Here is a 288358-nt window from a genome sequence, read left to right as displayed (position 1 = left end):
TTATGCTGGAGAGGATGTGGTGAAAGGGGAACACTCCTCCATTGCTGGTGGAAGTGCCAACTGGTTTAGCCACTTTGGAAATCAGTATGGAGATTCCTCAGAAAAATGGGAATAAACCTACCACAAGACCCAGCGACTCCACTCTTAGGCATATATCCAAAAGATGCCCATTCATACAACAAAGATGTCTGTTCCACTATGTTCATAGCAGCATTATTTGTAATAGCCAGAACTTGGAAGCAACCTAGATGTCCCTCAACCGAAGAGTGGATAGAGAAAATGTGGTACATTTACACAATGGAGTACTATTCAGCAGAAAAAAAACAATGGAATCCTGAGATTTGCAGGCAAATGGATGACACTAGAAGAAACCATCCTGAGCGAGGTAACCCAGTTACAAAAAGAGAAACATGGCATGTACTCTCTCATATATGGATTTTAGACATAGATCTGGGGAGTGCCAACCTACAATCCCATGGCCAGGGAGTCTGGGAAACAGAACCTTCATTCAGTGGCTGTTGGAAGAAGATGCAGACTCCCACGGTTAAACACTGAGCTGAAATCAAGAAAGCCAGTAACAGAGAGGGAGGACTGATGACCAAAGTGATTAAGAGTGGGCTAGTTTAACCCCCAGAAACAGCTGACCTGACAAGGGTTAGCTCTTGAATCCCAGGCTGATGCCTGGGAATCCAGCATGGGACTGATCAAGACCCCCTGAATGTGGGTGTCAGTGAGGAGGCCTAGGTAATCTATTGAGCCTTGGGCAGTAGAACAGTATTTATTCCGGGTATACAAATGGACTTTGGACTCTCATCCAAAAATGTGAGATGCACTCTCACCCTGAAATCTTGGGGGAGGGTCTAGGCCCTGCCCTGGATGAAATGACAGACTATGGACACCCCCATGGAGGGCCTCACCCTTCCTAGGGAAATGAGGGGATACTGGGGGGGGGGCTGAGGGAAGGGCACGGGAGGAGGGGAGGGAATCGGAGAGGGACCCGGAACTGACTTGTGAAGCAACCTTGTTTCTAATTTAAATATATAAATAAATAATAAAATTAAAAAATATATTTTTTATCTTTTAAGATAATATAATTATAGCAAATCGCCTTTACCATTCCTCTCCCTATATCCTCCCAAATATCCTCCTTGCTGACTTTCAAATTCATGATCTTTTTAAAATTAATTGTTGTTATATATATACTTTTTAAAAAATATTACTTTTCTTCATTATTTGAATTTTCTACATGTACCCAAAGAATCATGATCATATCCACTCCTTATTCCCTTCCTTCATTCCCTGAAATCACCTACAATATGTTCCTCTTCTAGATTCTACAGCTTTGTGTGTGTGTGTGTGTGTGTGTGTGTGTGTGTGTGTGTGTCAGTGTGTGTGATAATCCACTAGGTCTAACTGGTATTGTCTAAATATGTATATATATGAGTAGAGATGATCACTGAGAAATATATCAACAGCCACACATACAAAAATGATTCTGCCTCTTCCAGCAGCTATCTATAGCCAATAGCTCCTCGGTAAGAGTTGTGGCCTGCAGAAAGCCATAAAACAAGGCATCTAGACTGGAATTTTTGTTAGATTGATCTTGTGTGAGTCTTTTACAGCTAGCCACAGCTGCCATGAGTTCATAAGGGTGATAAACATATCAACTCTAGAAGTCTGCACTTCATATCCCTTCATTCTATCATGTGGCTTTTGCATTCTTCCTCTTACTCTGAGATGTTTCTTGAGCCTTGTAAGCCAATACTTTTTATGTCTGTAGAAACTGAACCCTAGAGGTTTCAGAGATTTACAAAAATTCTCATGGTATTATAGGAAGAATTTTAGCCATGCTTACCTCTGTTTTTATAAATATGTCATATACTTGAAATATACTATCATATACTAGAATCATGCTTTGTTCAATTTGTTTTTTGTGCTATTTACATGGAATATTAAGTTAATTTATTAGGTGGTTGTCATGTACTTACATTGTATATTGTTACACATTAACTCCAACTGTAAATGATATCCTCTTATCTTAAGTTTAATGTAATTTCACATTTTTTAATTTTTATAATCATAATTCCATGTCTTAAATTTTATATTGATATGCAAAGAGTATACAATTTTTCCTTTTATTGCTTTAGAAATTTATGCATATTTATGTTTTGATCATGTCTCTCCCCTATCCTCGACTCCAGCTCATCTCCTCCTACCCTTCCTACATCACTATTTCCATCCATTTTAATACTTCCTTTTTTTAACCCTCTAAGTCCACCTAATGTTGTGTGTATATGCATGTATAGAGGGCCATCTGTTGGAATACAGATAGCTTTTCAGGAACCACATCCCTGAAGAAAACTGACTGTCCCTACCTAGCAACGATCAACTGTCAATAGTTCCTCACCTAGGGGTGGAACTTCATGACCAACTCTCCCCTTTATGCTGTGTCTTTTATCTAGCTAGAGCTTGTGTAGTCTGGTGAATGCAGTCATAGACACTGCTAGTTTATTTCTGAAATTTATTGTGTGTCCAGAAAGTATGGTTGTCTTATAGGAATTGTTAGTTAATGGGGTTACTTACACTCAAAAACATAGCAGGCTGTTGGTTGATCTTGGTTACCCTTCAGAACTTGGCAGTGAGACACTACTGCTGAAAACACTGCATATTAGAGTTAGGGAACACAGGGAAATTAAGCCCCTACTCACCTTAAAGTTTCATCTGTACTAGATAGTTATCACACTATTGGAAGGTACGAAGCACACTACCAGAAAAAATGAAAAATTAGCCATCAACCTTACCCAGAATATAAACCCCATGAGGTAGCATAATAACCAGCCTGGCAAGATATGCCCTTTGATACAATTGTGGTATGAATGTTATGGATGTAAGTAACTATTTTGGATTAGATCTAAAGCTTTCTACAACATGGAGTTAACTTGTGTCTGGCACTATTGACAGGGTCAACACCTGAAGGCTATGTAGTCATAGGTTCTAGGAGAGAATCTACTGTTATTATTTTACTAATGAACACAGAGGAGACACCATGTAGCCGCCAGAGGAGTAAGAGGTCCGGACCCTTTCTCCGGTAAGAGAAATACTTAGATTATCAATTATGGGTTAGATACTTAAGTCAGACATAGCCAGTAAGAAACCAAACAAATGGCCAACAGCTTTTTAATTAATATAGTGTCCTGTGAGTTATTTGCGGATTCATACGACACGGCAGGGCCCAGGCAACTGGCAAGGAAAAGACTACACTCAATATGTGGTTGTCAGGAGTAGGATTGAATTTCCACGTAGAATGACAAGAGCTTAAAAGAGATTTTAGAAACAAAAGAATGGAGAGAAGCACAGCTTCTTGATAGCAGCATATTTCTCAGGTGGGCTCTGTTTTGCTAGGGACAAGCAGAGACTCACATGGCGTGCTTAAGGGAGTCTTCCTGACTCAGCATAAGTGGAAAAAAACCCAGCAAGGTTCTTTTAAGAGAGGCTCTGCTAACAATTGAATGGTGTGCATGAGCATCTGGCATTGGCAGTGAACACATCTCCAAGCCGGCACCATGCTGCTGCATGTCAGCATAGACTGAGGCCATGAGCTAGAGTCAAACTTATGCTCACCATGTTGGAAAGCCAGCAAATGTTTCCACTTTAATTTTAGCAATGTTCTTTAGCCTATATAAGACACGTGGCCAGAAAAACATAAAGTTTTACAGTAAAATCAAATTCAGATGAAGAAAAATATAGGTAGACTTGGGAGAGTAAAAGAAACAAGATGTTGAAAAAATAAAAATAAAGTAGCTAAGTGTGGTGGCAAACACCTTTAATCCCAGCACTGAGGAGTAAAACATAAACAAAGAGTAGCTGGGTGTAGTGGAACATGCCTTTAGTCCCAGCACTCGAGAGGCAGAGGGTGGTAGATTTCCAAAGAGATACCCTGTCTCAGAGAAAAATAAATAAAATTAAAAGAAACAGAGTAATATAAGCCATGTAATAATGGAAAATACACAGAAAGTCTGAATACTGCATACTATTGTGTTTTTCAGTTGTTCTGTGGCTAAGGAAGGAACAACTGCTTAAATATACTTAATTATAAATGCTGCTGAATTAATACAACTTATTAATTTCAAAAATTCTTTGACTTCTAACTTTAAATATAAGGACCAGTTACTTGAGAAAAGAGTTTTTGTTGATGTTTCCACAGAAAATGGAAAGCTGTGGATTCCTTCCAGGCTTCTGTGGTTTGATGAACCAAGACCCCAGAAGCAGTGGGCCAGGTGTTCCAACAGTTAACACAGCTGAGATGATGCAGCCTTACAGACCACAAAAATAAGGACTTACACAGTTTTCTGTGTTTTGTCATGATCCCCATGGTATGGACAGCACCCCCCTATCAGCAGGAAGCAGTTTGGAATGAGCAACCTTCAAATTCCCAAATATTGTTTATAAATCTTTGTTTTCATATGAATGGGGTTGCTTATAATTGGTTATTGATCACAACCAATCTCTTTTTAAAGGTAAAAGGGGGATGGTGTGGAAATGAATACTTTGTATTGGTATGTTTTTTCATTTATTGATACAAATTCAAAGTCAATTTTGTGATATGTATATTTCTCCTCTTGATTAAGTATTGTGATTATACTGATCTTTTAAAACATAATGCATAATTAAATACAGATTATAGATAGTTACTTATAATAGTCAGAATTTATAGTTAGGTTAGTTAGGTTTTCTAGATACAATATATTAGAGATAGATAGTCTTCAAATCTTTCAAAGACCTTCAGAAAATGGCATTTAAAAATGGTTTAGGGTTTTTCTTGACAATGAGAAATGTCTGCTCATAGCAGCATCAATACGTCTGAGAGGAAGATGGGCATCGAAGAAATTCGTTATGGAGCTTGCTTTCAACATGGAAAGATTAGCCATTTGGACAAGAAATGCTCTTGCCTGGACTATTTGACTGTTACTGTGTACTCTGCACATGCAGGGACCCACAGGAAAGTGACTGCTGAACTGAAACAGTCCTACAGGGTTCCTGCTTCATGGAAGAATCTGCCAGACTTTCTGCAAGACAAAGAAAAATGAATGACAGACTGCCAATGCAGATGGACAGTTTGAAATTTCCTGCTTTGCTGAGAAGTCTTCTGGACACATTGTGGTCTATGGGCTGATGATGGATGCCCCAACATTACAGAGGAACTTCGGGTGACTGTCCAGGCAGCAAGATGTCGCTGTCAATCCTAGTGTTTACGTATTATCCTTTTGTGGTCTTTGAATGGAGTTGAAGTCAGATAGTTATAATCATAGTTTTCCTTAGTTATGATAAAAGATAAGTTATATATAAGACTTTAGACTCACAAAGATAGGATAGATGACATTTTCTTTAAATCTTACTAAATGTTAATAAACAAAATATTGTAACTATGTTCTTACTTGATAATTGTTCTGTTATATATAATTTGACTATGCTAAAGTTAAAACCTTTTTTTTTTATTTAGACAGAAAAGAGGAGATGATGGGGAAGTGCTGTGTATCTGTCAATAAAGCACTGTTGGCCAATAGGGAATCAAGATAGGTGGGACTAGGAGTTGAGGAGGATTCTGGGAAAGAGAGATACAGAGGAGACACTATGTAGCCACCAGAGGAGTAAGAGGTCCAGACCCTTTCTCCGGTTAGAGAAATACTTAGATTAACAATTATGGGTTAGATATTTAAGTCAGACATAGCCAGTAAGAAACCAAGCAAATGGCAAACAGCTTTATAATTAATATAGTATCCTATGAGTTATTTCGGGGTTAACATGACATGGCAGGGCCCAGGCAACTGACAAGGAAAAGACTACACTCTACAGTATTGGAAGATACTAAGCACACTACCAGAAAAATAGAAAAATTAGCCACCAATCTTTCCCAGATTATAAACCCCATGAAGTAGCATAATAACCAGCCTGGCAAGATATGCCCTTTGATACAATTGTGGTATGAATGTTATGGAAGTAACTACTTCCAGATTAGATCTAAAGCTTTCTATAACATGGAGTTAACTTGTGTCTGGCACTATTGACAGGGTCAACACCTGAAAGCTATGTAGTCATAGGTTTTAGGAGAGAATCTATAGTTATTATTTTGCTAAACAAACATGGTATTAAATAAACTCCTAAATATTTAATGTCATACCCATATACTATCTTATCACTCAACCCTAATCAGAGAAGTTTGTTTTTGCAGTAGATGATAATCCACATGGAGAACAATAGCTGGCCCACCTGCAGAGGACAAAAGGCTGTGTCCTACCCAAGATTCATGGATCACCATCAAAGAGGGGGCAGAAAGGTTGTAAGACCTAGGGATAGTCAATAGCTACATGGAAATAGTGTTTTCTGGACACAGAGGCTTATTCATTTTATTAATTGTTCATGATAGGAGTTGCTAGTATTTAAATGTAGATTTTTCTGACACCAAGTTTATCCTAAATTATCACTAAAATATTTTGTGAGTCAATGCAAACTGGAAGAAATTGAAATTCAGCTTTGGATTTTTTTCCTTGCTTAGAGGCAGAAATGGTGATTTTTTTTTGTTCTCATCTGTTGGACTGGAGTTCCCTGATTGGAATTCCATGATTTAATTTGAAATATTATTGATACTTGAGATTGAACACTTCAGTTGGGAGTGCCAGTTTTCTTATACAAAGTGGCACCTGTTAGGTGCCATACTCATAAAGACAACACTGATTGGACCCAATGGGCTACAAGGGAAAGTTAGTAGGGAGTTAGTATAATTAAAATACATACATGAAATTCTCAAAGAATTAATTTTAACAGCCATGTAGTCAATACATGGCAGCCCCAGGACCAGAAATCAGGCCATTTTTAACTCCTTGCAAAATCACTCCATCACTGCTATATCTAACTCCCACAATACTGCAGTGGTTGACAATTTTCTTCTACTTCAACATCTCTTTTGTAGCCCCCAGAGTGGATTACATGATGAAAAAACTTAATTTCAGAAAGAATTTATTCATTATCAATTTTAGACAACCCTTTATACATTTATTTCCTTATTATTTGCTTATTGAATGAAGATAACATTTGACAGTTTGCTCATTCAAAACCCATTATTGATACTACATCTTCTTTGCATAATACTGTTTACATTACCTGCAAAATAAATCAAACCATGAACAGAACTTTCTCTACACACTGTAATCAAGGTCACACATAGGGGAAGCATCATGCTATGAATAGATCCAGGATTGTCTAGGCCAACTGTGAGCCCTTCTCTTCATTCTCTATCATAAAAATGACATTGATTCATTTAAAAATATTAGGAGTCCACAAGACCCAATCCTCTGCATTAGCATTGTGATTTCAGTGGGAAGGTATACACAGGATAATTTTTAGATTTCAGTTATGGACAGCTTAGAGCTGTTTGGGAAAGACACATGGAAGAATCCAGTTCCAACAGGGACTTTACAGGCAGAAGCCAAGACATGTAGGAGGAAGCAGAAGAAATGCTACTGCGAATCCGATTTGTCTTTAGAACAAAGGGTCGGGTGATTAGAACAGACCTCTGAGAAAGAAAGGCACTGGTGTGACTCTGGGCAGGAACAGGCCTGCTGGGACTGGGTATCAGATGCTTCAGCACAGAGGGTTGTTCCAGGGAAAGACACACTGATGTAATCTCACTGGACTTGTCCTAATTGATATGTTTTCCTGAACAAAGTGTCACTGCATTCATTGTGTACAATTAAGTAGGAGAAACATTGTTCAAGTTTTGGTCTTTTGTCATGAGAATGGCATTCCCCTTTGAAGATGCATATTGTTATAATTCTCTCACCTAGACTGAAAGGAGGTGTGATGTATCATAGTATGAATAGTAAAGGTGGGAAAGGAGTACCTGACTTGCAAAGTAGAGACAATGGTGTCCTGAACTTACTCTGGAAGCCAATCCAAAGATACTTTAGGAGATACCTTAAACAGGAAACTATATAGAAAATAAATACTTAATTAATACTTTAATTAATAATGAATAACTATTTATATATAATTAAATTAGTACTAGATAATTTATTATCTCTTCACATAATAAATGAGTATATAACAATAATACCTTCTTTTGTATTAATAATATCTCTTCTTTCCTTCCTTCCTTCAAGACTCAGCCTTTCTCCACAAAGTATTTGCTGATGATGCCACTTGCATTAGTCCCTTTTCCCAGATTCCCAGCAAAAGCTTTGATTCCCATAGATTTACTCGGCCAACTGAGGAGACATTTAACTTTCTCTCTTAACACAATAGTGAAAACTGTTAGGATAGGCTGAATAACAGTTTTCAAAGATGTCTCCACAGTACCTAGATTCTGTAGCTCTCCTGTCTTGTACACACAGACATCCTAACAGGCAAAACATGTAAGGTACTTTCCTGAGCCTCTGTTAATAAGAGTCTCAATGCCTCGACTTATGAAAGTGTTCTAAGGCCCTGCATGGATTGCTCCAGTTACATTACTTCCTTGATAACATACATTCTTTTAAATAGCCCACACATATCAGGATACAGATGCAGCTCCACCTAGGCCTAAGTTTTCTCAAAACCAACTGCTACAGAGAACCCTATATATTCAAAGTAAGTTGTTGCCTAGTTTACCTTGCAAAGTCTATTCTCCTTGATGTGCCCTGCTGTATCAACCTCCTTCAAAAAGTTAGGATCCTGATAGAACTTTCTAGGAGAATGTATTTTTTCTTCCTTTTTTTTTAATTTAAGTTAGAAACAAGCTTGATTAACTTGTCAACTCAGCTTCTTCTCCCTTCCCTCCTCCCCTGCCTTCCTCACAGGTGCTCCCATCCCCCACCCAACCTCCTATCTGAGTCCCAGGGAGGGTGAAGCCCTTTATTTTTACAGTAATATATATATACTATAAAATATCTATAAATCAATGATAGCCCCTATAATGATCTGATATATGTACACAGTGTATAATGTTTAAATCAGATTAAGATATATATCTTCAAAAGTATTTATCATGAAAAAGGGCAGTTATTAATAAATATCTTGCAAAGCATTTCTAGTTTCTCCTTATCAGGAAACTCAACTCATGTTCATTCACCAATATGCATTATTTATTTATCACCAATAAATAAAATCATATCTAGCAATTTGGGTGAAATAGGTGTTCCTTATCATAAACTCACAAAATATGCAGGTCTATTTGAATCATTTTTTATCTTTTTTATTAATTTGAATGTTGTATATTACAAATTTTATAAATTATCTTTGTTTGGTTGGCAACTTAGAATTCCAGTATATAGTGCAAAATATATAGTACAAACATGACAGTATCTTGTATAATTCTTGTATACACATTGTATATTGTTTAAATCAATACATATCTGTATAATGTTTAAACCATGTTAAATATATCTATTGTATATTTATCAAGAGGGGGTATTTGTTAATCATTACTGTGACAGGAGAATATAAGCATGGTAACAAAACACACCAACTGTACAATTAAATAGAATTTTTGGAAAGTTGCTTCATCTCCTTTCTCAGTTTCCCTCCTGGTCTGCATGTCTGCATCTTGGCTGCCATTGGCTAGCTCTGTGAATGAGTCAGCTTCTGAGCGGAGTGCAGAGAGCATGGACCTCCAGGAGAGGCTTTTTTATTGCCTATTTTAAAATCACTGAACCTGTCTTTCTGGTATGTACTCGTCATTGTGACATCTCCCCTGTTATGGTCTTCTGATGCTTGTCCTATGATCTCTGTACCTCCTACATTCCAGGAATTTACTGGACACTTGGTAGCTACCTGCTGTTTTCCAGTGACCTTATGTGCTCTCAAAATATGCCATCACTGAGCAAAACAGTCTCAAGTATCATGAGAGGTTAGATAACAGCTTCCCCTGATCTCTTATGTGTAATCCTATTTCCTTTTGCTTTTCTTCCTAGTTTCTGAGACAGAGTCCCCATCAATTCTCTCAAATTTTCATTCTTCAAACTCCTCCACATAGAGCTACTTTATTAACTACTTATGTTTTTGTCTCTTGTATTACAATTCAGTAATACATTTTATTACATTCATTTTTATGAGTGTTTGCTTTTACCTACTTTACTCCTATGTCTTGCCACAGCAATTAGACTACTAAATAGAGAAACATTTTAAACTCTGGGATTGTAGGCCAGCATTGAAATACTGGATAGACTGAGTCAGGGAAGAAGAGTATTGCTAATGTGTATATCATTGGTGCAACAAAAAGTACCTACTACAGCCAGAAGGTAGAATCCTCTGCCTTCAAGTCCATGTCTATATTTAAAGTCTAAATACTCAGCTTCCCATGATTAAGACAGATATCTTTGATCTTAGAACACAAAATATCAGATGACAAGTTATTTTAGTACAGATACACAATTTTATAATGAAGTTTGACTACCTAACTCTTAGCCTTTTAGTTCTTGTTCTGTGCTTCTTCTACATTAGGTCAGTTTTCATAAGCAATTTTTTCTCTGTGTTTTTTAGTATTCAAGTACAGTCAGCCCTAAACACCAACTGAAAGCCCCTCTGTTTCTTCACAGCTAACAAAAATTTCTGTTATTTATCATTTCGGCAGGTCTCTGTGTGTGCACATATTTTCATGTGTGTGTGGTGTCATTGTGTCTGTGTGTGCATGTGCATATCCACATATAAATATCTATACACTATCAGTCAGTCGAGAACAAATTCAGACATAATATTCTGTAACCTGATTTTCCCCTCAGTAAAATAAGTGCAGATTGCACTGTGATGCAGTACCTACTATATTTTATTTGTTTTTATAGCCTCAATTTGACCACTATCTGTAGATTCATTAAATCAGATTCTTTAATTGCTTTCTATTTGCTATGTACAAGCTGTATCCTTGACTGCCTCCATCTGTTGTCAGCTCATTTCCCAATAAATATGCTATGAATATTATGATTCAAAATTCAATATATAAATTTGGTCAGTTTACTTCTCTTTATATATGAAATTCTGTCCCTTGAGCATCAAGTCTTTCTGGAACAGATCTCTACTCTTTGATATGTTTGGTATAATGATCTCTCATTACTGATATGGCTAAGTCTCAGAGATACCAAATTGATATTCACTACTGTCCTCAAAGTTGATGATTTGAAATTGGGTTGCTTTTTTCATGGAGATATGGAGATATGGAGACCGTAGCTTTTTTCTCATTTTAGTGTGACTTGATCCCATCAGAATATAAATCATTTACGTTTGTATCTCATTACTTTGCAGAGTTCATGGTGAACCAGTTTGCTCAGGTTTCTAGAACACTGTCTATTTCCCCTACCACACAGCAAAAAATGATAACCCATGAACGGATGGGGAAGTCCTGTGCATGTCAATAAAGCACTGTTGACCAATAGGGAAGCAAGATAGGTGGGACTAGGAGTTGAGGAGGATTCTGGGAAAGAGAGACACGGCAGACACAATGTAGCCCTTCAGAGAAGTAAGATGTCCAGACCCTTTTCTCCAGTAAGAGAAATAGTTAGATTAACAATTATGGGTTAGCCAGTAAGAAACAAGCAAACAGCCAACAGCTTCATAATTAATATAGCCTCCTATGTGTTATTTGTGGACTGCAACTATGGCAGAGCCCACGTGACTGTTGGGGAAAAACCAAAGGTGGTGGAGGAGGAAAACTACATTTTAATAGGAGACCTATTTGAATGAAACTGAGGCAGACATAGAACATTCAAACTATTTTTTGATAGATCCAACTTGCATGCTTGCCTCTCATTTTTATAGCAAGTTACAAACTGCCTATTCCTGGGGGGAGGTCAGGTAAAATGCCCAAGCTTGAAATTTGGTAAAGGAGAGAAAAAACTCATATAGGAAGATACCATGGAGGAAGTCCTGGGGTCTTGAGAAAGTGGAGGTGGGGGGCTGAAAGGGAGAAAAGAAAAGTTATCACAGAGACTGCTATGTATGTGTCCATTACAAGATAACAGGAAACTGGTGAGCACCTAGAGGAAGGCTCTTATGTTTACTGTCACAATATGCAAAACGCTCATATGTGCTGTGTTTCCAGGTTGTCTAATCTGGGATCCACTGGGCAGGGCAGTCCACCAGCCATCCTGTCTGAGTACTTTCTAGGAAAAGGCCAGTTCATTTGTGTACCATTAGATTTCCTAAATACACGTGAGCTGCTTGTACTGTCACCATTCTGTCAAGTTCCTGGTGTCTGAAGCACAAAATGTGTGGTAATATGTTATTTATGATTAAATAAAGATTTTTCTGAAGTATAAGAATGTAAAGCCAGTCACACTAGTTAGCTGTAGAAAGTAGGCAGTGGTAATATACTCCTTTCATTCCAAGACTCAGGAGACAGATTTAGACATATCTCTGTTATTTCAAGGTCACACTGTGCCACAAGAAATTGAGTCAGTCTGAAAAAGAAACAGCTCACACAAAGGAGATCCCAGCACTTGGGTTCCCATGCCTTTAATCCCAGGATTTATTTTTCCTTTATACATATCTGAACGCAATATTATCTCAACCTTTTCCTCTACCCCTGAGATGTGTTCACTGTCCCTGTCTCTGATAATATTTTCAATTGCGTTTATTAATTGTCCAACAATGAATGACTGCTCCATTTTCAGATTTGTTTTATTCTTTACAAGAGACACATTTCTGTGATTTTTTTTTTATTTTTGAGTTTTGAATCTCTGTCTTTTAAAAAAATTTTTAAATTAAAAACAACCTTATTTTATGTATCAATCCCAATTCCCTCTCCCTCCCGTCCTGCCATGCCCTCCAACAACAGCCCATCCCACCCCATCCACTCCCCAGGGACGGTTAAGGCCTTCCATGGGGAATCATCAAAGTCTGTCACATCATTTAGAGCAGGACCTATGCCCTTCCCCCCCCCCCCCCCGTGTCTAGGCTGAGAGACTAATCCTTCACAGGGAATGGGTTCCCAAAGTCCATTCGCCCACTAGGGATAAATACTTGTTCCACTGCGAGAGGCCCCATAGACTTCCCTGGCCTCCTAACTGAAACCCATGTTCAGGGGGCCTGGTTTGGTTCTTTGTTGGTTTCCCAGCTGGGTGACTGGGGTCCATGATCTCCCACTTGCTCAGGTTTGCTGTTTCTGTGGGTTTCCCCTTTGCGCCTCACACCTTTCTCTCTACAAGTGGATTCCAGGAGTTCTGCTCAGTGCTTAGCTATGGATTTCTGCTTCCGCTTCCATCAATTACTGGATGAAGGCTCTAGGGTAGCATTTAATGTAGTTATAAATCTCTAAATTGGGGAAGTGCATTTAAAGTAGCCTCTCCACTATTGCTTAGATTCTTAGTTGTGGTCATCCTTGTTGATCCCTGAATATTTCCCTAGTGTCAGGTTTCTCCTTAGACCTATAATGACTCCCTCTATTAAGGTATCTCTTTTCTTGATCCCCTTCTCTATTCTTCCCTCATGTTGTCTTCCCCCTTCCCTTTTCCCCTCCTATTTCTCTTACCTCCATCTTCCCTCCCCCTGTACACCCAATTTGCTCAGGAGATCTTATTCCTTTCCCCTTCTCCAGGGGAACATGTATGTCTCTCTTAGGGTCCTCCTTGTTTCCTAGCTTCTCTGGGGATGTGAATTATAGGCTGGTAATCATTTGCTCTATGTCTAATTTCCACTTATAAGCGAGGACATACCATGCTTGTCTTTCTGTGTCTGGGTTACTTCACTCAGGATGATTTTTTCTACTTCCATCAATTTGCCTCAAAATTTGAAGACATCATTTTTTTCTACTGAGTAGTACTCCATTGTGGAAATGTACCACATTTTCTTTATCCATTATTCAGTTATGGGGCATCTAGGTTGCTTCCAGTTTCTGGCTATTGCAAATATTACTGCTATAAACATAGTTGAACAGATGTCCTTGTGCTATGAGTGTGCATCCTGTCTTATTGGTCATTTGAATACATTTTGATGATTTTCTTATATAAGTCTTAAATAGAATCCTTCACTTCTTTCATCTGCTTATTTGAATTATGCAGCATTTTTCTGACATTTCAACTACCTAGTTATTTTTAGTTTTCAATATTGGAGAATTAGAAGCATGTGGAGGTGTTTTACTGGAGTGTTATTTTGTGGTTTGATGTTTCTCTTGTGTTGTGTGCATTGGCTTAACAGACCTATCTTTCAGGTTTCCCTGTTCATAGTCCACTTTTGTTTATTTTGTTTTATTTTATATGAGCCTTCTCAGTATGTGTTCTTCACATGGACTTATGCTATCTAGTGCTGTTTAGAGGGTAAAGTGATTGTACCAGATAGTATGATTTAACTGCACTGTCAATTTTAACTTGTATAGAAGACATGATGCTGTTCACTTGTGTCTTCATGAGGTTCAGTGATGTCAGTTAGGGTAGTATTTTTCATCAGGTGAAGGTGTCAATATTTCAGTAGTGAACTGAGAAAGAATGTGAAAGGGAGTGAAAGGAAATAAGATGAGAATGAGAAGTAAAATATATACATTAGAATTAGGATATCAATAGCAAAACTATTACAAGTATAGAAAAATATTGTAGATATAAAAAACAAATGACAGTCATAAGTGTCTTTTCTTATAAGAGTCAAACTAAAACACAACATAACAATCAAATCACAATTAGAATTAATTAATTATTTAAAGTAATAACATCAAATAAAAGGCATTCAATCTTCAGTCAGTGATTTGTCTTCACTGGGATGTTATTTCTTCTTTCCCTTTGACTATTTTTTGCAGTAGTCTTCACAGGTAGGAGAAGAGTTGCTAATATCAACCTTCCAAAATTTTAAGTTAATGTGTCCTTGTACAAGTGAAAATTTTCTGTCACTGAAATTCACTTTCTGCCAGAATTCCCTGAACTGGTACCTCCCTCCTGCAAGTTAAAACATTGTCTCTTTGGATTTAAGAACTTGTCTTTCTACAAACAGAGCACTGTGTGACTGAAGCTGAGGAAATACAGCCTACCTGCCTGGTTTTACCTTTGAGCAGCATCAGAATGTTATGCCAGCTACCATAGAAATACTTCCTGTCACTACAGTTAGCTTGCTCAGGCAATGACAAAGGAAGGAGAAATTTTTCACTGGAAAACATCTCCTGGATTCAGAATTAGACTCTAAAATTGTTTTATGCTACTCTCTTCATTGCCTACTCTGATCATTGCTATGGACTATAAATTGCAAAGAGCCTCCTTCTCATTTTAGAGTTTTAACAACTTAAAATAAATTATCATCCATAGAAACTGAAGCTCCCAAAAAAAATAAAGTACACTACGTTGATTCTACAAGGTTGGATGCCAGATTAAAACTTCCTTATGGAGGAGAGTTAGAGTTTCTCAGGTCTTGAACCAAAATTTCTTAGGCAATTTTCCGTCTATGTAATGATGACTTACTGTCCATATCTGTAGCTAAACTGTCATCTTTTGAACTATCAGACTAAAGCTTTGAAATGTATTAACTTAGTAGAAAACAGGCAGCTCAAGTTCTAAGAATGCCATCAGGTCATAGGGAAGTCTAGAGAAAGGAGCCTGACTGTGCTGTAACTTACCTGTCTGATGCCTTCATCAATGTCTCTGGCAGTATTTTGAGGTATACTTTTCCTTTGTTCTGTGGCTATAAACTGCTTATATAACTACACCCACGTTGGAACATGTGGTTTGAACTACCCTGACACAATGTTCCCAGTCATGTTCATATTGATTTGCCTCAGAATATACTGTCATTTATTCCCTTAGAGGTGACAACTGTTTGTACACTTGAACTAAATAGATGCAAGAATCTTTCTTCATGAAATAAAATATAGTCAAAGATTCTATCTGTGTTCCATAAGTTTTGTGAATCCAAAAGGTTTTCTTTGTGTTGTTTAACTGGTTCTTTGACAATTTCTTTTGTTTATGGTTTGTATTAAAAGTCCATACGACATATTATAATCATGGCTGTTCCTCTCCCATCTTGACCAGATCCTCCCTTCCCACCTGCCCTATGCCATTATTTTTCCTCTCTTTATGGAATAAAAAACATAATAAAACAAAGAAATAGATTTAAATTTTTTAAACCAGAAAAAGCACCAAAAATACACAACTATACTCACAAAAATAAACTCATAAAAACATAAAATCAGAAACCTTATTATAAAAGTAAAAGACCAGTAGAATTTTTAAAAAAGCCTAAGCAAAGCAGTATAAGGCAAAAACAAATCTACAAAAACACCATTGAGTTATTTGTGTTTGTTGGTCATTTACTGCTTGGCATTGAGCCTGCCTTTAAATGTAGTCTGTATTTCCAGTGAGACTCAACTGGACAAAATGTCAGGTAGAAAGTCCTTGTTGGTTAGGCATAGAAGATAGTGTTCACTTCCACTTTCAATTAAAACCTGTCTGGCTTGAACTTGAGCGGGCTGTGTGTCTGCTGCCACAGTCCTATTATGTCTGGATGACTATTTTCTTGGTGTCATCTTGTATTTCCTTTTTTGTTTGTTTATTTTTGTGTTTTTGAGACAGGACTTCCTTGTGTAGACCAAGCTAGCCTTGAGTTCATATATCTGCCTATCTTTGCCTGAAGAATGATGGGATTGAAGGCACTCAACAACATTCTGGGCAGTATGTTTATTTTTAAATCATCACAGATTCGAATTTCCTCTCTGTTAAGCTTAACTCTGAACACTGTACTTTGTTCTCACTATTGCTTGAAATCAATAAGTAGAACATTTATTCAGTTTGCTATCACCAAATATACTTCATTATTTAGGGAGAAAGAATTTGTGTTTCTTACCTAGATAATTATTAGGATCTGCTTTTTTTATTTGACTGTGGTAAATAAAAATGAGGATATGTTTTTCAACCCCAAACTTCATCGGGAATGTTTATGACAGTTTGATTATAAATAGTAAACTGATTGTTCATTCCTCCCAAGATAAAGAGGGGATTCCTTGTTGTTAGGGGTGTTTACTGCACTTATTTGTCAACTTACCTCTTTTCAGTAATATTAATATTTAAATTATACTTCTCAGTAGGCTGGGCTTTAAAAGACTAGTTTATCCTTGGGTGTTTATAATTGATCCCATCATATCCTACAATGGTCATTATAACTTCCCTAGATTCAAAGGAAATCATGCCAATATTTGCAGTCTGTCTGACAACACTGTGAGGAAACATCCTGATAAATTATGAATGAATTACTCATGGTGCCAGATGTTCATAGCAGTAATTCTTATATGAAAATACATCTGGCATATTCCAGAAATAAAAACTACCTTTTATCTATATCCATCTGGTGTTTTTGTCTCAGGTGTTCCCTCAACAACCACTTGGATAGAAATAGTAAAATAATAACAACTTTCATTTTCACACAAAGGTTTGGAATATTCATTTCAGGAAGAAAATAGTTTTCTTCTTGTTCTCTTACCAGAAATGCCTGATATACATAGTCAAGGTGACTCAGAAAAAGTAAAGTAACCTTGGAAAGGCAATTCACAAAGCAATCCCTACTATGTTTTGCATAAATCAACTACTATACTAATTCATGGCATTCAAACAAATTGAGTAAGTCAAATTCTTTGAACATTATACCTTAATCAGCCTGGTTACTTAATATATATATATGTACAAATATAATTTTAGTCATTTTTATGCAAAGAAGCATAGGTACATATGAATGCAGTTGTCCCCAGAAGCCAGAAGTCCTGTAGCTAGCAATACAGGCAACTATGAGTAATCTAATATGGGTTCAGCCTGATGAATTTTTAACAGAAGATCATATCTTATTCTGTGCTCAAGTGTCTCACAAATACTACTGGCTGGTCCTCTGAAAACTTGCTTATCTCTTATGGCCAAATACTGCCAGACAACACTTACTGGCTTACTATAAAGTCATTTTTTCTGTTCACACTTTAAGGTAAGCCCTATAAGCAATATTTCCCAAGTTTTCTCTTTGATAATTATGATGGCGAGAATTTTAATGTGACAGAGTCTAGGACCACCTAGAGGAAGAGTATCTGAGTATGCCTTTGAGGGGACAACTTTGTATGGGTGTGTGTGTTGGGAGGGGTGTGCATGTCACAGCTTTCATGAGGTGTTCAATGGACAATATTTGGGATTTGGTTCTTTTCTTTAAACCTGGGTTCCAGAAATCAAATTCAGGTCATCAGGCTTGTGTGACAATTACTTTTAACAATCTCCCTGGAGGATTACCTTTTTTTCTTTTCATTATGGTTTTAATTTTTAAAACAATCTTATTTTGCATATCAATCCCAGTTTCCTCTCCCTCCTATTCCTCCAACTCTTCCTAACCCTCTCTATCCTACCCCATTCACCCCTCACAGAGAATGAGGCCTTCCATGGGGATCATCAAAATCTGTCACATCATTTGGGGTAGAACTAAGGGCCTTATCCCTGTACCTAGGCTGAGCTAGGTACCCCTCCATAGGGAATAGGCTCTAAAAAGCCAGTTCATGCACTATGGATAAATACTGGTTCCATTGCTAGAGCCCATGCACACTGCCCAAGCCACCCAACTGTCATCCACATTCAGAGCCCTAGTTCATTCTTATGCAGGTTTCCCAACTGTCAGTCTGGAGTCAGTGAACTCCCACTTGCTCCAGTCACCTGTTTCCATGGGTGTCTCCAACATGGTCTTGACCCCTTAGCTCATATTAACACTCCTCCCTCTCTATGACTGGACTCCAGGAGTTTGGCTCAGTGCTTAGCTGTGGATCTCTCATCTGTTTCCATCAGTTACTGGATGAAGGTTTTATGATGAAAATTAAGGTAGTCATCAATCTGGTTATAGGAGAAATGCAGTTACGGTACGCTCTCCACTATTGCTTAGAATCTTAGCTGGGGTCATTCTTGTGGATTAGTGGGTATTTCCCTAGTGCCAAGTTTCTAGCTAAACTCATAATGGTGCTCTCTATCAAGGCATCTCTTTCCTTGCTGTCCTTCAATATGATAATCCACAGGGACAACAAGAGGGATCAGGAAGGTCTACCTGGAGGATTATCTTACTTACATCCATTGAAAAGGAAAGATCCATCCACTGTGGATGAGATCCTAAAATACATCTGATGAAGAAAATAAGCTCTCTTTCTGGATGTGGGTGAAGTTTGAAGAGCTGCTTTAAGCTCCTGCTGACTTCATTTTCTCACCATCACAACCTGCACCTTGAACTTGGAGCCAGAATAAATCCCTTCTCACTTAAGTTACTTTTGTAAGAATATTTTATTCCAGCAAAGACAAAAGCTACAGGTATGTTGGTCAATGTTATGTAGTCTCTTTTCAAGCAGGTCAATGAACCAAATGTGAGTAGCAGACAGATCCACGATGGTGTGTGTGTGTGTAGATAAATAATTCTTCTCTTAATCATAGGATTCATGGGCTTTTCTGTTATCTTAAGTATTTGCAATTAGCAATAATATTTGTCTTTTGCTATTAGCTAATGGGAAAACATGGTACAATCATTCTTATGTAAATTTAATGTTTATTGGGTATCCTTATTTCTACATAAGGAGGATCAAAGCCAGGTGGCATCCAAACTTTTCAGTCTTAAGTGAACTGTGAATCTACAGAATCTATAAAACAGAGCTACAAAAGACAGTACAGTGTCCCTGTGTGCTCAGTAAGCAAGCATTGATCTCTGGAGATAGATAGATGTGTGTGTGTGTGTGTGTGTGTGTGTGTGTGTGTGTGTGTGTATGTCTGTTTATGTATCTGTGTGTCTGTATGTACATTGTTACAAACTGAGAAGCTGTACCCAAACCATTGTGCAGAAAATCCTAACATAGAGAGCTCTGAACAAAGCCAGGAAGCTGACAATATGTTTGATCGTTACCAACATCGTTTTGAAGTGGAAATTTTTCTTTACCCATAGTGATATAAGCATTTGGACTATATGAATGTTATATATCTTTAAAAGATGGAACTATTTGATATCATAAAAATTAAAAAGTAGGTAAAACTTTGACCTTAAAAATCCTTCATCTATGTCTTCCCACTCTGTTTTTCTTTTTCTCCTCTTCATCATTGTTTGCCTGTAACACATTCCTGTTTTCCTCATTTGCCCTTATGGTTATTTTAAGCCTGTACCCAAAAGACAAACATTGTTTCCACACATGTGATTTTATTTCCTGTGTTGAATGAAAAATTTTAGTGTCTGAAAGCTATATGGCAGAGGGATTTGACATTATCAAGACCTCTCTCTGAAAGAAACAAATGAAACAGTCCCTCACTCAAAGAATATATGTTGGTATCCTTGTGTATCATTTATATAGGACTTGACTACTTTTCATGTAATAGCATGTCAATGTTTTGAAATGGCAGCCTTTTAATTTAAACATGAGTACTTCAGGAGCCTAGTGTCTAGGCTGTGTTTCCAGATTATCTTGGAGCAGGCATTTATAGCTCTTTTTCAATTGTGTGAATAACAAAAAATTAACATACTTAAATTCAACCTCCTTACAGGTTATGTTATGTATTTTCCTTGTTATTTTTTTCCCCTTGAACACATACTGGAGAGGAGTATTTTATAACCTCCATCTTTTAAATTATAGGAAGTTGGAAAACCTGTGTATCAAACATTTGGGGACTTTCCTGTTTTGTCTTTAAAGAAGCTATTACTGTGTAACAGTAAATAGTAATATTCAAGGAACAATGATATAACACAAAAACAGAATGCCCATCAAAGGACAGGCCCTGAGTATTTGACACAGCCCAGAAGTGAAATCTATGATTTTGAAATTCAAAGGGAAAAGAGATTATCACAAGATCTGCTGTACTAAGAAAGCTTCATAGAAATGGCAGATCACATTGAGTTTTGAAATAAGCAATTGCAATAGCAGAATACATTTTGAAGTAAGGAATTGTATAAGACAGAGAAGCAAAATGATCTTGAAAGGAGAAATTCTCAGAACCATTGATGTAGATAAACAAATTATCAAAGCAAGATATGAGAGCATGAATGATGGAAAATAATGAAGGGACTAATAATGAATTAATATTTATTAGCATGGAGCATAGGAAGAAGTATAATTTGTGTCCACACTTTCATTTCCTTCTGCAAGCATCTTGGTGTGGGTTTATTCAAGCAGAATTCATAGGCAATTGCATAAAGGATGGGAGTCACAACATAAATCAAAAATAAAGCAGAAAAATGGCATGAATGATGGAAAATAATGAAGGGACTAATAATGAATTAATATTTATTAGCATGGAGCATAGGAAGAAGTATAATTTGTGTCCACACTTTCATTTCCTTCTGCAAGCATCTTGGTGTGGGTTTATTCAAGCAGAATTCATAGGCAATTGCATAAAGGATGGGAGTCACAACATAAATCAAAAATAAAGCAGAAAAATGGCCTAGAAACATACATACTAAGAAAATAATTTATTATTTTGTGAATCAATATTTTTTCACTCTAAATTTCCTTTTCCAGTCTTTGGAGAGGTAACAAGTTAGGAATATACTGAACCTAGTAAGAAAAGAAAAAATTGCGTGTGGTAAATGGGAAGAAAATTAGTATTTTTTTCAGTACCTGAGGTAAGTCAGAAATGGTAAAAAAGGACAAGTTGGTTGACAAATTTTTTAACTTAATCTTTACTTCAAGTTATAGGAAGGTTAAGGAAAGTTTAATACTTAGACAAAAGTCATACAGTTATTAAAAGTCAAAGATATATTTTCAAATAAGCATCATTGATCTCTCAGCCCATGCCTCATTGTCAAATAGATATAAATAAATAAATCTATTATGGGAAACATTCATAGAAAATTCAATAAAATTCAGTGGAAAAAAAACAATAGAATCTTGAAATTTGCAGGCAAATGGATGGCACTAGAAGAAACCATCCTGAGAGAGGTAACCCAGTCACAAAAAGACAAACATCATATGTACTCACTCATATGGATTTTAGACATAGAGCAAAGGATTACCAGCCTACAATCCACACCGCCAGAGAAGCTAGGAAACAAGAAGAACCCTAAGAGAGACATACATGGTTCCCCTGAAAAGGGGAATAAGACTGGATCTCCTGAGTAGATAAGGAGCATAGGGGGGGAAGGAGAAGGAGCTGGGAGAAAGAGAGAGGGAGAAGAGGAGGGGAGAGGAAGACAAGGGGGAACAGGAAGGTTGAATCGGGAAAGAATAGAGGAGAGCAGCATGAGAGATACCATAATAGAGGGAGTCATTATATGTTTGAGGAGAGATCTGTCACTAGTGAAATTTCCAGAGATCTGCTAGGATGACACCAACTTAGAATCTAAGCAATAGTGGAGAGGCTTCATTAAATACCCTTCCCTGATAATAAGATTGATGACTACCTTATATGCATGCCATCCTAGAGCCTTCATCCGGTAGCTGTGGGAAGCAGAGGCAGACACCCACAGCTAAACAATGAACTGAACTCCTGGAACCCAGTGGCAGAGAGGGAAGAGTGAAGAGCAAAGTGGTCAAGATTGGGCTGGTGAAACCCACAGAAACAGCTGACCTGAACAAGGGGGAGCTCATGGACCCCAGACTGATGATTGAGAGGACAACATGGGACTTACCTAGACCCCCTGCATGTGAGTGTCAGGGAGGAGGCCTTGGCAATCTATGGGGCCTTGGGTAGTAAATCAGCATTTATCCCTGGCATATGAATGCACTTTGGGTGCCCATTCCACATGGAGGGATGCTTTCTCAGCCTGGACAGATGGCAGAGGGTCTAGGCCCTGCCTGGAATGATATGACAGACTTTGGAGATCCCCCATGGAGGGCCTTACCCTCCCTGGGGAGTGGAAGGGGGGATGGATTGTGGGGTTGGGGAGCTGCTGGGTGTGGAAAAGGAGGGGAGGGAGAGAGAGTTGGGACTGATATTTGAAGCAAGCTTGTTTAAAAGTTAAATAAAAAATAAATCTAGCAAAAAATAAAAGAGAATTCAATAAGTAAAATACTTGGTTAATGACTCATCTTTCAATTTGTGTTACTCCATAGCATATCATTCTGTCATTTGTTACCTTAAAATAACTCTTAATTACCTTTCTTTCTCATGATATTGGATTGACTGTGAATAGTCTTATGGTCCTTTTCCTGTATGGCATCAGGCTAGTCATACAGTCATCTGAAAAGTCTTTAGTGATATAACAATCAAGAGAGTTCACTCACAGAGTAGTAATTGAGTCTAGATACTACTTGGCATCTCCAAAAGGGAAGATGAATACAATAATTTGATTCTCTTCTATATGTCCATGTTATGTTACTTGGGATTCCAACAATCTAATAGCTGAATTGTAAGACAGAATCTTCTATTGGAAATAGGTTTAGGAAGATTTCTTAGGTTAACCTGTCTAGAAAATTTTCAAAGTTAGGATTAGGGTACTGAAGTATTTAATTATTTGATGAATTTATTTATATCTTGATTGAGGTTTCAGTATGCCCCCAAATAGTTGGGAGGGAACACTTTATATTCCTAATTTACTGAAAGGTAAATTTTCTGTTACGTCAACAAAATCCCTGATATTGAGTAATTGCTAAACAACAGAAGTCTAGGTGTTCTTTTGCTATGGAAGCAAGAATATGTGAGAACTTGATACTAGTCCTTGCTCAGCTTGTCAAGAACTCCTTATCGAATTGGGACTTGGTAATAGCATCGTATTCACAAGTCAGAGTAAGTGTGCTAAAGGTCTCTTCTTACAAAGCCATCAGTGTCAACATAGGCCCACACTCTTGTGATCAAATCTGACTTTGATCATTTCCTAATTACTCCATTTCCAAATACAAATAGAGTTATGGACTTAAATTTCCAACACATCAACTTGGGGTACATATTTAAGGCTAACAGTTCCCCCATTAGAACAAGACACCTTTTAGTCAGCATCGTGTATATAGTCTACCATTCATACTACAATGTTTGTTTTGTGAGAAAGCTACACTTTCCACAGCACTATACTTAGTTCTTGTGTTGGGTCCCATAAAAATGTCTCTCCTTCAGATTCCTCAGAAAAATGGGAATAAACCTACCACAAGACCTGGCAACTCCACTCTTAGGCATATATCCAAAAGATGCCGATTCATACAACAAGGATGTCTGTACCACTATGTTAATAGCAACATTATTTGTAATAGCCAGAACTTGGAAGCAACCTAGATGCCCCTCAACCGAAGAATGGATAGAGAAAATGTGGTACATTTACACAATGGAGTCCTATTCAGCAGAAAAAAAATGGAATCCTGAGATTTGCAGACAAATGGATGACACTAGAAGAAACCATCCTGAGCAAGGTAACTGAATCACAAAAAGAGAAACATGGCATGTACTCTCTCATATATGGATTTTAGACATAGATCTGGGGAGTGCCAACCTACAATCCCATGGCCAGAGTCTGGGAAACAGAACCTTCATTCAGTGGCTGATGAAAGAAGAGGTAGACTCCCACGGCTAAGCACTGAGCTGAACTCAAGAAAGCCAGTAACAGAGAGGGAGGACTGATGACCAAAGGGATTAAGACTGGGCTGGTTTAACCCCCAGAAACAGCTGACCTGACAAGGGTTAGCTCTTGAATCCAGCATGGGACTGATCAAGACCCCCTGAATGTGGGTGTCAGTGAGGAGGCCTAGGTAATCTATTGAGCCTTGGGCAGTAGATCAGTATTTATTCCGGGTATACAAATGGTTTGGACTCCCATCCAACAATGTGAGATGCACTCTCACCCTGAACTCTTGGGGGACGGTCTAGGCGCTGCCCTGGATGAAATGACAGACTATGGACACCCCCATGGAGGGCTTCACCCTCCCTGGGGAAATGAGGGGATATTGGGGACTTGGTGGAGGGCACGGGAGGAGGGGAGGGAAATGGAAAGGGACCTGGAATTGATATGTGAAGCAACCTTGTTTCTAATTTAAATTTTAAAAATTGCTTATCTGATCTTGGTTTAACTTTGGTAGGTAGTATATATCAAGAAGGTCACCTATTTCTTTTTAGATTTTTCCACTTGGGTGGTGTACAGGTTTTTAAAGTATGTCCCTTATGACTCTCTGGATTTCCTTGGTGTCTCATGTTATGTCCCCCCTTTGTCTTGACTTTTGTTAATTTGGATATTATCTCTCTGCCCTTTAGTTAATTTGCTTAAAGGTTTGTCAAACTTCCTTATTTTTTCAAAGAACCAGCTCTTTGTTTCACTGATCTTTGTATTTATTTTTGTTTCTATTTTATTGACTTCAGCCCTCTGTTTCTTGCCATCTGAAAAAAGTCTCTCCTTCATTTTGGATTACAAGCTGAGTTTTTAATCTTCCCTTGTTCTTCCCAGGTGAAATCACAGAATGTCTGGTCAAAGGTGTGCTTATAGTTTGTCTTTCCTTGACAACAGGATGTTTTTCCTAAGATGTGAATGCAACAGGCTGTTTAGCCTAGGATGTGGTCATTGCCTAACCTGCCTAAAAAACAGACTACTTAACTCAAGATATGGTTATTTGAAGCTTGAGAAGGTACCTGCATTTGCTTTCTCTTTGTATCTTGATAAGGAAGTCTTTTCCCTTCTCCTTCTCTTTTGATGGGTATTAAAAGACTTTGAACAATAAACAGGGTGATCCTGGTATTCACCAGGTTCCCCTGCAACTCTATTTCTTGCTTCTATACTATTCCTTTCCTTAGTCCACACTCCCTGTCTCAGGTACAAACCAGGACAGGTCGACTAGACCAGACAGATGATGCCCCAGAAATATGGGATACTACTCTTGTATTCAGGAAATGCTGTTGTGGCCATAAACTGAATGTACTCAAAATCATGTAAAATAAATGGTGCTCATCAGAAGTCTCTCCAGAATTTCCCTATGGCATCATAGTCAAAATAAGACAGGATGAAATCAGCTGACAAGAATCTTTTTTATTTCACAATCATTACTGTGCAGTAATTTCAAGTAATAATGTTTTATTTTGTCCCCCTCTGCAGAAACCTGCATCCTTCAGAGGGTGAAAAGTTCTATCTCACATTGACCTGTCTCAGGAACCAGTGCAGTTGCTGAAGAAGCAAGTTCACACTATTAATTAGTAATTCATTATTGCATGATTGCAAAGGAGCCTTATGACCCATCCAGTCTTAAAATGGGCACAATCATCAGTATTTCCATCTTCTCAAAATAGGAATAGCTTTTAGTCTAAAGTGCATGATTCCCCGGACTGCATTTCAAGGTGCTGCTTTTCTGTTATAATCTTTTTGAAAACCAAGTTTATAAACAACTATTTGTAACTGAACATGTTTACTTTCTCTATATTGAAATTAAAACACATAATTGGTATTTTTCATCTTTGCTATTGTCACAAATTTATTCAAGCCAGAAAAACGAAGCAGCAAAATCTTAAACATGCTGTATAAAAATGGGAACTTATTCTAAACATGGATTTTCATTTTTAGCAGAGTTCAGTGAAAGTATTTTATCATTACTGAGAAAATAATCGTAGTGGCATAGATTCTTAACACAGGAATAGAAGTACAATGGAAGACTATCAGATACTATAAGAAAAACAGGTTGCTTCATAACCGTGTGGGCTTGTGTTGCAATCAGAATGAACAGAACTTCTATGGTTGACTTTCAATATCAAATGCCATCATAAAAAACAGTGGAGATATGGCCATCTTTCCAGTAGTGTCTTCAAATTCCACAAGCAATACAAACCCCTCCAAACTTTCAAAAATAAAACAAAAATGAAAAGTACCATTAGTTATTCATAAATAGACACTTATAAGCAAAATTGAGGACATGAGTCTAGTTTTATTTATTTAACAAAATGCTCCATTGATCTCTGCCTTCAACACTACAGTGAAGTTATTCTTAAGCTATTAGTGCAATGGCTTTATTGCCTCATACCCCATTTGAAATATTTTGGTCCACTCTTCAAAGGTTTGTTCTCTTTTCTTGGCTTTGGGGACATCTCTGAGGTCTGTTTGTCTCCATTCACTTGGACGTTTAATGGTGCTTTTCAGTCTCACACTTGATTCCTTTCTTCAACTCTTCACAGTCCCTGTATTTTCCTTGTCATTTATGATAGTGGAGGCTCAATGATCTAAGGTATAGGATATCTCCATGCTATTTACCTGGTGTTTCTTCTACTGTGATGGCCTTGATATTTTATCTCTTAGATAAATTTCCTTTTTGCAGTGTTGCTTTATTTAATGAGTATTTTTCCTTTAAAATTTGGTAATTTTCTGTTCTTTTCTATCCTATTGCCTCATGACTTTTTCCACTGCATTTCTCTTAGTTGTTTCAACATGACATAAGTAAACACCACCAAAGTTTATCTTTTAACAGTAAACTCCATTCCATTGCATGATGTGTCTTGGGGTGTGGCAAGCCTGCCTGTATTCTTTCTGGCATTATTAAAGCAAATTTGAACTTTATTCCTCACAATTATGTTTCCTCATCTGAATATAATGATATGTATCCTGTGGTCTTATTTTGAGAATGAGCATTAAACAATATATAAAATGTTGTTAGCATAATGCATGGCAATACATAGTCAATAAATTCTATCTGCTCTTATTATAGGGATTAAACTGAATAAGAAAAGAAGTAAAGACCAATAAAACAGTAATTTGAGAAAAAAATGAAGACAGGGAAATAAAAGATTAACTGGACTCACTGGAAAATGGGGTAGAACAAAAGAATTCAATGGAAAATTTGATAGAATAAAGGGAATTGAAGAATTGTGAGAAAGGAAGCTTATAATGAGTGAGTGGGTTTTTGTTTATAGACTGTCACCTGCTCTATGTGGTGCTGGAGAGCACTGATGTTTGATGAACACATCCACGTTGTGGCCATAAGTTGGTAAAAGAGATGAATTTTAAGTAAAGATACTCAAAATTGATGTTAATAACAATTTATTAAATAGAATGGAATTTAATTTTTTTCATTCAGACTTTAAATGTTGCAACATACATTCCTTTAAAAGGAAGAGTGTTAATTAATCATCAGGTTCTTTAAAATACGTTCAGATATAACCAGGGCATTGATCAAGTGTGCTGAGTTAATGCAGGATAAAGGGTACCATACACAAGAATTGAGAAGTAATTAAATGGAAGATTGCATGGCTTCTTGTTCATCATTTTATTCTTATGAAACAAAGATCATGGGAGAGTGGGTCCTTCTACGCTAGAGCAGGGTTGAAACCCAAGATTCTGAAATCTTACCTATGTCCAGGTTTATAATGATAGTTGAAAATTGAAATGGATATATAATTACTGATTAATATTTTATCTATGTACAGAGATCCACAGCTAAGCACTTGTCTGAATTCCCAGAGTGCAGCTGAAGACATGGAAGAGTGATTGATGAGCCAAGGTGTCAAGACCAGTTTGGGGATACCCACAGAAACAGCTGATCTGAGCTAGTGGGAGCTCACTGGCTCAACTGACAGTGGAAGAACCCGCATAGGAACAAACTAGACCTTCTCAATGTGGGTGACAGTTGTGTGGCTTGGACAGTCCGTGGGGCCACTGGCAGTGGGACCAGGATTTATCCCTAGTGCTTGAATTGGCTTTTTGGAGCCAATTCTCTTTGGAGTGATACCTTGCTTAGCCTAGTTATAGAGGAGAGGGCCCTGGTCTTGCCTCAAAGTAAGGTGCCAGAATTCACTGACTCTACTTGGAAATGGGTGGGGTGTGGGGTGGGGGAAAGGAACGAGTAGCAGGAGGAGGGAGTGAGGGAGTGAGAACTGAGGTTGGTATATAAAATGAGAAAAGATTGTTTTTAAAATAAAAAATGACAAAAAAGAAAATTGTATTTAGCAAAAAGTTTTTTTAAGTATTTTATGTATGACTGCTTCACTGGCATGGATGATTCACTGCAACAGAAACTGTCTGGTCCACAGAGCCTAAGCTATAAACTCTGTGGTCCTCTTTAGAGAACAAGTGTTGATACATGCCTCGAGAGTCTAGAATTCTTTCAGCATATAGTGTTTTCCTAATGTATTCTACAATTTAGTCAGTGCCAAGAACTAAATAACCACATAGTATTTAGGTGAAAATACAGGGTGGAGATTACTTACCATGAATAATGGAATCCAGAAAGGAAGGTGAACACTAGGAAAATATGGAGTAGGAGAAATGAAATAAGTTCAGAAATAAGTACCAGAAGGTACTGAAGGGAAGAAGCTTATCTTGGGAAAACAAGTTATAAACATTGCAAAAGAGACCTAAGAGGTTTTATGGCCTCAAGCTGCATGAACAAACTTTCCATGTCAGCTTCTGTAGCAGTTAGTGTATTTGAAACCTCAGAGAACGCCAGAGATGTGAAAATGCAGTATTAAACCAGACAGCAATGATAAGTCTTTAATTAGAAAGAGAAGCATGGGTGCCTCAAGGAATAGGTACATGTCATTCAACCAGAAAGGTCTTGACAATTGCTAGACTATGTCACATGTATTCATATATCACAAACCAAAATGAATATATATGGAAACATTGATTATGAACACACTCCTTCATTTCCCAGTAAAATGTTTCTAAATACGTAAATGGAATACACATTAATCTTTTATATTTATGCACAGACTTACACACACACACACGTGTGTATGTGCATTTTTGAGGGTAGATTTTCTTTGGTCATTTTAATGTTGAGTCTTATAGTGTACATTGCTATTGATAATTACTTAGAATTTCTACTTCAAAAAAATAAGTCACTACTATTTAAGCTATAAAATAGGGGATTTTGAGATGACTCAGAAGTTAGGACCACGAGCTGACCTGACAGAGGACCATGGTTCAATTCCCATCATTCACATGGTGGCTCACAACTGTGTGCAACTCTATTTTTAGGTCTGTTAACCCAATTCTCTCTTCTGGCCTCCTCATACACTGGGTAAGTATATGATTTACAAACATACTTGCAAGCGAAATACATATACAATTTAAAATTTTCTTTAGACATATGATATTCCTTTCTTCACAATAATTGGTTCCCTCAGTAAGCTTGCATTTTTCTATTGTTGATGACATTCAAATAATACAGAATTATTTTAATTACAGTGTCAAATCTAAGCATTTTATTTATCATCTGTGATACAGACATACATTTGTCTATTTACCACATCATAGATGTCTGCCACTATTTTAATAATAATTAGTTATATGGAAAATTAAAATCTAAAGTTGGTCAATCTTACCTGGATAGTAACCTGTCAATTCTTATGTGAAACATCCGGGATATTTCAACAGAAAAATGTCAAATCTAAAATAAAAATACAACAAATGTTTTGTAATAATGCAGAAAGACTCCTGGTTGTTTCTTTCTTGGTGTCTATATAATTCTGGAAGTGAAAAATGCCATTACAATGTGATAATACATGATTAAAGGTGTTAAAATAAAATGGTGCTGCAGCATATCAGGAAAATTAAACAAAGGATGGAATATGTTCATTTTAAGGACAAGTTGGAGATGACACCTAAGGAAAAAAATGGCATTTGGTTTGCCTGTTAGCATAATAATATTAGAAAGTCCATTAGCAGATGAACGGTTGCTTTTCAAGCATCACTAGATTTTGACTGTCTTCAAGTCTAGGGGTGCACTGAGACTTATGCTGACAAAACAGTTCTTTACACATCTTTTCTTTACTTATTAAGACATTTCTTGAGCCACTGCTGTGTGCAAAGTATGTTCTCAAAAGCAAAGACATATAGCTCAGAATATTCTCTCAGGGAGAAAAACAGACAGTAGAGGGCTACATCAGAGATACACCAGGAACACTGGCAATACAGAGGTATCAGTTCTCTAAGAAAATAATATGGGCATTTGATTCCCAGCTTCATAACAATGGAAACATTTAAAATAATAAAAGTGACATTCACTCCAAGAAGGTTTGGCTCAGTGTTGGAGAGCTTGCCTTTTTTGTATGGGGCCATAGATTCAACTGCCAAGACTCAAATGAAGAAGACCATATTGATAATAAGTTTTTAAAAATATAATCTTGTAGGAAACAATGACTATAAATATATTATAATAAATAACTGGTAATTATAAGACCAACATGAAGTTAACTGAAAGAAACAGAAATAGTAAGACTCTTCGTATTCTTCAGTGAGATAATACTTCAGTGAGGAAGAGGAATTAGCTTAGCTAAGGATTATTTTTGAAGACTGAGATTACTGCCTTTATCCCATTCAGAAAGGAAACTGCTGCTGACCTCAAAGTCTCTTCCAGCACTGGCAGTCTGTAAGTTAATAACCACTGGGAATGTTAAAAAGAAACAATGCTGAGTTTCACTTGAGCTTTAGCAGCATTGAAGGGAAGATTTTTTTTTATCAGACATCAGCCTGATTGCATCAGAAACCTACCCAGGCAATAATACTTTTAAAAGTGATTTGACTCATACAATTAATACAATTTTTGATAATTTTGCCAAGCTTGTAAAAAGAACAATCATATTGTTATTGTTGTTCAGCAATCAGGAAAACAAAAAGTATTATTTTGCTTGTGTAAATTTAAGAGATATAGAATATTCGAATGCTGTATTTAGTAATATGTTTGTAGTTTCTAGTATGTCGTGATTGTTTGCATCTTTCTGGAACTGAACACCAATCTTCCTACTTATGAAAAACAAGTTCTCACTGTATGAGAAGGTGCTGAGAGAAATGCCAGTCTGTTGTGTTCAAGGAAGTGTGCTGGCAATAGGATGGTATCATATGGAGACAAATTCTAGGTGTAGAAACATTTCAGTCATCTAGGCCACGCTTGAGAGGGATGGCCATTGCTGAACACCTGCCAGAGTCTGTGTACTTGCTGAATTTTATGGTTGAACTTTAATTCATGGATTCAGACTTGGAACAAAACAAGTCATAGTCTCAGAGTAGCTTGGAGAAAGCACATGGAGCAAATGCTGTAGAGGATCAAGAAAGACACCTAAGATCCAGTTGTCACATGTAATATAGGGAAGACAGGAAATTTTAAAGAAATGTAATTTAAAGTTAATGATGTTTATGGGAATGAGAACAGAGGAAACCTTGAACATTGTGGTGGGGATGCATATTGCTACAAAAACTATGGAAATAGTCCTGGGATTCATTAAGTGTTTGAAGATGTGATTGCCAATTGATCCAGAAACCCCACTTCAGTCTAACTGCTACCACTAATCAATGAAGAAAATGTGATGTGCAAACAATGGACTATTAACAATGTGGATGAAATGTGAATGTTAAGGAAAATATTCAAGATACAAGATGACAATACTGTATGAACCTGTCTAATTTTTTGATGTTTGTTTGTTTGTTTGTTTCCTTGTTTTGGAACTGAAGTATCTTAGGCTTACCTCTAATTCACTATGTAGCTATGTCTGACTTTGATCTTGTGATTCTCCTATCCCCACATTGTTTCTATGTAACCCATTGAAGTTCTGCATTATATTGTAGTACTTCAGTAGCAAAGTTCCATAGACTGGGTATCTTTTTTTGTTTGTTTATTTTCATGATTCATAGGTATAAAATAGATTCAAAGAATAGGCCTTCAGCACCTTCTATAAATTACTTCTCATTAACTTGATTTAATTTATTTGAAACAGGGTTTCACTATGCTTCAGATCATCGTCTTAAACTCCTGGGATAATATAGCCCCCTTCCTCATCCACCTAAATAGTTGAGACTTCAGCTATATAACACATTTTGCTTCATTAAATTTATTTTAAATTACATTTCTATAACATCCAATCACATTACAATAAATTTGGCAATTCTAATTCACTTTTAATTTTAAGTTTCTATTCAAAAAGCAATTAAAAGTGAAAATATGATAATACTAGATGTTTTCATTTTTCTCTCTTTATTGAAAATGGATGTTTTGTACAATATATACTGATTATACTTTCCTTTCCCTCAACTCCTTCCAGTTCCTACTCACTTCCCTTCCCTTTTCTGTCTCTCATTGAAAACAAAAAAAAAATACAGGCTTCTATGAAATAACAAGCACGACAAAATAAAATATAGTAAAATGGAGAAAAGCTATCATACTGAAATTGGGCACAGCAACCCAACAGTAGGAAAAGAGTCCCAAAGACAGGTACAAGAATCAGAGACCCACAAATTCTCATAGTCAAATTCTCATCAAAACACTAGGCTAATAGCTAAAATATATTTGCAGAGGACCTAGTATAGACCAGTATAGGCCCTGTACTTGCTGCTTCAGTCTTAGTGAAAGTCATATGCACCTTGCTTAGTTGATTCACAGAGTTCATTCTCCTAGTTTTCTCCATTCACTCTGACCCTTATACTCTTTCTGCCTCCTCTTACATGGGTCCCTGAGTTCTGAGGGGAGAGATATGATTGAGACATATCATTTAGACACTCTGTCCATATAATATGTGTCTGTGTGTCTCTGTATCTGTTTCCATCTGTTGCCAGAGGAAAATTCTTTGATGATGCCTGGACAAGGCACTGATGCATGAGTATACCAGGTTATAATTAGGAATCATTCTATTGTTACTTATTTTTTCAGACCAGCAGTGTTTGGTTTTATCCTAGGTCTCCAAGCTATCTAGTCTCTGGTTCTTGGTTACCAAAACAGTGTCAGTCATAGGTTTCCTCTTGTGGACTGGGCCTTAAGTCAAATCAGATTTTGGTTAGCTACTCCCACAAGCCCTAGTATATTTGACAGGCAGGACAGGTTGGAGGTCAAAGGTTTGTGGCTGGTCTGGTGTCCACATTTCTCTTTCTGTAGCTTGCAGCGTACCTTCCCACACGAAAAACATACTAAAACATAGAGGTGAAGGCTCCATGTAGGCACCAGCTCAGTTTCTCTGTGTTCAGTGAGTTCTTTGGTTGCTGTCCTTGGCAATTGGGCCCTGAAATTGGTATGCAGAGAGCAATGCTTTACTGTAACAACACCCTGGGAACTTGTTCTGAATTGTTTGGGAAATTCCATAGGACCCACTCAGTTAAAAACTAATAGTCCCACCACTGGAAACCTTAAATGGTGGCAAGAGATGGATACTTGAGACACTGTAACCCCACATTACTAGGTGTCTTCATTGTGATTCCCTTAATAGATTTCAGGAAGTTTCCCCTGCACTAGGATTCCTCATCACCCCCAAATGCTTTGCAATGCCAGCCATCTCTTGCTGCACTTTTGCTCCATCCCATCGCTCCTCCACCTTACACCCTATTATTATTTTAGACCAGCAGACCCCAGTCTGCCTGTAAAATCCATTCTCTTTCCGCCTCTCAGGGAGATCTATGCATCTTCCTTATAGCCCTCCTTTTACCTATCCTCTCTACACGTTGTAGCTTGGTTATCATTTATTTAACACCTAATATCCAACTATAATTGAAAGCATACCAATTTTATTTTTTCAAGGTCTAGGTTACCTAGCGCAGGATGATTTGTCTAGTTCCATCTATTTGCCTGAGAATTTCATGATGTCGTTTTTATTTTTATAAACTTGTGCAATACTCCACTGTGTAAATATACCACATTTTCTTTATCTATTCTTCTGTTGAACAGCTTTTAGATTATTTCCATTTTCTGGCTATTATGAATAAAGCCATAATGAACATGGTTGAGCAAGTTTAGTTTGGTAGAAGAGAACATCCTTTGGGTATATGCTAAAGTGTGGTATACCTGGATCTTGAAGTAGATTGATTCCCAACATTATGAGGAACCACTATATTCATTTACACCATGGCTGTACAAGTTTTCCTGCCTACCAGGAAAGGAGGAGTGTTCTCCTTGATCTATATCATCCCCAGCATGAGCTAGTTCTTGTGTTATTGATCTTAATTTTTCTGACAGGTTAAGATGGAATCCCAAAGTAGTTTTGATTTGCATTTCCTTGATGGCTAAGGATGTTGAAGATTTAAGTGTTTCTCTGAGTTTCCTCTATTGAGAATTCTGCTTAGATCTGTACCCCATTTTTATTATAAAGTTTCATTAAAATTAGAAACAATTGTTTGTACATATCAATCTCAGTTCCCTCTCCATCCCATCCTCCTATGCTCCTCACTGACCCCCAATCCAAACAGCCATCCATTTCCCAGGGAGAGTGAGACCTTCCATGGGAGATCATCAAAGTCTGTCACATCATTCAGGGCAGGGCCTAGGCCCTACCCCCGTATCTATGCTGAGAGATTATCCCTCCATGGGGAATGAGCTCCCAAAGTCCATTCATGCACTAGGATAAATATTGTTTCCACTGCCAGAGGCTCTTCAGACTGCCCAGGCCTTCTAACTGACTCCCACATTCAGGGCTCCTGGTCGGTCCTATGCTGGTTCCACAGATATCAGACTGGGGTCTGTGAATTCCCACTTGCTCAGTTCATCTGTTTTTGTGCATTTCCCCCAGCATGGTCTTGACCCCTCTCCTCATCACTCCTCCTTCTTTACCACTGAATTCCAGGAGTTCAACTCAGTGCTTAGGTGTGTGTATCTGCTTCTGCTTCCATCAGCTACTTGATGAAGGCTCTAGGATACCATTTAAGGAAGTCTTCAATCTCATCTTAGGAGAAGGGCTTTCAAGGTAGCCTCTATACTATGGCTTAGATTCTTAGTTGGGGTCATTCTTGTGGATCTCTGGACTTTTCACTAGTGCCAGATTTCTCTTTAAATCTATAATGGCTCCCTCTATTAAAGCATCTCCTTTCTTTCTCTCCTCTATTCTTCCCCCAACTCAATCTTCCTGATCCCTAATGTTCTCCTCCCCCTTCTTCTTCTCTCCTCCCATTGCTCTAGTTCCCCTCCCACCATGTTCCTAATTTGTTTAGGAGATCTTCCTCTTTCCCCTACTCTGAGAAACCTTGCTTCCTAGCTTCTCTTGAGGTGTGGATTACAGACTGGCAATTCTTTGCTCTATATCTAATACCTGTATAGGAGTGAGTACATACCATTCTTGTCTTTCTGTGAATGGGTTACCTCACTCAGGATAGTTTCTTCTAATGCCATCCATTTGACTGTGAATCTCAAGATTTCATTTTTTTTTCTAAGAAGAATTCCATTGTTTAAAAGTACCATGTTTTCTTTATCCATTCTTAGATTGAGGGGCATCTAGGTTGCTTCCAGGTTCTGGCTATTACAAATAATGTTACTATGAATATAGATGAACAGATATCTTTGTGGTATGAGTGTGCATCCTTTGGGTATATACCTAAGGGTCCAATTCTGGATCTTAAGCTGATTTCCACTTTCCAGAGAAAATACCATACTGATTTCCAAAGTGACTGTTTTTTTTTTCAGTTCTATGAGGTGCCATTTATTAATAGTTGATCTCACTAGTGCCTGTGTTATAGGTGTTTCGTTTAGGAAGTCATCTCCTATACCAATCCATTTCAGGAGATTCTCCACTTTCTCTTATGTCATGTTCAGTATATCTGATTTTATTTTGAGGTCTTTGATCTACTTGAACTAGAATTTTGTGCAAGGTAATAAGTATGACTCTATTTGGATTCTTTGACCTGAATACATCAATTGACCTGCAACATTTGTTGAAGATACTGTATTTTTTTCAGTGTATATTTCTGAATCCATTGAAAAATGTTTCTGAAATCAGGAATTGTGATGCCCCCAGTAGCTCTTATTTTTCAGGATTGTTTGAGCTTATCCTGTCTTTTGGTTTTCACTTCTTTTTTTGTATAGTGTTGATAATTGTTTTTTCAATATCTGTGAAGAATTGTTTTGGAATTTTGATGAGGATTGTGTTGAATCTGTAGATTGATTTTTCAAGGATGGCAATGTTTACTGTGTTAATCCTAACAATGTATGAGCTTGGAAAAACTTTTTGTCTTCTGATTTTTTTTTTCTTCAAAGACTATAAGTTCTTGTCATACAAGTCTTTCACCTGCTTGGTTGGAGTTAAACTATGACATTTTATATAACTTGTGGCTATTGTGAAAGGTGTTGTTTCCCTGATACCTTTCCCAGTTCTTTGTCCATTTGTTTTTAGGAGGGCTACTGAAATTTTGTAGTTAATATTGTATCCAGCTAGTTTACTGAAAGTATTCATCTGCTGTTAAGAGTTTCCTGGTGGATTTTTAAGGTTAACTTATACTATCATCTGCAAAAAAAGACACTTTGACTTCTTCCTTTCTAAGTTGTATCCCCTTGATCTCCTTCAGTTGTCTTATTGTTCTAGTTAGACTTCATGTTAATAGGTATAGAGAAGGTGGATAGTCAAGTCTTGTTCATGATTTTAGTGCAATAGCTTTGAGTTTCTCTTTGTTTAATTTGACAATGACTTTAGGCTTCCTATATACTGCTTTATTATGATTGTATAGGTCTCTTTTATCCCTGATCTCTCCAGGGCTTTTTATCAGCAAGCAGTGTTGGATTTTGTAAGAGGTTTTTTCAGCATCTAATTAGATGATTATATGCTTTCTTTTTCTTTTAGTTTGTTTATATATATTATATATGGTGGATTACATTTACTGTTTTTATATAAAGAATCATCCTGCATTTCTAGGATGAAGCCTACTTGATCATGGTGGGTGATATTTCTATGTTATTTTGGATTCAGTTTGCAAATATTTCACTAAGTACATTTACATATATGCTCATCAGGGTAATTGGTCTATAATTCTCTTTCTGTGTTGAGTGGTTATGTGGTTTTGTATCAGAGTAACTGGGGCCTTATAAAATGAATTGGACAATGTTCCTTCTGTTTGTATTTTGTGAAAAAATTGGCTTTTAACCTTTGAAAATATGGTAGAAATCTGTGCTTAAAACCATCTGTCCTTGGGATTTAAAAAAAATTGTGGTTAGAAGTCTTTTAATGACTGCCTCTATTTCAATAGGTGTTTTACATATATTTAAAATATTTATATGATCTTGATTTAACTTTTTTAAGTGGATCCTATCAAGAAAATTATTCATTTCTTTTAGATTTTCCATTTGATGGAGTGCAGATTTTTAAAGATTGTCCTAATGATTTTCTGAATTTCCATGGGGTCTGTTTTTATGCCCCTGTTTTATATCTGCCTTTTAAAAAAATTAGATTATCTATCAATCCTTCACTGAGTTTAGATTAGGGTTAATCTATCTTATTTACTTTCTCAAAGAACCAAGTGTTTGCTTCATTGATTGTTTTTAGTGTTCAATTTATTTCTATTTTTATTGATTTTAGCCCTCCATTTGCGTATTTCTTACCTTCTACTCCTCTTGGGTATGCTTATTTCTTTTTTATTAGAGCTTCAGGTGTGCTGTTAAGTGGCTGGTAAGAATTCTCTCCATTTTTACATGAAAGCACTTAGTTTTATGAATTTTCCATTTAGCAACACTTTCAGGTAACCCGTAAGTTTCAATATGCTGTGTAATCATTTTTATTGAATTCTAGAATTTCTGTCTTTATTTGTCTTGACCCATTTTTTATTTATTAGAGAACTGTTTGATCTCTAAATATTTCTAAGCTTTCTCTTGTTTCTGTTCCAGTTGTTAACCACCTTTAATCAATGGTGGTCTGATGGGATGCAGATTATTCTAATGTTCTTGTTTCTGCTGAGACTTGCGTTGTGTCCAAGTTTGTGGTAAATTTGGAGAAAGCTCCATGAGTGCTGAGAAAATGTGTATTATTTTGTGTTGGGGTACAATGTCATGTAGATATCTGTGAGATTGATTTTGTTAATTAAGTGTGCACTCCAGTGTTTCTCTGTTTAATTTTTGTATGGATGACCTGACTGATGGTGAGAGTGGAGTATTGAAGTATCAAATTATGAATGTGTGAATATCATCATTGATTAATGTTGATTGGAAGTCTATATTGTTAGATATTAGAATATCTATACCAACTTGCTTCTTAAGTCCATTTGCTTGGAAAAATCTTTTTCCAACCCATTATTCTGAGATAGTATCAGTCTGTGATGTTAAGGTATGTTTCTTGTATGCAGAAGAATAAAAGATCCTATTTTCATATCCATTCTGTTAATCTGTGTCTTTTTATTATGTGATTGAGAATATTGATATGGTGAGATATTAATGAACAATATTTCTTTTTTTGAATAATTTTTTATTTATTTTTAAATTTAAATTAGAAACAAGGTTGCTTCACAAGTCAGTTCCAGGTCTCTCTCCCTTTCCCTCCCCTCCTCCTGTGCCCTCCCTCAACCCCCCCAATATACCCTCATTTCCCCAGGGAGGATGAGGCCCTCCTTGGGGGTGTCCATAGACTGTAATTTCATCCAAGGCAGGGCCTAGACCCTCCCCCAAGAGTTCAGGATGAGAATGCATCTCACATTGTTGGACGGGAGTCCAAACTCCAATTGTAAACTCGGGATAAATACTGATCTACTGCCCAAGGCTCAATAGATTACCTAGGCCTCCTCCCTGACACCCCCATTCAGGGGGTCTTGATCAGTCCCATGCTGGATTCCAAGGCTGATGCCTGGGATTCAAGAGTTAACCCTTGTCAGGTCAGCTGTTTCTGGGGGTTAAACCAGCCCAGTCTTAATCCCTTTGGTCATCAGTCCTCCCTCTCTGTTACTGGCTTTCTTGAGTTCAGCTCAGTGCTGAGCCATGGGCATCTGCGGCTTCTACCACTAGCCAATGAATGAAGGTTCTGTTTCCCAGATTCTCTGGCCATGGATTGTAGGCTGGCACTCCCCAGATCTATGTCTAAAATCCATATATGAGAGAGTACATCGTGTTTCTCTTTTTGTGACTGTGTTACCTCACTCAGGATGGTTTATTCTAGTGTCATCCATTTGCCTGCAAATCTCAGGATTCCATTGTTTTTTCTGCTGAATAATATTCCAATGTGTAAATGTACCACATTTTCTATATCCACTCTTGGTTGAGAGGCATCTAGGTTGCTTCCAAGTCTGGCTATTACACATAATGCTGCTATGAACATAGTAGAGCAGACGTCCTTGTTTTATGAATGGGCATCTTTTGGATATATATCTAAGAGTGAGTTGCTGGGTCTTGTGGTAGGTTTATTCCCATTTTTCTGAGGAATATCCATACTGATTTCCAAAGTGGCTGAACAAGTTGGCACTCCCACCAGCAATGCAGGAGTGTTCCCCTTTTACCACATCCTCTACAGCATAAATTGTTGTTGGGGTTTTTGATTTTAGCCATTCTGACAGGAGTGAGATGGTATCTCAGAGTTGTTTTGATTTGCATTTCTCGGATGGCTAATGATGTTAAGCACTTTCATAAGTACCTCTCAGCCATTTTAAACCCCTCTATTGAAAATTCTCTATTTAGTTCTGCAGCCCACTTTTTAATTGGATCCATTGGTGTTTTGGAGACTTGCTTCTTGAATTCTTCGTAAATTTTGGAGATCACCCCTCTGTCAGATGTGGGATTAGTGAATATTTTTTCCCATTCTGTGGGTTGCCTTTTTGTCTTGCTGACTTGTGTCCTTTGCCTTACATATGCTTCTCAGTTTCAGGAGGTCCCATTTATTAATTGTTGATCTCACTGTCTGCGCTACTGGTGTTATGTGCAGGAAGCTGTCTCCTGTACCAATTCGTTCAAGGGTACCACCCACTTTCTCTTCTAAGAGGTTCAGTGTGGCTGGATTTATGTTGAGGTCTTTGATCCATTTGGACTTAAGTTTTGTACATGGCGATAAACATGGATTGATCCGCAGTCTTCTATATGCCATCCTCCAGTTATGCCAACACCATTTGTTGAAGAAGCTTTCTTATTTCCATTGTATATTTTTAGCTTCTTTGCCAAAGATCAGATATTCATACGTGTGTGGGTTAATATCAGGGTTTTCAATTCGATTCCATTGGTCTACCTGTCTATTTTTGTGCCAATACCAAGCTGTTTTCAGGACTATAGCTCTATAATAGAGCTTGAAGTCAGGGATGGTGATGCCTCCAGGCATGCCTTGTTGAACAGGGTTGTTTTGGCTATCCTGGGTCTTTTGTTTTTCTATACAAAATTTATTATTTTTTCTTTCAAGGTCTGTGCAGAATTGTGCTGGGATTTTAATGGGGATTGCATTGAATCTGTAGATTGCTTTTGGCAGGATTGCCATTTTTCTTACATTGATCCTACCTATCAAAGAGCGTGGCAGATCTTTCCATTTTCTGAGGGCTTCTTTAATTTCTTTCTTTAAAGATTCAAAGTTTTTGCGATACAGGTCTTACACTTGTTTGGTTAGCGTTACCCCAAGGTATTTTATGCTGTTTGTGGCAATTGTAAAGGATTGTGTTTCTCTGATTTCTTTCTCAGCCCTTTTATCATCTGTGTATAGTAGGGCTACTGATTTTCTTTAGTTGATCTTGTAGCCTGCCAATTTGCTGAAGGTGTTAATCAGCTGTAAGAGTTCCCTGGTCGAGTTCTTTGGGTCATTTATGTAAACTATTATCTGCAAATAGTGAAAGTTTGACCTCTTCCTTCCCATTTTGTATCCCCTTGATCCCCGTTTGTTGTGGTATGGCTCTGGCTAGCACTTCAAGTACAATGTTGAAAAGGTATGGAGAGAGTGGACAGCCTTGTTTTGTTCCTGTTTTTAGTAGAATTGTGTTGAGTTTGTGTCCATTTAGTTTGATGTTGACTGTTGGTTTGCTGTATATAGCTTTTATTATGTTTAGGTATGTTCCTGTTATCCCAGATCTCTCCAAGACCTTTATCATGAAGGGGTATTGGATTTTGTCAAAGGCTTTTTCAGCAACTAGTGACATGATCATGTGGATTTCTTTTTCAGTTTATTTATATGGTGGATTACATTGATGGATTTTCATATGTCGAACCATCCCTGCATCCCTGGGATGAGACCTACTTGATCGTGGGGAATGATTGTTTTGATGTGTTCTTGGATCTGATTTGCCTGTATTTTATTGAGTATTTTTGCATCAATGTTCATGAGGGATATTGGTCTGAAGTTCTCTTTCTTAGTTGTATCTTTGTGTGGCTTGGGAATCAAGGTTATTGAACCTCGTAGAAAGAGTTTGGCAAAGACTCTCTGCTTCTATTTGCGTGGAATACTTTGAGAAGAATTACTATAAGCTGTTCTTTGAATTTCTGGTAGAATTCTGGACTGAGGCCATCTGGACCTGGGATTTTTTTTGGTTGGGAGACTTTTGATGAGTGCTTCTATTTCCATAGGGGTTATAGGTCTATTTAAATTGCTTATCTGTTCTTGATTTAATTTTGGCAAGTGATAGCTATCCAGGAATTCGTCCATTTCCTTTAAATTTTCAAATTTTGTGGAGTACAGGTTTTCAAAGTATGACCTGATGATTCTCTGAATTTCCTCAGAGTCCGTTGTTATGTACCCCTTTTCATTTCTGATTTTATTAATTTGCATGTTCACACTCTGCTGTTTGGTAAGTTTGGACAAAGGTTGTTCTATCTTGTTGATTTCCTCAAAGAACCAACTCTTCGTTGCATTGATTCTTTGTATTGTTTTACTAGTTTCTATTTCATTGATTTCAGGCCTCAATTTGATTATTTCCTGGTGTCTACTCCTCCTGGGGGAGTTTGCTTCTTTGTGTTCTAGAGCTTTCAGCTGTGCTGTTAATTCTCTAGTATAACTATTCTCCAGTTTCTTCATGTGGGCACTTAGTGCTATGAACTTCCCCTGTAGCACTGCTTTCAAAGTGTTCCTTAGGTTTGAGTATGTTGTGTCTTCATTCTCATTGAATTCGAGGAAGTCTTAAATTTCTTGTTTTATTTCTTCTTTGACCCAGGAATGGTGCAGTTGTGCATTATTCAATTTCCATGAGTTTGTAGGTTTTCTGCAATTTGTGTTGTTGAATTCTAATTTTAAAGCATGTTAGTCTGATAAGATCCATGGAGTTATTCCAATTTTTTGAAGCTGCTGAGGTTTGATATGTTGCCAAGTATGTGGTCGATTTTTGAGAAGGTTCCATGTGGTGGTGAGAGGAAAGTATATTCTTTTTTATATGGATGAAACGTTCTATAGATGTCTGTTAATCCCAGTTGGGTCATTACTTCTATTAGGCCCTTTGCTTCTTTGTTGAGTTTCTGTCTGGTATTCCTGTCTAGTGGTGAGAGTGGTGTGTTGAAATCTCCCACTATAAGTGTGTGGGGCTTTATATGTGATTTAAGTTTTAGTAATGTTTCTTTTACGAATGCAGATGTCTTTGTATTTGGGGCATAGATGTTCAGGATAGACACTTCATCTTGGTGGATTTCGCCTGTGATGAGTATGTAATGACCTCCTTCATCTCTTTTGATTGATTTTATTTTAAAGTCTAGTTTGTTAGATATTAGTATTGCTACCCCTGCTTGTTTCTTGGGTCCATTCGATTGGAAAAAAATTTCCCAACCTTTAACTCTCAGGTAATGTCTGTCTTTGAGGGTGAGGTGTGTTTCTTAATGAACAATACTTCTAATTTCACTTATTTTGTTGTTGTTGGTGGTGGTGGTAGTGGTGATGGTTGTGTGTGGACAGGTGATGCTCCAGTGTTTGGTTTTTGCTAGTGTGAGATTAATTACTTCCTGTGTTTTGATGGGTGTAGATAACCTCCTTGTGTCGGAATTTTCTTTCTAATAACTTCTTTAGGGCAGGATTTATAAATATGTATTGTTTAAATTTCTCTTTATAATAGACTATCTCATTTTCTCCACCTACGATGATTGAAAATTTTGCTGAGCATAGTAGACTGGTCTGACATCTGTGGTTTCTTAGAGTCTGCAGAGCATGAGTCTAGCCCCTTTTGGCTTTTAGAGACTGAGTAACAAGTCAGGTATAATTCTAATAGTTTTACCTTTATACATTACTTGGTCTTTTGGTTTTGCAACTTTTAATAATCTTTCTTTGTTCTGTATATTTAATGTTTTGATTATTATGTTGTAAGGAAACTTTCTTTTCTGGTCCAACTTATTTGGTGTTTTCTATGCTTCTTGTATCTTTATAGGCACCTGGTGCTTTAGGTTATGAAATTTTTCTTCTATGATTTTGTTGAAATTATTTTCTGAGCCTTTGAACTTGGATTCTTCTCCTTCCTCTATTCCTATTATTCTAGATGTTTTCTATCAGGATATTTTTAGATTTATCATTTTCTTTGTCCACTGTATCTATTTTTTTAATCATCCACGTCTGAGATTCTCACTTATGTCTCTTGTATTCCGTTGGTTCTCTCTTCCATCTCTTCAATTCTGCTTGCATCTGTAGCTCCTGTTCATTTGCCTAATTTTCTATTTCCAGAATTTCCTCATTTTGTGTTTTCTTTCCGTTTTTGGGTGTTGACCAGTTTTATTCACTTCCCTCAACTGTTTGGGTTGGGAGGGCTTTTAAAAAGGATTTACTCATTTCCTCAATTTTTTGCTTGTCTTTTCTCAATTTCTTTAAGGTATTTATTCATTACTTTAAGGACCTCTATTGTCTTCATAAATTTTGGTTAAAGATCTATTCTTGTGCTTCATTTGTGTTGGAACATTCTGGACTTCATGTAATGGGATCTGGGATCTGGTGGTGACATATTGCCCTGGCTGTTATTGATTGTGTTCTTAATCTGAGGTCTAGGCAATTGCATCTGTGGTGATTATAGATCTTGGTGCTAATTTCTCGGTCTATCTTTGTAGGAAAATGTTGTGTTCTTTGGTTTCTTTTTCTTCTCTGATCAGAGGGTTTCTGCCCAATTTGGGGGCAGGAGTTCTGAAGACCTGTTTGGCCTCTGATACAGCAGGTAGTCTCTACCTATTTAAATATTCTAGAAAGTATTGATAGTAGTAAATTCTAGTTATATGTACTAATGATTATTCGAATAACAAATTAGAAAAACCAGGTACACATAAATAAGCAGTATTAAGTGATCCAACTTTGAAAATCCACATGCCCAAAATATCTTAACCTCTAATTGTCCCAACAAAATACAAATTATAAAAAGAAGATATTAAAATCTTACCAGGCAAGTTGTAAAAATTGATATATATTCATCAAGATTATCTTTTAAGCAGTTTGACTCAGAAATATGTATTTGAGTAATTATAAAATTATACATACTTTACTTAGGTTTTTTTATTTTAAGATTATCCTTGGTAAGGAAATATTTTCTGCATTTGTTTGAAGCATTTTTAATAACTAAATTCATGTTTATTTGAGTTAATTCATGAATAATTTCATTTCAATCCTTCTTAAGAGATTATAAGCTACTTAGAGAGGATTAAGCAAATATAGTGAAATCTTGAGAGGCAATTTTGTGCTACAGAATGAAAAAAAATCATCTCTGTGGTTGTAATAAGCTGAATCTTAATTCCATCAGGATGATTAACTAGCTATACAAATTTTGGAATTGATTTTATTCTTCCAACTCTCCACTTCCTTCTATGTAAAATTGAGATAATAATTCTTATCTTTCTAGGTTATGCTATGACTTCAAGCAGCAATACTTTCAAAGTTCTCAATTCATAATAAAAGATCTTTAATAGTTACTCCTCCTTGGATTCTTTAATCTAAATATTTTATCTGAGCCCTTTCCAAACAGGAACTTTCCCAGCAAAATATGTGAATAGCTTAAGAAAATTGATTCATATCTTGCATTTAAAATTAAATTTCCCTTGGCATTCTGTGACTTAATCTTCTATACATAAATGTATCTAATGCATCATTCCTGAAAAGTAAATTGCCAAACTAAAAAATTATATTGATATTATTGAAATTTGAAATATTTGGAAGATTATGCTTGCATAAAATTATTAACAAAACTTGTGTCATATTTTACTACTGATTAAGGTCTTTTATGCAAAGCTTTTGAAGAAGATATGAATATATTAATAACATTACACATCTTAAAAATTGAGACAGATTATGTTATGAAACCCTGTGCAGATGAAAAGCATTTCAGAGAACTTAATCATTGGTTCAGTTTCTCAAAATCTGAACAACAATTGGTCAAAATGAAGGGGTCATACGTAGACTTGGGTAATTCATGGGCTAAAAGCTATGGAAGCTAGAAGATCCATTAATACTAATTTTTGTATTACTTTTCTAGTCTACAACTGTGACAAAGATGAGTCAGTGGGTTTCCATAGAGATTCAGTGTTTTGTATTTCTTGAGGTTTTAAAGAGTCAATGCATATTGTAAAAAGGGTCAACACATATTGTGAAACAAGAAAAGCAGCCAAGAGATTGATGGAAAGGAATAGGAAAATGGAAAAGAAGACTGGAATAAAGGTTGAAAGAAAGGAAAGGGAACAAAGTCGAAGTGAGAAGAGTGGAAAAGAGAAGAGGCGGGGAGAAGAGGGAAAGAAGGACTGAGCAGGTTGTAAAAGATGCAAGAGTAGTCAAGGAAAGACAGATGCCTCCACTGTCATCTTGCACTTAGATTCAGAGATGTTATTACTATGTGCTGGAAAATGCTACTCCCCACAATGGGCAATGGCAATGAAGTGTGTGGTAGCCTTAGCAACCAAAATCATTCAATATTTAAAATTGTCATAACCTGCCATATTGCTGGATTTCTTTCATTTCTGGACAGATGTGTTTCTCCATTTTGGCTTTCACTTCATCCTTTTTCATGAAAGTACTGGCTGCTTCTGATAAACTAATTTTCAGATAGATGTTCTACAGGACTGATGATATGACAAAGTATTTAAATTATTTTTTGTCTAATCATGATTTTAAAGTTAACAATATCTTATTTATAAGTATATAAATATAAATTTTTAGCAGAAATTTAAATCCCAACCTCATTAGAACACTAAATTCCAGCTTTTGCTAGTGAAATCTTTAATGAATACTTAGATTATCAAAAGGTGACTTGAATTATTAAAACACAGTCATTGGAACATCTGCCCATATTTAACAGGCTGCTTAAGTACACAGACTTTTAAAGTTGGTTTGTTAAGTATTTATGTTGGAGCTATTTGGGCAATCAATGATTTATTTAATAATATCCATTTCTTACATACTAATGGCATACACTTCTATAGTGTATGGAAATTAATATAATTTTTATAGTACTCACTTAATACAAAAAGCTTATAAACACAATCAAATTTTAGTTATATAATAAAGGTAAAATTTTTTGTTCACTCTGTTTATGGTTACATATTTAAATACAGACCCCGCATTGCAATACACTGATAATCCTTTGTAGTTTTAAATTCAAGGATATTTCCTTCATTTCATGTCCACAAAATCAGCTCAGAATGGCTCATAGGGGCTTACATAGACTAAAGAGGCAGTCACCCAGCCTGCATAGATCTGTGACTTTTCCTCTACATGTATGTTATTTTTATTTAGCTTGGGGTTTTTATAGGACTCCTAACAGTGGGAGTGGGGAGTATCTCTGACTCTCTCATCTACTCTTGGGACCCTTTTCCTCCTACTGTGTTTCCTCATCTACTAACGATTTGATGCTTTATGCTTAGTCTTATTGCATCTGGTTATGTCATGTTTGGTTGCTATCCATGTTTGGTCTGCTCCTTTATGAAGGGAAACTGAGGAGCAGGGGATCTGCGGGAGAGAGAATGTGGGAGCAAAACTGACAGGAGTAGAGAGAGAAGCGACTACAGTTGGGATTTATTATATGAAAGAATAAAATTTTAAAATTCCCCCTCCAAATTTGCTTATCTATTAAAATTCTTCACTGCGGAAATTTGCTGGTGGCATTCTTGGCATGACATTAATGATGTTATTGTATTGCTAAGTGGGTTGACCAGTTGGTCATAAAGTCTATCACATTTGGATTGTTTTGAGTTTGTTGGTTACAAGGCTTCTATACTACTTTATGAACTGGTACCTGGTCTTTCATTAGTAGGCCTAAAATGAATGTTTGTCTTTTCTTGTACTTATCAATCACTAATGACATGTATGTGTATTTTTTAAATCAATTATTATCATGGGCTATCATGTGTCTGAGTCATTCACCACTTGTGGCTGTTGAGCTCTTATGGTGTGGTTACTCTAAATTGAGACCTCTTGTACATACAGAAAATAGATTCTGGATATCCAGTATTTGTTACACACAAAAGGATATAAAATTATAATAATTTGTGTATCATGATTACATGTTTTAAATTATAATATTTTGGAGCATGTAGAATTAAACAAAATAATGTGACTTTTTTAAAAAAGAAAATGTCACAACAGCCTGCAAAGTGGGAGACTGTCCAATTACAGGGATCAAAAATGTATAAGAAAATCTCCAGGAAAGTAACAAGAAAAGAAGCAGAGTTTGAAACTCATGTTTCAGAAAAGAGGAAACCCAAATGAGAAAAGATGCTTAGTGTACTAGATTGAATGTAATTGATTCTCATGGTCTGGTAGGAAGTGTCACGATTTGGAAGTGTGGCTTTATTGCAGTGGCTATAATCTTGTTGGAGGAAATGTGTCACTGTCGGGGCAGGTTTTGAGGTATGCTCAGGATACCACCCAGTGTATAGTTGACTTCCTGTTGCATGCAAGATATAGGAATCTCAGCTACTTCTCCAACACTACATCTGCCTGCATGCTGCCATACTCCCCACCATGATGATGATGGACTGAACTTCTGAAACTGTTAGTGAGCCATCCCAATTAAGTGTTTTCCTTCATAAGAATTGCCATGGCCATGGTATCTCTTAATAGCAGTAAAAAACATAAAACACTTAGTCTCTTTAATCACCTGATAATATAAAATTCACATATCTTATGATTAAGTGCTATAATCCCAAATGGAGTGCTTTTTAAGAGTATACAGAGTTCAGACAAGTTTTTGAGCAAATCTCATGAGCATAACTTGACAAAAGCAGCTTGACCAGTGATTCTCAACCATCCTAAAGCTGTGACCCTTTAATACAGTTCCTTGTTTTGTGGTGACCCCTAATCAAAAATTATTTAGTTGCTACTTCATACTGTAGTTTTGCTACTGTTATGAATCATAATGCAAATGTCTGACATGCAAGATATCTGATATGCAGCTCCAAGGGAGTCATAACCCACAAGTTGAGAAGAGCTGACCTAGGCACAAAGAAGGCACACTCTGTGATTAAACTGAATAAAGTATAAAATAAAGCCACAGATGGTTTGGAACATTGGGATAGGAAGTAACTCTCCTCCCCATGCGTGTTTTGGAGGGATTATTGAGTTATGAACCTTAAGGGATACTGGTTTTTGCCGGTATTTTTATGTTTCTATCTTCCCAAAAAGAAAGTACCAACTTCAGATGAATTCATTGACAACGTCTAATAAATTCCTGTAAGAAATACAGACCTCAGGCATGTTCTTCTAGAAAAAAGGGGGTGGTATTGAAGGCAGAATAAACTTTAATCCAAATCTAAGAAAGAACAATAGTTGGTTATTAATCCATTTTATTAAGATGCTCCAAGTTATTAAACCAACCTTGTCTGCCTCACACATGGGTTATGTGTCATGTTTCATACATGAATGCCCAGGGAAGACCCTTACAAAGAAAAACCAGAAATAGAGCATAAGTTCTTGTTCAAAAATTGTCAGCAAAGATGAGCATGTTGACATGTCTTCAATCGCAGTACTTGGAAGGCAGAAGCAGGCAGATCTCTATGAGTTCATGGTCAGCCTGGTCTACAGAGTAAGTTCCAGGACAGCCAAGTCTACACAAAGAAACCCTGTTTCAAAAAAACAAAAAAAGTATAAGAACACTTTTGGAAAGGCAAACATGTACACCAAAGGCATGTATGAGATTCTGAAAGGTATGATTGGAGTATATGAATCTCCAATGAGTTCTTGTTCAGGAAGAAGTCAGGAGGACACAAAACTGGTTTCTGTGCCACTTACATTCCTTTAAACCCACTTAAATGCTAGAAATGTCTGGTAACCAGTGAGAAAGTGTTTACAGTGCTGTTACCAAAGATATCAATAGTTGCAGAGTTAAGAGAATCCTTTAACTTTACACAGAGCACTGCTCAGTAAATTATCTATTTAATCTCATCTAGATGTCACAAATCTAAATGATATGCTCTCTTCTCAGAAGACTAAATCTTTCATGACCTTTCTCTTCTTCTTACCCTAACCTAGTTGTGTTCCTACAATCACCTACATGAATGAGATTATGAGCCATGTTCAAACACATTGCTCCTCCCTTCTCACTTCACATGAAAATTTAGTTATAAGCAAGGTGCAGTGGTACATTCTTTCATTCAAGAACTAGGGAGGCAGAGACAGCAAATCTAAGTTCAATGCCACCCTGGTCTACAGAACACTTCCAGGACAGCCAGAGCTACAAAGTGAAACCTTTATCAAAGAAATAATAACATAAATCTTACCTGGAAACACCAAAAGAAAGAAAAGAAAAGCAAAAAACATACTCAGTAGGACTTGAGTTATTTAACCTTTATGTCATACTGTTTACAGAAAGAAACCAGGAACTTCTCAATTGACATAATTTTGCCAGGGTTACATGGTGTTCCAAATGAGATTTCAACCTTGGATATGAGTTCTATACCAATATTCTTTCCATTAAAATTAACTTGTAACATTCAACTGAATTTATTCTTTGATTGTTATAGATTTTTCTTATATATTTCACTTTCAATGAAAATCAATTGACAAAAAAGTAACGTGTTGGAGTAGAAATCTTTGTCACTACTGAAAAGAATTAGAGGGAGGCAAAGAATGGGAAGACTACAGACTTCTGTGGTAGCAAGCATGCCTGTTTCTAGCTCTTCCTATGAAAACAGCTCTATGAAGGTCAATGTTACTATGCAAACATAGATATTGTCATGTTGAGTGTGTTGAATATTTGCCAAACTTCCGTAACCATAATTTTATTCCATATAAAGACTGATAAACTAGACCATAAAGTCTCAATGTTTCATCAGTTATGTATATATTTTAAACCAATTCATAGAAGATATTTTGATATCTTTCCTATAAGAGAATAAAATAAAACTTCAATTCAATATGAAATTTTTGGTTTGCAATAGGTCACATAATTCTCTTTATAGCAATTGACTTGTCTTCAGTGTTATCATTATAATCCAGGAGTTCCAGCTACAACCTTCAAGCCTGCTTTAGAATCTACTAATTTTATCTCATGTCTTAGTGAAATAGTGCATTCTTCAGTGAGTGGTGTATAGGAAAGACAAGAAGACTGTCTGGCAGTTGTTCTTACACCAGTAACTTGATTGGGCTATTCAGGGTCAGCTTCTAAGTCCTCTACATTGGTTAACTCAATTTATTTCATACTTCACTTCTTCTATGAACATCATGCAAATTAGGCACAGGTTAGTTCTCTCTACTTCAACCATTCTCTGACTCATTCTAGTGTGCTTTAGTTTCAATTCTGCTTTCATGCTTTCAAGTTGCTTTTCTCAAAGATTCTCAATTAACATTGCTTTTCTTTGATCTGATTTTATAGAGTTAATTATTCACAGTTAATCTATTATAAAAAAATATTTGGCATGCAGCCAATGATTACAGCAGCATCTTAACTAATGGTATGAATAAGGTTATTTTAATACTTTGAGAGTTTGTTAGTAATGCATCTCAACCACCCAAACTGTTGCTTTACCAAATGAAAGAACTGCTGTTCAGTCTAAATTGTTTGGAGTTCTTCCCTCTGCCAGAAGTGGTCTTCCTTCAGATATCTATGTGTTCCTCTCCTTTCTGCTCTCTGAATTTCCTTGCTCCACCTTGTGCAAAGTGGCAAAGATGCCTGCTAACCATCCTGCCCCTCACACCTTGCTCTGTCTTTCTCTATTGCACTTACAGCCATTTGTTTTCCATGTATGGTTATCTATGGTCAGTGTCTCTCATGTAGTTTCAAGTTCTATGAAAGCAAGGTCAGCAGAATGTCAGCTGAGGAGATTTTTACTAAGAATGAATGAGTAATGTTACTATGGAGTATAGAATAAACAACTTTATGTCCTTTAATTTAAGGTGTGAAGAAATCAATTCATTCAATATGCTTTGAGTAATAGCAACAATAATTACAAATATCATTATTATTGGTTCCATTTTTATAAACCTAGACTTTGACATAAATATTTATTCAAGTTTTCAGTTCAAATGATGAGTGTTTTGAATAATTACACAGAGTGCTCATGGTCAGCAAGCTAACAAGAAGAGGAAAACTTTTCTGGCAATAATAATATCAGAGTTTTGCATAAACTTACTCAGAGTTGCACTCAATTTGCTATGTATCTGTCTCTTTCTTTCATCCTCTGTCTTATTTGCAACTGAAAATTATTATTACAAATTGTATGTATATGTATAATTATTTACAAAACTGCTATAAGGTGGATTATAGACTGGTGTGAGTTTTCTAGAGTTTCCGTGTTAAGGAGGGATGGAGCTAAAAAGAGGCAAACACACAAAGGGAGAGAAAAAGAGAGAGAAAACCAAAAATAAGAGCTTTTTACATAAATCATATAAGCTATATTAGCTCTTCATTTGTTTATCCAGGCCACAAGATTATTGAAAGTCTGTCTTGTCCATTTAGCCCACCAAATCACAGATGAATCATCCCTGGGTCTTTGTACAAATTGCCTTTTTCCTATGAAATTGTTAGACATTGGATTGGTATTCATCCCACTCCCTAAGAGACCTCCGAGGACATAGGACTTCACATTCTGTAACAGTGATACCTGTAACAGACACAGAGCATCTTGGTGAGACTACCGATAGTGGTTTAACACAATGACTCTTTTCTCAGTTCAGAAGCTTCTCGTATATCATCATCTTCATATAGCACTTGTGCCAGCTCTAATTTATTTTCCTGTGATAACCCAGAACAAGCATGAGAGACAATTAATTTTGCAAATGTAGTAGCTAAACACAACAATTACTTTAAAAGAAATTAAATTTAACATAGAAGGCATAAATGTTTAAGCCTTACTTTATTCTTAGCTGATTATTATGCTATTTTGCCTGTTATCTATGCCTTATTTTTAGGTTTATTCTTCTGCTGTTTGAAAAACAGGGACAAAAGAAATTTTAAAGAAGCAAAATGATGTACATGGAGTTCACTATATCCAAGTGTGCTGACATCTCGTTAGCAGTTTAAAATAGAACACAGTGGAAGTATTTATAACACGAAGCAGTTACCATTAAAAATTGGGCCAATTTTCCCTGAAGGAAGTCAACTGTTAAATATGCACCAGATAGCAGTGTTTACCTCTAGCACTTCCTTAGGCCTCAATTTATTTCCTAAGAAAAGGTTTCCACAGTGGCCCACTATTCTTTTTTCTCATTCTGTTTTGTTCTTTGTAGAGATGATACTCGGTGTTTTTAATTATTTATTTTATTTTTCAAGATCTTATTGTAATCATACAATTTCCACCTTCTCATTCTGCCCTCTATACCCTTCCACATATTCTTCATGCATTCATGGCCTCTTTTTTCATATATATATATATGAGATATCTTTTTCATGCATATATGTGTGTATGTACATTCTGAAAGAAAAACTTATTAATCTTACTAGCATGTATGTTTTTAGGGATGACCATTTGGCATTTGATAACCAACTGGTATGCCCTTTCCTGTGGAATACAAATTTTCCAGACAGCATTCCTTAGTTGCCTGTAGTTCTTTGTGTAGCGTTGAGGTCTCCTGAGCTTTTCCACTTCCACTTTAGTGTGTCCATTGCAGTAGTCCTTGCTTAGCTCATGGTTAGGCTGTCATGTTGATGAGACTTTACAGGTGAAGATTCTGTCATTACTTGGAGACAAAATGCCACAGCAAATTCCTGGATCCTCTGTCTGTTACATTTTTTTTGCCCTGTCTTCCGCAGTGTTTCATGAAGCTTTAAGTGTGGGCATGTTTTGCAGATCTATCTATTGGGACTGGGCATAACAACTCAATATTTTGATTGGCTCTGCTTTTCTTTAATGGTCTGTCAGTTGAAAAGAGAAGTTTCCTCAATAAAGGTAATGACTATGTTTATTAATGATCACCAGATTTAATTTGAGTGAAAACATATATCAATTTTTATGTTTTTTGATGTATTGATTATCTAGGCTAATCAATAAAATAATGAGTTTCAACAAGGCATATACAGTTTGTTTTCACTCATTCCCCTTCCTTTCTGCCTTTCCCTATCATTTCCCAGTAATTGCTTCCCTTTCTTGCCCCATGATTCAGTTTTATGTTTCCATATTACACATTTCCATTACCCCATTTTTGTATATATTCCTTTAATATCTCTTTGACTGATTTCTCCTTTATATTTTTCAGCCTAAAATCTCTCTCCCTCTCTCTCTCCCTCTCTCTCTCTCTCTCTCTCTCTCTCTCTCTCACACACACACACACACACACACATGCTGTGGCAGGTCAAATTTAGGCTCCTCAGCTGGGAATGTTCCCCAAATTCAGGCTTTAAGGGCACTTCAGTTTTTAACAAAAGATTTTTCAAGATGATACCTGACTGCTGACCCCAACCCCTAGTCATACATCAATTCAAGTATGTCAGTTATGTAATTGTTGAAGGACAACAGTACTAATTTCATTGATGGGTCAAAGATCATAGGCACTGTTTCATATTATTTTCTGAGTTGTTTGTTTAAGTTTGGATGAAAACTGATAGGTAATCACTTGATAGCTATTTTTTCCTATAACCTTGCCCTGTTTGTGGGTGGTAAATAATTATCATCCTATCAGATTAATGAAATAGTAAAATAAAGAGAGGTGTAAATTCTACATATCTAGTGAGTGACTCCTAGAATGTAGAAAATTTATTCTAAGATTGGCAATCAAAGACAGGAATATAAAGCAGTATATATCATCAATCTTTATATATGGAATGTCTGAGAGAGTCCTTTGGAGACATTTATGAAAAGAGCTGCATGGAGTGAAAATGGGCTCAGAATAGACATTAGAATAATAAATGCCTTCTCAAAGTAGTACTCTCAATTACTCCAAGGTACAATGAAAACCATTTGATAGTATAGACAGAAGAAGTAGGCATTATTCATGGCTCTAAGCTATGAATAATTATCTACATGTGGGCAGTAACACCTATAGTAAGAATGCAATTTATTCCTATTAGGTCTCAAACCTGGAACAAAGAGCTAAGGTACCTATTTACATTTCAAAGTGGACCTGACCACCAGGTTCTTCCAGCATACCTCAGTTCTACCGATTACAGGTTATGGCTGGTATGCCCCAGCCACTACCCTAAATGTCTCCGTTCCAGCAGCTGGGCTACCCTTCCCCAAGCTGCACTTCTCTGTCTAATTTATCCATTTTGGTTACCTGGTCTTTCTGTCTACTCTCCTGGCCAATCTCGGGCCCAGGCTTCCACTCTTGGTTGGCTCCTCTTCTCTCTCCCCTACATGGCCCGGTTCAGTCTATTCATGTGCACGCTGGACTCTCCCAGATGTCCATGCTTCTTGTTAAGCTCTCCCTTTTATCTACAATAAACTCTCCTGCCATATCTAGAAGAACTCACGTCCTTTCCTTTTTCATTTCTTTTTCTCATTCAATTCCAACCTCAGACTTAGTTTCCAAAGATTCGGATTTAGAATGCATAGAGCAATAGAAAGAACACAGTGAGTTTTTGAAAACAGACATAATGATAACTAGGTAATTAACCACAAATTACTGAACTAGCCTTCATTATGTACCCAACCTCTCCACAGTTTGGTTTCATCATCTCATGAATATTAACATCCATATAAAATTTGTGGGGTTGGTGGTGATGTCATTAATTATTAAGGAAGGTTTCTTAATGGTTTTTAAAGATATTATGCAAAGTCATGCAAGGCAGTTTCATGTAAATACCTAGTACAGAGCAGACTTTGCGTGTATTTCCCATCCTCTATCCTCCTATTTGTTCTCCTGTTTGTTCTCTAGAGATATTCAGCTTTACTTTGAAGTCATCCACACATATATGATTTTGTGTATCTTTAAATTCAAGGCCTTTAAAGTGACAGAAAACATGATATTTTCTTTCTGTGACTCATTTATTTAATATGATTGTGTCCTTGTGCAGGGAAAGTTTTGTCAATTACTAATGTTCACTCACACTTAGCAAAAACAGTCACTGCAACTAAGGAGCAACTTGAGAAAAAAATTAAAAGGAATGTTTTGATTTAGAGAAAGAAGATTTTTAGCTTGTGGCTACACTTGGGATACAAGATTATTGATTTCCAGGAGCTGAAGAGATGGCTCAGTTATGAAGAGCATTGACTGCTTTTCCAGAGGACGAGGTTTGATTCCTAGCACACACTATCTGTCACTTCAGTTCCAAAGAACTGGACTCCTTTTCCTGGCCTCTATAGGCAATAGACACAAAAGAGGTGCTCAGACATATATTGGGGCAAAAGGTTCATACACATCACATAAAACAGAATATAACTTACTTACAAATACAGTAAGCAAGTTGTACGACCACTCTGGGTGCTGGAACTGGGGAAAAGAATGAATAGAACTTACATTAAGCCCATGAGTAATTTTGGAAACAGAAGCTAATGCAAATGTCAGTTTCTGTACTTGAAAGTCCACTTTCTTTTGGCTTTCCCCTGTCCTTTCCAGACCATATGAAGTAGAATTTCCCAAAGCTTACAGTCAGCAAGGTCAGCTATTTCTACCTCAAGTCATTTTGCATCAATTCTTATATTAGATAATTGGGATCATACCTGGCTCTCATGACCTATCACCCCATGAAAGGCTTCAACCACAGAGTTGTAACTTCCTTTTGTCAGCATCTTTAGTGGATACCAAGAAAGAGTTCTGGGAATATAAAGTTCCAGAATAGTTCTTCATGCCAACCGACCTGGTCAGTCTCAGGTATGAGAGAGAGAGAGAGATTGGCGTCCTTTTAAATTATGTCAGGACCTGGCAGTTGTTTACATGGAGTCGACAAAAGGAAGGCAAAAGATCAAAGAACATGGTAAGTGTTTATTAGATGTGATTTACTTCTCAGTAATGTGCCATTAATGTGGCAGGACTTGAAAACAAGAAGTCTTCCAGGAGAAATTTTTTTTGTAGAGATGTAATTAGTTGATCGGACTTTGCAATGCTCCTTTCCCAGAGAAGCAGTTGTCAGCTAAGTGCTTCCAACATGGCCCTGGCTGTAATTATTATTCAAGTTCATGAGGCAAAGTCATCTTCACTTAGGAATTCTACTATTCACCACTGAAAACATTCATGGGCAAGACTTTGCTACATTAGTATATCCTGGGAGTTAGTCTCAGAATTAAGAAGAAAATGCAAATAGGGAATTGAGAGTAACATGTAAAAAGTTAAAGAAAAAAAGAAAAAGAAAATGCAGCCAGCAATTATTTTAGATGTTTATTTTCAGAAGTAAATTTTCTTCCTTTAAGTCAAATTTGGCTTACGGTTCTTTTTCAATTTAATTTTTGTTAGTGGGATGAAAACTGTTAAGTTAAATGTTCAGGCATAAGCAAGTCATTATTCCATAGTGAACTACAGTGAGCTCCTGGTTGTCATGGTAATGTGAATGCCCATATGAAGGCGGTATTGTGGACATCAAATTTCTATTAAAGTAGCATGCACATTTGCATGAAAGCTTGCCCAGACCATTGTAGCTGGGTTTGCTCTCCTCTGCCACATTCCAAAACGATGCCAAGTGATTTCATATTCTGGGATGAGTTTGTCAGAGTTCACTGCATCTATTATTGATCTGTCTCAGGTGGAAGTTGAACTGCATTCAAAGGGTAACATATACAAATAGAGAGCTATGTAGTTAACCTTGCCAATTACTATCAGCCTGAACTCTCCATCTTCCCACAAGTGACTTACTTTCCTTACCTTTAATATTTCATCTCTGAAAATATTACTTAAATAATCTCTCCCTAGGTTTTTAATGATCCATTGCTCTTGAAGACACTAGGTTCTAGGGAACTAGGGACATGCCTTTGCTGGAAAGTGCTTGCTGTACAGAATGAGGACCTGAGTTTATATAAACATCATGCACGTAAAAGGCAGGTGTAGTGATGCACACTTGTAATACAAGTCCTGAAGTAGGAGAGGCCCTGGGCCTTGGTGAACACCCTGTCCAGCCAAAAAGCAATCTCAGTTTCAGTGTGAAGCTCTGTCTTAAAAATTGCAATGGCTTCTATTCACACTTGCATACAGATTCCACACATAAGAACGTGTACACATGTACACACATAAACAAGATACAGGATTTTAATTTTTACCTGTTTTGGCTTTGCTCACACATCTTACACTCAGGATACCTTTTGTTCCCTTTAACTTAAAACTTTTATTTTAATTGATGTGTTTTTTTTGTTTGATAAAAATACATGTAAGTAAGTTTGGTGTCACACACCTGCAGATGCATATAAGTGGCATAAAGTTAGACCCTTCAGAAAATGAAGACCTAGGTATGTAGCAGGACTCTCAATAGTTTTCATGATGAGTATACCATGTGATAGAATGGAAGCAGAAGAAAAAAATGGTACTTCTATTCCAACAGCATACAGTTGGGTGGGATTTTAAACTTCTCTAAGAGGTAATTTTGGAGTATTATAGGCAATTTAAATTCAAAAACTTGGATATGTTTCAAGGAGTGGCTCTTAAAATATTTAAATTGATAAGGCTATGGGACATTTTACGTTTATGAAGTGCTTTATGCTATTAATATGTGATCTTAAAAATCTAAATAAAGCTGCCTTCCAGTGCCTGGGGACTGCTACAGAGCCTCCCATCCGGGAGGGAGCCACACACCCCAGATACCTGTCCTTCTCTTCCACCAACAGGACCAGGGGACCAGGTAAACCAGGCCCTACATCCGGGCCTGCCTTCCAGTGCCTGGGGACTGCCTGGGGTCTGGTACAGAGCCCCCCCTCCCAACGGGAGCTACGGACCCCAGATTGCTGCTTTTCTCTGCTACCAACTGGACCACCATCCAGTTATGCCAGCACCATTTGTTGAAGATGCTTTCTTTTTTCCATTGTATATTTTTAGCTTCTTTGCCAAAGATCAGATGTTCATATATGTGTGGGTTAATATCAGGGTGTTCAATTCAATTCCATTGGTCTACTTGTCAATTTTTGTGCCAATACCAAGCTATTTTCAGGACTACAGCTCTATAATAGAGCTTGAAGTCAGGGATGGTGATGCCTCCAGATGTTGCTTTGTTGAGCAGGGTTGTCTTGGCTATCCTGGGTCTTTTGTTTTGCCATATAAAGTTGAGAATTGTTCTTTCAAGGTTTGTGAAGAATTGTGCTGCTATTTTAATGGGGATTGCATTGAATCTGTAGATTGCTTTTGGCAGGATTGCCATTTTTACTACATTGATCCTACCTATCCAAGAGCATGGGAAATCTTTCCATTTTCTGGTGTCTTCTTTGATTTCTTTCTTTAAAGACTCAAAATTCTTGCAATACAGTTCTTTCACTTGTTTGGTTAGTGTTACCCCAAGGTATTTTATGTTGTTTGCGGCAATTGTAAAGGGTGATGTTTCTCTGATTTCTTTCTCAGCCCTTTTATCATCTGTGTATAGTAGGGCTACTGATTTTCTTGGCTTGATCTTGTATCCTCCCATTTTGCTGAGGTGTTAATCAGCTATAAGAGTTCCCTGGTAGAGTTCTTTGGGTCGCTTATATAAACTATCATATCATCTACAAATAGTGAATGTTTTACCTCTTCCTTTCCAGTTTGTATCCCTTTGATCTTTTGTTCTTATTGCTCTAGCTAGAACTTCGAGTACAATATTGAAGAGGTATGGAGGAGGGGACAGCCTTGTCTTGTTCCTGATTTTAGCAGAATCGCCTTGAGTTTCTGTCCATTTAGTTTGACATTGGCTGTTAGTTTGCTGTATGTAGCTTTTATTATGTTTAGGTATGTTCCTGTTATCTCAGATCTCTCCAAGACCTTTACCATGAAGTGGTGTTGGATATTGTCAAAGGAATTTTCTGCATCTAGTGAAATGATCATGTGATTTTTGTTCCTCAGCTTGTTTATATGGTAGATTACATTGACGGATTTTTGTATGTTGAACCATCCCTACATCCCTGGAATGAAGCCTACTTGATCATGGTGGATAAGTTTTGTGATGTGTTCTTGATCCAATTTGCCAGATTTTTATTGAGTATTTTTGCATCAATGTTCACAAGGGAAATTGGTCTGAAGTTCTCTTTCTTAGTTGTGTCTTTTGGTGGCTTGGCTATCAATGTTTTTGAAGCCTCGTAAAAAGAGTTTTGCTAAGACCCTTCTGCTTCTATTGCATGGAATACTTTGAGGAGAATATGTATAAGCTATTCTTTGGATTTCTGGTAGAATTCTGCACTGAGGCCATCTGGACTAGGTCGTTTTTTGGTTGGGAGTCTTTTTATGACTGCTTCTATTTCCTTAGGTGTTATAGGTCTATTTAAATTGCTTATCTCTTCTTGATTTAATTTTGGCAGGTGTTTTCTATCAAGGAAGTCTTCCATTTCCTTTAAATTTCAAATTTTTGGAGTATAGGTTTTCAAAGTATGACCTGATGATTCTTTGGATTTCCTCGGAGTCCATTGTTTGGTGAGTTTGGATAAAGGTTTGTCTATCTTGTTGATTTTCTCAAAAAACCAACCTTTTGTTACATTGATTCTTTGTATTGTTTTCCTAGTTTCTGTTTATTGATTTCAGCCCTCAATTTGATTATTTCTTGGCATCTTCTTCTCCTGAGTGAGTTTGCTTCTTTGTGTTCTAGAGCTTTCAGCTGTGGGTAACTATTCTCCAGTTTCTTCATGTGGGCATTTAGTGCTATGAAATTTCCTCTTAGCACTGCTTTCAAAGTGTCCCATAAGTTTGGATATGTTGTGTCTTCATTCTCATTGAATTCTAGGAAATCTTTAATTTCTTTTTTTTATTTCTTCTTTGACCCAGGCATGATGCAGTAGCGCATTATTCAATTTCCATGAGTTTGTAGGGTTCTTGCAGTTTGTGTTGTTGTTGAACTCTAACTTTAAAACATGGTGGTCTGATAAGATACATGGAGTTATTACAACTTTTTTGTACCTGTTGAGGTTTGCTATGTTGCCAAATACGTGGTCAATTTTTGAGAAGGTTCCATGTGGCATTGAGAAGAAGTTATATTCTTTTGTGTTTGGATGGAATGTTCTATATATGTCTGTCAAACCCAATTGGGTTATAACCTCTATTAGTTCCTTTGTTTCTTTGTTAAGTTTCTGTCTTGTAGTCCTGTCTAGTGGTGACAATGGGGTGTTGAAGTCTCCCACTAGTAGTGTGTGAGCTTTTATATGTGGTTTGAGTTTTAGTAATGTTTCTCTTACAAAAAATTTTTGTTTGTTCCTCTGGTACATTTGTTGAAAATATCCAAGTTATTGACTCCAAGTTAAGCATTTCCCATAAATTACTGATAAAATATCCTACTAGAAGTAGTCTAGTTTCTAAGTTAGTTCACTTGCTCAGATTCAAAGTGTAAAAGGAGTACCCCTGCATAGGGTAAACCACTATGCAATAGAATTAGCAGGCTGATGACTTGCTTTGCTTTCAGCTGCATAAGTAGGAAGTCGTCTAATCAACTGAGGTGAAAGCCAAGCAGGATGATTGTAAAATTAATTACTGGTATTTTAAATTGAATTAAATTTACATTAATGCTGGTAATTTGGGAACATTATTTTATGCCTTGCTGGCATTGGTTTAGTAGTGAAATCAGTTATATAAATACTTCAGTCTTCATAATTTCACTGCCTTGGTGATGGAGACTTGGCATTAAACAATAGATAAACTGTGTTCTACAAGCTCAGTTACCCTCTGTCAGGATAATTTGAACTGTGTGGTCAAGATGAAACTCATGACTAGCACCTTTATGGGACCAAGAATAGGTGACTAGACTGGCTCTAGATCATAGAAGAGAACCTATTACTATTATTCTATTAAGTAGTTATAATAGTTGATCTACTTCTAATGGGGTTGGGGAGATGGCTCAGATGTTAAGAGCACTTGTTCTGGCAGAGGTCCCAGATCTGACTCACAGCATCTATACTGTAGCTCATAACCATCTGTAACTATAGTTACATGGGATCTGAACCTCATTTCTAACCTCAGATGATACCAGGTATACATGTGGTACATTTACATATATATGTAGTAAATATACACATACATATAGGCAAAACACTCATACACTTAAAATGAGTTAAAAATCAGTTTTTAAAAAAACATAACCTCTACTGGTTTATCATTGTATTCACAGGATAGTGAATCACTCAGTCTTCATAATAAAATACTTTTTTGGCAGTAAAGCATTAACACAGAGAACCACAGTGGGCAAAAATGCTGAGAATAAGAAACTGAAGGATGTTCAGACATACATAGGGCATTTATAACATTCCCTGTCCCCACAAGACTCAGAGATCATTGTGCAAGAGGAGACAGAAAGATGTAAGAGACAGAGGCAATGGATTATGCAAATAAACAGTATTTTCTGATTGCAACTGGGTAGTTCCATATATGAACTCAGTAATTATGGCAACATGCACCAGAGCTGTCCAAGTTTCAGCCAGGTAAAATCCAGCATTGAGAATGAAAGTGGGCATAAAGTAGCACCCATACCTCAGGAGCTACTGATAATTGATAGTTTCTGAGAAAAGTAGAATCACTTTTCTTTAAGGGAGTAACCTCTGATAGGTAGAACCACACTCCAATGGATGGCCACACATCCATTGTTTGGTCAAATATTCAAGATTATCTTGTCAGCACAAATTAGAGTTTCTGTGCTTAAAATCACAGAAGAGGATACACAGTTGGGTGGGCAGGAAATGGGAACTTCTAGGATCTGTGGGAATGGGCAAATATGCCCAAAATACATTGTAGAAAATTCTCAATGAGCTAATATAAAAGACCTGTGATAGTCTAAGTGTGAGACAATAAGAACATATGATATAGAAAAGGATAAATTTAAACTGAAGAACAATTCAAAGGAACTTGGTAACTGTTTCTGCAAACGATAAATCAAAATGAAGTACCAAGGAGCAATGATGGATATCAGATAGGACAGTAAGTGTGGACAAGCCAGGCATGGTGTGTGTGCTATAGAGAGGGCAACTCAGGTGACTGAACCAGGAATGTTGTGTGGCCCTTGCCTGAACAGCATAGGAAGAGTTCATAGGACAGTAAATGTGGACAAGCCAGGCATGGTGTGTGTGCTATAGAGAGGGCAACTCAGGTGACTGAACCAGGAATGTTGTGTGGCCCTTGCCTGAACAGCATAGGAAGAGTTCATCCCCTAATCAAAATCAAGAATGTAAGTTCTGATTTCAACTTTCAGATTTTCCATTTAAAACACTGCTTCCTACCAGTTTTCAGTGTTCTTGCATTTAAAACAGAACTGCAACATTTGCTACAAATATGTATCATATTATTAGTGTTTATTATATTGTATTGCTTTATAATGTATTGTTTCATATTGTTAATGTTTCATAAATTCTGGGTTATGACTTTTTCATTATAAAATTATGAACAGGCAGCATCTTTATTTTTATTTCACACACACACACACACACACACACACACACACACATATATATATACATATATACATATACATATATATATATTTTTTTTACAGCATATATGTGGAGGTCAGAGAACATTTTAGAGGAGTCAATTCTTTCCTTCCATCATGTGATTCCCGGTATCAAACTCCTGTTTGTAGGCTCAGTGGAAAGCACCTTTATCAGCTAACCCATCTCACTGGCCAATTATCCAGCAATTTTATAAGAATGGTTTGGAGCAAAATGTAACATGAAGAAATAAAAGACCCAGAGACAGATATTGGGGCTCAAGCTGAAGATCAGGGAAACAATGTAGTCAGCCACCAGCTCTCACATCTACATCAGTCTAAAAGGGCTAATCCACATAGGATCTCTTCACCAAGTCTCAACCTGCTGCCTTTCCTCAATGTGTCTGAAGAACAAAGACCTCCTACTGACTACTTGCTTCTATCTTTTATACCCCTCTAGTGCTGGGATTAAAGATGTGAACTGTAGCCGGGCGGTGGTGGCACACGCCTTTAATCCCAGCACTCGGGAGGCAGAGGCAAGTGGATCTCTGTGAGTTCAAGGCCAGGCTAGACCAACAGCCTCCAAAACAATACAAAGAAACCCTGTCTTGTAAAAAAAAACAAAAAACAAAAAAAAAAAACCAAAGCTGTGAACTGTAATTTTCTTTTAGACTGATTCGATCTGTGTAAATATGGGTGGCTCATACCTGAGGTTAAAGGTGTGTATCACCACCTCCTAGCTTCTACTGCTGGAATTAAAGGTGTGCATCACCACGGCATGATCTCTATAGCTTGAGGCTGACTTTGCTTTCTGAATCCTCAGTCAAGCTTCAATAAATCATAAATAATAAATTGCTACAGGAAAAATGTAGATACAGAGAAAGAATGGTAATTTTCATAGTAGTTTTCTACCAGTGATAATGTGTATTTGTGTTTGTGTTAGAGAAGTGGTAAGCTACTATCTAAAATACTTTTCTACAGATTGTGGTAAATACATATGTAAAATGCATCATTGGATGATAATACATGCAAGTATTTTATATAGATCATCACAAAGCAAAGGAATAAGGATCATAGCAGAATCAGGGGGAGATGATATGAAGGAAAAGCTGATTAATGCTGTAAAATACAGCAGAGAGCAAAAATGAAATTGGTTGTGGTCATCATCAGCTTGTGAAAAAAACAAAGGTGACCTAAAAAGCATGGGTTTAGCATAGTATTTTTTACCAAAAGCAATACAGTAATAGTGCTTCATAATGCTTTGTTATTGATGCTTATTACGAAGTTAAATGCAAAAGGAAATACAAGATGATTTCTTAGGGAGTGCCATCAACAATAAAATGGAGCTCCAGTTCTTTCTTACTTCTGTAGAAGATAAATGGATATAAAATAGATATGGCTATATTTTATTTATGTTTAATTTTTTCCTATTTAAAATATTACAAACAGTGTTGGGAATTTCCTTGGTAGAAAGTAAAATAGATATAATTATATGTACCACACTTAACTTTTTTCTAATTGGAAAATTACTAAATGTGTTGGAAGAAATAAAAATTTAGGAAAAAATTTTCCCCTGTCACATAGGGAAAGGCCCTTTGGATTGAGTTGGTGGGGTGAGTCTGGAGATAAACTTTATGACTTCTCCAGCTGGTGTCTGAAAATTGCAACCACAGCAGTGACTCCAAGTCTGCAGTTCAAGGTGACAGATTCCATTCCATCCACTTTGGCATAAAACATCTGATTTTACTGAAGGTCCTTCAAGCTGCTCAAACAACTGTCCCCAAGAATCTAATGGAAGAGACATTGAAAAAGAAAGGAGAGACAATCTGATATTGGCAGGTGGACAGAGAAATTTTATGCTTCCTTCTCTTGATCCTGAGAGGAAAGGGAAGGCCTTACTTCTTAGGCCTGGATCAGTGTACTCCCTGCCCAAAGTTCTCTGGTCTTTTCTATATCCTCCAGTCCTGTTTCTTTTCAGTGTCACTTGTCCCAATTCCTAGGTTACTCAATGCTATTATGATGTGTCATTTGCTGTGTGGCTTATGAACAATAGAAATTTATTCTTCACTGCTATGGAAACCAGAACTGTGGGATCCGGGTACTATCAAGATAGTAAGAGCTGTTTATGCCGGACCCCCTGAATGTGAGAGTCAGTGAGGAGGCCAGGGCTACCTATGGGGTCCTGAGCAGTGGATCAGTGTTTATCCCTCGAATACTAACAGACATCCTGTGTCCATAACACAAAGAGGATTGATCTCTCTGCCTGGACTCTTAGGGAAGTGCCTGTACCCTACCCTAAGTAAAATGATAGAATCTAGATATCCCCTATGCGGAAGGAATTGGCAATAGGGTGGAAGGATGGTGGGATAGTGAGGGGGTGCAGGAGGAGGAGAGGGAGAGGGAACTGGGATTGACATGTAAAACAAGCTATTTAAAATTAAAATTAAAAATAAAAAATAATAGTAATTAAAAAAAGAGCTGTTTCTGGATGCCAGCAACTCTTTATGTCCTCACATACCCTGAAGATATAACCAGCTACTTGGTTAGGGAGGTCCAAACCTTACTGTTTAATTAATTCCAAAATTCTCAACATCCAAATGCCATCAAATTCGGATTAGGTTTCAGTATTTCAATTTGGGATGAACACAAGCCTTAGCATATCTTACTATTTTCCTGATTTTCCCTGTAATTATTCTAATTTTCCTACAGAGATAAAATGTACTAATTATCCCCCCATTAATTTAATTTTTTTATAAAATTATCACCACTAGAAGTTGAGTTTCTGACATCTTGCTCTGTAGTGGGAGTCATGCCTCTGTCTAAGAGTCCATGTAGTATGGATGGAATCTAATAAGAAAGTGCCACAGGTTCTCCATTCGGCAGATGAAGGTCTATGGAGAAATACAGAACAGATTCAGCTACATGTTCTATATGCACTGTACCTGGCATGATTCTCAACCTGAGCTGGGCATTAGAATTACCTGGGGAAACTTGCACAATGTCTGAAACCATCTCAGTTAGGCTAGAACTTTTTTCATGGGTCCTCTATAACATTTGTTCAACTCTTTTGTTGTTGTTGCTGCTGTTTTGTTTTAAGTTGTTCAACTGATCTCTGTTATTGTTCAAGTCTGGAAAACACAACCATGGATACCATGCTTTGTTGTCACTTAAGTTACATGTAAATCATATGAAGACCATATTGAAATGCAGATTGTGCATTGTGCTACTCTAACTGATGCCTAGAGATGTGAATGATGTTATTCAGGGATCACATTTCAAATAACAAGGACCTACAATACTGAATAATAATCTATTTAGTAGGTCATCTGATCTATAGTCATATGCAATGGAGCACTATATAGTCAAACCAAAGCTAAATGTTGCTATTTTCATATGAGCATATATTGAAATAGAAAGAGCACATATGTCTGTAATTTGCTTCCTCTAACATAAATTTCGATTAACTAAATGAATGGCAACCATTGATTCCCTGTGGTCCCTTAACATGGAGGCTGTTTTGTACATTTTCTGTGGAGTTAAAACATACAATACTGAAAGATTTCTGGACTAAGAAACTAGAAACTCAGGTTCTGGTCATAGATCTGAAAATATTCCATAATTTTCTTCTAATATTTCCCTTATTTTACAACATCTGTATGTACAGAAATGTTTCAAAACACATCCTAACATATGTCATAAAGAAGACTAAGAGATAACTAGCAACACAGGATAAAAAGTACATGGAAGCATAAACAAACAAGAGACTTGAGTTATTGCAAGTTTGACCACTAATTGAGTGTTAAGTTTAGTGGGCATTTAGGGAAAGGTGGGAAATGTTTCTGTAGAGTGTATATTATATTTAACACATATTGCATAATTTGTTCCTCTGTATTTAATCATCATGCCAATTTCAAAACATATAGTTAATAACAAGAATTGTAAATAAGCTAGTTAAGAAGTTGTGAGAAATCGAATAAGCTAGCAACTCAGTTCCCAAGCCTACTACATAATAGAGCCAAGCCTCCATCTCTACCCAGAGTCCTTCGTCCGTTCCAGGACACAAGCTTAAGTAAAGAGTCAAAGACAACTTTAAGAATATAAAGGAAGACGGTGCTGGTGGTGCACATATTTAATCCCAGCACTCGGAGGCAGAGGCAGGTGGATCTCTGTGAGTTCGAGCCCAGCCTGGTCTACATAGCAAGTTCCAGGACAGTCTTCAAAAACTACAGATATAAAGGCAAACTGTACCACGAGCACAAAGGATATCAAGAATAGCAAGACTGAAGGTCTGTATAAACCTAGTACTCTTCCCTTGAATTACTGTGATCTGGGATGCCCTTCTGTATGCTGCAAATATGCGTTACTTTTATTGCTTGATGAATAAAGCTGTTTTGACCAATGACCAGGCAGAATAGAGCCAGGCAGGAAATCCAAACAAAGAGGCAGAGAGAAATAAGGTCGAGTCAGAGAGAAACCATGTAGCCAGAGGGGAAAAAAAGATGGGAGGTAACAAGCCAGCAGCCTCGTGGTAAAATATAGAATATAGAAATGGGTTATTCTAATACTGAGAGCTAGCCAGTAATATGCCTAAACCATTGTCCAAACAATTATAGTTAATATTAATCCACAGAATGATTATTTAATAAGTGGCTGCGGGACCAGCAGGTTGGGGAGAAACTGCCCCAATGGGACCACATGAGATAGAGAAAAACTTCCAACTACATTACTGTAATTTCATACACTTATCAATATCATTTACAAATGGGGAATGTGTCACTGCTATATTTAACAAAACATTGAAAGTAATAGACTTGGGCTTTTACTAAATGAGCCTTGAACTGACACCAGATTTGGTAAAAATCATATTCTAAGTGTTTGATAAATCTTATGAAACAATATCTCTCCTGGTCATGTGGTAGCTATACAAGTTAGGGAATGTGATATCAATGTGTGATTCTAAACTAAGAAAATAGGTTTTAAAAAACTTTTTTAAAACTAAAAAAAAAGAGTATAGATGTAATGTTGGCAAAATCTCTCCCTCAGTTTCATTGTGACAACGGAGTAAGAAGAGATGAGCTAATGGTGACAGAAGGCTTTTTAAAACTTTTTACTTTCAAAGTCTGTGACTTGATTAAGCCATTTCAAGTTGAACAGATATAATGATGACACATCTATATATTTACTATGAAATAAATTTCTTTATTATTTATCTATTTTTTGCAGTATTTGGTGCTCAAACACAGTGATGCCAGAGGTCACACCTCTTAGTTATATCCACAGCCTCCAATTTCTCTATTATTCATATTGGAAATTATTTAAAAGCTTACTATAGGCATATTTTAAAAACTTTTATAAACTTATTCATATGCTTTATTTATTATATAATGTGTTGAACATATTGTTAACCATTATCTAATTGCATAATTGTTAACTTGCAGAGACTTATAAGTAATTCTAGGTTTTTTGTTTGCTTGTTTGTTTGAGAAGGCTCTTCCTATTTTTCCCAGACTAACCTTAAATCCTCAAGCTCAAGAAATCAAAATAGTTTGAATTATTGACATTCACTCTTTCACTTTGCCAGAAATATTGCTTTAAAGTTTCTAAAATTATATTTACCAAGGATTCTTGTTTGAGTCACAAAACATAAGAACTTCACAATTTAAAAAGCAACAAGATAATTTGAGAGTTTTTATATGGATATTGATTAATTTACATGTAGAGTAGAATTTTTAAAATGTCTTAAGACAGAAACCACCTTATTTCCATAACCATGGTCTACGTAGGAAGACATAAGCAGAAATAAATGCCTTCCACCTGATGAGATGATCTTTTGCTGAAACATCATTAGAAGCATCACTTGTTTTGTGGTGACTGTCAAGGTATATGCAGAGAGAAATGGGACAAAATGAAGCTTGGGTTAGCTGCATTCTATCTCTTTCACATATGAAGACAGCAAGAGAAAAGCTTGGTAGCCAGTTTAACTGCAAAAATTCAGGGATTTTGCCAAATAAATCTCCTTCCTTAAAAGATACTAAGTGTGTAAAGCTTGGATTTTCTGATGCATCCAGCAATTGAATCATGCTCTGGTTGATTTTTTATGTCAACTTGACATAAATTAGAGTCAGTAAAAGCTTTCTGAATTCACAATGACCAAACATTAGTTCACAATCAAGATAATGGCAGGTCATTTCTGGCAGGCCTCAGCTGTGGTTCATTGTGTAGCTCCCTGTCACTGTTGTTCTAAATACACACACCCACACTTTGCACTGTGTATGCCTTGATGATTCACGATACCACCCAATAATACACGAGACATATCAGCTTAGATTCTCCATTGTTTATGTCATGAGTTGCAGTGATTTTACTTCATCAGCACTTCTGTGCTCTCATTAAAACAAAATGGATTAATTACAGAAAATAAAGACATATAATGCTTTGATAATTTCCAACCATCAATTCTCAGCATCTGTCAAGTTATTATAAATTGAAACTACAATTTTGTTGTTTTTTAAAGATTTAGTGTGTGTGTGTGTGTTTGTGGTGTGTATGTGTGTGTGTGTGTGTGTGTGTGTGTGTGTGTATGCACACGTGAGAATGTGCCAGTGCCAGCAGATGCCAGAACAGGACACTTGATCTCTTGGAGCTGGAGGTACAGGTAGCTGTAAGACAAACTTAAATCAATGTTTAATTTTTAAAGATCCCAGGTTTGGTTCATAGCACCTACGTGGCAGATCAAAACCACCTATAATTCCAGTTCCAGAAGACCCAGTGTCTTATTTCGTGGTCCTTCATGCTCCTCTATGCATATGGTGCACATAAACACACACAACCACATAAGCATACACATGAATAAATTAATCTTGAAAAATTGCTGTTGAATTACTTGAGTTTCATTAAAAAGAAAGAGATCAGGGAGGGGTATGTGAGAAGATTAGGAGGGAGTATAGGGAAGAAAGAAATGTAATTTTCTTATAATCTCAAAAGGAAACTTATAGGGAAAATATTAAATGGATTTAGACTTGGTATTGGGAATATCCAACAATTTATGACAAGATTGCAAACATTTTCCTGCCATTTTTTACTATGTACATATTTATGCAAAATGCATAACACTAAAATTTTAGGGACCCAGTCTTTCCTTCAGCTATGGTGCTTGTTTCTTAGGGCCACATGACAACATCCTCATTCCAGGCAGTAAGGAAGGATAGATGGGATTTAATGAAAAACAAAAAAACTACACTATGACACTTCAGATTATGTTACACAGAAAAGCTTTTCACTCACAGCCATGGATAGCTCCAAGGCATGTATGGAATGGGTTTTCTCCTCTGCATGGTCTTTGCTTGCCTAAAAATTTCAGTAATTTGTAAGAAAAGAATACTTCTCACATAAACATCACTGTCATAGTGTTAATTAATAAGCTAACAATAAATCACTAGCCTAGCTCCTGACTTTAAATATAGTAAGTTATAAATATTTTTTTCAAAATAAATTAGACTCATGCCTCCTGGTATTTAAGTGATTGAAAAATCTTATACGACTCTTGGCTGCAAGCCATATGAATATTAAATGACAACTTTTTTAAAAAGTTATTTCTATTTTGGAGCTATTTTCTTTGAATCATTCTTGGGCAATAATTAGGAAACAGAATCAATTTCCTGTTGTCCATAAATTCAATGTGTTGCAAAGGCATTATATCTGCAGTATAAAGATAACTATTCCCACTTCTCATTCTAGACAGGAAACATACTGAGCTCATAAAAGATAGTTTAAATACGCTGATACTGTGTTTTTCTCATTTATCAAATAGTCCAAATTCATTCTTATTGTTCTATATTTTGGTATAGGGGCATTCAGTTTGAAGCAAATATCTTCGGCATTGAGGGAATTAAAATACGTTTTATGTCAGCAATGGAAAATTAAATATTCATTTCCATTTTCTGAGAAAGTTAATGATTAACAGTTAATGATGAATCTATAACGCAAAGGATGAGCACCTAGTCTCCAGTTGGGCAACAGTAGTGATACTGAAGGTGGCGCATCAGCAAAAAGTTCAGGTTAGTGATTGATTTTAAAAGACTCTAGTAACCGTTAGTGGGGGGGGGTTGGAAGTGTGCTTTGGAAGGAAGCAATAGAACCTTGAAGGAAAGATGAATAAACTTGAAAGAAAATCCAAGGAGATATCTCAGGAAAACGTTTACTTCACCAGCCAAAGGACCTGAATTCATTCACAGTACTATCATAAAAAGCAGGCCATGCTATACTGGACACTAATACTGATGAGCTAGTTGAGACAAATTGTTGAGCCTCAGATCTCAGATGCATACATTTTCTCAAAAACACACATGGAAAATTCCTGAGAAACCACACTCAAGGTTGAATGCTACACCCCGTATATGTATATATACCTATACATACTCACACATGCATAAATACACGAAGTCAAAGGAAAGTGAAATAAAATTATTATCTAAGGATAGAAACACTCATGACATGCAGCACTGGGCTTTTACATTGTTATATTCAGTACATGTGTAGTAAGAATGTTTATTGTTATATTGTTATGGAGATTTCAAAACAAGCCCAGAAGGTTCCAACAGATTTTCCTAGTTTTTCTTTTTTGTCTTCCTTTCTTCCTTCCTATATTTTTTCCTTCCTTCCTTCCTTCCTTCCTTCCTTCCTTCCTTCCTTTCTTTCTTTCTTTTTTTGAGAAGGGTCTATGTCACCCATGTTGGCTAGCCATGGAGATCCACATGTCTTTACCTCTCAAGTGTAAGGATTAGAGGTGTGAGCCACCATGCCATGGCCACCCTTTTACATATTTTTTAAAAGTGTAATGAGTTTCACTGTGGCATTTTATAGGTATATCTTTATGTTTTATCCTTATTTCCACTCCCAGAATGTTCTCCTATATCCCTCCCCCCTTTCTTGCTGGACCCCTTCCTCTCTCCATGCGGTCCCTCCTTCTGTTTCCGCATCATGTATGTTCCATCACCCTTTGCTGCTCTTGCCTCACCTTCCAGTAGACTGCTTGCTACTCTGTTATAGACTCCTTTCTACCTTCATGCCATTTGTGGTGTGAAGTGTGTGTGCATGTGTGTTTATGTGTATGTGTGTGTGTGTGTGTGAAGACACTGATATACAAGTATGTGTGCTTAATTTTGTAATTATTTATGTGAAAGGATGATATCTACCTTCCTGAGTTTAGCTGATGTTGCTCAACATAACGATCTCTATTTCCATCTATTTTTCCTACAGATGTGAAAATTCCAATGTTTTCTAGAACTGAAACAAATTCCATTATGAATACATGCCATATTTTGTTTGTCCATTCAGCTTGTTTTGTTGATGATCTCCACTCCAGGAAACCAAAAATAGGGCTACTTTCCCCATATACTTTGCCTGATCAGGGCCTCTTCCTAAATTGTACTTTTCAGCTCATCAGTTTCTACAGCTCTCTCTTAGGGCTATTCCTCACCTTACATAGTACTAGGATAAATTCATCCTCCTTGACTGATGTTTTTCTTCTGTTTTCTGGGACCTCACTTAGCTCATTTTTAAAAACAAGTCCTTCATCACATGGCTTACATCCACAGTCTTCATACAGAATGATAAAAGGGGATTCTTCTCCATTGATGGCCCATCCCTTAGGAGATATCTGTCAAATCTCATGAAAATATACAAGTAGATTTGAGGCTTAGAGGACTTTAGGCTTGTCCTGGGGCTGAGACTGACAGATTCTTGTCACTTGAGCAGCCCTGCTTACCTATTGGATGAGACTTTTGCTTTCCTTCCAGTCTGGAAGCCATGAGTGAAGTGTGTCTGCATTGCTTCTTTATTTTCATATATTTTAACTGGTCATGCCTACCCTTTTGACTCTCTAAAGCTCTGCTTTTTCTCATTTTGGCATTGAATCTATTTTTTCTTACTTGGACCCCCTTTCTCTGCCAGAGGGAGCTTCTTGTGAGCCATCTTTCTTTGAAACCATTTATTTATTTATTTTGAAAACAAGTACTACTCTGTTGAATTCCCAGTCTTCAAATGTCTCTAACTATAATGATAATAAAATAAAGATGAATTAACTTTCAAATATATTAATTGCAAAAATTTTAAGATTATTTGTTTGACTTCAACATGTTCTCCCAGTGTGGAGAGTATAAAGCAGTATTTCCAGTGGACCAAAGTTGCCCTAAATAAAATGAGGCCCCAGAGTTAAGGTAGCATTTTGTATTATATTATGCCGTGTGAGGTTCTCAGGAAAAAAACTTAATTTTTGTTTTTTAATAATTTTTAATTTAGAAACAACCTTACTTTGCATATCAATCTCCCCTGTTTCCTCTCCCTCCCATTGTCCCATGCCTGCACTGACTCCCCAAACCCACCCCCTACCAACTCCCCAAGGATAGTGAGGTCTTCCATGAGGGATCATCAAAGTTTGCCACATCATTTGGGGAAGGGTCTAGGCCATCCTCCATATGTTGGGACTGAAATAGTATCCCTCCATAGGAAATGGGCATCCAACATCCATTTATGCACTAGGGATAAATACTGGTTCCACTGTTAGAGGTCCCATAGACTACCCAGGCCTCCTAACTGGCACTTACATTAAGAGGGCTTGGTCCAACAGTGGTTTCCCAGCTTTATGACTAGGGTCCATGTGTTCTCACTAGGTCAAGACAGCTGTTTCTGTAGGTTTCTCCAGCATGGTCTTGACTGCTTTGTTCATTCCCCCTCCCTCTCTACAACTGGATTCTAGGAGTATGGCTCAGTGCTTTGCTGTGTGTGTCTGCTTCTGCTTCCATCAGCTACTGGATGAAGGCTCTAGGATGGCAATTAAGGTAGTCATCAACCTCATTATAGGGGAAGGACATCAAAGGCAGCCTCTCCAGGGTTGCCTAGATTCTCAGTTGGGGTTATCTTTGTGGATCTCTGAGCATTTCCGTAGTGCCAGATTTCTGTTTAAACTTATATTGGCTCCCTCTATTAAGGTATATCTTTTCTTGCTCAACTCTATTCCTCCCCTGACTCAGTCTTCCTGATCCCTCTTGTTCTCCTTCCCCCTCCTCTTCTCCCCTTCTCTTTTTCCTATTTCTTCCCCCTATCTCCCCATGCTCCCAATTTGCTCAGGAGTTCTTGTCCCTTTCTCCTTTCTGGGGGACCATGTATTTCTTAGAGTCCTCCTTGTTTCCTAGTTTCTCTGGTGGTATGTATTATAGGCTGGTAGTCCTTTGTTCTATGTCTAATATCCATATATTAGTGAGTGCATGCCATTCTTATCTTTCTGTGACTGGGTTTCTCCACTCAGGATGGTTTCTTCCAGTTCCATCAATTTGCCTGCCAATTACAAGATTTCATTGTTTTCTTTCCACTGAGTAATACTCAATTGTGTAAATGAACCACATTTTCTCCATCTATTCTTTGGTTGAGGGGCATCTAGGTTTCTTCCAGAATCTTCAACAAATGGTGCTGGCACAACTGGATGCTGATATGTAGAAGATTGCAGATAGATCCATGTCTATCACCATGCACAAAACTTAAATCCAAATGCATCAAAGATCTCAACATAAATCCAGCCACACTGAACCTCTTAGAAGAGAAAGTGGGAGGTACCCTTAAATGAATGGGTACAGGAGACTGCTTCCTGATCATAATACCAGTAGCACAGACACTGAGACCAACAATTAATAAAAGGGACCTCTTGAAAGTGAGAAGCTCCTGTAAGGCAAAGGACACACTCAACAAGACTAAATGGCAGCTCACAGAATGGGAAAAGATAATCCCCAACTCCCATCTGACAGAGAGTTGATTTCTAAAATACACAAAGAAGTTAGTCACCAAAACATAAATCCAATTAAAAATTGGGTTAAAAACTAAATAGACAATTCTCAATAGAGGAATCTAAAATGGCTGAAAGACACTTAAGACAGTGTTCAACATTGTTAGCCATCAGCGAAATGCAACTCAAAACAACTATGAGGTACCATCTTATACAGGCCAGAATGACTAAAATCAAAAACACCAATGACAGTCTATGCTGGAGAAGATGTGGAGAAAGGGGAACAAACCTCCATTGCTGGTGGGAGTGCAAAATTATGTGGCAAATTTGGAAATCAGTATGGCAGTTTCTCAGGCAAATGGGAATCAGTCTACCTCAAGATGCAGCAATTCCTCTTTGGCATATAGCCAAAGGATGCACATTCATACAACAGAGACATATGTTTAACTATGTCCATAGCAGCATTGTTTGTAAGATTTGTTTTTATAAACTCTTCAAATAAAAGGCCCTTTTGGGGACCAGGCAGTGGTGGTGCATGCCTTTAATCCCAGCACTCAGGAAGCAGAGGCAGAGGCAGGCAGATCTCTGTGAGTTCAAGATCAGCCTGGTCTACGAGAGCTAGTTCCAGGACAGCCTCCAAAGCCACAGAGAAACCCTGTATCTAAAGACAAAAAAAGGCCCTTTGGTATCTTATTTTGTCTTTTGGAACTTAATTATTAAGCAACAGAACTCTTCTTGGTTGCCTGAGGTAAGTACCTAGCTTGGGCAAAGCCTGGTGGCCCACACCTCTAATCAAAGTACATCAGATATTGAATCAGGGTCTCTGGGTTACTTTGAGCTATATAGTGAGTTCTAGTCTAGCCTATCTCAATCAAAATAGAAAGAAGTAAGGAGAGAGGGAGAGAGAAGATGAGAAGAAAGGGAAGGAAGGGAGGATAGAGGAAGATAAGAAGAGGTAGAAGAGTTTCCTACAGGAGTAGAGCAAAAATCCAGGGATATTAACAGTTACTCTTATGGTAAAATTAAGAGCCATGAAAAATTATTCACAGGATACAGAACCACCTTGAGAAAGGAATGCAACTATGCTCAAACTAAGCACTTCTATCCAGCTTTGTTTACACTTTCTGATGGGAATAACTGTTGGGATGCTGCTTTGGTTGGCTTCATTCCATGTTCATGTTCAGGAGCCAATATACCTTGTCCTTTTAGTTGATAAATTTTCATGAGAGTCCCAACATCTAAGGAGACAAAAACGCACATGGACCAAATTTAGATAATGAAATCATGAAACTAATTTTGTTTTAGTTTATATTCTTTACCATTACAGCAAACCATAGACAGAGTAGCTGAAAGAACAGAAATGTATTTAGTGCACTACTGAAGGTTAGTATATGCAACATCTTGGTGCCAGTAATTTAGATTACTGGCATATATTCCCTTCCTAGCTGGCAGATAGTAGATTCTGTTTCATGTGGACTTAAGGTCACAGAATTCAAACCCATTATTGCTCTTTCAAGGTTAAACAACAGAATGTTTGGCCTAAGGTATGGCTATTGTGTGTGTTACCTTAGCAAGATATCTGGCCTAAAGTGTAGCTAATGAATGTCTCACATTGACAAGAAGGTATTTGATTTAGGATGTTGTTAGTTGATGTTTTGGATATTGAGAAGATAATTATGCTTGCTTGTTCTTTGTATTTTGGTAAGGAAGTCTTTTCCCTTCTTTTGATTAGGGTATTTAAGAGCTTTGAATAATAAGCAAGGCTGATCCTAGTACTCACTAGATGCCCTTCCAACTCTATCTCTTTCTTGTCTATTTCTTCCCTCAATCTACACTTCCCTTCTCAGGTATGGACTGGACAGGTTGGCAGAACCTGAGAGATATCCCTTCAACATGGGTTACTCTAAGATTCCAGTTGTATCCTCATGTGATTAGGCTAGTAAGACAGGGAGTGTGGGTATAGGAGCACTTGGAAACTCTCTAGTTACTTCTTATAAGGGCACTAGTTCCATCAAGAGGATCTCATTATCATCATGACTTCATTTAAACTTGATTGCAGCAAACAGACCTTATCTTATAGCAACATCATATGGGAATTAAGATTTTCATGCTGAATTAAAAGGAGGACACACTCAGTCCATATAATCAGGCTTTCAGATAGCAGAATCACACAGAAGTTACCCCTGCTGTGTTTTCACTTGACTTTTAATCCATAAGACTGTGAAATAAAAGTAAAACAAAAATAAGGTAGTTGTTACAAGCCTCTTTTGTAGCATTATTTAACAATAACATATAGAGTAATTTAAAAGACAGTGTATAGGGGCATTTTCCTATCACTCTGTGAAACAACATTTTTCATTAAAAGCAAATGAGTTCTCCAAATTAATTTAAATAAGTTTTAATTCTGGATTTTCATGGACTTGCAAGAGAAGTGGAGCATGAACTGTAAACATATGGACACAATTTTCAGATGCAAAATGTCACAAAAAGCCTTAAGTCCATGTCAGTAGATGCTTTACATGGGTAAACATTAAAGAAACCAAGCAGTGGTTTAAAGTGTGCATGAAGACTTTCAGCAATTGGATAGGGGGGTGATTGATAGGGGATGTGCTTGTGCAAATAAAGCCTTTCTAAAGCTCAGAGAATGGAGCTTGTCACTAGCTAACCATAGAGGTCTGTAGGTCCATTCTGTGACCTTCAGACAGGCGTTATTTGTACAAACAAGACATTACCACCGGGGGTGGGGAATTAAGGTAAGATTAAACACATAGAACTGGACAGAAGTTACTCTGTGTGCAACTGGAGGAGAAAAGCACTCATCAGTATTTCCCAGCTACAAATCCTTTGACATGCAGCAGTGACCTGCCTGTAAAATATGTTTGTATAACAGTGGTACAAATGTTATGGGCATAACCAACCACTTTTTGATTCCATGAGATGGAACTTACGCCTGGCATTGTTAATGTGGCAAGAACCTGAGAGCAGATAACACATGGGCCTAGGAGAAATATTTACACTATTATTCTGGTAAGGGAAAATACCAATAAAATCTCTCCTAATGGCATACCTTATATCAATGAATCCCTCAGCCCTCATCAAAGAAGATTTTTTTGGAGTGGGGTTAGATTGGAATTAACATAGAAACCCACAGTGAACAATATTTGAAGAGTGACAGTCTTTGGAGCACTTAGTCCTAAATGGGATCTTTTCATCAAAAGTCCTCCCCACAAGGCTCAGGGATCTAGGTGAAAGAGGAGGCAGAAAGATTGTAAGATATGATAGATGACTCAAAGGAAAATATCTTCCAGACACAACATGATTCATGCTCATATGACCTCATTCAGTTTTCACCAAGGCCCTTCCCTCAAGGCTCAGTGACATAGGTGGAAAAAGAAGCAGAAATATAGTAAGAACCAGATGTGATGGACCCTTCTAGGGAAATGGTGTATTACAAACACAGCAGGATTGATGCTCACATGAACTCACAAAGATTATAACAGGACTCACAAGGCCTGCACAGGCTCAAGCCATATATTCCAGCACTAAGTGGCAGGTTGGACACAGGTTCCCTCCTTCCCTGATCAAGAAACTATATGGAATTTATATCTAAGGCAAAAAAAAAAAACAATTTCTTCCAATTGGAGTCTCAGTGGGTATATTACATTCTTCAGGAAAAAAATCTCTTGCCCAGTAGTAGCTGAACAGCACATATGAACTCAACGGTGTTTGGTAAATACTCTGTCTCATTTTGTTTTGTTAGGGCATTTTTTTGTCATATTGGTCTATTGATTGCTTATTTTTTTACTACATGAATGTTTCTTGCTTTTGCGGAGTTTCTGTTGTTTGTCTTACTTTTGATAGTTTGTTTTAAAGAGAGAGAAATAAATGTTGGGTGGTTAGAGAAGTGAGGATGATCTATGAGATTTGGGGGAGAGGGGAAACAAATAAAATGTATTAAAATTTTTTCAATGATAATAAAATAAGGCATCTGTATTGGGTAATTTTATGTCAAATTGAAACAAGCTACAGTCATCAGAGGAGCCTCAGATGAGAACATGCTTCTGTAAGATCCAGGAGCATGGAAGTTTTTAAATTAGTGATTCATGGGAGAGGTCTCAGCCCACTGTAGGTGGTGCCATCCCTGGGATTCTGGTCTTAGGTTCTATAATAAATCGGAATGAACAAGTCATGAGGATCAAGCCAGTCAGCAGCACTCCATCTTGGCCACTGCATCACTCCTGTCTCCATTTTCCTGCTGTGTTTGAGTTCCTGCTTGATTCCTTTAATGATAAACTGTGATGTGGAAAGTAAGAATGTAAGCCGAATAAACTCTTTTTACCAAGTGGCTTTTGTCATGGTATTTCATTACAGCAATGAAACCCTAAGACAGTGTTCCTCTCTTCCCCCAAAAAAGTAGCCAACATGAAGATGAAATTATGAACTCTGAACAAAACTAATACATGTGTTTAAAACTTCCATGAACACATGGGGAGGCAGATTTGGTAAGATATTCTGCAAGTGTCAGGAAACTAAGAGTGAGCTGTTTTCTCATTTATGATTTTGAACTGGAAGACTGGCTGAGTTAACTTATAAATAAAACCAGCAGAGGGACTGAAGCAATAGAATAAAAGCATGCCAAAGCATTGCCCCAGCTAGTATCTGGTTTTAAGTTGTATGAGAAAATAAAACAGATGTTTTGAAAGTTGGTTTAGGGAACCAAGCATGGGAAGATGATTTTAGTAGAGATTTGAATCAGAAACAGTGATAAAAACCATATATGCAACCAGTTCCTTGATGTCATATGTGTTCAGATATATGTAGACAGTGTTAGGAACATGAACCAAGTGTGAGTCCAGCAAAGAATATAATAGAATTCTACATAATCAGTTCCAGTATGGAGAATCACAATTAGAATACACATGTAAGTGTGTGTGATGGGCTTGTTAAACTTTCTATAGTGTAGATAAACATCAGGTGGGTAACAGGAATATATCTAACAAACACTTTAGCCTCTCAGTGTCTGATCAGTAGTTTAGCCTTAAGAGGGGTATTAGTTATTTCTTGTGCCTGTGATGAAATATAGGAAAAAAATTAGAAAAGGCAGAGTTTCTCTTGCCTTACAGGTAAGATGTACAATCAAGCCTTCATGGCCCAAAAGGCATGGGATAAGAATTGCTCTAACTGTGCTACTGAGAACATGATGCATTTGATCACATTCTATCCAGCCTGGAAGCAGACAGAAATGGATTTTACTGCTTATCTTACTCTCTGCTTTTTTTTTTACCACTTCCAGGACCCCAACTCAAGAGATGGTGCCACCCACATTCAGAGTGTCTTCTCTCCATAGTTAAAACTGTCCCTCAAATATGCCAGAACTGTGGCTCTTAGTTTATTCAAATCCAGTCAAGATGACAAGTATTCCAAGCTCATCCTTTGCCAACTTGGCATAAAAACATTGTGTTTTATCCATGTAAACTACAACAAAGGAGTAGCTATGATTTTTGTTCTTTGAAAACTTAAAATACATAATTGAAGCACTTTGTGATGACCTGGAAAATAGAGTATATCTGTTTTGCTATAATTTATTTGTTGTTGTTGTTGTTGTTGTTTTGTTTTGTTTGTTTTTATTTTTTCAAGACAGGATTTCTTTGTATAGCCCTAGCTGTCCTGGCCCTATCTCTGTAGATCAGGTTGGCCTAGAACAGAGATCTGCCTGCCTCTGCCCCCCAAGTGCTGGGATTAAAAGTGTGCACAGCATCACCTAGCTGCTATAATATCTTATATAACATATGCATAAGGAGGTTTACAAATATAATACTTAATTGTGTGCACCAGTGGACGGAAAGGATTTTTATATAGTCATGGATTTGCTATTATACCTCATATTTCCTATTACACTTTCTTTTGTTTTTAGAGAGGATCTCACTATGTAGTTCTAGATGGCTCAGAACTCACTATGCAGACCATGTTTGCCTCAAACTCATCAAGGTCCACCTGCCTCTACCTCTCAAATGCTGAGACCAAAGAGGTGTGTCCCCATTCCTGTAACTATTGAGGATATTGGCCTTACATATTTTAATTCCTAAGATAAAAAATGAACTAATTTAATCAACTGGGAAAACTACATTTGTTGAGCATTATAAAAATAAAACAGTTTCCACTTTTGACTAAGGACATTGAGTGTAAATTTACCTCCAACATGTTATAATTTGTCTTTATAGTTTTAGGCAATGTCAAAAATTTCAAATTATGTCGGATAGAGGTAGCACATGCCTTTAATCCCAGCACTTGGACTTGGGAGGCAGATGCAGGCAGATCTCCATGGGTTTGCAGACAGTCTGATTTGCAAAGTGAGTTCCAGGACAGACATGACTGTTACACAGAGAAACCCTGTCTTGAAATATCAAATAAACAAAATTTTCAAACTATGAAGAACCACAACACTCTTGTCTGAGCTGAATCTGCCATCTTTGGGAGTTTTCATAAAACATATCATGCAAGTATAGGTTACTTAGGTCATTGTTGTGCATAGATATGCATACTTCTATCTATATAGTTGCAATATACAACTCTACATTTTTGAAGAATAATGTAATATTTTATAAATGGAGATTTGCCACAAGGGCTTTTTATTGAAAACAACTGGGACTAGGAAGTTAACTCATTGGTAGATCAATTGCCTAGCATGTAATAATCACTAAGTGTGTTCTATATCCAGGAAAACACACATACACACACACACACACACACACACAGAGAGAGAGAGAGAGAGAGAGAGAGAGAGAGAGAGAGAGAGAGAGAGAGAGAGAGAGAGAGAATAAAGAATGAAATGTGTATCAGATTGTCAGTGTTTGAGTTTGGGCTTCATAATTTTCCCCTCCAACAATTGATAAAAAAAAGCTATCCAAGTCTTACTTTCTTGAGTAAAAAAAATGGGGATAACAATACTTACCCTTCATCAGCCACACTATCTACCTAGTTATATTGTTTGCCATGATCTAACTAATAAATAAGAGTACGAAAGGAGAGTGGCCACTGTGAAAGAACTTGCAGCTGTAACAGTGAAAGTAACACTGGAAGTCATTTTAGTAGTATTAACAGGAACATGCATTGTGTTCCCCTGGTGCATGAGGCATTTTTAAAAGACAGGTGTCTAACCTAATTTAGTCTTTACAGAAATCCTACATGGTCTTTAGAGAAATAAAATGAGATTGGGAAAAAGAGGCATGAGGACAACCTATTGTCATGGAACTGAAGAAGTAGGGAAAGACCACATCTAGGCAGACTACTGAGGACATGGACTTCACTGAATTTGTGAGCACATTTTGTCAAAAGGGATTAAATGGGAGAGTAATGGGTTATAAAGATAAGCCAAAAGCTGCTTAAAAGCAGGTTAGGGAAGTTTCCTAGATAAGAGGAGCCTGAATTTGAGATAAGACCGATGGTAATGTTTTTATTTTAATTAAATGCTTTCATGTTTGGGACTTTACCTTTATCCACCGCTGAAATAAATGTGTTCTTTTGTTTTATTTACCTTTTTAATAGTGTTTAAGGGAAAATTATAATATACTACATCATAGTGTGGCTATAGTAAATGTTTTTACATTGCTACTGTCTTTGTCAATAATTTTAATTTGGAGTCTGTTTAAGTATTATATTATTTGGTTAAATTCTTATTCATACTATATATCAGAATGTTGTGCTCACTTAGGCAGCACATATACAATATATCAGAATGATATAAAAATAGCATAGTCCTTACTCTCTGAGAATAAGGGACAGAGAGACAAAAATAGGATTAGAAGAGGACAACAAAGGAAAAGATGAGGAGGTAAGGATGGTGATGATCAGTCATCCTCCTGGCTATCTTTTGCTAATTCTTTGTCCAGATCCTTAGTGGCTTAGCTGGTGATGTTTCTTGGGCAATTCTTTGGCCTGGAATATTAAAGAAAAATTAATGAGAGTTCCCTGGAGAGATTACTGATGTATGTCTGAACTGAAGAATGAAGGGAAAGGCAGCTGAAGAGCAAATTGTAAAAGATATTTGGAGACAGTAGGCAGGAACAGGGTTTTACTTAGATTAGTGGTTCTCAGCCGTCCTAAGGATGTCACCTGTAGATGGATGTTTCTGTCCAGCCCAGTCCTACTGCCCTTTAGTACCAAATAAACAGACATAGACTTATATTAATTAAAAACTGTTTGACTGATGGCTCAGGCCAGCTCTCTCTTAATTATTAACCCATTTGTATTAAACTATGCATTGCCACGAGGTTGTGGCTTACCTATAATCTTCTGGCATGTTACCCCTATGGCAGCTACATGGCACCTCCCTGGCAACTCCCTGCATTTCTCCTCCCAGCATTGTCCTAGTCTTGTAGCCCCACCTACACTACCTGCCTGGCTATATCCTGCTTGTCCATTAGTGAAAACAGCTTTATTCATCAACCATTAAGAGAAACATATATTCACAGCATACATGTGGGGACACCAGACCTTGAGCAGAGACCCACTTCCCCATCAGCCTGGGAGTAGGCAGCTATAAGACAATGTTTACTAAAAACATGTTTACTAAAAACAATACAATGCCCAGGGCAATAAGTTACTGAAAAGGGCTGGCCCATGGGAACCGCCCTGACCTCGACCTTTTCCAAAGACTAACCCACTCTTCAGACACACCCAAGTCAGGTTTCTGGTGTCAGAGTAGAACCAGCCAGGGGTAAGGAGGGAGCAGAAGCTTCTCTGGAGGGAGGCCTTTCTTGGGAAGTTTTTTTGAGCCCTTTTGGGGCCTGCTTAAAGTTTTCTTTCCATCGTTGAATGAGTCTCTGTATTGTCAATCCCTGACACCCTCCGCACGTTCTCGGACACAGGCTGTGCAGCGGGCACGGCACATACAGAAGGACATCTCCCATCAGTCACCCTTTAGTAAAGTTCCTCATATGATAGTGATCCACTGACCATAACATTATTTATGTTTTTATTTCATAACTGTAATTTTACTACTCTTATGAAGGGTAAAATACATATCCAAAAGGCAGGATATCTGATATGTGACTCCTGTGAAAGCACCATTTGATACTCAGAAGGATCACAACCCACAGGTTGAGATCCACTGTCTTAGAAGAATGAAATTGAATTATTTTTTCTATCACCTCACTTAGAATGTGTTTATGCAGGGCCAATGAGATGACTCAGTAGGTAAAGGTGACTACCAACCTAAGTTTTCCAAGATCTATATTGTAGAAGGAGACATCTGACTCCCAAAAGTTGTCCTTTGAACTCCACAGGCTAACATAAGAAAAGAGTAAACGCAATGCAATTTTAAGAAAATTTATATGAACATGTTTCATGCGTTACTGGGGAAGCAAAAAGCACTCAAACAGAAATGTGAGACTTAGAGTCAGGCACAGGGTCAACTTAGAGTTAGCCTTTTAGTTATGAGATGCTCCTTCTTTGTGTTGGGCAACTGGAGAAGATGCAAGTATTCTGAGATAACATGAACACATAGGAGTCTATGCACTGGAGAGACAAACATAACATGAACACATAGGAGTCTATGCACTGGAGAGACAAACCAGAACGGATTGAAAGGAAGTCAGGATGACCAAGATAGATTCACTGCCTGTATGCTGAACAATAAATAAGATTTTATATGGCATGTCACTAACATAAAAGATATTGTGCCTGTAGTTAATAGAACCTTATTTAAATTATATGTGAAGTAGACCTTAGTCTACTACAGACAGCCATAGTAACAAGACTCTAGCTCAAGTTAATTAAAATAACTCATATGTATTTGACCTAATAGTTATCTGAGCAAAATCCCAAAAGGACTTTGTGGATTGTGACCTTAGGAAAAATATTTTAAATTTATAAACCAAGTTAAATGATTACATAACATCTTGCCTTAGAACTGCGAGTTTTGCTGGACATGGTGGTAAAACACCTTTAATCCCAGCACCAGGACAGCAGAACCAAGCAGATCTCTGAGTTCTAGACTGGCAAAGTTAATAGAGTGAGTTCCTGGACAGCCAGGGCTACACAAAATGAACAACAACAACAAAAATGTCTTTCATGTATTCTACTCAGTCTGTTTGATTAACAAATGTGGGATTTCTATAGCCATGATATGTATTTTTCTCAAAGGGAACAACTCTAGTTTATGCTCAAGATGCTAAAAGTACATAAGTCAGAAGACAAATGCTTGACAAATTAAAAAGAAAGGAAGAAGAAGGGAAAAATAGAAAGGAGGGGATTTTTATGTGAAAACTAAGGAATTTATATAACACTGGCACTTGCTAGCAATAAAACAGAGAGGTCTTATCAGTGGCAAGAAAACCAAAAGGTAATTGACTGTCTATGTGTCAAATAGCATTCCAGAAAAACACCTATAATGCAGATACCTCCATCTAGAAGAAAAGATGGATGAGAAGGATGAGGATGAAGAGGACAGTAATAATAAGTAACTAAGGTCATACAGGAAGCTGGCTACCAGAATTTGAATTCATGTCTATTTGATCCTAACCTTCTGTGGCTTTTGATATGTACACTTACCTAAACTGCAATTATTGCCATCTTTAAACCACTGTTGCCTAGAAAAGATTTAGAATGTGGGTGAACTTGAACACTTGGTGAGCACTCTATACATTTAAAGGTCTCATAGTAATTCTGAGTTAGAAGTCTACACTTACAACAAAAGACATAACTCCCTTGGAATCAAGTAGTCTTTGAATCCATGGAAATTTTGTCTGTTTATCCTTTTGATAAAAATCAACTCTGGCACTCTTGCTGTTACAATTCTTATGCTGCTCAGAGAAAGCCAGCTGGAACCAGCTGAAGCAAAACAGGACATCATCTTATAAAGAAACATGAGTACCATGAGTTCAAAAGAAAAAATAAGATTGAGTCCTAGTAAGAAAAATCTCTGACATAATGTTATGAGACACAGAACCTCCAAAGAGGCCACTCAGTTCGTTTTCTGTTTTTTAAAATTATTTTTATTTAAATTAAAATCAATCTTATTTCACATATCAATCCCAGTTCCCTCTCCCTCCTATCCTCCCTTTTCCCCCACCAAATCTCCATCCTACCCCCCCCCCATCCACTCCTCAGGAAGGGTGAAGCCTCCCATGGGGGATCATGTAAGTCTGTCACATCATTTGAGACAGTACCTAGACCCTCCCCCATGTATCTAGGGTGAAAGAGTATCCCTCCATAGGGAATGGGCTCCGGAAGCCCATTCATGCACAAGGGTTCCACTGCCTGAAGCCCCATAGACTGCCCAACTCCCCCATTGACATCCACAATCAGGGGGCCTGGTTCCCCAGCTATCAGTATATGGTTCGCGAGCTCCCATTTGCTCAAGTCAGCTATTTGTGTGGGTTTCCCCAGCATAGTCTAGATAGCTTTGTTCATCACTTCTCCCTCTTTACAACTGGATTCGAGGAGTTGGGTTCAGTGTCAATCTCTGTTTCTGCTCCTATCAACTACTGAATGAAGGCTCTATGACAGCATTTAAGGTAGTCATCAATCACATCTAGGGGAAGGGCGTTTAAGGTAGCCTCTCCACATTTTCTGTTGGCCATCTACTGCTGAACATGCAGACCATCATTAAGAGTACTAGTTTGTTTCCCCATGAGAAAACTAAATCTTCATTTTCAAGTGATTATCCATTAGAAATAGCTTCTGGGTTTTGGATAGGGGCATGTGTACACATATTTTAGCTCTAAGAACCTATCTGCTGTGGTTCTTGTTCATGCTACTTCAATCTCTGTTAGTTCATAAGTATGTCTGTCCTGTTGTATTTACAGGGTCTTGTTTATTTAGTCTGTTCCATGCCCTCTGGTTCTTCTTCTTCTTCTGCCTCCTCTTCCTCAGGGTTTTTTGAGTCCTCAGGGGAGAAATTTGATAAGACAGTTCTTTAAAGTCTTGAGTTTTGTGAAGTGTTTCGCCCTCTACATAGCATCTGGCTGTGGGTCTCTGTATTTGCTCCCATCTTCTGCAGAAGGAAGCTTCCCTGATGATGTGTCTGAAGAAGGTACTAATCTATGAGTATAGCACAATGCCAGTGAAAATCTTTTTACTAATAAGTTCCTTTAGAAGAACAGTAACATTTGGTTTTAGTCTAGGTCTCTGGGCTACCTAGTCTCAGACTCTTGGTCACCCAGACAGCAACAAGTATAGATCTCAGCTCACAAAGTGGGCCTTAAGTCAAATCAGGTATTGGTGACTATTCTCACAAGCTTTGTGACACCATTATATTGGTGTATCTTGCAGTCATACCACCTTTATAAATCATAGGTTTATATATAGCTGGGTTGGTATTTACATGTATTCTTGGCTAGCATGAAGGTTACTTCATAGCATGTATTTAGTCAGACTTAAATTTTGCTCAAATTTTAGGAAATGGACAGACTCTATGCAACTAATCTGTTGTTCAATTTGCTAAGAAATTCTATTATGAAACAATTTGAGCTCAATTTCTTCCAATGATACCCTTATTTGGTCAGAATTTCTACTCTACATTCTTAAATCTATTAGCATGTCAATATGTAGTCATCCAGAACATTGAACAGCATTTTTTAATTTTAACTTCTTAGGACTAACTTTTTTCAGCTGACCATTTTGCTTACATTTGGAAAAATTGAATCATAAACAAATTCCTCAATTTCTGGAATATGCCACTCTAAATTATTACTGGGTTGGTTTGTGACAAAACTTTTCCTGGGTAGACATATATCTACTTACCCTAGGTAGGGAAGCCACAATAGACCACAGTACAGATGCCACCAAAGTCCTGTTTGGTGAACCAATGAGCTTTACTGGAGTTACTTACAAGAAGTTACTTATAGGAGTAGGAATGACTCAAAACAGTTACACCACCAAAGGTCACCCCAGCATACAAGACAGCTACAAAGCCAGGAACCTAGAGTATACTGCACATCCTGCAGGCACCCAACAGATTGGAGCATGTCCTTTCCAGGTGCCTCACTGAGTCTAAATCTCTTCCAGGCAGCTTGGATACTTTTGTTTCTTGTAGACAACTGGTCTCCGTCTTCTTTGCAGCTCAGCTTGCTTCTATCTGAAAAGAACTCTCAGCTTTTATTATTTAATTTGGCAGGGAGGGGCCTGGTGAATCTTGGAAAAGTTATTTTGAGTTATTTACCTCCCTGCTAAAGGAGCTTCCTGCAGGAGGGAATATGTTAATCTAGGAGGAGGAAGCTTTTACATATCATGGCTAGAAATCTGTGTTATTATTTTAGATGCTTAAAATGAAATTTGAGATCTGGGGAGTGCCAGCCTACAATCCTATGGCCAGAGAGTCTGGGAAACAGAAACTTCATTTAGTGGCTGATCAAAGAAGAGGCAGACTCCCTTGGTTAAGTACTGAGCTGAACTCAAGAAAGCCAGTAGCAGAGAGGGAGGACTGATGATCAAAGGGATTAAGACTGGGCTGGTTTAACCCCCAGAAACAGCTGACCAGACAAAGGTTAACTCTTGAATCCCAGGCATCAGCCTGGGAATCCACCATGGGACTGATCAAGACCCCCTGAATGTGGGTGTCAGTGAGGAGGCCTAGGTAATCTATTGAGCCTTGGGCAGCAGATCAGTACCCATCCCAAGTATACACACAGACTTTGGACTCCCATAGAAAAATGTGAGGTGCACTCTCACCCTGAACTCTTGGGGAAGGGTCTAGGCCCTGCCCTATATGAAAAGACAGACTATGGACACCCCCATGGAGGGCCTCACCCTCCCTGGGGGAATGAGGGGGATAACGGGGGAGGGGTTGGGGGGAGGACGCGGGAGGAGGGGAGGGAAAGGGACCTGGAACTGACTTGTGAAGCAACCTTGTTTCTTATCTAAATTTAAACTGGAAAAAAAAATGAAATTTGAAGCCAAGTTTTCCATGATATACTAGAAGTTAAGATGACTCATAGTTGCAGTTCTTCCCATGGGCATGGAAACATGCATGCATGGCAGCACATAACATTTCAAAGACTATCAAAAGTACTCTCGAGGAGTCAAATTAGATAAGTTACTTATCTAGCACAATTTCAGTTCTAAATAAATCTCCAACATTTGGTTAGATGATGTTTCCAAGGTGTATGATTCACATCTAGATAAAGCCCTTCTCTGTTTATAATTTTATGTCTCCATTGTTATACACAGGAACAATAGCTGCTTGTATGATAAATGGGAATAAATGTCAGAGTGATTTAGATATGAGGGTTAAATTACTACCAAAGTTGTTTTAAGTGGATTTAACTGATTTAACTTCAGTGCAACATTATTCACAATGACCAAGATTGATGAATGTGTCAGGGTGTGTGTGTGTGTGTGTGTGTGTGTGTGTGTGTGTGTGTGTGTGATACCTAAAGGAATCTTATTCAGTTTAAATTGGAGATTTTTCCATTTTGAAACATCAATGAGCATGGAGATCACTGTGTTTAATTAAATAAGCTTCTCTGTGAATACACTCATATGAGACATGTAAAATAGTTGTCTGTGTTGGGATTTCTATTGCTGCATTGAAACACCATGACCAAAAGATAGCTATTTAGCTTACACTTCCATATCACTGTTCATCATCAAAGGAACTCAAAGAAGGCAGGAGCCTGGAGGCAGGAGATGAAGCAGAGGACATGAAGGGTTGTGGCTTAATAACGGCTTGCTCAACCTGCTTTCTTATATAACCCAGTACCACCAGCCCAAGGTTGACAACCCTGCACTGCACAGGGCCCACTTTCTTCAATCACTAATGAAGAAAATGCCCTACAGTAGGATTTTATGAAGGCGTTTTCTCAGTTGAGTTTCCATCCTTTCAGATAACTCTAGCTGATGTAAAGTTTACATAAAAAATACCAGCAAAATAGTCAAACTTATAGAAGCAGAGAATAGAATGGTGATTGCCAGGAATGATGTGGGGAAACTGTAATGAATAAATTGGTATAAAGTTCCTGTTACACAAAACAAATAAGTCATAGAGATTCACTACACAATATAATGTTAAAAATGCTATAGAGTGATCTTAACATGTGTTACGAGTGGTTTTTAAGAACAAAGAAAAAGGACAGAAAGAAACTTGGATTTGATGGTTATCTGTTACTTAATTTTGGTGTTTTTGTGAGTCTCACATGTTCAAATTCATATCAAATTGTATATATTAAACACTGGTAGTTTTATGTACCACCAATACATCAATACATTTGTTAAAAGATTGAAGTGTTGATTTGTTTAAAGGGAAATGATAGTATGTAATACATTTGCTTGATATGAATAAAATTAATTTTAAATTGTTCTGTTGAGCTCAGGACTGACTTCACCAATGTAAACATGATACAGACACTAATTATTTTTACAATACCCAAACAGAGGAGACTGCTGGTCTTTATGAGAAGTGTACTGCTTCAATGTGTTTATCATTTAGGAAATTGTTTTGATCTTAAGAGCAGTTGGGCCTGTTTGGAAACAACAATGAGCTATGTGTGTGGACCATATGGAAAATCTGAAGTGTTTCTTCCCTTTATCTTTGTTTTGCTTAGATGAATGACAGTCTTAGAAAATGAAAATGCTAGAAAATAATTCAAGTAGTTCTGAGCTGTCAACTAGGGCTTAATGAAGCATTTATTAATGTTTTCTACTTGCGTTTCATATATTGTTCATGCTCAGTGTTGAAAGAGGACCTAGGCTGTCTTCTGATACATAGGTACTTGCTATCAGATCTTATCTTTGTAACAGGAGTGTCTCTTAGCAATTAGGCAGCCAGGAAAAGGCCAGCCTTCAATAAAAATAACCCTAGCTTATGAAATTTCTACCAGAATAAAAACTTTCCAAACTATCCACAAATATGAGCAATGTATGAACAATGATCTTGACAAGCTTAGTGGTGCATATGGTACAGATGTGCAATCTCAGCATCCTGGAAGCTGAGGCCGGATGATGAAGAATTTGAAGTTAACCTCCATTGCATAGTGAGATCCTGTCCCAGTTCTCTCTTCACCTTAAAAATCTGTCTTACAGAAACAGAAAATAGAAAAATGGCTAGTAGAGGCAAGGCAGGCAGATGGGAGAGAGGACCGATGTTTCAATTATACTGGCACAGTAAACTTACTCTGCATGATGACCCTAGTTACTTATAACAAATTGAATGCTTCAAATAGCTAGAGGAACTGGTGTGTGTGTGTGTGTGTGTGTGTGTGTGTGGATAGGCATTGAACCTAAAGGCCTCGCACATGTAGACAAGTAATTCTTATGCTCCCAGCCCCATGATTGATTTGTAATTTCTACTCTCAAATATGACAACTTGATGAGTTGATGCGTATGTTATTAAGTTTGAGTCAGTCGTCTTGAAAAATACCACAAGCATAGAAGAAACATATGTAATTACTATTAAAAGCTACAGGAAATGGAAATATGTTTTGAAAAGCTACATGATAGATAAAGGAATACTAACAACATAACATGGCGCAAATAGCATAACATGACATAAATAATTGTACTTTTAAGTGGTGCAGTATCAAAAATGTTAGAAAATTCTTGGGATTTCTGGAGCTCCAACAGAAGAGCTTTGTTAAAATTAGGAAGATGTAATCTGCAGTTTTCATAGAGAGAAGCCCCTCTGTTAACTTTGCAAATTATCAAAGAATAGAATGTTACAAGTTGGCAATTCCTGGATCCAAGCCAATGTTTCTTAAGTAATACGTGTATGATGAGAGCAAGCTGGTAGCATATTGCTGTTAAAATTGAAAAATAATATTTTAATCAGAAAATTCAAGTATTTTAGGACTGGAAGAGAAAAATCTGTTGTTTTTTCATTTTCTTAGAGTTTTTCTTAAAATGCTGTTGTTGTTTTGAAAGTATAATCACTGTATACAAGTATGTCATTTGATTCATTACCAAAGTATGTACACTTGCTAGTAATCAAAACATTGCCTTTCAGCAGGATGTACTATGATATTGCTGATATCAGAACTTAGGTGGCTGAAGCAGAAAGAATATGACTTTGAGACCAGTGAGTGAAACCATTCTCTCTCTCTCTCTCTCTCTCTCTCTCTCTCTCTCTCTCTCTCTCTCTCTCTCTCTCTCTCTCTCTCTCTCTCTCTGTCTCTCTCTCTCTCTGTCTCTCTCTCTCTCTCTGTCTCTCTCTCTCCCTGGCTCTGCTTTCTCTCTCTCTCTCTCTCTCTCTCTCTCTCTCTCTCTCTCTCTCTCTCTCTCTCTCTCTCTCTCTCTCTCTCTCTCTGTGTGTGTGTGTGTGTGTGTGTGTGTGTGTGTGTGTGTGTGTGTGTTGTTCTTTGATGCACGCACTATAACTTCAGGGCACTTTATCATTATCTGTGATATTTGTGAAGAATTTTCTTGGCCTACATGCCAATAATACCATTCTTTTTTTATAGGTTCTGTAACCTTTGAATGAGGAGTGTGCCTCCTAGAGTAAACCTAGAAAAGTGAGAAATTTGGAAGCCTGGACTAATCTTTCTGGCTTGGACACCCAAGAATGCAATCACATAGAAACCATTCCATTCCTTCTCATTGCAATAAGATCTAATTTCTTCAAAACAGTTAACAGATTCCAAGAAGATAAATCCAAAGTTGTTTCTTGGTTGAGTCCTCTCCACATTCACATGATCTCTGTTATGAAGGTTATGTATATTTGTCTTGCCAACTACTCCAAGGTCATCTCCAATGTGTGAGGTCTAACAGTGTCTGGACATCGACATCTCAGATATTTTCACTCTCATTTAGAATGACATCAGAGAAGTTCACTTGGGTAAAACTTGGGACACTGACATATTATGTTTCAGTTCTTTTCCCAAAGTTTGATGGCTGTGTGCCTTTACGCAGAGTATTGAATCTCATTAAGTGTAAAATATCATACCCACTATCACAGTAACTTCTTTCTGTGTCTATACTTTTGAAGCTGACTGATCTTTCTTATTGATATATTGGCTCTTCAAATGCAGTCCAAAAGGTAGCTAGGTTCCATAGCAAATACTTCTGGACATCATTTTGGATTCATGAAATAGTCTTGTATACTGTCCTTCTACCACCACTTCATGCTTGTTCCATAATGAGTAATGGTTACAAAACAAACATGAAGTGGTGGTAGTTACTCATTTCCCCAGTGTGTAGTTATTGGAGGATCCTGAAGTTGATCTAAAGCAAAGCCAGAATGAGACAGAAGAATTTGTCATCTTTGTCATCCCAGATAATTGTTGCCCCTCAAGGATTATTACAAATGGTTCTTGGAGATGGGCAAGTTGGGTGTCCCAGAATGACCTCTGGCCCTTTTGTTCCTATGAAGTCAACTTTTATTTCAGATGGAGGCTATTTTTAATTAATTGTCCTAATGTCTTAGAGACACTATCTGTTATATTGGTAATCAAGATATATTGTTTCCTTTGTACTTCCATTATCTTCTATCTATGCAATTTTGTTGGAAGAAAAAGTAAATTTGTTAAGAATGATTTGTTCTTTGCAAATGTAATTTGGTTATTCTGTCAGATTCCATTTTTAGTTGTTGTTGAGGAGCAAAAACATGGCATCATCATTAAAATGAAATGAAGAGATCATACTGAAAACATTTCTATAAAGTTCTCAGTGACACTTTGATTTCAATTAGAACAGACATAATCATTCTTGAATAGTATAAAAATTTCATTTTAATTATTTCTTTTATTTTTTGAGGTCATAATATAAATACACAATTCCCCCCTCCTTTTCTATCTTCTAAATCCTCCCATATGGCCCTCTTTGTTCTTTTTCAAATTCATAGCATCTTATCTGGCCTACAACCTCTCCTGAGTCCCCTCTCTCTGACCCTTCCCAACCCACTCACCCACCTTCATATTAAATTGATGACGTGTTTTTTGATTATTATTTTAACTTATATGCCAGTGTTTCGATTCTTCCTTGGTCTTTCTGTGAGACTGTGGTACAGCAACTCTTTACCATTCTGTAGAGAGGTTCTTATTAGCAGTCCATTATTCAGTTGTGTTAGAAGCTTAGAAAGCAGATAAATATTTGAATAACAATTTTTCACTGTTCAAAATAAGCTTAATAAGCACAGTGTGAACACTAAACATTCAGCTTCCTTAACAGATCTGTCATGGTAAACAGAAGAAATCTACCCTTTCTCCCAGAGGTCCTTCTCAAAGACATGCCTCTAGGGAATTCAATAATCCAGGGTATGTCTTTATTACAATGATTATGTCTTATTTCAGTGACTGAAATCTGGACCAGTCCTGAGAACATTACAGTTACCTATATTTGAATATTTATTTTCTCAGAATGAGTAATCTTAGAGAAGTTAAGGAAATTATTTTTCAGAGCTGCTGATGAAATTCCAGTCAATTACATTAGCAAAATCTACTCTGAACAGAAAGTTGACTTCTGACCTATGTTATCTGTTCATGAATTAACCAGAGAACAACACTTAACAGAGAGCCACCTCATTTTACAGGGGCCAATCATATCTCTTCTACGGATATGCCCCATGTAGGACCTTTTATAGGTCATTTCTGAGTATATTTGTTCTACATGATGGCAGTTTAGGTTAGATACCCTATAGAACAGCATGATACTATGGTTCTTTCAAATAAAGTAATCTAAGGGTCAAGAAAATGTTAATGTGCATACCAATACTTCTTGCATTATGCTATTTTTAAAAGCACACCAATTTGAGCTTCTAGAATGAATATAATCTAAAAAGTTGAGTGTTTAGTAAAAATAAATCTCTCTGAATAAACTATGAAGACAGAAACAAAGTTTGAATTTGTTTAGCTGAGAATGATTAATGATTTGGACTTTACTTCTTACTTGTTTTGATGCTATGACCTTTGATTTAAATTGTTATTTTTCTAAAAATTCAGTTTTCCTCAAAGTCACATCACTATTTTCCTTGAGAATAAAATAATGCCCCCAGGAAATGTCTCTACCAAAGAGATATCATTAAGATAATGTCGTTTATGCAATTGACAGTGCTAGCATTTTGCTAACTAAGAAAAAAGTCAAAAGTGATGAAAATGGCTGTAATCAAGCATAATATTACACAAAAATTCTAAATGCATGATCACATATTTGTTTTTGCAAACTCAGTTGCAAAATCAATCATATGTCTAGATATAACTGTAGTTTCATATGTAGTAAATTAAATTACTAAACATACATATTTGCATTTGTATATTGCATTATTATATATAGCTCATAATATATTTATTATTAAATAATATATAAGTATGCTATTTTATGCACATAAACAGACTACATATATGAATTAAGATATTGTTGATGCAAAATCATAAGTTATGTTTCTTTAAAAATCCAAGTTGATAAACTTTTATATGGAAACACTCCTGAAATGTCACCACAGTTAAGGTCATGAATATATCTGTCCCTATCAAAAGACTATTTGATTCCTTTGAAATCCCTCCTTTGTCCTTTGCTATCCAACCTCATTCCATCCAGGGAACATTATTGAGATATTTTCTGTAAATTTCATTTTGCAATAATTAAAACAATGGAACACACACACATTCTTTTGTGCCTGGAGCTTTTTCATTAAGAATATTTTAAGTTTCATATATGTAGGTGTCAAGAGTCCATTCCTTTATATGACTAAATCATACCTTATTGTGTAAATGCACTCCAGGTTATTCAATACCAATCATTTTTCATTTATGACTATGTGGAAACTTTTTATCCTTATCCATTTTGGCAGTATTCAGTAGTTGTTCATTATAGTTTTAATTTACTTTGTCTTAATATCTGTGATATTTGCCAAATATTGCTTACTGTTCATCTTCCCCAAAACATTTATGTATTTTTAAATTACACTATTTTTCTTTAGCATATTTCTTTTTGAGTGAGAGTCTTACACTACATATTTTTGGAAGTCTACTAAATCTATGCCATCATCTCATTGAGACAGGATCAAGACACCTTTCCTCCCCCCCATCCCTGTGTCTAGGCTGGGCAAGGTATCTCTCCATATAGAATTGGCTCCACTAAGTCAGTTTGTGCATTAGTGTTAGTTAGACCTTGAACCACTACCAGTGGCCTCATATATTGTCCCAGTGAAACCACTGTTAACTATATTAAGGGAGCCTAGTTTGGTCTTACACAGGTTTCCATTTGTCAGACCCTAGTTGTGATCTCTCCCTGGCGTGGGCCAGCTGATTATGTGAGTTTCCCCCGTCATGGTCTTGACTCCATTGTTCATATTATTGGCCCTCCCTCACTTCGATTGTTCTCCAGGAGCTTGGACCATTGGTTACAGACTCACATCTTAAATGTGGATGCTTGCTTAGCCTAGACATTCTCACGCAGCAATGACTTGGGCTCCTGCAGAATTCATTATACTTATTTTCCAATTTTCATGGGATACGTGTCCATTATCTTCTCTTGTTGAACATCTTGGACATAATTTTGAAAGTTAATTCAGGAGGGATGTAAACTATATCCATTGTTTTAACATTGCATCTGGTATCCATTCAAATGTTTACCTGAATTACTATAGACAGAGTTTTGTCCCGCCTGGTCCTGCAGCTCTTTAGCATCAAATAAACACAGAGATTTATATTAATTATAAACTGTTTAGCTTATGACTCAGGCTTCTTATTGGATAGCTCTCTTTTAATTATTAACCCATTTCTATTAATCTATGTATTGTCACGGGGCTGTGGCTTACCTGTAATTCATTATGTTCCTCCTTCAGTGGTTACATGACATCTCCCTGATGACTTCTTTCTTCCTTTCTCTCCCCATAATTTCCTCATCTGGTTAGCCCCACCTACCCTTCCTGCCTGGCTACTGGCCATTCAGTGTTTTATTCATCAACCAATAAGAGAAACATATATACAGAAGGACGTTCCCCCATCAGATTAGTAAGGGTGTGCCTGCTGCATGGTGCTCCCATGGGCCATACTTCATTTGCGCTGAGAATTATCCAGTGCACTACAGTATGTGCTTCACATTTTCCCAGAATTATACAACCTCCCCAGTGACACACTCCTCTAGCTGTCATCACTGAAATCATATCCTGCTGATGGCTCTGGGTCCACATTCCATCCACATCAATAAGATGAGTATTCGTTATCTGACATTATCAATCCCTCTGAGTATTGTCTTCAATATTGGGTTCTTAGAAAGCTTTTTTCTAGTCTTGATGTTCTCAGAAAATTTATGTTCCTCTGCTATATATCTACCATGAATTTTCTTACTGTAATTTAAATGGTTTTAAATTTTACATTTATTTGTGCACTTGTCTTGAAAAACATAGTTTCTATAGTTTTGGTCATTTTTTTTACCTTTGTAGGTATAGAGTCCTTGTGCATTTTGTCTAGCTAAGAAGACAGGTATTAATGATTTCTAAACTGAGAAGTGCTACAAAGGAGAAAATAAAAGCAGTCTTTAATCTGAGACCTGGAAGATAAGTAACAGCTGGAAAAGAGTGTTTGAAAAGTAGGATGTAGAGCTAAATAGAAAATTCTCAATAGAGGAATCTAAAATGGCTGAAAGACATTTAAGAAAGTGCTCAACATCCTTAGCCATCAGGGAAATGCAACTCCAAACAACTCTGAGATACCATCTTACACTGGTCAGAATGGATAAAATGAAAAACACCAATGACAGTCTATGCTGGAAAGGATGTGGAGAAATAGTAACACTCCTGTGATGCTGGTGGGAGTGCAAAATTGTATGACAACTTTGGAAATTAATATGGTCATTTCTCCAGAAAATGGGAATCAGTCTACCACAAGGTCCAGCAATTCCTCTCCTGGGCATAAACCCAAAGAATGCACATTCATAAAACAAGGACATATGTTCAGCCATGTTCATAGCAGCATTGTTTGTAATAGCTAGAACCTGGAAGCAACCTAGATGACCCTCAACTGAAGAATGGATAGAGAAAATGTGGTACATTACAAAATGGAGTACTACTCAGAGGGGGAAAAAACCCAATGGAATCTTGAAATTTTCAGGCAAATGAATGGAACTAGAAGAAACCATCCTGAGTGAGGTAACCCAGTCACAAAAAGACAAACATAGTATGTACTCACTCATATATGGAGTTTAGATATAGAGAAAAGGGTTACCAGCCTACAGCCCATACTGCCAGAGACACTAGGAAACAAGGAGGACCCCAAGAGGGGGAAGGGGACAAGAACCCCTGAGCAAATTGGGAGCACAGGGGGGGACACGGAGGAGGGGAGTGGGCAGGGGAGAGTTAGTTATTAGAGTAATCACCTTATTTTCTAGTAGACTAAGATACATATAAATGTTATAATATATATATATAAATGTTATATGATCTATAAAACTTTAGAACCAGCAAACATATTACTTATCATGTAAATCACCTCTCTATTTCTTTTTTGTTATTGTTTTGTCTTTTAGACAGGGGCTCGAATAATCCAGGCTGGCCTCAAGTTCACCATAAAGCCAACATTGACCATGAATTCTTGATTTTCCTGTCTCTGCCTCCTGAATCTGACTGTTGGTATATTCATGCTGGAATATACATGAGCACCACACTACTCGAAGTTTGTAGTCATTTACTGTTGTTTGTTTGAGATGGGTCTCACGGGCCTCAAAGCTATGGTAATTTTCTTGCTTCTAGAGTGCTGGGATTACAGATATGGACCACAACGCCCAGTTCTATCCACTAATCTCATGTACACAAAAGTTTAGTTATGGGAAAATTAATTTATCTGTCCAAGGTAATAAAAACTGCAGTTGCAGATCAAGGATTCCACGGAACACAGTCTCCAATTCTTAGTGTATACTTCAGTCTTATAAATCAAGACTGTCAGCTACATGTTCATATTTATAAATAATTTCCAACTTCATAGCTTGATTTTTTTGTTTCTGCAGAAAGCAAAAAAGTGAAAAATAATCAATACCAGTGAGATGGGAAAAATATAATTTGGTGATCAATAAAAAAGCAATGACAGATTTGACTTTTCGTTGTGAATATTCTGGCTGTCATATTACTCCTATGTGTCCCCTGCATATTTTGGACTCATATTCCATTAGCGAACTGAATAGTGAATATCAGCACTCAAAATTATCATAGAACTGTATATTTTTCTTATCTAAATTAAGTTTGTGTGAGTAGGGCTGTTGGAAGATATTTTAGCATGACCCCATACTATCTGAAAGAATTTCATCTTCTTTCTCTTTCTCTCTCTCTCTGTACACACACACACACACACACACACACACACACACACACACACACACACAGGAGTTTAATTTATCCTGGCTGGGATAGCTATAATCCAAGGATGACCTTAGATTTTATTTTTTAACTCCCAAATCCTGGGATATTCTATCATTTTGAAAGCACTTGCTAAGAAGCAAATATTCACATTTAACAAAAACTTAACCTATTTATGCTATTGTTTTAATTTGGTGTTAAAATCAATCATTAAGTACTAGGAAAAATGCAAATTAGTAGAATTTTAAATTTATGTATAATAGATAGGAATAATATTAGCTGCAGCTGATGAGAAGAGGGGCAGCTCTCCCACTCTTACAACCTTAGGGTCAGCTCTCCCACTCTTACAACCTTAGGGTCAGCTCTCCCATCTGAGGTGGGGGTGGAGGTGTGGGGGTTCGGGGGTGTGGGGGTTTGTGTATCTCTCCCCTACCCATGTGGCCACATGAGATATGCCTTATTCAATTCAAAACTCACTTCCACAGCAATAGATATACAACAGCTAGGAGTCATAATTCAAATTCATGGAAAAATATTTGAATCTTACAACCACCATTTCTTTACTATTGCTATATGAAATTAATGAAATAAATTTAGATATATGGCAATACCAGACAATAAGGTAAGTGTTAGATATATAAGATTTGGATACAGTCTTTGATATACTGGTAAACTAAAGTGTGATGTAAACGCTAGAAAGTTAGTATGGTTGTTTGTCTCTTTTTTGTCATCAATCTATGGTTTCACAATGAAGTTATAAATGTTGAAAAACAGACCAAGTTACTATAGCAGTAAAAATATCCCATAAACACAGTTTTACTACATCAAGGTGATAGCTTTGTCTCCTGTCATATTGTAGTCCACCAGGCCATGCAAGTAGTCCACCAGCCCTTTCTAAGACTTTGCTGTAGGCAGTCAGTCATTTGGGAATCTGTTTTTCTGTGTCTTTGGAAATGTGACTCCTCTTCCATTTGTAGATCATCGACATAGTTTCTTTTTCCAGTCTGTGGGAGGACATATGAAGAGGAAAGTAAGATGAAGTAATTCCTCCTTGAATGTCTGTAATTACAAAGCTTTCTATATCATTTCTACTATTACATATCCAATCAAATTGCTCCCACCTCCAAGGCTGGTTGAAAAATGTGGAATTTGGTGGGGTAGTAATAAACTCAGGTAAGCCTCTGGTATTCTACTAGATAGTTGACTAGGGAGCATGAGTAACCACAGAGAGTTTTATGTTTCTGTCAGTTTGTACTTCTAAGTATACAGGTGTCTGTGCTTTTCTTCTTCTGTCCCAAATACTCTTATGTCTTCTTCAATGACGCGCACATAAAAATTCATTTAATTACCACCTCAGTTGAAAAACACAAATGGAGCCGGGCGTTGGTGGCACACGCCTTTAATCCCAGCACTCGGGAGGCAGAGGAAGGCGGATCTCTGTGATCTTGAGGCCAGCCTGGTCTACAAGAGCTAGTTTGAGGATAGCCTCCAAAGCCACAGAGAAACCTTGTCTTGAAAAACCACAAAAAAAAGAAAAAGAAAAAAATGAAGTTAAATATAGTCTTTTCCATCAAGCTTGGAAGTCATTCTTTATGATCTAGGGTCAACCAGACACAAGTTACAAGGGTACTCTGGCCCTGATAATTACTATAGGAGTACTGGATTAAATGCAATGAAAGTACCCATGTTAGAAATGTAAAAAAGTGTAATCACACAGGAGATTGTGGACCACATTAGATATTCAACTCTTGTGAATATGTGTAACCTTGCTGGTGGGAGTAGCTCATCTGGTTTAACCAAGCTTTACTTCCTCTCCTGGTGTTTCCATCAATTCCTACTCACCCACTCCCCAGCTTTGCCTACATGCACTTGCCTTTCTTGCTGTTTGCAAAAGGGTCAGTACTCTCCTAACTTAATGCTGTATTTATTATAACAACATTTTGGATAAACTTGTAAACAGCACCCAGCGCAGCCAAATATATAACATTTCAAATATTTTGTTCTGTGTCATAATGTTTTCAATATCATGAAGCATCACTCTCTAGCCTGCCTCTATCTCCCCAGCACCTAGTATGCTGAATTAATAGCGTTGAGACACATGGTCCTCTAATTGAAGTATGTGAGTCCTAGGTTTCAGGAATGCACAGTCATCATCACTTTAGTACCGTGGCTTTCTGCTGATTATTACATAAGTGCCTGATTTCCAGGGACAAATTTCTTTACATCATTTCGAACATAATTCATTGTGGTTGATTCTCTTCCCCACTGTTACTCTGTTCACAACTCTCCAACACCTTCCCTTTTCTTCTATAGGTTTTTGCTCTATATTGCCCTCTTCCACTTCCATATATCATGTGTTTTATTGTCTTTTCATTCCTTCTCTTAAAGTCTCTTTTTTTTCTTGCTATATGACCCCTTATCTAGTTTCATTGTCTTTAATAAGAATATCTGCTACTGTCTAGGTACACATATTTAACATTTAGAAACTGAGATCTTTATATGAAGGGCAGCATATAGTATTTGTCTTTCAAAGTCTAGATAACACTCCTTAATATAACATAGTATAGTTCCATATAGTCCATATATTTTCCTGAAAATTTCATGATGTTGCCTTTTCTTTTTCTTATTGTTTTTTTTGGGGGGGTTTCATGATAGGGTTCCTCTGTGGCCCTGGCTGTCCTGGAAGTTGCTTTGTATACTAGGCTGGCCTCAAACTCACAGAGATACACCTACCAGTGCTTCTTGAATGCTGGAATTAAAGACATGTGCCACCACTGCCTGGAATGTTTCTTTTCGTTATTATAGAACAATACTACTTTGTGTATGTGTGCTGAGTTTTTATTATCTATTGATGGATATCCAGGCTGCTTTTAGGGTCTTATATTTACGGTAATAATATATATGTACAAAACCACAAGCTTAGATACAGTACCCTGAATAAAGCAGATGAGCATATAGTTGGGGCAGATATGACTCACTTTAATATCCTATTTATTAGTTATTTTATCATAATACCTTTTAATCCATGTTTCAAGGATACTCCTAGCCTGTGGAAATGTCAGTTTTCATGTTTGCTTGTCTACTCCATCACTTTATTTCCCAACTTGTAACCTAACAAGTTCTAAATTAAATCCTTTGACGTACTCTGAATAACTAGAGTACAATTCAATGAGTTTGTATTTAGGGAACACTCCAACTTTGCTTTATGTTTGAGGTAGTTGCACATTTGTTTATAGCTTATTTTAATCACTAAGTATACATCAGACTCTCAGTACAGAAGAAAAAATCTTGCTCTCAAAATATTTGCATCCTAAGAAGGGAAACTACCTAGAAATTACATCAGGAAATACAGTCAAATTAAGTGCTTAGAGGACACAGCATCACAACAGACATGGATTCATGAGGAGGCTTCTGATCCTACTGCGTGAGGGCCCTGAGGGTTTCTATGAGGAAAAGATACTTTATCAGTATTTAAAAATTCAACAAACATCATCAAATTGATTTATCATGAAGGAAGAATAGCATGGATGGATATGTGAGAAAACAGGATATGTTTGGAGGATAGAAGAAACTAAAGAGGCAGTATGGACAGAAATATATCATTGTGAAAGAATTATTGGAATAAAATTTTAGTAAGACTTTTTTCCTGACTTTCATTTCTTTTACTCAAAGCAATTTATGAGTATCTACTCACATTCCCAGCTGTGAGCTAGACTCTAGGGTAAACAGAATAGAATATAAATAGTCATAGTGCCTATCTTTGGGGGAACTTATAACTTGGGAAGGAAATGAACATTAATCAAAGACACTCATCAACAAGTATATTAACTTATGGCATCAGGCTATGGAAAGGCCCAGGACATGAGGAAGTTTGCTGACCTCAAAGAGCTAAAAGGGAGCTGCAGTTTTCGTCATAAATCTAATGGAAACTATGATGCTATCCAGGGCCTTTTCACATTGTCCTATTGTTTGAGGCAACATCTTTGTACATATATAGACTATATTGAACTCAAACTTGTCATCCTTCTTGCCTACTGAGATGACAAGTATCTATCACATACCTGGGCAAATTGTGATAATGTTATGATTCTAAAAATCTTATCATTTAACATGGGTTGTAATGATTTCGGCTTCATAGTTCCATGATATTTTCAGAAAGTGACACTTAGAAAGTAAAAGGATACTGGATCATCTTACCTTCTAAGCATTTCAAAGTTGTCCAAGTGTGCAACCAGAAATGTGGAATTAGGTGCTATGAATATTTTGTGGCTTTTGGAAATTTTCTGTTTGGAACATTAAAAAATAGCATTCCATAAGCATTCAGGAATTTTTCAGTCAATAGATGTGTTTAGGAGAAACAATACACCAAACAGGACAAATGTACTATGAACAATAGACCCAGCTGTCTTCTGAGAATATGCACTATATTGGCAACATTAAGGCCAATTGGCACATCTCTACACATCTGGAACAACTGTGAAGACTGCCAGCCACAGTCATACTTGTGGTCTAAAGCAACAGAACTGAGAACACATGGAACTTCTTGCTCAATAATGATGAAATGGTGAAGAGGGAGAAGCAGGAATATTTGACTCTGTGAATATACTACTTAGTGCTGTGGCATCATGGATCAATGGTTATTGTTCACATGCCTCAGTTTGCTCATGTGCTAATTGAAGATGGAGAATGTTCCCCCAATTTTATGGAAGACACTTTGGGATGATATTTTAAAGGATCAGAAATGTATTGAGAAATAACCAAAAGAAAAAGAAATTTTAGTTTCTACTCATGTTGAAGATGATCAATATTTGTAGATGGTATGTTTGTTGTTGGATTTGAAAAGTTTCTCTAATTGCAGAATGTTTTGGTTAGTCTGTATTAGCAATTAAGATTATTCATTTTCTTATTTTGTAACAACTCAATGGGTGTATTATTGTGGCACAAATATTTATAGGTTTTATATACGTAAATTGATGTTTAGTTCTTAATTATACATTGAAACAATAATCATTTTGTTAATTGTATTGGTTTATGAACTCCAGGAAGTTTGCACAAGTCTTTGCTAAAAGGCAATTCCAACAAAAATGTGTTATTATTCAGTTTTAGTCAAGTCTTTTTGACTGAATTTTCCCCCTTGGAATTGGTTAACTTGCCTTCACATTGTAAGACTTGTTTTTCTGCATAGCATCCGGTCCTCTAGGGCATGAGAGCCTCTCCAACATCTCTGTTCCTTCAGGAGCTGCCATAGCCTTGTGAGTGCACAGGGACATTCCTGAGAGACTGAGTCACATGGTGGTCTGCACTTGTTTTGTATAGAAATGACAGTGAGTCACTGTCTGGAACTCGTCCCCACTCTTCAAAAGACTCCAGGCTACTTTTCTCTGGTTCTTTAATGGGTGACCTTCCTTGCCAAGGGCCTTGGGGATAAGGTAAGGTTTCCTACATTTTTATCCTGTCAGTTGCTCAAAGGTCATGGATTTTCTATCAGTTGCACAGCAACTGGAATGGGCTTTTCCTTGTTTCTCCATTTTTTTGTTTCTTGGAAAAACACACAGACCATCTTCCTTTTGAGTTTTAATACTACTGTTCCTTGGCAATCAGACATTTGTTAACAAAGGCAGTAAACTTAAGAATTCTTTTCTGCTCTATCAATCATACTTCTAACATGTAATTTGTGGGTTCCTAAAAGAAATGCTGTTTAGAAGTGCTACGTTTTTATTCCTTAAAGTGGATTTCTTCAAAAGTCAAAATATAAGGCTAGCATCTTCAGTCCAAGGAGAAAGAGAAAAAAAAAAGGAAAAAGAAAATTAACATCAATTAATTTAAGTGCAATAATAGCAGACTGAGTAACAGCTGCCCCTAAAACAACTGGTATCTATTCCTGGAGCCCTCAAATGTTATTTTAGAAAGAAAAAATGCTTTTGCAGTTATGATTTAATTAAAGATCTTGACATGAGAACATTATATAGTTGAGTTCTAGATACAATCACAATGTGTCTTTAGAGCACAGAGACTAATGGCAGTTGAGTGAAAGGAGAATACAATGAACATGGAGGCACAGACAAGGGCCAGACATGCACAAGTCGAAGTTTACTGCTAGCTACTAGAAGCCGGAGTGATAAGGAGCAGATCTTCTCTGACACCTCAGTCAATAGTCCTGTCAACATCTTGGTCTTGACTGGGTAGCCCTGACTTCAGATCTCTGAACTTCAGAAGTATTTGGGAACACATTTTGACAGTTTGAAATGGAAAGTTCTGCAGTAATTTGTAGCAATGACAGCAGGAAAATGAATGCCATAGTCCACTTGTCACAGATGCCTCATTTAACTTGTAGGAAAGGTGACAACCACATGGAGGTGTATACTTTTCTATTCACCCTTACGTGGTTGTTAATTATCAAGATGAGCAAAGACTTTCTTACTTTACTTTCTTACTTTACACATGTTACACTTGATAAAATGGAGTTTAAGAAAGGCATAGGGTGAACGATGCTATGAATAATGTGAATCATTCATCCATTTAATAAACATTTAAAAAATCCATTTAGTATGTCAAGATTTGTGCCAAGACCTGTATTAAAACTGAGTAAGACAGGGTATTTATTTTTAGCAAGCCTAGTTTATTAGTAGAGATAAAAACTTACATGACTAAAACTAATGTTGTGGAAAATACACAATGTATTGTGAATGCACCAAGGTCACACATCTAAATGAATCTGTGTGTTCATAGATGCTGTTGAATCAAAGCTGTATGCTCCTTTGCCTAGACAGAAAGCAGTAGTACGGCCCGATGAATAAACTTAACCCATTTTCCCATGTAGTCCTCCACTGAGGACATTAAGCAGTGGCTACTGAGTTTACCAAGGAGGATATAATAACTCAAGAACATCTGTAAAGACAGGTTTGCTAGGACACATCTGCAATCTCAACACTCAGGAAGCTCAGTCAGGAAGATTGAAGCAAAATAGAGGTCTTTCAGAGCCACATAGTAAGACTATATTTCAAAAGCCAAAGGAAAAAAAAGTCAAACAAACATAGAAATCTCTAGTCATGAAACATTTTATGACTGTCATGCTGGAAGTATGTCAGTCAAAAATCAAAGGTATTTATCACTTGAGTTTTTCTAATGAAATCTTTAACTGGAAAAATGTGATTTTCATCATATTTAAGACACACTGATGACTGATGGAGCTATAGAACTCCCTTTTCATTATTACATGAATGCACGTGTGTGTGTGTGTGTGTGTGTGTGTCTGTCTGTCTGTCTGTCTGTCTGCCTGTGTGTGTGTGTGTGTGTGTGCTTCTGTGTGTCTGTGAAGGACTGAGGTTGCTGTCTTTCTTGATTGCTCCCAACTGCTTTTATTTTCAAAGCCAAACTTTGTCTAACTTTATTAAACATACCTTTCACAAATAATTATGTTTTTTCAGGCTATACATGGGCAGACAAACATTAACAGTATTTAAGCACTTTCAAACTCCCTTCTTTGGTGGACTATCAAAATCATAAAGACACTATAAAATCCAATGGAATCAATAATTGATATCTGAACAGAAGTTCAGAACGAAGGCAGAAATTTCAGCTAAGCCTGTTCAGCAACTTTTCAGAAGTTTCGAAGTTACTCTGGACTTTCAGGGAAGGAAATGTAAGAAGAACTGCCAATCTGAAAAACCATAGTCTTTTAGAAAAGGAACTGCTATTTTTTGAGGAATATCATTTAAATAATGTCCCTGCAAAACTCTATCACTTAACACACTTGTAAAAACAATTTTAGGGGGTCAGGTCCAAACAGGTATCTTGTTTAATGACAAAGAGTGAGGAGGATTTGAAAACAAACTTTTAGTTTTCCTACATCACAAAGTATTTTGTGCTAAGGTCGTCAGATATATGAGCATCAGAGAATCCCCTCCTGGGAGACAAGAAGAAGCCTTGAAAACAAAGGGAATGAGACATTGCCCTCATTATCACTACAGCTTGGTAGACATTTTGTTAGCAACATGTTTCCAACCCTGCAAGCAATGAAGTGTGTTCTGTGTGTTAACAACATTGCTTAAGACAAACCAGCAAATCAAAATACTACATTTATATAAAACTTGATAATAATAGTATTTCAAACTCTACAGTCAGCAGAAGCACACAGTTACCAAAATTTCAGACAGTTCCCTTGGCACCTCAAGACACTAGGCTTTCTGTGATGTTCATCTTTTGTATCTCCATTTTCTACAGGGCTGTTCCCATCCTTGCCAATATCAGCTTCCCTCTTTTCCCTTGGGACACCTTCTATCTCTTCTCTGCAGTGGCCTTTTCAGGCTTAGGCTCTGGATTTGGAAGAGCAAGTTTAGTAGATAATCTCAATGATCGCCCAGACTCAGTTTTCACTTGGGGACTTTGTCTCCTCTAGCATTCTCTGCACACTTTTTTTTTGGGCATGGTTGTAGAAACAGTTAAGTGTTGACTTAGAGGATGCAGTGGCCTCTGGCATTGAACATTCTCACTTCGTCAAGACACTACTCTTGCATCATATTGTTTAAAGAAAGGGTTGCTCATTGAACTAGAGCTCACTGCTCACTGGGCTAAACACAGTGGCCAGTAAACCTGAGGGATATTCCTGCCTCTGCCTCCCCAGTGTTGGGATTACAAATCTAGGTTCCATTTGTAGTTTTTTACAAAGATGTTGGAGTTGGAACTCAAGTATTCATGCTTTGGCAAACATGTTACTGACAGCTATTTCTCCAGTCCTTCATAATCTTTGAGCAAAGTCTTTGCTAGTTCTAGATATGCACCAGCTACTTGCATTGAATTTTCTGGCTTAGAGACATTTTTATTGCAAAAATGATCAATGAGTGTTCTCATGTAACACATTGGTAATTCTGCCCTATGGGGATGGCTTGCTGTTGTACTATTTGTTTCATTGCAAGTTAATAAAGTACTTTGATTCTATAGTCTCAAAGTAAAAGAAGTGAATTGCCATCAGCTTTTGTATGCAGCATTCTCTTGCTTACAAGTTGAGTACTGGCTACTCTGTTTCTATAATTAATATAAGTAAAAGCCTGCTTTGGCTTTTGTTTCTTAATCTCTAGAGAAGGCAAATCTCCATAAAGTGTTCCTACGAGAAATATAAAGGTCTGAAATTTAGCAGGAGAATGTTTACATTTGCATGGTCTTCCAAAAATTATGTCTTTTATTTTTTTGTCCTTGTTATGCTTTTTTTTTCTTCTTAAAGTAACTGGGCTTTTATGAAACTAACCTTTCAAACTGATGTGGTCTTTTCAGCACATTCCACAGACATGACTACTTTGACTATTTTATAAATCTGGCCCCACTTAATGAAGGTGAGTGCCAGAAGCACCCCTGGTCTTTCTTCAGTGGTGACACTCCTGGGGGTTTCCACGCGTGGTTTTGCTGCTTCTTTAGCTATAACATTGCCAATAAGATTCAGTATTGCTACACATAATCTGGTCCCAAACTCTAGTTGGAGAGGTTTCCTTGATTCACTCATGCTTGAGACTGGTTATTATATTAAAATGAGATGACAGAAAGAAACGTGGTGGAAGTCAAGTAGGACTTGATATGGATTTATTCTAGCTTTTCAAATTGAAGTTGGAAATCATACAGTTCCTTAAATTAACACAGATAAGGATATTGCATGAAGTAAAGACAGCATGAGTTTATTAAATTTTAGTTTCAACTATATTCCATGGTCAGTGTAATAAAATGAATTTTATTTTTAAAGTCTTGGAAGTCACATGATTTGGTTAAGCATGTTGAATGCATTTCTGTCACCTGTTGAGTATGTCAATAAAGTCCCCGAACGATTATGTTCAAAGGATTAACTGTCTAATTAACTATGCCCATTGCAGGCTCTTTACTTTCCATGGACTTCTGGTGTAAGTTTGAGAGGTTTTCTTTTTACAAAGTTGATTTTGCAATTAGGCAGCATAAAGCTCACATTCCTAGAGGGAATCCGAGCCTCTCTGAAACTCCTGAAAATGACGTCAGCATTAACGCTTTGCCAGCCGGGTTTGTGTTAAGCAGTCTAGAAAGCTTTATCTCTAGATGGGATGGGGCGGGGCAGCTGATAGAGAAGGGAGAGGCAAAGGGAGACAGGCTTATAACTGTGAGGTGGTGTTTGTTTGTAGGTAGGGCCACTTACCCGTGACTGGCGGGATAGAGGACGCTACTACACAAAAGGCTACTTCCGGCTCAAATTTCCAAGTTTCTTTCTTTCGACTGAACTTTTTTGGGGGGGGGGGGGTGGAGAGGAGGGAAGGGGACACAACCGTTCTTAAGGAAGTAGGTGTGCGTGCGTCTGGATGCAGAGAGCGTCCCAGCATTTCCGATTCTCATTCACACGCCTGGGGGCGGGGTGCTGGTCTGCAGCTGGCCAGGCGGGGCTGGAGGCTGCCGGGGACGCCCCCACCTTCCCACCCGGGACGTCCTGAGCCGCCGCCACAACAACGGGCTCGCGAGACAAAGGAGTCGGCCCGGGGCGGCGCGCGGGGCCAGGGGGGCGCGGGGAGGCGAGGGTGCGGCGCGGGTGGGAGCCTGGGCGGAGACCTCCTGCCCGGCCTCCGGACTCGGTCCAGCCTTTGACCCTCGGTCCCCCGCGGCCCCCCCTGCAGGTCGCTCCCCGGGAACCGCTGCCCCGGCCTCAACTCGCCCCTTTCAGCCCTCCGCACCGAGCGGGAGCGCAGCACCCCGGCGCCGGCGGCATGGCGGTGTCCTGGAGGAGTTGGCTGGCCAACGAAGGGGTTAAACACCTCTGCCTGGTAGGATGGCGGGCCGGGCTGGCTTGGCGCTCTGTCTGTCCTGCTGCGAGTGTGATTCATTCTCGGAGTGTGCGCGGGTGGGATGAGAGAAGTGGAAGTTTGAGGGATTTGGTTTCAGACTTCCTCACCTAATCGCTACTTTAAGCATTACCCGAGAGAACTCCTTCCTGCTGCACGCGGGGGAACTTCACTACAGAGTGATGGGGAGCCTATGTGGAGGAAGGGGGAGCTCACAGGGCTTTTCATTAGCTTCTCAAAGGCTTACCTACCTCCTTTGCTCTTCCGATTGTTCAGGTTCCCTTAGGCTATGCCAATGCCACTGACTTCAGTGTCAGTTTGTACTGAGCTTGGGAAAGTAAGGTGTCTGCAGATCATTCAGGGATGTATTTGCCATCAACCTTTATTTCAGGTGCAGGGGCTGAGTAAGGTCAGGTGAGGGTCCTCAGAGTGGCTTTTCAACTTTCTGCTTGAGCGTGCTCTTGGTGAATGCTGAGGTTGCATGAGTCCAGTGAGTGGCTTCAATGGGATCATATTTCTTTTGTAACTTTTTGTTTTCTCTCTCTTTGACTGGTATAGCTTATTTGGCTGTCCCTAAATGTCCTGCTTTTCTGGAAAACCTTCCTGCTGTACAATCAAGGGCCAGAATACTACTACATCCACCAGATGTTGGGCGTAAGTGAAACTGGGGTGACTGGTGGAGTGGGTTAAAGACAGCAGACTGCTACAGAATTTTGTCAATCCATCCGTTTCTCAGAGTAGTATTTGCTGTAAATGTAAGAAACATGTTTCTTAGAAGCGGTCAAGCTTCTTGATTTATCATCAGCTTCTTTAAGGACCAATGATATATCTGCTAAAGTGAGGTGAATGAACCTGTTAGACCAGGCTATTAGTTCCTGAACAAAGTTGCTGCTTTTTTGAAAGTTGCACCAGAGAGCCCTGAAGGGTTTGCTTTTCCAGGAGGACCAGCTGATGACAGGCTGTTAGTGTACACTTATCAAGGCTTTCTGCCTGACTGCAAGTCTGTCCAGAGGATTTCAGCACTGTTTTCTTTTACTGACAGTTCTCACAAACTGAGTTGTTATTTATTTCTGGGTAGGTTTTGGCTGGATGCCTTAGGTTATTGGCTGGGTATGGTTCTGGTCTGAGGACCAATTCATACCAACCTCTGCTCTGTTCTATTTTATGTTGGTATTTCTCTTGGTTGACAGGAGTGTAGAAATACTGAGGGATACAGAGGTATTGTGATGTTTTAAGTCATCTTCAGGGAAATGGTAGGTGTAAAAAAACATGGTGATATTTCTAGAAATCAGTCTACATTGCTTTAAAACACAGATGGAAGATAGCACTTGCCCCTCATGAATTCCTGAGTTCAAATGCCCATTATGCATATGAAAAATAAGGAGTGTCAACAAGCTTCTGTAACCCCAGAGTTGTGGGAAGTGGACCCTGCAGGCTGCTGAGACTAGCTAGCCTAGCTCCAGGTCAGTGAGAGACTCTGTCTCAAGGGAATGAGAGTGATAGAACCAGACACTAGGTGTCCTCATGCATGGGTTCATGTACTCAAACACAGAAGTTTACAGAAACCACACTCACTCCCATACTTAAATACACACATATGCTAAAAAGGAAAAAAAAAGCACAAAGGGAAATGGTTTTGATAATAGCAGTTAAGTGTACAAATTGGTGTCATTTATCTGTAAAATGCAGTAGCAAAGTTATGCTGGTGTCATAAACTAGGAGCCACTGAATACAGGAAGGTGTAGCTACCGAGAAGCACTAATTATTAGTAATTGTGTGAAATGTCTACTTTATATTTAAGTCAGTTACTTATGAAAATTCATTTACATATAATGTATCCAGGAAGCTACTCTACCTGTTTTAGGTGTAAGGAAATATGTATCAGCGTTGGCTGTGTGGCTTACTCAGATGGCTGTGGTGGTGGTGGTGGTGTCAGTATTACAGTATTTTCTGACTTCTCAGCTTTTCTCTCATGCTACTCATTTTTATAAAGCTCTACCCTGGTGTAGATACTTACACCATTGAGTAATATTTCTTATCGGTGCTGTTCAATAGGAACATAATGCAAAACAAAGCAAAAAACCAACAAAAATTAATTGAAAAATATATTTAACTCAATAAATACAAAGTAACATTTCTTTGACAAATATCCATTATTAAAAAAACTCAGAGTAATATTTGACAGTTTATCTTGCCAGATATTTGGAATAGCATATGTATTCTGTTCTCATTTACATTATAACGTTATATTCACTCACTAAAATGTTATAAGAGATACTAGACTATTATTTAGATTTTACAAAACTCATGCAGAATTACATACATAAATATTCTACACATACATAAAGTTTTTCTAATAACACACGAGTATCAGCTTTAAAATCTAAATGTATGAATTAGGTGCCTGTGGTATATACCTGTAGTGCCTACATGCTCAGCTACTTCTGAAACTGTGTCAGTGGACTGCTTGAACTCTAGGTAGCCTGGTAATAAGACCCTGTTACAAGAATAAAAGTTAATAAAATTAATGAACAACAACAACAAATCAGTCCCTTGATAATCCTAGGCAAAGTTAGCATACCAAATCACCAGATGCAGCAAGTGGCTTGTTTTGGGCATTTCAAGTAAAGACCTTGGAGGTAGAATAGTCTTGTTTTGATAGTCAGGTGACTTTAGTATTCTGCTTAAACAGCTATTCAACAAACTAGCTCAGTCACATATGCTTCTGGGATCAATGAGATGACTCAGCATGTAGAGTGATTGCTGTCAAACTTGATGAACTAAGTCAATCCCCAGAACTCACATGGTGGAAGGAGTGTGCTAGCTTTCCTAAGCTAGCCTCTACTTTACACACACACACACACACACACACACACACACACACACACACACACGCACACACACACCATAAATGTAAAGATTAAACAAAGCAGAACAAAACAAACAAAAAAATCCCACTGTATCTGATTTTGGTGACTTTATAGTTCCTTCTGTATTGTAGGAAGATAACATTGACTGGGAAGTTGTGGGATGGTCCAATAGGTCTGGACCATAAAATAGTTCTCAGAGTTCTGCTTCATGATCTGAACTTATTGTTGGGACCTTGTCAGAATTACAGGAAAGCTGATTCTCAAATGTGGAGTGTTTGTTTTAATGGCCATGTGATTAGTTTTAGAACACATTTAAAGGTTGAGAAACTTTTAGCAGAGAAAATTAGATCTGAAGCACGGAAAGATTAACTAAAGATGAGATGAATATGTTTTGATAGGATTTCTTATGATTATTTGTTCCCAAACTGGTCTGATACAGACAGAGAGGTAACATGGTCACAGCTGGTTTATGCTCAAGTTAATGTGCTAATCAGGTCATGCAGTCCTTAGGAGATGTTAGATGCTGTGTGTTTTGGAATTTTAACATTGGTCAAGACCAAAAACAAAAAACAGAACAAAACAAAAAAACCCATACCGAACCAAAGCCAGAAGAAATATCCAAACAAATAAAATCAAGTAATAATTTCATTCCATCTCCCATAGCAACTTTTAAAATAAAGGATATTTTTGAATATTTAAGGTGATATCTGTTTCCACTTATCTAAGGAATGTAAAATATGGTTACTTTTTTTTAAGCCGCATTAGTGAATACCAATGTGTTGTGAGCTCACCCTGAGAAAATTAATTTTCTGCTATTTCGTATTGGTATAGTCATTGTTCGTAGTGTTAGATTTCATAAACACAATTTCTTTCCAATACATCATGTATTAAAACACACACACCACCACCACCACCAACAAGATAAACCTGGGCCTTCTGATGTAGCTGAGTGGTACATTGCTTGCCTGATATATACAATGCCCTGAGTTCTATCACTTGCAAAGGGTGTTTTTTAATTAGTATAAATATTAGAGGTTTTCAATTTTTTGTTTTGTAGCTGAAAAACTGAATTACAGAGACTCCTTCACTTGCTAGTCATTCTGTTGGATCGTAGCCCAGTGTTTCTAGCTGGTGAATTTTCATTCTTGATTTTTTAAATTTTATTTAGCTGACAAATATGAACTGAATGTATTTATTTCTCTAACATATTGTTTTGAGATATGTATGTGTGTGGAATGGCTGGATAAGATAATTATCATACATTATCTTATCATTTTTGAGGTCGGAAAAGAAACCTTTCTTTGCAATGTTCAAGAATATGTTGTTTAGCTGCTATAGTCACCATAATGTCTAATTTATCTCTTGAACTTCCTGAAATCTTCAGTAACTTCCAAATAACTGAGAATTTGGGACCACAGCTTTTCCCACTGCCCTTATCCTGGGAATGACCATTCTGCTCTTTGCTTCTGTGAACTTAGCTTTTCTAGATTCCATGTGTAAGTGAGATCAGGTGATGTTTGTCCTCCTGTTTCACACCTGTTTCACTTAATGCATTAATCTCCAGGCTCACCCATCATGTTACGCAAGTGAAAGGATTTGCCACTTATTTTGTTTAAACACCGAATACTGGTTCATTGTGTATGTTCCACTTTTTTTAAATGTAATTAGCGATGACAGAACTTGACCTATGGATTTTTGTGCTCATCTGCATTGAAGCACAGTAATATCAGGGTGGACCATGTGGCACTGCCATTTTGGTGAGTTAGTACCAATCAGATATTAGCCATTTTGTACAGTTCAGCCTGGAACAACTGCTACCATTTGTTGATCACGCACATTGTTCCAGGTACAGTCCTTGGCTCATTTGTTTTTTAAACTTATTTATTCCTTATATTTAATTGTTTTTTTCCAACAGTCATGAAAGATGGGGCTTTCAACACAATGAAATTTGAAAAACTTGGCTTCACCATAGTTAGATAAAGTTCTACAGATCACTGTAGCTAACACATGTCAGAGTCTAATCTGAACCCTCATCGATGTGACAGTGAAAACCACATTCTGCTCACTTGTTCTGTTGTGCAGGGCTTTCAGATAGATTGTGTTACAACATGGAATACTCTTGTACTTTTGGAGGCACAATGTATGTGTGTGTGTAGGGGGAGGGCACACCCATTCTCTGGCACATGTGTAGAAGACAATTTGTAGGAATGGTGTCTTTTCTGCTATTGTCTGCATGCATCTGAGGAACAAAACTGATGCTATTAGGTTTGGCAGTGAGGTCTGTACTTACTGAGCTATATTGGAGGCCTGTGTTCTCTGTCCTTAACTGGGGATCATCTGCATCCTCTCACAATAGTCTTGAATACGATCATTTGGGTGTTCGTTTATATATTTATTATTATACTTTTTTTCTTGGTTTTTCTTTTTTCTTTTTTCTTCTTTTTTTTGGTTTTTCGAGACAGGGTTTCTCTGTGGCTTTGGAGGCTGTCCTGGAACTCGCTTGGTAGACCAGGCTGGTCTCGAACTCACAGTGATCCTCCTGCCTCTGTCTCCCGAGTGCTGGGATTAAAGGCGTGCGCCACCAACGCCCGGCTTTTTCTTGGTTTTTCGAGACAGGGTTTCTCTGTATTGTTTTGGAGTTTGTCCTGTAACTTGCTCTGTAGACCAGGCTGGCTTCGAACTCACAGAGATCTGCCTGCCTCGGCCTCCCATGTGCTGGGATTAAAGGCATGCGTCACCAACGCTTGGCTATTATACCTTTATTTGTCAATAAGTACTTGATCAAAAGTAAAGACAAGACTTTTATATTATTCTGAAAGTATTTCGAAACTTACTTATTTTATTTTGTGAATGAGTGATTTGCCTGCCCGTATGTCTATGTACCACTTGCATGCCTAGTGCCCACAAAGGTCAGAAGTCAGCATTGGATCTCCTGGGACTAGAGTACTAGAAGGTTCTAGAATCAAACCTGGGAATTTTGGAAGAGTAACAAGTGCTCTGGATCACTGAGCCATCTCTCCAATCCAGCTACCTTCATTTTGATTAATGTTCTTCTGTAATCCTTATAGCTGCTTCATGTCCTTGGAAATCAGATACATGAACTTTCCATGAGCAATAGTATCAGTATTTCATTTTGATAGTTTAGATTGCATTGAATGTGACCTCAGGGAACTGACTTTTTGAATTCTGAGGGACTATTTAGTTTGGCATGCATCTGAGGCTGCTAATAGTTGTAGTGACTGTGACAATGGTAGTCATGGAGGCTAAAGAAGCTTTCCAAAGAAAATTAATCAGTGTGGGGAAATGTGAGGGAAGACAGTAGTACTGTGATGTATCACACAGACCAAAGGATTTGTTATGATCTGTTAATCTCACGGATAGACTTAACTCTTTCTTTGTGTACTCAGAGAAAAGCTGAATGTGGACAGCCAATCTTACTTGTGATCTGTGTTTCTTTCATGTCCATCATGCTAACTACAGTGTTAGGCATAGAAATAATTCTTTTAAATTGTAAGGCTAATTCTGGAGAGGAAGATCAAAGATCACTTTAATTTCTTATTGCAAAGACCAAGTGATTTTGATTTCTATGGTGATGAGTTTGAATCATGGTTCAGGCGTATTGGGGGGGTTGTGAGGACAGACTTTCCTTGGGTAGCCTTGGCTATCGTGAGACTCTTTCACTGTAGATCAGGCTGTCCTTGAACTCAGGGATCAGGTTCAGGCATTTGTATGCATTATGATTTGGACAAACTAATGTTCTGAGACAGTCTAGTGATGAAAATGAAGTTGAAGTCTTAAAGATTGCATGAGAAAAAGCAATGCATGTTTCAGGTACCTAAATTCTTAGAAAATAAGTATTGCTATAAACACTATATAATGTTATCTAGTATTATGGGTAGTAACACTGTAGATACCATTAAATAGTAATGTTGAGGATTATTTATGTTTATAAGGATACTTGTTAAGTGCAGTTCAATAAGTTGGGAAGGGTTTTGCTGAGCACATAGCACATGGTTGTAGGCCAGGTTTGTTTGTCCCTTGCTCCATTATTTTAGTGGCTATAGGATACTTAGTAGATGCTCAATGATGAGGCTGCTCATTTGAAATATTCAAGTCAGAATCATTTGATTGACCTCTGGGTTCTTCCCTGCTTCTTTTTGAGAAAAGAAAGCATGTGTTGCTTTTTGTCTTTGTCACAAGCTTGTAGGTGCTTGGCTGATGGTTGGGTAGAATTTCTGTTTGAGGCAGAAGACTTTTTTTTCATTAGAAAGTCATTAAGAAGACCTATTACTATTATTAACTGAATCTTTGGCTTTTTAACAAACAAGAAAAATAGGAATTATTTCATGATGTTCTGATTCTTTAAATAAAGTTAAAGTAACAGAAATGTTTATGAAAGCTTTTCATGGATTTGAAATTGGCCTATATTCCTTCTGTATTTGTTTCAAAGTCCTGAATCTTCTTCTAGGCAGGTCCTATTTGTAAGAGGAAGCAAAAGAATAGAATTAAAACATGAAGCTCATTGTGTTATTTTTAGAAGCATGAAATATGTCAATTTCCTTCTTTCCTGTATTCTCTTCCATTACAACCTTATATAGCAATTCATGTTACTGTGTGGTACTCAGGAAAGCACCAATATATTCTAGTCACATCCGTGTTACACTGAGGATTATGACATGGAAGTCAGGTGTTTTGGGGGAACTGAAGGCAGCACTGATGTGAAAGATGTTATATACAGTTTGTGTTCCTTAACATCCAATAGGTTCTAAGGGTATTGCCAGAGTGCCATGCCATGACTCTTAAAGATCATTAAGAAATATTTGCAGACAGGAATAAGAGAAGGCCTTTCCTTCCAGAAGAAAAAATGCAGTTAACTTTCAATGTCAAATACACCTTACAAATGCGAAAGTCACTACTGAAATGTGATTTCGAATGTCTGTGCCATGTTTTAGGTTATGAAACTTGTTTAATAATAAGTTGCAAAAAATGTATTTAGAAATATCATGTCAACTGCAAAGTGGCTTTCTTATAATTAGTCTTAATACGAACTCTAGAAATGGATAGTAAGTAGTTCAGAAAAACACACTGCATATATATAAAAGAATATGATTGAGCATCCAAATGGCATCTACAAGTAGATATAGAAAGTTGATTGAGTTCTGTACACCTAATTCCTAGAAAAATAGCATATAGAAAGAAAGCAACTTAATAATTTCATACTGCTTGGGTTTTTACCTACTGGCCTGAAGGAAGATTTAATGGCAGAATTTATTATTATTGTTATTATTATTATTAAAATACCATTAAGATTATTTATGCATGTGATAAAACCAGAATGAAATGAATTATGGAAAGAGTTTTATGTCTCTGAGATTAAAAATAGATTTTAAAATTCAAATTTGTTTAAAAAATAATTTGAGATGATGCCTTCTTTTGACCAGATTCCTTTCTCACGTGATAGGATTTTCAGTTTTGTGACTTCAAATTGCAAGTGGCCACATTTAATGATCTTGGAAAGCTATTTCAGTTGGAGGGAAACAGACTGGCAGTCGCTCATGCAGGTTTCATGTTTCCCACCCTGTGCTTTTATGTCTCCTTGTATGCCTGGCTCCTTGGTATGCTTCACCTATAATACACCTTCTTTTAAACATGCCATCCGTGATTTCAGGAATGATGGTGCCCTAAGGAGAGAGGGTTTTTATATGAAATATGAAAACAGAAGATAGCAATTGTGGTTACAGATGAGTTAGGATGATGAAGCTGATTTTTTCCTTCCCCGCTGATATGATATTCCTTGGTCACGTTACCTTAGAAGTTATATGGGGATTTTGAATTTTGTCATGTACTTTGGTTTTGAGCAACGTCAGTTTTGAATTCCATTTTCAAAGTACATTGAATTAGACAAAGTGAAAAATATCTTTTTTCCCCCTCTAATAGCTCATAATGTCTAAGGGGAACACCTGGCAAACATCAGTTGTCTGTAATTGTGGATTTCAACTGGCAACAAATGACTCTCAAACTATAAGAATGTAACATTTCAATAGCAAGTTTCATTCTATATTCCAGAGAAGGTGTTTGCTTCTGGGGGTTGTCTGTATTTCATTTGTTAATTCTCATTCTGCTTTTCTTTAAGGTTGAAAATGGGCTTAGAGTATAGAAATTTTCACTCAAATAACTGTTCAGTTGTTTTAATTCTGCAGGTCTTCTCAAATGTAAGAGAGAAAATGAAATTCCTTGAAGAGTTTAGTTCTTCGTTCAGACTGAATTCACGTCTTTAAAAAGTTTGCTTGAATAAAACTGTTCTATTCTACTTGAATATGTCAAATGTAAGGAGAAAAATGAATTTTAAAGGAAGATTTTAGAATTTGTTGAAGTCTTTTTGACATCCATTCTAATTTCTATTGAAAGCAAGTATCTGCCATTAAACTTTTCTGAGCATGATTCGACTCTTAGTTCAAATGTCAAATATAAAAATAGTACAGACATCAGGAGTATCAATTATAATGGTATGATATTATACAAATAACATAAATTTTATGGGCATTGATCAAGTTGTGCTCCTCAAATTGTACTTTATATAATTTATTAAAAATGCAGGATCTGGTTCCTGTACTTCAAGCTGAAAATATTGTTCTCTGCTTTTTGGCTTTTAATTTTAGAAAGAATGTTGGGAGATTTTTAAATGGTTTAATGATGAGGGATGAGGCAATGGTTTGGGATGGTTGCTTTTGATGAAAAGTAGCTGTGCGGTCACTGTGCATGCAGTGATTGTGGTCAAAGGTGGTGTCGGTGTTGCATGGGCCTATCTGAGCGTTCAAGTCAACCATTCTCAGCAAGGTCAGCTCTACTACTTGCCATTCCCAGGTCGCAGATCACTTATGTTGACGGAAAAGGAAATAGCAGTGTCGTGTAACCAAATTCTCTAACTCTTGAAGCCTTGCTGTACCTTATAAAACAGTAAAGACTTGGGGGGGGGCATAAACATCGAGTGCAAAGATCTGGTAAGAAGAGATGATTCGTTTCCGCAAAAGTCTCCCAGTCAAAGAAGTGAAGCCACTTTGTGGGTTCACTGTGTGCATTCTTGTTCCTTGAAGGCAACTGAAGGCAGTTTTTAATGATCTTTAATTTCTTCAGTTCTTAAAGCCGGTGACCTCAATTGAGCCCACAGGTGTTACTTGTGCTGCCCATTTTATTGCTCTGCAGCTGGCGATCTCTTCTTTCAACAACACTGTCTGTGGAAGTCCATGGGCATGCTTATATGCAACCCTGAATTCCATTCTTGTTGAACATTAACTTTCCCAGACAGACATGGTCTAGAAGTGAATCACTGTTGCCCTAGGGGACTGGAATTTGAAAGACAAGCTAGACATAACCTGACAGAAGTATTAAGTTTTGGTATTGTTTTCTTCTGTGTAAAGAAAGAGGCTTTAGGTTCTCATATAATAGCTGTATGTTTCATTGACTTGTAATAAACTTGCACTGAAAATTAAATGATCTTCATTTTTAGAAGGAATTGAAAGAAGTACACTAGCATGTCACAGGAAGGATTTAAGCTGACACTAAGGAAATCTGGATGCAGAATAGGATAGGCCCTAGCTGTCTGGTTATATTTTTATTTTTATGAAGAAACAGTTCATCAGACTTTTCTATTATTCATTTGGTGTGCATGCCTGAATAGCTTATTTGTGAATGTGCATGTGTGTGAACACTTTTGCTCACGTACAGAAGCCAGAGATTGAAGTCAAGGGGTCTTCCTCTATTGCTCTCCACCATAGTTTTTGAGAGAAGGTTTCTCACTGAAGCTTGTCAGTGATTGATTGGTTAATATGTCTGGTTAACAAACAACCCCTGCCTGTCTCTTCACCCTGGCACTAGGTTACAGACAGGAATCACTACACTTGGCTTTTATCAAGACCCTGGGCAGGGAACTTTTAGGTCTTTGTGTTTGTGTGTCAGGCACTTTACTGACTTATTCTCCATCAGCTTTTCCTCTGGAAATGATCACTTGTTTTGGAGACTTTCTTTCTCCTTAGCACTCTTTAAACTGAGAATATGAGTCAGCTGGAGTTAAAAATTATGGACTAGTTTGAAGTGTTTAGGGCACCTTGAGGACAGAAGTCTGTTAGGATTGTTTAGACTCAGTTATTGTTTATTACAGTCTTAAGGATTTCCACTTTCATTGGTATTATAAGAAGTGATGAATGGAGAGTGTAAGGTTTTTGTTGTTGTTTTTATTTGTGTGTGTGTGTGTGTGTGTGTGTGTGTGTGTGTGTGTGTGTAAGGATTTATCTGTGTAACAGTCCTGGCTGTCCTGGCATCTGCATGGATGAGGCTGGCCTCCAACTCAGAGAGGTCTGCCTGCCTCTGCCTCTCAAGTGCTGTCATGAAAGATGTGCACCAACACCACCTGCGAGTGTAAATTTTTTAACAGTTGGTTACTACGAACTATTTTCTAGTTGTTCATAGCATTTCAGTTATTACTGATTTTGTTATCAAATTCATTACTGTTTAATGTGAGTTTTAAGTAGCTCCTAACTGACATTCCATTTTTATTTTCCCATCTGTCACCTCTTCCTCCTTGCCATCCTCCCATTTTCTCCACTCTCCTTCCTCCTTTCCCTTCTCCCATCTTAGCTTCTTCATTCCACCATCCCCTCTCCCCCCTTCTTTTTCTTCCTTTGCTTTCTAGTTCTTTAATGAAATTTATGGACTCACACACACTAAGCAAGTCCTTCACTACTCAGTTAACTCTTGTTTTTTTAGTGTGTGTGTGTGTGTGTATTGCATACATGTTGTGGGTATACCTCTTCATGTGTGCATGTATGGGAACCACAGGGAACACTGATTGTCTTCTGTATCACCCTCAACTGTGTTATTTTTTTGAGGCAGGATTTCTCACTGAGTCTGTAGAACACCCATTGGCTTGGTTGGCTAGCCATTGAGCCTCTAGGATTTACTTATCTCTTCGTCCCAGTGTTGGAATTGTAGGCACACACTGCCATATTTTTTAATGGGTTCTAAGGGTATGAGTTCAGCTCCTAATAATCATGCAACAAGCATTTTACTGACTGAGCCATTTCCCAACTTCTCTATCAAGGGTTTCCTTCTTGAATGATGTTTTGCTGCCATGGAATATGCATTGTGTTCTAAATTCATGTCCTTATGATGACTTATTAATTATACAAATAAAATAATGAAGCTACTTGCATTAAGAATAAAGAATTGATTTATAGGCATAAGAACCATAGTGTCTAAAACATTTGTGATTATAAAAAAGAAAATAACAAATATGTACAAGAATTTGGAACATTATATAAAAACTTTTTCATGGGGTTGTCTTTTATCTCTATTTTTGTTTTGATGATCACATCTTATTTTGCCTTTAATTATTCAAACCATTTTTTCCGGTGAGTGCTTATTAAAGATAAATGTATGAATGACCATGCATTTTGAGATCACCAAGAATATGAGGCTTTTGCCACTTAACCTTAACCTCCTTGGTAACTTAGGGAGATGTGAAGAATCAAAGATAAAGCAATCTGACATAGAAATTAAATGGTTGTTGACATGAAAATGAGTCACTGAGAAATGCGCTAGGCTTGTCAGAGTATCTAAAAAAGGGAGAAAAGATATAGAGTATAGAATGAAGTGTTTGCTCTAATAGGTTCTTGTAGAAAAAGTAAGCCTTGAACTGGAGTTAGAAGGCTTTTAACAGTTTGATTGTTTGTCATGGAGGCTGCATAAGGTCAACTTGAATCACAGATAGGCAACAAGTAATGTGAGCTGTGGATAGAGAACCGGGATTTGTAGTGATAATGTGGACTAATTTAAGCAAAGCATCTGGGAGCTAATCTGAGCCACATATGAAAATATAGCCACATGGCCTTATGATATCATCAATTTGGCTTGTCAAAACCTATTTATAATATAAGTTAAGACCAAAAATGCTTTGACCAACTGACCTCTGTAGACTCAGGAAAGAGTTCTAGTTGCTCTCAGATCTTTCCTCAAATTAGGCTTTTTTTCAGTTATAGAGTAAGTCTGTGCTGCTGGAAACTGGAGAAAAGGACTGGCTATTTTTGGGTGATAAGATAGAACAGTTCTGAATTCTAAGCCTAGATTTGAACTAGATTTCTTAGGTAATCACTTTCTGTACCCCCCTTTTTTTTCTAGTGGTGGAATGTTGAAGGACCATTCTTTCATTTGGCATCTAATGGTTGCTTACAACTTTCTTTGAATTCGTTAGATGCAGATGAGTGCAAAGAAGCTCACCTTCACAATTGTAATGGGGGCCCTACTCTACAGAGCTGAAGATGTGAAATCAGAGGGCACGGGTGTTGGAGGAACTGCATCATGATTGTGGAGGGCTAGAAATGCCTGTTTCTAGGGACCACCGCACTTAGTTCTGTGTCGTTCACTTATACTACATATTCCTTTGTGATGTGTGTACTATTGTTTCTTCCCTTTTCAATTTCCAGGTGAGAAAAAATGAGATTGGGATAGAATAACACGACCTAAGTTCATGCAGCTTGTAAAGGGGCTTCAAACAAATTTACTGGCTTCAGAATGTACAAAAATAGGGACCGCACAAAACTAGTTGTGTGTCTTGAAAGTACCACCACAGAGATTTTGTTGTTTTATTTCTGAATGTGTATGTGTGTGTGTTTGTGTGTGTGTATGTGTGTGTGTGTATGTGTATGTTTGGTGTAATGTATGTACTTATGTCTGGCATATACACATTTGTGTAGTATAGGCATATGTGTGTTTGATATGAATATGTGTGGTTTATGAGTGTGTATATATGTATGTGTGTGTGTGTTTGTGTGTGTGTGTGTGTGCATATGTCAGCCGGTATATATACACACCAATGCAAATGTGAAAGACAGAGGACAATGTGAGCAGTCCTTCCCAGCCTTATTCCCTTGAGAAAGATTTCTCATTGTGCTTGGGTCTAGGCTGGCACCAGTTAAGCCTCCATTCTTCTGACTTGATCCCCAGAGTGTTGGGGTAATAGACATGTGGCCTTTTCTGGCTTTCTATGAGGGCTCCAGAGGTTTGAATTTAGCAAACACTCTTACCCACTGAGCCATCTCTAGCCTCGCACCCATCCTTTCTTACAGAAACCCAGAATTTTACAAAGGGAAATAAAGAAATGCTTATTTTTAAATAGCCCATCAGCTCATAGCGTGGTTCTACCCACAGTCAGATTTGGGAATGTCTCGTAAGACTTACAAGTAATGATAGGAAAATGGATGGGTGGAGTAGAAACTATGAGCAGATAAAAGTGTAAGGAGGCATTGTGGTTTTAAGGTGTCTGAATTCACATTCTCCTGTGCAGTGTGATGTGTATTAGGAAAGTGACAGTGTGTGGAGGGCATTGCATTTCCCATCCTTGCTTTTGTAAAGTGTTGGTTTACTTAAGTACAAACAGGAAGGTAGCCAATGACCTTCTAGTCTATGATAGACCTGTGGCTTTAAAATATGTTAGAATTAGGCATTGTATATGCTTTCACTTGGTTTAATTAAAATAGGTTCCAGTGAAAGAAGACTCAACTAAAATTAACTTTACAGGGTAAATAGTGACATATATCTTGACAAATATAAATACGGAATCACAATGCAAATGTGCTTTATAAACTCTTTGGTATTTTTATTTTTTATTGTTCATGGAAATGGCTGATTGTTGACTCACAAGAGAAAGCTACACAGTGACTAGTTTTATGAGCTTACTGTTAATACTCCCAAGACCTTTTCAGATGCCTCAGTAACAGATTTGCATAGTCCTTTGTTTGTAGAATGTCATGTTTCTCTATGTGTAGAAAATTCACAGTTGAGAGAAAAATGTTCATTTGGAAATTAATTCATCAGAAATGGTACCTGGTGTGTTCTTAGCTAATTCATAGAATTAAAAAAAAGTCTTAATTGGTTGCCAAAAATTTGGATAAAGAAGCAAACCCCATGAATGTGTAGCTTTTAGTTTAGGGTAAGTTGAGAGGGAAAATAGAATGTTGGATTAATACCTATATAATTTAGTGAGCTGTGGCACGAGCAAATTCTGTACCTGCTCCCTCTTTCTCATTATTTTTTCTTTCTTTTGTAGAAAAAAAAAGGGTCATGGCTTCATAGCAACTCATGGGAATCAAACTTATACATCATGAACTCAAGGACAATTGTCCTTGAGTATAATTGTCCTATAATTTGAAGTCTTAGAATGACAGATGCCATCAGAGTAAGGAATATGGTGATCTTCAGTGATGCTCTGTGTCTCTTTTATGGATTCTTTAATAGAGGTGCTTTAGGAAGTGTATTAGATGATAAGCAACTCTTAAAAATTGTTTCAAGTGTTAAAGAAGCCTCCAATTATGTTCAACAAGAAAAACATACTATTGGACCAGGAAATCATACCCTTTTCAAGTCCCTTTATCTTCTGTTTTAGATATCCCTTTCAGGAAATTGTTACCCAGTGCAGATATGTGGGTGGGAGTTACCAGGAAACAGATATCATCTCCTCATAAGAAAATATAAAGGGTTGACAGTGGAGCAGACTGCTGTCTCTGGAGGAATTCAAACAGGATGTTTCCTTTTGGTTGGAGATTCTCAGAGAAGAGATAGATCTTAGGCTAGATGGTAGGAGATGAGGTCCTTTATGTTTTATGGTTTTGAAATTTTATGTGCTACAACAATGGATGGTGACAGTTCAGTGATGGGGGAGACTTCTTGTACATTCTTAATGTCATCTCTATAGATATCACCATAAAGGGTCTTCAAAACAACAGAAGCAAACCCTAAAAGTCCCTGAAGGAATTAATCATCATGCAGCAAAGATACCTGCACATCCATGTATAGATGCACAGTTACAGTAACCAATTGTGGGTTTAGGTTAATGCCCATCAACAGGTGACTAGATAGCATGTATACACAGATGTTAAGTCATCAAAACCAAAATCATTTCATCTGCAGGAAACTGGGTGGAACTGGAGATCCTTCTGTTAAACAAAGTAAGACAGACCCACCGAGAAAAATAATGTTTCTGTCATATATATGGAACATAGATTTTCAAAATACAGAAATATGTAACAGATGCAACTAATGATGAGGAATAGGGTCAATGTGAGTTGAGGGCAGATAAGACGGTAAAGAGGACATTTTGAAAGGACATTATTATTTGTATGTATTCAAGTGTCACCATGAAACTCTTTGCTTAGTGCAATCAATACATGTTGATAAACATAGAGTATGGGAGGAAATTTTAGATTAACAAACACACAGATTGCCAAGGGAACATAAGCTTGTGGAAAGGAGTAAGCAAGAATGATTCACTAAAAAGCAATATATTGAGAGGTGCACCTCATCACCAACTAGTGTGATAATGTATCTTCAAAAGCTCTGTCATTTGTAATCAATTACTAGAAATCTCCCCTATTAAAATGGTTAGATAGACAAAGTTTGTATGCAAGACCTTACCTTAGGTGTTTTAATCTGTCTATCGTTAGAAATGTTAATTATCCAATAATGTGTAAATGCCCAAAGAAAAGTGTATAAGCCACTATAATACACATAAGCAATGGAGTATTACAGCAATTAAGATTAATATAACTGAGGGACATTTACTATCGTGGATAAAATGACATGTCTAAGAATGTTGGCTGTTTAACTAGATACAGCCTTTTGAATTTGAATTATATTATGTGTTTATTTTGAAATTTTAGTATAATTACTTCATTTCCCCCTCTCATTTCCTCCATCTACTTTTAGGAATAAGAATTAATTTTTTCCTACTTATTGAGTAAAGGGAATTGAAATCGACAATTCAAAAGACTGTTTACTGAAGATACACAACTCAATTAGTAATGTGTATATATTGTGAAATAATCACTTAAGTCAAGCTAATTAAAACATCTGTCAATTCAATAAAAGAATAATAATTTTAGTAAAGTTAGTAGCAACATAAATTGCCTGACAAATCCTGGTTAATATTGATTCCCTTCTCTGGGTAACTCAGACATAATTGGCTTATAATGTTGCCCTTGGGTTAACAAAATTTCATTTTTGTTAATATACTAAGCTCTCTCCCCTTAGTTCCTTCTAGTCCTTTTCATTGACAGTAGTCAATACCAGTGCCTTTAATGACTGTTTCTCAGCCTAAAATGAACTTACTCTGTGCTACATATGGTTTGAATGTATGCAGCTTCTCCCCTTTCACCTCTACAGTGATGGTTTTAAGAGTTGAGGCCTTTAGTTGAAGAAGTAAATATGCCAGAAGATAGAGTCTGTGATAGAGAGTAGTGTACCTATGTAAGGAGAAAGAAGACATGACTATGGGGAAGTTGTCCTTACCTGGCACCAAATCTGCCTTAATCGTGCATTTTGACATTGTTCTTCATAGAGTTTATAGCTGTCATACAGCATCAATAATGTATTAAGTCACTTTGAACTGACTTTGGGATAAGGTCAAATTCTAACCCAGGCATGCTAATGCATGAGATTGATTATTCACTAAGTTTGGTGTGGTAGGAACTTGAATTAAAAGGTTAGTCTGTACTATATAATCCTAAATAAGCCTGGACTGTATAGACACTCTAAAACAACAAAACAAGAAGAGTAAAAGAAAGCAAGAACAGTTTTGTTTAACCCAGTCTGTATAGTCCTGCATGATTTCTCCCACATGATCCTCCAGTTTCATGTTGTCCAGCCCGCTGTTGTAACACAAATCTATTGACCAACAGTAAAAACAACATGATGTATATGTGTGTATTGGCATGTAAATGCATGTAACCACAGAAGCCAAAAGAGGGTATTGGGTCCATTGAAACTGGAGTTATATGAGGTTGTGAGCTGCTCACTGTGGATGGTAGGAGCTAAACTCAGGTCCTCAACAAGAGTAGTGTTTACTCTTAACCACTGAGCCACCTCTCCAGTCTCAGTATAGGCCAGGTTTAGTTAGTCTTACATACATGGTACTCCCATTTGCCATGCCCCACTATTTATGCTGTTCATGTAAGATGTGTTTCATTTCTAGGTTGCTTTGATATCCAGACAAAACTACAGAGCTCTGTTTAATAAAGAAAGGCTGAGTGATCTACCATTTATATCTTTTTCTGTCACGTATGCGCATACTGTATATTTCTCATTTATGGCAGTTGTTACTGTTAAAGTACACTTTTTCTTATCTGGCTATTTGATCAATATCTGCTTTCCCTGATAAAATATAAGCATCTGAAAAGCACTTTCTGTTTTAGTATGTATCACAGTAAATATGTGATGAATGAATAATGCAAATTGAATGTATTACATGTGCTGTAGAAATATAGAAAAGAACAATTAGAGAAATTATTTGTTATACAGTGTCACTAAAATACTATTTTATATCGTGCCTGCATTTTAAATCATGTTTTTGCATTCCCAAAAGCTCTAAAATCTAGGATAATTCCATTACCATGTTATATTATTTTCATTATATTTGCATTATTTAATTTCATATAGCTAATATAACATAACATTAGTTTAGATTAGCTTTATAGGCAGTTAAGCAGCTAGAGATAGAGAGGAAGGAGCAGATTTAAGCTGCAGAGCCCTGTGTTTGGAAATTCAGACACTCGTACCTAGATGTTATATTGTGTGGTTTTATAAATGTGCAGTGTTAGTTTGTCCATCTTTAACAACATGCCATAAAGAGGATGCCTTCAAAAGCATCTGTTTGTTTCTTATTGCTCTTGTGTCTGGGAATCCAAGAAGCAGCTGCCAGTGTGTTCACTGAGATTGTGAAGGCAGTCTTTGTGCTTTGTGGATGGCCGCTTTCAAGGTGCAATTGAACATCATGATGAAAATCAATAGATATAAACAGACACACAGACATGGAGCATTAACTAGTTGTTCCTTCTTTAGGGGTTCTAATTCTTTCGAGGGCGGTGTGGGGGGCTTGATGTTTTTTAAGCTGTTACTTTCCAATATGCTGAAGAATTTCACCTTGAGGACAATGCTTCAACAAATAAACTGGGGGGGGGAGCGCAGATCAAGCAGTGCATCACAAGAATTTAAAGTGAATTTATAATCTTAAAGTGACAACACACCAGGTATTCAAAGTTAGTTGTGTTTTAGGAACCTTGGGACAAACCTTGAGCCAAAAAATCACACTGCCCTCTAGTGACAGCTAGGTTCCCCAGCTCACATTTCAGGAAGTGGAGGCTTTCGGAGCCCATGACAGAGTAGTAACTATATAGAATGGATGGGCTTAGCAAATGTTACTCAGGGAGTAAGGAGGTGAAATGTTTTCCTATAATGTCATTTTTTAAATGTTCTTTTTCTCTCTTTTCCTTACTGTCTCCACTGTTTCTGAATGTGTGAGTTTTGTGCCCTGTGGACTGAGGGGAATATTTTAGGTTTTTTTCCTTTCTTTTTTTTTTTTTTTCTGAAAAAGAACAACAAAGCATATTCAGGAAACATGTGAGGAAATGAATCACTGGTAAAATTTCCAATTGGATTTTGCATCATAAGAAAGGAAAATAATTCCAAAATAAACTCTGTGCTCCCCAAAGGACATTTAAAGTCACTTTGATTTGAATTACTGTGTAGGTGAATGCAAACATAATAATTAAACATTTCCAGGCGTGCACTGATTAGTAATGAGGAAGGATATGAATTTTTTAAATAAAGTATCGAACCCCAAAGGAAACAGAGATAATTTATTTCTATTTTTAAATTTTTGGACTTTTGTGATGAACTAGATATTAGTTTGCATATTTCAAGTTGTTACTGTCTTGGTACATTAATATTGCAGATAAAATAGCATCTAGATCCTTTGGATTAAAATTTTCCTACCATATGATATGCTGATGCCAGATTAAAATAAATATAACAATTCTCTGAAGGCTCAGATAAACAACAACCCCATCACTCTGAAATGATAATGACTTTTCTGAATGAAGCGAGAAAATTGTATTTAATATCTTCAATAGACAGTCCAGAGAAAATGATGTCTCTGTGTCCACTCAAGTATAGTCACTGAACTGAGTCCGTAAGCTATCCTAACACCTATTCTGAAATAGTCTGGTGGACATAGTACTTACTTTTATCTTTCAAGGAAAATTATTGCTTCTTTGACAAACACTGCTTATTATCTCATCCCCCTTTGGGAGCAATATTTCATATGTTGACATCAACACTAGCTTTGCAGAGTTGCTATTTTGCTAAGTGTTAATTTGGAACTCTCTGAGGCAGACACATTCAAAACAAGGGACACATCTGCTTTATATATTTTTTTTAGTATTCTTAAAGGAGGTTCATTTGTTGTCTTCTTCTGGACAAATGTGTAGATGGGACCCCATCTTTTCTTCTTGTGGATAGTACTACTTGAAAGGTTCAGGCATTCTACTGGCTTGCCCTGTTACCTGGCAGAATGCACTCAGGCATGCAGGTGCAAAGGACCCCATTAAAAGACAGACCCGCCCACTTCCCACTTACTCTTCCGTCTCTTCACACTTGCTTCCCTCTTCTCTCTAACCTCTCTTCACTCTTACTCTTCACCTCTTGTTCTCTGCTTTCCCTCCAAGCTTCCTCTCTTGCCCTTTGTCCCCCTCCTCCCTTCATCCCTCTCTCTTCTTCCCATCTCCCTCTCCCGCCCTGTAATAAACTATGGTTAATGTACTGTCTATGGCTTGTGCTCCATTGTGCAGGTCTGCTTCCATCTCGCGCCTCTTTCTAATTTTTAAACTTTTACAAAAGAACAACCTTCTACTTAATAGGGGTGATGCTCTTGCCAGAGTATGATTTACACCATTATCTGAGAACTATTTCATCAACTCCAAAGAGTGCTGAGTTTCCAAATATGTGTTATACAATTTGACTGTGATTAAGTTGTATGAATGAGACAGAAGTTATTTTGTGCTGGAAATCCATTAGTGATGCAGAAAATAAATAATGTTTCTATTATGAATGTCAGCACATTATTAAGTTCTTGTTATGTGGCAGGTAATGAATTACTTTCCTCTATATATAATTTATTTTGTCTATTTTATTTTGCTATGTTTTGTTGCAGCTGTTAATGTTGGGAGTGGTGTTGAAACAGGAATTCATCATGTAGCCCAGGCTGGCTTGAAACTTGTTATGTGTCCCTTACTTTCTTCAGCTCACTACGGTCTTACTTCTTTTGGGCCGTGGACATTCCACACCATTCCTAGCTTCTTATTTATTTTCAATGCACAGAATATAATCATTGTTGATCCTCTCAGTTCCCCACACAGTGTGATATTTTAGGCATGGTGCTAATTTGTTTTTATTTTCACTAACACTCTAATGTAAATCCACGGGTGCTCTTACAACTGCAAATGATTTCCATCTGTACACTTGTGTACCCCTTATCATGGACATGTACTTTCCTCTTCATATCTTTCAAGAGATTCCTGTTGTTATGAAGCTTGGATTCCTTGTTTCACTGCGATTGAAACAAAATACTTATGTCTCATATACCTACTTAATGTATTTTTAAAGGTTAATTTTGAGCTTTTAATATTTTGAGATGTACTTACTGGTGTAGAATGTTTATATATGCTCACCACTGCAGTATGTCAGTATGTACACACACACACACACACACACACACACACACACACACTCACCCTCTTGAAAATTCATACTTTATTTGCAATATTTAAGTCCTTAGCCATTCAAAAAATAATTATTTGGAGTAGAGATATATTCTCCCACTTTTCTCATGTGTAACAAATTTTCTTTTCATCAAATGTGCTCTTCCTTTGGCACTAATCACGCTTGCAGTTTGTATCAGTTCATATCAGATGCCATACATCAGTAAATTTGTATCTGATCTTCGTTTTGTTCCTTTGGTGATTTATCTAGCAACAAAAATAAAACTCCAAATTAGTGCAATTTTGGAATAAATCCCTTTGTACAGAGGTCAAATCCTTCTTTCTTTGTTAGTTTTTTATCTTTTGTGATTTAGCTTTTGTGCACACATTTTTAAGTTAGTCAGGTTTCAATAAAAAAAACACTATTGGGGTTTTGATCGACACTTCATTGAGTTCATAAATCAACTTGTAAAAGATTAGCATCTGCATTTACCTTAGTCTTCCCATGAAGAACACAGTATACATACATCCACTCCCATCTTCTTTTACGTCTTTTTATTGTTTGCTCTCATATGCAGTTCTTACACTTTTATGTTAAGTTTATTCCACAGTAATTAAAAAATCATTGGTCATGTAAAATAGAGTATTAAAATTTGAATATATTTTTTTTGCTTACCAAAATACTTATGCTATAGCAAAGCAGCTAACCTTTTGAAATACTAAATGAATGGCCTGCCACTGCAGATCAATTGCTTATATTTTATATTAAATAATTGTGATGCTTTATCTTTGTAACAAATTTGTCACTAATTGCTAAACATTTGCTTATTTTTATTATATACATATATTTTACCTATAGAATGTGGATGTACTGCATATGTCCTCCATGCCCACTAAGTCCACAGGAAGGCTCCAGGTCCCTTAGAACTGGAGTTATGCATGGTTGTGAGCAAACATGTGGGTGCTGGGAACTGAGCCTGGATCGAGTCCTCTGAAAGAGCAGCAAGTGCTCTTAACTGCTGAGCAATATCTCCATCCTCTATTTTGTATTTTATTTGGCAGGATTTTAGTGTTATTTTTGCATTTTTTATAAAAAGTATATCTTTGGTAATACATAGGTACTATATTTACATAACTTCTACCCTTCCTCTCCCCTCTCCAACTACTTCTGTGTTCCCTACTCACTTACCATTTTATTACTTCTGCAATTATTGTTTTTTATACACTTCCAACCTATGTTCATTTGGAGTTCTTTAATATGCACACGTGTTAGGGCAGGCCATTTGGGATTGGATTACCTATTGGATTACCAATATTGGAGGTTCTTCCCCAGAGAAGACTAATTCTTTCTCTCTCTGCAGCCATTGAATAGCTAGCTCTTCATCTACGGGTGGGGACTTGGGAGGTTTCCTCAACTATGTTGGCATGTCAACTTTTGTGCTCATTATTTATGTTTTATTTATGCATTCGTGATAACCGAGATTTCACGTGAGCAGAATACTTTTCATGTCTAGAAGACACTTTCTGAAAGCAGGCATCCTGGTCCACTGCCTCGTACAATCTTAACATCTCCACTTTCTGTGATGTCCCCTGAACCTTAGGTGTATTATAGTTGTATCAGTTGTAGTTGGGTACCCCAGATTACATACTGTCTGCATTTTTACCATTACGGATCTCTGCAAACACCATATTTCCATCTTCTGCACAAATAAGCTTCTTTGACAAGGGGTGAGAGCTACTTGTTCTACTTTTGAATCTTTTAGGCTTAGAACCTTTGCTTGCTAATTCTTTTCATCACAGGCATACCAGCTTCAAGATTGGTTAATTTAAAAATTTTAAGTAATGTATTTAAATATTTTTGTTGCTAAGATCTGTTAATTACACTGTAAATAAAATGAACTTTATGTTTCCCATATTTTTAAATGCATACTGCTTGTGTCCCATCCTTTGATGTTTTTAATAATTTTTTGATAGCCAGTTAATAAACAATGTGATTAAGTATCTCATAAAAGTCTGCACTTGATATTTATCCCTTTAATACTTTATTTCTCAGTCAAAGGTAGTATCTCCTATAGAATAAGTTGATCTTATTTATTTACTTATTTAACTTAAAAAATGCTGCTTAAACAGTGAATAATACCCTGGTGAGTGTTTACTTGTAATTGTGTGTCAGTTTTGTACTGCTGTTTTACATCCTGCAGAGTGACTTAAATGACACAGATTTATTATAACATAGTTCTGTAGGTCAGAAGTCTAGTAGCACTCAGTTCATTCTTTACCCTGAAATTCAAAGGGCTGAAGGGAAAGTATCTCCTAGTTGAGAGGATCTGTGTAGAATTGCTTCTAAGTTACTGAAGGTGTTTCCATGTGGTTAGATGACATTCACCTCAGAAGTTTAGGATAGTCTCTATATTTTATGTTTTATAATAATAATAATACTTCAGTCTATAAAGACAATATGGTAAGTAATATAAATATTGACAAGTTTCAGGAATTAAGTCATGGTCACATATTTGTGCATGCATATATGGTGAGGAGGATTGAGTAGTTTACCTATTTATTTGATATTATAAAATATTAACAATATAATCATAGTAACTCAGTTACTGCCCAGTCTAGTAACTTAATAAGCATGAATGTACAAAAAATTCAGCTCTTCCCTGAGGCAGTACAGCAGAGAGTTTGAGAATAAGAGAAGGTGGAATGGTTACATTCTTTGATAATTCCTCTCTTCATACCTCCACTAAAAACTGTGTGCTAGCTTACTCGTGTATCCGTCTCCTCCAAGTGTGTGCCCAGTACTGGCAGTTGTCAGAAGAGTACCTTGGATTCCCTAGAACTGAAGTTATGAGTGACTGTGCATCGCCATGTCACTGCTAGGAGCTGACTCTGGCTTCTTTGTGAGAGGAGCTCTGAGCCACCTAGCCATTTTTCCAGACTTCTCTTTTCATTTCTAAGAAAAATTGAAGTTCGACAAAGATGTGAGTAATGTAAAAAATGTAACATATTTTGGGGAATTCTTTATTTTTTCTTCTATCTTTCTCTTTGTCTTCTTTCTTACTTTGTTTTCTTTTCTTTCTTCCTCTGTCTAAAGCAGAGGAAATACATTAAATATTAGAAAGAGTAACCTTCATGGAGTAGAAAATTTCTTATATTTTACCAGGATTTTGTGACTATGTTCTTTACAAGATGCTGCCCTTTTCTGTCATTGCAGATGAATAATGCAAACATTAGAAAATAGAAATGACTTTTCCGTACCTGGGAAGAATTAGTAGTCGCTTTAAAATTCTAAAAAAATAATTGTTTTCAAGGCCCGTGACTTGCAAAATGTGCTCTGCTGAATTCTGGGAGTTACAATTAGAGAGTTCCAACATTGAACCTATGTATGCTCCTGAAGTTTGTAGCTTTTTAAAAAATGTATTTATTCTTTCTTTATATGTGTACATATGTTACTGCATTTCATGTAGATAGAGAGATGATATATCTTCTGATAATAGTGGGCTTTCATTAACTATTCAAAATTATTTTCTGTGAACTCACCAATGTAAACTTACTTTAAGAAATACATACGTTATGAATAAAGATGCCATGAAGTATTGCCACCTAATAGTAAGATGGCTATTGATGCATGGTTTATGTGTAGAGTGTATTAAAATTTTCTTTTATGGAGCACTGCCATCATGATAGGCTTGAGAATGAAATTCTGTAAATACCAGACCTTGCTTCTGAGAAACATGGGTGTGCAGAAACAGTAGATAGAAACAAGTCACTGATACAATACTGGAGTTGAAAGCCAAGTATAAGGAGAGTGATTGATGTAAAGATATTATTTCTATTTCTGAATGGCTTTATAAGAATCAAGGCAATGCAGGGAAACTTCAAGTGTGATGCCTACTCAGACACAAATCCATTCAGGAGTGTACCAACTGAAGAGGAGGTGGCATTGGCTAGGACTACACTTGTAAATCAGAATCCAAGAACTTCGTGAAGCACACCGGCTTGGTAGGAAATGAAATTCAGGATCTTGACTTGGCTAATGATTTGTACTGGCAACGGAGACATGATGTATGTGGCTCATGGGAACTATTGGAGCTAACTTATTACATTTCATGGTTTTCCTCCTATAGTCTTTGATGCCTTTACTTTCTTTGTCATTTTTTAATATGAGATGGAAAGACATAGTCTGGGTACAGATTTTACCTCCTCTAATTTCTGTAGTTTTGGGCAAACTACTTGACTTCTTCAGATTCTTTAATATATCATCTGTAAAATGCATGGAATAATTACTTGCAAAGTTTTGAGACATCTTTGTTCATTGGCGTACATATGGTACATCAGATGATCAGACAGTGGTCCCAGCTGCTGTTTTGTATACTGTGCCAGCTTTAAAGAGGTGAGGTTGTTGTCCCTTCTTGGCTTATGTGTATTTTGAATAATTACTTTCATATTTCTTATGAAAATTAAGTTTGGAAGTTACCTTTGGTCATTCGTTTAGGGATACACATTCACTTGTTATAATTTAATGATTGCCTTAATTTCTTACCTCATAAGCTACACAGCTTACTTATGTAGCATAAGATTGTGGTCTTCAACTCAGGTTTCATTGTTAGAATCATCTGGAAAAATTGTAGAAAAGGTATCCAGATACTACCCCAAGCCATGAAGCTCTGATTTCCTGGCTGATTGGCTCTTATTTTGTAATAGCTCATCATATATGAAGTGACAAGTCTACCTTATAGAGCTGATCTGAGGTAAAATTCTGTTTGCAACTGGTGCAAAGCTATCTTAAAGCCCTGTAGAAAGGTTGTACTCATAGGGATGCCAGCAATACTAAGAGAAACAGGAGAAAAAAAAAGGAAGTCAAAGACAACAATATGTCAAGACTTGAACAGATCAGGTGAAAAAGTGTGTTGGAAATCCCAGCTGCATCATTTAGTCCATTTTAAGGAATATGTCTTCTCTAGTACTCCAGAATTTGTACGTAAGCCTTCTCTAATGATAAAGAACAGGGACAAAGACCATCTTCTGAATGGAAGGCACTATTAGGAAGGAAATTATCTAGGGAAGTTTTCTAAAGCCACTTACTTCTAATCTTCATTGATCAGTCAATAAAGTATTTATTGTGTGCTGTTTGTTTCTGTGCTTTTTTAAAAATCAGACTAAAGAGATAGTTTGTGCAATGGTTAATAGACAGAGCCCTTAGGTTGGTATTTTGGTTCTGTAACTTCCATATCAGTTTTGGTTACCGTTGTCTAAAATCTTAATAACAGAATGACACATCGTTCTCCCATATGAAACAGATATTATTAATAGTCATTACATCCTAAAGTTTCAGGGGAGGGTTCATGTTAATAAATGCAAAGTAACCAAATTGTGCATTATCAGTAAAGATAGATAACTGTGTTTACTGGCATCTATGGAATCTATTCTATATAATTCTTCATTTATTCTAGCATGAGGAAATATTTTAACATGATCAAATGGAAATGGATTTCCTCAAAAGCTAAAGCACAAACACACTAGAAAAAACAAAAACATCCTGTATATTTAAATCAAGAATCACTGTTTTACTGGATGTGGTCTTATTTAAATTGGTAATGTGCAACAACATTCTGAACCTAGAATGTTAGTCAATTGAGCCACACACAGAAAAGAACTATCAAGTTGTTCTTATATTTGGAATCTAAGAGTAGTTGAATTCACAGAGTCAGAGGGTAGAATAATGATTATTAGGGTGTGCAGTGGTGGACTGGGGAGGGAAGATATTAGTTGAAGATTATTAGTAGATGGGAGGAACAAGCTTTGATGGCCAGTTGAGCGATGTGGTGATTATAAGTTAGTAATGTATTATGTGTCTCACAATACCAAAAAGAGTGGAATTTTAGTGACCTCAGTACAAGGAACTGGTAAGTGTTGATGCAAAGCAGGCAATGATGCATCTTTCTTAGGGTGATTCGGCCATCTTACATTGTGTGTTCATATAAATATTTCACATTATGCTTAATGATTATGTAAGTACAGTATTTGACATTGAAAAATAAAAGAAGAAAGAGTGTTGAAAACATGACAGGACAGTACAAAAGTAACGGGAGTGCTTGTCACACTGGGTGCTTGTCACACTGGGTCATGTCGTTGGCAGGCTAGGGGAATACTCAAGGGGAACATAGTTTAAGGTGAAGCTACAAGAGGTATGGAGTTACTGGGGTGAAGAGGTTGGAGACAACTGTGTGTGAATTAGTAGGCTGTGTAGAAATGGAGAGCGTCTCAGAGAGAGGGGAGAATACCAATAAGGGTCCTTTTAGAACTCTCCTGAGCTTACCAGTGAATACAGATTCCTGTGACACCTGATAGTGTAGTTGCAGAACACATAGCGCTGAGACCACAGGCTTCTTAAAGCTAGGACAGTATGAAAAATTGACCAATAAAAGAAAAACTATATTTAAGTGATTATATCATTAGCAAAAAGAAGAAAAATCAGTTTTATGGCTATTGAGAGCAGAAAGAAGTTGTCCCTGCCTCTAGGGGGTTTAGTGAGATGAAAGGGACCCTCCAGATTCTTGGAGGAGTTGGCATTTGTCAAGGTCCTTAGAGAGCAGGGCAAGACCTGCAACTGCAGGCCAAGGCTGCTTTTCACTTGGGCTTGACTCTGTTTTGACCCTTGTCTTGTTTGTTCAGGTAGGATTGTGTCTTAGCAGGGCCTCTGCATCTGTCCTGAACCTCAACTGCAGTCTTATCCTTTTACCCATGTGCCGGACACTCCTGGCTTATCTTCGAGGATCACAGAAGGTATGAAAAAAATGTTTATGAATTTCTGTGGGAAAATCAAGTGTAACGATCACGTTACTTTGTTGTTTTTTATGAACTGATTTTATTTAGACGTTTTCTTCTCAGCTGTGGTAAAACGACACATTACTTTTAAAAGTGATCAGAAAGATATTATACAAATCTAGTCCAGGACATGCAGACTTAACATCCACCATGCATTCAGGTGCTAGTTTCAGTACTTCACAACTCTCTCGTGTCTCCTCACAACTCTGCAATCAGATATTGCTGATCTATTTTAAGTTTGAGAAGCTGAGGTGTAGAGAGTATGGCTTGACCAAGATCAGAAATGAGTAAGTGACAGAGCCAAAGTTAATTCCACTTCTGAGCTCTTTTCTACTGTATCAGACCTCACTGGGGTCTAATTTTTCACTTAACAAAATTCAAGTGAGCAAACCAGAGTCCTCTGGCCTTTGGGTATTGCATGGAATGATTGCTAGTACATGCAATTTTTCATTGCTTAATAACACTTGCGACTCCTTTTGAGCTATGAAAGAGGTTTAAATCAGTGCCTTTAGTGAATAGTGATTCTTATCTATAGTGTTTGCTGTTGCAAAATGAGAGAGGGAAGAAACAAATTCTTTGTCATTTTTTAAGAACTCAGCTACAATTTTTTTAGTCTTCTGCATATGTGTGAGCATGCATATGTTTGCATGCATGTGTTGATTCTTCACTCCAAAACTCAGGGATGCACTGACAGAGAAGTATGTTCTCAGAGGTTGTTTCAGAGATCTGTGAAGTACAATGTTGTTTTCCTCAAGCAAAACATGTCAGTTTTTTTTCCAGGTAATTGTATTTGGAAAGGCTTTGAACTTAGTGCAGATATTTATGGAAATAACATTCCCTAGCTTGCCAATATTCTTAAATGCTAGGGTTTGATCCCTCTGGCCACTGGCTTGACATGAAGAAAGGAATATAAGTGGCAGGAAGTAAAAGTTCCCGCCTAGATTTCTCAGTAGGTAATACCCTTGGAGTATTGCTGCCCAGTATGAAGCACAGTTATTCAAAGATTCTTGGTAATTATTTTTCTACAAGACCGAGAAGGTATTTTAAAACCACAGATGTGATTGGTCTAACTTAAAAATAACCTTATTTTTGCAACACAAAGGAAAGCGTATGTTCTATCAAATTTAAACATTTGAAAATATGACAGGTTATCAGAGAGTGTCACCTAACTGTTCTCTGACAGAACAACTGCTGATGGAAGCTGGGGACAAACGCTAACACAAGCATTAGAATACAGTGATGTTTGCCTCGAACAACGTAAGATTACAGTGGAGTTTCGAATATTTTTATCTAATAGCATGCCTTTCAGTTTTTTCAAATCAATAGCATACCTTCTCACATTCATTTGAATAGCTTCAGTGAATAATTTTGTCATAATTCTCAGTTTTGACTAGTAGACTTGTGTTGTATTTACAAATTTTTCATGATATTAGCAATGATGTAAAAGAAAAAAAAGGTGTACATATTTTGACTGGTTGTATTCATTCATTTTTTATTTAGGTTCCAAGCAGGAGAACAAGAAGATTATTGGATAAAAGTAAGACGTTCCACATAACCTGTGGTATAACTATCTGTGTTTTTTCAGGTAAGAAAGCTGAGAAGTATGACTTTATTAAAATTGAACATTTTACCAGTGGAGAATATTTGATTTTCTTCTGTATGTTTTCACCGACAATGAGCTTACTGGTGATTTTCTAATTATATATGTTAGTCACTGTTTTGTGAATTGGGAGGACAGCGGACCTGGAAGTTTATTATGGCACTTTGCATTATGAAGTCCAGATGCTGGACCCAAGGTTATAGTGATTTTCTTGTAATAGATTTATAAGGTTTAAAATAAGAAAACAAAGCATTTCTAAGTTTAAAAGTAATATTGTATGAACTAATGTGAATGAAAATTAGAATGTGAGATTTCCATTTAAAAATACGATTCTAGATCAAGATATATTTGGCAAGATTTTTTTTGTATTGATAATTGGGTCAAAGAATAGATTTTAAATATGTGTAATTTTATCTTGACTTATTTCACATTAGCCAATGTAAAGCAAGAAGCTTCTCAGAGTTGATTCAATATAAGTTTTAATCTTGAACATTTATACACAATATGCTATGGGTTTGGGCATGTTTATAGTGACATGTACCTACCAATACAGTATCATATTGAATATTTCCACTGTTCTAAACATACTCAGTATTCTGCCAATTTATCTTTCTCTTTTCTCTGACACTATCCTTTTCCTGTTTATTTAGTGTTTCTTCTTTTCTTGTTTTCTTTTTCTTTTTTTTTTCCTGATTTTCCTTGTTCACTAGATCATAAAATTTTCAGTTCCAGTATTTTTTTATCACTTAATGGCTACTATCATTTCAGGGTTGTCTGTTTTTTTTTTCACTGTCCAGATAAATTACAGTTCATTATTTTTATTCACCTATATCCTGGTTGCTTCCAACCTTTGTCACTTATGGATTAAGTTGCTGTAAATTATTCTGTCTGTGTCTCTGTCTTTGCCTCCCTCTCCTTCTCTTCTTCCCTTCCTCTGTCTCTGGATCAGTCTCTGTCTCCTGCATATATGTCATATGTCATATATGTCGATTGTATATAGGGTTTTAAGTACTTTAACCAAGTGTGAGAAGAAGACAAGTTGAATTTTTTCATCCAAAGAGGCCATCCCACCATAAGTGAAACAGAGTTATTTAAAAAAAATTTTATTAATTTATTTTTTACATTCCAATCCCAGTTCAGTTTGTTCTAGATTTCAACCATTCTTTTATGTACATGATTCACATGATTTCAGTTCATGAAACAATTGTGAAACATTTTCCTATGCTCATTTATCATTTACATATCTCCTTTTGTGAGGTATCTGTTAAGACTTTTGACTCATCTTTTTTTTTAAATTTTTTTTTGTTTTTTCGAGACAGGTTTTCTATGTATTGTTTTGGAGGCTGTCCTGGAACTCGCTCTGTAGTCCAGGCTGGCCTCGAACTCATGAAGATCCGCCTGCCTCTGCCTCCTGAGTGCTGGGATTAAAGGCGTGTGCCACCAATGCCCGGCTTGACTCATCTTTTAATCAGGTAAATTTTTTTAAATTATTGTTTTAAGTAGTTCACACCATTAATTCCAGCATTTGGGAGTCAGAAATGAGCTGCTTTCTGAGTTGGAGGCTAAGCTGGTCTACACAGAGAGTTCAGGACATCCAGGGCTCTGCAGAAAATCCCTGTCTTGAAAAAAACAAAACAAAGCCAAACAAACAAAAAAGAGTTTCTTCTCAGACCTTTGTATTTTAAAAACGGTTTTGCCCTGTCTACAGCATGCGTTCTCATTCTTTGAATCTTGCCTGGAAGAATAAATTGAATTTTAATGCTGTCTGGCTTATCAGTCATTTTTCGTAGATTGTTTCTTTGTATAGTCGAAATAATAATTTATTGATTCTATGTAATTTCCATAAAATATTAGACATTCCTCACAGAATCAGATAAGGCTACAAATTATATGGAAGCGAGAAGAAGAAAGCCAAATAGACTGAATAGCCAAACAGTTGTGAACAACAAGAACAGAGATATAGGCATCATGCTCTCTAACTTCAATTGTTATTCAATGTATTATAAAAGTATAGTGACCAAAGAGCATCATGCAGGGCCAGACAGATAAATTGGGTTCCCAGTACCCACACTGGGAGTGTCACAACTACCTGTAACTCTAGACCCAGGGGTTCCAACAGTCTTTTCTGGTTTCTGCAGGCACATGTACACATGTGGTATATGTATACATAGACACAAATGTGCACATAAATATGAATTTTCAAAAAGATAATATAAATTAGCATATAAAAAGACATATAGAGTCTTCCAAATGACTCAGTGGCTAAAAGCATGTTCCATATAGGCCGCTTAACCTGGGTTTGACCAGAACCCACACAAAGAGCCAGATGCAGTGGTATATGGGTTAGTCATCCCAGAACATTTATTGCTCGATCAGAGACAGGAGAATCGCTGGAAGATCACGAGGCTGGCTAGATAGCTAGCCAAGATTTTACAGTGCAATAGAAAGAAAAGAGACCTTGCCTCAACAAGGTGGGAGGTAAGATCAGACTCTTGAAAGTTGTTCTTGGACCTCCACATATATGCTATGGCATGCGTGTGCACAGACAGGAAAATTTGTTACTTAATTAAAAAAAAAGACTCATGGACAAAAGAGACAGAATAATGTACCCAGAAATAATCATGCCCCTACAGTCAAGTGATTGTCTACATAGGTGCCAAAACTGTAGTGTGTAAACAGGAACTTTGCCATTAAATTGTGCTTAGTGTACTGGGTCTTCACATAACTCTTACTCCAAATAAAAATCAACTCAAAAAGAGTTCAAAGACTTCAAATTTAGATAGAAAGGCATGGGCATTAGAAAGATGGTCCAGCATTTAAGAGTGCCGCCCAATTATGAGGACTGAAGTTCAGATACACACTTGGTAGCTCACAAAAGCCAGTAACTCCAGCTCCAAGAGATCTAGAACCATCTTACGGCCTCCATGTTCAGTTGCTCATACACAGTTATACATCTGATTATGCAGATACACATTAATGAGGACAAATAAATTAAACTCTTTAAAAAGAAGTGTAACCCTGAAACCGAGGGAGAAAATAAAGCAAGGGGACATTTCAAGGCATCAGTGTGTGTTGAGTTTTTTATGTACTTAATATTCAGTTGTTCCAGAGCCATTTGTTGAAAACCACTTTTTTTTCAATTTATTATCTCTTCTCCATGTAAAAACAACAGCTGAATTATAGATCCTCCGTTCCATTGTTCCACTTGTGTGTTTTTCTGCCAGTAACACACTCACCTCAGTACTGTAACTTCACAGTAGTTTGTGAATCTTTCTGCTTTTAACGCAACCCTTTCTTCCTGCCCAACTTTATTGCCTGACTTATAAGCCCTAAAAACAAACTTCTAGGATATTTGGAATTCTGCGTCTCTGTTGCCTTTGTTGGTCTTTGTGAGTAATCCATAGTTTTTGGTGTTTCTGTATTTTATCATCTAAGTTTCAGGGATTGTAATCTTTTCTAGTTTCCAGGCCATGTTTTCATTTGAACCTATAAACTTCATATTTTGTTTTCAATTGGAATGGTCATGTCTTTCTTTTCTTTCTCCATAATTTTACAAATAAATTTAAGACTAGTAGATGGGACATAGGGCCAAAGCTATAGGAGTTTCTTTAGTTAATGCATTATAACAGAATGTTAATTTATACCTCGCTTAAACACAGAAACAGATTGGGGAAGGAGGTGGTATGGTGGCCTCATTGAATAGATCATTTGCTCCCTGCTTGCCTCTCTTGAGATAATTTTCTTCCCTGACTATGACAAAATTTACTTGTCTCAAACCCCTTGTAATCTCCTGATGCATGCATCTTTTATATGCTCTCAGAGTTAGGTGGGCACTGTGTTGGCAGTGCCATTATAGGTGAAGTATTTGCCAAGGAGTGATCACTGTTTTCCCTAGTTTTTCTTCCATGGTGTGCCTCTCCACACTTTACTGTTAAGCTTAAAGAATTGTCTGTTGATTGTGAAATAAAACCAGCTGGTTAAAAGGTAGGTTGAGGTTTGGGGATAGATGACAGTGAAGTATATAAGATAGAGAAGGCTGGAGCAATAGGGAAGATGAGGGATGTGCAGCACAAAGATATCCAGGAACCAATTAAGTAAAGGAATGAGTGAGCATATTGGTAGACACAGAATGATAGAATGTAAGAGATGGGGGGGGCAAGTAGAGGAAGAGAGATAGAAGTCATTGAATGTGAATCTTCTCTGGATCATACCCTAAATTACTGCAGTTATTTTATTCTACCTTTTACATTTTTGGTTAACTACATTCGGGTGATTTTTATTTTGTGTTTTAGAATAATTTCAATCTAACATTTCATTGCTTAGATAACCTTTGGAGTTTGATCCTTAAGTCCTTTATTGTTGATGGAGAACTGTTGGCTTCTAGCCAAAGAACATTGTGGAAAGCCCACTGACTTCTGCCTCGTGTGGTTCCATAGGTGTGCATGTGGCTGCCCACTTGATGAATGCCCTCAACTTCTCAGTGAACTATAGTGAAGATTTCCTTGAACTGAATGCAGCAAGATACCAAAATGAGGTGGGTGGTCCCTGCCTTTCCATTTTCCTTTCACTTGTCATTAGATAAGTAATGAGGGTCTGTGATTTTTACAGAAAATTTGTACCTTGCTGCTCCTTTGAGTGCTTTTAAAATGCGGTTGTCAGGGTGAGTTTTATTCCCTTTCAATAGAAATTGCAGGTAATTACTATTCTATAGTTTCTCCTGCTGAAAATGGGAGTTTGCAGTGTCTGCTTTTTATATCCTGCAATGTTCAGAAGGCTGCCACTCAGATCTACGTTCTGACTCCCGACAGCTTTTGTCTAATTCCTCTCATTTAGCTGAGAGTGTCGACGGTGCCAATCTCAGGTAAAAATACTTCAGTGACTCACTTAGTGTGCTGGGGGGAAAAGGACACAGCTGTAGGTTGATTATTTGTGGATACTAAGTAATGCATTTATTTGACTGAGAATGTTAGTGTGTTTTTATGATTCCTCTGTTTCCATGCAGTAGGTGACCAAGAGTTGGATTTCCTAGCATATGATATCTGACTTAGGGATGCTGCTCTTTCCTATGATCTCTCTTTTGTTCATGAGGCTGTATGTGCTGAGCCCGAGCCAGATTCACAGTACATGTCTAGCCCCAGTTAGGACTCTGTTGCTCGGTATTTTCACATGATCTTCAGATAGTCATTGCTCCCCAAAGTCATGACTGCAACCAAGCCGATTGCTCTGTCTCCCAGCCCTTTAATGATGAATGACAGTGACTTAACCTCTCAGTAAATGTTCCTCTCATTCCAGACTATTTTTCTCTTCCATCAACCATTAGGGATTTCACAACCAACACTGCTGTCATCATTTGTTTGATCGTCTTCTTAAAAGGAAACAAATGACAAAACAATAACAAATAACAAAGCAAGTTGTAAAACTGAATACCTCCAATGACTTTTGATAAATCTCTTGCCTCTAGGATCACCTGTAAACATCAATATGATTTGATTAGTGTGAACAGGGCAGGGGCATTGCTATTTTTAAAAGGATCACCAGGTGATTGATGCTGCATAAAGCACTGAGATTCACTGGACAATCTTGCCTCCTAGCTTATCAAGTGATAGCTCTCCACATGTCATGATTTCGTGCTCAGTTCTGTTTTTCTCGCCTCTCCACTTCCTCTCCCTAAGCTATCCTCTAGCCTTTCCCACATGGCCAGGGGTTACTTGTTTCCAGTCCCACTACAGTTTCATTCGCATGGCATCTCCTCTTATGCTCCTCTTTCTATATTAGTTTCCTATTTTCGTTCTGGAACAATTTATTTATTATCAGTTTGTGTGCATTGGTGTTTTGCCTGCATATATGTCTGTGTGAAGGTGTCTGATCCTTTGCAAATGGAGCTACAGATAGCTGTGAGCCACTAAAAGGGTGCTGAGAACCCGCGTCCTCTAGAAGAGATCTTAACCACCGATCATCTCTCCAGTACCTAGTTTTCCTGTATTCATATTATCTATTAACGCTTAGTTGTTCAATATTCACCTCTCTTTGAGATTTAGTCTTTGTGTGTGTGTGGGGGGGGGTGGGACAGGATTTCTGCGTGTAGCTCTGGTTGTCCTGGAACTCAATTTGTAGATTAGGCTGATCTCCCACTCACAGGGATCTACCTGCCTTTGACTTCCTGAGTGCTGGGATTAAAGGCATGGGCCACCGTGACCAGTCTGTGTTTTTATAATTAAAAGTTGCTTTTTGTTGAGTATTGGACAAAAGGTATTTAAAAGTTACCTTAGTTGTTGAGTCAGAACGATAATGAATTTCTAAACTTACAATCTTCTGGGCAACATAATGAGACCATAATATATATTTAATTTTGTATTATAACTTAAGCTATTGAGTCTTAAAGTCATTGAAGAATAAACATTACAGACAGCCTGTAATCACATCAGTGGTTAGGCCTTCTACCTTACCCAGATCTTTCCTTTTCTCAGGTGGGAAGACTTCTCTGGTTTTGCTTTTTATAATGCAAAAATGTCACCAGACTTTACTCACGCTTGTAGAGTGGTTCGCTAATTCTTAATATATGGAAAGTTCTTGCATAGGTTTATGCCTTTAGAATTTTATTTTCCAATCACATGTTTTATTCTTTTCTTTTCTCAGGATCCTAGAAAGCTTCTCTTCACAACTGGTAAGTTATTATTCATTGTTTTCCTTAGATTCCCAAACATAGTTCTTTGGATATAAGCATAGTCCAATTACACAACAATTGATACACCGTAAATTATAACATTCTATAAGTGATTTTGATAATTTAGCTATGAAGATGCAGTGCCAGCTGAGGGATGAAGGCAGAAAGTTTGGAGCACAAATAAATAAGGAGTAAAAGGAATCAGCCACATTGGTTGGATGTACATTCGCTGGCAAGTTCTTTGAAAGAAAAGATAACCCTCATGCCTCCTTAAGTCCTGCTTTGAACTGAGGCTGTGGCTGGTGCTATGAAAGGTAATGTATATGTCCTGAGTACCCGCTCTCAAAGTTTAGTGGGGAAGCACCAGACCATTGGTGTCAGTGCAGTTCTGATAATGGAGTTGTCTTAAACTGACAAGCAAGATAAAATCTTAAAAGCCATAATCAAGAAAGTCATTGAAATAACATGGGTTCGGCCTGTATTACATTTTCCATACGTGATTTATTGTTTGTTTTTTTTTTAAGAATATTCACTGGAGGTCATTCAGACTGGGCATTAGTATACAATTATGTATTGTAAAGATCGCTAATTAATCATCTTCAAATGAGTAGATATAAATAAGTAAGAAAACCAATAATGTTTCTCAAAAAATAAATACAAATATATGTTTGGCTTTATCATTGGAGAGGCTCAAATTCTTTCAGATAAATAGGTATAGTTCATGTAAGCAAGTTTATGCGACTGGGCTATGTTTTTTTCTCTATTTCAGAATTTGTGTCCAAAAGTGGATAATGAATTAGCTTAGTTGCCAGGCAAGAGTGTGTTACAGGCCATTCAATGTTTCAGAAATGATTCAGTGTTTATCACTTAAAGTTCCCTACCTATAATTTCTGATCTGCCGGGATCTACCACTGAACCGAGAGTTTTAATTAGACCAGCTTCGTTTTATATCAAACATCTAATGATACACTTTAAATATCCACCAATAATTAACTGAACACAAAAGCCACTTTTTTATCTCCTTAATTTGATGAATTAATAAACACAACACAGCCAAGTTTTGCCTGTCTACTTGCATTACGTAGGCATTTCTTTAAAGTAGTCTCACTGTGTACTTTTTCAGTCATTCTAATTACAACAGGTCTTGTTTATCTTTACCTATTGTATATCTTTCTTAATTGTTATCTAAATGAAATAATGTAATTGATAAACTTTAACCAGCAGGCAGTTTTGTGGTATCAAGTCCAGAGCTTGCACATTCTAGGCAAACAGTCTTTGACTGAGCTCCATACTCCATCTGAACTCTATGGACCCAATCAATTTCAGAGTCAGATTTCTGCACATCTGTGTTCTTTGCTGCATTACTCACAGCAGCTAAGAAATCAAACCAGCCAGCATGAACAGCTAAAAAATAATGTGATACATACATGTGACTGAATTTTATTCATCTTTGAAGAAAAATAAAATCATGACATCTATAGAAAATATGAGGAACTGAAAGTTATTTTAAGCAAAATAAGCCAGAGAAAGTCTGTTTTATCTGACAACCAAATCCCAGTTTAATTTGTGTGTGTGTGTGTGTGTGTGTGTGTGTGTGTGTGTGTGTGTGTGTGTTTGGAGGGGTGCACATGTACTTCATGAAATCAACAGGAAATCATGGAAGGAGGGTTGGAATCCTAAGTGGTGGAAAGGAAAAAAGAGGGTAATACAAAGGGCTTGACATGAAAGCAGAAGTGAGCAGCTGTGTGAGGCTTAGGGACCTGAGGAGGAGAACAAAGGGGAACAAAGGGGCAGATTCAACAGGAACAAAGTGTGAGTGCAGATGTCATAATGAAACCCAATATGTTGCACACTGGGTTTAAAAACTGTAAAAAATAATTTGGGTGCCCAGAAAAAAGCAGCAACAAATTTTAGTTAAAAAGATAATATACCAAAAGTATGAAAGATCATTGAATTTATGCTCTGTAGTTTTCCGATGAGATTCAGCCAACTATGACTTTGCCGGAGAAATCATTACAAGACCATGATGTCAGGATATTTTGACCATTTGTTGGGTGCTCATGGACTTCCCTTTTATCTTCCAATGACAGGAGTCAAGCCTGCTATGTCCTCTCCCTCTCTTTCCAAGTTTTCTCTGCATATTTGCCATGTTCTGCTTTATGCAGGAAATTCTCTAGGCTGCGTGAGGAAGTTGAGTTCAGTGCATTTCTGATTACAACTCCACTGAGATGCTCTCTTCCACTAACATGACTCGTGACTCGTTACTTTTGAGTAACAGCAGTGTATCTTAAGGAAATGGGAAACTGTGGCTCTACTCCAAACTCACCCATTTTTAGGTTTCCTTCCATTAAGATGGTTTGTAGACAGATATTCACTGGCCAACTGTGGCAGACCCAGAATAACACAGATAACCTTCCCACGTAAATAATTAATGAAAACATAATGACATTATTGGGGAAGTCCATCTGATTACAAATTTTATAGTATGTAACAATCATGGATTCTAACACTTATATGGTTTTTAAGGCTCAAGTAGAAGTTTTTTGTTGTTGTTTGTTTTTCAAATCTTTCCACACTTGATTAATATTCACTGAATCACACAAACATGGACAACACACTATTTGATTGGCTTTAGTATGTGTATATATTAGTTTTTACCAAGCTCAAGACTTCAAATATTTTCATTGCCCTTTGAGTGACTTGCTGTTTTTTATAACTAAAAGATAACCATGAAAATTCTAGACTTTTACATAAAAATTAATCAGCACATTTCTCTAGTTTATTAGGTGAAAAAACTTGACCTCTTTTACTCAGTCTAATAATTGGCAGGGTTAATCTATGTTGATGTTTAATGCATCAATAATTCCTATTTTACTGCTTATTAATTTTCCAGATATGTATTATAATACATTTCTCCACTTACCTGTGGATGCTAATGTATCTATATTCCATGAGTATTAAAAACAGCCATGGACATTTTCAGAAGAGTATATGGGTAGGTATATGAGTAGCTACTTGGAAGAAGCCAATCAATAGGGATGTTGATTTTAAATCGTCTATTGTCTGTCCTTCAGTGTGATGTGGATTGATTTCTTCCCTTGTGGATGGGAAGCGATCTTTACCTAGAGGGAATGGAAAAGGTGCTGTGAAATGGATACTATAGGAAGAAAGTACACAGAAGACATGCTCTGAATTAGGAACATCAGGCGAGGGCATGATTCCTGATGGTGCTAAGTCCATGTATTCAGAAAAGGACTCATCTTAAAGTGCCAAAGATTAAATCCCTTGTTTTTTTGTGGCTCTTTAAAGTGATGCTTGTTTCTACCATAGAGTGTATTCTGATATCATTATTGTCTAGTTGTTGTAATAACATAGTAAGTGGTCTATTACATTTTAGCTTAGATATTATATATCAGCTATTCATTCTAGACATGGTGTACGATTTAATGCTAAATTTGTACCTATAAAATATTAATTTGAACATGTCTGCAGCTTTCATTTTTTATCAAATGAAATTTATACTATATCAGTTCATTGAAATTATATTTTGTAAACATTATTTGTGTGTGAGGAGTGTAGATTGGAGTAAAACTTGTGGGAGTTGTTTTCTTCTTTCACTGCGTGAATTATGGGCATGAAGCATAAATTTTCAGGCTTGGTGGCAAGCACCTTTACCTGATGGCTATCTCACAGACCCTCTAATGTTTTTGATATGAAGAGAAAATATATCTATAATCATTCTTCAAATACAAGCACAGTTAGGGCACTTTATAGAAGATGGTGAAGCCAGACTCCAAGAGCCAGAAGGCCCAAACATTTGTTTCAAGAACGTGTCTTCTATATATAATGGGAAAGCTACACCCATTAAACCTCAGTAATTGTATTGCCTAAGCAAGATTCACATAATGACATACCAATGTGTGTGAGGGAAATCTTATTTCCAGATGAAGAGCTATAGTCAATTCATGGCAGCTTTAATTAAACATAATTTTCCTTAAAAGTATTATCCTCCAGGGCTGGAGAGATGGCTCAGAGGTCAAGAGGACTGCTCTTCCAGAGGTCCTGAGTTCAATTCCCAGAAACCACATTGTGACTCACAACCATCTATAATGCGATTTGCTGCCCTCTTCCGGCCTGCAGGTATACATGCAGCCAGAACATTGTATACAACAACAGCAACAACAAAAGTATCATCCCCCAAAGACTCAGGGATCACTGCTGAAAAAGGGTTAAAAACTGCATAAGAGTTAGAAGAGGTGGACAACTGCAAGAAATAAGTGTCTTCTGGGTTCAGCATGGCCGCTGCACAGATGAACTCACAGCAGTTGTAACAGCATGGTCAAGACACAAGCAAGCCTAAAATAGGCCAAATCCTAGCGTGCAGGGGAGAGTTAGGCATGAAATTCCATCCCTAGCCAAGTAGATATTGGCAATTCTTTGCTTCTGGGAAAGGAAGGATCAATTATCTGTAAAAGTATAGTCCCTGATAAATCGACCACATTCCACTAGAAAACGACAGGTCTAAGAATATTTGGGTAGTCCAAATTGTCCTTGTTGGGGAAAGGCTAATAAAAAATGAGTGGACACAAAATTAGGTGGGAGAGGAAACAATGAGTCTGGAAGTGTAGGGGTGGAGAGTGAATATGATAAAAACCCACCATACAAAATTCTCAAAGAACTAATAAAAAATTATTTCAAGTAGTGAAATCCAGAAACATTATTTGACAGTGATACAGAAGGGAGGTGCTAGTTCCATACAAGGAAAGACAGAGTACTGTGGTGGAAGTCATAGAAACTAACTGCTCTAGCATTAATTAATCTCATTTGGTAGAGTTTGGATGTGCAAGTATGCATTCACCATTATGAGTGGAGCATTAGGCAATGCAAGAATGGACTCTTCTACTAATGGAATAAAAGGATGCCTTGTCTGAAGTGCATTGAGACTATGCTGATTTTCTTAACAGCTTGTGTAAGGGGGTATATACACAGAGAAACACAATTTGAATTTGCTTTCTACCGAGAAGCGTACTATACATTAGACTTCAAAGACAATTCTTGATCTTTCTTCCCAGTATGAATAAAGTTAAAATGAACTTGTAAATACTTTACAGTTCCGGGTCTGACGGGTGTCTGCATGGTGGTTGTACTGTTCCTCATGGTTACAGCTTCTACCTATGCAATAAGGTAAGAGTCAGAGTGACCATTTTGTTTTCATCTGTCCATGTTGTCTAGCTTTCCTTTATAATCATTTCGGTACAAATAGTGTCAGAAGTGGGATGTTTCGAAATATGCAGAATGCAGAAATCATCAGAAAAATGACTGAAGAATTTGATGAGGACAGTGGTAACTAAATCTCCTTGTTCCTGAATTTTTGATTCTAATTTTTGAATTGACTCTGCTAATTTGGAAAGTTCCACCTGGTTAGACTCAATCTTAGCCATAAATGCAGTAGACATTGAATTAAATGTGCCCCAAAGATTGTTCTGATCAAATTCCAAATTATCTGTTTTGGTAACTAAATTACCTTTTTCCTGAAATTTTGACTCTAATTTTCGAATCATTTGTACATGTTTCTTCCATGTGATTACATGTATTTACACAATAATCACAAGCATGGCACACATATACATATGAAAAATATCATAATTGTCTTTTACTGGGGTTCGGATTGGTAGCACTCACCTCGGGAGCCGAGCCAGGCGGCCACTGGCCACAGAGGCTTGGGCTTCCAATCCCACCGCTCCCACCAGATATTGATGATAGTCAATGCTATAGGGAAAACAATATATTTATTTACCAGAGAGAGAGTCACACAAGCTAGGAATTAGAAGCGTGGCTGGCTTCCAAGAGAAAAAGGGGGACGTTTTCCTTTCACTTCCTTTTATATCTACCTGTGCTAATTTACTTGTCCCTGCCCTCATGGGCGGATAGCTTTGTGGGGTTCACTCCTACAAAATAGGAAAAGTCTTGGATGACTAAAATATTGAGACTGTGCAGTTAGTTAGTGGGTTATTGTGGATTGTCACACTTGAAGTAGAAACATTTCTATATTTCATTTCCATGTTTTTAAAATTACATTTTGTTAGACATAAGGAATAATATTTCTATTGAATACCAAGGGAAGTGGAATTCTTGAGGAACTTTCATATTACACATAATTGGATATGGGATTGAGTTTGAGCACATGCCCACAGGAATATGTGCTTTAAAAATATTTTACAGCTGATTGCCTAAAGATAGTTTTTGTTTTTTCCTATACCTGATAATAGTTTTTGATTTTTACTATACGTAAAATATTTACTATACGTAAAGTATTTTACTATACTGATGGTCGTTTTTTTACTATTATGTAAAATAGTGTTATAAATAAAGCCACTGGAACAAAATTGATGCATGCTAAAATGTTTAGAAACACTCTAATTCACATTGAATTTTTTGATGGGGCTCGGCGATGACCCATTTGGGAAAGTGCTTGCCACACAGCATGAGGCTTTGAGTGCAGACGCATATTATCAATGTACAAATCAGGCATACTACATATCTACAATCCCAGTATTGGGGTGGAGGTAACTGGAGACAGATGGTTAACTGGGGCTTTCTGGATAGACAAGTGTGTGCATGGGTATATATATATATATACACTTGTATTCACACACACGTGCACATGCACACACACATGCACACACACACACGTACCAAAAATAAACAAACAAACAAACAAATTAATTAATTAGCTTGAAAAGAGTTAAATAAGTATCAGTAGCACTTTCATGTGTCTTTTCTGGGTGAGCACATAAAATTTCAGAATAGACGTTTATCACATACCACATTGAAATTTTTGCTTTGATAAAGCAAAATAGAAAAAACCCAACAGTTCTTATAGCTTAAAAATTTTTATTATTGCATTGACTGAAATATGAATATTAATGAACAAATGAATGTGTATAGAGTTTAAATATAATTTGAAAGTAATGTTTCAAATGATTCTGTTTTTATACTTCTGTACACATCCACTCATAATCTCCCTCACCGCCCAAGCTTCACAGAAGTTTAGTTCTGCCGCTCTGTGACTTATTCTTAAAGACAAAGTCTCTTGCTGTTGTTTACTATATGACATCCCAGCAAGACTACTGTGCTTCACATGAATGTTTTAAGTAGTTTTCATGTTAGCATATCTTGTTTTTCTCTGTCACCGTATTCGTATATATTATTTTCTAAAACTCATTCATGTTGAGTTTTGGGGTTAACTTAAGGTTTTAAATGCCAAATTCTGAAACAGGTGCCATATCTGTATGTTTATATACATTTTCAACTCTGCCCTAAGGACATATTTGTAGATGTAAAATAATCAATTACAAAGGTGAGTGTATTTTAAAGCTTCCTATGGAAACTAAATTATAAAGTATAGGTTTGTAAAAATAGGCAGTTCTTCCCTATGTTTTGGTCTGAAATTGATAAACTTACTTTTAGGCAGCATTAGACAATTACTGATAGAATTAACAATTATGGAGTTTTTGACCTAGAGCCAAAAGCAGGTTAGATATGCACAACATTCATATTATAAAGATTTTGGTGTTGTTGTTTGTGAAAGCAAATGCTAAAGTTAAGTAAATGGAAAATAATTAGCAATTATTAAAGTGGATTATGAGAAGTTGTTAGGGTATATATTAGAGTCATTCAAAGAGCTCTTACAAATGTCTACCCTCTACATCTAATATTTAATTAGTAAATATTTGCCATAAACTGATGAATAAAATAAACCCATGTGCCTCTCACATATATTCAACAAATGATGCTTATTATTTTATTTTCTGTCCTATCGAAGAATAGCACTATCTTACTAGGGTTTCTATTGCTGTGAGTAAACGTATGACTAAAAGCACTTTGGGGAGAAAAGGGTTTGTTTCAGCTCACAATTCTCAGGTTTCACAGTCCATTGCCACAGAAAGTGAGGGCAGGTATTCAAGGCCCGAACTTGGAGGCAGGTATGGAAACAGTGGCTGTGGAGAAGTACTGCTCACTAGCCTCCTCCTCATTTCCTCAGCACGCTTTCTTGTACAACTTACTACTACTCTCTTAAGGGGGACACCACCCACAGTGGGTTCGGCTTCTCTGCATCAATCATGAATCAATAAATATCCCCACAGAGTTTCCTACAGGCAATCTGAAGGAGCCCTTTTCTCAACTGAGGTTCGTTTTCCCAATAACTCTAGCTTGTATCAAGTTGAAAGAAATTAGCTAGAACAACTGGCCCTCTTGTCCAGTTGACATACTAATATATTACTTTCCTTTATTGCTTATCCTCAAGGTCTCATCTTAAGGTCAATTTCTCATAAAACATGGTTTCAATTTTAAAATTCACAGTTTCTAAAAATTTAGTCTCTAAAGTGACCAAAGTCCCTTTCCATCCCAAAATCTCTTTATTGTTTACTCATACAAAATAAAAAATGAGTTACTTCCTGTTTCAAAATGAAGACCCTAGGCACTGTTCAAATCAGAGCAAAGCAACACCAACGTTTAACAGTGTAAAGCTCTGTGTCAGACTTCTTGGACCCATGATCTTCTGGGCTCCAAAGGCCTCGGCAGCTCCACCTCTATGGTTCTGCCATCCATAGTTCATGCAGCCTATCTTATAGTCTCAGGCTAACTTCCACACCTGCTGTAGTCCTTGGTGGTCTCCCCATGCTTCTAGCATCTCTAAAATGCTGGAATCTTATCTGCTCCTGAGCTGTACATTATCCAGATTCCTTTCTTGGGGTCTAGCCTCAGCTCCTTTCCATGATTCCTTCAATTCTGGAGCTTTTACTCCAACTGAGTCTGTTCCTTCAACAATGGCTTCTCCAGGCCTCTAACAGTGCCAAGACTCAGCTGTTCTCCATAACCCCTTCATGCTTCCAAAATCAGTACCATCTAGGAACCTTACATATTCCCAAATCCAGCTGCGATTTGGAAATTGGCCATCTGTGGACCATGGCTTCTAAGTTCTGACCTGGAGGAAATATTTCCCAGGGGATTTATTTCCAGTAATGGTGGTCTCTTCTTAATCAATCCAATTTTACACCCCAGCTGACCAAAACCATGTATTCTTTGTCTCAAATATTGAATATCCCAAATAGAGTCTTTAAGGAACTCTCAAACATCCCTCTAAAACTTTATAAGCCAGGCCAACGTAATCTGCACTGTTTTTAGCAGTAAAAGTTCGCACAGTAGCTTATTACACTCTGAATATTCATATTTTTTTCTAACCCAACATTCCATGTGTTTCCAAAACTACCTCCATCCTTACCCCAGAACATGCTCAGCTATTTCACAGAAATACCCCATTCCTGGTACCAATTTCTGTCTTAGAAAGGCTTTCTATTGCTGTGATGAAACAACATGACCAAAAAGTGTTTTGCAGAAAAAAGGATTTATTTTAATTTGCAATTCCACATCAAATCTGTTGTCAATGAATGTCAGGCAGAAACTCAGGGTAGAAAGCTGGATTCAGTAACCAAAGTAGAAAGAGGAATGCTGAGATTTTAGTGATAATTTAATTTCTTTCCATTGAGTTTTCCTTTAACTTTTTCCAAAACATCCTTTGAAAACAAAACATTATTTATTTGTTTGTTTTATTTTGTTTTGTTTTTTTGTATTGTTTTGTTTTTTCGAGACAGGGTTTCCCTGTATTGTTTTGGAGGTTATCCTGGAGCTCACTCTGTAGACCAGGCTAGCCTCGAATTCACAGAGATCCGCCTGACTCTGCCTCCTGAGTTCTGGGATTAAAGGCGTGCATCCCCAACACCTGGGTCATAACATTATTTATATTGGAAATTACTTGGCAGTTTAAAATTTTTTATATGAACTGAAATTGTGGGGCTAGCCTTTGATTCCAGAATTCAGGAGTCAGAGACAGGTGGATCTCTGTGAGTTCGAAGCCACGCTGGTATGCATAGTGAGTTCCAGAGTTACATAGACTGTTTCAAAAAAAAAAAAAGCCAAATAAGAAAATGCTACTAAAAAGGACAGAAAAGTTCTAAATCAGACTACACCATGGTATTTATTGAAACTAAGAAGCATATGTAATTTTCAAACAGTTATTACTCATGAGTTTTGTTAGTAAATCTTGTGTAGTGATTAATACCATTTCACTAGATGAGTCTTAGACAATTGACATTTTAGTGTTCTTCTGATATGATACATATTTTCAAAGTGTGTTTTTCTTTTTTGTTTGTTTTTGAATGTTTAAGTGTATGTTCCTTTAATGTGACACATGTAAAGCCTGACTGAAACAAACTGATTTGTTTTTACAGAGTTTCTAATTATGATATCTTCTGGTATACTCACAACCTCTTCTTTGTCTTCTACATGCTGCTGCTGTTGCACGTTTCAGGGTAAGTAAAACAATTTGTACCTACAATCTTTGTTCTCACCTCATGTACAACAGAAAGGAAGCATTTGTGGGAAGGTTGATTATGTGCATGAGAATGCAGCTCAATGCTCGTCAAGGAATGCCTTCAGTTCAAATCAGCACTCCACCTACAAGGAGCTGATATCGGGGACTTAGAATTATATTTTAGTTTAATCTCTGTCTTCTAGTCTAGATAATTTTCAGATGTGATAAATGGTATCGGGTAGGAGTATAACTGGCATACTCCCATTTTCTCATGTCTACATTTTTTCCAGGGAAAGAGAGTTCAGAGAAACAGGCTGATTGTTTTTTCTTTGGATTTCTTTATAAGTAATTGTCAAGGTATTAGGCAGTTTATATAAATTATTCAGTAATTTTTGGGTACATGTTAAAGATAATCATTCCCTCCTCTCCTTAGTTCTGGAGGTCATTGGTAATGACAAGGATATTAATCAGCTTTATGCCAATTGGGTTGGATAGTTTTCCTTGGTACCCCAGTTCTAGAACATAGAGAAGTAAGAAATCAGAAATATGGCCACTCGAATCAATCATGAGCCCTGACTGGTGATTCATGCTCATAAGGTAGAGGCTTTGATACATGGAACTGGGAACTGTTCATTTCCCATGATGGATGCACATTCTGTGGAGCCTTAGGTTGCAACAAATCACTGGCTACGGTGACTTTGCTTTCATTTTCTTCTGGAAAGCAGCTGTCCTTATACCATGAGCTCTCTTCTTTAAGTGGCTGATTTGCTAGTCTAGAATGGTGGTCACAGATGAGACATCGAATCACCATATTCTTGGTACCCGGAATCTAGAGTAAAATTATTCACTGCATACAACAAGAAAAATATAAATTTGACTTGTTTCAAATATCCTCTGATATTAAATTCTCAGGATTTTATAAGATAATATTTTGAAGGCTGTAAGTGGGAAACCAAGTTTGAGAAACATTCAGTCGCTTGCCAAAATCTACTTCATTAATATAAACTTGATTCAGACACGGGCAAGATTTTTTTTTACTGCAACACATTCCACCTGTATATTTTTGAGATCATACACTTATCAGAATTTGATGTTATATTGTAATATTTCTTTAAAGTTTATCTGGCCTTATTCAGGACTATAATCTATTTGTCATTTTCTCTTTCTTGTTTAGTTCCCTGTCTCCCTGCTTTCTTCCTTCTTTTCTTTCTATTTGGAAAGAAAAAAAAGTGATCATTTACTACTATAACCAATTATTCATTTTTGCCTTTATGTTTTATTAAGTAAAAATTTTAATGATTCAGGAGTTCAAAAATTTCTTAGTTTAAAGCAAGGTTATATTAAGAATTTTTAGCACTTTTTTTCGAAAAAGATTTATTTAAATTCGTTCTGTTTGTAGGACAAATATCACACGTCCATGACAGTTTTAGTTCATGTATATCCAATAGAATAGCTACATAAGAATTAAATAAATCTGTTTTATAACTGGGTTAATAATGAGATGAAAGTAATTGTTATAATGCTGAAATATTATTGTACATATCCACAATAAAATAAGCATTGTATATTACATGTGTTTTTCATTAAACTTTAATTTTTACAAAAATATATACTGTTTTTGATATGAAGAAACTAGCAGCTGGTTAATTTCCAACTTTTTCAAACATTTTTGGTTTCTTTTAAATTCATTAGTGCACACATGTATGTAAGTTATTTTAAATTATGTATTGTGACATTTCTAGGAATTCAAACAAAGTTTTACTCTTGAAATCCCTACAGTATATCATCCTCCAGTCTTTTGCTAATAGAAAGGATATGGAGTTGTTTGAAGAAAGATTCATGCATGCTTGTTAAAATTTCTATTTAGCAGAGAACAATCTCTATTTGCTGGGCACCCATGCTCTGTCCATCAGTGTATTAAATACTTAAGGTAAAGAAGAACAACCTACCAGAGGATCTCAGTCTCCCAGGAGATAATTGATTTGAGATTAAAGAAAAAGTCAATAAAGAGCTGCAGGCTGAATCTTCAAACTACAAACATAATTTATTTACAGGAATATTAGCAATTCAGGGAATAGATGAATCCATGTTGACTAGAAATTTTAGAAAAGACTTGGCTTCAAAGATGAGGTGATTTGATTTTTTTTCGCCGCTTTTTCTGCTTACATAGATTTTACAGGAAAAGTTGATTACTTCATGTGATTTTTGTAAGGCTTTGTTTAATCATAGAATTTCAAATACATTTTGATCTAGCTTTTTTCCCTAGTGCCAAACAGCTTTCTTCTTTAAAATTTTGCTTCCTATTTAAATGATACAGTAATAGTTTATGTTTATAATGATATGAGTTCTGATACATGAATATGTTCTTGGTTGATGAAGTCAAGTTTTCCAGTGTCTCTCATAAATTAACCTCAAATGTACTTTTGGCTCCTGAATTTCTGTGTTCCCTAAAGTGTAAATGCCTAATTCTGAAAATGCCCGTTTTGATGTGTCAAAGCTCAAATTCCCACCTAGTTTCTTATTTTTAGATACTAAATTCATTTCTCTATAACTTAAATCCAGGGATTTATAGGTCTATACACATCATTATTCTTAACTTTTTTTCATTGGACCTGTTATCAGTTAATATTGACTGAATGCTAATCTTGTGTGTGTGTGTGTGTTGCTGGGTTTAACCCAAGAACTTCAAACATCTGCCACCGAGCTGCACCACTAGCCCACTAATACTTACTTTATCGAAATTTCCCAACAAACTTGCAGTTACTCGTTTCTCCTTTCACTGCTTGTCAGTGAAAACAGTGGCACAACCTAGGGCCAGTCTGTTCACTCAGTAGGTAACTGCACTTGTTGCCAATTCTGACAGCCTGAGTTTGAACTCCAGAACCCACAGTGTGGAAGAAAAATACTGATTCCTGTCAGTTGTTTCCCAATTTCCTCATGATACATGTGTGTGCATGTATATGTGTAAGTACACATGTGCATATAGGTATATGCATACACATATACACACAAGAAAATAAATGAAATCTGAAAGAAAGAAAAAATTCAGACCTCGGGGATTAGAATGTAGCAAAATAAGAAACAATGAGATGCCATTGTAAAGCCTCTTGAACTAAGTTCCCTGTGAGCTTTTCATGTGGTTATGTTTACAGAGAGATTTAAAAGCAAACAGCTTTAGGGTTTAATGGGTATGTATAACTTGTTTTCATGGATGCAACAAGCTTTTGATGCTTGTTATTTTCATTTACTGTTTCTCCATGAACCATGACGTCTGTTTTATCTAGTCTTATCCAGATCAAACATGATCCCTGTGTTGTTCTTTTAAGCTTGAAGATGTATTGCAAGGAAGCTATTTTTACAGCTTTTATTCCAGCAAAAATTTCTAAGTGGCAGTACGATTGCCTAACAGGAATCAAGCTTGTCCAATTCAAATAACAGCAAGAAGCTTGCACATGCTTCCCTCCACTGCACAGACACAGCATTTGTTTGGAGAATGAAATATTTTTCCCTACTTCTTAGTAAGGAGTTTATTTTAAATATGAGATATCCTGAAATAGATCACACATGGACTACTTTTTATAAAAGGCTGTTTAAGCCAACAAGAAAAGGAAACAATTGCTTCTCTTTACCCCATTCCATCCCCTGACTCAATCTCTTCTTATCCCTGTTTTTTATCAAATTTAACATAGTGGGCTGTTGAAGTATCAAACCAATTTAGATACCCACCCTCCTGGCTGCATCAGTCTTAACCGGACCCAAGATCAGGACATTTCCTCACCAGAATACATCTCAGAACATTTTCATGGACCTTTGCCTAAAGGATTTTCAAAACTAGAAGATCGTAACCAGAAAACACTTGTGAAGATTTGCCTGGAAGAGCCCAGGTTCCAAGCTCATTTTCCACAGGTCAGACTCATTCTGTGTCTAAGATCTGCCAAGTCTGTGGTTTCACGTGATTGACATTGCACTAAAACATGTCTCTGAACCTGTATTTTCAGTTACCATGGTGAATTTGTTGAAATCTCACTACGATATTCTCGGCACTGTGTCAAATTGTTGTGTATGCATGGTTTCTTTAAGTATCCACAATTAAAGTTTGAGTCGATTACTCAGTTATTTGTTGAAGAAGTTGGACTTCAACATGTCTCCTGACTAAAGCTTGTTAACAAGTGGTGGGAGCAGCAGTTTGTATATCCAGGCCTTTAACTCAAGTGCTGCTCTTGAAAAGTTCTTCACTGATTCCACAAATATTTCAGTAACTACTACCGCCTCACACACACAGACACACATCCCATGTCTACCCTTGTGGCTGAGGGAGCTGCCAACATCTAAGTGAGGCCCACTATTCTGCATATGAAATGGAGGAAGGGACAGACTTAGGAAGTTCTGCCTTAAATAGAGAAGATTGAGAAGTAACAAAGTTAGAATGAATTTCTAGATAACTTTGGAGTCGGCCGGCCAGCTTTCTGAATGTCGTATAATGATTAGTATTAAACATGGCATGTTCCATTTTACTGATTTGGGACTTAATCACCTATGAGTGACTGACTGGAAATTGCAAGTTCGTTGCATTGCAGAAATTACCCTGCTCTGCTTACTCTTCAGAGTGTCAACGTTCACTGTTACAGTCTGCAGAGCAGTAGCAAACTGTTTACCCTGAGTGAGCAATGTCTGGAGCAACTGTGTAAATAAGGTTTCTATAAGGGGTCATTAAAAAAATACTGAAGGTCCATGGAATAAGACACCTGTAAAACTATAATCAAGAGCCAGAGACAGGCCGTAGGATAGCAAGTACAAAAGCATCTTGTACTTACACAATGAAGCTCTTTCTCAGATAAACAAAGCAAACATATCTGTTTGTTAAGGTTGAAAGCTTTAAAGAGATGGGGCCTATATTCTGTAGTTATAGGGGAAAGATTGTTCTTATAGCTACCTCATTTCCCATTCAAAACTGCCAGTTTTATATAAATGTAATTACATCATATTATGTAAAAGGTATAATAGGAACATGCAGATGTATTTACATTTAACATTGTGTATGTAAATCCTATGTGCATCTATACACCTATGTTATATTCTTTAAATATCTAGGGCAGTGTGGATTTTTTTGTTTTTTGTTTGTAATAATACTCAGATAAATATGATGCTTTTGCTTGCCTTTTGTTTGAATGAATTGCTCAGAGCGTCAGCTGTGTTTTACTCATTCTTACCAATATCTTATTGTTTAAAATATAAATTGATATATCATTACTCAGTTGTTGATACAGTCATGCATTTCTTGACACATACTTATAACAATTTCCCTTAGACCTGGATTTGGATTTCTGGACCTTTGTGCCTATATTGTGCTGAGAGACTTTACCGCTGCATCCGGAGCAACAAACCTGTCACCATCATCTCAGTAATCAGTCATCCCTCTGATGTCATGGAACTCAGAATGGTCAAAGAAAACTTTAAAGCAAGACCAGGCCAGGTGAGCCAGTGGTTAGTGGCTTTGCAGATATTCTTTTTCCTAAGGTAACTTTTGAAAATTAGTAGACAGATATATTGAAATAGCTGTGTTTCTCTTTTGATCATTTAAAATATTATCTGTTTGTTGCTTTTTTTAGTATATTATTCTACATTGTCCCAGTGTATCAGCATTAGAAAACCACCCATTTACTCTCACGATGGTAAGACATGTATTTCTTGAATTTTAAAAAAATTTATACTGCAGAGCATCTTTGCATATATGTACGTATGTACACATGGGCATATATGTTTGTTTATCTGTGTGTGTATGCCTGTCTGTGTACATACATATGTGTGTCTATTTATACATGTATATATGTCTGAATATATGTGTGTATATGTGCATTACATGTGTGTATGGGTTCTACTTCATTCTAAAACTTATTGGAGAATCATAGTTTTCTTCATGTCTTAGTAAGCTATCTTTCCCCCCCAAAAGAGCTATAGTTTTCTGCTCAGAAATGTTGTGACTTTTTGTTTTCCATTATTACCTGATTTCTAACTATTCAATACATATCATTCTTATGTTAAAGCTCATTGGTTTAAAGCACTGAAAATTCTTAGTTTCATTTTTCCATGTGTGAGTTATAGGCTCTGGGGTGTTAATAACTGTTTGAGTGCTTGTTTCACATGCATGAAATCCTGGCATGTTCCCTCCTTAGAACCTTGTGCACTGCACGTGCTTATACATGCCTGTAGTCTCAGAGACTGGAGAATAGTATATTCAAGGTCATCTATGGCAACACATAAAAATGGCATGGGATTTCATCTCCCATAAATATTTTGTGGTATTCTAGGTATGGCGTGTGCTTAGAAATCAGGGGTGTCCTGTTTTCTTTAGAGAGCTGGAATAAAGTAGGGTGATGTGGAAACATTAAAAAATACAGGCATTGGTAAGAAAAGGTGAAATGCAGTAACTTAAAAGTGAAATGCTATGGTAAGAAAAGGTGAAATGCAGTAACTTAAAAGTGAAATGCTAGTAACTCCAGAGATGAGGAAGATAAACTTAGAGAAATACATTTGGATAAATAATATAGATGTCCAATGATACTATCATTAATTATGATTAACCTACAATAGTATAATCCTATAACATTTCAACCTAATATATGTTAAAATTTTGCATCATATACATATAAAAAATTACAAAAGACATGAAAATATGTATTTTATTTACATTATTATGTATTTGACCATGTGCATCTGCATTGTCCTCACCTACTTGATCCTCAGCCCTCCATCTTAAACTCTTTCAAGCCACATGTAGGTAATTTTATGTTCTATGTAAAGTCTAGCATCCACAAGTGAGAGAAAGAACCAGTGTACCTCTCTTATGCATCTGAGTTACTTTATTGAATCTGCTGAGCTCCTGTTGGTCTTCTCACTGTGTAGTATAGGTAGGGCTCAAGCTTATAATCTTACTCTGCTCCCAGAGCATGAGGTGTATAGGCCTGAATCAACTTAAGCAATGTAAATTTTCCATAATTCATAAATATCACATGAAAAAGAAGGATTTCTAATTTCTCACTTCTAAATCACTTTCTTCATAATTTGATGTAGATAATTCCAGATATTTTGTTATCTCCTCCTGTCAGTAGCTCATTTCACTAAACACTATATCCTGAATAATTTCTCATTCTACTACATTTGTATATGCCTGATTCTTTTCAGTGGCTACATGGTTAGAAAATACGGTTTGTTTAATATTCCTTTTAATGACTGATATTTAGTTTTCTTTCATGAGTATGATAAAGAATGAAGACCACATATTAAATGTATACAAAAAGTTAATTTGGACACATCAGGGAAGCAGGAAGAAAAAAAAGGATAATACCAAATATTTATGCTTGGGGGTTGAGGTTTTGGAAGTGACTCTTAGATTAAATGTATTAGATTGAAAATCCACAACCTACGGGTGTGTTATTTTCCCCCTTTGGAACATTTGGCTCTCAGTATTCTGTTGTGATCAAATCAGTTTCTAATAATAGATTTGTGGGGTTTGAGTGAGCTGTGAGAACAGCATAGATAATAGTGATGGAAGTACAGAAGACATCAGCCGTGCATATTACCATTGTGAGGTTCATTTCCAGTTTGAGTTTATTTGATAGCTTATCGACAGATAATCGAGACAAGGAGTTTATACTTAAAGAATAAAAGAAACAAAAAGCATCTCTCTAATTGTTACAATAAAACCAGGGGCCTTATATTCAAAGGATCTTTCCAAAGAAGACAACGACACTTTTGCTTCATTCATTTCAAATTTTTTGTTCTGTCTATATGGATCAAACTAGTCTCATAATCATCAAAGTGAAGTAGTTTGTCTTCTAGTGAGATAAAGAGTAAGATTAATGTCTGTCAGAAAGATGGCAGCACTAGGCAAGTACAGAGATGGAGTCATATTTACTTTGACTCTAATGATGGGAAGTTATTCTGAATACTCTTTTGTCTGTTGCTATGTGGACATTGACTTGTGTGAAAGAGGAAGCATTTGTCACGAGGAAATAGTTATGATACAGACAACCACATGGAGTGTTGGAACCCTGAGGACACAGTTCTTATCAGAAACCAGGGTGCTGTGTCTCACCTATTAGTTCTCTGGGGACTACCAGGTTCCAGAAATATGTCTGATTAAAAAAATTTGCTGTAAAATTGCATCTAAATCAGGTTTGCTTCTGACAGTTTTTTTTTAATCATTTTTTATTTTAATTTTAAATAGCTTGTTTCACATGTCAATCCCAGTTCCCTCTCCCTCCCCTCCTCCCGCACTCCCCTTCCACCCTCCCTCCCACCCTATTGCCAAATCCCTCCACATAGGGGATGTCTAGAGTCTATCATTTCACTCTTGGTAGGGTCAAGGCACTCCCCTAAGAGTCCAGGCTGAGAGAGCATCTCTCTTTGTGCCATAGGCACATGAAGACAGATTGTATACCAGGGATAGACACTGATCCACAGCTCAGAGCCCCATAGGTTGCCCAGGCCTTCTCACTGACACTCACATTTGGGGGGTCCAGATCAGTCCCATTCTGGCCTCCCCACTGTCGGTCTGGGGTCCAAGAGCACTCCCCTGTTCAGATCAGCCGTCTCTGCTGGTTTTGCCAGCCCATTCCTTGCCAATTTGCTCATCACTCCTCTCTCTCTGTCACTGGGTTCCTTGGGTTCAGTTCAGTGCTTAGTTGTGTGTTTGCCTCTGCTTCCATCAGTCCCAGGATGAAGGCTCCCGGATAGTTATAGACATCAAGTTCATTATCAGGAATGGGCATTCGAGGTGGTCCTTCCACTATTGCTTAGCTTGCCAATTGATGTTATACCTTTAGATCACTCGAGGTCACTCTGGTGCCTGATCTGTCTTCGATCCTATGATTCCCTCTTCCCCCTATTTTACCCCCACCCCCTCAACTTCCTGTTCCCCCATGACCAACTCCCTTCCTCTTTACCTCCTCTACTCTTCCCAGGTCCCACTACCCCCCTCGCCCTGTTCCCCATCCATTCAGAGGATCTTGTCTCCATCCTCTTCTCTTGGGTACTATGCATATATGCATATCTTTTAGGTTCTTTCCTGTTTCCCAGACTCTCTATCTGTGGAAGTGCAGACTGGCACTATCCTGATCCATATTTAAAATCCATATATGAGTGAGTACATACCATGTTTGTCTTTTTGCGACTGGGTTACCTCACTCAGGATGGTTTCTTCCAGTGCTATCCATTTCCCTGCGAATTTCAAGATTCCATTGTTTTTTTCTGCTGAGTAATACTCCATTGTGTAAATGTACCACATTTTCTCTATCCACTCTTCAGTTGAGGGGCATCTAGGTTGCTTCCAGGTTCTGGCTATTACAAACAATGCTGCTATGAACATAGTGGAGCAGATGCCCTTGTTGTATGAACCTGCCTCATTTGGATAAATGCCTAAGAGTGGAATTGCTGGGCCTAGTGGTAGATTAATTCCCATTTTCCTGAGGAATCTCCATACTGATTTCCAAAGAGGCTGTATGAGTCGGCATTCCCACCAGCAATGGAGGAGTGATCCTCTCTCTCCACATCCTCTCCAGCATAAATTGTCTTCGGTGTTTTTGATTCTAGCCATTCTGACAGGAGTAAGATGGTATCTCAGAGTTGTTTTGATTTGCATTTCCCTGATGGCTAAGGATGTTGAGCACTTTCTTAAGTGTCTCTTGGCCATTTTAGCCTCCTCTACTGAGAATTCTCTATTTAGCTCTGTACCCCACCTTTCAAGTGGATCCTTTGGTGTTTTGGAGACTTGTTTCTTGAGTTCTTTGTAAATTTTGGAGATTAGCCCTCTGTCAGATGTAGGGTTAGTGAATATCTTTTCCCATTCTGTGGCCTGCCTTTTTGTCTTTTTGATTGTGTCCTTTGCCTTACAAAAGCTTTTTAGTTTCAGAAGGTCCCATTTGTTAATTGTTGATCTCAGTGCCTGTGCCACTGGTGTTATGTTTAGGAAGTGGTCTCCTGTACCAACTCGTTGAAGAGTATCTCCCACTTTCTCTTCTAAAAGTTTCAGTGTGGCTGGATGTATGTTGAGATCTTTGATCCATTTGGACTTAAGTTTTGTACAAGGCGATAAACATGGATCTATCTGCAGTCTTCTGCATACCATTACCCAGTTATGCCAGCACCATTTGTTGAAGATGCTTTCTTTTTTCCACTGTACAGTTTTAGCTTCTTTGTCAAAAATCAGGTGTTCATAGGTGTGTGGGTTAAAATTAGGGCTTTCGATTCGGTTCCATTGGTCTACCTGCCTATTTGTTTGCCAATACCAAGCTGTTTTCAGGACTATAGCTCTATAATAGAGCTTGAAATCAGGTATGGTGATGCCTCCTGAAGTTCCTTTATTGTATAGGGATGTTTTGGCTATCCTGGGCCTTTTGTTTTTCCATATAAAGTTGATTAATGATCTTTCCAGGTCCTTGAAGAATTGTGATGGAATTTTGATAGGGATTGCATTGAATCTATAGACTGCTTTTGGCAAGATTGCCATTTTTATTATGTTGATCCTACCAATCCAAGAGCATGGGAGATCTTTCCATTTTCTGGTATCTTCTTTGATTTCTTTCTTCAAAGACACAAAGTTTTTGATATACAGGTCTTTCACTTCCTTGGTTAACATTATCCCCAGATATTTGATGCTGTTTTTGGCTATTGTAAAAGGTGATGTTTCTCTGATTTCTTTCTCAGTCACTTCATCATCTGTATATAATAGGGCCACTGATTTTTTTGAGTTTACCTTGTATCCTGCCACTTTGCTGAAGCTGTTTATCAGCTCTAGGAGTAACCTTGCGGAGTTTTTTGGGTCACATATGTAAACTATCATATCATCTGCAAATAATGAAAGCTTGACTTCTTCTTTTCCTATTTGTATCCCCTTTATCTCCTTTTGTTGTCTTATTGCTGTAGCTAGAACTTCAAGTACAATATTGAAGAGATATGGAGAGAGTGGACAGCCTTGTCTTGTTCCTGATTTTAGAGGAATTGCTTTGAGTTTCTCTCCATTTAGTTTGATGTTAGCTGTTGGTTTACTGTATATTGCTTTTATTATGTTCAGGTACGTTCCTGTTATCCCTGATCTCTCTAGGACCTTTATCATGAAGGGGTGCTGGATTTTGTCAAAGGCTTTTTCAGCATCTAGTGAGATGATCATGTGGTTTTTCTTTCGCAGATTGTTAATATGGTGGATTACATTGATAGATTTTCTAATGTTAAACCATCCCTGCATTCCTGGAATGAAGCCTACTTGATCATGGTGGATGATTTTTCTGATGTGTTCTTGAATCCGGTTTGCAAGTATTTTATTGAGTATTTTTGCATCAATGATCATGAGGGAAATTGGTCTATAGTTCTCTTTCTTAGTTGTGTCTTTGTGTGGCTTGGGTATCAAGGTAATTGTAGCCTCGTAGAAAGAGTTTGGCAGTGAGCCTCCTGCTTCTATAGTGTGGAATACTTTGACGAGTATTGGAATGAGCTCTTCTTTGAATTTCTGGTAGCTTCTGACAGTTTTAAGACATATTTTCATTTCTCAGCTTGCATTCATCCATTAAACACAAAGCTTATCAATAATGAGCATAGAAGTTGAAAAGGGAGAAAATACACAAGTAATTTTAGGCGATCGATCGGGTCATTAGAAATTTCCTTCAGAAATTCTTACTTTTGTGTGAAAGTTTACTTTTAAAATTGTTTCCTTGACATCATATTAAACAGAGAATATTGGATATGAGAAAGAAAGGCATTTATTGAATGCCAACTACAGAGTTAGGAGTGCCTTTCCATAACAAAATATTTTGTAGCATGTTCTAAATGGAGAAAATAGCGTGACGTACCATTACCCATTGATCAGCTTCAAAAAAAAAAACCATAAAAGGCACTTTACCATTAGAATTTATACTTTCAGTAAAAAACTTTTATGTTTTCTCAAAAATGACAAAACTAGAATTTTCACCTGCCATACAAAGAATGGAGGCTCCTTTCAAGCCAAAATGAGAAACACACAAGACAGCAGGGTGTAATAACCTGGGAGACTTTTAGCTTGCACTTGACCTTGAGTGAGATGTATTTTCAAATATAATTCAGATCATCAGGACATTCATAATTACCGGGTTGTTCTTATTAATTAAAATAAAAGTGTACTTTTGAAGCTTTCGCTTTTTATTTGTTTATTTATTTTAACATCCTGACTGCAGTTTCCTCTTCCTTTTCTCCTCTCAGTCCTGTCTTCCACCACCCCATATCCATTCCTCTTCAGTTTCTCTTGCTAAAAGTACAGGCCTCCCATGGATATCAAGTTTCAGTGCAACTAGTCACCTCTATCTCTCCAGCAAAGCAATCTATTCTGGAAACCTCAGTCCTTTGAACCATTTAGAAAAGAAAGAAGAAAAACAGCTGGAACAACAACACAGAATTCAATATGTGGGAGCATACTTACAACTAATTAGACTTCCCTATTCCATCACCATTAACCATAAAGGGGGGAAAAACCAGCAAACATAATGTTCAGCATGCTATGAAATTCAAATAATTTAGGGTGAGCATAGAGGTAACAGAAGGGGTGGAGACTGAAGGAAATGTAGGAGAAACAAGATAAAATAAAGGAAATAGAATATTAAGGAGAGAGGGAAGAAGAGAAGATAAAAAATGTAATAGTACAATAATAATAGCTTTTGTAAAGGTAATTAGATAAATGCAAAGAAAAGTAGTAAAGCACTAAAGTGAAAACCAAGAGAGATTTTACATGCGGTTAGTTTGCTGGGATTGTGCTCAGGATAGCATCCAGTAAGGCTTGATGGACAAGAAGGCATCCAGTACTCACCATTGTGGTAGAATAAAAGAAGAGACCTCAACATTGCTAACTAGTGTTGTTCAGACGAATTGTTATTTCACAGTTGTCCTGTTTTGAAGTCAGGGGCCCAAAACTTTGTATCTCCTAGGCCTGTTCCTGAATTTGAGATGCCTCCAGGACACGAAAAGTAGACATGGATGAGTTTGAAACTTTTTGAGTGATAATCAGTTACGGAAAGAGTCTCAATACAGAGCCATCTCCATAACTGGGAAAGTTACTGAGTGTTTGGATTGTGAACTTTGAGAAGCAGTAAAAGGAAGTCGAACGATCTGGGCAGCATAACATGTCAATCACAAATTTCATCTCAAAATAATATTCTTTTGCAAAGTAATTACCTCTTTAGAATCTGAAATTAAACATATAAGTCTCATTTATTAATATATTTAAGCTTCAACATCTGTACAACTTACATTTGAAGGATAAAAAATAAAAATTGAAGGGACCAACATCATTGTAGAATATAGTTGATAACAAAAGCTATAACTAGAACTCAAATTTCATGATTTTTCCCCCTTAGACCGTTGTTGACTTAACACCTATACAGAATTTTATACTTTGTCCTGAGTTACTCAGTGAATCCTGGCAAGTGTTTCCCAGCTGTGTTCTGTAACAATCAAATGATTAGATTTTTCTGTGTGTGCCAAAACTCATATTACAGTTGCATTTTTTCTAATTTAAAAAACAAAATTTAAATTTAAAAAGTCAAGACTTAAGAAAGTATGAGATGTTATACTAACTACAAAATGTAGCATCTCTTCATTTTTTTCCTTTGGTAGATGTTATGTCCCTTGATTATTTTTTATGAATTCTCAGTTGTAGAAATAATGTACAATCTCCTTTTTCATCATTTTCTCATTGATGCATATGGTAATACCTCCCTGTCTATTCACTACTGTTTGTTTCAGAAACAAACATGCTTTTCTGACATCTGCAATTTAAGTTGTATGATTCATTATTTTTTAAACTTGACTAACCTGATTTCACATTTATTTCAATGAATCAGAATCTAACAGCAGAGCTTCTCTTTTTGTCTGCACTTTCAAATAGCTATTCCATCATTTTTTTATGTTTCATGTTTTTCATCTCTCAGCTTCTATGGGAACTTTTTTATTTAAAGAAAATAAAGCAAAATGTTATAATTATAATTATTTTATAATCATTAAATTTTCTGGCATTAATGTAACTGGTTAACACTGTGTCAACCAGTTTGATTGTTAGTCTTACTGTCTTCTACATAGCTCTTAAGACTTGCCTTGTTTTGGTGTTTAACAGATCTTTTGCTTTAGATACTGAGATGGAGGAGAAGGTAGATTGCCAGGAACAATGTGTAATTATGTATTCTAGGCATATTTGTGAAAACCACAGACAGTGGTTAGTAACCAAGGAACGTAACAAAATGTTTGAGTATTTTTGAGAATTAAATATCCTCTAACTCCTGTACCTTTGATGTCTTTCAGGAGAAAAATGTTTCCTCAGAGGCTAATGATAGCCTCTGTGATAAATGTGAGCTTAATAATCCTCCATGTAGAACAAATAGACTGGCTAAATTAATTTGATTTATTCAGTCAATAGTTATTGGTGTTTTGTTTTGTTTTTTGTTGTTGTTGGTTTTTTGTTTGCTTGTTTACTTTTTTTTCGATCTTTTCCAGACAGTGCTTCTCTGTGTAGCCTTAGGTGTCCTGGAACTCTTTCTGTAGAGAGATACTCACTCAGTTTTTGACTCTGCTCTCTCACTGCTGCTCCCATGTTTCAGCTCAGATTTTCCTTCCTTTCTCTGTTACTTATCCTCAGAGTTGCCCACAGCAGCACTCCCTGATGCCAAGATGCACCACGCCCTCTTACTGTTAAACACAGTGACCATTTCCCAGTGCTTAATGCTCTTTAGAATTCAGCATCTTTTCATGATGCTCATCATTTTATTGAAACACTTTTAAAAGTTTTCATTTTTTTTCCAGTATATCAATTTACCTAGCTTCCCTCCTCATCCTTTGACTGCTTTGATTCTGTCTTGGTTCTTTTATTCCCCTTGTCATTCCCATGAGCTCTAAATATCAAGATGCACTGTTGTCAATTCCCAGAATCCCTACTACAGCTGCACATATTTCTCCTGTGTTTCCAGCTCTGAAATTTTGGTTCACATCTCTAAGTGTTTCCCAGACTTTTAAGGCTTTGCACTTTTCTCTGATAAAGCATCCACTGGAGGGTCAGATTAGAGAAATGATTTGCTATGATTTTTTAATTATTAATTAAATTTAGTCATTTATTTTACATCCTGATCTCTGTTTCTCTCCCTCCTTTCCTACCATTCCCTCTCCCCACCCGCCCTCTACCCACTCCGCTCCATAATACATTCCTCCTTTATTTCTGTTCCAAAAGGTGTAGGCATCCAATAGGTATATGGCTTACTTTTGAGCAGATGCTGTTTGCTATATTAAGAGTAGTCGAAGGAGCTAGAGTAGAAACTGGAAGAGCATTTAGGAGTCTGTTCCAGTCATGTAGTGGAAGTATGATAATGGCTTTGACCAAGGTGAGAGGGGCCAGATTCTGAATCCATTTTGAAGCCCGATTTATCAGGGATTGTTTTTGTCCAGAGACTAGATTTTAAATGTGAAGAAATCAAGCTTCATACCTAAGTTTCTTCCTAAACAATTAGAGTTCTATTAACTAAAATAGACAAGCTTGTACTGGGGTCTAGGTTGTGATGGGAATTTAAAAAACTCAGTTTCAATCATGATATTTGGACATTACATGAAGTATGCTTGCATTACTTATTCAGTAAATGAATACAAGAAACACACCTCAGCCTCAAAGACAGATGCTACCTCAGAGTTAAGCTTTGGGAAAAGATTTTCCAATCACTTAGTCCCAAGAAACAAGCAGTGATAGCAATCCTAATACCTAACAAACTAGACTTTAAACTGAAATCAATCAAAAGAGATTCTTCACAGGAGATATTCACCAAGATGAAGTTTCAATTCTGAACATCTATGCCCCAAATTCAAAGCCATCCACATTTGTAAAATAAACAGTACTAAAACTCAAATCACATATAAAGCCTCACAAATTTATAGTGGGAGACTTCAACACCCCACTCTCAGCACTGGACAGGAATACCAGACAGAAACTTAACAAAGAAGCAAAGGGGCTAATAGAAGTTATGACCCAGTTGGGATTAACAGACATCTATAGAACATTCCATCCAAATAAAAAAGAATATAACTTCTTCTCACCACACATGGAACCTTCTCAAAATTGACCACATACTTGGTAACATAGCAAACCTCAACAGGTACAAAAAATGAAATAACTCCATGTATCTTATCAGACAACCATGCTTTTAATTTAGAGTTCAACAACAACACAAACTGCAGGAACCCTACAAACTCATGGAAATTGAATACTAGCCAATTGCACAACTCCTTGGTCAAAGACACAACATACCCAAATTTATGGGACACTTTGAAAGCAGTGCTAAGATGAAAGTTCATATCACTAAGTGCCCACATGAAGAAACTGGAGAATAGTTACACTAGAGAATTAACAGCACAATTGAAAGTTCTATAACACAAAGAAGCAAACTCACCCAGGAGGAGTAGACTCCAGGAAATATTCAAATTGAGGGCTGAGATCAATAAAGCAGAAACTAGGAAAACAATACAAAGAATCAATGTAACAAAGAATTGGTTCTTTGAGAAAATCAACAAGATAGAAAAACCTTTATCCAAACTCACCAAATGGCAGAATGTGAACATGGAAATTAACAAAATCAGAAATGAAAAGGGGGACATAACAACGGACACTGAGGAAATCCAGAGAATCATCAGGTCATACTTTGAAAACCTGAACTCCACAAAATTCGAAAATTAAATGGAAATGGACAACTTTTTGGATAGATATCACCTGCCAAAATTAAACCAAGAAGAGATAGCAATGTAAATAGACCTATAACAACTAAGAAAATAGAAGCAGTCATCAAAAGTCTCCCATCCAAAAATACTGCTTGCTTCCAATGGGCCAGAAGTACCAGACCCAGAACCTTGTGTGTTTACCTCTGCTAGCAGTAGGGTTTGTGGAATGATACTTGCCTTAGTTTTTTCTCTTGGTGAGGTAAATATTGGAAGAGATAGATTACAAAGAAATATAAATAATTATTTTTAAACTTCTTTGGACTCGAGCTCTTGCTTCCTGCCCCTAGAGCTAAGATTCTCCCATGATTTTATTAAATTTTGTTAATAATTTTTTCCCAGCCAAATCACATTTTCCCCTAATTCTCTTCTCTCCTGAAAACCTCCTATCTCTCCCACCCATCCATTCCTCTTTTCTCTTTGGAAAAAGTCAGGTCTCCCATGGATATTAGCCAGCCATGGCATGTAAGCTTGCAGTAAGACTAGGCGCCACGTCTCCTATTAAGTCTGGATGAGGCAGCACAGTAGGAGGAAAGTGTCCCAAAAAACAGGAAACACATCAGAATCAGCCCTGCTCTCACTGGTAGGAACTCCACAAGAAGATCAAGCACAATTGTACATATGTGCAGATGGCCTAGGTTGGTCCCATGTAAACTCTCTGGTTGATGGTTCAGTATTTATGAGGCCCTATGAACCCATGTTAGTTGGTTCTGTGAGGTTTTCTGTGGTGTCCTTGGCCGTTCTGACTCCCATAATCCTTCATCCCTCTCTTCCACAGGATTCCCTGGGGTCTTTCTAATACTTGGCTGTGGTACTCTGCAGCTCTTTCTAGCAGTAGCAGGATGAAGCCTGCCAATGACAATTGGGCTAGGCAACAATCTAAATATGGCAGAATATAATTAGGAGTCATTTTTTTATTTTGCCAGTCATGTTTGTTTCTGTCCTAGGTCTCTGGGATGCCAAGCCTCTAGGTCCTGGTCCTCCAGACAATTTCAGAGTGGGCTCCCTCTCATGATACTGGTCTCAAACTCAACCTGTCATGGTTTGGCCAATCCCATAATTTCTCTGCCACCTTTACCCCAGCATATCTTGTAACCAGGGCAAATTGTAGATCAAAGGTTATGTGTTTAAGTTGGGATCCCAATCCCTCTACTTGAAGTCTTGCTTGGTTACAGGGGATGGCCAGTTCAGGTTCCATAATTCCCATTGCTAGGAGTCTTAGATAAATTCACCCTCATAGATTGCTGTGAGTTTCCATTGCACTATGTTTTTTGCTCATCCCAGAGATGCCCTGATTCCCGTTGTCTTTCCCAGTACCTTTTATCTTCCCTACACCTGATTCCATCTCTTCCCATGCCTAAACACTATCCAGACCCCACTATGCACCGGTGATGTCTCTTCTATTTCCTGTTCACAGTGAGATCCATGTGCCCACCCTCCTCAAGCCGTCCTTGTTAATCTCTTTGGGTCTGTGGATTGTAGCATGCTTGTGCTTTACTTTTGACTAATTTACACCTATAAATGGCTACATACCATGTATGTGTTTCTGTGTCTGGGTTGCCTCACTCAGGATGGTCTTTTCTAGATCCATCTGTTTGCCTGTAGATTTCACCATGTCATTATGTCATTGGTATTAACAGAGGAGTAATACTGCATTATATAAATGTACCACATTCTCTTGTCCATTCTTTGGTTGAGGGACATCTAGGTCGTTTTCAATTTCTGGCTTTTTACAAATAAAACTGTTGTGAACATAGTTGCACAAGTGTCCTTGTGGTATAGTAGAGCATCCTTTGGTTTGATGCCCAGGAGTGGAATAGCTGGGTCTTGAGATATGTCAATTTCCAATTTTCTGAGAAGCCCCCATATTGATTTCCAAAGCGACTCTACAAATTTGTACTCCCATTGCTCCACATCCTCTCCAGCAAGAGCTCTCAGTGTTTGATCTTATCCATTCTGACAGGTGGAAGACAAAATCAAAGAGTCATTTTGATTTGCCTTTCCATGCTGCCTAAAGATGTTGAACATTTAAGTGCTTCTCAGCATTTGAGGTTTCTCTTGAAAATTTTCTGTTTAGATCTGTACCCCATTTCTAAAAATTGGATTATTTGGATTTTTGATGTCTAGCTTCTTGAGTTCTTCATAAATTTTGGAGATAAGCCCCTATGAGACATGGTATTGGTGAAGATCTTTTCCCATACTGTAAGCTGTGATTTTATCCTATTGATAGTGTCCTTTGCATTCCAGAAGCTTTTCAAATACTGACGTCTCATACAGTAATTGTTGTTCTTAGTACCTACATGACTGGTGTTTTGTTCAGAAAGTTGTCCTTTCTGAACATGCTATTTCCCACTTTCTCTTCTGTGAGTTTCAGTGTATCTGGTTTTCTGTTGAGGTCTTTGGTACACTTCGACTTGAGTTTCGTTCAGGATGATTGACCTAGATCTGTTTGCATTCTTGTAACATTCAGGTTATAGACCAATTACACCACACCATTTGTTGAAGATGTTTTCTTTTTTATTGTGTATGACTGGCTTCTTTATCAAAAACATGTATCCATAGGTATGTTAATTTATGTCTGAGTCTTCAGTTCTGTTCTATTGATCAACCTGTCTGTTTTTATGCCAATACGCTGGGGTTTTTATTACTATTGCTCTGCAATACAGCTTGAAATCAGAGATGTGGATACCTCCAGAAGTTCTCTTCTTGTACAAGATTCTTTTAGCTATTTTGGGTTTTTGTTTTCCTATATGAAGTTGAGTATTGTTCCTCCAAGTTCTGTAAAGAATTGTGTTTACATTTTGGTGGGAATTGCTTTGAATTTGTAGGTTGCTTTTGGTAACATGACCATTTTTCCTATTTAATCCTATCAGTCATTGAACATGTTAAATGTTTCCGTATTCTTATAGCTTCTTCTGTTTCTTTTCTCAGAGATTTAAAATTCTTGCCATATAGGTTTTCACTTGCTTGGTTAGACATACTCCAAGGTATTTTATATTATTTGTGGCTATTGTATATAGGGTATGGATTTCCTAATTCTTTTTTTTTTTTTTTTTTTTTTTTTGGTGTTTCGAGGCAGGGTTTCTCTGTATTGTTTTGGAGGCTGTCGGTCCAGCCTGGCCTCGAACTCATAGAGATTCACCTGCCTCTGCCTCCTGAGTGCTGGGATTAAAGCCGTGTGCCACCACCGCCCGGCTGGATTTCCTAATTCTTTCTTTGCCCATTTATCATTTGTAGATAAGAAGACTACTGTTTTTTTTTGTTTTTTTTTTTTTAGTTAATCTTGTATCCTGCCACTTTGCTTGAGGTGTTTATTAGCTGTAACAGTTCCCTGATAGAATTTGGGTGGGGGGTCACTTATGTATACTACCCTATCATGTGCAAATAGCAAAACTTTTACTTCTTCCTTTCCAATTTGTATCCCCTTGATTCCTTTTAGGTATCATGTTGCTAAGCTAAAACTTTAAGTACTATATTGAATACATGTGGAGAAAGTTGATAGCCTTGTCTTGTCTTTTTTTTAGTGCAGTTGCTTTAAGTTTTTCCTTATTTAGTTTGATGTAGGCTATTGACTTGCTGTTGTCAGCTATTTTGCCTTTACTATGTTTAGGTACACACGGTGTATCCTTTATTCTCTTGATGCTCTAAGACTTTTATTAGGAAAGGTTGTTGCATTTCTCAAAAGCCCTTTCAGGAATGTGAGGAATGTGATGAATTTCTTTCTTCCATCTTTTGTATTACATTGGTAATGCTTACATCTGAAGTTTCTGTTCACTTATCCAGATTTCACATTTCCAGAATTCTCTGTGTTTTCTTCATTGCCTCCATTTCCATTTTCAGGTCTTGAATAGTTTCCTTGACCTGTTTGCTTTTGCTTGATTTTCTTGGCATTCTTTAGGGAATTTATTGATTTCCTTCATTACTTTTCCTTCATTACTTTTTTCATGTTTTTGTTTGCTCTTTAATGACCCGTATCATATTTCAGCTGTGTTTACATGTTCAGGTCTTGTACTTGTTGGATAGCTGGACTCTAGTGGTTCCATATTCCCCTTCTTGTTGATTTTGTTCTTATACTGACACTTAGGCATCTTTGTTTGGGATGTATATACGTTTAGGTATTTACTCCTAGCTTTGTCTTTGTTGGATGCTGTTCCTTCTTTTTTGTTTCCTCTCTCGTCTTCTGTCCTAAGTCGTAAGGTGTTGTGGTGACTATGGAGTCTCATGTTTTTTTAATTGTTGTTTTTTATTTGTTTAGTTGTTGTTCTGTTTTGTTTTCCTAGCATGCAAGTCTACTGGTGTTTTGGGTGCCAATGTAGCCTCTGTGTTTCCAAGAACCTGTGTGGCCTCTGAGGTTCCAGTACATACTTGATCTCTGGGACTCCTAGTATGGTATGGCCTCCAGTACACCAGAAGTTTTCTGCAGAGTTTGTAGGCTGGGATATGGAGTCCAGGGTAGTAGGTGCTGTTGGTGGATATTGAATGGACTTTAAGGAACCTTAGTGGTCTGCAGGCAGTATCTTACCTTGGGTAAAGCAGAAGTCTTTCTCTAGAAGTTGTGGGCCAGAATATGGAAACCAGGGAAGCAGGTGCATCCTGGGGTTGTAGGGTGGACCTTAGGGAATGTTAGCAGGCTGGGCAGGGTGTTTTAACTTGGCCTCTGATAAAGCATCTGGACATGGGGGCTGGGATCTCCAATGTTTTGATGAAAGACAAACTTGATTCTCATGATGCTGCCTTCTTATATATAGTGGAATTTAATTTCATATATTTTCTCATTCATTTCCTAAAGCACCATCTCACCACATTCTGCATTTCAAAAATTTGTCATATATATTCTAATTGTACATATCACTCATTTTACTTATAATTATAGTTTGTATTTTTGTTATCTTAAGCTGGTTATTTTAATATTTGTTTTCTTTTTACAATTGCTTAGATTTATTTATTTTATGTGTATGAGTATTTTGCCAGTATGTATGTTTGTGCACTACATGAGTGCCTGGTGTCATGCAAGATTCAGTTGGGGGTATTAGGGCCCCTGAATCTAGAGTTACCGATGGTGTGAGCCATCATGTAAGTGCTAGGAACTGAACCCAGATTCTCTGAATGAGCAATAAAAAAGAATACAGAGAAACCATGTCTCCTAAAAAAAACAAAAAAAAATTTTAACCACTGGGCCATCTCTGCAGTCCCCATTTTGTACTGTAAGGAACTTTCAAGGCCGAGCTCTGGGAATCCAGTTGAAGAGAGGGAGGAGGGAATGTATGTATGTATGTATGTATGTATGTATGTATATATGTATATGTATATATGCATGCAGGGGAGGTCAAGATCATGAGACAGCTGAAACAAGCTCCTGGAAACTCATGAACTCTAAACCGACAGCAGTGGAGACTTTGGGGGACAGAGCTAGGCCCTCTGTATATGGAAGACATTTATGATGCTTGTACTTACTGAGGGGCCCCTGGCAGTAGGACCACAACACAAACCTGGTATGTGAGCTGTTGCATTGGAACTGATTCACTATGGTAGGATGCCATGCTGAGACTTAATGTATGGGAGAGTGGCTTGGCCCTGTCCCTTCCTGTTGTGCCAGACTTTGTTACTCCTCATGGGAGCCCTTACCAGTGAGGAGCAGTGGACTAAGGTGGGGTAATGGGGAAGCAAGGGAGGGCACGAAGAGGGGTGGATGGAGAACTGTGGTTAGAATGTAAAATGAAATGTAAAAGAATAAATAAATTATTTAGAAAAGTAAAATGTAAATAAAATTCCATACTATTTCTCTAGGAATTTTATATTTGATAACGAGTTTAACTTTTCCAAATATATAGGTACACACTATTTACTTTTTTCTATTTATCTTCAAGTAAACAATAACATTTTATATTTATGAAAATGTGTAGCATTGCCAGGCATTGGTGGTGCATGCCTTTAATCCTAGCACTCAGGAGAGATAGGCAGGAGGATCTCAAAGAATTGCAGGAATCAGCAGCAGAGTGGAAAAGAAGTTATTATAAATGAGCAGAGTGTGAGAAGATGGGGGACAGGAAAAAATAAGAATTTGACAGTTGGTTTTGTTGAATTAAAATGGATGAAATCGAATCAGTCAATTCAGTGATGGAAACAGTGAAACAAGTATTTGTGGCCTTCATCTGTAAGATAGAATTTGGATAGTATTTAGTAAATTTTTTATTGTTGTGGCAGAATACCTAAGAAGGCAACATAAGGGAAGGGTTTATTTGGGCTTTCCATCCAGAGCTTTCAGCCCAGGGTCAGGCAATTTATTTGTGCTGGAGCATCATGGTATAATATAATGACACGAAAGAGCAGAATGTTCATTGTTCAGTGGACAGTAAGCTGAGAAAGTCTTAGTGGGACCTCTGGGGACAGGGCTTCCTGTTCTCTTTCTCTGACTTGGCCTGTCTCTTCATAACTAATCCAACCATAGACTCATTAGTGGATTAGCCAGTTAATGCAGTTACTGCTCTCTTTATCCAATTACTTCAGTAGCATCATGAGCTGGGAAATCGGGATGTCAATCAATACTCGTGCTTTTCTGTAAAGCACCAAAAAAGATCATCTAATAAGAGATTCTGTGGTCAGATATGCTCCCTTGGATACTAAAAGAAAGGACTTGAAAGTTAATTGAATCCTGGCACCAGGACTAATATGTGATGTTATTGTGATACTTGGGCCTCACTCTGTAATTAATTTGGTTCCATGTCCAGATATGTGAGAATTGAAAGAATATCACTTAAGAAGTATGGTAATAACAATTTCAGTTAAATTCAACTTAGAATGAACTATCTCTCAGACAGTAAACAAGATGGGAGATTCGAGGTAGGAAATCAAAATTGGTCACAGAAACATATCATAAAAATGGTTAAAGAACATTCTTATGATCAATTGTGATCTATGATCATTTTGTTTGGTTTCCCAAATTTGATTACACTGAAACATTTGACATAAACTTTAGATATAAATTTGAATAATTTTATTTATTTCAAGTTTCTTAATTTAAAAACAAAAAATCTCTTAAAATTTTGAAGTTTAATAAGTATATGTATAGAGACATTGCTTTATACTATATTCCTAAAATAGATATCTTTTTATATTTTTGTGCCACTATAAATTGTTCATGTTAAAAATCTAATGCCTTCAGCCTGATGTACAGAGTGAATCCAGGACAGGCAAAAGTAAACAGAGAAACCCTGTCTCATAAAAGGTAGAAATAAAAGAAATAGAGTAATAATAAATAAATAAATAAATAAGCCATATAATTATGGAAAATAAAAATCTAATTCCTTATCAAACAAGTATAAAGAATAGATATGATGCTTCTAGTTTATCAAATAGAAATACAGACCTATAACTGAAGCCCAATATGGCAATTTTGGAATTTTTTAATTCTCTTATCCTTAATCTTAGGTAATGCATATTTTCTTTTTTTTTTTTTAAGATCCACATGAGCCAAGCTCTGACCTTGGTGTATAGGAAGACTTTGTGATTCTATCTTTACTAAACTTAAGCTAAACTTTTACTTAAATTCTTGAATTTTTATTAGAGTAGAGGTTTTTGATACATTTTTTAAAGGTATGTATGAAGTTACTCAATATTCTTGTCTCTTAAATTTTATTACCTATGGTTTTATATAATTAGTCAGTTGGTATGTATTTTGCTCAACATTTTAGATATTTCAATAATTATTGTGAGCTTTTTTATTTTATTATGAACCTAGCCACAAATAATTTTATGAAGCCTTTTAATGAACATTTATTAAGCATATTGCTTTATTATTTTCTAGGAAAGATTATCTTTGTCAGCGCTTCATTATTTCTTCCCTTTAAGAATTTTAAAGAGCTAATTTTAAAAATATCCATGAGAATTAACTTAATTCTGAGCATACCTCTTCAGGCAGTTTTAATGAGTCTGCATATTATGTATGAAAAGGTAATGAAATATAATTATAAAATCTTCATTAGTTTTGCCATACCACATATGGAGCTAATTTGTACATTATTCTTTCAAATGTGGATCAATATGCTTAGGTAGAAGTTGTGTTGATATCTATTGTTTTAAATTTAAAGCATTATGAATGACCTATAAGACATTATTCATAAAAAGTTAATAGAAGTGCTCCCACATTTCTCAGATCAGGACCAAATCTATTTCTGAAGCTGCCAGCATTTGAGAGAAAAGGGTTGACAGTGTCCTTTAAAATCTTTAAATGTCTTCTATAGTGTCTTCAATAAGAAGCGAACACAAATATGAATATTTAGATAATGTATATATTTTCATTTCTAATTCATAGTGAGATTATCACAATATGGATATAAATTTGGGAATCCAGTAGTAAGCTCTTTTTGCTTCTCACTCTACTCTCTTCTTGGCTTGCATTGTCTTTTCATTCATTCATAATGGAGGAAATAGCAAGTCGGTTTAGACGATCAGAATAGCAACTTGGGATGTTGGGAAGATAGGTTTAGAGGGTAAAGTATTTGCAGCACCAAAATGAAGATCCAAGTTTGATCCCTAGAACCTTTAAGTGGTAAAGGTCTTGCCATTCTGTCACCCTAGCCCTGGAGAGAAGCTAGAGAAAAGAGGACCCTAGTTGCTTCCTGGCCACTTGACCTCAACAAATGATCACTTGCAATTCAGTGAAAATATGCTGTCTAAAAAAATAAGGTAGACAATGCTAGAAAAAAGACAGGACACCAACATCTAGGCTATGTATGGGCAATTGCACTCTCATATACCACACACACAGTCATACACGCAGTCACACACACAGTCACACTGATCTCTTATAACATTATTGAGACTCTTGTTTTATGCAGGCTCCATCTTTTATTATGCAGTCTGTTATGCTATGAAATAAAAGCAGTGGGTATTTGTAAACATGGTATCTTATTTTTAAATTTACTAATAAAAACTGGATTTCTATTAGAGCTGTCCATTACTAGGATGTAGATGGCGTAAATTGAGAATCACATTTATAAATGTGATGCATGAATTTACGCATACATGACTTAGTATATAGTGGATAAACAGTATTTTCAGTGTTTAAGAGTTAATATTGTATGTTCTTGATAGCAACAATGATACTGCAAGAAAAATCAGTTTGGAAATCCTGTGTTGTATCCTTATCTTCCTTACTGCACTTCTCCACAGTGTTTGTTCTCCTTTTGAGGGCGGGGTAAGAATGAATCTTTTAACTTTATTATATAATTTCATCATTTCCCTTCGCTTTCCTTTCACCAATCAATTCTTTCCACATACCCCCACCCTGTTCTCATTCAAAGTAATGGCCTCTATTTCTTTAATTGTTGCTCTCTCTCTCTCTCTCTCTCTCTCTCTCTCTCTCTCTCTCTCTCTCTCTCTCTCTCTCTGTGTGTGTGTGTGTGTGTGTGTGTGTGTGTGTGTGTGTGTATGTGCGTGGGCTACTAGATTTATCAATATAACCTGCACGATTCATATAATGTGGCTTGTGTGGCTATGTTTCCATGGTTAACAATTTGGTATTGGGTAACTAATTGTGTGTCCTTTAGCGGGGTTTCTCCCTCTCTCAACATTCTTTAGTTGCTTGTAGTTCTTTGTCTATAACACAGACCCTGTGTCTAAGACTCAGATATCATTGCTGAAGAGGGGGTAGGAAAATTGTAAGAGCAAGAGAAACAGGAAGCTGGTGTAAGATTGTGTCTCTTAGAAATGTCAGAAAGCTACACCCATGAAGTCTCACCAACCTGGCTGCCTAAACATTACTAAACGAGGATAATACCAATAGTCATGCTAACAAAGAAGGGGGAAACCTAGAGATTTTTTTAAATTTGTTTTTTAAAAAATTATTCTTCATTTTACATACCAACCCCAGTAATTCCTCCCTCCCCTAGTCCCAGCCCCCTCCCTGTTTCCACTCCTTCTCACCCCCATTCAATCCACAGAGTGGGTAAGGCCATCCTTGAGAGACTAAAGCCTGGCATACCAAGTTGAGGCAGGACCAAGCCCCTTCCCCTGTACCAAGGCTGAGCAACATATCCCAGCATAGGGAATGGGGTCCAAAATGCTGTTTCATGCCCCTGGGTTAGGTCCTTGTGTCAGTGCAGGGGCCCAACCAACAGATCAAGTCACATAATTATCACCCACATTAACAGCGTCTAGTTCTGTCCTCTGCAGGTTCCCCAGCTGTCATTCCATAGTCCATGAATTCCCACCAGCTTGGGTCAGGTATCTCTGTGGTTTTCCTAACCATGGTCTTGACATCCCATGTCTGTATGATCTTTCCTCCTTCTCTTTTGCTGAACTCCAGAAGCTCAGCCCAGTGCTTGGCTGTGGGTCACTGCATCTGCTTCCATTAGTTAGTGTATGTAGGTTCTATAATGACAATTAGGGCAGTCATTTATCTGATTAAAGGGAAAGGCCCATCCAGAGACACTCTCTTTTATTGCTAGGAGTCTTAGCTGGGGTCATCCTTGTGGATTCCTGAGAATTTCTCTAACATAGATTTCTCTCTAATTTCCTAGTTGTTCCCTCTAACAAGATATCTATTTCAGTGATCTCCCCTTTTATCCCTCCCCTAACTCCATCTTCTTGATCCCTTATGTTCCCTTCCACCATCCTCTCCCTTCTACACACCCTCCCAGTATACCCAGGAGATCTCAACTATTTTCCCTTCCCAGATTTTTATGTGACCTCTTTTCTTTATCTTTGCTTTAATGAAGATACCGGTTTGCCATATTTAAAACCTAAGTCCAGCAGGCCCAGTCAAAATTCTGTCTTGTACTTTTGTTATGTTCTTCTCTCATAATTACACCCACAGTTTTCCTCATCCTTCCATTTCTCCCTCCCCACCTGTCATTTCCCCAAAATCTACTCCTATGTGTGATTTAGTGCTTGGTATCCTTGTTTCTGAAAGTCACTATTCAAGGTTAATATATCTTTAAATAGATACAATGGTTATACAGTTCTTCACAAATAGTAGTACTTGATTCAAACTGAGTGGTCACTAGCAAATAATCTTTATCTGTAACCATTAGGTTTTATTTTTAGTTTCATCGGATTTAACAGGTCTATTTCCTTCATAGGTGAGTCTCTCCAACAAGACATTAGTCAACACTCCTAAATAAATTGGGAAGTTATTAGGGTAATACTTCTTTATGAGTTTCATGCCAAAAAATGTATAACCTACATCCTGTCATAACTTCAGATTACTTAACATTACCAAATGAATTGGAAAAATACCCAATATTGAAAACTGTTAAGTTTGGGGATTGTAAATAAACAATTAGTTATCTGGAAAATGTGTGAAATATTTTCTCATAACCTGCTGAAATGTATCTCTCTTTGATTGCCTGGGTAATTTTTAGGTTATCTTAATACGGGACCACAGAATAGTCTTTTTTACTTCCATTTTGAAATTCATTTGCCTCTATAGGTGCCATACAGATTTTTTTCCCTGACAATGAAAAGACAAAATGTAATAGATGTATTTTGACCAGTATCATATTGGATATATAAAATACACCTCTTATTTAGAATTTTCACTCTGATTTGTCTCTATGCAAACTATATAATGTCTATGAGTAAGACACACAAAGATATTATCCTTCATATCTTAGTTTTTCCTTTTGACTCTTATGTTTTACCTCAAAAATATTTTAACAGGATTTATAGTTGAATAGGATATACTATTAAATTTTCTATGTGTGCTTTCTGTTTTATATGTTATTTATGGGTCTTCATAGAAATTCAGTTCCTTATGATGAGGTAGTATTGCTTTTTCTATCATATAAATTTTATCTTTTTCTTAACATTGCTTTTTCTATAAGTTTTATCCTTTTCTTTCCCATTAGCTGTTGATCTGGGGGCTAGCTATCAGAATAAAAGTTTTGATCACATCATATGCTTCTAATATATAACAATCTGAATTGATTCCAGTATTTTTTTTTCAGTGTCCTACTGAAACCAAAGCAACATTTGGTGTCCACTTTAAAGTAGTAGGAGACTGGACAGGTATGTACCACAGAAGAGCTTTAAATGCCTTGAAAAGAACGGAGCATAACAAAATGTACCAACAAAATAAATGTTGGAAAGTTACAAAGATATAATGGAAAGTTACAAAGATATTGAGCAATTTCATTGTCTTTGTTTGCTGATTTAGTTTTAATGCCTATATTATTTTCTTATAAGATTTATTTATGGAATCAGGATATTATAAGTATCAGCAATTATATATAATACATTATTCATGGGGTTTCCTACTGGCAGTAGTAAGAATGCTAAAATCTATTTCTTGAAATCATGACATTAATATTCATGGTGGATTTGAACCGCAACGTAATCAACATTTAGGTAGAATATTTATTGAGCAGGTAAGGGAGTTTGCTGTCAAGATTGAGGTCCCAAGTTTGAAACTCAGAAATTACTTGGTAGAAGGAAAGAATTGACTTCTTCAAGTTGCCCTCTGAGCTGCACAGGCATGTTGTAATTGATGTATACCTACACAGAGATGTAAAATTTTAATTAAAAACTTTGGATTGAGAATAAACAACCCTCAATAATGACCTTTCTGAATATCTGTAACTCCATAACATTTTTAAAAAAAGAAGTAAATTTTAATAGCAGGTCTTTTGATGATACTTTAGACATCTATTTAAGAAGTGCATTTATTATTTGCGAAATACATTATGTTGAGTTCCAAACAAATAAATGAGGTATTTATGGTTCTTTCAAGCTCTGTTAGACAAAAAGAATGAAAGTATAAGACAGAAAATAACATTTTAAAATGCATTTACAATTAAGTAATAAACAAGGATATCCTTTAGAGTAGATTTTGTGTTGTCTAGAGATAGAATAAGAAAATCCATAAAAAGGATAGAAACTTTTACAGTTTAGACATTGAAGTAATGTAGGAAGATGTAAGGAAAAATGTAAAATTACAAGAGTATTGCCCCACAATCAACTGTGTTAATGATTAGCAGTATTTGGGAATCAAACAAAATTCAAGTACACCAAAATGACACAAAATAAAACAAAAATAAAAGTGTCAACTAAATGAAAGTAACTAGTTTGTTGTAGTAAGAATTTGTTTGGGTTCAGCTTGGTGAAGATCAGGTAAAATCACACTAACCTGGATACTTTGGTGAACCTTTGAAGAGTGTGAAGCTCTCCAGTGAAAGAAGCAATAGTGAGTGACTAGTTCCCTCCTGTTAGCATCAAAGGAAGACTTACATATTCTTGGAAACAGAAGGGAAGGAATCAGAGGGTTGTGTATTAAGCCTAGAAAAGAATGGCTGTGACAGTCTCTGGGACCTCTAACAGTGAAGCCGGTGTTTATCCTTGGTGCTCAAATGGATTTTGGGAGCCCATTTCTTATGGAGGGATACTATTGCAGCCTAGATACAGGAAAGAGGGCCTAGGCCCTCCCCCAAATGATGTGAAGAATTTTTATGGCCCCCTCTGAAGGGCCTCAATATCCTTGGGGTGTGGGTGGGGAGTGGGTGATCGGTGGGGGTCATGGGAGGCTGGGAAGGCAAGGGAATGGGAGAATTGATTATGGAATAGCCATGAACAAAATTTACAAAATTACATTGGAAGGAAATGATTTTAAAATCAGAGAAAGATAGGATTTTGGATAATAAGGGAATATTCTGGAATAAGGAGAAAGGTCATTGATGTAACAAGGTTATGTCATGTAGTAAAATGTGTGATGTGAATAAAGTTCTCTGTGTTTAAAAGCACTGGGTTTGGAAACTGTGAGTTGAAAAAATGGAGAAAATATGCAACATACATCTAAACAAGAAAAAAGCTAAATCAATTACAAAGATTGACTTAAAAAAAAGACTGAGAAGTATTATCCTTTGTGGAATCACAAAATATAGGCTTATGCAGATAATGGTTATGCAGTGGCATCCAAAAGAGATCACAGCAGTCCATCTCTAGAGATTATATCTTGAAAAGGTTAATTTTTATGATATACCAGGTGATATTAGAAAAATTGAATTTGTTTTGACATTGTTTTTGAAATAAAAAATGGGGGAATTTTTTTCCAATAATATCCTAATGTAGCAAAAATTAAGGATGGTAATTGATAGAATTCTGTACCTAAAGAAGAAAAACAAAAATATAATTTAATTCATAAGGGTAAGGAAAAGCTTCATGATAGTTGCTAGCTATTCTGTCTGAGTTTTGCTCAGAGTTATTTTTGATCACTAGTGTAGCTCATCAAAATAAATAATTACTTCAATATTTATTTTAATTGCCTCCATTGGGAGCATATAATATTGTCAATTTTACCATCCTTTTTAAAATGTGCTGTAATATTCAGAGAGATGTAAGATAATTCTATTGAGAGATCTAATTTCTCCCTAAAGTAAGACATTTCACACATAATGGAGCCAAGTATGCATGTAGACATGCCCTAAATAATTCTGTCACTCATTTAAGCAAACAATATTTCAAAAGGAGATTTAACTACTAGGGAACAACAGAGGTACTGTTATGGAAGGAAAAATGAAAACATTCTGCTGAGATCAGAAACCACTGAGTTTTCCTCCAAAATTAAAATTATGAATAGAGCACTATGTATAGAAGTGAACATCAGAAATATTGCTTGTTTATTAGTGTGTATGTGTATTATGGTGTGTGTGTATTGTGTGGGGTGTCTCTCTGTGTGTGTGTGTGTGTGTGTGTGTGTGTGTTTGTGTGTGCATATAAACCATAAATTACATGTGGAAGTTATAGGGTAACTAGTGGGATGGTACTTTCCTTCCAAAATAGGTTAGGATTGGAGTCACTGTGTTTGAGCTGCAGTCACCTGTACCTGCTGAGCCATCTCTCTAGAACCCTGTCTTCGACTTTCAGCAGAGATCTTGCTTTGATGAAACATGCACTGCCATGGCAAGTAAATAGCAAGTAAAGAAAAGATTTAGGTCTGTTCCATACTGACATTTCAAAGAGAGACCTACTAAATACAATGTACAAGATGTACCTGAAAAGACTACATAGCAGAAGAGGAAGAGGCACCTAATTTCATACTTGTCTGCATTTCCATTAGGAATTGCATCTCCTGATTGCATGGGTTACCCATTAAACTTAGAGGAATCATAAAACCTCAAGTGTGCAAGATAGTCTTTTTCCCATTGCAATGATGATGTTTAAGATAGTCAAAGGAATTGAATTAGTATTGTTTTTCTTGTATGATTTATTGTAAATATACATTTCAAATATATGAACTTATGCTATTATCTTGATTATAATTCTGTCTAAAAATAATTTACCTGTGCTAGATATGCTTATTGTACAATAATTTCAGAATTAGCTTTTTACTCTGCTGTTTTACTGGTTTAAATAGATTTTTTAAAAGATTTTTTTCAGTTTACACAACAAAAGTATTACATACACAATATCCACCTATAATTACTCTAAATTTTTGCTGTTAACAAATTCAATAACCAACAGGTAGGCAATCATAGAAAGACATTAGAGTGTCTATTATATGCATCACACATGATTTTTTTATGGATTCTTGATTATAAAATGTCCATATTGTTCATTATAGTTTGCAATAATCACTAGATGTGGTTGATTTATAGAATATAAAGTCAGAATTAAGGACAGTGAATCACAGTGTATTTTCTTTTATTACATGAAGCCACATTAACCACAGTGTAAGAAGTGTTAAATGCAAATTTAGTGGCAAACATCCACAAAAGAGTTGATTTTGTATCTCTATGTCTACATCACTATAAAGCAGGCATGCTTCAGGAGCCCTCCTGCTGATTTTTCATGAAAAGACTAAGATAGGACATATGCTATGTATGTCGCATAATTTCTTAAGTTTGTAGTTCTCCTTATAACCACATTAAATTATATTAATTCATGGTGACAACATTTTTAGGAAAAATATATATAATTCACCATATAGTAGAAATGACTTTGAATGCCCCATTTGCTTTTGATTCAAGTAGTCTTAATAATTTTACAGAATTGTGATTTCATATTTTATTTACTTGTATTTCTTTGGAGATTTTATAAATTGTATACAATGAATTGTAGTTATTTTCTTCCTTATTTACCTCTTTCTTTCATCCTTATCCTCCCACTGAAACATTTCTTTCTGACAAGCCACCTTCCTACATTAAGTTTTTCTTTTCTTGTGTGACTCAATGAATCTAATTCCAGTCATTTGTATGAGCACGATGGAGGCTTATTAATGAGAATTAAGCAAGTCATCAGTGGGCTCACTGTTATTTGCTACATCTAGGAATGAATGACAGGGAGTATATTTTCTATGATTGGTGTTGTTATGACCACTGAATTCCAGTGGTTAGTCATCAATAGAAGATAGTTTTTAAACAATTTGTTACTGTGGTTAATAATTAAACATATATCAAACATCTGCTCTAGGCTCTAGAAAGATGAACTTTACGTGTTACAGCCAGGTCGAAGGTACAGTATTCAAATCATTCTGAATGATTTTTCATATGGTCTTAATAGGGTCTACCTTGTCATTATCAGGGATAATTATTTTAAAAAGAGTGAATTTTTGAGGAAAGGCAAATGTTTGAGAATCCTGAGCTTTTAAAGGAAACTGATGAAACTCTTTGGGGAATAGACTTATATAACACAATGTCTGTGGTTCTTTGATGGTATTTCACATGGTTCTCCTTCCATATGGTTAATGAATTATTTTAACCTCACTTACACGTTCTGCACATCAGCCTCTGCAGTGGTTGCCAACTGAACTTGCCAGGATGCATCAGAAAAAAATCACTGTGTTTGGCAGATGTATTTGTTAAACATCAGAACTTGATACCGAATTAAAGTTGTGATAGTTGTACATCTCTGTCAGAGTTCTTGGGTTATTAGGTACATTGTCAGTGAATAGGAATGTCTTGGTAGTAATCTTGTTTTCTAAGCAGTAGCCTCTAACAGTGTGTTTAAATTATTCAGTGATCCATGTTGTAATCACATGTGGCACCATCCGTCCTGTTCCATTTCCTTAATATAGATGAAGTGATTTAATGTAACTATTGTTTTAGTTTTACACTGATTTATTACTTATTTTCTGTTTTATTTCATATATATTTGTGTTGCATATGTGCGGTGGAATATGTGTAGAGATCAGAGATCCACTTGCAAGTGTCAGTTCACTCTTTGTATCAATAGATTGCTGAGATTATCAGATGTAATGGCAAGTTCCTGTGTTCATTCAGCCATGTTGCCACCATGCTTTAATATAATTTTCTTTCTTTTTTAACATTTACTTTATTTTTTATTTCATGCATTAATACTGTATTTACATCATTTCCACTCAACAGTCTTTCCCTGCAACTCTGTCTTGGTCTTTCCTGATTCTCTATCAAATTTATGACCTTTTCTTCTTTAAGTATTATGATCATACACACACAGACACACGCACACACACACACACACATATATATATTTACATATTTAAGTAAGTATATATGTGCACATATATATCAATCTATGTGTATATCTACACATGCACATATATACATATATACTAATATACATATATCTTGCTGAGTTTATTTGGTGTTACTAATGGATATACTTTTAGGGTGGACCCCTGGGAATTAAATAACCTTTCAAGAGCTTGTCCTTGGAAAATACTGAGCATAAACATACCAGTTTTGAGGTTAAGGTGGCCAAAAGCAATTCATGGGACTTATGGTATGTTTTCCATAATGAAGTACATCTTTTGAATTAATTCTGCACACAATTTAAAACTATGCCTTCTGTTTAAAAAGTATCTGTTATCCTAGAAGTTTAATTTGAAAACTAAACTATTTCAAAACTTTTCATTTTTATAATTGTAACTGATTTTTCAGTTTATGTGCATATACAGCACATTCTATGTATTCTGTAAGGGAATCAGTTAATGCATATTATAGTATTTTCCATAATATTCCTGATCCCTCAGTAAATTCCGATAACCATTTTAAGAAAAACTATTGTTTTAATAATCATTCAGAACTTCTCCTAAGAAGTGGTTCTGACTCACCTCTTGAAGAGTTCATACTTCAAGAAGAATTATGCTGGAGAACCAAACTCTGAGACATTCCAGTATGGTATGTTCAGCAATAGTGACTAGCCAGTCCACTAGAAGAGAATAAAGACCATTTGCTTTACAGACAGCAGGTGCATACTTTAAAACAAAGTTGATCAGTTGTAACAAATGTTTCTAAGAAATTGGGTAAAATGAAGATTGAACTAGTAACTTCAGAAGGTCTGATTGAAAGAGTGCTTGAATTAAGAGCCCCATTGAAGTAGCTCCATGAGGCCATAATTTCCAAAGTAAGTAGATATCCTGTGTTGTGGTGGATCAGCTCCAGCTAGGGGGCCCTTCTCAGTTGTATAGTCAATGAAATCATGTAGGGTAGTGCCTTCTCACTCACTGTGTTTATTCCACAGAAATGAGCAAGTGCCACCATGGTGACATGATGCTTTCCCTAGAATTCACATACTGGAAATTAATTACCAGTGTGATCATTGGTGGCCTTTAGGAGACATTCTCTTTATGAGGGCTGAGGGAGTTAACTTTATCCCTATCTGATCTTTATTCATGTCATGGTACAACATCAAGATACCATTTTAGAAACAGACCAAGCACCAAACCTGAACCTTGATGTTCAAATTCCTGTGAGAAATAAGTTTGTTGATGAATTAGAGGACCTGAGATTCATTAAATACATATTTTAAAAGTATATACGTTGTTTGATTTTAGGCATGTGTTTTGAACACTATTATACATGGTTTAAAGAATTATTTTTTACCTCTTCCTTTTTTATTATTATTATTATTTAACATTTTTTTAAATTTTAAATAGCTTGTTTTACATGTCAATCCCAGAAAGGCAGTCCACAGAATGGGAAAAGATATTCACTGACCCCACATCTGTCAGAGGGCTAATCTCCAAAATTTACAAAGAACTCAAGAAGCAAGTCTCCAAAACACCAAAGGATCCAATCAAAAGGTGGGGTACAGAACTAAACAGAGAATTCTCAATAGAGGAGGCTAAAATGGCCAAGAGACACTTAAGAAAGTGGTCAACATCCTTAGCCATCAGGGAAATGCAAATCAAAACAACTCTGAGATACCATCTTACTCCTGTCAGAATGGCTAAAATCAAAAGCACCTAAGACAATTTATGCTGGAGAGGATGTGGAGAGAGGGGAACACTCCTCCACTGCTGGTGGGAGTGCCAACTCGTACAGCCACTTTGGAAATCAGTATGGAGATTCCTCAGGAAAATGGGAATCAATCTACCACAAGAACCAGCAATTCCACTCTTAGGCATATATCCAAAGGAGGCAAATTCATACAACAAGGGCATCTGCTCCACTATGTTCATAGCATTATTTGTAATAGCCAGAACCTGGAAGCAACCTAGATGCCCCTCAACTGAACAGTGGATAGAGAAAATGTGGTACATTTACACAATGGAGTATTACTCAGCAGAAAAAAACAATGGAATCTTAAATTCGCAGGTAAATGGATAGCACTGGAAGAAACCATCCTGAGTGAGGTAACCCAGTCACAAAAAGACAAACATGGTATGTACTCACTCATATATGGATTTTAAACATGGATCAGGAGAGTGCCAGTCTGCACTTCCACTAACAGAGAGTCTGGGAAACAGGAAAGAACCTAAAAGATATACATGGTACCCAAGAGAAGAGAAATGAGGCAAGATCCTCTGAACAGATGGGGAACACGGCGAGGGGTGGGGAGGAGGGGGACTTGGGAAATAGAGAGGGGGAGAAGTGGAAGAGAGTGTAAGACGTAAGACGTGGAGGAACAGGAAGGTCGACTGGGGGGGGTAGGATGGGGGAAGAGGGAATCATTGTGACCTCTAGTGATCTAAACGGATGACACCAATTGGCAAGCTAAGCAATAGTGGAGATGTCTATAACCATCCTGGAGTCTTCATCCAGTGACTGATGGAAGCAGAGGCAAACACCCACAGTTAAATACTGAACAGAACCCAAGGAACCCAGCGACAGAGAGAGAGGAGTGAAGAGCAAATTGGCAAAGAATGGGCTGGCAAAACCATCAGAGACAGCTGATCGAACAGGGGAGAGCTCTTGGACCCCAGACTGACAGCTGGGAGGCCAGCATGGGACCGATCCAGACCCCCTGAATGTGAGAGTCAATGAGGAGACCTGGGCTACCTATGGGGTCCTGAGCAGTGGATCAGTGTTTATCCTTCGAATACTAACAGACATCGTGTGTCCATTACACAAAGAGGATTGATCTCTCTGCCTGGACTCTTAGGGAAGTGCCTGGACCCTATCCTGAATGAAATGATAGACTCTAGATATCTCCTTTTTTTTTCTAATTTAAGTTAGAAACAAGCTTGTTTCACATGTCAATCCCAGTTCCCTCTCCCTTCCCTCCTCCCATGCCTTCCCCACCAGGCCCCCCAGTCCCCCACCCATTCTCTACTCTGATCCCCAGAGATGGTGAGGCCCTCCATGGTGGATATCCAGAGTATGACATTTCATCCAGGGCAGGGCCTAGGCCCTCCCACAAGAGGCCAGGCTGAAAGAGCATCCCTCATTATGGGATGGGCACTCAAAGTGTATTTGTACTTCAGGGATAAATATTACCCAAGGCCCCATAGATTACCTAGGCCTCCTCACTGACACCCACATTCAGGGGGTCTGGATCAGTCCCATGCTGTCCTCCCAGCCACCAATCTGGGGTCCAAGTTCTCCTCCTTGTTGAGGTCAACTGTTTCTGTGGGTTAAATGAGCCCAGTCTTAACTACTTTGCTCATCAGTTCTCCCTTTCTGTGACTGGATTCTGGGAGTTCAGTTAAGTTTAGCTGAAGGTGTCAGCTTCTGCTTCCATCAGTCACTGGATGAAGGTTCTGTTTCCCAAACTCTCTGGGACTGGGATTGTATGCTGGCACTCTCTTGATTCATGTCTAAAATCCATATATGAGTGAGTACAAACCATGTTTGTCTTTTTGTGACTGGGTTACCTACTCAGGATGGTTTCTTCTAGTGCCATCCATTTTCCTGCAAATTTCAAGATTCCATTGTTTTTTTTTTCTCCCACTGAATAGTAAGTACTCCATTGTGTAAATGTACCACATTTTCTCTATCCACTCTACAGTTGAGGGGTATCTAGGTTGCTTCTAGGTTCTGGCTATTACAAATAATGCTGCTATGAACATAGCGGAACACAGGTCCTTGTTGCATGAAAGTGCATATTTTGGGTATATGTCTAAGAGTTGAATTGCTACCATTCTATGGTGGAATATCTATACTGATTTCCAAAGTGGCTCTATGAGTCAGCACTCCAACCAGTAGTGAAGGAGTGTTCCCATTTCTCCACATCCTCTCCAGCATAAACTGTCACTGGAGTTTTTGATTTTAGCCATTCTGACAGGAGTAAGATGGCATGTCAGAGTTGTTTTGATTTGCATCTCCCAATGGCTAGGGATGTTGAGTACTTTCTTAAGTGTCTCTCAGCCATTTAAGAATCCTCTACTGAGAATTCTGTATTTAGTTCTGTATCCCACTATTTGATTGGATCCGTTGGTGTTTTGGACACTTGCTTTTTGAGTTCTTTGTAAATTTGGAGATCAGCCCCCTGTCAGATGTGGGGTTAGTGAATATCTTCTCCTAATCTGTGGGTTGTCTTTTTGTCTTTCTCACTGTGTCTTGTGCCTTACAGAAGCTTCTCAGTTTCAGGAGGTCCTATTTATTAATTGTCGATCTTAGTGTCTGTGCTACTGGAGTTATGTTCAGGAAGCTGTCTCCTGTATGAATTCGTCCAAGGGTACCTCCCACTTTGTCTTCTAACAGGTTCAGTGTGGCTGGATTAATGTTGAGGACTTGGATCCATTTGGATTTAAGTTTTGTGTATCGCCATAGACATGGAGAAATATCAGCACCTGATTTGAAGTTATAAGGATAAGGTACCTAGAGACATATTTATATATTGTATACCTACTGAAATAATTGCAACATATTTATATGTACCACGGAGTGATGTGGATAACCAGAATGAAGTATGGAGGGCAAGATTTATACTGGCAGAGAGACAGAAATTTACAGTTATGCAATTGAAGTCCACAAGTGCCTCCAAAGAGATTCCATTCAATATGTAGGTGGGAGACTTGAACTTCATGAAGGTATCATGAATGCTTCTCGCTTTATAAAAGGAGGAAGGCAGAGAGGATAGTTATAGAAAATGACTAGGGGTCAGTTGGTAGATTTGGATGAACTAAATAGAATTTTTGTTTTGGTTCCTTCTAATTATAATGGAAATAAATGATAGGGTTAACACTGAGAATGAGGATAGGGAATGTGTGCAATAATGTTGATGAAAAAGAAGATAGAGTGATTGCTTGGAATATGAAATTGATGAGTGAATCCCAGTGGCTCTACTCAATTGTGCCAAGTAGTCTTCTGAGATGTGTGTTGCTAAATTGAAATGAGATAATTCAGAATAATTGAGATTTCTTTCTTTTTTTTTTTTTTTGGTTTTTATGAGACAGGGTTTCTCTGTATTGCTTTGGAGGCTATCAGTCCAGCCCGGCCTCGAACTCACAGAGATCCACCTGCCTCTGCCTCCCGAGTGCTGGGATTAAAGGCGTGCACCACCTCCGCCCGGCTGAGATTTCTTTTTCAGTTATGGTTCACTGTTGCAAATTCCTAGTTGAGCAGGTGCTAAATTGGATATTAGTTGACCTCAACCCACTTCTGAAAATAATGTATTATATCTGCCACTTTATTTTTTTCCACATTTTTTATTTAACTTTTTACGCATGTCACTTTCAGTTCCCTCTCCCTCCCTGAGAAATCCCAACTCAACATTTTTAGACCCCTAGTGACTAGCCCATCACAGAGTGACTCGCCCTTTTGCCCTCTCCTGAGAAACCAGAGACCTCAAGATAAACTTAAAAGATAACCCTCCCTGATCCAGGAACTAGCCCACCACATTCCTGCTCAATGTTTAACTGTACAATGCCCAAAGAATGCTTGCTTGTGATAACCTTCCCGTTAAGACATAAGCTATCATTTAGCTTCCTGATCCTTTTTGATGTTTGCCTAACTCCCTGATTTGGTTTTTCCCTTTAAAAAAACTCCTACTGCAGCTACTAGGGGTTGAACTTCTCTGCCCCTGCGAGGGTCATGAGCTTGGCTCCAGTGCACTGGTGCCCCGAATAAACCTCTTGTGCTTGCAGCAAGAAGGTCTCTCTTGAATTATTGGGGCATTGGCTTATCCCGAGATTTGAGTGAGGGTCTCCCCACTCTGGGGGTCTTTCATCCCCTCCTCCCCTACCCCCTAATCCTCTCAATCCCTTACCCCAACTCCATCCCCCCTCCACTCCCCAGGGAGGGCAAGGGACTCCATGAGGGATTTCCAGAGTCTGTCACATCATCCCAGGAATGACCCAGGTTCTTCCCCATGTATCCAGGCTGAGAGAGCATCCCTCCACGTGGCATGGGCTCCCAGAGTCCCTCTGTATACCTGGAATAAATACTGCTCCATTCTCCACGTTCCCACAGATTGCCAAGGTCTCCTCTTTGTCACCCAGGTTCAGTGGGAGGATGTCTGGATCAGTCCCATGCTGGCTCCACAATCACATCGGTCTGGGACACATGTGATGCCCTTGTTTAGGTCAGCTGCCCCTGTGGGCCTTGCCAGCCCGATCCTGATTCCCTTGGTCATCACTCCTCTTTGTAAGTGGGTTCCAGGAGTTCAATTCAGTTCACAGCTGTGGGTGTCTGCCTCCATCTCCATCAGCCACTGGATAAGAGTTCTAGGATGGCATATAAGGCAGTCATCATTTTAATATCATGGGAGGGCATTTAAGGTAGCCTTAATGCCAGTTGGTGCCATTCCTGTAGATCTGTGAAGATCTCACTAGTGCCTATCTGCCACTTTAAATTCATTCTTTATACTGTAGTTTAGAAACCTCAAAACATCATTCATATTAATACACTTTCCTTACTTGAATCTCTGTAGTAACTTCTTGTTTCTTCTAGGGTGAGGGCAGGTTTATCTCTGCTGTGTCCTACAATGACCTTATGTTGGTATTCAGTTGCTGTGAGAAGACACCATGACCAAAGCAACATAATAAAGAAAGCATTTAACTGGGGTCTTGCTTATAGTTTCAGAGACTTAGTGGTGATCATCATGGTGAGAGGCTTATAAACATGGCACTGCAGCAGTAGCCCAGAGCTTTACATCCTGATCTGTAGGCACCAGTGGGAGAGTGGCACACACTGGGCCTGGTTTTGAAACCTCATAGGCCACTCCCAGTGGCACTCCTCCTACAACCAGGGCCTCAACCTCCTGCAACAAAACCACAATTCCTACAACAGAACCAGACTTCTCAAACAAGGCCACACCTCCTGATTTTCTAAATTATTCATTAACTTAGGACTAAGTATTCAAATTTCTGAGTCCATGAGTGTCATTTTCATTCAAACCACCACAGACATTCAAACTCTAGCCTCTTTTTAGTCTGATTAACTTCAATCCCCATCAGCAATATTGTCCCTTTTCCTTTCATTTCTCTTCTTCTTTCCTATGATATATGTGTCTGGAGAACTCACCACCATCCAACCTGCTCTCTAACCCTACAAACATGCCTTTAGTGTCTTCAGATCACATCTCGTGATTCAAATCCTCTTTGAATCTCTAGATTCCTTAGCATGAGTAGTGTTTTATGTAGGCTAACACCATACATTCTGAGCACTCATTTTTCAGTGACAACTGCAGAACTCAAGTGTAGTCATGGTGGGTGAGTGAATCTATCAATACAGACTCTGCAGTATTCTATTAGGGATTTTTTAAAAAATAACTTTATAATTGTCACTGTACTTAGCGGTCTGATAAGTCATTTGCCCCCAGTTAATGTAAATAATTGGAAAATAATCAAAATGCATATCAAAACTCAAATAAGCAGACATGGTCAAATGTAAAATATTGATATTGTATGCCTTTTATAACTGATGATGAGGAAGCTTTGCAACAGAATTGGGAGGTTTTCTGGGCCAACTCAATGTTAGATATAAGTACTGCTCTCTTAGAGTAGTAGAGAGTTCTAGTGAGAGGTTCCTTGAGTAGCTCAGAGAATGCCAGCCAAATGCCTTGCTATGGGAGGTCAGGTCAGATTGATTTCAGAGGGCAAGGACAAGAGATTGAAGGGACTGTTGTAGCCTAATCCTTTTATAAAGATGCTGGAGAAATATTGCAGAATCTCTGGTAGGAAACGAAAGCAAATTTTTACTTTATATGAACCACACTGCCATTTGCTGCATGATGGAAACAGGGTAGAACATATTAGAGATGAAAGAACACATTAAATATTTCCACTAATATCAAGGAATTAAAATAATGTAATTTCATGTTCTAAAATGGGAGTAATCTAAACCAATGAGACTAAGTTTCTGGCTACCTTTTTACAAACTATGTGTTTGGAGGGGAGGTAGGATGGGTGGAAGAGATGGCTGCAAACTACTATGTAACTTAAGAGCGGAACAAGTAAAGAGAATCAGTGCATGAAAAGAAGCTTCTATTAGTGGACACTATTTCAGAATTCTTCCTGTTTCCGACTTCCCTGCAAACTCTGCAAGTGTTTGAATTTTATTGGGCTGGCCTGTGATTAGCGATGGGAATTGTGTAGGGAATATAGTGCAATTACATGTGTGTGTTGAGGGATGGTATCTAGGTCAGGAAGAGATGCTGGAAGAATGTCTGTGATTTCTGTTGTGAAACAGTTTCCAGTCTCACGGAGTGTGTGTAAAAAATTACTGAGACAATTGATTAGTTCATTTAATGAAATATCAGACATCTTATCTGTTAACATAATATGATAAACCTTTCAGTACATAAGAGATGGGCCTAACCTCCATATTTCATATGATCAAAAACCACGATTTTTTGTGGCAGGGAAATGAAGAGGATGCTACACACACACACACACATGATTCTAATGCCTGTGCATTTCCAGTAAAAAGGATAAATTACCTTCTTGTTTTCTCAGTTTATGAACATGAAATCTATGCTGTCTTCTCTTTTTAATGAACAACAGCTGATTTGTAACAGCATAAAGTGTAAAGAATACTTAGTACTTGGGAGGATGGAAGGGTTTTAACACTCATGATGTTTATTCTAATATATTCATTTTTTCAAAGGTGAAAAAGTTTTCTTTTGGTTTATTTACTGAAAATGTGTTACTTTAGTCTTGAAAATAAGCAATTTCTGGACTGCACACCACACTATCATACCAAAGTAGTTTGTATAGATTATGACATTTTTGTTTTCAGTAATTTTATTCCCAAGAGAAGTTTATATATGACATTATTTAGTATTTTCTACATGATGTTATATAATATGAAGGAAAATAAGAATGACTTTTCTTGATAATATCATTTCTTAATCAGTGTCAAAACTGTGTCCGTAAATATTGAATGCTGATGCATATCACTTTACCAAGTAAGTCTAGAGTTAGTATTATAAACAATTTGCAAGGAGGAAAAAAGGCAAGTGATTTGTGCTCTTATTAAAATCATGGCTTGCATTTTGAGTACTCATTTTTTTATAATGAAAGCATAAAAATAGAGCTCTTGTTCTATAAAGAAACTGCAATTTAGTTATTTATTTATAAATGTATTCACATGTAGTGTATATATATATACACATATGTATGGACCAACAGTTAATGGAAAAAGAGGCCATGATCTGAAAAAGAACAAGGGGGCATTTGGTAGGGTTTGGAAGGAGGAAAATGGAAGCAGAAAATTATGTGATTATATCCTCAAAAAATAACTTACAGAAATTAAAATATTAAAAATAACAAAATTGAAACAAGATTGACTATAGTAATGCAGTTTTAAGTAATGCAACTTAAGGTTGCAAAAATAAAACAACTATGCTGCTAACTTCATTTAAACTTAAGGAGGACTGGAGCTGGCTCAGCAGTAAAGAGCACTTGTGTTTGCAGAGAATCGGGGTTTGAGTCCACTCCTCCACATAGCAGTGCACAACCATCTGTGACTCTAGTTCTAGTAGATCAAACATCCTTCCTAGATTTACACAGGCAACAGGCACTCAGGTAGTGCACAGACCAACATGCAGGCAAAAATCACATATGCTTAAAATAAAAATAATAATTTTTAAAAAATATAGGAAAGGAACAATCTTCTGTGGACTTCAAACATAGTCAAGTTTGATCTCCATAGACCTTTGGAGAATTGTAGAAGCTTTGCTTTAAGCTGCTGCATTTCAAAGGATGAACAATTTTTTAAAAAATCAGCAATTCTTCTGGAATAGTTTAAAAGCCATCATAAACCAAGCCAAGCCCCTCTCTCATGGAAATCTAGATAAGAGGATACAAGGTGTACCTAACACAGGTACTCATCACATGCTCATGGTCCCAGTGTCTGGGTAGAAAAATATTGATTGTAATGGGAACAGCTAGAGACTCCATGTGGACAAGGCTGAGTCATCACCACTCTCCAATGGGTTCACACTCGGTGAGTTTATTTTCTTAGCCAGTTATAAGGTCTTCGTAAGAAAAAAACAAGCGAAAAATCTTAGGCTTTTAGCAAGGGCTAGGAAAATTGAACTGGTTTAAAAGGGACTGGGCATTCTTCTCAGTAGCCTGGCTTCTGGAAAAACTGGGCTGATGGGAACCTACTGAACATAACGTCCAAAAGAAACAAGAAGTTCAGCACTCCAGCCTCTTCCACCTGCCTGTTCTTCTCAAGCTAAGAGGATAGAAAAGAAGCTCTGCTTAACTTCCCAGTGTCTAGGCACAAAGTCACTGTAACACCAAGACCGAACCTAGGTCAATGGCAAGCCTTCCCTTATCCCGTTCTTATACCTGCCTTACTAAAGCACTCTGGACTGCAGCTGATTCTACCCGGTGCATCATCAAAGCCCGATTTTACACAGATTAGAAGAGCTATATTAAGCTAGCAACATAGAATTGTAGAATGGACAAAGTTGGTATTCAAACTAGATTCAGACTAGCAATAATGTTAGCATTGCCCCACTAGGAATTACTAAAAACTGAATAATATGCTAAGATCATTAACAGAAAATGTAGACCCCCTTGCCAAAGCAGATAAGTGCACTCTATGGCTAGAGTGGAACTTTCAAAAGAAGCACAGAGAACTAATAAATGCATACTCATTGGACAATGATCTTGAGAGAGAGAGAGAGAGAGAGAGATGAGAGAGAGAGAGAGATGAGAGATCTATCTTTTGGCAGTTTGTAAAACATTTTAAAGCTAAGCCAAAGAAAGTTGACTTTCTGTCCTATGGCAGATGAACAATCTCTAATCTACTGCCTAGCCTCCTTATGTATGACCTCTCATCAACTGTGAGCTCAGGAAATTTAGTTCAGCCTTTTCAAAGATTAAGCCTCTGAGTTGGCTCTTAAATCTTGGGCAGAAATTGATTACAAACTGGAGGTAAAAGAAAAACTGTCCTGACAGTAGGAAAACAGATGAAGGAGGAAATCAGAGGTTAAGCAAACTGTAGAGTCTACTGGACCAGCATTGCTTACTTGCTGCTCTTTCCTGATGCATGTGCTTCTATAGGCTTTGTCTTTGGCCAGTATGCCCTCTACTTAAGAACACAGAGGACTTACTGCTGGGTAGGTTTTGATAGATTTCAAAAGACCGTGATTCACGGTATTAATTTTCATAGCCCAGGTTTTAGGTGAGCACACTTTAGAAACACACATGCACAAAAAACTCTTGAATTTTCTTTGAGTTCTGAACAAAATTGCCTATTCCCTTTTGAATATGAGCGTAGGTGGTATTAGAGTTTGTGCTGAAAGCAAAAAAATGAATTAGTATCAAGCTGAGCCTTGATCACTTTGAGATGTTTCTTTTGTTCAGTGCCAACACTGTTTAAAAATGCATTTGCTGTGACAATTGTTAAGTATACCATTTTCCTTAAAAGGCAGATTGTGTTGAAGAAAACTTAGTAACAATAATGTGTTTATCCAAAAGTGCCTCTGATATTTGCTTTCACTTACCTTGAACCTCTGTGTTCTTTCTTTCCCTTTTCAATGTTGTTGTTGTTATAGCATAGCATCCACTGCAATAAAGGAGAATTTATATTTTAGGAGAAATCCAGTTATAGACAGTGAATCATTGGTGTGTTTAGAGAACAAGAAGTCTGTTTGTAGTTTCCAAAAGCTTATTTCACTTTTTAAAATTGTATGTTTAACAAATAGGAAGCAGAATAATGGGTCTCAAGGGGATAGAATTTTATCACTGCATCCCCTAAAAGTATAAGGGCCCACTGAAAATAGATTTCCTTTGAATACTGCATTGTCTGCCTTAAGACATGACGTGATTAGATGTAGCAGGTGTGGAATCATGCAGATGGTATGTGTGGTTTATTCTCACTATCTTCTCCTTCGACAGGAAAAGAAAGGAAGGAAGGAAAGACACGTAAGCAGAGGGTTTTGTCTCAAAACAAAACTGTAGAAACCAACAAACCAAAAAAAAATACTGTATGGGAGTTTTATTTTTCTTCTTTTTTGGGTTTTGTCTCTCTTGCTAGCCAACTGACCTGTGGGTTGTCAGGACTGTCCTGTCTGATTTTTAATTTTCTTACCTATGACACACAAAATTGAGGAAATTGTTTCTAATCATTTCTTGGCTCTTTATTGATATCAATCTATAAATCCCTTCATATGAGTAAAGTCTAAAATAAATATCTCTATTCTGTATTAAATGGCAATGAGGGTAGATACATTTTCATAGAATTGAGAGGTATAGCCAAGACAGAGGGAGTATGATGCCTCTTCCCTTGTCCAGCTGATGCAGCTCAATTACTACCTCTGGTTATACGTGTATTGTGTTTATGTTGTGTTCTAAAAAGTATGTTAATGAGGTTGTTTTCTGTGCCTGTATATAAGACAGAATGAGGTTGTGTTTCATATTGCTCTCACAACAGCCTTAATATTTGCAAAGGACTCTTATAAAATGATAGACTCTAGATATCCCCTATGTGGAAGAATTTGGCAATAGGGTGGGAGGGAGGGTGGAAGGGGAGTGCGGGAGGAGGGGAGGGAGAGGGAACTGGGATTGACATGTAAAACAAGCTATTTAAAATTAAAATAAAAAATGATAAAAAAAAACGCCCAAACATACAGATGACATTTTTCTTCTAAAATTGTTGTCTCCTTCCTTCTGAATTTTATTAAGGAAGGTTTGGCTATATTTTTAAAAAGAAAGTATCCTTGCACTAGATATAGATTTCTTGATCTATCCAAAGTAGTCTACTTTGGATGCCCTTAATATTGTCTTGAAAGCAATACTTAAATAGAAGCTATTGTTATTCAGCAGTAGTTACCATGGTAATGAACAAAGTTATTTGATTTAAAGAAACTTTACAGAACAGAATTTATCCTTTATCTCCTTTTAGTTTATGTGGCTGTCTCTAAGTCTGCTCTTTAATTTCCATTGTTAGAAGTAATCTCTTTTGGTAAGATTAATGTGCATATTTTTCTTATGAAAACAAACATCAAAACTTGAAAACCATTAGTTTTTAAGTCTCTAGAAGTAATGCTTCTCTTTTTCTCTTTAAGTAATTTTGTAATTCCATTGACAACCTCCTCATCCAGCAATTGTTTTTGTTTTTCAGCATTTTTTTTCAGTAATCAAAGTTTCCTTGATGAGAATTTGTTTTTTTAATAGCATGTGGCAAATAAGAACCATCTTTAGATGTTTTTTGAGCGAGGTAACAGAAGTACAATATAAAGTAAAACTCCAACTTCCGTAAATATTGATCTTATTCCCAATTCTAAAATCTCTTCTATTAGAGTTTGTTGGCCTTTAATCATGTGGGAGAAAAGGGAAAACTTTGTTAATGTATTTATCTTGTCTTGTAGTACTGTGGATTGGGAGGATTTTTCTATGCATATTATAAAACTTTCTTAATCTTCTTTTCTCTTTCTTTGCTTCTTTTTTGTTTACCCATATGTTCAGTAAAGTTTGCAATCCTGACCTTTCAGACTAGTGGAGCTAGCATTTCTAATTATTGGGGTGTCTTTCTGTAATACCTGTCTCTCTCTGTGTTTTTTCTTTTCTTTTTCTTTTTTTCTTTTTTTTTTTTTTTTTTTTTTTTTTTTGGTTTTTTGACACAGGGTTTGTCTGTATTGCTTTGTTGGTTGTCCTGGAACTCACTCTGTAGACCAGGCTGGTCTCAAACTCACAGAGATCTGCCTGCCTCTGCCTCCCGAGTGCTGGGATTAGAGGCATGAGCCACCAACTCCCAGCTATATCCTACTCTCCTCTTGGGATTCTTGGTCTAACAAGTAAAAATGGACTCAAGGGGATGCTCAGCAACTCTAGTATAATACTAAAGTGTGCTTTGGATGATTCTATAAAAGTGTACAAAACTAAATTGTACCAAGCTTTAGGCCGTATCAGATAGTGGCATCTGTTCCAAGGGATCTGTGTCTGAGAAGACTTTTTTAACAGTGAGCATTTGAATGTGCCTTTCAGATGTTTATGGAACACCTGAAACATGGGAAATGATGTATTCCTGAACTTGGTCCCTCTTAGTGACGTACACATGTGTTTGGCAAATTTCACAGATAATCTCTCAGTACAAAATGGAGGCCTGCCATTCTCATCTTTTGCAAATTGTTTTTCAAAGAAGTTAAGACTAAAGGCTGAAGTAGGTTAAGAGTTCATGCTTTCTTATGAGTTTAGGGTATTTTACTTATTCTTTCTTTTAATAAAGTTATTGTGTGTTGTTAAGGTATACAATATAACATTTGGTATATACTATGAAATGATCACTACAAATAACTGAATGTATACATTTCCATGTCACAATGATACCTTTTATTTTTGTAAAGACTTGTTTATTTATTATGTACATAGTGTTCTGCCTGCAAGCTAAAAGAGAGCATCAGATCTCATTACAGATGGTTGTGAGCCATCATGTGGTTGCTAGGAATTGAACTCAGGACTTTTGGCAGAGCAGGCAGTACCCTTAACCTCTGTTTCATCTCTCCAGTCCCCTCAATGGTATGTGTATGTTTGCAGTGATGAATATCTAAGATCTTCTTGTTAGAAATCATTTCTGTTATAATCTGTTACTTATACGTATTGCAAAGTATACACAAAGATTTTTCAGTGTTATAAAATAATTTAACATTTCATTTTGAAACCAATGTGAAAAATTATGGTATAATAAAATAAGAACCAAAAGAATTTGTGTATAGATGCAAATGATAGACTGACAGACAGATAGAGGGTATGTAGATGACAGATGATAGATAAATGATTAATAGATGACATACAGATAGGCAGGCAGGCAGGCAGGCAGACAGACAGACAGACAGACAGACAGGGTACATGATACATAGACTGGTTAAGGTATCAGAAAATGGGATTATGTTTCAGACTGGCTTATACCTCAGCTTCTAATTAATCCAACAACTCCTTTTTGGACACCATAGCAGAGAACCAAATAGATTCCCAGTTCAGGAAGCTCAGAAGTCTTAGTTCAAGACTGAAGCACCCTGGGAAGTTGCTGGTGTTGATGCACCAAAAGGCTGAAGAAGTCAGAGTGTAGTTACAGCAGCAAAATTCAAACTGACTCAGAAAGAAAAGGCTCACAGACTGCAAACACTGTTTTCCTCAGACTTCTTTGTCAGCCAGAGTGTCAACTTCTGGGAAAGAGTCACTAACATTTTCCTCTCCAGCCATGAATTCTCCCCCCAAACTCTCTATTTTTTCTCACATGGGAATCCTATTTGGAAATGTCTCCTGAGGTTCACAGTGATATTTTAGTGTATCTCTCATTGCATTCTAGTTGACTACAAAGACCAGTGGTCACATACCTATACTGACATAAGGCTTTCTTTGTTAAAAAAATAAATGTAAGATCTTGTAAGTATCATAATAGCATCACTTCTACAATTTCATTTTATTTTGTCTGGGGCTAGTACCTGTTTCCTTGACAACATAACTTCTAATACTGCAGGTTATCTTCCTCCATTTACTTTTCCCTTTCTTGTGCATTTTCAAGATGAAATCTCACTGTGTAGCCACGTCTGGCTCTTACTTCAATTTTCTTGGCCCAGCTTCCCAAATGTTATGTTATAGGTGTGCACCGCCATGCCTGACTTATTCCAGTTATCTTTATAACTAAGATCAAATGTGTCATACGGAGTTGATTTGGGAGCATTTTGAAAAGGACACCTAAACCTGGCAAATTAGATGTAGTATAAAGATTAAAAGAAAGAGGATAAAATTGTATGTGTAAATATAAACATGAGAAATATCTTACTTTTTGGTGTCAATACTGTCACCTTGAGAGATGCCTTATATGACTCTCCTTCCTTGCCTGTGGTGGTTGAGTATTCAAATTAAGTGAAGCATTCATTTTCATATTGGAGATAATGGTGAAGCAGACATGAAAAAAAGACCACTTACAGAAACACAATGAAGTTGCTAAAATATGACTGATAGGGTCCCGCCAGCAAATAAGTTGCTTCCCAGGATCTCAGTGAGGAGACTAATTAATTTCTGTAATCAAAAGACTCTTCTTAGGTTATAAAGGAAAAACATTCATCAGTGTCGATTTTTCTCTTAAAATTATTTCATGTTCCTCTTCTTTGTAGCGATAGTAGTATTTAATTATCATAACAGGAATAGATTCCCATGGTTTTTGTTGTTTTTACATAAAACCCTATTGTAGTTAATATACTCCACATTGCCAATAATTGGAAGATTGGTCATTTTCTCCCTAAGGTGACAATAAACTGAAGCATAGTAAATGTATCAAAACAAAAATTTTAACCTAGGAAGTATTTTTCTTATTTTGTTCTTGACTAATTAGATATATTGTGCCATAAATAATTATCTATACTGTGCACATCAAGGTAATTATGTATAGGATATCCTCAAAGCCTTTTTTGTTGATTGAGTTAGAAAGAAATAAAAAGAAGTGGAAAGTCTGTAGAAGTTTGTGTCAATTAAGGAATCCCTGACTGGTGGAAAATCACCTCCAGACATCTCTCCCTCATTAGTCAGCTCATCACAGCTTCATGGCAGTGAATCCCTTGACTCTTGTCATTGACTTTAACAACTTCCTCTAGGATGCCCTGTGAAAGGCCTGAGCAGCGGTGCTCGAAAACTGAGATTCTCAAAGGAAATTGTGTGTCAGCTGTAAAAGCAAGTTGAGTTTAACATTTTGATGCATGAGAAGTAGCGTTTTACTTTTCTTTCTCAGCAAATGAAAAGTCAAATTATGTTTTTTTTGTGGAATTGGATGAATAATGGGATGGATGCTGATAATTCATGACAGAAATTTTCATAAAGGACAAACAAACATAAATAGTAAATATACTGGAATAGAAAAAGAAACCTTATGTGATCATATTTTGGAGCTTATTCATATAATACTAAAAACTTAAAAAGACAAAATTTCAAGGTATTAGATATTAATTTTGTTTCTGAGAACTTTTCTTAACAGTCATGCTAGAAGATTTTTGGTAATATTCACTTAGTATTCCTTAAAATTTTTATGCATATATGTGTCTATTATTATTTATTTATACAACATTATACTCAGAAACTTTTCACCCTGGGTTTATAACCAAATGTTTTGGGGGCATATATGAAAAGAGACAAACACATCACAGGGAAAATAAGTATTAGAGTAAGATAACAGGCATGAAGAATTTACACAGAAATCCTGTTTCAAAAGAAAATAGAGGTTTTTGTTTTTGTTTGGTTTGATTTGGTTTAAGGAGTCTTGGAAATCAATTTCCAAATTTCTATTCTATACTTGTAGCTCCAAATGAAATCTGTTTTAGAGGAAACATTTTTTACATGATAAAGATCTTGATTTCTTTTAGTCTTAAGTTTTATGTTTAGGATCTATTTATTTTAGAAAAGTATTGGTTGATTAAAATAGTCAGACACACTAAACACTGATAAAAGGCAAGGTCATCATCACCAATGGAAGCCATGAGTCTGAAAAAGAGAAGGGGTGTAAATAGAAGACTTTTGAGGGAAGAGGGGGAGGGGAAATGGTTTAATTATAATCTTAAAAAATAAGAGAATTTATTTTAAAAGGAGAAAACATGCAAATTTCAAAAAGATCTGATATTTCACTCAAAAAACAGTAAGATAGCAATATAACAGTAGTTAATATTAGGAAAAAATTTTAAAACGTGGATTCAAATGGAAGACTAAATACAAAAAGGAAAAAAATGAGTACTGCAGCTTTGGAACCCTACACTTCAGAATAGAACCAGAAATCCCAATGCCATTCATGGGTCCTACTACTTTACTGCCAAGTGTGTGGTAAAGACAAACACAAAAACAAAATGGAAGCCTGTGAAATGTTTCTGGTTGCACATGTGAAAGTTAGGTGTGTACCCCTTTTTCTCAGTTATAGTTGGTGTCCTTCTGCTTATGCTTACTAGTGACTCTCCCTGTAACATTCTGAAAGTGGGAGGGAGAAGTGTCATCAAGTGTAGATTTTTAGTATTTCGGGGATAGTGTCCACCTTCAGGGTTAATGGATTTACAGCAGCATGGGAATTTTAGGTTAGCATACTAGTGCAGCTTGATTGTATAAATTGATCAAAGTACTCATTCTATTGATTTCCTGGTTGATAAAATGACCAACTATTCTCTAATGAATCATGCTGGTTTGCCTTGCCCAGGTGTCATTATTGTAAGTGTCTTTGCAATACATGCAGCTAAACAGTGTTAGTATTGCTAAGGTAGCATCGGTCAAGATTCCTCCCTCCCTTCTCTGTCATGCCTTCTCCTTCTTGCTTTCATTACAAACTTTTAATGCCCTAAAGTCCATTACTCTAAATCGTGGTGCATGGCCCACTCTCCTCATTTGACGACGCTAAATTCATCCATTCAAATATCATGATAATATAACTAGTACATTTGAAACATTAACAGTCATTCCTTCATTTTGCCATAATTAGTGCAATTACTCACAATGACCTTTTTGCTTCTTTATTATGGAATACTTCTACTTCTTCCTAAAAGCTACCATGAAATTTAATTGACTGCTTGATTCCTGCTTTCATTGGTTTCTCTGAGTTGTGCTGAAACAATGCATTATTTCATTGCTTTCTGTCATAACAAAATGCTGTTTTGTGTATCTGCCCTCAAGAGTGTATTAACATGATTCAGTTCTTAGTTACAAGTGTGAGCATTCAACTTCACTTCAATTAGTAAGTCTCCAATTACACGGATATAGCACAGATTGTTCATTCTCGTGTTTATGAGAAATGTAGATATTTTTGTTCATGATTGTTATATAAATATTGCTATGAATACCCTCATATTTGTTACCTAGTCACTTGTGGAAGTTGCTGCAGAGTATGGAATGGAAATTTTTAGCAATGGTCAATGCAAAGTTTACGTTTCCAGGATAGTCCTAAGTCACTCTTCCAAGCTATTGTAACTGTTTTGTATGATCAGCAGTGTATAATGACATGTTTCATCCTAACATTGATCTTACAACACTAATTTCTGCCAAATGCCTGCCACATACCACAAGATTAGTGTACAACTCTCATGTTTAATGTCACATGAGTGTTTTATGATCTTTCAGTGATAAGATTTTAAACTCCATACTTTTCAAATATTTACAGTTACTATATTATTTTCTTCATAAAATATATGTAGACAGCAGATAAACAATTCTATTTTGAAATTACTCACATGACTCATTTTTCACAGTTGATATTTTTTCCCGTTTGACAGAACGATTCCGAGATTTACTACTGCCTCCATCTAACCAAGACTCTGAAATTCTGCCCTTTATTCAGTCGAGAAATTATCCCAAGTAAGTAACAGAAGTTTGCTGGGTGTTAAGAGGGGAAGGGTCAGATGCTGGCAGATATTGGTGCAAGGAAGAAGAAATATGATTGTTCTTTGGCATTTGTAAAAATCCTGAGTAAACTAGCCTAAACAATTATGATCTCATTTATAATGTATGATCTTTAGCTCCTCAGAAATGATGAGGAAGACCAAGCTCTACTTCTCAGTACAATGAGTTGCTTCTCTGTGCAAGCAATGAGCCTCCTGTTTAGTGATAATGGTCCCTTATCTTATTCTCCACTTTTTATTCTTTAAATTAAAGGAGGAATATTTATGTGGAGGTTGTCACCATAGTTTTGTAATTTTTGGCTGACTAATTGCAATAAACTTTTTTGGTCAAAAATATCTTATGACCTAAAGTATATTTTCTACCATGTATTTAATACAAAGGATAATATCTATGGTGCGTAGCACACACAACATAGACTTACAATTCTCAAGCTAGTGTATGTTGTAAGATTCGGCACTTGGGTGAACTATAATTAACTTGCATGCTTTCCTTATTTGTTAGCATTCTCTGAATGTGAAAAATCTAACATATCATAGAAAATACAAAAATATGTCTTCAGGTGAAATATACTCATTATGCAAATAAAGTTACTCGTTAATGGAATCTATGTATGTTAAAAAGAAGAGAAACACAGAGGATGAAATTTAAGGGAAAGTCATTTGAAAAGCATTCCTAATGATTCTGGGGTACATTGTTCTAAAATATAACCAAGTGTCCTAATCACATTCTTAAATTCATGAACTGTCATTTGACCCATTGCCAAAACCAGGGACGTCTGTTCTGCAGAATTCAAGAACAACACAGACATTGCTTTGTAAAAGTTTCAGAGTGAATGAGAGCTTACTTAGTCAAAACCAAGAGTATTAATTGGAAATCATTGAAATCCCTGAAAATCTCAAGCTAGCTGATGATTGTGTAGTAACTAGTGGTGACTGACTGGATGGGTGAAGAAGAGAGAAATGGAGCAGTCCGAATTTGAGGGACTGCAAGCTTTTTGATTGCCCTTATGAGGGAAATGAGTGGCAGTTTCTATGACTATCTTGCTTTTCTCCTAGATTTTGATTGGAAATAACAAGGGCGCTTCATCTTTACATGATTTGAGGAAGGCACAGTGTCTGTCTTGACTCTATTTTACACACCTTTATGATATTAAAGAAAATGCTGTAAACCACCTGGCCTATATAAAGAAATGAATTCTCATCCTATTCCTTATTTCTCTCTGTGTTCTGTGCTTGCTCTAGCCCAAACATTGCCTCTGAGCATCATGAAAGATCTGTGTAGGTTCTGCTTTCTGAATTCCAATCTTGATGCTGTCATGGGGATTACTGTTCTTCCCAAGAAAATGACCTGTTCACAGGATCTCTTTGTAGGATAATTAGTCAGGATGAAGCCTTTCTATTGTGTTCCTGTTTATGTGATATGAGTGCTATTCTAGAAGTTTCTACAACCACAACTATATATGATGTTCTTTGCAACACATAGACTATTTACTACCTTTCATTGTTGAGATAATAAAAGTGACTCAATGGTTAAGACACTTGATGCTCTTACCGAAGACCTGAGTTTGGTTCCCAGTATTCACATCAGGTGGCTTACAATACTGTGTAAGAAATCAAGGACCTCAAACCTCCACAAACTCTTAAACTCACAACATACACATAACTACACATACATGTAAACCTACAAAATCAAAAGTAAAATTTAAAATGAAGAAAGCATACAGAATTATTGTCTCTTGTCTTCACTTCCCTACATTCGGGACGTTTATGCTAGTGGAATTCTAATACCTAGCTATCAAGAAAACTAAAAATAATACATTTTGACTTGTATGAAGAATTGAATCATAAGTATTCCTGATGCTATTGGTATTCATAGTCTAGGGAAGCAATATGTCAAAAGGGAGTTATCCTATTAATATTAGCATGTAGTAAGTCACACAGCCCCTGAACTCACTATTAAAATCTCATATTTTTGCAACTTTAGAAACCTGGCAGAGCACTACTACAAAAACTGCAGCACTGATAAAATTTTAAGATTCTGTTTAAGAGATATGATAAGTCAAGGAGCTGGTAGTTGAAAACCAATAAGCAAACAAGGAGACACCTTAGTGACTGACAGAGTAACTCAGACATCCTCATAAGAACCAGAGGGGCCACCGGAGTCAGCTGATGTCTCTAACACTCTGAGGATGCAGCTGTGTCTAAAGAGATATGCGTTGTGATTTGGCATCTGTGTTCTTGGGAGGCTTTGGTGTTTTGTCCCTTCTCTGTTATTATTACCTGCGAGACACCTCTCAGTGTCTGCAGACTTTACGTTTGTGTCGTTTTTGTTGGGTGCTTTTGATTTGTTTCTGACTTGTGGATTTTCCTGAAAATTTTCCCTTGTGAAAAGATCTTAAAAATTCAACTTGGATGTTTTTCAGTGATAAAGTACTGCCTGGCGTGTGTGAACCCATGGCTTTGATCCCCAACATGGAACGAAACACTAAATAAATCATAAAAATCGCATGTTTGTGTCTTTGAATAGCAGTGTTTATCGCTCTTCAAAACTATTTTCAGCTCTAGACAAACAGAAATTTATCAGAGTTAATCCATGATCTCAGCTGCAATTGATGAAATATGTTCTATAAATGAATACTAAAATATAAGTTAAAAGGCATTCTTAAATGAAATGTGCCAATTGGTAATGAATACAAGAACATAAGTTCCAGAATATGCTTGTTTTATGGCATTTGCTTTCCAGAAAAATGTTACCCTTACAGACCCTTATACCCTTACAGTGATAAATGGTTTTTGTGAAAGATTTCTTAACATTTTACTAGCAGTGTTTCTTCCCTTAAGTGACTATTACAGTTCAAATCTCTTAACACGGTCTTTGCTTGTTTGTTTTCTACCTCTGTGTCCCCAGGCTCACTGTCTCTTGAGTAGGCAAGTGTTTTTGCTGAAGTGTGCCACTCAGTTAAGTCTTCTGACCTCTACATAGTTTTAATCCAAATGTTATGGCTTCCAGGACCTCTCATGATCAGTGTATGTAAAATAATCACCTGCACTAGTTCAGTTCTGCTGAGGATATCAGGGATGTTGTCAGAGCTTCATGTCTTAGCCTTTATCCAGCATACTAACTTTGAATAACCTGTTTAGGTGTATGTCCCAGTTCTGTGTGTTTTAATAAACCCTCCAAGAAATTCTGATGCACATGTTAGTTTGCAAACCATTAAAGCAAGACAGATTTTGAAGACCATCTCAGCTTTTTAATGCTCCGTTGCCACTTTTTATGGCTTTCACTGCTGTAATTATCTCCTGAGCAGATCTAAACTGCAAGTCCATCATCTCCTGGGGTATAGTTAATCATAATCAAATTTCTCCCAGATGAAGAAATTGTTACCTGATGGATGGTCTAAGACTATATACCCTTTATTTCCCTAACCAAAATAAATGGTGATTGACTGGCATGATTAGTATTTAGTCATTAAGGAAAGGAATACTGGAATAGATTCAAAAGGTATTTAGGAATGATATTTTCTTTAAATAGAAGTTGTTGTCTAGGGAAAAATCACTTGATGTTTTAGAGTGTAAATTCCCATTGCAACAAAATGGAAATTTACTTTGCCTGCTTTAGAGGTATGTGCAGGATAACCACTACAGCTTCTGGAAAAAATTACATTTTCAATAAGCAGTTTTTATTTTGATATTTTGTTTTAGACTCTAAGGTAATACTTAAATATTTGTTGATTTTCTTTTCCTTTCTTTTTTTTTTTTTTTTTTTTTTGGTTTGTCCTAGACAGGGATCCTCTGTATTGTTTTAGAGGCTGTCCTAGAACTCGATCTGTGGACAAGGCTGGCCTCGAACTCACAGAGATCCACCTGCCTCTGCCTCCTGAGTGCTGGGATTAAAGGCATGCGCCACCAACACCTGGATCTTATTGATTTTCTTAATTAAAAGCATTTTAGAAGGGAAGCTTCAAAGAATCACCACTAAGTCCAGTGCCAAGAAATCTGCTGTCTCCTCTGGCCTCCAAGGGGAACTGCATACATGTGGCGTACATTGACATACACAAGTGCACACACGTGTGCGCACGCACACACTCAGGTACACACACACACACACAAATTAAAATAACAAATCTTAAAGTTTGCATTTAAAATAGCATGAAATGGTTGTATACGATCATAAATGTGTGTCAGTAGTAACAATAGCATGTTTGTTTTAAGTATGGTATATGCCAAAGTTCCATGTAAAGACTTACTTGGTACTTAAAGTAGAAATGTATATTGAACATAATAAAGTAGAAGTATAAAATGATGCCTGTAGTACAACTGTGGAGATGCCATGGTACTGAACTCACCCTGTCTCACCCTCCTCATGGGTGAGACAGTTGTGTGGCTTGGTCTGCCTGTGGTGCCCCTGGCAGTAGGACCAGGATCTATGCTTGCTGCATGAGCTGGCTTTTTTGAGCCCATTCTGTATTGGGGAGGATGAGGCATGCCATGCTCAGCTTAATGCAGAGGGGAGGGACTTGGTCCTGCTCCAACTTAATGAAGGCTCTATGATAGTTGGAGTATTCACCAATCTTATTATGGGGAAGGTAAGTTCAGTTGGGACACCTTCTCCAGTATTTCTAGGTGTCTTAGCTGGGGTCATCCTTGTGGATTCTTGGGAATTTCTGTAGCACAAGGTTTCTCCCTAACCTCACAGTGGCTCTATCAAGATATGTTTTTCTTTGCTCTCCCTCTCTGTCCCTTCCCCCCTCAAACCATCCTGTTCCCTCATATTCTCATCCCCCATCACTTCCTCTTTATTGACCTCCCTAACCCCAGTTTATCCAGGAGCTCTCATCTAATTGCCCTTCCCAGGATGATCTACACATCCCTCTTAGGATCCTCCTTGTTACCTAGCTTCTCTGGAGCTGTGGATTGTAATCTGCTTATCATTTGCTTTACAGCTAATATCCACTTATGAGTGAGTACATACAGTGTTTGGCTTTCTATGTCTGGGTTAACTCACTCAGGATGATTTTTTTCTAGTTCCATCCTCATCTTTAATTTGCTGTCATTTCAGTGTAATCCAGAGAGGCAACAGCAAGTGCCTGGAGAGGAGATGTTTGCAAACTGTCTCAAATGTCTGTTTAAACATCTCCATCTTAACAAACAGCTAAACAATTTAGAAAAATTATTTAAGAAAAAGTATTTATTAAAATGTAGAATATACATATGTACTCTCATGTGGCTCATGCAAATATATGGCTCCTTCTCTTAGATATGCTGTCTTTCATAATAGAACATTTCATCGCTTATCAACTATCTCCATATCTTAGTTGCCATTTTGTGGAAATGAACACTTACATTTGATCTCTATAATCTTGTCACACATATGATAACTGTAAAATCTAGGTACTAAAAGCCAGTACTACTCATAAATGAAAGCCAAGGTATTTTGAACATTAACCAAGTTAATGTGTAAAAAAAAAGATTTGAGTTATTTTCTTGTCTCTCTCTTTTTTTAAGTTACAAACAAGCTTGTTTCACATGTCAGTCTCAGCTCCCTCTCCCTCCCCTTTTCCCCACGCCCTCCCACCATCCCCCCCCCTGTCCCCACCAGCCACCCCAGCCCCCCACCCAATCTCCACTCTTGTCTCTTTCTACCTCTTATAAAAAAACTAAGTCTCATTGGGTAACCTGTCACTAGTGATTTTGTAATCATCCTTTTCCTTCACCAAAGTTAGGGCACTGTGTGTGTGTCTGTGTGTGTGTGTGTGTGTGTGTGTGTGGTATATTGAGAGTGGGAGGTTGAGCAGTGGTTACTAAGTTACAGTTAAATGAGTAGGAGGTTCTTCTGTGACTGTAGGCAATGGGTGTTATATACTTTTAATGATCCCTTTAAGAATTCAGGATTCTGAATAGATTCACAGCAGTAAAGTAATAAATATTTGACTTGTATGTGACTAAGCTGACTTAAATGTTTCTCAGTAAAGTTAGGGTTCAAAATATTACATGGGAACTTATCTATATGTAGGATTTATGATTAAATGTTACCAACTTATAAACAAATTGTTGAAAGTGTTATGAATGAAAAGCAACTGAGTCTCCTTCGATGATCAAAGGGATTAAGACTGGGCTGGCTTAACCCCCCAGAAACAGCTGACAAGACAAAGGTTAACTCTTGAATCCCAGGCATCAGCCTGGGAATCCAGCATGGGACTGACCAAGACTCCCTGAATCTAGGTGTCAGTGAGGAGGCCTAGGTAATCTATTGAGCCTTGGGCAGCAGATCAGTACCAATCCCAAGTATACACACAGACTTTGGACTCCCATAGAACAATGTGAGGTGCACTCTCACCCTGAACTCTTGGGGAAGGGTCTAGGCCCTGCCCTATATGAAATGACAGACTATGGACACCCCCATGGAGGGCCTCACCCTCCCTGGGGGAATGAGGGGATAAGGGGGGGGGGTTGGGGAAGGCACGGGAGGAGGGGAGGGAAAGGGAGAGGGACCTGTAACTGACTTGTGAAGCAACCTTGTTTCTTATCTAAATTTAAACTGGAAAATAAAATAAAAATAAAAATAAAGAAAAAAAAAGAAAAGCAACTGATTCTCAGTGATCCATCATAGCAAATCCCTACTGCTCCCATGTTGTTTTGAGCTTACTTCATTTCTTCTGTTTATGCTGTGCCTCATCCCAATGGCATACCATAGACACACTGATGTCATAGGTAGAAACTGTCTCTGATGTTTGTGTTGCATTCTACAATTCCTAGTAGGTTTTTTCTGTGTCGTCGCATCTTGTCTCTTTTATAGATGAAGGAAATGGAGGTCAGCAAAGCCAAGTAGCTCATCTGTGATCTCATTCCTAGTAAATGGCTGGAACTTCACGTTCTAGTGTTTATGTTCAAAGCTATTACAAAGCACCAGAGAATAGCTATGTGAGGAGAGAGGAGGATGTGTTGTTCTGGAATGAGACAGTTAGCACAGAGATCTTTTTGATGACTCCTGTAACTTATTTGTTGATGAAATAAAGTATAAATATCATTGCTGAAGTTTGTGGAGAAAGTCCCTTCTTTTAAAATATCAGTGCATTCAATTAATTTATCTGTTATCTAACTCATTTGGTGTGACATTCAGATGAAGATGAAAAATATTGTAGGTAGGTCTCAAGTCATTGTTAGTCTTCAGTGAGAAATCCTTTAATCATACTGATAATTCAGGTGTAGTTTATATTTGTTGACTAAATGTAAGATGTAAGTTAAGTCGACAAAATAAAATTGTACATATGTAACTATGTAGGTTTTAGTAATAGGGTGTCTTCCTACATGAAGCATATCAACTTTGGCGATTGTTGCATTAAGTTAAAGTTTTCCTTTCTTCCTTTACAAGATACAGTATTTTAAGCGCAATATTTACAAGTTTTCTTTCAGAATAGCACACATTTATTACCTAGGATGGCCTGAGTTCTGTTAGTGTTTAGTAGTTAATCTTGAAATAACACTGCAATGAGGTTCAGCGTGGTGAAGCATTAAAGGAATTGGTTTCCTGCGTATGTAGCATCTTCTGTGGATGTTGGGAATCTCTAGGCTAGCATCCTTCAAGTGGCAATGCTGAAATTCAGTCTTTTTCGCATGTATTGGACAATGCATGGTTTTTCGTTATAAAAGATGGGAAATGATATTTGAATCTCTGAGATAGAGCAAATTGTTTGTATCTAGAACTAAATAATTAGAGCTATCCATATGACCCACTATACTCACAGATACCTTAAAATAAAGGCATTCATGTGAAAGTGAAAAGCAAAATGAAATATAAGCAATAACTAAGAAGTATCATGAAGCCCAGAATTCTAATAAATGCCTATTAATGAGTTCAATTTACAGACATTTAACAGACACCTAATCATTGACTCCATACATGTATAGTCTTAGGTGGTCTTCTGTTTAAGAGGTCTCAAAACATAAATAACATGTAGACAGCCTTCTATATAGGTAAACTGTTTGAAAAGATATGATAGAAAAGATTTATAAAATGGTTCTGTTAGATATACATAGGGTCTATGTTTTTTTCTTATCAAGATGTCTGAGATGACACAAACCATAAAATATGGTCATTTCGCAATAATCACCAGTAACTCTTTTGAACTCTTTTGACCATAAAAATGAACTTTTCAGACATTGGGTCTGCAGAAGGAAGGGGAGAAGAGTCACAACACCCAAGTGAGACAGCTTCTTATGAGATGCCTTTCCAGTTCCAAATTCACTTGTCGCAAGTCTGCCAAAACAGGCATTCAGTCAAAACAGATGAATAGAATTTGAGAAATGTGGTGTTTTGGCTGGACATTTGCTTCCCTAAATAAAATCATGGTCTGTTACTAAGAAAAGAAAGATGGATACTAAGTGGACAATTCATGATTTCTGTTGACAGTTGAACACACACACACACACACACATACACACACACTTATATAAGCATACACAGAGCGAGGACAATTTCTTTTATGGGTTTCTTCATTAGCTCCTGTACTTATTTGTTAACTAGGGCAAGAGAAGGAAGAATGTTAGATTCTTCTCCTTCTCCCTGTAATTTTCTGTTCCCCTAGTGCATATGTGAGTAAATATGCCTGACAGGTTATTTGCTACTGAAGGGTACACTATTCAGTTTCAACATAGTGAATAGACTAGTATTTTAATGGATAGGAGTTCCTGTTTTTCTCTCAGTGGTTGTAAATGAATTTCTTGTTCTTTTGTACTTGTCACTGTAAGAAATAGTGAGATAATGCCTGAGCCATCAAATACATAGAATTTGGATTCAGTATGAATGGCCGATCTTAGAGAAAATTAACTTATTTTCATTTTTCCAACATTTGTCTGCCTTCTCTATAGGTTGTACATTGATGGTCCATTTGGAAGTCCATTTGAGGAGTCGCTGAACTATGAAGTTAGCCTCTGCGTGGCTGGAGGAATTGGGGTCACTCCATTTGCATCAATACTAAACACTCTGCTGTATGTCACTTTGATCTATTTTATTACTCAAAAGAGAGAAATTTCAATATTCAAAGAGTTCTAGTTTACATATAGAATAGTCCTTTACAGAGTTTTCCCAATCACTGTTCAAGAAATTCCATTTCCTAATTACTGAAGGGGAAAATTCAGTAACTGTCAGCATATGATCTGTAGCTCCCTGTAAAAAGAAACCCATCTTCCTTTCCCATTAAGAGTTACTCACCCTCAGCCTTCTTTCTTGACCCCCTGATCATGGTATCACTGTTCATTGTTTTGGTGAACAGTTATTTTGTGGTGTTTTTGTGCCGATTAGTCTTAGGAGTTACAAGGGATAAAACAATGAATAGAATCATGGAGTCTGCTGTTAGACAGTCCACATCCACCCTAGTCGTAAAACTGATGAATGAGCTTTGGACTGAACCAAGCCTTCTAAATGTGGGTGTAAGTTAGGAGGCCTGGGCAGTCTATGGGACCTCTGATAGTGGAACCAGCATTTATCCCTAGTGCACAATTGGACTTTGGGAGCCCATTCCTATTGAGGGCTTCTCTCTCAGCCTAGATACACAGGAGAGGGCCTGTATCCCCCCCTCCAAATGATATGACAGACTTCAAAGGTTTCCCCTATGGAACCTCACCCTCCCTGGGAAGTGGATGTGGGTTGTGGTGGGGGGTCAGTGGGAGGAATGGGAAGGTGGGAGGGAGAGGGAAGTGGATGATAGGTAAAATAAAATTGTTTCTAAAGAAAACAGCAAGAAAAAAAGTCCTCATCCAATTAGGGCAACTTATAAAGTAATACATTTATAAGGTGGTTTATTTCTGAAAATATCAATCAAAAAGAAAAGCTCTCTAAGGGTCAGAGAGTATTTTAGAAGACAGAGACAGAAAAAAAAACCAGATTATAGAGACAAGGATGGAAATGTCCTCCTCTGGATAATATGTAACCATTGTAATCATGCCTCTGTGAGTCAGCAGAAGAATGTCCACATCCATAGTAAGGTATGGATGAAGGAGGGGCTCTGGTGGTCCTACTGTCATTGCCAACCTGCATGCTACTGATAGACTCAAGGAGACAGAGAGAGAGAGAGAGAGAGAGAGAGAGAGAGAGAGAGAGAGAGACAGAGACAGAGACAGAGACAGAGAGAGAGACACAGAGAGAGACAGAGAGAGACAGAGAGAGAGACAAACAGAGAAGACAAAGAGACAGAGACAGGCAGACAGAGACAGACAGAGGGTCATTGCATTCACTTATGCCCACTTGTGACCCTACCAGATTCCAATATTGAGTTCAATCCTGTGGCCATAAAGATGGGCCTGGTTAAACTAAATGGGCCACAGTTCAAACCAAAAGGCATGAATCTGGGAACAGAACTGATAGGCTAGTAAGGGGGCTGATGGTGATGGAGGGAGAAAAGATGGGATTAGGAGGAAGTGTAATCAGAATGCATTATAAGCAAAAGTGTTGAATGATTACAAAAACAAATGTTTGGGGTAATTATAAGGGTATGATCAGCAAAAGCTTTTCTGAGAAGATGATGAACACACAATTACCTTATCCCCTCATTTATTAGCAAATTTACAACAGACTGAAAAAAAAAAAGAAATGTCTAAGTTGAGATTGCCCAACTGGGAAATATCTCAATATTTTAGTCCCAGGATCATAAACAAAGACTAATTATCACCATAAAAGCACAAAGTGACAGCAAAAATGTGCTCTCAGGTTGCTTCCATTGGCTTCTCAACTAGACAAAATTCACGTTAAAATGTTTGAGAGAATATTTAAAAAGAAGGAGGAAGAGGAGAAGGAAGCAGCAGCAGCAAGGCTCCTTGGCTTAGCCAGCAAGGTCATGAGTTCAAGATAAACTTGGGCTACATAGCTAGGCCTTGTCTCAAAACAAAGTATAAATGAAAGACATTTTTGAATAATGTTTTATTTCCTTTTTTTTAACTTTTTTATTTTAATTTTAAATAGCTTATTTTACATATCAATCCCAGTTCCCTCTCCCTCCCCTCCTCCCACACTCCCCTTCCTCCCCTCCCTCCCACCCTATTGCCAAATCCTTCCCCATAAGGGATATCTAGAGTCTGTCATTTTACTCTTGGTAGGGTCCAGGCACTCCCCTAAGAGTCCAGGCTGAGAGAGCATCTCTCTTTGTGCTATAGGCACACGAAGACAGTTTGTATACCAGGGATAGACACTGATCCACAGCTCAGGGCCCCATAGGTTGCCCAGGCCTTCTCACTGACACTCACATTGGGGGGTCCAGATCAGTCCCATGCTGGCCTCCCCACTGTTGGTCTGGGGTCCAAGAGCTCTCCCCTGTTCAGTTCAGCTGTCTCTGCTGGTTTTGCCAGCCCATTCTTTGCCAATTTGCTTATCACTCCTCTCTCTCTGTCACTGGGTTCCTTGGGTTCAGTTCAGTGATTAATTGTGTGTTTGCCTCTGCTTCCATCAGTCACAGGATGAAGGCTCCCGGATGGTTATAGACATCAAGTTCATTATCAGGGATGGGCATTCGAGGTGGTCCCTCCACTATTGCTTAGCTTGCCAATTGGTGTTATCCCTTTAGATCACTCGAGGTCACTCTGGTGACTAGATGTGATTAGGGAACATGCTAGAGACTCTTACAAAAATAAGCATGTTCCAATCCAGAAATCATTTATTTCTGACAACACATTAAAAGTTATTTTGATACTCAGTAGTATTTAAAAAGAGGAACATTTTTTTAACCTCAAGTCTGCTTCATAGTCATAAGTAGGCATTCAGACTTGGAACTGAGAGTGACTGGAATATATTACATAGTGTGTGGTTGTGAAATCTTTATTAAATGATTATTATGAAAGGGATAAACAACCAAGTTTCTGGAATGGTTCTGCCTAAATGTGAGGGCAAGTCTGAATGACCTTTTGACCCCTGCACAACATTAGAGCACTTTGAAATGGAGAACTTGTTTTTCCTGACACTAGTGAGCAATTGTTCTTCTGATCCAAGAGTTCTGTTCATGGTCTTCAGGTGGAAACAGGTGATGTGTATATAATACTGACAAATTTATCAGTTGATGACATCATAGAGTTAATGTATTGTTTACCATAGCTAGCAGTAATAGTAAACATTGTGTGACATGCTGACATGGAAGTGGTTGGGTTTGGCGTGTTTATTTGCTTCTTGTTGGCTGCTTATGAAAGAAAATGTTCAAGAGTAGGTGGATCTGGTGCTATTTATTCAATACCAGTGACAACTTCACTTTATTGATCTTAAAGGGATGATTGGAAACCATACAAGCTAAGAAGACTGTATTTTATCTGGGTGTGCAGAGACATCCGATCATTCCAGTGGTTTGCAGACTTGCTCTGTATGTTGCATAACAAGGTAATATCAGGATGGTTATTAGTAGTTTTGATTATGTAATTTATTTTTATATTTTGAAAGCAGGAAATGCTTGATATAGAAAAAAGGTCTCCTATCTAAAATCAGAGGTAACATAATGAAAACATATGTGAATGTTTGTTAATATATGTGTGTGTCTACAACATACTTTTGCACATATTTCTACATTTTGATATAAGGAACTCAATGAAGATGGATATACACGTGACTAGAAGTGATGAGAGAAGTTAAAGGGATCATCACAGACACTACAGCATTTTCTAAGCTTAGTTATCATAAGTTCGTCCAATATTCTTGTTTCAATATTATAGTCAGCAGGGTGTTTGACACAATATGTACTATTAAAAGTCAAAATTTTATTTATTACTCAGAAATAATAGTATGCATCCTTCATTTGTCCTACCAGTAATATTTTGTATTCGTTTAATCTATATTCAAATTACACAAGGAAAGTTTGTATTATATGAAGTACTTGCTACAACTACTTCAAATCAATACAGTAAAGTAAAATCTCTCTTTCTAGTTTACCTACCAATTCTATGTCACTATAATTAAGGAAGTTATAGCATATGCTATACTTTTTGCTTCAAATTATTTTAAAACTTATGGCTACATTGTAACTGCTCTTTGTCTATGAGTGAGCATAGAATCAATTCATTGTCTTCACTAATATGGAGAATTCCATGGCTCACTGTGACTGACTTACTTATCATTTGCTTAATGTTGGCCACTTTGTAACTCTAAAAAGTTCTTCAGTGATTATCATTCACATGCTTCATTGCAATATTTTTTTTCACGGAGTTAGTCTTGTCATCATCCAGCAAATATCATTAACTGTCAACTGTCAGTTGGGATCTGTCTTTGGATCTAAAAATGTATTAGGTAACAAAGTAGTAAAGTTTTTTTAATCTTTATTTTATTAGTACTAAGATAGACAACTAAATCAGTAAATATGCAGGATGTAAATAGGCAGGGCCAAAAAGAAAAGAAAAGTAGAACTATGTCCATATTGCCAACAGTGGGTCTGTTTACTTAAGGAGTGTGTTCAGGAGTGTCCTTCAAACAACATGCTGTGGCAATACAGACATTTGTACATTGACTAGGTAAGAATCTTGGTAGCAAATTCAAACAGGAAACCCAACATTCCAGGAAGTACTGTGATGCAGTCATGTGCTTAATGTAATAGAAGGAAAGAAGGGAGGTCTGTAACATAAGAAAAGCCAATAGATGCAACAGACGAGTTGTGAGCATAGGTAGTGGTGTGTGTGCATGTGATGTATGCATGTGTATGTATTTATATAAGCATGTATGTATGTAGTACCCTAGGCAGAGGTAGATTGCAGACTTTATGTTAGAAAAGGAGAGTTATGTATACAAATCTAGTTTTATTGAAGATGTGGATTTGTACAAAGAGTTCCTAGAATTATTATTCACAATATTCCAAGAATGCAAACATCTCATATATGGCTGATGGAAAAACCAAATACAGTGTATTTATATACTAAAATTATTTAACCTGTAAAAGAGGACTCTGACACATGCTAAAATCAGGGTGGATTTGAAAAGAAACTAGAAAATTATATTTCTTTATTGAATAAATGTGTTACTTTAAGCAAGAATTAAGATTAGCATTTTTACTTGAAAAACAATAATTAGCTAACTTAGCAGCCAGAATGCAGAAAAGTATTATTACTGGTAGCTGGCTATTCATTAAATTAGGATGGGCCACTGCTTATCATATAATTGCATAGTTTATGATTAATATGAATAAATTAAACTGAGATAAACTCTAACAAAAATACTCTGATAATTGAAGTGGTATAAGTCACATACGAAGGGACTAATAATTTATGACGCCATGAGGTGCTTGGAACATTTCATTTTGTAGTTAGTTAATGTAGAGTAGTTGTTTCCAGGTGAGACAGGCAAAGGAAAGCTGTTGTTTCACTTTTTCTAGATAATTTTCTTTGCCAGTGTATCTCTTGTCTCATACTTTTTTTACTCAGGGAAAGTCAGCAGGGAATGAATATAAAGCAAGGGCACATGTCTACTTTTTATTTGTGTTTTTTTCTACCATAATTGTCCTATATCCTATTGTCTTTTTTTTTTAATGAAATTGCATTCATTGATGAGTGAAGCCATGGGTTAAAATTTAGGACCGCGTAGAGAATAAAGTAAAGGATGTTTAGAAGGGATTATAGCAATAAGATAGTGCTTAGCATGATTTATGATGTATCTTTAGGTGTAGATGATTGATTTCTTCTACCACCATCGTCATCATCCCTAAATATCACCAGTAGATCAGAGCAAGTTATGGATCATTTTAGGATCTGTCGCCTGTCACATGTCTGTCTGTGTATTTATTGATAACCTATCAGCTTTATGCCTACTTTTATTTTATTTATTATCATAAGCCAAGTTATCTATGATGTTTTAGAATCACATATGCTAGGTAGAAACTGAGTATTTGGAGTCTATTCATTTTTATGTTCTCTCAGTTTTGGCAAGAAAACAGACCTGACTATGTGAACATCCAGTTGTACCTCAGTCAAACAGATGGGATACAGGTATGTGGCTGGATGTTATCGTTAGTTAAACGAGCCCCTTGATAACAGTGGATTTACTAGAAGAGCTGTGCTAGGAGAAAGTTTCTGTGGGAGGTTTGAGCAGAAATGTCCTAGAGGAAGTGATTTCTCCTCTGACTGTTGTCTGTCAGTTAAGAAGCAGTGTTTATTCTTTGCAGGAGTGAGTCATTAACAGTCATTGGTTGATAGGATATATGACAACTGTACTTAAGTACAAACATGTCAGTGACATTCATTTTGAGTCCATTTAATAGTATTCAATGAATATAATTCGTTCTTTATTTTACTTTGAGTTTATTAAATATGAATCAAGTAACTAAAATTTAGGTATGTCAGCAATTTGTAAAAATGACATTCAAAAGGATACTGAATTTTAAAGGAAAAGAAAAAAAAATGCGACAGTTTGGAATGATTTCCATTTCTTACCTTTTGTCACAGCAAGTTGGAAGGAAGATATAGCCCAAGCGAATTAACGTACGAGAAATGTGCTATTTATCCAAAGTTATGTCTTATAAAACATGTACTTCCTTTTTGACAGAAGATAATTGGAGAAAAATATCACACACTGAATTGTAGACTTTTTATTGGACGTCCTCGGTGGAAGCTTTTATTTGATGAAATAGCAAAATGTAACAGAGGGTAAGTAATGCACCTCATAAAATTGACATATGGATGAAGGTCAAATTAAAATATTCCTGGTCCATCCCATGAAATGTCTACAGACAAATTGCAATATCTTTACAAATAAAAAATCAGATAGTTAATACCCTAAACACTGAGAATGCTGAATAATTAAAAGTTGGTTTAGAAATAGTTAATTAGACTCACCTACCTACTTTTAAATCTGTGTACTCACTTTAACTTGGATTTTATTTTCATGGTGGTTTCCAGATAATCTGGGTAAAAGATTTTGAATGTCATTTTGGTAAACAAGGGCATGTCACCAGTACATCTAACAATAGTTAGGTTCAGAAATTAAATTTTTGTGTTTTTTTATCAGATTTAAATTTTTTTCAAAGCTCTTATTTTAAGGTTAACTATTAAAACCAGAAGTATTTCCAAATTAATTTTCCTTCTTGCAAACTAGATTTATCAAGAATCTTAGTGTTATAGATGTGTCTAAGATTTGGAGAAAAAACTGTGGAAAGAAAGGTATTTACATCAGAACAGATGCATCCATCCATGTGTCATCACTGAAATTACCATAGTAAAGTGCAGTAACCATAAAATACCAAAAGCAATTTTGAAAACCATGTGGCCCTCCGGCAGCATCCGGTAAACAGGCCGGCTTCCCGGCCTGTGTTCCAGTGCCTGCAGATCGCCTGGGAACTGCACAGAGCTCCCAATCCCGGCAGGAGCCAAGCACCCCAGACTCCAGATCTTCTCTCCCACCAACGAGACCAGGAAACCAGAGGAGCCAGGGAGACCAGGGGAGTAGCTGTTCCCGATCAGGTACAACAGGACCCAGCATAGGATCCAGGGGACCAGGTAGGAGGCTAAGCACCCCAGATTCCTGTTCTTCTTCTCCACCCACGGACCAGCATTTGGACAAGGAATAGAAGAACCACCAGATTATTGGACTTGCTAGCACCCACCAAAAGGGAACTCTGGTCCCCAGACCAGTAAGGGGCTCTTTCTGCACCCACTAGAAGAAGAGATGGGAAAGAGACAATACAAAAACACAGTCAGCAACAAAAAAACAAATATGACACCGCCAGATTCTAGAGACTCCACACCAGCAAGACCCCAACATTCCAATGCGAACGAAGCAGAAGAGAACGACCTTAAAAGCACTTTCATGAAAATAAAAGAGGATATTGGAAAATCCCTCAAAGAAATGGAAGAAAAAACAAACCAAAAAATGCAAGAAATGGAAGAAAAAACAAACCAAAAAATGCAAGAATTGGAAGAAGAAACATACCAAAAAAGGCAGAAAATGGAAGAAGAAACAAAGCAAAAAATGCAAGAAATGGTAGAAAAAACAAAGCAAAAAAATGAAAAAAATGGAAGAAGAAACAAACCAAAAAAGTCAGGAAATGGAAGAAGAAACAAAGCACAAAATGCGAGACATGGAACAAAAAGCAAACCAAAAAATGCAAGAAATGGAAGAAAGAACAAACCAAAAAATTCATAAAAGGCAACAAACGGATGAACAGATAAACAGAAAATTGCAAGAAGCAATGCAAACACTGCAAGGGTTGAAAACTGAAATAGAGACATTAAAAAAAACACAATCTGAAGAAAGGCAGAAAATAGAAAAGCTGGACAAACAGTCAGGCACTACCAATACAAGCATTACAAACAGAATAGAAGAGATGGAAGAGAGAATCTCGAGTGTTGAAGATACACTAGGAGAAATGGATTTATCAACCAAAGAAAACCTTAAATCCAACAAATCCTTAACACAAAACATCCAGGAAATATGGGACACCATGAAAAGACCAAACCTAAGAATAATAGGTATAGAAGAAGGAGAAGAAATCCACCTCAAAGGGGCAGAAGGCATATTCAACAAAATCATAGAAGAAAACTTTCCCAACCTTAAGAAAGACATGCCAATGAAGGTACAAGAAGCCTACAGAACACCAAATAGAGTGGACCACAAAAAAAAATCCCCTCGCCACATAATAATCAAGACCCCAAACATACAGAATAAAGAAAGAATATTAAGAGCAGCTAAGGAAAAAGGTCAAGTAACATATAAAGGCAGACCTATCAGAATTACACCTGATTTCTCCATGGAAACTCTGAAAGCCAGAAGGTCCTGGATAGATATTCTACCTACACTAAGGGACCATGGATGCCAGCCCAGACTACTATACCCAGCAAAGCTCTCAATCACTATAGACGGAGAAAACAAGATATTCCATGACAAAACTAGATTCAACCAATATGTGTCCACTAACCCAGCCCTACAGAAAATTTTGGAAGGAAAACTCCAACCCAAGGAAGCTAACTACAACCAGAAAAACATAAGCATTAGAGAATCCCTCTCTACCAACAGCCAAAAGAACAAAGGGGTGGAATTCCATACATAATTCCACCAACAACAACCATCGCAAATCGAAGAAGGATGAGCAATCAATGGTCATTAATATCCCTCAATATTAACAGCCTTAACTCACCCATAAAAAGACACAGACTAGCAGAATGGATTCGAAGACAGAACCCTTCCTTCTGCTGCATACAAGAAACACACCTCACCCTCAAAGACAGACATTACCTGAGAGTTAAAGGTTGGGAAAAAAAATTTCAGTCAAATGGACCCAAGAAACAAGCAGGGGTAGCAATCCTAATATCTAACAAACTAGACTTTAAAATAAAATCAATCAAAAGAGATGAAGGAGGTCATTACATACTCATCACAGGTGAAACCCACCAAGATGAAGTGTCTATCCTGAACATCTATGCCCCCAATACAAAGGCATCCACATTCGTTAAAGAAACATTATTAGAACTTAAATCTCATCTAAAGCCCCACACAGGTATAGTGGGAGATTTCAACACACCACTCTCACTACTAGACAGGAATACCAGACAGAAACTCAACAAAGAAGCAAAGGGTCTAATAGAAGTAATGACACAACTGGGATTAGCAGATATCTATAGAACATTTCATCCACATAAAAAAGAATATACTTTCTTCTCACCACCACATGGAACCTTCTCAAAAATCGACCACATACTTGGCAACATATCAAACCTCAGCAGCTACAAAAAAATTGGATAACTCCATGCATCTTATCAGACCACCATGCCTTAAAATTAGAATTCAACAACAACACAAATTGCAGAAAACCTACATACTCATGGAAATTGAATAATGCTCAACTGCACCATCCCTGGGTCAAAGAGGAAATAAAAAAAGAAATTAAAGACTTCCTCGAATTCAATGAAAATGGAGACACAACATACCCAAACCTATGGGACACTTTGAAAGCAGTGCTACGGGGGAAGTTCATAGCACTAAGTGCTCACATGAAGAAACAGGAGAACAGTTATACCAGAGAATTAACATCACAGCTAAAAGCTCTAGAACACAAAGAAGCAAACTCCCCCAGGAGGAGTAGACGCCAGGAAATATTCAAATTGAGGGCTGAAATCAATAAAGTAGAAACCAGGAAAACAATACAAAGAATCAATGCAACGAAGAGTTGGTTCTTTGAGAAAATCAACAAGATAGACAAACCTTTGTCCAAACTTACCAAACAGCAGAGAGTGAACACGCAAATTAACAATATCAGAAATGAAAAGGGGGACATAACAACAGACTCTGAGGAAATCCAGAGAATCATTAGGTCATACTTTGAAAACCTGTACTCCACAAAATTCGAAAATTTAAAGGAAATGGATGACTTCCTGGACAGCTATCATTTGCCAAAACTAAATCAAGAACAGATAAGCAATTTAAATAGACCTATAACCCCTATAGAAATAGAAACTGTCATCAAAAGTCTCCCAACCAAAAAAAGTCCAGGTCCAGATGGCCTCAGTGCAGAATTCTACCACAAATTCAAAGAACAGCTTATACCAATTCTTCTCAAAGTGTTCCACACAATAGAAGCAGAAGGATCTTTGCCAAACTCTTTCTATGAGGCTTCAATAACCTTGATCCCCAAACCACACAAAGATACAACTAAGAAAGAGAACTTCAGACCAATATCCCTCATGAACATTGATGCAAAAATACTCAATAAAATACTGGCAAATCCGATCCAAGAACACATCAAAACAATCATTCACCACGATCAAGTAGGTTTCATCCCAGGGATGCAGAGATGGTTCAACATACGAAAATCCATCAACATAATCCACCATATAAACAAGCTGAAAAACAAAAATCACATGATCATCTCACTAGATGCTGAAAAAGCCTTTGACAAAATCCAACACCCCTTCATGATAAAGGTCTTGGAGAGATCTGGGATAACAGGGACATACTTAAACATAATAAAAGCCATATACAGTAAACCAACAGCCAACATCAAACTAAATGGACAGAAACTCAACGCAATTCCTCTAAAATCAGGAACAAAACAAGGCTGTCCACTCTCTCCATACCTTTTCAACATGGTACTTGAAGTTCTAGCTATTGCCATACGACAACAAAGGGGGATCAAGGGGATACAAATTGGGAAGGAAGAGGTCAAACTTTCACTGTTTGCAGACGATATGATAGTTTACATCAATGACCCAAAGAACTCTACCAGAGAACTCTTACAGCTGATTAACACCTTCAGCAAAGTGGCAGGCTACAAGATCAACTCAAGAAAATCAGTAGCCCTACTATATACAGATGATAAAAGGGCTGAAAGAGAAATCAGAGAAACATCACCCTTTACAATTGCCACAAACAACATAAAATACCTTGGGGTAACGCTAACCAAACAAGCGAAAGACCTGTATTGTAAGAACTTTGAATCTTTAAAGAAAGAAATTAAAGAAGCCCTCAGAAAATGGAAAGATCTCCCATGCTCTTGGATAGGTAGGATCAATGTAGTAAAAATGGCAATCCTGCCAAAAGCAATCTACAGATTCAATGCAATCCCCATTAAAATCCCAGCACAATTCTTCACAGACCTTGAAAGAACAATAATCAATTTTGTATGGAAAAACAAAAGACCCAGGATAGCCAAAACAACCCTGTTCAACAAGGCAACGTCCGGAGGCATCACCATCCCTGACCTCAAGCTCTATTATAGAGCTATAGTCCTGAAAACAGCTTGGTATTGGCACAAAAATAGACAGGTAGACCAATGGAATCGAATTGAAAATCCGGGTATTAATCCACACACGTACGAACATCTGATCTTTGACAAAGAAGCTAAAAATATACAATGGAATAAAGAAAGCATCTTCAACAAATGATGCTGGCATAATTGGAGACTGGCATGTAGAAGAATGCGGATCGATCCATGTTTATCGCCATGCACAAAACTTAAGTCCAAATGGATCAAAGACCTCAACATAAATCCAGCCACACTGAACCTCTTAGAAGAGAAAGTGGGTGGTACCCTTGAACGAATTGGTACAGGAGACAGCTTCCTGAACATAACACCAGTAGCACAGACAGTGAGATCAACAATTAATAAATGGGACCTACTGAAACTGAGAAGCTTCTGTAAGGCAAAGGACACAGTCAGCAAGACAAAAAGGCAGCCCACAGAATGGGAAAAAAATATTCACTAATCCCACATCTGACAGAGGGTTGATCTCCAATATTTACAAAGAACTCAAGAAGCAAGTCTCCAAAACAGCAAAGGATCCAATTAAAAAGTGGGCTGCAGAACTAAATAGAGAATTTTCAATAGAGGAGTCTAAAATGGCTGAGAGGCACTTGAGAAAGTGCTCAATATCCTTAGCCATCCGGGAAATGCAAATCAAAGCAACTCTGAGATACCATCTCACTCCTGTCAGAATGGCTAAAATCAAAAACACCAATGACAATTTATGCTGGAGGAGATGTGGTGAAAGGGGAACACTCCTCCATTGCTGGTGGGAGTGCCAGCTGGTTCAGCCACTTTGGAAATCAGTATGGAGATTCCTCAGAAAAATGGGAATAAACCTACCACATGACCCAGAAACTCCACTCTTAGGCATATATCCAAAAGATGCCCATTCATACAACAAAGATGTCTGTTCCACTATGTTCATAGCAGCTTTATTTGTAATAGCCAGAACTTGGAAGCAACCTAAATGTCCCTCACCCGAAGAGTGGATAGAGAAAATGTGGTACATCTACACAATGGAGTACTATTCAGCAGAAAAAAATAATGGAATCATGAGATTCGCAGGCAAATGGATGACACTAGAAGAAACCATCCTGAGTGAGGTAACCCAGTCACAAAAAGAGAAACATGGCATGTACTCTCTCATATATGGATTTTAGACATAGATCTGGGGAGTGCCAGCCTACAATCCTATGGCCAGAGAGTCTGGGAAACAGAAACTTCATTTAGTGGCCCGTTAAGTACTGAGCTGAACTCAAGAAAGCCAGTAACAGAGAGGGAGGACTGATGATCAAAGGGATTAAGACTGGGCTGGTTTAACCCCCAGAAACAGCTGACCAGACAAAGGTTAACTCTTGAATCCCAGGCATCAGCCTGGGAATCCAGCATGGGACTGATCAATACTCCCTGAATTTGGGTGTCAATGAGGAGGCCTAGGGAACCTATTGAGCCTTGGGCAGCAGATCAGTACCCATCCCAAGTATACACACAGACTTTGGACTCCCATAGAACAATGTGAGGTGCACTCTCACCCTGAACTCTTGGGGAAGGGTCTAGGCCCTGCCCTATATGAAATGACAGACTATGGACACCCCCATGGAGGGCCTCACCCTCCCTGTGGGAATGAGGGGATAACGGGGGGGGGGGGTTTGGGGGGATGGCATGGGAGGAGGGGAGGGAATGGGAGTGGGACCTGGAACTGACTTGTGAAGCAACCTCGTTTCTTATCTAAATTTAAACTGGAAAAAAAAAAAAAAGAAAACCATGTGCCCAGGAACATCTAAGTTTATAACATGAGCTTAACATTCTGATATTTCATGAGCTGTACTGAAAATTTCACAATTAATAAAATGTTAACTCCTTGGTTGTAAACATAGTGCTTAAAGGAGCACTTGGCTATCAATTGGACATTGTACAATATTTCCTCTTAAACTTCAATTGCTGTTTAATTCATTAACCCGTTGAATTCTCTTAGAATCGAATTTATTTTTACAACTGTAAAACTTATACATTCATTGCTAAACTGATGTTACATCTGTATTGAATATGCACCAAAATTGTAATCTTGTTTATAAAATACCTTATGAGCAGCTTGTTTACATGTTAATATTTTTCCTTTGGCTTTACTGTTGCAGTTACTAATATGTACATTATATACACTCAATTCTTGATGTAGACATGCTTGGAAATGAGTTTCATTGTGGAGGTTTACCACTGTGAAAGAATCTTGTAGCACATACTTATATATAATTTTACATCATTATGAATAATGATAATAAACATTAAATGTTATATTACATATTATACATGACTATTATATTATACTAATTATTAATATTATTATCATATGGTTCACAGTACAGTCGAACTGTTGATATCAACTTCAGCACTAACTCATGAAATACTAGTCTATACTTATGTATTAATGACAGCTATAGTACCATTAGGTGGGGGGACCGTTTAATACTGTTTCCATATTGTAGTAGCACAATCATATATTTGATCAGTCTTTGCAACCTCATTATGTAGTGCATCAATGTAGTTGAATAATTCATAATTGTAAAAGTACATTTTGATATATACAGAGGATATTTAAGCAAACATGCTTAAAATATGTGACATATATCCAGGTTTCTATATATGTCTATCTATACATGTGTTGATATAGATACATCCAAAAGTCATAGTAAACCAAACATGTCTGAGGCTGCTGTTTTACAGTAAATCTCTTTTCTAAGTAAGTAGAAGGAATGCACTGTATAATAACAAAATGTGTAATATAATAAATATATAAACCTACTAACAACATGGTCACTTACTATCAATTATTACTAACATGTAAATATTTTTTCATCATGAAAAACTTTGTAGTTCTGTTTCATGTATGGAACCACAGTCATATGTGTGATCAATTTTTGATAGAAATTTCATTTTTTGGTATATAAATGTAATTGAATTTTTTATGATTTTACAAATGCATTTTGACATATATAGAAGGTATTGATTCTAAGTACACTGGCCATATTGTGAGAGAAAGAGCTTTAAAGAAGACCTCCAAGCCATGAATGCATGGATAATAAGATGTATTGAAAAAATCACTAACTCAATATGGCCTCTGACTGCATCTTCAGAGATTTTGTGTCAGATGTCAAAGGAACCAAACTTAAAGAGAACTCAAGCTGCCAATGTGTTTCAATTTGAGGCATGTTTGAAATTTCTTCAGTTGCGTTCTTCTTCATTTGAAAAAGTACTTGAAAAAATACTAAGGAAATTGCATACTTTTCAAATGAAGGGAGAATGATTGTTTACTATTTCAAAGTGGAAATAATTTGTATTATTCAGGTTCTTAGTAAAGGTGAACCACTAACGATTGTCAGCCTAGTTTTGGACACATTATTTCCCCTCATTCTCCAGTGTCACCTGCACTAGGTGTGATAATTTTGTCTTATTCATCTGACCCTTGGTGGTGACACTACAGACATGTTCCTCATTATTATTTACTGAATTCTGTAAAACATTCTTTCATTGTTTTCCATACCACATTGCTGAAAACTTTATCAGTTTCCTTAGCTCAAATCTGAATCCAAATTCCAATGCATGGACTCTCTTCCAAGGAACAGGATTGAGATTATGAGCGCTCTCCATTAGTTTGTAGGAATCATTGTTTGTCATTAAACTGACATTTAAAAATGATTGTGTTTTTTTGTTCCTTTCTTTTGAAACTGGTGTAGGAAGAATGAATGTGCACGAGCTACTCTTCACACTATGCACTGATCCTTTCTGTGTGTATTTACTGTGTGAAATTAATTATTTTAATGAGTTTTATGTATTACCCTTAGAAATAATGAATCAAGATCTTAAGAATTTGCTAATAGGACAGTGAATGCTACATGAATAGAAGCTTTCACTTAAGATAAAACATTTGGCTAACCTCAAGCAAATCAGTCGCTGAAACAATAAAAGTGTGACAAATACATACATTTAGCTTTTTTAACATTCTATGTTGGACATTCATTTTCTGAAAATGTTAATTTATTAAGTCAGTGGCATCCCTTCATTCTGTATATGATACACTTTGAAAATTTAGGTGAAACTTTCTAAGTCTCAGAAGTGGGAACTGCTAATTCATTGTTAGGAACTCCCACAGAAGCTCTGAGTACCTGTGTGCATGTCTTTGTGCTGATTAAGTTTTGATCATGTTGACACTAATTAGGGTCACCGAGAAGAGGGAGCCACAATTGAGTAAATGCCTCCATAATATTGGCCTACAGGGAGGGCTGTGGGAGCATTTTCTTGTCTAATGGTTGATGTGAGGGGGCCCAATCTCTGTGGGCGGTACCACCCCTGGGCCGATGTTACTTGGTGTATAGTGTATAGAGAGGCAAATTAAGCAAGCCCTGGAGATCAAGCCAGTCAGCAGTGTTCTTTCATGATTTTCGTTCATTTTCTACATCCAATCTGGCTTTGAGTCCTTCCCCTTCATGATGGTCTTCAAGCTGTAAGGAATCTTTTCCTCCCTGAGTTTGTTTCTGCTCACTGTGTTTCTCATAGCAATGGAAAATAAAATAGGACAGTGTGTTAATTGATAGGTGTACATACATACAAAACATAAGCTTCAATTTTTTAAAATGAAATATGAGCTAGAAGATAATTATTTTTCTATCATTAAAAATTTTTTCAAATTTGTCTACAATTTGCTTTTAATCATACTCTCATGTTTTGATAATGGACAATTTCCATGCTGTTCTACTCTATTATAAAATAAAGATAATGTGACCACCACTGTTTTAATTGGGAACATTTATGTTCCTCTAGTTCTTTACTCTTTAAAATACTAAGGAAATTGCTTTCTTATGTGGGAGCAATGCAGTATTTTAGGGAAAATAGTCCTGGTTCAAAAAATACCTGTATGCCCTCAATCAGGAAAGAGTCAACATTCATTCTGTGGCTTCTTTAAATTCGTAAAATAATCAAAACATATGCTCATGAAGAAAAGAGGATATTTAGAAGTTACCCTCTCTTCGTCATATTTTATAGGTGAACTTCAACCCCCAAATACAATGACGTATTGAATGCTATAATTCATGAGTTGGTTTCAGAAATTAACTGCTTTCTCCTGGCTATGGGTTAAGTGTGCGTTTTATAGTTTATAGCTTTCCTCAAATAGAAAGATTAACTGCCTAACTTTGCAATCTGTCTCTTAAAGGGTGGGACTTGACAGTGGTGTGATGATAGATACTCCTTGATGTAATATTTCAACTCTAACATCATGAAGGCATCCATAACTCATTTGCCATATCTTCCTTTCTTGTATCATGCTATTGATACAAGACATGCTTTCTATACAACTGCTTAACAACCATTCTATTAATAATAGGTTTTCAAAAGCATAAAGGGAGATTCTAATAATTGCTTTCTAAACTTTATAACATTTAATAACATGTCAGAATTAGCTATACTAGTTTAAATCCAGTTCCCTATTATTTATTTCAGTGTTTGCTGTCTATAGAATTTGATTTGTGTGGATTTTAATGTTATGGTTTCAATTTTATTTCTATTCTGTTTTGAATGCCTATTGTATTATAAGCTATCTAGTGTTACTAGTTATACCATTTATATTGTATTCAAGCTCATGCTTCTTCCTTAATTTTAACTTAATCTTATTCTTAAAAGTCCTATGTCCAATAATAGTCACCATCTGAGGCACTAAAGTTAGGATATCAGCATAAGAATGGAGGGAAACAAATCAGTCTATAATACCCCTAAGTGGATATTGCCTTTCTCTTATATTCCTCAGGTTGTGTGTGTGTGTATGTGTGAGAGAGGCGGGGGAGGGTGGGATACATACTGACTACATGATGTAAATAAACTCACCTACAGACCCAGGCCCATCTGATAGGTTTAAGTTCTGCCCATTGGACGGTTTGGATGCTAAATTCCAATTTTAATTTATTCTTCTCTACTGTGTTGGGCTTGTTATATCATGCAGCTCCACTGCTTTGTTTCAGTTTGCTCTTTTGAAGGCTTGCTCTTTGACTTCTTAGTACACACATATATCAGTCAGAAGTTTAAGGCTAATTTTATCAACATCTCCACTAACTACCCTTTGTAAATAAGGGGACACTTAGAAACACTAATCAGGGCCCATAAAGCCAAGGTCTTCCCATTCTGGTTTGTGGATTCATGACTTCCTCTCAGGCCTCTACAAACATTGAGAAGTGTTTGACCATCTGACCTCTTGTAGTCCTCTGACCAAATTTACATGGTTGAAAATGACCAGATGATGCCCAGGATTTGAGGTTTCTACTTTCCAGAACTTTGAAGCTTCTTGCTATAGATCTCTTATCTTTCCTTTATTCTGTCACATGGCTTATAGCTACATTTGCCTCCAAAAACTCTTAGTATTTTATTTTATTGTTGTTGGTTTGTTTTGTTTTTTGTTTCTTTGGTTTTTTTTTTTTGGTCTCTTTAACCCAGTGAGACTTCTGAGGTTTTGTACACTGTCATTTAGCATACAGATTGTTGCTGGGAAATAAACAATGATATACGTAGGCTTTGATTATTTTCTTTTTCCCCAAGAGATCATATTTATGTGTTCAGTTTCTGAAATATTTGCTTCACACATTTTGGTATATTTGATAAATATAAAGTATTTGTTAGTGTGTTTTGGTCACATTTACCTCCCACTCCTCCTAAGTCCTCCACAGCACCTTCCCCTCCCTTCCCAACCTCATATTTTCTTAAAACAGTAAAACTGAGTCCAGTTTCTCCTGTCCTCATACATATGTATGTGAGTTTCAAGTGGAACATGGCTGATGTACCAGGGACCAAACCTTTAAAGAAAACTGTCTCTCCCTCTCCAGTATCCATCAACTGTCAATAACTCCTCAGCTTAGTGTAGTGGTTCTTGAACCCTGTCTCCATGTCACAATGTTGACTTGCCTGTTCTTGAGTAGGTCTTATGCAGACAGACAAAGCTGCCATGAACACATGCATGCTTTTAAAATCACAAATTATTCCATCATTGTCCCTGAGCCTTAAGGAGAGTGTTGTGGCATGGATGCCCCATTTCTGAGAGAATATTCCACAGACACTAATTCTCTGCATTTTGACCAGCTGTAAGTTTCTACATTAACTTCCAAACATTGCAACATTTCATGTTGAGTCCTGAGATCTGAACTAATGTATGGGTATAAATATATGAATTGAGTGGGCAGATTACAGTACTATGGGCTGTACAGTACTATGTCCATTTAGTAGAATAATAGTAGTGAGTACATCCCTAGAACCTGTGAACTGCCCTGCCATGGTTTCTTACCCATGAAATAGGTCTTAAACCTAATTAGAAAGCAATTGTTTACATATGATTTTTGTGGTTATTGAAACCATGGTTATATCTTGCCACACTGGTCTTTATTGTAACGCTTGGTGTTTACAGCTGTTTAAGACTGTGGATAACATTTATGTCCATCAGCCCACATAAAATCTTTTTGGAAAGATTATCTATCAAGGAGAAAGCTTTCTGATCAATAGCAACTTGATTTCTCAATTTCCTGTGATCTAAGTGCATAGTGCCTTCAGCAAGAGCATCTTGCCATCAAGTTCTGGTGAGCAGCCAAAAACAATGACAATAGCTTTTATTGTTTTGGAGGATTTTTGTGACACCTGCCCAACATCTCAGGAAAGGCTTCCTACACCTGGCACTAAACTTTTTATTTGCCAACCTGTGTCTTGGAGTATCATGATCCCCAGTTCCCTGGTGTATAGTAACAACAATGAAACTTTTCATGTTAATTTTGTGTGTGTGTGTGTGTGTGTGTGTGTGTGTGTGTGTGTGTGTAGTTCATACAGTAGTAGGTTTGTCATAATTTGGATGTTGAGATCAAGATCAGGGCTTCACCCATGCTAGGCAGCAGCACTAACACTGAGATGTACCTAAAGCCTGTTCTTTGGTTCTCTAATAAAGAGGAAGTCTCCATTATACCATCATGACTGCAAGTAAATGTTCTATTTTTTTACTACTTACTTGAATTTTGAAAGAGAAGAGTCTTAAAAATGTTTTCTGTATTTGTATTTTTCAATAAATCTGGTCTTTGTCTTCTGCTCCCCATTAAACTGGAATAATGAGGGTTTCCTGAATTTGTCTTCATTGGTTTAGGTAATGTTAAACATTTGATATCCTAAAAGGAAGCCAGTGCACATCAGTAAACCTTGGAGGAAGGTCAAATTGAAATATTTAACTCTTGAGGTTTACTTCTTCTATTTGTTAAACATTACTGAAGGACGATTTAGGTTAGAAAATAATAAAACCCGCTTGTCATTTTTCTGTGGATACAACAGTGCATATATCCAAGTGGATGAAAATTTGCTTTCCAATTGGTAGTGACTTTTCCATCTTTTTTTGAACTACAACTTATGCAACTCCATGTGAAAAGTTTAGAACAATATTTATAAAATTCCAGTTAACGAATTGTCATCTATTCATTCTTTTCCCTTAGTATGCTTCCCAGTGAAATGTAGTGAAAATATAAGACACGCTGCATAATTTCCACTAGTCAATCATAGTTACATTATTCTGAATTCAACTATGAAGGTCATAATTGGAAAGTTGTTTTAAAATGTAAAGCAGCAAGAAATATACTTTTCCAATACCTTAAACCCATGTTCATACAACTCAGTGCTTGTCATATTCTGCCAAAATTTGTACCTGATTTCCCATTTCTTCTCTTCTCTTTCCAGGAAAACAGTTGGAGTTTTCTGCTGTGGACCAAGTTCGATTTCCAAGACTCTTCATAATTTGAGTAACCAGAGCAACTCATACGGAACAAAATTTGAATACAATAAAGAATCCTTCAGTTAAAACTTAGAAGACTACTCTTTTGAGGACTCTAAAGAAAGAATAGTGCAATTTCGAAGACTTGGAAACTTCACTGAATCAAACAACTATGCTATGCCAAAGAATATCAAGGTTTCCTTACTTATGATTACTTCAAATGAGAATTCAAAGAATGTGGCAAAATGACATGTTTAATCCTGAAACTAAAGAGGCCCTGAAGAATATTTGATGTGGTGATTCACATTTTGATGGGCAAATTAAAAGAATGTTGTTAGATGCACACTGCTGATTTTTATGGGAAATTCAAAAACTCTCTTGCGAGGAACTGAACTCACTTGCTCTGAAGCAGATAGCCGCAATCCTCTTTAAATTGTTTTTGGTTGAACAGATTCAAGATTGAACAAAATTAAAAATTCATTGAAGTTCAGACTCCATTTTCTACGTTGTACATAAGTGGAGTAGCTTTAATTTGGAAAGGATCCAGACAAACACTTGGAATTTGAAACTGCAGCACAAAACTTTGTATCGATACGGGTACTTCATGTCCACGTCTAATCTCCTTCACTACTAGGTCTACTGTCTCCCTGCATTGTTTCTCCTCCACACTCTCCAAAGCCTTCCGCCCATGTTGATATGGTATCTACTTTCTAATTTTTGTGCTTTATCCTCTACTATGGAAATCTGATTCAGCTGACCTTGGACACAATAATTTAATACAACTATTTTATCACCAATTTGCTCCATTGAGTACTATTGCATAGTAATGAAAACTGTAAAAGGTAGCCTACTAAAGTGCCTTGTTTAGTTTATGCTTAGACACCAAAGAGTCTTGTATCTTGCAGCGAACACTGAAACACAAGACCTCTCCCTTTGTCTCACTTTGCTTTCAGCCAGAGATACTGAAGTCACATTCCTCTAGTGGGACCCTCACTTTGCTTTCTACAAAAGTGTAACTACTTCACTATTTATTAAAATTTAAGCTAAGAATCACTAATATTATTTTTGCACTATTTGGTATCACGGTTGGTTACTAGGTTTAAATTGCCTATTTGTGTGACCCAATCAATTTATGACCTCTCATTATTTAATATTCTTCAACCAGAAGGAAAATCTACTTTACTACCTTAGTAATTAAGATATTCATATGGTTTCTCAATTTAATTTGGTCAAACTATTAATGCTATCAAGTGTAAAATATTGCTGAAATCAGCTCCCTTCCTTATTTTTGGCAGTCTTTTGCATGTCAGATAACAATGATAAATGTTGTTTATTTGGTTTTGGTGAGATTCACCACTAGCAAACAAGCATACTAAAACATCTAGTACCAACTGAACACATATGTATTTAGTTACGCATATTTTTTTCATTTTCCTTGAAACACTTTCTTATTCCTTCTATGGGCAATGTGCAATGCTCATGTAGATTGAGCTCTGAGGACACCTCTATACCATTATATCTTGGCCATGCTATCCAGATTATGAAGGACTTTCATACAAACACTGATCAAAAAGAACTCAAAAAGAAGCGAGTTTATCCAGGCATGATGTGCAATACTGACTCCTTATTGATCATAACATTCATGTAATTAATTATATGAATTTGTCAGATTTCAATAATTCAGATCAAGCATTTTTGCAAAGAAAGATGATATTTCAAAAGTTGTCTGCAATATTGGGTGAACCTCTTTGCCTAATCTAAATTCCAGTGCATGTTGAAGTATCTATATGTTAAACATAGTTTTTTTTTGAACATGAATAAAATTAAAGCTTTATTACTCATATAGAAGACAGCTTTGTTTTGACAGATTATTTCTATGTTGGCCATTACTGTTGTGTATGCCTTAAATCATTAATTTTGATGGCAATAAATGTTAAAATTGAAGTGGTATCCATGAAATCTGTATAAGTTTACCTTTTTAACAGATAAATCAGCAATTTTGGGAAGGTGGGTGTTCACTGGTTTGTGAAAAGATAAAAATAATTGAAGAAGTACCATATAAGTACATGATAACCTTAAGAATTAAGATTCTGCTGCTACTAATGACAAAATCAACTCGTTTGACTATGGGCTAAGATTTTTCATTTGGACTCATTTGATAATATTTGTAGTACTATTTATTCTTTTAAATTTGATTTGAAACATTGTCTTGTGTAGAACAAATTCCTCTTAAGCTTGTTGTGCAACCAAAGATAGTCTTGAACTTCTTTTCCTCCTGTCTCTATACCCTAAGTGCTAGAATAAAAGCATGCATTGCCATAGAATATACTAATTATTTAGGTAACACATCTTTTTGATAACATAATGCAAATCATGCTCTGTTATATAACATACTGGATATAATTTGGGAGAACAAACTTTCTCAAATACCAAGATCATATATGAAAGAATCTCCGGAACGTGATTTCTACTATTGTCTCTCTCCTTGTACATTCCCTTTATTTTTTTTCAAGAAACTGTCATTAATTTGTAGGTTTATACTAACAAATTTTTGTTGTGGACAGATAGAATACTGTTTATATGTTGATTAGCAAAGAATTCAGTGGTACTTTCCACCACCTTTTTTAATTTTGCATCTTATTTAGGTAAGGGAAAGAGGTTGTAGTTTTACATATAACTAAAACTAATAACCTCATATTCATATGTATATGAATATATATGCACAAATGTGTACCACTTGTGTGCCTTTTACCTGTGGTTCCAGAAGATGTCATCAGATTACATGTATGTATGTGTACATATATGTGGGTATGGATGTATGAATATATATGTATGTGTATGGATGTATGCATGCCTGTGTGCATGTATATAAACACATAACTCACACATAAAGAGAGAAAACTATAACCATACACATGTCTCAGACATAATTTTCTTTTCACGGTTAATTTCTGGTAAGAAAGAAACACTGCTTAATTCTTCATTTGTTGAATCAAAAAACTGTCAGTTGAGTGGTTGTGAAATTATAGGTGCTCTTAAAAGGCATGATGGACAAACCATATGCTGAAATATTTTTGCATACCTGTGTGATTATGACTTATCCAATCAGTGATTCCTTAGAGTAATTACAAAAAAAAAAGCCAGTGGCTTTCAATTACAGGTAGCTGTTAGAGACTTACTAGAGACAAAAGATGGCATTGTCATCAGTAGATAGTACAATTACACTGATGCTAAATAATGTTCACTATATTTAAAATATTTTTTATTTTTAACATATTGTATCCTTAGAGAATGTCCTACATACATGCAATATATTTTTACCATATTTACCCTCTTCTCCTCCCCCTAAATCCTCCTGGATCTACCTCATACTTTCCATCACTCACTCTCAACATCATATCCTCCCTTTCTCTCTCTCCCTCTCCCTCTCCCTCCCTCCCTCTCTCCCTCCCTCCCTCCCTCCCTCTCTCTCTCTCTCTCTTTCCTCTCTTTCTCTCTCTCTCTCTCTCTCTCTCTCTCTCTCTCTCTCTCTCTCTCTCTCTCTCTCTCTCTCTCTCTCTCTCTCTCTCTCTCCCTCTCTCTGTCTCCAGGGTTTCTCTGTATTGTTTTGGAGGCTGTCCTGGAACTTGGTCTGTATACCAGACTGGCCTGGAACTCAAAGAGATTCGCCGGCCTCTACCTCCTGAGTGTCTGGCCCTCTCTCTCTTTTTTAAACCCACTGAGTTCAACTTGTGTCACTGTTCTGATACTGCTCTTGGAGACATTAACAAATGTATGCTTGTCCCAGATATGGGACTGATTACAGACAAAAGTAAGTTACCACCAAAGTGCAACTTGGTGATCCAATGCGTTTTATTGGGGTTTATCACAGGGATAAGAGTGAGGGGTTACTCACAGGAACATGAACCAAAAGCTCAGCTACTCACACCTGGAAACCCACATCTCACTGCACAACTTAAATGTAGTTTGATAGGATGAAGAGTCTCTTTTGTAGGCATTTCAGTTGGCCTGACCATCTTCTAGGAAGTTCTACATCTTCCAGATGACTTGGTTTCTATGAGTATCTTCTAGTCAGCTGGTTTGGTTGTGAGAGTTTTGACCCTCAGCAGTCTTATGGTTTATATATGCTTGCGTATAGAGTAACCTAGTATATCTGGTCTGTTTAGGTGACTTCCTGAAGCCTTTGTATTGTTTGCTTCCTGATCATAATGAGATCTAATGCATGATGAAATAGTTAACCTCCCATTATAATATTCTGAGTTTTGAGGGTCTTTCCTCCAGGAAGAAATGCTTTGTCTCAGAGGAAATTGCTACACCATAGCCACCCATATGGACATGAGTGTGGAACCATCAACTGGAGAATGGCTTATCTATTTGGGACCACACTTCTAAAGAGAACTGACCCAACTTCCTCTCTAAGCCATAATCTATGAGTGGGAGCTCATGAGTCCCTCCTTCCTCCATGATAGAATGTTGACTGTCCTGATCTCTTAAAGATTTTGTATAAGCAACCTTACCTCCTGTAAGTTCATGGGAGTGTCACTTCTGTCATGTTCAGAAGACACTGTTGACACCACCTTCCCCAAACGTCTGCCTCTTAAGTCTTCTCGCTCCCTCTTCCACAATGTATTCTGTATCTTTGGGGAAAGTGATATGATTGAAGCCTATTTATAGCCTAGTATCCCACAGATAATTGTTTTCGTCACTTTGACCAGCAGGTAAAAACATTGCCATGGAAGCCTGATGACCTAAGCTCTGTTGGTCTAAACCCATCTGGACACAAACTCATGAACTGGTACATCAGGAAGGCAGGCTCATACAGAAGTATTGCTGGACTCTTGTAGAATAGCAAACCTGAAATATGTAGCACAAAAGAAATGATAAAAAAGACTACCTTTTCAGGGTAGGAGAGAATTGATTCCCAAAAATTTTTTCTCTGACCTTCACAAGTACAGCACAGCATTCATGTACCAATCTCTCTTTCCTCCCCTTCTCAAATAATAAATATAACTTCCTTTTTCTTGTGGTAGCTGTGACATTTCCACATTCAGTTATGATACAGTAATATAAAATGCTGAAGTTAGAACTCTTCTTTTGTACTTAAAGTAACTGATGCCCAAAGAGAGACTGTGACATATTTTAAGATATCCATATATAGAATAATTCAATTTTTAGAAATATTCTGAGAAGCTCTTTCCACTATGCTATGAAATATACATCCAATTGAATATCTAGCCCTGTTATCTTTATGACAGGGCTAGATATTTCCTGTGGTTGGCAACTATGGTAAATGGCAAGCTTCTCTGGAGAGTAATGTTGGACAATACAAAGTGAAATTTCTAGGAAATCCTAATATTTAATACTTTAGTTTAAAATGTAGGCTCATAGATGCAAGTCATAACTTTGAGAACTTTCTGGTCTCTAAGAAGCAATTTGATATGAAAACACAGGGTTATTTTCCTGTCTTTCTGTGCCTATAACTTGCTACTAGTCCAGCAGAGCCTGCCTTTGTAAAGTAGTGAAAAAAGAAATAAATGAAATAAAACAGTGTGCATCAGCCATCACAGGACACTGAGAATCATTGTTTCACTAGATCTAAATATTTTTTCATTAGCTCCAATTTCATTCCATTGTGTGTTCTTTTCAATTAACAACATTTGAAAAAGCTGTGAAACTAGGTTTCCTAAAGAAAAGCAAAGGTCTAATAAGCTGCAATGAAGAGTCAATTAAGAAAAGGAAAAAAAGCTATGCATCTTTTTAAACTTAGCATAAATTAAGTATGTTGGACTAGATATTGTCATTTAAACGCAGAACATTAATTCTTATAGGTAAAAAACATTCTCATAAGAACAATGTTAGAAATGTTGGAGAAATTAGAATTTTTTAAACATCAAGACAGTTACATTTGTATCACGAAGCATGCATAAGTGTGTAATAAAACTGAACATCATTTTTGCTTGGTTTGTTTATCAGGATCTTTTTCACATTTTCATTGACATTAGCATTTAACAGAACCTTTGTCTTTTAACAGAATTGCATCTGGCTTGACTAAGAAAGACCAACTGTATGCGTTGTCTAATGTATTAGTAGTAAAGGGAAGGGTGTTGCCGTCCATTGCTTATGCATTAAAGTTCTTACTGGAACTTCCTATCTCAAAAATCTTAGGGAATGCAAAGCTCAACAAATGGAGATATTAATAAGCACACTATTGTATTATTACTTTGAATCTCTTCACATATAGTGACACACTCATTTGAACTCTGTCATCTAGTAAATATAACTAAGTAATTTATTTTAGTGATGAGAAGTTTGCATAGTACGTAACATTGGGTCTCTTCACAGACTTTAAAATATGGCTTGACCAACACATTAACTAAGGGGAAAGCATTTACTTCTTTTTTTTTAAATTATCAATTAGGTCTTGATTGTAAAGTACCTATTTGCACCTAACTTGGACCATATCATGTGATGCATTCTGTAATGTGTGATGGAAATATTATGATTATCTGGATAAGCAGAGTACTAGCTCTTGAGTCAACTTGATATTTATAGACATATATCTACTGCTTGCTTGGATGCCATTATACATTTATATAACATGCATCACTAACATATCTGCAATTACCATTAAGAGGAAACTTTATTTCCTTTCAGTTATAATTTATTTTTAGAACAGTTGTGATTTATTTAAGAATGAAAATTATTTGTGCTTCTCATATTCTCTTAAATGTATAGTTTTCTACTGCAGTGTGTTCCACCCAGCAATGGTGACACCAATAAGGAAAACTGGTTTTCCTCCTCTAGGTAGCTTCACAGCTAGGGGTGGGACTTCTTACCCACATCCCCTCACCATGCTGGCAGTTTTTTCTGGCTTGAGCTGGTTTAGGTTTTGTGCATGCTACCAACAACTGCTGAGAATCCATATAGCAACTGTCCTTCTGTGAGCAGAAAATAGTATTTCTGTTTAGTCATACTTCACCTCTGGCTCTTAAAATCTTTATACCTCCTCTTATGAGCATTCATAGGAAGACATGTGATAAAGTAGCTGTCCATAGGCATTGTATCAAACCACCTATAGCTTATCAATGAAATAATTTTACAACAGAAATATATAATGTATCCATCGTGACTTCTCTTTCTCTTTAGAAATAGTTAAAGACAATTTATAGAGCTTTCCATCTCATAAAAGATATTTTGTGAGGTAAGTCTGGGCCTGTTTCTGGCCTGCCTTCCTGTGCCCTGCATGAAACCAGCTGAGGCCTGGGGACTGCCACTGCAGTTCCCATCCCAGGGAGGCCAACATACCCAGAGACTTCCAGCATCCTAGTCCCTTTCTCCTTCCAAAGGACTAAGTAAGCCTGGGTCTCTATTCAGCCTGCATTCTGGTGCCCTATGCATAACAAACTGAGGCCTGGGGACAATGTACTGTGGATCCCATACCCATGGGGTCAAGCCTATCCAAAGACTGAAAGGCCCCAATGCAAGGACCACCTCCATCCATGGAAAGAGGAGAGCCACCAGAGTATTGGACCTGCTTGCACCCACCAGAATGGAACACTGGTCATGTACCCATCTGGAGAGGAAGACACTACTTTTGCACCGACTGGAAGAAGGGATGGGAAGAAGACAATATAAAACAAACTCAGCAAAAGAAAAACCAATATGACCATGCAAATGTCTAGAGATTCTACATCAGCAAGACCAGAACATCCCAATGTAGATGAAGCAGAAGAGAATGACCTGAAAAACAGATTCATGAAATGATAGAGGCACTCAAAGAAGATATGAAGAAATCCTTTAAAGAAATGGAAGAAGCCCATCTTAGACCCGAATTCCTCCCACTCACCTCCCGGATCCCCTGGCATAGGGACAGCAGCCATCTCGACTCGCCTCCAGAAGGACTACCAACCAGGAGCCTGCAGAGAGCTGGTCCACTTCCATCCACACTCAAGGCAGAGGGCAGAGGCCACAGAGTATTGGATTTGTTTGCACCCACCAAAAGGGAAACTTTGCCAACTACCCACGAGGAGAGGAAGAGACTCTTTCTACACCAGCTGGAAGAAGTGATGGGGAAGAGGCAAAATAAGAACACACCCAGCAACAGAAAAACAAATATGACACCACCAGCGTCTAGAGACTGTACATCAGTAAGACCTGAACACCTCAGTGCGGATGCAGCAGAAGGGAATGACATTAAAAACACCTTCAAAAAATGATAAAGGCCCTCAAAGATGACATGAGAAAATCCCTTAAAGATATGGAAGAAAAAACAAACCAAAAAATGCAAGAAATAGAAGAAAAAATTATACCAAAAAATCCAACAAATGCAAGAAAGGGAGGAAAACATGAAGCACAAATTACATGAAACAATTCAAACAGTACAGAGTTGAAAGCTGACATGGAGACAATAAAAAAAGTCGGAAGGAATGCTGGAAATATAAAACCCGGGGAAATGGTCAGGTACTACAGATGCAAGCATAACCAACAGAATACAGAGATGGAAGATAGAATCTTAGGAAGACAAAATAGGAAAAATAGATTAATAAATCAAAGAAAATCTTAACTCCAAGACAAAATATCCAGGAAATATGGGACATCGTGAAAAGACCAAACCTAAGAATAATAGGTATAGAAGAAGGTGAAGAAAGCCAATTCAAAGGGACAGAAAACATAGTCAACAAAATCATAGAAGAAAACTTTCCCAACCTAAAGAAAGACATGTCATTGAAGGTACAAGAAGCTTACAGAACACCAAATAGAGTGGACAACAAAAACAAAGTCCCCCCCATCACATAATAATCTAGACCCCAAGCATACTGAATAAAGAAAGAATACTTAGAGCAGCTAAGGAAAAAGGTCAAATAACATAAAGGCAAACCAATAAGAATTGCACCTGACTTCTCCATGGAAACTCTGAAAGCCAGAAGGTCCTGGATAGATATTCTATCAACAATACGAGACCTCGGATGCCAGCCATGAGTACTATACCCAGCAAAGTTTTAAATCAATATAGATAGAGAAAACAAGACATTCCATGACAAAACCGGACTTAAACAATACATACCCAATAACCCAACCCTACAAAAAGTTCTGGAAGGAAAATTCCAGTCCAAGAAAGTTAACTACAACCAGAAAAACATAGGCAATAGATAATCCCACTTTACCAACAGCCAAAAGAGTAAAGGGTTAGAAATCCACATAAAATTCCACCAAAGACAATTCCAAAACAAATGACAATGAGCAATCAAAGGTCATTAGTATCCCTCAATATTAATAGTCTCAAATTGCTGATAAAAAGACATAGGCTAGCAGAATGGATACGAAGGTAGAACCCATCCTTCTGCTGCATACAAGAGACACACCTCAGCTTCCAAGACAGATGTTACCTCAGAGTTAAAGGTTGGGAAAATTTTTCCAATCAAATGGACCCAAGAAACAAGCAGAGGTAACAATCCTAATATCTAACAAATTAGACTTTAAATAAAACCAATCAAAGACATGAAGGAGGTCATTACATACTAATCACAGGAGAAATCCACCAAGGTGAAGTGTCTATCCTGAACATCTATGCCCCAAATACAAAGGCATCCATGTTCATAAAAGAAACAGTACTAAAACTTAAATCACATATAAAGCGCCACACACTTATAGTGGGAGATTTCAACACACCACTCTCACCACTAGACAGGAATACCAGACAGAAACTCAACAAAGAAGCAAAGGGTCTAATAGAAGTAATGACCCAACTGGGATTAACAGACATCTATAGAACATTTCATCCAAATAAAAAAGAATATACCTTCTTCTCACCACCACATGGAACCTTCTCAAAAACTTGGCAACATATCAAACCTCAGCAGCTACAAAAAAATTGGAATAACTCCATGCATCTTATCATACCACCAAGCGTTAAAATTAGAATTCAACAACAACACAAATTGCAGAAACCCTACAAATTTATAGAAATTGAATAATGCACAACTGCACAATTCCTCGGTCAAAGAGGAAATAAAAAAAGAAGTTAAAGACTTCCTAGAATTCAATGAGAATGAAGACACGACATACCCAAACCTATGGGACACTTTGAAAGCAGTGCTACTGGGGAAGTTCATAGCACTAAGTGTCCACATGAAGAAACTGGAGAATGGTTATAATGGAGAATTAACAGCACAGCTGAAAGCTCTACAACACAAAGAAGCAAACTCCCCCAGGAGGAGTAGACCCCAGGAAATAATCAAATTGAGGGGTAAAATCAATAAAGTAGAAACTGGGAAAACAGTACAAAGAATCAATGCAAAAAACAGTTGGTTCTTTGAGAAAATCAACAAGATAGACAAACCTTTGTCCAAACTTACCAAACAGCAGAGCATGAACATGCAAATTAACCAAATCAGAAATGAAAAGGGGGACATACAACAGACTCTGAGGAAATACAGATAATCATCAGGTCATACTTTGAAAACCTGTACTCCACAAAATTAGAAAATTTAAAGGAAATGGATGACTTCCTGGATAGCTATCATTTGCCAAAATTAAATCAAGAACAGATAAGCAATTTAAATAGACGTATAGCCCCTATAGAAATAGAAGCAGTCATCAAACGTCTTCCAACCAAAAACAGTCCAAGCCCAGATGGCCTCAATGCAGAATTCTACCAGAAATTCAAAGAACAGCTTATACCAATTCTTCTCAAAGTATTCCATGCAATAGAAGCAGAAGGGTCTTTGCCAAAATCTTTCTACGAGGCTTCAATAACCTTGATCTCCAAACCACACAAAGACACAACTAAGAAAGAGAACTTCAGACCATATCCCTCATGAATATTAATGCAAAAATACTCAATAAAATACTGGCAAATAGGATTCAAGAACACATCAAAACAATCATTCACCACGATCAAGTAGATTTCATCCCAGGGATGCAGGGATGGTTAAACATACGAAAATCAATCAATGTAATCCACCATGTAAACAAGCTGAAAAACAAAAATCACATGATCATCTCACTAGATGCTGAAAAAGCCTTTGACAAAATCCAACATCCCTTCATGATAAAGGTCTTGGAGAGATCTGGGATAACTGGAACATACCTAAACATAATAAAAGCTATATACAGTAAACCAACAGCCAACATCAAACTAAATGGACAGAAATTCAACAAAATTCCTCTAAAATCAAGAACAAGACAAGGCTGTCCACTCTCTCCATACCTTTTCAATATTGTGCTTGAAGTTCTAACCAGAGACATAAGACAACAAAAGAAGATCAAGGGGATAAATGGGAAAAGGAAGAGGGCAAACTTTCACTATTTGTAGATGATATGAAAGTTTACATAAATGACCCAAAGAACTCTACCAGGGAACTCTTACAGCTGATTAACACCTTCAGCAAAGTGGCAGGCTACAAGATCAACTCAAGAAAATCAGTAGCCCTACTATATACAGATGATAAAAGGGTTGAGAGAGAAATCAGAGAAACATCACCCTTTACAATTGCCGCAAACAACATAAAATACCTTGGGGTAACGTTAACCAAACAAGTGAATTACCTGTATTGCAAGAACAATGAATCTTTAAAGAAAGAAATTAAAGAAGCCCCCAGAAAATGGAAAGATCTCCCATGTTCTTGGATGGGTAGGATCAATGTAGTAAAAATGGCAATCCTGCCAAAAGCAATCTACAGATTCAATGCAATCCCCATTAAAATCCCAGCACAATTCTTCACAGACCTTGAAAGAACAATAATCAATTTTGTAGGGAAAATCAAAAGACCCAGGATAGCAAAACAACCCTGTTCAACAAGGCAACATCCAGAGGCATCACCATCCCTGACTTCAAGCTCTATTATAGAGCTATAGTCCTGTAAACAGCTTGGTATTGGCACAAAAATAGAGGTAGGCCAATGGAATCGAATTGAAAACCCTGATATTAACCCACACATATATGGACATCTGATCTTTGACAAAGAAGCTAAAAATATACAATGGAATAAAGAAAGCATCTTCAACAAATGGTGCTGGCATAGCTGGATGCGGGCATGTAGAAGAATGCAGATAGATCCATGTCTATCACCATGCAAAAAACTTACGTCCAAATGGATCAAAGACTTCAACATAAACCCAGCCACATTGAACCTCTTAGAAGAGTGGTACTCTTGAACGAATTGGTACAGGAGACAGCTTCCTGAACATAACACCAGTAGCACAGACAGTGAGATCAACAATTAATAAATGGGACCTCCTGAAACTGAGAAGCTTCTGTAAGGCAAAGGACACAGTCAGAATGGGAAAAATATTCACTAACCCCACATCTGACAGAAGGCTAATCTCCAAAATTTACGAAGAACTCAAGAAGCAAGCCTCCAAAACACCAAAGGATCCAATTAACAAGTGGGCTGCCAAACTAAATAAAGAAATTTCAATAGAGGAGTCTGAAATGGCTGAGAGGCACTTGAGAAAGTGTTTAACATTCTTAGCCATCTGGGAAATGCAAATCAAAGCAACTCTGAGATACCATCTCACTCCTGTCAGAATGGCTAAAATCAAAAACACCAATGACAATTAATGCTGGAAAGGATGTGGTGAAAGGGGAACACTCCTCCATTGCTGGTGGGAGTGCCAACTTGTTCAGCCACTTTGGAAATCAGTATGGAGATTCCTCAGAAAAATGGGAATAAACCTACCAGAAGACCCAGCAATTCCACTCTTAGGCATATATCCAAAAGATGCCCATTCATAGAACAAGGATGTCTGTTCCACTATGTTCATAGCAGCATTATTTGTAATAGCCAGAACTTGGAAGCAACTTAGATGCCCCTCAACCAAAGAGGGGATAGAGAAAATGTGGTACATTTACACAATGGAGTACTATTCACAATGGAATCCTGAGATTTGCAGGCAAATGGATGACACTAGAAGAAACCATCCTGAGTGAGGTAACTCAGTCACAAAAAGAGAAATATGGCATGTACTCTCTTATATATGGAATTTATATATAGATCTAGGGAGTGCCAGCCTACAATCTGATGGCCAGAGAGTCTGAGAAATGGAACCCTCATTCTGTGGCTGATGGAAGCAGAGGTAGACTCCCACAGCTAAACACTGAGCTGCACTCAAGAAATCCAGTGACAGAGAGGGAGGACTGATGACTAAGGGGCTTAAGACTGGGCTGGTTTAGCCCCCAGAAACAGCTGACCTGGCAAGGGTAAGCTCTTGAATCCCAGGCTGATGCCTCGGAATCCAGCATGGGACTGATCAAGATCCCCTGAATGTGGGTGTCAGTGAGGAGGCCTAGGTAATCTATTGAGCCTTGTGTAGTCGATCAGTATTTATTCCGGGTATACAAATGGACTTTGGGCACCCATCCAACAATGAGAGATGCACTCTCAGCCTGGACTTTTGGGGGAGAGTCTAGGCCCTGCCCTGGATGAAATGACAGACTATGGACACCTCCATGGAGGGCCTCACCCTCCATGGGGAAATGAGGTGATATTGGGGGGATTGTTGAGTGGACACGGGAAGAGGGGGAGGAAAAGGAGAGGGACCTAGAATTGACCTGTCAAGCAACCTTGCTTCTAATTCAAATTTAAATTTAAAAATAAAAAAATATAAAAAAGCAGGTGAAGAAACCCACTTCAAAGTGGTAGAAAACATATTCAACAAACTCATGGAAGAAACCTTTCCCAACCTCAAGAAAGACATGCCAAAGAAAGTAAAAGAAGCATACAGAACACCAAATAGAAAGGACCACAAAAATGCCCCTTGCCACATAATAATCAAGACCCAAAACATACAGAATAAAGAAAGAACATTAGGAGAAGCTAAGTAAAAACTTCAGGTAACATATAAAGGCAAACCTATCAGAATTACACGTGATGTCTTCATGGAAACTCTGAAAGCCAGAAGGTCCAGGATCGATGTTCTACCACTACTAATAGACTGCAGATGCCAGCCCAGACTACTACACTAGTAGCACAGACACTGTGATAGATAATTAATAAATGGGACCTCCTGCAAGCAAAGGACACAGTGAACAAGACAAAAAAAAGTAGCCCACAGAATGGCAAAGATATTCACAAACTTTACATCTGATACAAGGCTGATCTGCAAAATACCAAAAGATCCAATTGACAAGGGGGTTACAGAACTAAATAGAAAATTGTTAATAGAGGAGTCTAAAATGGCTGATAGACACATAAGAAAGTACACAATGTCCTTAGCCATTAGGGAAATGCGAATCCAAAGAACTCTGAGATACCATCTTACTGCTGTCAGAATGGCTAAAATAAAAAACACCAATGACAGTTTATACTGGAAAGGATGTGGAGAAATGGAACACTCTTCCACTGCTGGTGGGAGTGCCAACTAGTACAGCTACTTTGAAAATCAATATGGAAATTCCTCGGGAAAAATGGGAATCAGTTTACTACAAGATCCAGCAATTCCACATTTAGGCATACACCCAAAAGACTCACATTCATACAACTGGGACATCTGTTCAGCCATGTTCATAGCAGCATTATATGTAATTGCCAGAACCTGGAAGCAACCTACTTGCCATTCAACTGAAGAATGGAAAGAGAAAATGTTGTACACTTACACAATTGAGTACTACTCAGCAGAAGAAAACAATGGAATCTTGAAATTTGCAGGCGAATGGATGGTACTAGAAGAAACCACCCCTAGTGAGGTTACCCAGTCACAAAAAGACAATCATGGTATGTACTCACTCATATATGGATTTTAGACAAAGATCAGGGGAATGCAAGCCTAACATCCCACTGACAGAGTCTGGGAAACAGGGAGGACCCTAAGAGAGATATTCATCATACCCCAGAGAAGGGGATAGGACAGTATCTCTTGAACAGATAAGGAGAACTGGGAAAGGGGAGAAAGAGCTGGCTAAAAGAGAGGGGGAGACCCAGAGGGTGAAGAGGACATAGAGGAGCAGGAAGGTTGATTCCGGGTAAGAACAGAGGAGAGCAGGTTAAGAGATACCATAATAGAGGGAGTCATTATGTATTTAAGGAGAGATCTGGCAATAGTGATAACTCCAGAGATCTACTAGGATGACACCAGCTGACAAACTAAGTAATAATGGAGAGGCTACCTTAAATGCCTTTCCCTGATAATGAGATTGATGACTACCTTATATGTCATCTTGCAATCTTCAACCAGTGGCTGAGGGAAGCAGGCAGACACCCACAGCTAAACACTGAACTGAACTCCTGGAACCCATGTACCTGATCCATACCCTCTAAATTTGGGTAAGGAGTTCTGGGCAATCTATGTGTCCTTGCGTAGTAGATCAGTAGTTACCCCTGGCATAAAATGGACTTTGGGACCCCATTTCAAGTAGAAGGATGCTCTCTCTCAGTCTGGATACATAGGGGAGGGCCTAGGCCCTGCTCCCGATGAAATGACAGACTATAGAGTTCCCTGTAGAGGACCTTACCCTCCCTGGGTAGCAGAGTGGGGATTGGGTGGGGGGCTAGGGGCTGGTGGAGGGATGGGAAAGAGGGGAAGGAGAGGCAGCTGGGATTGACATGTGAAGCAATTTTGTTTCTAATCTAAATTTAAACTTAAAAATAAATTAAAAAAAAGAAAGTAACTAAAGAAGCTACCAGAAAATGGATAGATCTCCCAGGTTCTTGAATAGGTTAGGATCAATGTAGTAAAAATGGCAATCTTGCTAAAAGAAATCTATAGATTCTATGCCATCCCCATCAAAACACCAGCACAATTCCCTCCTCCCATGCCTTCCCCCCAACCCCGCCTTCATCCCCTCATTTCCCCAGGGAGGGTGAGGCCCTCCATGGGGGTGTCCATAGTCTGTCATTTCAACCAGGGCAGGGCCTAGACCCTCCCCCAAGAGTTCAGGGTGAGAGTGCATCTCACATTGTTGGATGGGAGTCCAAAGTCCGTGTGTATACTCAGGATAAATACTGATCTACTGCCCAAGGCTCAATAGATTACCTAGGCCTCCTCATTGGCACCCTCATTCAGGGGGTCTTGATCAGTCCCATGCTGGATTCCCAGGCTGATGCCTTGGATTCAAGAGTTAACCTTTGTCAAGTCAGCTGTTTCTGGGGGTTAAACCAGCCCAGTCTTAAGCCCCTTGGTCATCAGTCCTCCCTTTCTGTCACTGGATTTCCTGAGTTCAGCTCAGTGCTTAGCCGTGGGAGTCTGCCTCTGCTTCCATCAGCCACTGAATGAAGGTTCTATTTCCCAGACTCTCTGGCCATCAGATTGTAGGCTGGCTGTTGGGGAAGTCCTGTTATTTTCCACTTCTGACACCATTCTGTAAAGGGAAGCCTTTTCTTGAGAAGGAGCCGTTCCACCAGCCTGGTTCCAGAGCCGCATCAGTCCCAAATAAACACACAGGAGGCTATATTAATTATGAAGCTGTTGGCCTTGCTTGTTTCTTACTAGCTAGCTCTGACTTAAGTAATTACCCCATAATTGTTAATCTAAGTATGTTTCTTACCGGAGAATAGTTCCAGGCTTCCTACCCCCATGGTGTTACATGCTGACTCTCTTGTGTTTCTCCTTCCCAGAATCCTCCTGGACTCCTAGCCCCACCTATCTAGATTCCTATAGGCTCAACAGTACTTTATTGACAAATAACAGGCAAATAACAGGGCTTCCCAACATCTCCTCTTTTCTGTTTAAACAAAAGAAAGGTCTTAACTTTAACATAGTCAAATTATATACAACAGAACAGTTATCAAGTAAGAATACAGTTACAATATTTTGTCTATCAACATTCAGCAAGATTTAAAGAAAATATCATCTATCTCATTCTTGTGAGTCCAAAGTCCTATATGTAGCTTATCTTTTATCATAACTAAGGAAAACTATAACTATCTGTCTTCAATTCCATCAAAGACCACAGAAGGATGATATATAAACACTAGGATTGACAGAGACATCTTACTGCCTGGACAGTCACCCGAAGTTCATCTGTAACGTTGGGGCATCCATCTTCAGCCCATAGGCCCCAATGTATCCAGAAGATTTCTCAGCAAAGCAGGAAATTTCAAACTGTCCATCTGCGTTCGCAGTCTGTCAGTCATTTTTCTTTGTCCTGCAGCAAGTCTCGTAGACTCTTCATGAAGCAGGAACCCTGTAAGACTGAGTTCAGTAGTCACTTTCCTGTGGGTCCTGCATGTCCAGTTTATACAGCAACATTCAGTCTAGGCAAGAGCAGTTTCTTGCCCAAATGGCTAATCTTGCCATGTTGAAAGCAAACTCCATAACGAGTTTCTTCAATGCCCATTTTCCTCTCATAATTGGTGCTGCCAGGAGCAGACATTTCTCATTGTCAAGAAAAACCCTAAACCATTTTAAATGCCATTTTCTGAAGGTCTTTGAGAGGTTTGAAGACTGTTTAATCTATCTCAAATATATTTCTGTATATCTAGAAAACCTAACTTACCTAACTATAACTTCTGACATTATAAGTAAATATCTATAGTCTGTATTCAATTATGTATTATGTTTTAAAAGATCAGTATAAGCACAATACTTAATCAAGAGGAGAAATATAAGCATCACAAAATTTACCTTGAATTTGTATCAATAAATGAAAAACAATACCCATACCATAATTCCCTTTTTTACCATTAAAAAAGACTGGCTGTGATCACTAGCCAATTATAAATAACCCCATTTAAATGAGAACAAAGATTTATAAACAAGATGGGAATTGGGACGTCGCTCATTCCAAACTGTTTCCTGCTGGAAGGGGGCGCTGTTTATACCATGGGGATCATGACAAAACTCAGAAACCTGTATAAGTCCGTATTTTCAGGGTCTGTAAGGCTGCATCATCTTAATTGTCTCAATTGTTGGAACACCTTGTCCACTGCTTCCGGGGGTCTTGGTTCGTCGAACCACAGAAGCCTGGAAGGAATCCTCAGCTTTTCATTTTCTGTAGAAACATAAGCAAAAACTCCTCTTTCCGAGTAACATATCCTTATACTTAAATTTTGAAGTCAAGGCATTTTCAAAAGATAGAAGTTGGATTAATTTAGCAGCATTTATAAGCAAGTGTACTTTAGTAGCAGTTCCTTCCCGAGCAAGCAAAAAACTGAAAAACATAATAGCGTACAGTATCCAGACTTTCTGTGTATTTTCCATCTTTACATGGCTTATTTATTTATCTATTATTACTCTATTTATTTTACTTTTATTTCTTTTTTTCTGAGACAGGGTTTCTCTTTGGAAATCCGCCTGCCTCTGCCTCTGGAGTAAATCCTACCGGTGTGCGCCACCACAACACTGGCTTTTGTATTTATTTACCACTTTGCCATTTCATTTTCTCTCTCAATCTCATGTATATTTTTAAACACACTGTAAACCTTTAGAGGTTTTGTTCATTCAAGTATGATTTACTGTAAATCTTTGTTTTTCTGGCCACGTGTCTTATCTGTAAAACCGCGGCTGTTTTAAACTGCCGGTTTTTTACGTCAAGATGGTGGGCGTAAGCGTGACTCCAGTTTATCGCCTCAGTCCATGCTGACATCCAGCAAAAGCTGCCACTTCCAGCTGTTTTACACACCTTTCAATTGTTAGCAGAGTCTCTTAAAACAACCTTGCTGTTTTTTTTTTCTTTTTATGCCGAGTCAGGAAGACTCCGGTAAGCGAGCCAAGTGAATCTTGGCTTCTTGATAGCAAAACAGAGCACAACTGTGAAAATGCTGCTACCAAAATTCTGTGCTTCTCTCCGTTCTTCTGTTTCTAAAATTCCTTTAAATCTTTTGTTATTTTGCATGGAAATTCGATCCCACTCCTGACACCATTCTGTAAAGGGAAGCCTTTTCCTTGAGAAGGAGCCGTTCTGCCAGCCTGGTTCCAGAGCCGCTTTCCCGCCAGCCTGGTTCCAGAGCCGCATCAGTCCCAAATAAACACACAGGAGGCTATATTAATTATGAAGCTGTGGCCTTGCTTGTTTCTTACTAGCTAGCTCTGACTTAAGTAATTACCCCATAATTGTTAATCTAAGTATGTTTCTTACCGGAGAATAGTTCCAGGCTTCCTACCCCCATGGTGTTACATGTTGACTCTCTTGTTTCTCCTTCCCAGAATCCTCCTGGACTCCTAGCCCCACCTATCTAGATTCCTATAGGCTCAACAGTACTTTATTGACAAATAACAGGCAAATAACAGGACTTCCCCAACAGCTGGCACTCCCCAGATCTATGTCTAAAATCCACATATGAGAGAGTACATGCCATGTTTCTCTTTTTGTGACTGGGTTACCTCACTCAGGATGGTTTCTTCTAGTGTCATCCATTTGCCTGCAAATCTCAGGATTCTATTGTTTTTTTTCTGCTGAATAGTACTCCATTGTGTAAATATACCACATTTTCTCTATCTACCCTTCGGTTGAGGGGCATCTAGATTGCTTCCAAGTTCTGGCTATTACAAGTAATGCTGCTATGAACATAGTGGAACAGACATCCTTGTTGTATGAATGGGCATCTTTTGGATATATGCCTAAGAGTGCAGTTGCTGGGTCTTGTGGTAGGTTTATTCCCATTTTTCTGAGGAATCTCCATACTGATTTCCAAAGTGGTTGAACAAGTTGGCACTCCCACCAGCAATGGAGGAGTGTTCCCCTTTCACCACATCCTCTCCAGCATAAATTGTCATTGGTGTTTTTTATTTTAGCCATTCTGACAGGAGTGAGATGGTATCTCAGAGTTGCTTTGATTTGCATTTCCCGGATGGCTAAGGATATTGAGCACTTTCTCAAGTGCCTCTCAGCCATTTTAGACTCCTCTATTGAAAATTCTCTATTTAGTTCCACAGCCCACTTTTTAATTGGATACTTTGGTGTTTTGGAGACTTGCTTCTTGGGTTCTTTGTATAGTTACTTTCTTTAAAGACTGAAATTTCTTGCAGAACAATTATTTCACTTGTTTGTTTCGCCTTACCTCAAGGTGTTTTATGCTGTTTGTGGCAATTGTAAAGGGTAATGTTTCTCTGATTTCTTTCTCAGCCCTTTTATTGTCTGTATATATTAGGGCTGCTGATTTTTTTAGTTGACTTGATGGCATAACTGGAAGTTTTCATGTAGAGGACTGAAGATAGATCCATATCTCTCACCATGCACAAAACCTAAGTCCAAATAGATCAAAGATCTCAACATAAATCCAGCCACACTGAACCTTTTACAAGAGAAGGCAGGTGGTACCCTGGAATGAATTGGCACATGAGACCACTTCATGAACCTAACACCAGCAGCATAGACACTGAGATAGACAATTAATAAATGGGACCTCCTGAAACTGAGAAGGTTTTGTAAGGCAAAGGACACAGTTAACAAAACAAGAAGACAGCCCACAGTATGGGAAAAGATATTCACTAATCCCATATATGACTGAGGACTTATTTAAAAAATAATCCATTTAAAAAGTGGAGTACAGAAAAATAATAGAGAATTCTCAATAATGGAGTCTAAAATGGCTGAGAGACACCTAAGAAAGTGCTCAACATACTTAGCTATCAGGGAAAGGTAAATCAAAACAACTCTGAGATATCATCTTACTGCTGTCAGAATGGCTAAAATCAAGAACACCAATGACAGTTTACACTGGATAAAATGTGGAGAAAGGGGAAAACTCCTCCACTGCTGGTGGGAGTGCCAACTCATACAGCCACTTTGAAAGTCACAATGGAGATTCCTCAGGAAAAGGGGATTCAGTATATCCTAAGATCCAGCAAATCTACTCTGAGGCATATACCCTAAAGATGAACATTCATACAACAAGGACGTCTGTTCAACCATATTCATATCAGAATTATTTGTAATTGCCAGAATTTGGAAGCAATGTAGATGCCCCTCAACTGAAAAATGGATGGAGAAAATGTGGTGCATTTACACAGTGGAGTACTACTCAGTGGAAAAAAAAACAACGGAATCTTGAAATTCAAAGGCAAATGGATGGAACTAGAAGAAACCATCCTCAATGAGATAATCCAGTCACAAAAAGAAAAAATGGTATGTACTCACTCATGTATGCATTTTAGACACAGAGCAAAGGAATACCAGCCTACTATACACACCCTTAGAGAAGCTAGGAAACAAGGAGGACCCTAATAGAGACAAACATATATAGTCCCCCATGGAAGCAAAAAGGGACCAGGTCTCTTGAGATAATTGAGAGAATGGGGGCAGGGGAGAGTGAGGAGAAAGAGAAGGGTAGAAGAGGAAAGGAGAGGAAGACATGAGGGAACAGAAAGATTGAGTCAGGGAAAGAATAGATGAGAACAAGAAAAGAGATACCATAATAGAGGGAGCCAATATAGGTTTGAGGAGAGTTCTGGCACTAGTGAGATTTCCAGACATCTACAAGAATGACACACCGACTGGCAATCTAAGCAATAGTCGAGAGGCACCAGAAAATGCCCTTCTCTGATAATGAGATTGACGACTACCTTTTATGCAATTCTAGAGCCTTCATCTAGTAGCTGATAGGAGCAGAAGCAAATACCCACAGCTAACCACTGAGCAGAACTCTGGAATCCAGTTGCAGAGAGGGAGGAGTAATGAACAAATGGGTCAATACTAGGCTGGAGAACCCACAGAAACAGCTGACCTGAACTAGGAGTTGCTCATGAATCCTAGACTGATAACTGGAAACCAGCATAGGACTGGTCCAGGCTTCCTGAAGATGTCAGTGGTCTGGTTAATCTATGGGGCCTCTGGTAGTAGAACAATATTTATCCCTAGTACACAAATGGAATTTGGGAGCCCACTCCACATAGAGGGTTACTCTCTCTGCCTAGACATATTTGTTAGGATCTAGGCTCTGACCCAAATGATATGACAGACTTTGAAGATTTCCCCATAAAGGCTTTACCCTCCCTGGGAAGCAGAAAGGGGATGGGATAGGAGTTGTTTAGGGGCAGGGAAGGAGAAGAGGGAGAGGGAACTGGCACTGACTTGTAAAAGAAGCTTGTTTCTTTTAAATTAAAAAGGGAAAAAGATATTTTGTAATATATATTTGAAAAGCCATACTATTATTTAGACTTTGAATTTAAATTATTTTTTTAAGGACTTAGAGGATGACCTATAGACAAAGGAACTACTGAGTCACAGAGCAGAAAAGGGACAGAAAATAAAAAGGTGGGAGACCATCAGTAAGAAAAGAAAAAGGGTGAGTGTAGTATTTAAAAATGCCACAGGGCTGATAAACACCTTTCCTGTTCATCTGCAGCCAGTGAAATCTATGGGGAACCTAGGATAAGAATTTAGACACACAAACTTCAGTTCTAGTATTGTCTTTTTTAAACCACAATAAAGGAATATTGCACAATGTCTTTTCCATGGTTAAAAATGTATTTGTATCTTTATGGAATCAATGTAGATGCCCCTCAACTGAAAAATGGATGGAGAAAATGTTGTGCATTTACACAATGGAGTACATCAAAAAAGCATGTTTGAATGAAAATTAAATTCTGCAAGTATATTTAATGATATTTTCCAAACTTCATAGTATCATAGTGGTTAGCTACCAGTCAAATAATGCATAATCCTGTAATCAAAACTTGAGGTGTGTACTGTGTCATTTAATGCTAAAGCAGCTTTAGAAACCAAATGATGGATGATAAAAAGATTTAATTTCCCTCTCTTTTAAACTAATTTTGTATTTTGGTTGGAAAATTTCCAGGAATGTCTAGCAGAGGATAGTTTGTTGTTTTGGTTGTTTTCTGATCTTGAAATGTTTATATGCTGAGTCTAACACTTTAGCTGTATTTTGAGGTGAGTTCATTTTATTATGCTCAATTCTCCTATTTGTTTCACTATAATTAAACCATTAAATATTTATGAAATTTTAGAAAATCAAACCTAAGTATATTCTGTGCCAAGCAAACAATAATTTGTAATGCGCTCATTTTGAAATCCAGATATACTTTTACATTTGTTCATTGCAAGTTTCAGCTTAACTAGATGCTGGCATACTGTCAAACTTTACACTCTTGTAATTACTTCTACTCCAGCTCATCACCACTCCAGTGTTAAGCAAAATGAAGAATAACAGAGTAGCTTCCACATTTGTCCGACATTTGGATAGGTTTGGGAAATGAGACATTTGCATCAGTTTGCATAATATCATCTGAAAATTGGTTTAACCCATCAGTAATTTGTTGACCAGAATTTTCTCTAGGAATAATTTTATTTTGTTTGTCTATGTTGAATGAATTTCAAAATAATCTCTAAGTTACAGTTATCTGGCTGAGTAAACACGCTTTAGTGTTTCTGAATACAGTAACATTAGGTCTCAAAGTATACATCATATTGTACACAAAGTTGGACTGGGATGATTCCTTTGTTCAAGAAGAATGAAGAGAATTTTGATTTAGAATAAGAGACTTTACATTATTCATGTTCCTAAATAAAAGTCCTTTACATTTACAAGTTTGCTCTTTATTTTCTAGTTCAAAAGCTATTCTTTAGTCAAATCAGAATTTGCTGTGTTTCAATTTGCAGAACATTTTAATAGTTATGAATGGGTTGTAGGGTTTAAGCAGGTTATTTCATTATGTGATACTGAATCCTTTTTACACATCAATTCTTACCATATGGCAACCTTTGAAGTCATTTAATTTTAAAAAAAACCTGCTTCCCTAAAATGATGTCTTGCTCCTTCCTTTCACAAGGCTGTCATACAATCTGTAATGAGCATTTCAGTAGGTCGAGTTCAAATGCATGTAGAAGACGAGATCATCAGTTATGTGCATACATTCTTCATCCACATTATCTACTTTGTGTCACAACTGGGTCAGGAGTACACGCATTAATAGCATTAGTGTTGTGAAATTGCCCAGTAAGAAGAACACAAAAAATAATTGGGAAAAAAACATGACTTTGGTCTGTGTATGTACAAATCAAGGAGCTTTTGATGAAAATCTAAATACTGAAGGTTAACGTTTCTCAAAATGCTTTTTTCCTATCCCTATTGCTTAATCTGTTGAAAGTAATTTATTTGCTAATGCCTCAAAGCATAAAAATGTGAAAATGGTAGTTTCTTCAGGCTTTCTTTAGTGCAATAAAGCCAATAAGAACTTCGTAAGTTGCTTGTTTGACACGGTCATGTTACAACTTTCTGGTGGGAATGAACATCATGGAAGTGGACAACATCACAAGTGGTGTATGAAAGGTATGTTTTACTTAAAGCAATGGTTAATTATGATAGATTTCATCATTACTTGCTGTCATCTTTACAAAGCAATTTCTGAAATTCAACATTCTGATTATTTTGACAACGTTTAGTGAGATACATACAAAAAAATTTATACTTCAAGATGTGCCTCCCTGTGTGCCTTGGATTTCTTTCATTGTGTTAGTAATAGCTGCCTCATTTAGTTCTTCCAAAATATCTTAGTGGGCTATTTGGGGGTGAGGATGGAATATGGGGTAGTTCCTAGATTTGCTATTCCAAAACAGGTTGAAGTAGAGTATCTAGCAATTTTTCACAACAACACAGGCTTTGTTAAGACTTAGTCAAATAATATCTTTTGGATATTAACCTGTCAGTATGATTTGCATTACCTGTTATCCATTCAGGACTCACTATCTTTCCTAGGGAGGCCCGCTGTGTGACACTTGCTATTCCATCTTCCAAAAGAAGAAAAGCGTGGTGCAGAATCAGCTGTCTATGATGGGATATTAGATCAAATTTATTCACATAAGAAACACTGCAGGGCACAGACTCTGAGGACAATAATCAATAAATGGAACCTCCTGAAACTGAGAAGCTTCTCTAATGCAAAGGATATGGTCAGTAACACAAAACAGCAGCCTACGGAATGGGAAAATATCTTCACTGACTCCCCATCTGATAGATGGCTGATCTCCAAAATATAAAAAGAACTCAAGAAACTAGATACCAAAATAACAAGAAATATAATTAAACACTGGGATACAGATCTCAAAAGAGAATTCTCAACAGAAGAAACTCAAATGGCTGAAAGACATTTAAGGAACTTCCTTAGTTATCAGGGAAATGAAACTTGAAATAACTCTGAGATACCATCTTATACTTATCAGAATAGCTAAGTTAAAAAACACTGATGACAGCTTATGCTGGAAATGGTGTGAAATAAGGGGAACACTCTTCCACTGCTGGTGAGAGTGCAAACTTGTACAGCTACTTTGGAAATCAGTATGGCGATTTCCCAGAGAATTGGCAATTATTCTACTTCAAGACCCAGCAATACCACTCTTTAGCATATACCCAAAGGATGCAAAATCACACCACAAGGATATTTGCTCAACTATCTTCATAGCAACATTATTTTTAATAGCCAGAACCTAGATGCCCATCAAAAGAATAGATAAAGAAAATGTGGTACATTTACACCATGGAGTATTACTCTGTGGTTAAAAAAACCAATGATATCTTGAAATTTGCAGGCAAATAGATGAAACTAGAAAAAGACATCCTGAGTGAGGAAACCCAGACCCAGCAAGGCAAACATGGTATGTATTCACTCATGAGTGGATTTCGATGTAAAGCAAAAGATAACCAGGCTACATTTCACAACCCCAGAGGAGCTAGGTAAAAATGGGGACCGTAAGAGAGACATGCATGGAGGGTCCTGGGAAGGGAAAATAGTTGAGATCTCCTGGATATACTGGGAGGAAAGGTAGATGGGAGAATATGGGGAAAGGGAACATGAGAGATCAAGAAGACCAAGCTTGGGTAGGGAAGGAGAGGGAGAAGAGTGAAAGAGGTATCTTGATAGAGGGAGCCACCGGGTGTTAGGGAGAAACCCGAGGCTAGATAAATTCTCAGTATTCCACAAGGGTGACCCCAGGTAAGACTCCTGGCCATAAGGAAAGTGATCTCTGAATGGGCCTTCCCCTTTAATCAGATTAATGACTTCCCTACTTATCATCATAGATCCGACATTCAGTAACTGATAGAAGCAGATACAGTGATACACAGCCTAACTCTGGACTGAGCTCCTGGAGTTCAGTTGAAGAGAGGAAGGAGGGATCATGTGAACAAGTGGGGTGGAGACCATGGTGGGGAAAACCATAGAGACAACTGACCAAAGTTAGTGGGAGCTCATAGACTATGGACTGACAGCAGGGGGACCTACATGGGACCAAACTAGACCCTCTGAATATGGGTGACAGTTATGTGACTTGATCTTTGTGATAGATCACTGATACTAATACCAGGACGTAATCCAGGTGCATGAACTGGTGTTTTGGATCCCATTCCCTTGCTCAACCATGATACATTGAGGGAGAGGCTTAATCCTGCCTCAACTTGGTATGCAGACTTTGGACTCCCCAAGGAAAGCATTACCTGTGCTGAGGTGTGGAGGGCATGGGAAGGGGCAAGCAGTGGGAGCAGGAGAGGGGATCAAGGGGGAACTTGAGTTGGTATATGGAATGAAGAACTATTTTTAAATAATATTTTAGTAAAGAAATGCTGCAAGAATAGGCATGATAGCTTCTGCAATCCTAGAAATAGGGATGCTGAGGAAGGAGAAATACTGTGAATTATAAGACAACTTGAAATAATGAGTTAGAAATTAATATGAAAAAAGAAAATAAAGAATGAATGAAAGATAGTAAGGAAAGAGGGGAGTGAGAGAGGAAGGGTGGGAAGGAGGGAGGGAGACAGAAGGGAGGAAGAAAGGGAGGGTGGGAAGGAAGATAAGAAGGAGGGAAAGAATATAGAAAGGGAGGAGTGAGAGAAGGAAAGAAGGAAGGAAGCTAGGGAGGAGAGAGGGACGAAAGAAGGAAGGAAGGAGTCAGGGAGGGAGGAAGGAGATAGTGAAAGACGAGAAATTCTTCCAATAGCCAGTTCTCATTCTTGACAGTTTTGTTATATGAAGTTGCTTCATACAGCCTGAATTAGTCAAACCTAAGCCATTGCTCCCAGTTTGGTTCTTCTGAGCCTCTGATGGCATTTTCCTCAGCCACTGAATGCCTAACCCTTGATATTTTTGTTTCTAGATAAAGACAGGCATGTATCTATTAAGTAACATATTTGAAGGCTAGAAGAATAGGTCAGTGGCTGAAAGCTCTTGTGACTAATCCTGAAATCCTAAATCAGATACCCAGGCCCAATATGGAGAGAGGAAAGAAACAATTACAGAAGGAAGTCCTATGAGTGCCACATTAAAAAAAATCATGCCAAATCAATTCCCCCCAAGTACACACATTGAATATACAGACATAAATATTGTAAATTTTTAAAACTCTAACTTAATTTGATGAGCATTGGACTATAAGCCTGTAGTGCTAAAAGTCACAGCTGAGCAAAATTAGGATTTTTTTTTTGCCACAATGCATGAAGACAAACTTTTTGGTTTGGGTTTCGGGTTTTTCTTGCTGGCTTGCTTTGCTTTGTTTTTTATTATTTAACAGTTTTATGCATAAATTTTGCAAATTTTAATCATTTCAGCCCTCTTTTCCCTCTGTCATTCTCCCTTCACTCCTACGAAAGGTGTTTCAGTAAGTGCCCCACCTACTTTCCTGCCTTCTTTTTGTGTGAAACCCACTGAGTATAATTAGTTGCTTAGACATTTATAGGTGGGAGGTGGAACTTAGGTGGTTTATCAGTGGCTATTCCATTGAAGAAAATGGCACTCCTTCCTATAACAGCCCCAGAGAAGGAGGAGTCTCGTAGGCCACTCCCATTACTGACAAAATGTCTCTACTCCCAAGCTTATGTATATCTTATACAGGAAATTTGCTTCAATGACTTGATTATGTTATAGTTGTATCATTTCTAGAATTCTTTTTATTTTTCTGTACATGTGTTTGTCCTCTGGCTTTTACATTATTTCTACTCACTCTTCTACCAATGTTGCTTAAGCATCAGAGGAAGCTATATATATCCCATTTAGCATTTCACTGTCACATATTCTTGGCACTTTTATGGGTTATGAGTGTTTTCATTAACCACCAACAGTGATACGAATTGTAGCTAGTGTGTAAACTAGAGTATTTAGAGGGGCATTTAACACCATGGGTTATGGTAAATGTGGTCTACAGTGGTAAGGTTAACGGTTCAAAAAGTTGTTCCTTCTTTTAGCTATCTCATCATTTCCTCCAGCCCATCTCACCCATCTGTCTCCCAATCCTGACTTTAATCCAAAAGGTAGGGAAAACAAATTGTACTCTCTCTGTCATTTTAAATTATATTCGTAATTGTTCCTAGTGATCAATGCAGAAGAGTCACCTTGCCAAGATCTAATTTAGAACAATATCTGATGTGGTAGCTCCAACACAGCTGCTTATCCAGGAACTTCCAGATTACTGTCAACATGTAGCAGGATGATTTTCTTCTATCCATAATATTCCTGTCTTGAATCAATGTCTTTCTGGATCTATAGAATTCCATGCCTTACTGTATAATGTTGCAGTTATTTTTAAGTTGCTGAGACAAACTTTGAATTTAAAATCATACTAGCTAATGTAAAAATCTGTTCCCACCAATTTGAGCTATGAAAGCATATGCAATTATATTATTTCCATCTTACATATTCATTTTTCCCATTCTGTCTGTCTGTCTTTCTCTGTGTTTGTGTGTTGTGTGTTGTGTGTGTGTGTGTGTGTGTGTGCATGCCAAAGGAAGATGTCCAGTGTCCTTTATCATCATCTTCCTTATTCACTGGAGACAGAATTCACTGAACCTGGATATAGCCAGAGAGACAGAGATCCTAGGGAATTTTGGTCTCTATCACACTCCCTGCACGGCATTGAGGTTATAGGTGAGCCTGCCTCCATGCCCAGCTTTGTGCTTAGATGGTGGAATCTAAGTTAAAGTTCTGATGTTTACACAAGTTCTCTTATCCACTGGACTGTCTTCCCAGATCAATTCCTTCCACTGCCCATGGAATAATGTTATGTGTGCCAACAAACTGAGATTTTTTTTGACACAAGATAAATTCCCAATGTTACTAATAATGATGATAATTATATTAAAGTAATCAAAGATGCATGTGGAGGTCATAGAAGCAATGTGGCTTAGCAGGGTGGCTAAAGAAGTCCTGAATTTAAACTTGTGACACAGCCAGTTTAATAGCTGTTTGACTTTTTAGAATGTCTTTGTTATTCAAACTTCTTCCTTGTTAAAATAGTTTAATATACCTATGCTCAATGTTCATATGACAACTTGTAATTATATAAAGTAGTACTTAAAATGTGTTAAATATATATAAATTATTTTAAGTTTCTACTATAATTGTTTTAGAGGAAATTAATCCAATCTAAAAATATGCCTTAGATTAGGGATATATGATTATTTTCTATCTTATGACCTTATTTGTTAAATTATGTTATGAAATACTGCTCTAGAATTATTATATTTCTATCATAAATTTGTAAGTAATTATCTGCTTGCCTATGACCTTCACTGATTTACATTTTTCAATGTAGCATATGGTTTATGAGTTCTAATCATCTTTATAGTCCGAAATTCCAGCAAAATATTTGCTTATTAACTCTGATTTCATTTTGTCCTTGTACATGAGACATAACTTTTTGGTTGCATTTTTAATACTCGCATATTTATTATACAAAGGAATGAGTTCATTGTGCCATCTTCATACTTACATAGCATGTACTTTGGTCATACTGACCCCACCCAAACAAACCTCTATTACTTTCTTTTCCCTTCACACTGGGACTTCTTTCTTTTTCTGAATAGTTCCTCATGAAAATGTGAATGTATGTAAGAAAATGTAATCCTTTTTTTATATTTCTTTTTTTAATTTATTTTTCAGTTTAAATTTAGATAAGAAACATGGTTGCTTCACAAGTCAGTTCCAGGTCTCTCTCCCTTTCACTCCCCTCCTCCCGTGCCCTCCCCCCAACCCCCCCATTATCCCCTCATTTCCCCAGGGAGGGTGAGGCCCTCCATGGGGGTGTCCATAGTCTGTCATTTCAACCAGGGCAGGGCCTAGACCCTCCCCCAAGAGTTCAGGGTGAGAGTGCACCTCACATTGTTGAATGGGAATCCAAAGTCCGTGTGTATACTCGGGATGGGTACTGATCTGCTGCCCAAGGCTCAACAGATTACCTAGGCCTCCTCACTGACACCCACATTCAGGGGGTATTGATCAGTCCCATGCTGGATTCCCAGGCTGATGCCTGGGATTCAAGAGTTAACCTTTATCAGGTCAGCTGTTCCTGGGGGGTTAAACCAGCCCAGTCTTAATCCCTTTGGTCATCAGTCCTCCCTCTCTGTTACTGGCTTTCTTGAGTTCAGCTCAGTACTTCACCGAGGAAGTCTGCCTCTTCTTCGATCAGTCACTGAATGAGGGTTCTGTTTCCCAGACTCTCTGGCCATGGGATTGTAGGCTGACACTCCCCAGATCTATGTCTAAAATCCATATATGAGAGAGTACATGCCATGTTTCTCTTTTTGTGACTGGGTTACCTCACTCAGGATGGTTTCTTCTAGTGTCATCCATTTGCCTGCGAATCTCAGGATTCCATTTTTTTTTCTGCTGAATAGTACTCCATTGTGTAAATGTACCACACTTTCTCTATCCACTCTTCTGTTGAGGGACATCTAGGTTGCTTCCAAGTTCTGGCTATTACAAATAATGCTGCTATGAACATAGTGGAACAGACATCTTTGTTGTATGAATGGGCATCTTTTGGATATATGCCTAAGAGTGGAGTTGCTGGGTCTTGTGGTAGGTTTATTCCCATTTTTCTGAGGAATCCCCATACTGATTTCCAAAGTGGCTGAACCAGTTGGCACTCCCACCAGCAATGGAGGAGTGCCAACTGGATCCTTTTTCCTTTGAGTGTAGCTTATTGCACTCAGCACCATAAACCATAAATCCACCCATTTTCTTGCCAATGGCATTAATTTAATTCTTATCCCAGGCTGAGCAAATCTCCATTACTTATAAATACCATGGTTTCTTTATTCATTCATCTGTTGCACCTAGGGAAAGGCCTGTTTCTTTTATCTTTCTTTTCTTTTCTTTTTTTTTTTTTTGAGATAGGATTTCTCTGTATTATTTTGGAGGCTGTCCTGCAACTTGCTCTGTAGACCAGGCTTGGCCTCGAACTCACAGAGATCATCCTGCCTCTACCTCCCAAGTGCTGGGATTAAAGGCATGCTCCACAAACAACCAGCAGGGCCTGTTTCTTGCACAGTTCACCCTGGAACACTCATGCATCATGGGCGTGAGAAGATTGAGCAGCTGCAGGCTGAAGGAACTGCAGTCTTACTGGATTGGTGATGCACTTGCACTCATAGGCATGGGAATAGTGCTTTAAGGGGCTTGAGAAAGATGCTGTAGGAAACTTATGCTGAACCTTTTATTTTACTTTTAAATTTAAATTAGAAACAAGGTTGCTTCTGATGTCAAGCCCAGCTCCCTCTCCCTTTCCCTGCCCTCCTATGCCCTCCGAACAACGCCCCCCCACCCCTGCCCAATACATTCTCCTCTACCCAGGGAGGGTGAGGTCCTCCATGGGGTTATCCATAATCTGTTATTTCATCCAGGGCAGGGCCTAGACCCTCCCCCAAGAGTCCAGGGTGAGAGTGAATCTCTCATTGTGGGATGGGCACCCAAAGTCCATTTGTTTGCCAGGAATAAATACTGATCTACTACCAAAGGCCCCATAGATGGCTTAGGCCTCCTCACTGACACTCACATTCAGTGGGCCTTGATCAGTCCCATGCTGGATTTTCATCCATCAATCTGATATTCAAGAGCTACCCCTTGTTCAGGTCATCTGTTTCTGGAGGTTAAACCAGCCTAGTCTTAACCCCTTTGCTCATGAATCCTCCCTCTCTGTCACTGGGTTCCTTGAGTTCAGCTCAGTGTTTAGCTGTGGGAGTCTGCCTCTGCTTCCATCTGTCATTGATTGAAGGTTCTGTTTCCCAGACTCTCTGGCAGTGGGATTGTAGGCTGCCACTCCCCTGATCCATGTCTAAAATTTCTCTATCCACTCTTCAGTTGAGGACCATTTAGATTGCTTCCAGGTTCTGCATGCCCAATTATTTTTAAACACTTCAACATTAGCTGTCTAGTTGAAGAAGAAATAATACTAAATTTCTAAAGACTACATGATTTTTACTTTTTTTTCTGTTTTGAAGTTCCAAGACAACCATGTTATTTTTAGATATAACTTCAGCATCAGGTATTTCAATGTATGCTATGAAATGTCATTAAAGTTGAGATTATTGGCCTAACATAATAGAATTGACTTTTCCTTGTGGACTTGAAAGTATTTCTTATTAAAACAGTCCACAGTCAGTCTCTTCTTACCTGGGCAACAGAGTAGAGCTGGCTGACCCTGGTGATATAGGTGTAGGTGAGCTGGCTCCCAAAGGCATGAGAGCAGTAGAACTGGGCCCTCCCTTTGCTGCTTACTGCAACAGATGAGCCATTCACGGTTTTGAGGATGTAGGGGAGCTGTTGTGTGGAGCAACCCAGCAGCTACCCAGGCCCAGAACTAAGGCTTTGATTTGGTCCATCCCAACATCCACCCATCTTCTGGAGCAAGTGAAGGGACTGGTCCTGAAAACCCAAAGTTTCAGGATCTGCATGACACAGGACAACAAATATATGTCCAAGGAGAAATCCATTAAGGGAGCAGTACAGACAGTGTAACAGAAGCCAGACAACTTTAAGAAGACCAATGACTCTCTAGAATGAACACTTGCAAGTGAGATATCACATTACAGCTTCCACAAGATTTGTCTTTTCTTTTAAATTTATTTCATTTTATCTTGGGTTTGGGGCCTACAAGGGCAAAGGGTGGGTGTGAAGGAACAGGGAGATGAGTGGGATCTAGACACATGATGTGAGTGACATAAACAAGCAATAAAAAGATAAATTTAAATAAAAACAGTGCACTATCAACCTAGCGCATCAGCATGTGTTGTAACACGGACTCCTTTTTGAAACTAGAGGACCAACAAGATCCAGGAGTAGGAGACCAGCTTATATAACCTACTGATAATCAATTTAGAAAACATAATTTATATTTCTGAATATTTATTTTAAATTTTTGTAAAAATTAATTTTAGTAAAATTAATTTCTATAGAACTATATTTCACTAAATATATGTGTACTTTATAAACATTCTTTTCCATATTAATAAAAGGAACAGCTTTATTGGCTCTAGCACAGGGATTAAATGAACTTTATTTCATCCATAATTTTACAGATGTAACTTACTTCTAGATTTCTTGGGTCTGCATGAGTCCCTTCTTCTTTGTCATTTTGTTCAATCCTATTTTTAACAAATTGAATATATTATCACTACTGCCTGATGCTGCAAAGGTCAATGGTTTTTGGCATATGCATACTGTGTACAGCAACAATCTTGAATTACATAGGATAGTTTCACCACCCTAAAACAGTTTTCTGTTCTTTAATCAGCCAGTTCCTGAAGAATGCTTGGTAACCAATGCTAATTTTTGCTCTTTTTGTCGTTTTGCCTTTTTGAGAATGTTGCATGATTGAGGATTGGGATCAGATGACAATGTGTAGCCATTTCAGACCGATTTCTTTTGTTTAGCAATATTCAATTAAAATACAGCCATGTTTTTTCTGTAGCTTGATAGCATATTTATTGTTATTGCTGATTACATTCTATGCTTGCCTTTGAGTATTACAAATATTCACAAGCAATTCTATGGAGAAAATATGGTAATCAGTATGGAAACCATTTCTTTTTTTTCCTTTTTTTTCTTTTCCAGTTTAAATTTAGATAAGAAACGAGGCTGCTTCACAAGTCAGTTCCAGGTCCCTCTCCCATTCCCTCCCCTCCTCCCGTGCCCTCCCCCAACCCCCCCCCCGTTATCCCCTCATTCCCCCAAGGAGGGTGAGGCCCTCCATGGGGGTGTCCATAGTCTGTCATTTCAACCAGGGCAGGGCCTAGACCCTTCCCCAAGAGTTCAGGGTGAGAGTGCACCTCACATTGTTCTATGGGAGTCCAAAGTCCCTGTGTATACTTGGGATGGGTACTGATCTGCTGCCCAAGGGTCAATAGATTCCCTAGGCCTCCTCACTGACACCCAAATTCAGGGGGTATTGATCAGTCCCATGCTGGATTCCCAGGCTGATGCCTGGGTTTCAAGAGTTAACCTTTGTCTAGTCAGCTGTTTCTGGGGGTTAAACCAGCCCAGTCTTCATCCCTTTGATCACCAGTCCTCCCTCTCTGTTACTGGCTTTCTTGAGTTCAGCTCAGTACTTAACCAAGGGAGTCTGCCTCTTCTTTGATCAGCCACTAAATGAAGTTTCTGTTTCCCAGACTCTCTGGCCATAGGATTGTAGGCTGGCACTCCCCAGATCTATGTCTAAAATCCATATATGAGAGAGTACATGCCATGTTTCTCTTTTTGTGACTGGGTTACCTCACTCAGGATGGTTTCTTCTAGTGTCATCCATTTGCCTGCGAATCTCATGATTCCATTATTTTTTTCTGCTGAATAGTACTCCATTGTGTAGATGTACCACATTTTCTCTATCCACTCTTCTGTTGAGGGACATCTAGGTTGCTTCCAAGTTCTGGCTATTACAAATAAAGCTGCTATGAACATAGTGGAACAGACATCTTTGTTGTATGAATGGGCATCTTTTGGATATATGCCTAAGAGTGGAGTTGCTGGGTCTTGTGGTAGGTTTATTCCCATTTTTCTGAGGAATCTCCATACTGACTTCCAAAGTGGCTGAACCAGTTGGCACTCCCACCAGCAATGGAGGAGTGTTCCCCTTTCACCACATCCTCTCCAGCATAAATTGTCATTGGTGTTTTTGATTTTAGCCATTCTGACAGGAGTGAGATGGTATCTCAGAGTTGTTTTGATTTGCATTTCCCTGATGGCTAAGGATTTTGAGCACTTTCTCAAGTGCCTCTCAGCCATTTTAGACTCCTCTATTGAAAACTCTCTGTTTAGTTCTGCAGCCCACTTTTTAATTGGGTCCTTTGCTGTTTTGGAGACTTGCTTTTTGAGATCTTTGTAAATTTTGGAGATCAACCCTCTGTCAGATGTGGGATTAGTGAATATTTTTTCCCATTCTGTGGGCTGCCTTTTTGTCTTGCTGACTGTGTCCTTTGCCTTAGAGAAGCTTCTCAGTTTCAGTAGGTCCCATTTATTAATTGTTGATCTCACTGTCTGTGCTACTGGTGTTATGTTCAGGAAGCTGTCTCCTGTACCAATTCGTTCAAGGGTACCACCCACTTTCTCTTCTAAGAGGTTCAGTGTGGCTGGATTTATGTTGAGGTCTTTGATCCATTTGGACTTAAGTTTTGTGCATGGCAATAAACATGGATCGATCCGCATTCTTCTACATGCCAGTCTCCAATTATGCCAGCACCATTTGTTGAAGATGCTTTCTTTATTCCATTGTATATTTTTAGCTTCTTTGTCAAAGATCAGATGTGCGTACGTGTGTGGGTTAATACCCGGATTTTCAATTCGATTCCATTGGCCTACCTGTCTATTTTTGTGCCAATACCAAGCTGTTTTCAGGACTATAGCTCTATAATAGAGCTTGAGGTCAGGGATGGTGATGCCTCCGGACGTTGCCTTGTTGAACAGGGTTGTTTTGGCTAACCTGGGTCTTTTGTTTTTCCATACAAAGTTGATTATTGTTCTTTCAAGGTCTGTGAAGAATTGTGCTGGGATTTTAATGGGGATTGCATTGAATCTGTAGATTGCTTTTGGCAGGATTGCCATTTTTACTACATTGATCCTACCTATCCAAGAGCATGGGAGATCTTTCCATTTTCTGAGGGCTTCTTTAATTTCTTAGTATGGAAACCATTTAATGCCATTTTCAAAACATGAACCTCACTCTAACATCTGATGGAAAAACTCAGAAATTAATCAGAGATTATAAAATTAGTCATTTTCAAAAGAAATCTTCATGATGAATAGTTAAAAAAGAGTTCTCCAGAACCATAAATAATAAAACAAGTCTGTAAATTGGCTTCCTCAAAATTAAAAACATTATTCACATGAAAATACTCTTTTCAGAATGAATGGACTATAGAGAAAAACGTTTTTCAACTAGGAGTACAACAAAGTATTTGATTCCAAAATGTATAAGCAATGCTTGAAACCTAACAGTAAGGAAGCAAACTGTAACTAACAACTGGGCCCAGTGCCTGGAGACCGCCAATGGCCACTCAGCCTCTGCTGCAGGCAGAAGATGACACACTGCAGATTCCTGATCTTCTCCATGCATGGGACCAAGTAAACCAGGGCCTGTATCCGGGCCTACATTCCATTGCCTGGGGTCTGCCTGGGGACCTCCACTGAGCCTCCTCTCCTGGCAAGAGCCTATGCACCCCAACTTCCTGGTCTTCATCGCCACCCACAAGACCAGGCAATTTAAGGCCTGTTTCTGAGCCCACGTTCCAGTGCCTGGAGACTGCCACTGAATCTCCCATCTCACTGGGAGTCTATGCACCCCAGATTCATGGTCTTCTTCTCCAGCCACAGGACCAGGACTAGGACCAGGACGATGAAAACTACCAGAGTATTGGACTTGCTTGCACCCACCAAAAGGGAACTCTAGTCCCCTAACCACCAGGCCAGGAAGAGAATCATTCTGCATCTACTAGAAGAAGGGATAGAAAGGAGACAATACAAAAACACACTCAGCAACAGAAAAACAAGTATGGCACCCCCAGATACTAGAGAGTCTACACCAGCAAGACTCAAAAATTACAATGCAAATGAAGCAGAAGAGAATGACCTTAAAAACAATTTCATGAAAATGATAGAGGCCCTCAAGGAGAATATGGGAAAATACCTGAAAAGGAGGAAAAAACAATCCAAAATATGTAAAAATGGAAGAAAAAGCAAACCAAAAATTCAAAAAATGCAACAAATGGAGGAAAAGACAACACAAAAATTGCAAGAAAGAATTCCAACAGTGCAAGGATTGAAAATGAAATAGAGACAATAAAAAAACACAGTCTGAAGGAAGGTTGGAAATAGAAAAGCTGAGCAAATGGTCAGGTACCACAGATATAAGCATAAACAACAGAATACAAGAGTTAAAAGAGAGAATCTCAGGTGTTGAAGATTTATCAACACAAGAAAATCTTAAATCCAGCAAATCCCTAATCCAAAATACCAGGAAATATGGGACACGATGAAAAGACCAAACCTAAGAATAACAGGTATAGAAGAAGGTGAAGAAAACCACCTCAAAGGGCAGAAAACATATTCAACAAAATCATAGAAGAAAACTTACAGAACACCAAACAGAGTGGACCACAAAATAAATGTCCCTTCGTCACATAATAATTAAGACCCCAAACATACAGAATAAAGAAAGAATATTAAGAGTAGCTAAGAAAAATGGTCAAGTAACATATAAAGGCAAACCTACAAGAAGTACATCTGACTTCTCCATGGAAACTCTGAAAGCCAGAAGGTGCTAGATAGATATTCCACCAACCTTAAGAGACCATGGATGCCAGCCCAGACTACTATACCCAGGAAAGCTTTCAATCACTTTAGATGGAGAAAACAAGATATTCCATGATAAAACCAGATTCAAACAATACATGCACACTAACCCAGCCCTATAGAAAGTTCTGGAAGTAAAATTGCAACCCAAGGAAGTTAACTACATTCAGAAAATCATAGATAATTGGCAATCCCAACTTACCAACAGCCAAAAGAAGAAAGGAGTGGAAATCCACATAAAATTCCACCACCATCAAATATTCTAAAACAAATAAGAATGAGCAATCAATGCTCACTAATATACCTCAGTATTAATGGTATTAACTTGCCCATAAAAAGACACAGGCTAACAGAATGGATTCAAAAACAGAACCCATCCTTCTGCTGCATACAAGAAACACTTCCCTAATCCCAGCACTCAGGAGGCAGAAGCAGGTGGATCTCTGTGAGTTCGAGACCAGCCTGGACTACCAAGTGAGTTCCAGGACAGCCTCCAAAGCCACAGAGAAACCCTGTCTCAAAAAACAAAAAAAAAAGAAAAGAAAAGAAAAGAAACACACTTCACCCTCAAAGACAGACATTACCTAAGAGTTAAAGGTTGGGAAAAGATTTTCCAATCAAATGGACCCAAGAAATAAGCATGGTAGCTATCCTTATATCTAGCAAATTAGACTTTAAAATAAAATCAATCAAAAGAGATGAAGGAGGTCATTTCATACTGATCACAGGAGAAATCCACCAAGATGAAGTTTCAGTTCTGAACACTATGCCCCAAACACAAAGGCATCCACATTTGTAAAAGAAACATTACTAAAACTCAAATCACATATAAAGCCCCACACACTTAAAATGGGAGATGTCAACACCATACTCTCACCACTAGACAGGACTGCCAGACAGAAACTTAACAAAGAAGCAAAGGTTCTAATAGAAATCATGACCCAACTGGCATTAACAGACATCTATAGAACATTCCATCCAAATAAAAAAGAATATACCTTCTTTTAAGCACCACACGGAACCTTCTTTAAAATGCACCACATGCTTGTCAACATATCAAACCTCCACAGGTACAAAAATGGCAATAACTCCATGTATCTTATCAGACCACCATGTGTTGTCCCGCGCTACCGTCTTGCCAGCAAGAACGACGCGGCACACTTAGGATCCTTCTGCAGAACAGCTTTAATGCGTCTTGAGAGGGAGAGCATAAGCTTACAGAGCAGAGACCCGGGGAGCGAAAAGCCCAACCCTTATATAGCTCAGCAGTCCCCGCCTCGGACGTGTCATCTCCTGACTGGCTCCTGCTCGTCAGCCCATATGACACCACGGGAGAGGCAGAGAGTAAGGGATGGAAAAGTAGCAGGCACGTGCGCACCAAGGTTGTTTACTCCAACTGACAACGGGTGTCAGCGCCATCTTGTAACGGAGAATGTGGGGACGGCTCCCCACAATGTGTTAAAATTAGAGATCCACAACAACACAAGTTTCAGAAACCCTACAAACTCATGGAAATTGAATAATGGGCAATTGCACAATTCTTGGGTCAAAGAAGAAATAAAAAGAAATAAAGACTTCCTAGAATTCGATGAGAATGGAGACACAAGATACTCAAACTTATGGGACACTTTGAATGCAGTGCTAAGAGTGAAGTTCATAGCACTAAGTGCCCACATGAATAAACAGAGGAATAGTTACACTAAAGAATTAAGAGAAGAGCTAAAAGCTCTAGAACACAAAGAAGCAAAACTCACCCACCAGGAAATAATCAAACTGATGGCTGACATCAATAGAGTAGAAACTAGGAAAACAATACAAAGAATCAATATAACAAAGAGTTGGTTCTTTGAGAAAATCAACAAGGCAGACAAACCTTTATCCAAACTTATAAAACGGCAGGGTATGTACATGCAAATTAACAAAATCAGAAATGAAAAGGGGCACATAACAACGGACACTGAGGAAATCCAGAAAATCATCGGGTCATACTTTGAAAACCTGTACTCCACAAACTTTGAAAATTTAAAGGAAATGGACAATTTTCTGGATAGCTATCACTTGCCAAAATTAAATCAAGAACAGATAAGCAATTGAAATATACCTGTATCCCCTATGTAAATAGAAGTAGTCATCAAAAGTCTCCCAACCAAAAAAAGCCCAGGTACAGATGGCCTCAGTGCAGAATCCTACCAGAAGTTCAAAGAACAGGTTATACCAATTCTTCTCAAAGTTTCCAAGCAATAGAAGCAGAGGGTCTTTACCAAACTCTTTTTATCATGTTTCAAAAGCCTTGACACCCAAGTCACACAAAAACACAACTAAGGAAGGGAACTTCAGAACAATATCCCTCATGAATATTTATGTGAAAATACTCAATAAAATCCTGGTAAATTGGATCCAAGAACACATAAAAACAATAATCCACCATGATCAAGTAGGTTACATTCCAGGGATGCAGGGATGGTTCAACATATGAAAAGCAATCAATATAATCCACCATAAACAAGCTGAGAAACACTAGGTGCTGAAAAAGCCTTTGACAAAATCCAAAACCCTTAATAAAAAAGGTCTTGGAGAGATTTGAGATGACAGGAAATTACCTAAACATAATAAAAGCTATATACAGCAAACCAAATGCCAACATCAAACTAAATGAATAGAAACTCAACATGATTCCTCTAAAATCTGGAACAAGGCAAGGCTGTCCACTCTCTCCAAACCCCTTTAATATTGTACTTGAAGTTCTAGCTAGAACAATAAGACAACAAAAGGAGATCAAAGGGATACAAACAGGAAAGGAAGAGGTCAAACTTTCACTATTTGCAGGTGATATGGTAGTTTATATAAGTGACCCAAACAACTATCAGGGAACTCCTGCAGCTGATAAATACTTTCAGCAAAGTGGCAGGATACAAGATGAACTCAAGGAAATCAGTAGCCTTACTATATATAGGTGATAAAAGGGCTGGGAAAGAAATCAGAGAAACATCACTCTTTACAATTGCCACAAACAACATAAATATCTTGGGGGTAACACTAATGCTAAAGAAACAGATGAAAGACCTCTTTAAAGACTTTGAGCCTTTAAAGAAAGAAATTAAAGAAGACATCATAAAATGGAAAGAATTCATATGATCTTGGATATGTAGGATCATTGTAGTAAAAATGGCAATGCTGCCAAAAGCAATCTACAGATTCAATGCAATCCCCCATTAAAATCCCAGCACAATTCTTCACAGACCTTGAAAGAAAAATAATTAACATTTAATGGGAAAACAAAAGACCCAGGATAGCCAAAACAACCATATTCAACAAACTATATCCATAGGCATCACCATCACTGATTTCAAGCTCCATTATCAAGCTTTAGTCCTGAATACAGCTTGGTATTTGCACAAAAATTGAACACTCTGATATTAACCCATACAACTATGAACATCTGATCTTTGACCAAGAAGCTAAACAGATACAATGGAAAAAAGAAATTATCTTCAACAAGTGGTGCTGGCATAACTGGATGCTGGCATGTAGAAGAATGCAGATAGATTCATGTCTATCGCCATGCACAAAACTTAAGTCCAAATGGATCAAAGACATAAATCCAGCCATACTAGTTCTCGTAGAAGAGAAAGTGGGAGGTACTCTTGAAGGAACTGGTATAGCAGACTGTTTCCTGAACATAAATAACACTAGTAGCACAGACACTGAGGTCAACAATTAATACATGGGACCTCTTGAAACTGAGAAGCTTCTAAGGCAAAGGATCCAATTAACCAGTGGGCTACAGAACTAAATAGAGAATTCTCAGTAGAGGAATCTAAAATGGCTGAGAGGCACTTAAGAAAGTGCTCAACATCCTTAGCCACCAGGGAAATGCAAATCAAAACAACTCTGATATACATTCATACTCCTGTCAGAATGGCTAAAATAAAGAACACCAATGACAATTTATGCTGGAGGTGATGTGGATAATGGGGAACACTCCTCCACTGTTGTTGGAGTGCCAACTCATACACCCGCTTTGGAAATCAGTATGGAAATTCCTCAGGAAAATGGGAATCAGCCTACCATAAGACCCAACAATTCCACTCTTACGCATACACCCAAAAGATGCATATTCATACATCAAGGATTCTGTTTCACTATATTCATAGCAGCATTATTTGTAATAGCCAGAACCTGTAAGCAACCTAGATGCCCCTCAACTGAAGAGTGCATACAGAAAATGTGGTACATTTACACATTGGAGTACTATTAAGCTGAAAAAAGCAATGGAATCTTGACATTTGCAGGAAAATGGATGGCACTAGAAGAAACCATCCTGAGTGAGTTAACACAGTCACAAAAATACAATCATGGTATGTACTCACTCATATATGGATTTTAGACATGGATCAGGGGAGTTGGAAGCCTACAATCCCACTGCCAGAGAGTCTGGGAAACAGAACCTTCAACCAATGACTGATGGAAGCAGAAGCGGGCACACACAGCTATACACTGAGCTGAATCAAGGAACCCAGTGACAGAGAGGGAGGACTGATGAACATAGGGGTCAAGACTGGGCTTGTTTAACCCATAGATACAGCTGACCTGAATAAGGGAGAGCTCTTGAACCCCAAACTGATGCCTGGAAATCTAGTCTGGAATTGATCTAGACCCCCTGGATGTGGGTCAGTGAGGAGGTCTAGGCAATCTATGGGCTAGTAGATCAGTGTTTATCCCTGACATACAAATGGACTTTGGGTGCCCATTCCACCATGAGAGATGCTCTATCAGTCTATATTCTTGGAGGAGGGCCTACGACCTGCCCTGGATGAAATGACAGACTATGGACAACCCCCATGGATGGCCTCATCCTCACTGGGGAAAGGAGTAGGGATGGGAGGGGGATTGAAAGTAAGTGGTTGGATTGGAGGGAGGGAGAGCTGGGATTGACATGTGAAGCAATCTTGTTTTTAATTTAAATTTAAAAATAATCAAAAGACCAAAAAAAGAACCTACCACCTTGGCAAAGGTCAAATTGGAATTTCATAGTGACCTGGACCTGCTCAACAAGAGGGAAGTATTACCTGCTTCCAGAAACCCAGTGAACTACCCAGGGCTAGGGAAGTCATGATTTTTGGAGGAACACCTACAACTGCTACTTTACTCAACCTGCATAATCCCTAACTACATTATCAATTTTTGTCCTCATACCCATTGATAAGTGTCCTCCTTCCCCATCATCATCACATTACAATAGATGGAGAACTGCACAGAAAACCACACCCAATCAAATGCAGAGATGTATCAGTGATCCTTACCTGGACAATGTGCAGAGAGCAAGAGACTTTGGAATCCTTTATCCCAACAAAAAGATTCATTACGAAGGAAACATTGGAGCTGGGCATTTGTGGCCCGTGCCTTTAATCCCAGCACTGGGGAGGTCTCCCCCTTTTTTATTTTTTAAAATTTTGTTTGAACTGTTTGTTATTCTATAGAATCTTCTATATAGATTTCTTTGGCTCTCAGGCCATATTATAGGCTTTCGCTATTTTTTTTTCAGGGGCTACAGCCATACCCACTCCTTGTAAAAAGTTTTTAGAGATGACTCACAAAATTGACCTTATATTTGTAGCAATAACCAACCCTGTATAAATGCAAACAAACATTTATAAACAATATTTGGGAATGTGGGCATCGTTCTTTCCAAACTACTTCCTGCTCTTAAGGGGCACTGAAATACCATGGGGATCATGACAAAACTCAGAAACCTGTATAAGTCCTTATTTTCAGGGTCTGTAAGGATGCATCATCTTAGCTGTTTTAGATGTTGAATCACTTGGGGCACTGCTTCCAGAGGTCTTGCTTCATCAAACCATACTAGTCAGAAAGGAACCCAAAGGTTTTTATTTTCTGTGGAAACAAAAGCAGAATTTTTTCCCAAGTAACCTTATGTTTAAATTTAGAAGTCAAAGCATTTTCAATATATGTAAGTTGGATTATTTCATCAGCATTGATAATCAAATGTCTTTTAGTAGTTTTTGTTTCTTTCTTAGCAATTAAACAGTTTAAAGCAACACAACAGCACACAGTATCCAGACTCTTCGTGTATTTTCCATTTTATATACTTTTACCTTTTTCTTTTCTTTTACTTAATACCACTACCTCGTTTACTAACTTTTACCAATTTTCAATTCACCTACATTTAATCCATCCCCCAAACGAGAATGATCCCTCAGGCAAAAGCCTTAAGATTTACTTCATCCACCCTCAACTGAGGGCAATCTCTCATGTTCCCCTTTCTTTCCTGAGCTTGTGGGCAAAGGCCTGGAGATTTAATCTAATCCACCCTCCAACTGAGGGCCATCTCTCAGGTTCCCCTTTCTTTCCTGACCTTTGTGTCAGGTGAAGTCCTGGAGATTTAATCCAACCCACCCTCCAACTGAGGGCTATCTTTCAGTTCACCTTTACTTTTCTGACCTCAATGGATCAGGGGAAAGTCTGGAGATTAATTTAATACACCTTCTCCTTAGAAGGTGATCTTTCAAGCAAAAGCCTGGAGATTTGACCATTCAATTTTACCGTTAGAAGTTGAGGTACCTGTTTTCAAATCTTTTCTTTCTTGAGTTTCTCCTCTCCAGAGTATTCTTTCTGGCCAATCTGTCCCAGTCTTTCCAAGTCTCTCTGGATCTCGGTGGGACCTCCAATTGCGGCACCTGCTCCACAAGCAACTCTGAGGCATCAGGAAAAGAAAGACCAGATGTCTACCTGTTTGTACTAAGAAGTGTCTTTATTGTCAGGAGAATGTGTGTGTGTGTGTGTGTGTGTGTGTGTGTGTGTGTGTGTGTGTGTGTCTTTATTGTAAGTGTTAAGAGGTCTCTCTCTTGTAGGAGGGAACAGTCTTATATATAGTCTTACAACACAGTAGTAAAACCCCAGGTGGAAGAGAGCGTGTTTTCCTTGTGCTAGATGTTGATGTCAGTGGGGCAATGCGGGGGCAGTAAGCCAGGACTAGAAAAGAGGATACACCTGTGGCTATCAGCTGACAAACAACTCAGAGACCCTGTGGGGGCTATGCCCCAACAGGGAGGCAGAAGCAGGCACATCTCTGTGAGTTCGAGGCCAGCCTGGTCTACAGAGCAAGTTCCAGGACAGCCTCCAAAACAATACAGAGAAACCCTGTCTAAAACAAAACAAAAAACAAAAAGAAAAAAACCAAAAAGAAGGAAACATTGGAGAATAATCTGAAAGTCATAAGAGAGTTAGCTGTGGGAATGTTTAGAGAAAATGTGTTTTAGGCAGAGAGGGAAAGACTGTATCTGAAATGTCCTGAGAGTAGTAAAGATACATGTATGGTGAATGTCAAGCAAAAGCATGAAGGAAATGCAGGGGAGTTCAGAGAAATACATGACAAGCATTTGCATTTCTCTCAGGTAATGGAGCTTCTTTTTAAAATTATTTTTATTTTTTGATATAATTGCAATATTTCTCCCTTCTCTTTTCTCCCTCCAAACACTTCCATGTAGCCTTCCTTGTTCTCCTCTAAATTCATGGCCTCTTTTTTCATTAAATATTATTTCACACATTTCTGTGAATATACATACTTAATATTCCTAAATATAGCTTGCTCAGTCTGTATAATGTTGCTCATATGCATGTTTTCAGGACCAACCATTTGGTGTGCTCTTCCCTAGGAAAGCCAACTTCTCCTACTCTCATCATTCCTTAGTTGCCTGTAGCAAATTTTGTAGAGTTGAAGTCTCCTTGGCTTTCCCCTACCCACTTTGGCATGTCTATTGTTGTGGCCCTTCCTCAACTCATATTTAGGCATCCATGTTGGAGAGACTCAAGTGTAGTTTCTGTCACCAGGTGGGTCTCATAACACACTCTTGATCCTCTGGTTCCTACAATATTTCTGCCTGGCCTTCTGCAATTATCTCTGAGCTTTAGGTGTAGACTTCTATTGTTGATATACCCATTAGAACTGGAATCCATAACTCCATTTTTTTTTACTTTTCTAAACTCTTTTAGTGAAATTTTTTTACTTACAATATATTTTGACCATGCCTTCCCTTCTTAAAATTCCAGTTCCTCTCAAATCCTCCCCACCTCCCTCCTCACCCAATTTTATGTTCTCTCTCTCAAAACAAATAGACAAAAATTATATCAGCAGAAAAGAAATGAACATAAAAATAAAAATCAAAGTAAACAAACAAAATATCATAAGACAAAAATGAGTAAACTCAGCCAAATGAGACAAAATACATCCACAAAATACCATTGAGTTTGTTTTGTATTTGGCCAATTACTCCTGGGGTGAGGTCTGCCCTGCAGTGTAGTTAATATCCCAAGTAAGACTCCATTGGAGAAAATATCTTTTTCTTTTGACTTCAGGGATCATTTGCAGATAGCTTCTTGGTCATGAGTGGGAACCTGTGTAAACTACCCCTTTCAGTTGTGGTAACCCATCTGGATTGTAAATGCTGCCACAGTCTGTGAGTTCATTTGTGAATATCTTATTAATTTTTGATGAACTTATACAACATATTTCAATCATATTCACCTTCAACTTCTACCTTGTACTTTCTACAGATCCAACCCCACCTCACTGCCTCATCTTCTTCATTTCCTCTTGTTTTGTTTTGAATTTAATAACTCATTCACTCTGGTGTGTGCTGTGCATATACTACTGATATGTAGGCTTCCACTGGAACATGATGGATTTACCAGGAGATATAATTGTGAAGAAAACTGACTCTCCCTCCCACTGAAACTATCAACTACCCATAGCTCATTAGTTAGGGGCTTGGGCTAAGGACTTCCTGTATACTCCATTGTAGAATGTTGCTATTACAAAGATGGCCTGAAACAATATATGGATGTATATAGAATTTAAAAAGGACTTTAAAAGCTATTTAAGTTATTGGTATGTAGTTTTCAACAGCTAAAAATTTGAAATCCTTGGTGGTTCTTATAGCCCATTTTTGATTTACATTATACAGCACAAACTGCCAAATGCTTTTGAAACTAAGCAATACAAGCTTAACAAAGCTGTATCTTTCATAATTTTATCTCAGGACCTTCTAGGAGTCTAATTGAAGGGGAGTAGAACATCATTCTATTGACATGCCCTCAAAATTGCACAGACTCACAGTAGATCAGTAGATAGCCCAGAGAGGCTCTTTTTATTTTTTTTACTGTCAAGTAAATTGTTCTCATAAATGAAAGCTTATGCATACACTTAAAGGCAATGGAACATCAATGACCTCTGCACACTGTCAGAGACACTTGGATACAACACAGATTCATTTCTATAGATAGAGAATTATGTGTTTGGTTTGTGGAAGACGATAAATACTAAAACAACACTTTTAAAAACATAAAGCCCAGAAGTGGTGGGAAGAGAATAAAAATAATTCGTTATTTATTTCTTCATAACAAAATATGACTTAAGATGTAGCAACAGAACAATCTCATGATAGAAAACGAAGCATCTTATAAAAGCCACATAATTTGCAAAGTTAAAATATGCAAGGTTAAAGACAGTTTAATAAAATTGTTAGATATCTTGAAATATAAATGATATATTTTTGTTGTTATAATGAGAATCAATTTGGAATCAAAGAGGTGGTAGCTTTTATCCAAGATGTAGCTGCTACACGAATAGTTACCTTGAGCCGCTAGATAAATAAAACAATATTCTATGATGACATGAAATGGCAAAAAGAAGGAATTGTCTTGTGATAAAGGGGAAAACTGAGTTTATAAGTTCCCTGTCTTGGAGGTGGTTTTACATAAATGCTTTGTAGAAGAGTGTTTGAGAATGTCGGCACAACTTGTGTGAGCCCTGGATTGATTTCCAGAACTGCAAATAAGCTTTGTAAATGTGATTAGAAAGTTATTCCGGATTAAGAGTTTATTTTAACAGCAAACTTTGGTGAGTTATGGCAAGTGCAACTGTCTCAAAGCTGACCCACACCAATCCATGCTGAGAATGACCCACACCAATGTACCCTGAGGCTGGATGTGGTCCTGGCACTGCTGCTTTAGAATACAGTGCTGACTGTTTTTTTCATTTCTATTGTCATTACTTTGATTACTTTGGTCCTTCTTCTTTATTATTTCAGATTCCAGTCACAGAGACTTCAAGCTAGACATGCCACTGTAATCATCCATTTTGATGATTTGATTTTTTTCTTTTGATTTTTTTTAGTGTTTCTCGTCTTTATTCGGGGTGGAAGGCAGGAGGGACACAGGGTGAGAGAAAGGGCTGAAAACAGGCAACCTCCTCATTTTTCTTCTCAAACAGGAAGTACTGCCATTCTGACAGCAGGCTACCTAAAGGACACATTTTGAGTTTGTGACAGCATCCTGGACTGAAATTCTGAAGGAGAAAACGCTTCTTTTGACACATAATGTATGTCCACCAGCGTTAGGTGATGTGAGTCTGGCCGCAATTCTAAGGACAGGCAGAGGTGACTGTGTGGCTTTTACCGAGGCTTGGCAGTGGGACACAGGACACAGTCACTGGGACGGTAACCACACTCCCAGGGTGAGTGGAGCAGCAGATGAGGGACTCTGCGTGGGCAGTGCTTCTGAGGAGACTGCGAGAGAAGGGGGACAAACACGGGACGAAGTTGGAGAGCAGAGGCAAGAAGGGAGAGAGGCTGAGACTGCTGATACAATGAAGCTTTTCCTAAGACTGCCCTGTCAAGGAACCCTGGGGACATGGCCCTGCTTGCTGGGGGAAGCTGACGTTTGCTTCCTTCTAACAAGTAGCAAGGCAGCATGAAGCCACTGCAGGGCTTCTAAGAGGCTCTCACATCCATGGTGACCAGGACAGATGATTTGTCCCAGCCCTGCCACTAACTGAGCGCTTT

General features: G+C 37.4%; 1 protein-coding gene across 3 annotated transcripts; it reads left to right on the top strand.

Moving 5' to 3' along the window:
• The first annotated feature begins 109572 nt into the window (after positions 1-109572).
• Positions 109573-242006, top strand: Nox4 (NADPH oxidase 4). 3 transcript variants are annotated; one of them, XM_005085373.4, is made up of 18 exons: positions 109576-109996; positions 110573-110668; positions 138141-138251; positions 139794-139878; positions 144330-144427; positions 146530-146557; positions 151669-151741; positions 156850-156930; positions 160622-160838; positions 162241-162405; positions 162542-162604; positions 185645-185705; positions 210471-210552; positions 219465-219584; positions 222843-222951; positions 225468-225536; positions 226093-226193; positions 240023-242006. In XM_005085373.4, exons 1-18 carry the CDS (start codon positions 109940-109942, stop codon positions 240141-240143), a joined length of 1737 nt encoding a protein of 578 aa, XP_005085430.1. In that variant the 5' UTR covers positions 109576-109939; the 3' UTR covers positions 240144-242006. The 3 variants fall into 3 exon arrangements, with proteins under 3 accessions (XP_021091778.1, XP_005085430.1, XP_040584833.1); XM_040728899.1 differs by having other exon boundaries at positions 109976-109996; positions 138145-138251; XM_021236119.2 differs by lacking the exon at positions 162542-162604 and having other exon boundaries at positions 109573-109996.
• The last annotated feature ends 46352 nt before the right edge of the window (positions 242007-288358 follow it).

The sequence above is a fragment of the Mesocricetus auratus genome, unplaced genomic scaffold, assembly GCF_017639785.1.
Source record: "Mesocricetus auratus isolate SY011 unplaced genomic scaffold, BCM_Maur_2.0 Super-Scaffold_4256, whole genome shotgun sequence".
NCBI lineage: Eukaryota > Metazoa > Chordata > Mammalia > Rodentia > Cricetidae > Mesocricetus > Mesocricetus auratus.
The sequence above is the reverse complement of the archived record's forward strand: the minus strand, read 5'-3'. Positions and strand labels throughout refer to the sequence as shown.

Coding starts and splice junctions, on each gene's coding strand:
- Nox4 (XM_005085373.4), top strand. CDS start 109,940: ATGGCGGTGTCCTGGAGGAGTTGGCTGGCCAACGAAGGGGTTAAACAC. Junction 156,931..160,621: donor CTGCTGTTGCACGTTTCAGG/GTAAGTAAAACA, acceptor AATTTAACATAG/TGGGCTGTTGAAGTATCAAA. Junction 222,952..225,467: donor TCTGTATGTTGCATAACAAG/GTAATATCAGGA, acceptor ATGTTCTCTCAG/TTTTGGCAAGAAAACAGACC.